A 281,163-nucleotide genomic window follows, 5' to 3' on the forward strand; every position below is an offset into this window, starting at 1 on the left:
CTGTGTGAAAAGAGGAGGGCACAAAGTGGAAAAAAGGCGGGGTTTTTTTTGAGCAAGATTAGCCCTGAGCTAACATCTGCCAGTCCTCTTCTTTATGCTGAGGAAGACTGGCCCTGAGCTAACATCCGTGCCCATCTTCCTCTCCTTTATATGTGGGACGCCTGCCACAGCATGACTTGCCAAGCGGTGCCATGTCCGGGATCCGAACCGGCGAACCCCGGGCCACTGAAGCAGAACATGAGCACTTAACCACTGCGCCACCAGGCTGGCCCTGAAAAAAGACTTTTTAGTTAGAAAAGGCCCTTGGAAGATAAGCGGACATCACATTGATGGGGAGACATTCCTTTGATAGGTTGGTATATGGCCCCTTATGGGCCACAGGTAGTCAGTCCCAGTCGTTTGTTTCTACCACCTAAATAGTGCTTCTTTATCCACTTTTCTCTCTCCTAACTGCCATATCCTAGTTGAGGCCTTATCATCTCCCACAGTTGCTAAGGTGGCTGCAAGTTAGTGCTCCTGCCTTCAGTCCTGCATCCTCCACTCCATTCTCCACATGCAAATCTAATCACGTCCCTCCCAGGGGAAGATGCTTCAATGCTCTGAGGCAGAGGCAATTTATCAGAAAACTAATGAAGCTTGAGGTGTACTTGCTCAGGCTCCTACCAGGGAAGGCTGTGAACTTAATTTTGTAGCCATAAATATAAAATCATGGATTTCTTAAAGAGGGCCCCCAAAATTGTATATACTTCCAGCCCCACAAAATTTAGATGTGCCCCTGTGATAAATAACCCTTTCTGAACAGTGTCCACAAGGCCTGCACAATATGACCCTTTCTTTCCTAATCTCTCCCCATCTACTGCGTTGCAGTTTATATGTATCTTCCAGCTATAATGAAGTTTCATTTCCTCCAGAGTGCCATGTTCTTTCATCTGTGGGCAAACTCAAATATCCCTCCCTCACTTAGAACCCTTCCTGGCCCTCTCTTCACTTGCTAACTCATCTCCAACATCAACCTAAATACCAAGACCTTCGGAAGTCTTCACTGACTCTCCAGCCGGGATTTCTGATGTGCTCCCACAGCACCTTGTCCTCCCCCTGGAGGAATCTTGATCACACTATAATGTCATTGCCAAGTGACTTATATGTACCCCTACTGGATTATAGGCTCTATGGAGGCAGTGACATCAACTTTCCTTTCTTGTCTGCACCAAGCACAATGGCTAGTGACCAGTAATGGGGGAATCAATAAATATTTATTGAATGAATGAACATCAGACTTTGATTTCAAATGCTGGCCAAGCAATACACAATGAGCTGAATACTCCTCCTTTGGAAAAAGTAGTAATTAATTTTTCTTAGACTTTTCATAGTATAAAACTTAACTATGAAGAAAGTTCTTTGAAACTTAAGTTTCCCTTTGAAAATTGGCTGTTCACAGAAGTAGAACAACCATTCTAAAATTTGTATGGAAACACAAAAGACCTCAAATAGCCAAAGCAACTTGAGAAAGAAGAACAAAGTTGGAGGCATCATGCTCCCTCATTTCAAACCATATTACAAAGCTATAGCAATCTAAACAGTGGTATTGGCGTAAAAACAGACACATAGATCAGTGGTACAGAATAGAGAGCCCAGAATTAGATTCATGCGTATATAGTCGATTTATGACAAAGGAGCCAAGAATATACAATGAGGAAAGGGCAGTCTCTTCAAGAAATGGTGTTGAGAGAACTGGACAGCTACTTGCAAAAGAATGAAACAGGACCTCTATTTTACATCATACACAAAAATTAAAATGGATTGAAGACGTGAACATAACACCTGAAATCATAAAACTAGAAGAAAACATAGGTGGTAAGCTTCTTGACGTCAGTCTTGGCAACAACGTTTTTGTATTTGACACCAAAAGCAAAGGCAATAACAGAAAAAATAAACAAATGGGACTACATAAAACTAAAAAGCTTCTGCACAGCAAAGGAAACCATCAACAAAACGCAAAGGCAACCTATCAAATGGGAGAAAATATTTGCAAATCATATATCTGATAAGGGGTTAATACCCAAAATATATAAAGAACTCATACAACTCAATAGCAAAATAAAAAAGTCTGATTAAAAAATGGGCAGATGATCTGAAGAGACATTTTCCCAAAAAAAGACATCCAGATGGCCAACAGGCACATGAAAAGGTGCTCAACATCACTCATTGTCAGGGAAATGCAAATCAAAACCACAATGAGATATCACCTCACACCTGTTAGGGTGGCTATTATCAAAAAAACAAGAGAGAAGTGTTGATGAGGATGTGGAGAAAAGGGAACCTTTGTGCACTGTTGGTGGGAATGTAAATTGGTTCAGCCACTATGGCAAACAGTAAGGAGGGTCCACAAAAAACTGAAAATAGAATTACCACCCGATCCACCAATTCCACTTCTGAGTATGTATCTCAAGGAAAAGTTGGGGTCTTTTGTGTTTCCATACAAAAAACTAACTCAAAAAGATATCTGCACCTCCGTGTTCATTGCAGCATTATTCACAATAGCCAAGATATGGAAACAACCTCAGTGTCCATTGGTGGATGGATGGATAAAGATGTGCTATATATACACACACAATGGAATATTATTCAGCCATTAAAAAGTGAAATCTCGCTATTTGCAAAAACATGGATGGACCTTGCAGGCATTATGCTAAGTGAACTAAATCAGACAGAGAAAGACACATACTGCATGATCTCACTTAAATGTAAAATCTATTTTATTTATTAGTTTATTTATTTTGAGGAAGATCAGCCCTGAGCTAACATCTGCCAATCCTCCTCTTTTTCACCAAGGAAGACTGGCCCTGAGCTAACATCCATGCCCATCTTCCTCCATGTTACATGTGGGATGCCTACCACAGCATGGTGTGCCAAGCGGTGCCATGTCTGCACCCAGGATCCAAACTGGTGAACCCCGGGCCGCCAAAGCGGAACGTGCTCACTTAACCGCTGCGCCACCTGGCTAGCCCCTAAATGTAGACTCTAAAAAACAAAAAATGAAACAAGCTCATAGATTCAGGGAACAGATTGGTGGTTGCCAGAGGCGGGGGATGGAGGGTTGGGTGAAGCTGATCAAAAGGTATAAACTTGCACTTATAAAATACGTAAGTCATGGGGATGTAATGAACAGATGGTGACTGTAGTTAATAATATTGTATCATATATTTGAAAGTTGCTAAGAGAGTAGATCTCAAAATTTTTCATCATAAGGAAAAAAAATTTGTAACTGTGTGGTGATGGATGTTAACTAGACTTACTATGGTTTTCATTTCATAATGTAGACAAATATCGAATCATTATGTTGTACACCTGAAACGAATATAATGTTCTATGTCAATTACACCTCAATAATAAAAAGAAGATGGGCTGAATGTAACAAAGAGGATTGGTTTGTTTTTTCGGATAGGAAACCACACTGCAGTATAAACTTATAACGAAAACTTTATTCATTTATAGATCAAATGGTAAAGCATTAAACTGTTTAGATTTCTTTTTCCCATTCTATCCAAGTTTCTAGAACAGAAGAAGTAGACTTTAGTTAAAAAGAGAGAGTTTGAACTTTTTACTATGAAGATGGCTCTGGAAATCGAAGAAAAAAGCAGGTTTGGTAAAAGTCCACCTTGTATAGTCTGAAATAGTGATCTGAAATAAAAATGAATTCTTTTCTTTTGATTGCCTTTAGCTTAAAACTGAAGAGACAGTTCAGATTCTGAAAGAAAAAAAGTTAGGGCAGGGAGAAATAAAGGCGACTTCTAGAATGATTTCAGTAAGTCTAAATTCAATCTGTAGAATACAGTGTAATTATTACAACGTGTAAACAGTGAGAAAATAGATAACATAGAGAAGTAGTATGCAAAATTTATAGCCAAATGAGGGGTTTGTAGGTCAATGGAGAACCAGCATGTTAGAGAAATAACACTGAACTGAAGGAGGAAACTCTCTCTGTGTTTAATTCACTTGTAAAATGGACGTCAACTAGATAATAGCAATCACTGTCACTTCATGGCAAATAGTGTGGATTGGCTTGTTCAACATCTAGTCCAACCTCCTTCTAGCATGCTTTCCTGAACAGCAGAGACTAGAAAGCAAAAATAACCCCCGCTCCTAAAATCCAAAAAATAAAAATCCCAGACTTCTTTGAAGCTGAAGTTTTAGATATAAATTAAGTTCTTACCAATCAGATGCACCCACATGATACTTGAATTCAAAAAGGAGTTAAGCAGGTCAGGGCACACAGCATCCATTTTGTTGGCATATACATATACATATTGTGTAGCAAAGGCAGCTTCCAGATTCTCCAGGGGAGTGCCAGGTGTGGCAAAAGCAGCGATCCTTCTTGGCCAGTCCTGCCCTGGGGCTTTGGATGTCAGTCCTAGAAGTTCAGTCTGAAGTTGGCTTCTGGAGTTCTCCCAGGATTCTGTTAGCCATTTACTAGTCAGAACTAAACCCTTTCTAGACGGAATTTGGTCTTCTGCAAGTCATAAGCAGCAGCAGGGCCAAGGCAGGTCAAGAGCGTTACTGTAATGGACGTTTCAGAGCTTACTCAGCAGGAACTATCATTACTTCCATTTTACAGATGAGAAAAATTGAAGTCCAAAGAGTATCCTGCCCAAGACGCACACTTTGATACATTACTCTACACTGCTCCCCAACTAGATGATGCCAATGAGTGAGACCAAATCACTGAAGTTCTGACTCTCAGTTTCCTGAATCCTGGATTGAATCGTGACGTAAACCTGAATCAATGCCTGGAGGAAGTCTGTCCTAACATTCTCAGAATCAGCTTCCGGTTATTTCAGGCATGGGATGGCTTGAATATGCCAGCAGGACCAACGGTCCTAGGCTGGTGGTTTTGGGGACCACGAGTTTTTCTTTTCACAGGCTGTGTGGCAGTCATGCCCAGCACATACTGCAAGCTTGGGCTTTGCACACTGCTCTGGGTGGCTCTAAGAGTTATAGGTGTAACCACCATTATGCCTAGAGTAGGAGTGGACAAATGGGTTTGTGTAGTCACTGCAGGTAATAGTTTTAAAGCAAAAGGCACTTTCCTTTCCCATGAAGGGATGATCTTTTTAGGACCGTTGAGCTCTTGGAACAATGTGTACACAGATGAACAAAGAGAGGATGGATGTTAATCTTTTCTGTTTTCTATAAAGGAAGAATAAGCAAGGGGCCTCCAGTGGTTGTCAGTCTGGAAGTTTACACTGAATTTCAGTTTTGCAGCTGCTCCATCTTTTTTCCAAACAAAAAGTATTTACTGAGCAACCAGATACTCTGAATGTGTGTTTAACAAGGAGTAGTTCAGTTGTGGGAATTTCTTCCTTTTGAATTCCTTTAAACCCAACCCGTCATCCATTTATTCAATCATGCACTGAGTATAGTGAGATTAAAAGCATGAATCTGGAGCTGGCCCCGCGGCCGAGTGGTTAAATTCGCGCACTCTGCTGCAGGCAGCCCAGTGTTTCGTTGGTTCGAATCCTGAGTGCGGACATGGCACTGCTCATCAAACCACGCTGAGGCAGCGTCCCACATGCCACAACTAGAACGACCCACAACGCAGAATATACAACTATGTGCCAGGGGGCTTTGGGGAGAAAAAGGAAAAAATAAAATCTTTAAAAAAATAAATAAAAAAAGTAAAAGAAATTTAAAAAAAAAAGCATGGATCTTGCTAACAGACTGGGTTTGAGTCCTAGTTCTCCAACCTACCATGTGACCTTGAACAAGTACTTAACTCTCTTAAGTACCAGCTTCCTTATGTAAAACTAGAATACATACAGTGCTTTTTTCACAGGGTTGTTGTGAAGATCCAGTATGATAACACAGAATATCTGGTTTTTAAAAGTGAAGGTTTTTATTTAATGAAGGCTATTACTACTTATTGAACACTACAGTGTGTCAGCCACAGTGCTATGCATTGGGCATCCAAGATGAATAAAACACAGCCTATAGAGAAAAGAGACAGATTAATGCAATAAATTATGAAGAGTCTTTTGCAGGTTACGTGGGGACACAAATCAGGATTTAATTAGTTCTATGTTGGGGCAGGTTGGTTAGAAGATTAAGGTTTTCCTCTAGCAAAATCTGGAGGCTGATTACCACTTAAGTTCACTGGGTTTAGCTGCATCTCTGGGAAGAGTGAAGATGAACATCGTGAACCAACCTGGAGGCCCCGTAGGCATGGATCCTGCGGGAATTACAAGCGCTTCGGCAACTCTTTACTGGCTCCCTCCCATCCACATGTAAATACATTCCAATCTCTCCTATGTCCTAAACTAGTCAACGCCTGGCACTTTCCCTTCAGGGCCAAACTTCTCGAAAGATTCCCTTTCATTCCCACCGTAAAACGGTGTCAGGCTAGTTTCAACCCTGGGCACACCAGCAGAACTACTCTCCTCACGGTCTCAATAAGGTCCATGTTGCTAAAACAGGCGTGAACATCTCAAAACTCATCTTAACCAATTAACATTGGATACTGTCATCCGTGTTCTCGTCTTTGAAATACTCTCGCTAGGCTCCCACGACACTGCTTCGCCGTCCGCATGGCCTTCCATCTCTGGCTACTACTTTTAAGTCTCTGTGAGTCTTCCTCTTCTGTTCCTCCCTTACAATTTTGCCCTTGGTTGGCCCTTTTATCTTCTCACTCTCCACCTTCAACCTCGGATGATCTCATCTACTCCTGTGACTTCAGTTACCCTCCAGTGACCCTCATGTCTCTAGCCCAGGCTTCTTCCTGAACTCTAGGCTTGGAGATCTCAACGTGCATAATTATGAAACATAATTACAGAGTAAAGAAATACATATGCATTTTCTTTTATTTTTAATTTAAATAAGGTTTTATTAGTTAATGAAACTAGGCCTCATTTTCTTCACAGGCCTCATTTCAAAGATCTCCAAGATGGAGTGTCATCCTCAAATGACGGCTTTTAAAAGCCCATGATCAAATATTCTAACTTTAAGGATAATAACATAACAGCATTTTTCATCTTAAAAATCAAAGCAACATAAAATAAAAATTACCAAAATATATATTTTATGACAGGCATCAGATAAATTTAACCATCTCCACAAAACAAGAGATGCCTGGCAAACATCATTCACTCCCCCCTTAGTTTACTCAAAATTCTTCCAGGCCAGCCTTAAATGTATTTTTTTTCATTACCATCATTTAAGATAGCAAGCAGCATATGTGGACGATATGCTGTATAAGCTGATTTCATTTTATTTGACCTCAAATTACCTGCTTCTTTCTCAGACCCACATTTAACTCATTCATTCAACAAATACTATATACCAACTAACAGTATCTGGTGCTATTTTGGGCAGTGACGATATAGTGTTTAACAAGCCAAGGCCTCTGCTCTCATTCTAGATGGAGAAACAAATACATAAAAAAATGAAAAGAAAATAAGATCATTATAAGTACAAAGCAGCAAACTAAAATATGGTAATGTGATACTGACTGAATATAGTTACTTTCAAATAGGTGACAGAAAAAGCACTCTTTGAGTAGGAATGTTTTTCAAAGCATTTTATTATGGAAACTTTCAAACTATTCAAAACAGAGAGAATATTGTCATGTCCTCCCACGCCCCCCATGTATCCATTACCTAGCTTTGTAGGTTAGAAAGATGATGTAATTGTGTTTGATCTACTCTCTCACCTCTTTTTTTGCTGAAGTATTTTAAAGCAAATCCCAGAAATCCCATCATTTCATTCATAAAGAGTTCAGTATCTACTTAGAGGGAATTTTTAAAAAGCACATAACAACAAAATTATCATACCCAAAGGATCAAAGTTCATACAATGCATGTGGACTATACATCTCTTGAATTTAAAAAAATCTATAATAGATGCCTCCTCCTGCCCCCGCCTCCCCAAGCTGTTTTTTTGTTAAAGAGCTTAGGTCATTTGTCTTGAAGAATTTCACACATTCTGGTACCTCTTCATGGTATTATTTATCATATTCTTCCACCCTGTATTTCCTGTAAACTGAGAACTAGAGGCTTGATCAGATTTAAGTTCAAATGGGGGGGAGGGAGGCGCGGAGGATGACGGGGAGAAGGTGGTGCTTCGTTTTTCTATTGCATCAAATCAGAATGTAGACCTTGTGTGTTTGTTCTGCTTTTAGTGATAATAAGATTGATCAGTGAGTTCAAGAGTTGCCAGACTGATCTATCTATTATAAAAATTCCATGTGAACTTTTTGCCTAATAGTTATAGCAGCTATTGCCAACTTGTTGCCAAGATCATTACTTCAATAGGGGTTGCAAAACGCCAATTTTCTAATCCTGAAATTGTTTTTGCATTTATTAGCTATGACTCTTCTATACAAAAAAGAACTCTCCCTTATCAACTATTTGGTTACCCTGAAATAAAGTATGGTACAGGAAAGCCAGAACGAATGCTTGATTCTTTCCTTTTATCTATAAATATTCAGAACAATGAATTGGAACCTTATCAATCTGAAGAGGTGACATTTAAGCTGAAATCTGAATGTCAAAAAATAGCTATGTAAGAATTAGGAGAAGAATCGTTTCAAGAACAGAGAACAGTGAAAAGCCCCTAAGGAAGGAAAGATCTTGGTGTGCTTACAGGCTAGAAAGGAAGTCATTCCAGCGGGAGCAGTAGGAGGGCCGGAGTTGAATGAGGCCAGATTGAGAGGTAGTTGGGACCACATCATGCCTTGTGAGCCAGGATTGATATTTTATAGTGAAGGAGGTGAGAAACTGGTGGAGGGTTTGCATTTTTAAAAAATAACTCTGGCTGCTGTATGGGACAATAGACTACAGGTGGAGAAAAGCGAAAGCAAGGAGACCAGTTAGGTTACTAAGAGGCCTAGGGGAGAGATGGTGACAGCTTGAGCTAGAGTGATAATAGGAAAGGGCAGGAAGGGGGAGTCCACACTCTGCCCTAATCGTACGAAATTTGTTGTCTCTAGGCCATCCATTTTTAAATGGGGAAGGGTCACAAAGGCAACTGGATGTATGTTCCTGAATTTCTTGGAAGAGTTGGGACTGGATATATGATTTCAGAGTTAGTGACACATGAATTGTCCTTTGAGTCTTGAGACCAGAGAAGAATGTGTTGACAGAAAAGGGAAAGGGCCTCAGAACAGAGCCCTGGGGTACATGAGCATCTAGGAACCAGTGGAGAATGCACATACATATATTGCACCCAATATCTGTCCTCCCTCCTTTAACAGTAATGGAGCACACTCATATATATGTACCAGATAAAAATCATTTGTGTGAGTCACACTACACTGGCAGCTAATTTTAGGCGAGTGGGACAAGTGTGCAAGAGGTATAATCAACTTCTGAATCATCCCAGTAAGGAAAAAGCATATCCCCTGGACTCAAACGAGCTCAGACCATCTTGGACTATGCAGACTAGGCACCTAGAAATGGCAGAGCAAAAAGCTAAAGGAGTCTGAGTGACAAGGATAACTTTGTGGTAAGAGCAGGCACACCAACCTTGCCTCTAAAGCCACTGCTCCTTTGGGTCTCTGTTACACATGACAGAACCTATATTCTAATTCAGAGTCCAATCATTCTATGAACTGATAAAGATCTCTGAACCCAGAAAGCTGAAGACCACACTATAGATCTCTGGTAAGTTCATAATATGCCAATGTCCACAGTGGTTAAATGGCCACTAAATGGCTTTATTTTCTACCTGTCCTAATTAGACTACGACACAAACAACTCAAGGGAGTAGTCAGTAGCATGAGTATGTGTAAAGAAAAAGCAGGTACTAAGAAGGTATCAAGAGTGCCTTAGAAATCAGATTGCAATTTACTTTATCAAAAAGAGCCCTAGATTTGACGCGTCCAGGATGGCAGATGAGAAATGAAGCCACCTGTCTCTCACAGTGTTTAGATGGCTGGAAATCCCCGCAAGCCGACTAAGTGCTTTACAAGTAGTTTGGTGGTCAGAGAAAAAAATTACTGGGATTAATTTTTTTTCACATAATTGCAAATTTGTAAAAGGTAAAAGTAGTTACTATTTCCACAGAAACCTAACTCTTTCGTTAATAATTACATTCTTAAATATTGCAAGCACACTGTACAGATTGTCTTAAATAAGGCAATAAAGCATTTTCATGTCATTTGGATATTGCCAATTTGGGTCAGTTTGCATTTTTCATTACGTTTATTGCATTGCATTACACCCATCTTTCACAAGAAATAAGCTGACGACTCCCGAGTGGTTCACTGAAATGTAAAAGCATGAAGAGACGAGTGCTACAATTCAGCATAATGCTGTAAATAGCAAAAATACTGAATTTGATTCCACTGAGAATCTAAAATGTGAATCTGTACACTTGCGCAAGTAAATTTGCGAGTGTGATGATTTTACATAAACAGCTGAAAAGAAATTAGGAACTAGGACAACAATCACCTAAAAACTGGATTTTTTTTTAAATACCATCAACCTATTCATCTGGTTCCCACTGAGGCATGAAGGTGGTGGCAGGAAAGTTTTTAAGCTTTCATATAATTTTCAAATAACGTATAGCGATCTCTTCGGCAAACTGATCAAGATTTTCTAGAAAAAGTCCAAAATATTACTTTCTAGTATGAAACTGAATCACCAAATGCAGACTCTTAAAAATGTGGGTCTTTAGTGGCAGAAGAGGTGCAAACACGAATTGTGGATAAATTGAGAAGAATTCTGTGATGCTCCAGTTAAAAGAACATGAAGCCATGATTTTGAAAAAGGTTTACTTCCTAGCTCTATCAACTGAAAGGGTCTAGAAGTCATGATTTCACAATAGCAATCAGATTTTAATTTCTAGTAGCCTTTCTCCAGTAAAAAGAAAAAAATGGCTCATTTCAGTTTTGCAGGGAACATATAAAGTGGGCCTGGAACACCTTACAATGCAAGAAAGAAAGGAGGTACTCAAGAAGAAATGGGGTCAAATTTTGGGACATTAAAAGCATCCAAGAAAAAAGTAAGAATAGTAATGGATTATAATACAATGAATAAAAAAAAAATCTATGCAGGGGCCGGCCCGGTGGTGCAGCAGTTAAGTGTGCATGTTCTGCTTCGGCTGCCCGGGGTTCGCCAGTTTGGATCCCGGGTGCAGACATGGCACCGCTTGGCAAGCCATGCTGTGGTAGGCGTCCCACATATAAAGTAGAGGAAGATGGGCATGGATGTTAGCTCAGGGCCAGTCTTCCTCAGCAAAAAGAGGAGGATTGGTGGCAGATGTTAGCTCAGGGCTAATCTTCCTCAAAAAAAAAAAAGAAAGAAATTTTCAAAAGAAAACCCATGCACCCACAGTAAGATACTAAAAAAAAGAAAAAGTCAAAGAAAGAGAGGAGGAAAAAGGGAAAGCTTTAGAAAACAGAAACAAGAGGCCAGCCCCATGGCCAAATGGTTAAGTTTGTATGCTCTGCTTTGGTGGCCGGGAGTTCCTCAGTTTGGATCCTGGGTGTGGACCTACACAATGCTCATCAAGCCATGCTGTGGTGGCATCCCATATAGAAGAAATAGAATGACTTAGAACTATGTACTGTGGCTTTAGGGAGAAAAAAGAAGAGGAAGATTGCCAATAGATGTTGGCTCAGGGCCAATCTTCCTCACCAAAAAGCATACCTTAAAAAAAAAGAAAAAACCACAAGAATGGCAGCTAATGCATGTAGAAAGAATACTAGAGTTAGAAAATTATTTTGCAACTCTCAATGCAATCATTTATTCAGATGAAGAAAATCAATGGGGAGGATAAAACTATTGGGAGGATAGTCATTGGGAAATAGAATATTAAAAAAATCTCAAGTATTATTCAGATTGCCTATTACTTACAAAAGCAAAATATATCTTTACAAAGAGAGATATGGTGATCACCCCCTTAACCAAGTGAACAGACTTAGATCAATGATAGTGGAAAAATTTGACATTACATCTCTCCTAACGTGATGCATTAAGATGTAATACCACTAAGGTACTATTGCTGTGGTGGGGGGAGATTAACTCTATCTTTGAAACGGATTAAAGACATAACCATAAGCCCTGATACCATAAAACTCCTAGAAAGAAACAGGAAATAAGTTCCTTGACATTGGTCTGGACAATGATTTTTTACATATGACACCAAACGCACAGGCAACAAAAGCAAAAATCAACAAGTGGGACTACATCAAACTAAAAAGCTTCTGCACAGCAAAGAAACAATCGACAAAATGAAAAGGACACCTATAGAATGGGAGAAAATATCTGCAAACCATCTATCAGATTAGGGCTTAATATCCAAAATATATAAAGAACTCATACAGCTCGATAACAAAAAAACAATCCAATTAAAAAATGGGCAGAGGAACTGAATAGACATTTTTCCAAAGAAGCCATCCAAACGGCCAACAGGTACATGAAAAGATAAAAGATGCTCAACATCACCAACCATCTGGGAAATGCAAATCAAAACCACAGTAAGATATCACCTCGCACATCAGAACAGCTATCATCAAGAAGACAAGAGACAGGTGTTGGCGAGGACATGGAGAAAAGGGAACACTTGTATACTGTTGATGGGAATGCAAATTGGTTCAGCCACTATGGAAAACAGTATGGAGATTCCTCAAAAAATCAGAACTACCATATGACGCAGCGATTCCACTCCTGGGTATATAACCAACCAAAAGGAAAATAAACTATCAAAGAGATATGTGCACTCTCTTGTTTATTGCAGCATTACTCACAAGAGCCAAGATAGGGAAACAACCTAAGTGATGGCCAATGGATGAATGAATAAAAAGATGTGGTATGTAAATATACAATGGAATATTATTCAGCTATAAGAAAGAAATCCTGCCATTTGCAACAACATGGACAGACCTTCAGGGCATTATTGCTTAGTGAGATAAGACACATAGAGAAAGACAAGTACAGTCATGCGTTGCTTATCAATGGAGATATGTTCTGAGAAATGTGTTAGGTGATTTTGTTGTTGTGTGAATATCATAGAGTGTACTGAAGGGGAACAGAATTTGTCACCCCAAAATGTGTCTCCTTAACATGAGGATTATTTTAGGCTGAGGTGTTTTTATTTTTTATTTTTGCTAAGGAAGATTCACCCTGAGCTAACATCTGTGGCCAAGCCTCCTCCATTTTGTACATGGGCCACCACCACAGCACAGCCACTGATGAGTGGTGTAGGTCCACATGTGGGAACCGAACCTGGGCTGCTGAAGCAGCACGTGCCAAACTTAACCACTAGGCCACCATGGCTGGCCCAAGGCTGAGAATTCCTTAAGAAACAAAAGACTCAAAGTCTTTCTTGTTACCTCTCCCTTAACTGCCTAAAAGAATTCAAATAAAAAAAACCTGTCTCAGGAAGCGAGCTATCACCCTAGCATAACATGGCCTAGGTGGCAGACAGGGAGGAACCTAGAAAAGCCAGTTTGTTGGGCTCCCCTCTGTGTTCTGTTTCTGTGTGGCCAAACACTTGTTTTCCAAACATTTGCTCGTTTTCACCTACCTGTGAATTGCCTTCCTTCCCTTTGAAGACCCTGACTCTCCCCACCCTCAACATCTTCTTTTGTCTATAGCTGAGAATGGTATTTAAGGTGAGGGTTTTAGCCATTTGGGTAAGTTACTCAGTTTTCCTGGGTTTCTCCCATGTGTACATGTTATTAAATCTTTGTTTTTCTTTTCTTAATCTATCAAGTCAATTTAATTCTTAGACCAACCAGAAGAACCTAGAAGGGTAGAGGAAAATTTCCTCCTCTCTCCTACAGTACTTTACACAAACCTAGATGGTCTAACCTACTAACACCTAGGTTATATGGTACTAGTCTTATGGCACCACCATTGTATATGTGGTTTGTTGCTGACTGAAATGTCATTATGTGGCACGTGATTGTACCATGATATTACTTATATGTGGAATTTTATAAAGCCTACCTCTAAAAACAGAGAGTAGAATGGTGGTCACCAGAGGCTGGGTGGTGGAGGATCTGGTGAGATATTGTTTGAGGGTACAAACTTGCAACCAGTGGAAAAATAAGTCCTGGAGATCTAATGCACAGCATAGTGATTACAGACAACAATATGGTATTATAACTTCAAAGTCGCTAAGAGACTAGATCATAATTGTTCCTACCATACACACAAAAAAGATAATTATGTGACTTGATAGAGGTGATTACTAATGCTACAGTGGTAATCATATTGCAATAGATAAATGTATCAAACCAACACACCGAACAACTTAAACTTACAGAATATTATGTGAATTATATCCAACAAAAAGAATTTTAAGGAAAAATCTTAGGCCATGGCAACTAATGATCCAGTATCCCATAATGTGATGTGTTATGTTGTTTGTTGCAAGACTTTAGTGAAAACAAAAAAATACGTTAAACTTACAGTCAGAAGGCACAAACAGCAAATGTGTGCCTATAGTTGGTGACACAATCTGAGAAAATGAACTTTTCAAACTTTCTACATTCTGATAAGAAGCCAAAGTTGGCTGTACTTTTATGAGTAAGTTGAGGAATTTTCAAGGAAAATTATGATTATATGAAACTTTCACTTTACTTCTTAAATGAGTTTATTGCATCACATTGAACTCTACTTCAGTTATATGCAGATTCACACACTGTGAACTACACAAAATGCTGCTGAATTAAGGAAGTGTCACTGTATATTTCTTTGGCACTGACTGCTTCACAAAAGTAAAGTGTTAAGAGTTCACAATTACCTAAAAACATTAGTGCATTACTCTCATTATTCCTTTTATGACTAACTCTTTTGCTAACTTTAGCAAGAATAACATGATTACTAATATATTTTTCAAGCAGATCACATATATGAATGGGTAACAAGGAAACTGTTATCTATTTCCAGGATTTTTCCTTACTATATGGTGAATAGCTTTACTTCCTTACAATAACTTTTAATAATCAATACGCTGAAATCCACATTCTCGTCATTTCTATTACTTCAGCAACAAAGTCAGCTGGTACAAGAAGATAATGTTTCCACATAAACACGTTACATGTAATTGTGAAATTGTTTGAATTTTGGACATTGATCTTTAAAAATTTTAATCTTTTAAAATTTATTGAGACTCGTTTTATGGACCAAGAAGCATCAGTACTAGCTGGTAACTTACTAGAAATGTAAATTCTCAGGCCCCACTCCAGGCCTACTGAATCAGAAACTGGGGGTGAGGCCCATATATAAGTCCTTCAAATGATTCTGATACATGCTAAAGTTTGAGAACCATTAGACTAAGTAAATTTAGTACTGGCTCGCTTTGTGGGGAGATGAGTTAGCATGGTCGTTTGGATGCAGAGATGGATTTAACACAGGCTAGAGTGAGTTTTAACAGCGTTGTACAAAGAACCAAGAGAGGAGCAGGAAGTTGAGGATATACATGAGAGTGATTATAATGGATATGGGTATGTAAGCTGGAAAATGAGAAAAGTAAGGACTCCAGGAGTGAGGGGTATACTGTCATTAACATATTGAAGATTGCTGAAATCAACACCCAAACTGAAGGCCTAAAATACTACCAGTAACTTCCACCTACCAATGTACTTCACCACTATCGTATTATTCCACTTCTCCATTAGATAATCACTATGTTAATTTTTGATCAACATTCCCTTGCTTAAAAAAGAAAAAGCAATGTTTTATCATATTGATGTTTGATTTGGCTGTTTTTAACTTTTAAAAATGATTATCATGCTGTATACAGTCTTCTTTGATTAACTCCTTTCACACATTTTGATCTTTTGTATTGTTCCTATAACTGCAGTTGATTAATTTTCATTGCTCTATAATAAATATTTCATGGTGTAAATATCCTATATCCTACTAAACGATTCTCTTCAACTGATGAGCATTTGGGTTGTTTTCCGTTTTTGCTGTTACAAACAGTGCTGTGAACATTCTCGTTCCTGACGCGGTGCATATATATAGTTTCTTTGGGATACAGTACTCAAGTGGAATCCCTGGGTACCTAAGTATGTAAATATTCAATTTGACAAGATAATACCAAATTGTTTTCCCAAACTGTTGTACTTCTTTACACTCCCCACAGCAATTTCCATGGGAGCTTTTTGTTTCACTCCATCTCCACAGCTTGATATGGTCAGAATTTAAAATTTTTGCCAATTGAACCTGTGCACATTGTATTTCAGTATGATCTTGATTTGTAGTTCCTGATTACTGTTGAGATTTGGCAGGTTTATTGTCCATGTGAAATCTCTGTTCATATCTTTTGAACTTTTCCATTGTTTTCCTTCTTGAGTTCTAAGAATTTTATTTATTTTTTTCTTTTTGAGGAAGATTAGCCCTGAGCTAACTGCTGCCAATACTCCTCTTTTTGCTGAGGAAGACTAGGCCCTGAGCTAACATCCGTGCCCATCTTCCTCTACTTTCTATGTGGGACGCCTATCACAGCATGGCTTACCGAGCAGCGCCATGTCTGCACCCAGGATCCGAACCGGCGAACCTGGGGCCACTGAAGCAGAACATGCGCACTTAAGCGCTGCACCACCGGGCTGGCCCCTAAGAATTTTAAATATATGCTATTATTTTTTCTCTGTTACATGTGATAGAAATAATCTTCCAGTTTGTGCCTTGTCTTTTTATACTTTATGATGTCTTTTGATAAACAAGTTTCTAATTTTGTTATAGTTCCATTAATTTTTCTTGTATTTTAGTGCTTTCTTCTCCTATATATTCAATGATTTTAAGTTTTCCTTTGACATGTTTTTAATTCATTTGAAATTTTTATGTATAGTGGGACAGAAATCCAATTTCTTTTTCCCTTTCTATATGGATAAAAAATTTTCCTAGCTCTGTGTATGGAACATTTTCTTTTCTCTCCAATGAATCACATCACTTCTTTCACAAATTAAAGTTTCAGGGATGTGTGTGTCTGTTTCTTGGCTCTCTTCTATTCTGTCTGTAATATGTACTAATACTACAATTGCTACTGGCATTACATCCTAAGATGGGATATGTCTACACTTACGTAGGTCTTCTTTAATGTCTCCCAGTAAAGAATTTTTTTTTTTAAACAGGTCTTACACATCCTTTGTTAGATTTATTTCTAGGTAACTTACTTTTTTGTTCCTATTGCAAACGTTGTGTTTAAAAAAATTATGTATTCTATTTGATGATGGTACACAGACATTTCATGACTTTTGTATATGCATCTTATAACCAATATCTTGGGCAAACTACGACTGCTAACAAGTTGTAGTCTTTTGAGTTTTCTAGGTAGACAATCACATCACCTGCTAAGAATAACTATTTCATTTCCTCTTTCGTGTCATTATATTACCTAGAGTAGCAGAGTTCAATGTTGAAAAGCAGTAGTAATGACAGACATTCTGGTCCTATTTCCCAAATTTAAAGGGAATGCTTCCAACGTTTCCTTTTATGAGATGATGCCATTGATTTTAGTTTTTGTGCGTGTGTGTGTGTTCTTTAAAAATATAGGTATCATTTACTAGGTTAAGGAAACCCCCCTCTTTCTTAAAAGCAGGAATGCGATAAACTTTTTCTAAATCTATTACTTTTCCTCCTTTAATCTGTCAACATGGCACACGACAGTTACAGATTTTCTAGCATTAGGCTGTCTCTGCATTACTAGGATAAGCCTAATTTGCTAATGGAATAACGTCTTTTTAATACATCACTGAACCTCATTGGTAATATTTTGTTTACTATTTTTGTATCAATATTCATGAGTGAAATGTGCTAGTTAATATAATCTTCTTGTATATTTGGTACCTAGGTTATAATGTCTTCATAGAATGAGTTAGGAAATACAACTTTTTCCTATTTTCTCAAAAACTTTCCAAGTGGTGGAAATAATCTCTTCCTTGCAACACAATCCAGACCCAGTGTTTTCCTTGTGGAAAGACAACTTCTACTTTTATTTCTTTAATAGTTATGAGATTATTCAGCCTTTAATTTCTTCCTAGTTTAGTATTCTTATATTTTTCAAAGACTATCTTCATTATTTTAAATTTTCAAATTTATTTACATAACATTGATAGTATTTTTTTAATTTAAAAAAATCTTTGTAGTATTTGTATTTACATGCATTACAGATAGTATTTATGCCTTCTCTCACTTGTCATCTTTTTAGAGCTGTGTCTATTTTGTTAGCAGTTTCAAGAAATAAGCTTTTGGCTTTTGTTTCTGTTTTGCTTATTTTTATTATTTACTTTCAGTTTATTCTGTTGCTCTTTTTCTAACTCCTTAAGTTGAATAACTTGATCAATTTTTAACCTTCCTTTTTCTAACTTTAGTTTATAAAGTCCCCTGGTAGCACCACTTTTGCCATATCCCTCAAGTTTTGGTATGTAATGTTTTTACTATTATTGAGTTATAAGTATTTAATTACCACTATTCTTTCTTCTTTTGATCCATTATTTAAAAAGTATTTAAAAATTTTTTCAAATACATATATAGCTCTTAAAATCTTTTTGTTCTAACCATTTAGAAAATATAATCAGTATAAGTATACTTTGTAATTTTCTGCAATTTGTTTTATGGCTCAATTTTTATAAATGCTCCATGTGTGCTTGAAAAGAATGTGGAATCTCTTAATTGCTGGATCCAGAATTCTATATATGTCCATTGGATCAAGCTTATTGCATTCAAATATTCTATATTTTTGCTGATTTTAAAAAGTCTGCTGTCTAATGGAATACTACTCAGCCATAAAAAAGGATAAAATCATCCCATTCACAACAACATGGATGGACCTTGAGGGTATTATGTTAAATGAAATAAGCCAGATAGAGAAAGACAATCTCTGTATGACTCCACTCATATGTGGAAGATAAACACGTGGACAAAGAGAACAGATTAGTGGTGACCAGGGGAAAGGGGTGTTGGGGGTGGGCACAAAGGGTGAAGTGGTGCACCTATAATATGACTGACAAATAATAATGTACAACTGAAATTTCACAAGGTTGTAAACTATCATAACCTCAACAGAAAAAAAAAGACAATTCACCTTAAAAAAAAAAAAAGTCTGCTGTCTAACAATGTGAGTTGAAATCTTCCACCTTGATGGTTATTTGTGAGTTTTCTCCAGTAACTCTTAACAATTTTTGCTTTATGTATTTAGAGACTATCTTATTAGATGCCTAACATCTTAGAATTATTATAGCTTTCTTGCAAATTGAATCTTGTATCATTATGTAGAAACTCTTGCTGATACTTATTTTTTCATGGTGGGTCTAAAATCTGTTTTGTTTGATATCAGTAGAGCTACTACAGGTTTAGCTTGAATGGTTTTTGCATCATATATTTTTCCTCATACTTTTACTTTCAACTTATACGTATTACTTATATTTTAGATGTATCTTTTTCTAAGTATTATAAAGCTGGATTTTAAAAAAATCTATACCTTGAGTTTACTCCATTTACATTTATTGTGATTACTGATACATTTGGGTTTATTTCTACCATCTAACCTTTTGGTTTGGAATTTATATGCACTATATTCTTTTAGTGAGTATCCTTGACATTTTATGGTGTACATTTAATCAAAGTTAATCGATAACTTGTCACTCCAACGATACAATACTTTAGCTCTGATCTTTTCTCTCTCAATTTTCTTACTATTGCTGTCCAGAATTTCTGTTAATTTAAAAGGAAAAAAAGTTTTCTATCTATTGATTTGGTTTATTTAGATTTATCTAAGTGTTTACCATATTATTTGTTCACAAACCTTTTTTGTATCATGGATTCAATCTGGGATCATTTTCCTTCTTCTTAAGCACTTCCTTAGAGTAGGACCCTTGATAGTAAACCCTTCTTTAAAAAAAAATTTTTATTTGCTCTTTCTTAAAAAAAAAATTTTACTTTCTACACAATTCCAAGTTGGCACTTTGTTTGCCAGCGCTCTGAAGACAACATTCTACTGATTCCACCGCTGCTAATGAGAGGTCAGCTGCTCGTTTCTCCTTTATAGACAATTAGTGCTTTCTCTCCTGGTAGTTTCAAGATGTTGTCTTTGGTGGTCTGCAGTTTTACTACAATGGTTCTATGCATAAATTTATTTATATTTATCCTGTATGGAGAATATTGTACTTCTTGGATATTTTTCACCTCTGGGAAATGTGTAGCCATTCTCTCTTTAAATATTGCCTCTGTTTCGGGGCTGGCCCCGTGGCCGAGTGGTTAAGTTCGCGCGCTCCGCTGCAGGCAGCCCAGTGTTTCGTTGGTTCGAATCCTGGGCGCGGACATGGCACTGCTCATCACACCACGCTGAGGCAGCGTCCCACATGCCACAACTAGAAGAACCCACAACGAAGAACACACAACTATGTACCGGGGGGCTTTGGGGAGAAAAAGGAAAAAATAAAATCTTTAAAAAAAAAAAAAAAATTGCCTCTGTTTCATTCTTTCCTCTTGGGTCTCCATTCTATCTTCTATATCTCTTAACCTTCCTCTCATATTTCCTATTTCCTTATCTCTTTATTTGATTTTTTCAGGATTTATTTTCCAGATATTATCTTCCAGTTCTCCATTTCTCTCTTCAGCTGTCTAATCTCCTGTTAACCCTTCCGCTGAGTTTAAAATTTGATCAATTATATTTTTTATTTTTGTATTTTAAAAGTGCTAATTTCTTTAAAATTTTACATTTATCCTGTTAATTTTATCCATATAAACATTTGATACATAGTTATATTTTGTATCTTGGAATTCTAATATTTGTAATTTTTTGGAGGGGATGTCTAAATTCACTTTTTCTTGACTCTCATTCAAGGTAGCTTGCTGTCTCTAATATGTTTGGTAATCCTTGACAGCGAATTACTTGATCTTAATCTGTGGAAGTTGTATGTTACCATCCTGGAGAAGCTTTCCTTCAGAAAGTATCTGATTCTACTAGTAGAGATTGACTTGCAAACTAGAACTTGAGCTCCTGTTGAGGATTTTAGCATAGAACATAAGTTGTTCTGCTTTGCAAGGTTTGTTATGCTTCATAATGGTGTTGCTACAGGAATGCATCCTTGGTAAACCCATTTCTTCTGGGTGCCTGCATTTCTAAAACCAGGTCCCTGCCATTCTGGCTCTCACCCTCTTCAACTTCCTACTTTTCTGGCCTACTCTGTAGACTCAACTTCCAGTCCTAACGTCTCAGTACTCCCACTCTTGTGCTTGGGCACCCTCTGCCTCTTGGCTGCTGAAACCCTGGCTTGCCCAGATTCAGGTTCAAGTTTATCTGCCTGTTTTGGGGTGAGGGGTTGCCAGAGACCACTCTTATCTCTAATGAGACCAGCAATGCGTCAAATTATGTGTTTTATTGGAGGTCTTAGAGCTTCTACTTGGTCATGATACTAGAGTTGGAAATTATGCAAGACTTCTGACAATTAGGAATTATTTAAAAACTTCCCTCTATTTATATATTTGTTATATATTTATATAAATATGCTTATAAATACATATAATATTTATATATGTATATACACACACATACATAAAGCTAGTATCTCAGAGAAACAGTAGATCTCAAAAGATAGCTAGTAGGTAAATGAGAATTCTAAATTAAGATTATGATCCATGGATTGGGATTTGCTCCTTTGGGTTTCTCATACTCACCCTCACTTGCTTAGGGAAGATCAGCAGCACCTGCGAAAATTTTGTTAGATTTGAATCTATAATGCAGCTTTCACCTAGTCAACATTATAATGGTAATTTCTATGACCTCAATTTGTGTTACAGGGATAGCATGGATCATTTTATATTTCTAAAACATTCCATTTACAATTTTTGAAAAAGATGACTACAAATTGGCTACTATTCTGTTTACATTTACGTATTTTCTGAAAGGTCAGGTCCTAAAATAAAATGTTAATCTCAAGCAAGAGAAAAGTAAATATAACACTGATGCTTGAATTTTAGCATTAATGCATATTGTTCTTCATTTATGAAGACTTTGATTTTTTTTCCACCTTTCTATCTTCAGTGGCCAGCACAGAGAAGGCATTCCATAAATATCCACTGAATGAAAGACGCTACTGATCTTACAGAAGTAGAATGCAAACTTTTCCCATTATTATCAGTGTACAATTTACTCCAAATCTTCACGATTTTGCACCCCCCCAAGAGAAAAAGTACTCGTAAGAAGGCTAAAGTTAATTAGTCTTTGAGATCTTGAATATAGTATAGCGAATGCATAATTTGACCAATAGGAAGTTTTCAAAAGGAAATAATACTTAAAACCAAAGTTACAAATTACAATCTGTTTAAACTTTAATTTGTGCATTTGTGGTAATTTATGACTGCAAAACACTTCTTAGAATGACATAGTTAAAGGCACATTTCATTTGAATGCATAGTGTACCATTCTAAAATTTCCTAATTTCCTTACAAAGTGCTTGAGCAGTCACTTACACATACAGTAATAGCAAAATATATTTACACTCTATAGAGTTAAAAAATTTTAAATCTGACTAAAATATATATATTTTAAAAACTACAGAAAAAATTAGTGCTTTCTTCAGCTTAATTGTGTGAATATACCCTGCCCTATAATTTTTTTTAGTGATTGACTTCAATTAAAAAAAATTTCTGTACATTGTGTAGTTACAAAATGCTACGTCAGTTTTTAATGCTAAAAGCCTATTTTCGACACTGCTGTCTATGTATATTTGAGAACCAGAAAAGGTGAGCAGACTGTACCTCAAAAGTATGTAGTGTTTTTTTTAATGTTGTGTTAACACTGTTTAAATTAAAGCCAGACAATTAAGCTAAGATCCTCTATTGTCCTTTACCAAGGAAGTTAACTGGCATTTTAAAATAACTTTAAACAGCATATTGCTCCCTCTTTCTATAAGATTTTCCCCCAAAGGATCTTGGGTAATAATCAATTTGGAAGGAAATATGAATTATCTCTGAACAATTTTACACAGAGTACAATAAAAATATGCCAACACACCCTGGCAAGGCTGAAATATTTATGTTTTTAGCTCAACTCTATAAATCAATGTGCTTTCATGTTTCTCATAGGATTTGAACTTGAACAATTAAGACATGAGATTACTGTGATTAAATAGTTAATTCATTATGGTTAGTTAACAACACTTGCTATTCCTGAGGTATGATGACCCTAACATGCTAAGCACAGAATCAAAGATGTTATTATTGAACTAAGGAAAAAAAATGAAGTCATACACTAGGAGGGAAAAAAATAAAAAGAAACAAACAAAAACCCCCCAAAAAACTCCAGGCAAGTGGAAAAGTCATGGCTTACAAAAAGACTTTCCTATAAGAGCGTTAAAAAAGCCACAAATGGATCCTCTGAAGAGTTGTAAAAAAGTATTTGATCAAATTATTTTTGAGACTTTTGAGGTACAGCTTTAGTGTTATAATAATTTTTATAAAATATAGACTGTTTTATCAAAAATATTTATACATTCTGTTACAATATATTGCTTTTGCCCTCAGTAACTGCCAATATAAAATCTGGATCCAGTGGCCTAAAATGTACAAATGCACTTAACATAAACGCTGGAGTTTGAGGTGTCTGGTGGCCACTGTACAAAAGTGATGAAGTGGTGAATTAAATAATAAACCTACAACATAGAATACATTACAACTTGCACATATACATGTTCACAGCAAGTATACAATGATAATCCCTATGTTTTAACAAAGATATGGTTCCCTTCTACAGTAGACACAAGAATAAGATGAACTAGGTGATAAATGTACAACGAATATCAAAAAAGGAGGAATCAGTTCACTAATTTTGGAGGAAGGTATGACTGCACATACTGAATGTCTAGACTTTGGGAATGCATACAGGTAACACAGTATCTTGGTTCAGGCTGATCAGAAGTCCTCATTCTTAAAATTTTAAGTAAATGCTGATGTTTAGTTGTTCCTGTTTGTTTCAGCATGGCTTAAGAAACAAAAAAACTGTTTGGCAAGTAGCTCTGTTGGAAAGCTATGAGGCTCTGTTACATGGTTGGTAAAGATAAGGCAATAAAAATTTTTCCCTAATAAATATAGAAAATTTATAAAACAAGATGTCAATTCATTTCATTTTTTTTAAAAAAAGCCCAAAAGTATGCACGAACTACTACTACATTTTTTTGATATTAAAGTAATTTCTTTAAAAAAATAAGAGCATTTGCCTTATTCAAATGGAATCATACAATGTGTGAAGAGTAATAGCATCCCAAGCCTTTCTTTTACTTTGTGTAAAATACAGCCAAGTGAAGTTAACTGATTAATCTTCCTTCTACTTAAAGCAGGCATACAGCAAAGCTAGGGACTGTAGAAGAGTGTTTTTTTTCTTTTTCCTTTTTTTTTTTTTTAAAAAATAGACTATTGATCCAAAAGTATTCATTTGTGATAGATTTTCATGGCTGGTGTCCATTCAGCTTAAACTCCATGAAACTGTTTCCAGTGCTCAGATTTACATTGAAAACACGTCAAGAAGCCAGTTTTCAAGAAGGTATTAGAATAGGACTTTTAAACAAATCTTCATGTGTTTAAAAAAAAATCTCAGAAGCTATTGATGGCACAGAGAGCAAATGAAGTGTTGCTATTTTTAAGAGGTCATCTTGTCAGTCAGTCTGCTTGGTTTCACAGTGTCTCGGAACTTAACACCAATCAGCAATGTAGTCAAAATCTCTGAACATTTCCTGCTCCTCTTCTGAAAGTATCCTTGGTTCTCGAGGTGGAGTTAGAATAGGTGCTTCTGAGGTAAATTCATCATCAAAATTACTAACGTCTTCCCGTCCTCTAATGGTAGGTACAAATGGCGGCTTTACTTTTTTGTCCATCAGAGCACTCCAATCAATTAGCTGGATTACAAAATAGAAAATGGCCAGTTTAGTTTCCTACTCCTAATTGCTAAAGTTTCATAAAAGTTTTTAAATTTTCATACCTACCCGGAAAAATGGGTGCTTTTTTACATCCTCTGCATCTTTCTCACCCGCTCCAAGGCGCCGCTCAGGATTTCTTCTTAATAGCTAACACAACATAGAGTATAAAATTTAAAATAAAACCAGCAACTTCATTGATAAGGATGCTCAAAACTTGTAAAGATTTAGATGTTTTTTGGTATGTGTTTGTCTAAACCATGCAACATCTATGAATTGAAAAATAACTCCTAAAGTTCTACTGGGAAATGTCCTTCAATATAAAAAATTTAAGTAGTTTATAAACCATTGACTCTTACCCTTCTCATTATTGAAATGGCTTCTGTAGATAAGAACCTTGGATATCTTACTTCATCATTTACAATACTGTCAAAAACCTCCTCTTCATCATCACCAGGAAAGGGAGACTAGAAAAAATATCTTTGAGTAAGTAAAAATGAGTCTTAATACAGTAAAATCTTATCCCCTATCCAAAGTACAACCAAGAACCACGCAGTGAGGGAAAAAAAAAAAATCACCAAAACACCAAATAAGGACTACAAGAAACCACAATAGATATGTATCTATCACCCAGAGGATCATTTCTTATCGAAATCTCTAAATTTATTTCACAGACCCTAAAAACAACTTTTGTCATATTGTATAATATCATTTTCATTTAATTTCACTCCATTCCATTTCATTTCATTTCATTCATTTATTTATTTACCTGGCCAGATGGTCAATATTTTGAATGCCTATTAGATAGTGGGAAATATTTAGATAACAGACAGAATCTTGTGGAAAGAGAAAAGGAAATGGTAAGGTAAATATGGTAATGACTGTTATTACAGAGAGAAGCACAGAGTTTGTGGAAATACATCAGATAAGGATATACTTCGAATTTCAAAGTCAATAGCAAATTAACAGTGGTGAAACACAATTAGAGATTTGCAGGCATAATGACTGGACTAAGAAGCAGCTGCCAACAAAATTAGACTGAAAGGAACTCAAAAAGCACACATTTCCAGGAATATTTAATGCTTTACACAATAGGTCTTGGGGCATTTCAGTAAGCAGAGTATTATTATAATGACAATAATGAGCCCGAGTCATAAAAAAGTAGTTAAATTATATTCAGTATAACAATTTGATGTACAAAGTGATAAACTCTCAACTATGTTGAAAAAGTGGCTATGAAATGTGACTTACTACCTCAGAATTCCAGACGGCTTAGATTTGGCTGCTTGCTTCCTATAAGGTAATAAAGAATAAGAGCCAAGTAGAAAGCAATATCAATGGAAAAGGAGGGATCTTTGACCTGAGAAATTAGTGAAAATGAATTCAGAACCCAACTTCCTAAGGGTGATCTGCCAACCTTATTGCTCACATCTAAGAAAATGTCAAACTTCTCAGTTATCACAACTGTACTCTGTTTATTCACTCATTCAAAATATATAAATAAAATACCTACTATGTGGGACAATGTAATTTCTTTCTGGGATTGAGACAGCAAGTCAGGGGAAAATTCTATTTCACAAGGATTCTCAACCAAAATGTCAAGCGTTAATACAAAAGCACTTTCGTCTCCTATTTGATCAGTTAATTTTGCATGTGAACACTGTCACTCTACAAGGCTGAAGAGTGAAGACACATCTAGATATTTGTTAAGATGCTACAGTTCCTTGTTTCTGCAAAGAGAGTACCGTAGTTCTCCCTTATCTCCGACCCCCAATGGATGCCTGAAACCTCACAGAGTAACTGAACCCAATACACACTGTGGCTTTTTCCTATACATATAACCATACCTATGATAAAGTTTAATTTATAAATTAGGCACAGTAAGAGATTAACAACAACTTCTCTTTGGAATATCCAAATTGCCAGCATCACTACTCTTGCACTTTGGGGCCATTATTAGATAAAATAAGGGTTACTTGAACATAAGCACTGAGACACCATGACAGTCGATCTGATAACCGACATGGCTACTAAGTGACCAATGGGTGGTTAGTGTATACAGTCTGGATACGCTGGACAAAGGGATGATTCACATCCCAGGCAAGACAGCATGAGATTTCATCATGATAATCAGAACAATGCATAATTTAAAGCTTATGAATTATTTCTGGAATTTTCCATTTCAAATCAATTGTGGGTAACTGAAACCGTGGAAAGCAAAACCATGTATAATGGAGGACTATTGTATAAGAAGCTAACAGGGCTAGGGGCTGGCCCAGTGGCACAGCGGTTAAGTGTGCACATTCTGCTTTGGTGGCCTGGCAAACCCTGGTTCAGATCTCGGGTGCGGACATGGCACTGCTTGGCAAACCATGACATGGCAGGCGTCCCACATATAAAGTAGAGGAAGATGGGCATGGATGTTAGCTCAGGGCCAGTCTTCCTCAGCAAAAAAAAAGAGAAGGATTGGCAGCAGATGTTAGCTCAGGGCTAATCAAAGAAGCTAACAGGGCTAACAACGAAAGGTTAGCAATTGTGTTTTAAACACATATAAAAATCCAATAGTCTGTTCGGACGTCAAGTATCTAACTCCAGTATCTAAGATTACCTTCAACTTCTTTGATACTTCACTCTCATGTGACACAGGGAAAGGGGACCTGGTACATTAATTTATTCCTGGAGTCTTTTTCAGTCCTCAAAACTCATAAATTCAAATACAAATTTGGAAATGCATGATATATTCAGTGATTTTTCAATTACTTATAATACCAGAGAAATTACACATAAGCTTTAGTCAAACTTTACTTTTATCACAGATAAAAAAAGTTATGCTAAAGTTTCACCAATGCTATAAAATTATAAAGTATATTGATGAGTTTTAAGTTTAGTTCTTTTCCCAACTATCCTCCCTCTTAGGTAGGTGATAAAGAGAAATGAAATTGCAAAAAGCAATTGTGAAGGAATAGCCAGATTCACTGCCATTTACCTCCTAGGTAATTAAGAGCTCAATTAGAAGCTCTTTTAAAAAAGTATGGAACCGAATTTCCTCACTTGTTCACTGCCGAATCCTCCACTCACTTTAGAACAGGAGGAAGTAGAATCAACTGGCTCTTACTTCTGTAGTAGTCTGCAATAAACTCACATTTTTGGCATGCCGTCTCTAATATGGAGAGTAAATTTTAAGCAAGCATATAATTTTTGGTAACTTAATTAAATCTCAGACATAACTGAACACGACATTTAAAAAGCAGCAATAGAAATGTTGCTTCTTTTAAAAGGAAGAAAATAAAAGTGAGTTCAAGCAGGCCGGAGCTTACAGAAACAACTATTATGAGCACTTCTGATATCCTTAGAAACTAAAGACCATGGTGGATTAGGGATTAAATAAATCTTTCCATTTTAAAATATCATACAGCAGATTTTTTAAATAGGCGTGAAAAATTCTGATCTGGACCAGTGGTCTTAAGAATAGAAACAAGTTTGAGTGGACCGAATAACCCTATCCTGGGGGCAGCAAAGCAAAATGGTTTGGAGACAGGTTCTGAAACCAGAGTGGCAGGGTTAAAATCCCAGGTCTCCACATGAGAGCTGTGTGACGTGAAGCAAGCTATGAACCTCTTTGTGTCTCCATTTATGCATCTGAAAATCGGAATAAGACTAGTACTGAACTCATGAAAGGTTGCTGAAAAATTAAATGAGCTAATATTTATAAAGCACATAGAACAGTGCCTAGCACATGTTAAACATTTTAATTAGCTATTTCTTTTCCTCCTTTTCTAAGTATCCACTCCAATTTGACATACCAAAAAGGGATGCCATTTGCATAAGACGAAATCATTTATTTGTTTGTTTGAGATAAGTGCCACTAAATTACAATCACAGAGCAAAACTTTAGAAATTTCTGAAACTCAATAATTCAGTCATTCACTCATTCAACTCCTAATTTGTTCATGCCTAGCATGTACAAGGAAGCTTGTTGGCACTGGGGAAATGGCAGAACAATTAACCAACCCAATAAGGTAATTTTTCTCACCTCTTGGGATCATCAAGCCCGTCTAAGAAGTTTTCAATTACTTGTTTAAATGTTTACGCTTTCCCAATTCCTCTCTAATTTATCATTTCCAACAATTTATAACAAAATAGATTAGCTCTTATTACTGCTTGATTTATTAGATATAATTCACTCTTTCCTAAATGGTAACAATTTCTGTGTACAACTAAGTCATCCCCAGAAATTTAAGTTAATCTAAAGAAAACAGTAGGAAAAAAAAAAAGTTAACCTTTTCAAATCTGCTGTACTGTTTTTGAAGGTAAGATTTATGTTTGACCAATGTATAGCTGACTTTTCTTTACAGGTACAGAGTACATTCTTTTCATAAGTCTTCCTGCTATTTTATTCCCTGTGAAATGATCGGTTAGATATGATTTTGTCTTAAAATCATAAAACATCACCATAGTAATACTGAAATATGAGGAACTAGTTTCAAAGCCTTGGTAACACATTCCACAGATAATATAAAAATCTAAAAATGACAGTGAAGATAATACAGAATCGTAGGCAATTATTAGTATATTATAAATATTTATAAAACTTAGGTTCTGCTTATGCAGGAGACATATTAAGTATTTTATAAATGACATGCTTTGTTCTTTCAACCATCTTTCCTCCTTTCTCTCTCACCTATTTTATACTGCTTACCTCACCAACGAGCATTTCATATATAAGTACACCAAGGCCCCACCAATCTACAGCTCTCGTATAGGAAGTTTCTGTTAATACTTCTGGGGCAAGAAATTCAGGAGTGCCACAAAATGTACTTGTTCTATCTCCATATCCCATTCCTGAAAAAGGTAAAATTTAAATATTTGTTAGCAATGAAAAAAATCTAGCATAAAAATTAGAAGATATCCTTAGGAAATAAAACTAAAGTTGTACATTTGTGCATGGTGATCAAACTCAAGATATATCAAAGGCTTTTAAAAAAATGTTAAGTATTTGTATAGAAAAAACTGTGTAATAGCAATGACTATTAAATTAATGGGTAAAAATAAATAAAATTTCATACTTCATTTTATTTACTTATTTTCTCCTTCTGGTCATTATAAGTGATGCTAAGAAGTTACAAAAGGAACTGATTCTAAGCTTTAATTTCTATCATCTTTTCAATTCAACCCTTAAATAAGTTTATTTCCTTCATTATAAAAATAACATTAAGTAGACTTTAGAAAATACCAAAAAGCAAACCCTTAGATAATCAAGAATTGACCAAATGTGTAGTATAACATAGAGATATATTAATATTTGAGTTAAGTAGTTTTCGAATACATGTTCCTCATAACTCAGTAATAGATTAATTAATCAAATATACATTCTATATATGGAAGATAATATCTCAATGTATTCTAAAGTGTTAAAAGCTCATTATAAGCATCATCTTATGAAACAATTTGAAAGAAAAGCTCTGAGTTCTAAATTTAAAAAGGTATGCATTTACAATGACTGAAAATTTCAAATGAATCTGTAAGTCTATGGACCAAGACTTGAAGGGACTAATTAAATATATCAGCACATTAGGGTGGAGGAATTTTTTCTTTTTTGAAAAATTTCTTTAACATTATCATATTTTTTTCTCCAATAAAATATTATTTTGAAGAAGATTTGACATAATACCTATATAAGCTCTACACAAGCTTTTTAAGTAACCTGGCTAAGATTAAGAAAAAGTTAACAAAGACAGAAACAGAACTAATATTTTTTGATTTTTATTCTGTGCTCTGTTCACAACTAGAGCATAATACATACGTCATATTTTTAGGATACAATTACTCTAATTTTTTGTCTTGTTTATAGTAATATTATAAAACCTGTCACATTTTAATGTAATGCATACATATCACGTCAGTTATAACAATATGATTATAACATTTCATTAATTCTGATATATTTCTGATATATTTTATCCTGATATATACACATATTTTTTTTGGTGAGGAAGATTGGCCCTGAGCTAACATCTGTGCCAATCTTCCTCTATTTTCTATGTGGGACACTACCATAGCATGGCATGATGAGTGGTATATAGGTCCACATTTGGGATCTGAACCTGTGAACCCCGGGCCACCAAAGCAGAGCATATGAACTTAACCACTACACCACTGGGCTGGCTCCTTTATCCTGATATTTTAATTTTAATTAATTAATTAATTAATTAATTTTTTGAGGAAGACTAGCCCTGAGCTAACATCTGCCACCAATCCTCTTCTTTTTTTTGCTGAGGAAGACTGGCCCTGAGCTAACATCCGTGCCGGCCTTCCTCTACTTTATATGTGGGATGCCTGCCACAGCATGGATTGACAAGCAGTGCGTAGGTCTGCACCCAGGATCCCAGCTGGCGAATCCCGGGCCGTCAAAGCGGAACAGGCAAACTTAACCACTGCACCACTGGGCTGGTCCTGCTTATCCTGATATTTTTAAAGGAAATTCAAAGTAGGCCCAATTAGCCAGGACTTCAAATTGGTAAAACTCCACGGAATTAGTTAACATTAAGCTCTGGAGTTATAAAGACCTGGGTTTAAATGCCAGCTTTTGCCACTTGTTGGCTGTGAGAGCTTGGGAAAGTTGCCTAATCTCAAAGCCTAGTTTCTTCATCTACGTGCAGCAGTTAATACTACTATCTACTTCCATAAGATTGTTATAAATTAAAGGAGTTCAGGCATATGAAATACTTGGCAAAGTGCTTGGCACACAGTGAGTGCTAAAAAATTGTTAGCTATTATTTTTATAATGTACTATATATATTTTATGACAATGAAGAAAAACAGATTTACTAAGTCTAGTTATTCAATACATATTTTCTGAGTAGCTATTATGTTCAAGGCATCCGTGCCAAGTGATGGGAACACAAAAATGAGAATAAGACACGGTTTTTGTCTTTAAGGGGCTTACAGGAAACTAGAGGAAAATAGAGATATACTGATAATTTTATAATGTTATGTAAGAGCAAGATATTGTGGAAACACTGAAGAAGGGCTCCTAAAGCTGACTTAGGAGTAGAGATCAGAGGAGAGGAGTCTCAGGTAACTTATCTGAGAAGGTGACACCTGAGTCGAGACTGAAAGATGAACAGACATTAGTGAGCAAAGAGAGTTGGATGGGTGATGGTGGAGAGACACTATAAGCTTTGTTGTTGCTGGAGTAGAAAGTACTAGGCAGAGAGCTGCAAGAGATATGGCTGGAGAAATAGGCAGGCAGATCAGGAAGGGCACTGTATCTCACATCTTAGCCACTGAAGGGTTTCCAGCAGGGGTGTACCACGGTCAGTTATCTTTATACGTGCCTGCCGCATTTTAGCAATTACATGGGCAGACCAATTTGAGGGAGAAAAAGACTAGAGACAGAAAAGCTTAAGAGACTACTGAGGTAGTCTTATTAAAACAAGATGACAGTTGGCAGTAGTAGAGGAGAAATGAAAAACTTAGGGAATATTAAGGAAGTAGGTGTCAGCACAATTTGGTGATTAACTAGATGTGGAAAGTAGAGAAGAGAACAGAATCAAGGATAATTCCACATTTTCAGATTAGGAGATTATGAGGATTGTGGCAACATCAATGATGAACTAGACTATCTGAGGAAAACAAACTAGTTTTGTGTGTACAGCATTTGAGGTATCTATTGACTACTCAGGTAGGGCGTTCTAGTAGATAGTTGAATACGTATAGTAGGAAAGGAAGTAATAAAGTTGGGAATTATTAGCATACACTGGCTAGTTAAAAACTAGCAGTGAAGAGCAATGGGCTAAGGAGAGACTCTGACGAATGAAAGCATTTAAATCAACAGTGTCCAAGGGGCTGGCCCTATGGCCAAATGGTTAAAGTTCCATGTGCTCTGCTTCAGCAGTGCAGGTGCACAGATTCGGATCCTAGGCGTGGACCTACTCCACTCATCAGCCATGCTGTGGAGGCATCCCACATACAAAATAGAGGAAGATTGGCACAGATGTTAGCTCAGGGCTAATCCTACTCAAGCAAAAGAAAAAAACAAAGAGGAAGATCGGCAACAGACGTTAGCTCAGGGCTAATCAATCCTCATTAGCAAAAAAAAAAAAAAAAAAATCAATAGTGTCCAAAACAGAGATTATCCACTAAGTGAAAAAAACTTTTATTGGATTCAGCAATTAGGAGGTCAGGGGGTAACTGATGAACATATATTTGAAAAGTTCATTCATTCATACAACTACTTCTTTTTTAAAAGACTGGCACCTGAGCTAACAACTGTTGCCAATCTTCTTTTTTTTTCTGCTTTTTCTCCCCAAATCCCCCTAGTACACAGTTGCGGGTCCTTCTAGTTGTGGCATGTGGGACACTGCCTCAACATGGCCTGCTGAGCAGTGCCATGTCTGCACCCAGGATCCGAACTGGGAAATCCCAGGCCGCTGAAGCACAGCGCGCGAACTTAATCCCTTGGCCATGGAGCCAGCCCCTGCAACTACTTATTAACTGAATATTCACTGAATAGTTAAGATGTGCCAAGCATGATACTCTGTGCTATGGAAACAAAGCTAAGAAACAAGAAGCTACCAGTGTAGAGGGGAAACAGACAACGTCCATTACAATACAATGTATTAAATGTAAAGATAAGAATACAGGCATATCTAGTTTTATTGTGCTTTGCTTTACTGCACTTCGCAGATATTGTGTTTTTTAAAAATTGAAAGTGTGTAGAAACCCTGCCTCAAACAAGTCTATCAGAGCCATTTTTCCAACAACATCTGCTCACTTCGTGTCTCTGTGTCACATTTTGGTAATTCTCACAATATTTCAAAGTTTTTCCTTATTATTATATTTGTTATGATGATCTGTGATCAGTGATCTTTAATCTTACTATTGTAATTGTTTTGGGATGCCAAGAACCGTACCCATATAAGACAGCAAACTTAATCAATAAATGTTGTACATGTTCTGACTGCTCCAACAACCAGCTGTTCCCTGGTCTTTCTCCATCTCCTCAGGCCTCCCTATACCCTGAGGCACAACAGTATTGAAACTGGGCCAATTAATAACTCTACAATGGCCTCAGTGTCCAAACGAAAGGAAGAGTTGCACATCTCTCACTTTAAATCAAAAGCTACAAATGAGTAGGCTTAATGAGGGAGGCATGCTGAAAGCCAAGATAGGCCAAAAGATGGGCCTCTTGCATCAAATACTTAGTCAAGTTGTAAATGCAAAGAAAAAGTTCTTGAAGGAAGTTAAAAGTGCTATTCCAGTGAACACATGAATGATAAGAAGCCTTATTGCTGATATGGAGAAAGTTTTAGTGGTCTGGACAAAAGATCAAATCAGCCACAACATTCCCTTGAACCAAAGCCTAATCCAGAGGAAGGCCTTAACTCTCTTCAATTCTGTGACGGCTCAGAGAGGTGAGGAAGCTGCAGAAGAAAAGTCCGAAGCTAGCAGAGGTTGGTTCACAAGGTTAAGGAAAGAAGCCGTCTCCATAACACGAAAGTCAAGATGAAGCAGCAAGTGCTGATGTAGAAGCTGCAGCAAGTTCTCCAGAAGATCCAGCTAAGATAATTCATGAAGGTGGCTACACCAAACAACAGATTTTCAGTGTAGACAAAACAGCCTTCTATTGGAAGAAGCCATTTAGGACTTTCATAGCTCAAGAAGAGAAGTCAATGCCTGGCTTCAAAGCTTCAAAGGACAGGCTGACTCTACTGTTAGGGGCTAATGTAAATGCTGACTTTAAGTTGAGGCCAATGCTCATCTACCACTCTGAAAAACCTAGGGACCTGAAGAATTATGCTAAATCTACTCTGCCTGTGCTCTATAAATGAACAACAAAGCCTGGATGACAGCACCTCTGTTTACAACATGGTTTACTGAACATTTTAAGCCCACTGTTGAGAACTACTGCTCAGAAAAAAAGGTTTCTTTCAATATTATTAGTGCTCATTGACAACATGCCTGGGTCATCCAAGAGCTCCACGGAGATGTATAACAAGATTAATATTGTTCTCACGTCTGCTAATACAACATCCATTCTGTAGCCCATGGATCCAGGAGTAATTTTGACTTTCAAGTCTTAATACTTAAGAAATACATCTCGTAAGATTATAGCTGCCATAGATAGTGATCCTTCTGATGGATCTGGACAAAGTATATTGAAAACCTTCTGGAAAGAATTCACCGTTCTAGATGCCATTAAGAATATTCATGATTCATGAGAAGAGGTCAAAATATCAACAATAACAGGAGTCTGGAAGAAATTGATTCCAACCCTCACAGATGACTTTGAGGAGTTGAAGACTTCTACGGAGGAAGTAACTGCAGATGTAGATGTGGTGGAAATAGCAAGAAAACCAGAATTAGCAGTGGGGTCTGAAAATGTGACTGAATTGCTGCAATCTCACAATAAAACTTTAACAGATAAGGAGTTGCTTCTTATGGATGAGTAAAGAAAATAATATCTTAAGATGGAACCTACTGGTAAAGATCCTGTGAAGAGTGTTGTAATAACAACTAAGGATTCAGAATATCACATAAACTTAGTAGATAAAGCAGTGGCAGGATTTGAGAGCACTGACACTCCAATTTTTTTTTCTTTTCGAGGAAGATTGGCCTTGAGCTAACATCTGTGCCCATCTTCCTCTATTTTATATATGGGATGCTTGCCACAGCATGGCTTGAAAAGTGGTGCATAGGTGCGCATCAGGGATCCAAACCAGCGAACCTCGGGCCACTGAAGTGGAACGTGCGAACTTAACTGCTGTGCCACCGTGCTGGGCCCGGGTTGACTCCTGTTTTGAAAGAAGTTCTACTGTGGGTAAAATGCTATCAAATAGCATTGCATACTACAAGAAATCATTCATGAGAGGAAGAGTCAACTGATGTGGCAAACTTCATTGTTGTCTTAAGAAATTGCCACAGCCACCCTAACCTTCAGCAACCACCACCCTGATCAGTCAGCAGCCATCAACATCGAGGCAAGATCCTCCACCAGCAAAAAAAGATTATAACTTGCTGAAGGCTCAGATAATGGTTACAATTTTTTAGCAATACAATATTTTTATTTAAGGTACGCATATTGTTTTAGACATAATGTTATGGCTCACTTACTAGACTACAGTATAGTATAACTTTTACATGCAATGTAAAACCAAAAAATTTGTGTGACTCACTTTATTGCAATATTTGCTTTATCGCAGTGGTCTGGAACTAAACTCGCAATATCTCCAAAGTATGCCTGTACCTATTTACTATATGTTAGGCACTGTGCCAACTGACTTATCTCCAATTCTCATAATATCCTAAACAAGAAAGATTATATCCATTTTTATAGTTGAGGAAACAGACTCAATGAGGTTAAAAGTAACTTGTTCAAAGACACATAGTAAATAAGCGGCAGGCAGCAGAGCCAGGATTCAAACCTAGGACTGTCTGGTTCCTAAGCCCATGCTCTTTATACTTTGTTATGCTACCTCTGTTTCAGATTTTCCCAGTTTACTTATTTTTTTACTTTTAACTACATAGAAAAGATTCTCGAGATATATGTATATATTTTTTCCTATTTAAAAAATGTTAAAAGTTTTAAGAAGCTGGAGAGAAGTTCTTAGGCCTAAGTAATTCACTCTGTACAGCCCCAGCAAAGAGAAAATTTGGTGCTTAACCAATGCTTTCTTAGTGTAGTGACAGAATTATTAATCACACAAAGGGAATCTTAGTTTTATACTATGATTTCTGAAAAACTAACCTTATTCACATCCATAGACTAATTTTTAAATAATGTGATAATTAGGTTATATGAACAATCTGCAATGTCTTAATAAAAAATAACTTAAAGTTAAAAATACATCTTGCTTTCCACAGACAGACTTGAAAACTACCAAAGTACAAAGCAATAGTAATCAATTAGAAAAGGAACTTAAAAATATTCAATTACCTTCTTTGCAAAGACCAAAATCAGCAATTTTCACAAAGCCCTCTGTATCTAGCAATAAGTTATCCAATTTCAAATCTCTGTTCAGGATAAAAAATGTAAAATGAAAAAAAAAAATCAATAAAATCAGTAGATAACGTAGTAAAAAACTAATCTCAATAGGAGCCATATGTTTGCTTTACTAAAAATGAGTTTTTCAAGTTATGATTTGAGATTTAAATACCATATTACAATTGTTCATTTTTCTTTCTTTTGGCAAGTTTATTACCCTAAATAATACAGTTTCTGAATAACCTTCCCCCTGTTATATAGAAGGGAGAATGTGTTAAAAAGAGGAATGTTTCATTTATCTAAATATATATTTAAAGCATGGAAGGAGTTCAAGTATCTTTAACTCAGGTTTTATTAATTTGTTATTTGTGATAATCTGACTTGGACTAAGTTTGAAGTTTGCCCTACATACCATCCATAAGAACGAATTGTCAACATAACAGTATAAACATGGTATTGGGGGGCAGCTTTAACCTTCTAAGAGAATAATTCAAAATAAAGAGAAAGCTATCTATCTGTACTGATTCCAAATTAAGTTGAAAATATTTTATCCTTTGAGTAAAATAGGACCATGAGAAAATCCTTATCTTGAAAATACTGTTAGAAGTTTGAATAAACCGACATTTATAGTTCATTTATAGACATCATAATTCTGCCTGGACTTTCCATAACTTATCTGGTCTAGGGCAATGATATTCAAAGTGTCACTCACAGGCTAGCTGCTGGGCTATAAACTACTTGTTACTGGTCTGCAATTTGATAAGGAACCTGTACCAGTACACACATCAGCTATGTCACCAAGCACACTGTCTAGATGACAACAAGACTTAATGAAGAAAGCAGGGTGATGTTTTACATTCCGGCACAAGCTACTTATCTTACTCATCATGGACAAATTTTGAGTAGTACTGGTCTATAGAAGTTTTTTGCAGTGGATGAGTTGAATGTAAAATATTCACTAGGATAAATACTGCTGGTGACATGTTATTAAGAGGCCAACTTTTAGTCTCACTCTTCTAATTAGGTAATAGGCAGAGATCAGGAACAAAGAGGTTCATCATATCATTATTATGTTAACTATGTCTTTGAAAATCAGAATTTAACTTTTTTAGAGGTCACATGATATGAAAGTGAAAATTAAGAAGCTGGTTAAACATAAAATATCCTTCTTAATTATCTTTAATTCTAATTCACACCAAAGTAAGCCATTAGAAAGTATCAAAGCTTTACTTACCTATAAACAATTTTGTGTTCATGTAAATACTGCAACCCAAGAACTACACATGCAGCATAAAATCTGTTTGAAGAATTAAATCAAAAGTTTAATAAATTCTACTGCTCTTGAATCCCAGTTTACACTTTTATGCTTCAAAGCAGAATTCTGCAGTTAACTAATTTCACAAATACTTATTTAGTCTTTACTATATGCCAGACATAGTAAGCTATACGCTAAATATTGGCGGTAAAACTAAAAATAAGGAAAATACAACGTCTACAATGGAAGTCATTCGACTGATGAAGTCACTGAAGTCCTTAGAGCAGACATTGATCTGGTTCTGTAGGAGAAATTACAATATGCCACAAAGGCAGAAGGATGATGTGAAAGGTAGAACTTTCATGGGGGAAACACAGGGCTTTCTCCTAAGAGGGAAAGGAATAGAGGATAAAAGGCATAACATGTTTGACAATCGATAAGTTTGTTGTGGCTGAAGTAAAGGAAGGAGAAGTAGTAGTGAGAGAGGAGACTGAGAAGACACCCTGGGGTCAAGTTATGAAGGATCTTGAATGTCATATTACAGATATTGCGATTTCTTCTCTTAGTGATAGAGAATCAAATTATTTCTTTTTGAGGAAGATTAGCCCCGAGCTAACATCTGCCACCAATCCTCCTCTTTTTTTTTGCTGAAGAAGACTGCCCCTGAGCTAACATCCATGCCCATCTTCCTCTACTTTATATGTGGGACGCCTGCCACAGCATGGCTTGACAAACGGTGCACAGGTCCACACCTGGGATCTGAACTAGTGAACCCTGGGCCACTGAAGTGGAACGTGCAAACTTAACTGGTACACCACCGGGTTGGCCCCCAAACCATTTTTCACTTGGACAGAATGATCAGATTTATGTTAGAGAGATTTTTTGAATAGTAGTGTGAAGTTTGGAGTAGAAGTAGTTAGATATCCACAGGGAAAAAGAACAGATAAGGCTATTAGGACAGTACAGATGAAAGATCACGAGAACCTCCAACATAGTGGCAACAAAGAAAGTAAGAGATGGATTCCAGAGAAACTTTAAAACTAGCAGGCAGGACTTGGTGTCTCATTAGCTGTAGAGGATGAGGGATAGGGAAAAGTGGAAGGTGACTCAAGGTTTCCTTCTTAGTATAATGAATAGGTAAAGAAATACAGGAGTAGCCAAAGTTTTGTGGGGAAAATGAGTTTGGCTTTAGACAGGTTGACTTTGAATTGCCTTGGGGCAGGTGAAGAGGTCTAGAAATTGGGTAAATGGGTTTGGATCTTAGGAAAGCTTGAGCCCAGCTAGAATATTAATTCTCAAGGGATAAGAACCATGTTTGTCTTTTTCAGTGTTTATCCTCAATACTTAGCATTAATGCCTGACACATGATAGGATTACTGCATTACGAGATAGATAATAAATGAATGAATGAATTTAAAAATGCGGACCTGCCTTTACTACAGAACAGCCTATAAGAAGAAACTTAGGAGAATCAGTTCTTAATTATACAAGTAATACATGGATATTTTCTCTAAAAAATAAACATAATGCTCTTGCCTCAAAGCGCAATGTTTCATTCATCCATCTTTCCATTTCACCTCAATGCCACTATCATTCATACAGATAACTAGTCTTGTCAGCTTGCTGAATATTCTTCAAACTTTTAGAGTGCATTTACATGCACATGTAGATAATACAGCTATGTTTTGTGTTTACCTATTTTTACAAAAATGGGACCATAATTTGGGAGAATTTTAAAATGCAATCATTAGAAACACTTATTTCATTATACGTTAGATCTTGTATAATTACTTACCAGAAGTTTAAAAGATTTACCTGAAGTCCATTAAAACAAATGCAATTCTAAAATTGCTTAGCGTAAAGTTTTTAGCAAACTTATTTTGGTGTCAAAAAAATACTGTAAAAATTATAAAAATACTTTTATTTCTCTTTTGTTTCATTCTTTGTAAACAGACTGACATAATGATATTCAACAAATAACTGGGTATACTGTTTGAATGCTTACTATGTGTCAGGTACTATGTTAGATATTTTTATTTATCAGCTTATTTAGTCTTCAAATCAAGCCTTTAAGATAAATATTTTACAGAAGCAGAAAATGAAGCTCTCAGAGAGAGTAATTAATATGTCTATAGCTAGAAAACAGCAAATCCAGGAATCAAACTAATTTTGATTCCATAGTCTCAGTCAATAAAAATTCACTGATCACCTAGTATATGTCAGCCACCCTTCTAGGTGTCCCACTAGTACAGAGAATAGACATAGTCCCTGTCTCTCCCGTTTAGTGAAGGGAGACAGACAATATAAATGCAAACGATAAATAAACAAGATGATTTCAGGTATAAATAAAGTGCTGTGGAGAAAATAGAATAGAGTGACCTGATTTGGATGTAAGTGATGTAGTGGCATTTTATATAGGGTACTGTATTTCTTTAAAGGACAGGACCGTTAAAGAAATGACATGTAAAGTTAGATCTGAATGATTAGGGGAAGGTACTTCAGATTTGAAGTAGTGCAATGTAGCACTTTATTCTTCTATTTTACTGGGCTTAACTGTTTTATTTGTATATGATTTATATCCTGAGCAAAAATAAAAGTTCCTTAAGGCAGAGTGGATTTTATATTTCTTAAAAGAAAAAGGGATAAAAAAGCAAGAACAAATAAATTTGCATGGCAGTTAGCACAGGGCGAGGCACAGTCTAGATGCCGTTTTTAAATTTTAAATATTCAAGGAATGAATTATTAGTAGCTTTCTACTACCTTCTGGCTTTTGCTCCTTCTTTGAAAACTTCACTATGCATCAGAACTAACCCCTATTTCTTCATCTGAAACTTGAAGGTATGACAGTAGTACTACTATCTGCTCTATATAGTTGTAATGATTATGATGAGAATCAAATACAGAAGTGAAAGTGCTTCACAAACATCAGTTGCTACTTTGTCAGAATATAGATAAGTGATGAAAATTCAAGAATGAACCCAATAAAGGTTTACTATTGGTTTATGATTTTTATGATTTAGGGTTTGTTTTGAAGGTAGAATTGATTGGACTTGCTACTAAGTTGGATGTTGCATGTGAGGGAAAAAGAGGACTAAAAATGACTCCCTGTTTTGGCTTGAACAACTGGGAGATGGTCCTGCCATTCAATGAGATCGAGAAGACTAGAGGAGTAGCAAGGCCTGGGGAGTGGTGGGTGAGGTCGGGGAAAATGAGAAAAATTAGGAGTTCCGTTTGAGAAGTTACATGAGAAATACTCAGCCGACTCAAAGGGAAAAGTCAAGTTAGCCACTGAGTGTTATCAGAGTTGGAAGTTTAGGGAAGAGGCCAGGCCTGGAGATAGAAATTTGGTAAACACAAGCATGCGGAGTGTAGCTATTAAGAGCACTTCCCTAGGTTTAAATCCAAGCTCTAATACTTGAGCTATAAAACTGATACAACAACAGGAGAAAAAAATATGGATATTTAATCTCAATTATTTGCTATTATTTATTTTTATTCATTTGAATAAGCAAAATCTTCATAAAATATCAAATTCATAAACTACCAAAAGGGTTATAGTGAAAGTATGCTTTCTTTGTCTTTTTTTGGAGGCAATAATTAGACCAGTTTCTTTTATATTCTTTCAGAGATATCATGCACACGCAAGCAAATACTTAACATATATTCTTTTAGATAACGCTTTAAAATGCTAATGCAAATACTTCACACAAATACATGATACAAATCTTTTCTCTTAACAATGTACTGAGTATAGTTAGTATTTAAAGCCATGGTCCTAGTTGGCATTATCTAGGGAGAAAATAGAAAAAAAGAAGAAATTTTACTAAAATGAACCTAAATTGTGTATCTACACTACCAAGTGTGATTTAGGGTAATCTATGAAATTTTCAACATAGACAACAGAGCAAAATAGATATATTTATATATGGCAAAAGGGTAAGTAAGGGGTTCTAATAATTCTTGCAGAGACCTATTTTCTATTTGGGGAAAAAAAAAAATTCTAAAGAGCTTTGTTCCTTCCCAGAAAGAAATCAGTCATGGAAAAAATCAGAGAAATGGCTAAAGCATACTCACACAGCTCTTGGTTCAGAAAAGACATCAGTATGAATGTGCATCATTAGGTCCCCACCGGCAGCATATTCCATTACAAAGCAAACATGCTCTTTGGTTTGGAAACATGCAAAAAGGTTCACCAAAAAGGGATGCCTTACACTGTTCACAGTTTCAAAAATTCTTTTTTCACACATCAGGCTGTAAGAGAAAACATTTAAAAATCAATAGGTTTGCTTTTTTAAAGTTCTAGTTGGAAGTAACATTCTTTAAAATTACTAAACTCAAAAATAAGCAAAGTTCTTAACTACTGTAACTTTAAAACCATAAAATGTGTTTTTGTTTTGCTATAAATGCTTTGAAAAATTTGGTCTACTTGATATATATAACTTTAATTGAAATATATTAATGAAAACTAAAACATACGATTAGTATGACACAAAGATTACAGCATTCCACATTGATAGCATCAGAGTAGCACACATATAGCTAGTGGTTATAATTAACAAAAAAGGCTTAATTAGGGGTGAACTGTGAAAACTTAGGAATTGGTCAAAGAATTTAGCAACCTAAAGCATAATTTTAAAAATATAAGGTTCGCGACCAAGGTAATTTCAAGGACACTAATCATAATTTATAAGCAACACTATTCAAACATTTTACCATATAATACATGAAGTTTAGACGTAAAGATGTACTGCATAAGATTTTAATTTAGAAGTCTTGACTAGAAAATAAAGAGGCCACATGGAGAATTCTATAACTTGCTTCAAGGAAGCTCCTTGAGAATAATATAATTTCTCTGTAAAATCTCTAACAATCACAGGTTTCCTCTCTAAGAACTCTTACAAATTACTACAGAGAACAAGGTTCAAGCTTACTGACTCTGGAACATTAATTTTGCCTAAATATCAAAAAATACCACTCTTCCTTTCCCTGAAAATATTTAGTAAACCAACCTGACTTAAAACTCAAAGTAGAGAAAAGCTAGGTCAAATATTATTCAAATATAACCTAGAATTAACTTATTTTAAGCACCTGATCAAAATAAGGATATCAAAATACACTGTATTAACAATAAGATTATATTTATGTTTCTAATACAAAATATGCACTTTTTCTCATTTTGAGATTGGAACCAAAAATTGACATTAATGTTTGTCTAAAAGCATTAATATTGCTTTTATTTTTAAAATTAAAAAATTGCTTAGATTTTTGTTGCTGTTGTTGATGATGATTTCAAAATGCCAAACTAAAATCCTGACGTTAGAGGCAGGCAGACCCATTCTCCTTTCCTTTAGGTCTTTTAAGAAAGAGTTATTTTAAAAAGATAATTTTAAAGACAAAGTATTTATTTGTGTATTCAGATTACATTGCTATGACTTGACAAAATTAAACAGAATTTTGAAAACATTTAAGAGTATTTCTGTTGTGTAGAAGGAACATGAAAATTTTAAAGGTATATTTAATATAGTTGTCTTCTGGATTATGAACTAAAACATCTATTCAGTTTTAAATACCAACAGTAAATGAAACTATTATGAAATCATGTTAAAACTCCATTTAATATGGTCACATTGTAGGTGAACTCTTACCCACTGATTTCACACAATCTGTTTAAATTTTATACATACTCAGAAACATTGTTTTTAAAGCTTTAGGCTTATGTCTACACATATTTGGCAAGGTTTCTAAATGTTACTACAAATAAGGTCATTATTAAAAATAAATTCATAGAAGATTAAAAAGAAAGTTAATAGCTTTGATTTTCATCACCATTTAAACTTATTGGAAAATAATGTCCAATTGGGCAAGATCTATAAGATGGATTCTAAAATATCTGATTTACCAAGTCAATCTAAATTTTGCATAATGTAATACGACAAGCTGATAAAATGTTTTGGGCTCACTTAGATGACAGTCTTTTCATTGTCTATGGTTTATATTTATGGGTGAATTACTAATTCATTATGAGTGAGTTACTAATTCTCAACTGGACGGGTTATTACGTTAGACCTGTGTTGAACATGTACATCATGCAAAAGATTGAGAATCACTGATCAGAATACTTCTTAAAATGCTTTTAATGTCATTTATAGAAATTCTTTGATGAGAACCAGCCATATTGATGAGGACTGGATACATCTCTTGGTTCTATTTGGTAAAGGAAGACAGCTCTTTATAGACCCAAATTGTCACAATAATTTCAAGCATTTTACAGTGCACCAAAAGGCTACTCTGTAAGAGTCTCTTAACTTTTCCCAACCTTATTGTATATTCTCCTTAAAAGTCCACAAAACAATCCAACCTTATTCAAAATCTCAAACTTTATTCATTTCTGTCTAGACCATTTCCCTCTAAATTTTCATTTCTCTTCTCTCCATATTCTCAAATATCTTCCATCTGCCAAAGAGCACAAATCCAATCTCCTTTACAAGGCCTTACCTAAATCCATCAGCACACCATGATGTTCCCCTTTCTATAAGTTCCTATTGTTTGTATTATTTATTTTAAACTCAAACATATCCAGCCTCTTTTATTCATATAACTACTGTATTTATGTCTTACCTCTCTAAGTGACTAATTCTATCCTAACATTTTTTTTGTGCACTTCCTTCGGAGTTTAGTACATTATTAGACATGCTAGAAACTTAAAAAACTTGTATAAATAGTTATTTTGGTCAGTGGAAAACCACATCATTAATTAGGCTAAGGTCTTAGGATTGCATCCTATATATATATATATCCTCTGGTTAGCTGTGCTTTTGTTCTACAACTGCAAAAATACACTTCCAATCCTGTTCTGTTGTCTTGAAACATAAACTGGTGAGAAAAGGAATCTAAGTGAGAAGTCATTACAATAATATAAATTTAACATTCTTACTCGAGAGTAGGGAAAGATGGGATTCAAAGAGAATGTTCTACTAATGGTAGGTGGAGAATGTGATCTTTGTACATAAATTACATTACTTTGAGTTAGTCCATAATTTGTGTTCATTCAAAAAGAGGTTGATTTGGAATTTCCTATGATCTATTAAAAAAGGGCAGTTTTCTAAGTAAAATGAAATCCAGACTAGACAAAGAAAATTTAGAAAGGAAAACTATCATTAAGAACCATCAACTACTTTAGAAACATGCATTAAAAAAATAAACCACTATTATGTAATGATATCTAATTCTACGGATCTATTAAAAGGATGACCTGAGAAGTGAATATAAAGGATTCTGCTTAATTAGTTAATTAAGTTGTTTACTATTCAGACTTGCAAGTAATAAATACATACTACTTTAAAAAATATGCTGGGAGAGAGTGATGTCAGCATCATCGTGGAGTGAGCTCTCCCCTTGAACTCTCCACTCTAAAGTACAACCAAAAGGACACTCGTACACCAACAGAGGACACTGACACAACACAAAAGACATCTGAGAGACCCATGCAGCCATGCATCTGAAGGTGGTGGGGCTGGCTCCTCTGGAGGAAGTGGAAGCTGGTAAGGGAGACTTTTCTCTCCCCAACGGCAGCGAGTAACCTTGGGACAGCACATGGCTCTAAGACAAAAGTGGGGAGGGGCGACCCTCCACAAGAACAACATTGCCCTCCAAGTTCCCTCACAGCCTGAGGGAAAGCCCCACAGATAGAGGAGACTGAGCTGTTGTGGGGGTGTCTCCATCAAACTAGTACCCCAGGAGAGCAGTTGGTGAGGGCCCAGGAAGAATGCTGGGATTGCAGAGAAGAAAGAGAGTGCCTCTCCCCACTGCCTGCTACTCCAGCCCTGCAAAAGCCCAGAGCGCTCCATGGAGAGAGAGGTGGCAGCTGGAAAAGTCGTATAGGTCTCTGTGATCTCCCAGAGCACTGTGTGGAGAGAGAGGGGGAGGCTAGAAAAGGTACAAAGGTCTCCATGATTGCCCAGAGAGCTCTGTGAAAAGAGAGGTGGAGGCTGGGAAAGGTGTGTAGGTCTCCGTGATTGCCCAGAGCACCTCACGGAGAGACAGATGGTGGCTGGGAAAGGTGCACAGGTCTGTGAGATCACCCATAGCACCATGTAGAGAAAGAGGCGGCAGCTGGGAAAGGTGTGCCGGTCTCTGAGATTGCCCAGAGCACCATGTAGAGAGAGAGGTGGTGGCTGGGGAAAACGCACAGGTCTCTGTGATAGCCCAGAGCATCATGCGGAGAGGTGGCAGCTGGGAAAGGTGCTCAGGTCTCTGTGATCGCCCAGAGCACTATGCAGAGAGGCAGCAGCTAGGAAAGGTGTGCAGGTGTAAGAAGGCAACCCTTCCTGCACCTGGCATTCCAGCCTTGCAATTGCCCAGAGGGCCATGTGGAGAGAGAGACAGCGGCTGGGTAAAGTGTGCAGGTGTAAGAAGGTGCCCCTTCCACCGCCTGGCACTCCAGCCCTGTGATCGTCTAAAGCACCAGGCAAAGAGAGAGGTGGCAGCTGGGAAAGGTGTGCAGGTGTAAGAAGGCAGTCCTTCCCCCTGCCCAGTACTCTAGCCTTACCATAGCCCAGAGCTCTGCACAGAGAGAAAAGCAGAGGCTGGGGGAAGCACAGGTGAAAGAAAGTACCCCTCCCCCTGCCCAGCGGTCCAGATCAGCCATCTGTCAGGGTCGCACAGAGAGAAAAGAAGTCAGTGGCTGCAGCTGGGGAGAAGTGTATCATGCCGGGCCAGAATATATAGCGTCTGATCCTCACCCAGTGGTGGCAGGTGGAAGCTGCGACCAGATAATAACTATGCAAAGGCAAACATCCACACTTTCAAGCAGTATGAAAAAGTATATTAAATCTCCAGACTAGAAGGAAAGTGACAAGTACCCAGAAACTAACCCCAAAGACAAAGAAATTCATAACCGAAATGACAAAGAATTAAAAACAGCTGTCATAAAAAACTCAATGAGTTACAAGAAAACACAGAAAGAAAAACTAACGAATTCAGGAGCTTCTTCACAAAAATGGTTGAAACTATAAAGAACCAATCAGAATTGATGGAGTTAAAAAAAACACAATAGCTGAGATACAGAAAAATCCAGACTCTCTAAACAAGAGAGCTGACATTATGGAGGACCAAATTGGCAATTTAGAGGAGAGTACTATAGAAATACTTCAGATGGAGGAGAAGAGAGAACTAAGACTAAAAGAACAGGAAGAGACTATCAGGGAAATAGCTGACTCAATTAGGAAGTGAAACATAAGGATGATAGGTAGTCTAGAGGGCAAAGAGAAGGAGAATGGAGCAGAAAGCTTGCTCAAAGAAATAACAGCTCAGAACTTCCCAAACCTGGGGAAAGAGCTGGAAATACAAGTGAATGAAGCCAGCAGCTCTCCTAATTACATCAATGTAAAAAGACCCACTGCAAGGCATATTAGTAGTAAAGTGGGCAAAAGTAAATGATAAAGAAAAAAATTCTAAGGACAGCAAGGCAGAAGAAAATAAGTTACAAAGGAACCCCTATCAGGCTTTCAGTGGATTTCTCAGCAGAAGCGTTACAGGCTATGAGAGAGTGGAATGATATATTCAAAATTCTGAAAGACAAAAACTTTCAGCCAAGAATATTCTATTGAGTGAAAATATCCTTCAGATATGATGGAGAATTAAAAACTTTCCCAGATAAAGAAAAGCTAAGGGAGTTCATCACCACAAGACCCCCCACCAGAAATGCTCAAGAAGGCCCTCATACCTGAAAAAAAAAAAAAAGATAGGAAAAGGGCTACAAAGCCCTGAGCAAGGAGATGAATAGGTAGGCGATAATCAGAAAATGGAAGCTCTCTATTAGATCAGGTTAGTAAACACAACTTTAAAATTAAGGATAAAGAGAAGGAAAACATCAAAATAAAAATAATCTCATCATTTTAACCACAAACTCACAACACAAGATGGAATAAGATATGACAAAAATAACTTAGAAGGGGAAGAGGAAAAGAACATAATCAGCAAAGTCTAAGGAAATAAGATCCACCAGAAAATAGACCATCTCATCTATGAGATTTTTTTACACAAACCTAATGGTAACCACTAAACAAACAATTAGAACAGAGACATAAACGATAAACAAAGAGAAAATGAAGAAAACTATTACAGAAAACTACCTAATCAAATTGGTAGTCTGAAATACATGAGATGAGAAACAAAGGAAATGCAGAAGAACCAGAAAACGAGAGATAAGATGGCAATATTAAGCCCTCATATATCAATAATCAATCTAAGTGTAAATGGTCTGAAATCTCCAATCAAAAGACAAGAGTGGCAGGATGCATTAAAGAACAAGATCCAACAATATGCTGCCTCCAGGAAACCATCTCAGTTTCAAAGACAAACATAGGCTTAGAGTGAAGGGCTGGAAGAAGATATCCCAAGCTAACAGCAAACAAAAGAAAGCAGGTGTTGCCATACTTATATCAGACAAAGGAGACTTGAAGACAAAACAAGTAAAGAGAGACAAAGATGGGCAGTACATAATGATAAAAGGGACATTTCACCAAAAAGACACAACATCTATAAATATTTGTGCACCCAACACAGGAGTACCAAAGTACATAAAGCAACTATTAACAAACCTAAAAGGAGATATCAATGACAACATAATATTAGTAGGGGACCTCAACACCCCACTTACATCAATGGACAGATCATCCAGACAAAAAGTCAACAAGTAAATATTGGAATTAAATGAAAATTAGACCTGATGGACTTAATAGATATATACAGAACACTCCATCCAAAAACAGACTATACATTCTTCTCAAGTGCACATGGAACATTATCAAGGATAGACCATACTCTGAGAAACAAGGCAACCTTAATAAATTTAAGAAGACTGAAATCATATCTAGTATCTTTTCCAACCATAATGCTATGAAACTAGAAATCAACTACAAGAAAAAAGCTGGGAAAGGAACAAAAATGTGGAGACTAAACAACATGCTACTAAACAACCAATGGATCATTGAAGAAAAAAAGGGAGAAATAAAAAAGTATCTGGAGACAAATGAAGATGAGAAGACAACACATCAACTCATATGGGATGCAGTAAAAGCGGTGCTAAGAGGGAAATTTATAGCAATAAAGGCCAACATTAACAAACAAGAAAAAGCTCAAACAAGCAATCTTAAACTGAACCTAACAGAATTAGAAAAAGAAGAGGAAACAAAGCCCACACTCAGCAGGAGGAGAGAAATAATAAAAATTACAGCAGAAATAAATGAAATTGAAACAAAAAAGACAGTTGAAAGGATCAATGAAGCAAGGAGTTGGTTCTTGGAGAAGATAAACAAAAGTGACAAACCCCTAGCCAGATTCACTAAGAAAAAAAACAGAGAAGGCTCACATAAATAAAATTAGAAATGAAAGAGGAGAAATTACAACAGATACCACAGAAATACAAAAGATTATGAGAATATTATGAAAAACAATATGGCAACAAATTGACAATCTTGAAGAAATGCATAAATTCTTAGACTCTTACAACCTCCCAAAACTGAATCAAGAAGAAATAGAGAACTGAATAAACCAACCACAAGTAAAGAGATTGAAACAGTAATCAAAAACATCCCAAAAAATAAAAGTCCAGGACTAGACGGCTTCTCTGGAGAATTCTACTAAACATTCAAAGAAGATTTATTACCTATCTTTCTCAAACTATTCCAAAAAATTGAGGAAGATGGAAAAATTCCTAACACTTTCTAGGAGGCCAACATCACCCAGATGCCAAAGCCAGACAAGGACAACACAAAGAAGGAAAATTACAGGCCAATGTTGCTGATGAACATAGATGCAAAAATTCTCAACAAAATACTGGCAACTCAAATACAGCAATACATTAAAAAGATCACACACCATGATCAAGTGGGATACATACCAGGACACAGGGATGGCTCAACATCCACAAATCAATCAATGTGATACACCACATTAACAAAATGAGGAACAAAAACCACATGGTAATCCCAATAGCTGCAGAGAAAGCATTTGACAAAATCCAGCATCCATTCATGATAGAAATTCTCAATAAAATGGGTATAGAAGGAAAGGACCTCAACATAATAAAGGCCATATACGACAACGCATGGCTGACATCATACTCAATGGGGATAAACTGAAAGCCATCCCACTGAGAACAGGAACAAGACAAGGGTGCCCACTCTCACCATTCTTATTCAACATACTGGAGGTTTTGGCCACAGCAATTAGGCAAGAAAAAGAAATAAAAGGAATCAAAATGGGCAAAGAAGTGGTGAAATTCTTGCTGTTTGCAGATGACATGATTTTATATAGATAACCCTAAAGAATCCATCGGAAAACTATTAGAAATAATCAACTATAGCAAAGTCGCAGGGTACAAAGTCAACTTACAAAAATCAATGGCATTTATATACTCCAATAACGAACTAACAGAACGAGAACTCATGAATACAATTCCATTTACAATTTCAACAAAAAGAATAAAATACCTAGGAATAAATTTAACCAAGGAGGTGAAAGATCTAGACAAGGAAAAATATAAGAGATTACTGAAATTGATAACAACATAAAGAAATGGAAAGATATTCCACGCACACAGATTCGCAGAATAAACATAGTTAAAATGCCCATACTACCTAAAGCTATCTACAGATTCAATGCAATCCCAATCAGAATCCCAGTGACATTCTTCACAGAAATAGAACAAAGAATCCTAAAATTCATATGGGGCAACAAAAGACCCTGAATAGCCAAAGCAATCCTGAGAAACAAGAACAAAGCTGGTGGTATCACAATCCCAGACTTCAAAATATATTACAAAGCTATAGTAATCAAGACAGCATAGTATTGGTACAAAAACACACACACAGATCAATGCAACAAAATTGAAAGCCCAGAAATAAAACCATACATCTATGGACAGCTAATCTTCAACAAAGGAACTAAGAACATACAATGGAGAAAGGAAAGTCTCTTCAATAAATGGTGTTGGGAAAACTGGACAACCACATGCAAAAGAATGAAAGTAGACAATTATCTTACACCATACACAAAAATAATCTCAAAATGGATCAAAGACTTGAAGGTAAAATCTGAAACCATAAAAATTCTAGAAGAAAATATAGGCAGTACACTCTTTGACATCAGTCTTAAAAGAATCTCTTCAAATACCATATCTATTCAGACAAGGGAAACAAACAAACAAAGTAAACAAGTGGGACTTCATCAGACTAAAGAGCTTCTACAAGGCAAGAGAAACCAGAATCAAGAGAAAGAAAATCACAACAATTCGGAGAAAATATTTGCAAGTCATATATCTACCAAGGGGTTAATCTCCATAATATATAAAGGACTCACACAACTCAACAACAACAAAACAACCCAATCAAAAAATGGGCAGAGTATATGAACAGACATTTCTCCAAAGAAGATATGCAGATGGCCAAGAGGCACATGAAAAGATGCTCAAAATCACTAATCATCAGGGAAATGCAAATCAAAACTACACTAAGATATCACCTTATACCTGTTAGAATGGCTATAATAATCAAGAGGAAAAATAACAAATGTTGGAGAGGTTGGAGAGAAGGGAACCCTCATACACTGCTGGTGGGAATGAAAACTGGTGCAGTCACTATGGAAAACAGTATGGAGATTTCTCAAAAAATTAAAAATAGAAATACCATATGACTCAACTATCCCACTACTGGGTATTTAGCCAAAGAACCTGAAATCAACAATTCACTTACACACCCCTATGTTCACTGTAGCATTATTCACAATAGCCAAGACATGGAGGTAACACAAGTGACCATGGAGTGATGAGTGGATATAGAAAATGTGGTATATATACACAATGGAATACTACTAAGCTATAAAAAAAGACAAAATTGTCCCATTCATAACCACGTGGATGGACATTGATGGTATTATGTTAAGTGAAATAAGTCAGACAGAGAAAGAGAAACACCACATGATTTCACTCATGTAGAAGATAAATACACGGACAAAGAGAACTGTTTAGTGTTTACCAGGGGGAAGGGGGGTGGGGGGTGGGCACAAGGGGTGAAGGGGCCCACTTATCACCGAAATTCCACAAGTTTACAAACTATTATGACCGCAATAAAAAAATATATTAATCTAAAAAAATATGCTGGTCTATCTTTTTATTTTCTAAATTAATTTTTTTCTTGCCTTCTCTAATTGCTCTTTTTTTGCTGCCTTCCTCAAATTTCTCTAAGAGTGAGTTGTATTTCTACTCTGAATTTTCCATTTGTCTGTTTTTGTACCATTTCTACTGGAGATTACTTTATTTCCATGTTACTGAATACATGGATTTATAACTGAAGTTAGATATAGATCTCTCATTAACCGTTCACCAAGGCTGAATTAATTTTCATTAGGGGTAATGGCCTAGGTTCTGGTTGGAGCTCCATCCTTTTATCTGAACATTCTTCTGTCTAGATTTAATTAGAAAGTGTTTTCCTATAGAGATTTAGCTCAAAGTAGTAACAATGCAGCAGAAAGCTATATAAACCACCAGGATTAACAGAGGTAGTACCGGTTTCCTACTAGTTTAGGAAATGAATTTACCATTTACAGAACTGGAATAAAGGAAATAATCTTCCAAAAAAAGCATTTGGGGCTGGCCTGGTGGTGTAGTGGTTAAGTGTGCGCGCTCTGCTTCAGTAGCCTGGGGTTTGCAGGTCTGGATCCTGGGCATGGACCTGTATGCCACTTACGAAGTCATGCTGTGGCAGTGTCCCAAGTACAAAATAAAGGAAGACCGGCACAAATGTTAGCTCAGGGTCAATCTTCCTCACCAAAAAATAAATAAATATGTGGGTTAACCGAGGCTCAAAGATGTTCAGTGAATTACTTTGGGGTCAAATAATTAACTAAGAGGGAACAATAAGGACTAGAGAAGTCAGTCTTCTCACCCATAGTTCCAGGCTGTTTTCATTATACAGAGCTTTCTTCCATTAATATCAATTGATGCTTCCTAGTGGTTTAAGAAAAATACTACTTTTAAATATCAAATGAAAGCCTCTTTCTGTAATAAATATGCCAGTTTTATACAATAATTTCCACGTTTAATCACTTTACTAATTTAAGACAGTCTTTTCAAAGTGTCTTTTCTAATCTAATTATACTATTATCCCCAAAGTCCTTGCATTTGAATAATTGTATATAACGATGAATCCAGATCAATTTACATTTATTAAACCCAGAAAGGTAAGATGCTGTGGTCAAAACATATCATTTTAAGAAAAATAGAAAAAAAAATAGATATAGGTGTACTTTAAAAAGCAGAATACATTAACCTTTCAGTTAACCGCAGATTATCTGTAAATGAAATATTTATTACTTCTATAAGATGAAATGGGAAATAGCCTCATCCAACCACAGATGAATAACAATCCCTATGCCATACAAACACTAATATCTCCAAGTATAAAAAACTTAATAGAATTAGTTTAAACATTTTATCATCTTTCCTTGGTATCCACTAACCAGTAAAATTGTCATAAGAAGGGGAAGAAGAAGTAGGCTAGAAAGAAAAACAGTATTTAATTAATGCCCACCTTATGTCAAATATAGATACGTTAATTTAGTTTCTTCACATATTATTATGAAAATGGAAAGTTTTGCTGTTGCAACATATACATCAATTTTCATATTAAGTTATAGAAAAATAAATTCATTTTTTAAACACTAACCTGTCTACTTCATCTCGAGCTACAATGTCTCCTTTCTTTAAGGCTTTTATGGCAAACATCTCGTTTGTGTGTTTATATTCAGCCAAAAGCACCTGAAATAGGATTAAAATAATTATTTTCCATTTCAGATATTACTTTTGTAGGTACTCCAAGAATATTCAAAAGATTACCTTTCCAAAATGTCCTCTACCCAAGACAGCACAACATCTGAAGTCTTGTAGATTAAACTGAAACATTTGTTGAGATCTGAAAACAGTAATTTCAATTAAAAATAAGGCATAAGTATGGGACCAAACATGTAGTAGCAAGTTATGCACACATTCTTTACCTTCTATCCTCAAGTTCTCGAATACCACTATATTCTAGGCCTGACTGAGGAATATCAGGTTCATATTCAGATTGAGATTTTGGTAGTATACTATTTCTGTCATTCTCAATATCAAAAACAGTTTCTGAATCCTGTAAAATATTAAATAATTGTTAAATCATAGAAACATTCACAATACAACTTATTTGGTAAGGATAAAGGCAAAGAAAAAAAAGTAAAAATATAAATATTGGTGAGAAAAGTAAAATGCAGATGTTGGAGAACCATTCTTATAGTTATTAATTCTATATTACACATTTAAAAAAATAAGAAAACCTAACACATAATTGTCATCTTTAATGCATATTCAGAAATGATGTTAACCTCATTATAAGATGAAGACTGTTGGCAAAATGTGATCTAATATCAACTATTCTCTTACGCTCCTTCTAGTTTACGCAGCCTATTCCCTACCTACTGGCTCATGAGCATCCATACGCTAATGACAATGGCACGCAAACACTAAGTTGGTCATCTCCTGTCAACTTGGTCTAAGTTAGTTGAGAAAAGTTCATTCATAAGTAACATAAATACACAGTTCACACAGGTAAACTTTTTCTTTTTGAGGAAGATTAGCCCTAAGCTAACATGTGCTGCCAATTCTCCTCTTTTTGCTGAGGAAGACTGGCCCTGAGCTACCATCCGTGTGCATCTTCCTCTATTTTATATGTGGGACACCTGCCACAGCATGGCTTGACAAGTGATGCATAGGTCCGCATCCCGGATCTGAGCCAGCGAACCCCAGGCTGCCGAAGCAGAACGTGTGCACTTAACTGCTGTGCCACTGGGCTGGCCCCTCACACAGGTCATTTTTAATTGAGATGTACATCTCATTCACTAAGACGCTTTTACTGGTGATTCATTTGGTAAAAAGGAATTAAACAGATTTAAAATGCCTTGCCTGTCCTGGTGTATCCAAATCTCTTAATTCAGCAGATTCATTTATTTCTCCAAGGGAAGAATCTCGTGGTGGGGCCGGAGGAGGCTCAGGTTCAAGATCAAAGTCCAATTTGGTTACTGTAGAATCACTTATAGAAGATAAAGTAATTCACCAAAAACAGTAATCGAAAGTATATATTTTAAATAGCTTTAAAATTAAAGCAAGCAATTTTAGTTTTTAAAAGTAGGCAGAGCACTGATTTCAAAATACTATTTGAAAAAAATGAGACTTTTAATAGACTCACTGTAACCAATATGTACGAATGTCACAATAACTATTTTATAAAAGTGATGCTTAAAAATCTCAGACACATACCTAGCTGGAGGCACTAGTTCAGGGATGCGTACATCAACCACTGGCACTGTAGCAGGCACAGGAGCTTGAGGGCTGAAGGTGCCAGAATGATTTACTGTAGGAATAGCTCTTCTCACTAGCCTTCCCCAAGTGGCAATATTAATATTCATTTGAGGAGCTCTGAGAAATGTTTTGCCTGTGGATATTGTGCATAAAGAAAATAGAACAAGTAATTTTTTAATGTATTACCAAAAGCTGTAATTTAAAAATTCATATTCATTGGTTTATAATTTATGAAGAACAAACAAAATTTGTCACTTAAAAAAACAGTTCTTAACGCTTTGTTATTAAAGGTTAGTGCAAAATAGCAAAAACAGTTTTAAATATAAATAGGTGGAAAATTTTTTTTGTCTAGTAATGATATGTAGTTAAGGTTTAAGAAAGAATTCTTATTTTTTAGAGATACTAACTGTAATATTTATGGGTGAATCAATATGATATCCATGTTTGCTTCAAGTAATCTGAAGAAGTAGTGAGTGGACGGGATACAAATGAAACAAAATTGACCACGAGAGGACTACTGTTGAAACTGAGTGCTGGGACATTACACTAGTCTCTCTTTTTATGGATATGTTTGAAATGTTCCTTAACAGAATGTTAGAAATAAATGAATGAAAAAAAAGAAAACAAAAAGCAAGAATGGACATCATTTCTTAAATAGTATGTAGATTTTCTACATTTAAGAAAACACCCAAACAGTCTATATTTGATTTCTTAGTAATTACCTTGTTGTTTTGAAAAAATTTTCTTTTGTCTTTGGAGTTTTGGTCTTCTTTCAATAACTGGATTAAAAAAGGTAACCTGCAGTGAAGAAAATTCAAGTTGACATGAATACTGCATTGGATTTATGGTTCATGAAATTCACTAAACTTAGTGAGTTCACTAAATTCACTAAAATTAAGTTTTGAAAACTTAAGAGAATCTTAGATATAATTTAGTCCAATCCTCTCATTTTCTAGATGGGAAAACAGACCTAGAGAGGATAAATGATTTGTCTCAAGGTAATATACCTATTCAGTGGCAGAGTTGAGCCAAGATTCCAAGTTGTCATTCAGCCTAATACTCTTTCCACTTCTACGTAATGCTGCCTACATTATCAATTGTAATAATATCAATTGTAGTAATGCACATTCAATAAAATACATTTATTACCTCTGCAAATAAAGTACCCTGTGGTTCCAAATAGAGACACATGCCATGCCGTTGGTTGTCTAAAAAATCTTCTAACCTCAGAAATTTTACAGCACACAGAGATCGCCAATCACGCCAATAAACTGAAATTTCCAGTTCACGTGACTAGGATAATTAAAAAAACAAAACAAAACAGAAGACATCATTGGACACACACTTGAATAAAATATCACAAAAAATATAAAATACAAATACAATAAACAAAGATAACAGACACAATGGTCGCACTGTTTTAAAGTGTTTTGTAATGTTTCTCTGTTACATATTACTTAACAAATTTACACATTTTAACTCAAAGGAAGAAATTTATATTCCAACAGTATCCAGTTAAGGTATTCCTTTTATCTAAAGAATACACAGCTGGGAACAACCAATACACATGAATGACCACAGAAACTCTTTCCCATCTAATAGCTTCGATCTTTTGGATTTTCCTCCTCCACTGGGAATCACTTGCTGTGCTACTGCTAAAAGACCTCAGTGCTCACCTTAAAGAACCCATTTCAAACCTTCTTATTTCCTTGTCTCAATGTAGAGTCAGGGAAAGGTCTGCAAATAGCTTTTATTCTGCACTTACAGTATGCCACAAGCTACACTAAGCACTTTAAGAATATTAGGTCATCTAATCTTCAAAAGAATACCACCAGGCAATAGGACCAGTGGTAGCAGGGACCTGCATAGGCTGGGTGGAAAAGGGAAATTCAGACTAAGTATTATAGAGAAAGATGCTCATAATAAATCAACATCAAAAAAAAAAAAAAAAAAGAAAATAGCAAATTAGCAAGAATTTAAATGCCCCAAAACCAGGGAAAGGTTTGGTAAATTATACCTTATCCATGAAGGAATATTCTGTAGTCATTAAAAATAACACCTATGTGAAAAAAACATATTTAGGGTTTTAAAAATAAACTACTAAATGTACTTGTAGAACACCGTTTATAAGTTGGGGTCTAGCTATAAACTGACTTCTACACATATGTTATAATCTACATACATTTTAATTATAAAGCACCAGACTTCCCCATTATTTTGTTTTTCAGGGTTTCGCAGACCATCCATAAAATGAGATAACTGTTTTTCCCTTTAGGCTCAAGAAAATAATAAACTACTTCTTTCATATAACAACTTTGAATTTATGAATTTATGCATCTTACTATGTAAGCCCCTAGTATAAATAAAAAAGGCTTTTGACTTTAAATAATAAAATTAGTTAACACAAATGAACACAGAAAACAGTTATAAAAAACAGAACATGAAAAAAATGAGTTAAGACAATGTGCCAGAAGGTCTCATAGCCAATCAGGAAAAGGACTAGAAAAAGATATCTATGACAGTGAAGACGTGAGCTCAGGGCCTCCTACCTCATTTCTTCTCTCTGCTACATAGTTACTATGGGAGAGAATACTTGTCATGAAAGGGGAAGTAGGAGTAAAGTATAATTATTTTAACATCAGCAAATGGCACATAGAAAGAGTGGATATTAATCCTGTAATATTCTATTCCAGTTAAGTTTAAGTATTTTGGAAACACCTATTTGGGGAAATAAATTTAATGAATAATTCAACCAGGTATTAATAATTTAGACTACATTGTTTTAGACTAGTGGAAAAAAGGTTTACTCTCTCCTATCTTTTTCTACTGTCTCAGGAATGAAGACATGTTATGGATCAGGCAGATGCCAGGGGTACAGATGCTGAGGATGGAATCAGTACTTGTTCAAAGTTCTCACACTTTCACACTGCTAAAATGCTAACAGTATATTGTTTTCTGGATGAGAAGAGGTCCAATCACCTTATTTGTATTTATTCTAGCCACTCTAGTAAAACTCACATATTGACTCATTTCTCTTTCCTCTATTTCTTTATTCCATGCTTCAAACAAACTGAAGAAAGAAAGATCTGAGATTTGGGATGGAAGGTTATCTCAAAGCCTTAGGCTAGCTTTCCTGGAGTCCTATACTGAGGTTTTAAGTATAAAGCTCTTCACTTTTTGTTACTTGGCACTGTGTCTGTGATCTAGAGAAGATTAAGATATTTTACCTCAGTACTCATAACACTGTTTCATGGAACCCCAAGTTTTCTTTAATCTCTAACACGCAGTGTGATTTGGATAGGTAAAGCAAGGATACAGCATCTAAAAAGCAAAGGACCTCCTATATAAGGAGATGCCACTAATGTTTACAGAATTTAAACTGCAAGTGACTGCTTGTTTGCAGGTGATTTTCCAGACGAAGCAGGTGAGTTGTATAAAGGAAGGCCATGCTTGTAGGCAACATCAAACTCTATGAGCAATAAAGCTCTAGATGGAGTAAAATCACCACCAAAATAGCTGAGCAGTACAATCCGAGCTAGGAAGTGATTGGCAGTACTGGTAAACTGTCCCAACTTGTGTTTCATTTTGTCTTATTATAAACTTGAACCTAGGATCAAAGAGAAAACTCTGTGGTAGGAATCTGTATGGTTTGTCTCAAGTCTCTCTAAGGACTGAAAGTAAACAGAAAAAGGTAAGAGACATTGAGTCAGCCTGACACGTGACAGGAATGAGAGCAACAAATTAAAAAATGTGCTGCAATTTTAAAAACCCAGTACACATCTAGCATAAAAAGAACCGAAACACCAAGAAGGCTGAGGTTCCCAAAGTGTTCATGAGGAACTCTGGAATAATAGACGATATTTTAACTTTTCAAAGGAAACACAGTGAAATCTGTGCGACATCCTAATAAATACTAGTTCATGATAACTTCATAGTTTCAACATTAGAACGCACCATATTCTGTTTGATGACATCATGTCTTTGCTAAACTGGGTTTTCAACAACTGATTTTTCCACAAAAATTACTGTGGAAGAGCAGATTAAGGGTGATGTGTTCAGTCTGATTCCAAGTTTTGAGAAATTACACAATATACAACAGGCAGACATATCCCATTAGTAACCAGTTACATAAAAATGAAATAAAAATATTATCTTTTCTCTCAGATGTTTTTTCCCCTCAAAAAGTACTGATTTGTTAGGTCATAAGTACTAAATTAGTAACTACCACTTTTTCTTCCTGAGGAAGATTCGCCCTGAGCTAACATTTGCTGCCAAACTTCCTCTTTTTTTTGCTAGAAGAAGATTGTCCCTGAGCTAACATCTATGCCAATCTTCCTCTATTTTGCATGTGGGTTGCTGCCACAACACAGCTGATTAGTATAGGTCCGCACCCAGGATCCACACCTGCAAACCGGGGCCAAACTTAACCACTACCTCACAGGGCCAGCACCAATAACTACTATTTTTGTATTGAGATACAATAGAATAAAATTGTAAGATATTTAAAGTGTACCTCATGATAATCTGATATACGTATATTTTGTGAAAGGATTCCTCCCATCTTGTTAATTAACACATCCATCACCTCACAAAATTTGGTGAGAATGTTTAAGTTCTATTCTTGAAGCAAATTTCATTTATACAAAACAGTGTCATCAACTATAGTCATCATGTTATACATTAGATGCTCAGACCTTATTCATCTTATAGCTGAAAGTTTGTACCTTTTTAACAGCTTCTCACTATCTCCTCCACACAGTGGCAACCAATTTTCTACTCTCTGTTTCTATGAGTTTGACTCTTTAAAAATAAGATTCCACATGTAAGGGATACCATGCAGTATTTGTCTTTCTCTGTCAGGCTTATTTCACTTTGCGTAATGTCTTCAAGGTCCATCCAGGTTGTTGCAAAAAACAGGATTTCCTTCTTTCTCAGGACTGAATAATATTCTATTATACATATATACCACATCTTCTTTACCCACTCATCCACTGACAGACACGTTGTTTCTGTACCTTGGCCACTATGAATAGTGCTGTAGTGAACATGGGATGCATATATCTTTTTGAATTAATGTTTTTGTTTTCTTCAGATAAATACTCAGAAGTGGAATTGCTGGACCATATGGTAGTTTTATTTTTAATTTTTTGAGGAACCTCCATACTGTTTTCCATAGTGGCTGCACCAATTTACAATCCTACCAACAGTCCACAAGAGTTCCTTTTTCTCCACATCCTCATCAACACTATCTCTTGTCTCCTTGATAATAGCCATTCTAACAAATGTGACTATCTCATTGTGGGTTTGACTTGCATTTCCCTGATGATTAGTGATGTTGAGCTTCTTTATCCGTACCTGTTGGACATTTGGATATCTCCTTTAGAAAAATGTCTATTCAGTTCCTCTGTCCATTTTTTAATTGGATTGTTTGTTTTTTTGCTATTGAGTTATGTGAGTTCTTCATGTATTTTGGATATTAATCCCTTATCAGACAGATGATTTGTAAATATTTTCTCCCATTCTGTAGGCTGCCTTTCCATTTTGTTGATGGTTTCCTTTGCTGTGCAGAAGCTTTTCAGTTAATAACTACTTCTTAAAAAATGGAACTGTTGGGTATTTCTTTTGGCCTAGAGACACATTGTTAAAAAAAATTACTGGGACACTGAAGATATTGTGAATGGAGAAAGTTTGGGAACCTCTTTTAGAAGAATGAAAGCTAGGCTCCACTGCTGAAAGAAAAGAAGGGGTAAAAACTTTTTGCAGCCACTAACAAAGAGAAAACTACTCAAAGCATGGAAAATTGAAGAGCCGAGGAAAGGCAAAATTTCATGAAGGTGAACATGGCAGATGTCACATTAATTGGTCTTCTATGAGCTTCTGAGGACAACACAGGCTTGGGAAACATATCAATCAGGGTCCCAGCAGCAAAGAGACTGCACACTCAAAGGGTTTGAGTTTTAAAAACTGGTTATTGGGGCCGGTCCGGTGGCGCAGCGGTTAAGTTCGCACGTTCCGCTTCTCGGCGGCCCGGGGTTCGCTGGTTCGGATCCCGGGTGCGGACATGGCACTGCTTGGCAGCCATGCTGTGGTAGGCGTCCCACGTATAAACTAGAGGAAGATGGGCACGGATGTTAGCTCAGAGCCAGGCTTCCTCAGCAAAAAGAGGAGGACTGGCAGTAGTTAGCTGAGGGCTAATCTTCCTCCAAAAACAAACAAACAAACAAACAAAAACTGGTTATTTATGAAGGTGTGATTAAGGTTAAGGTATCAACAAGGGATGGAAAGCATCTGAGGACTAGCAATAGTAGAAATCAATTACCACCCCTAAACTGCAGGGGCAAGAGTTACCAGAATCCAATGAGAACTGTATCTTGGTAAAGAGACTGTCAGACAGGAGGTGTAGCCATAGATGAACACTGTTGTGAAAACACGGAAGGAGAGAGAAAAGAAACACCCTGACTTCTCTCTCCTCCTGCCCTTAGATCTCCTAACAATGTGCCCCATCATAAGTCAGAGCCCAGTAATTCAAGCTTGCAGCTATCAGCCTGCAGGGGCAAAGAGTAAGACAGGGAAGGGAGGCCACTGGAATCCACTAAGGACAAACAGAAAACCACCACCTCAGGAAAGAGTACTATCAGTTCAGTTCAGGAGTCCAATGAGGGGATTCTCCACCTGGAACAGGTGACAAAAAGAGGGGAACCTTAGGATCTTTGGGGGGGGGTGAGAAAAACAGGAGAGTAAGAGACAGAGACAATGGAGAATAAAAGGCTGTGATATTCGTTTGAAAAGTCTGCTTCGTATAGATATGGGTGACTGTGCTCCCTTTATAGAGAAAGAGAGAAGTAAACAACTATGATATAAACTATTTAGTGCCATAACAGTTATGTATAACTGCTTCCTATATCAATTCACATACTATGCAAAGTTCCAAAGCTTCTCTATTATTCCAAACCTATTATAAGCTTTTCTGTCTCTGTCTTTATATATAGTTCCTATTTCTAATCTTGTATTTTATTCTCCAACCACAACCCATATTGTCATATAAAATTTCATACTATTCTTTCCCTTGCACCAGTCTAAATTCTCTCTTTTCAAGGCCAGATTAAACATCTGTGTCCTCCACAAAGGCATTCTTAACTAAATCCAGCCCATACCTTTTCCCCTTGAGATTTGAGATATGCATATCTATTTATTCATCCTTCGAGAGACTTGTGTCCTCAAATCTGAGGATTCACGTTTGTCATCAATTCTGGAAAATTCTAGGCCATTATTGCTTTAGACATGGCCACTGCCCCATTCTCTCCATTCCCTCATTCTGCAACTCCACTTAGTGTGCTGGTCATCCTCATTCTACCCTTTATGTCTCTTTGCCTTTCTTTCATATTTTTCATCTCTTTGTTTCTGTACGTCATACTTGGGCAACTATTTTAGCTCTATCTTCCACGCCACTAACTTTCTTCAGTTACTTAACCCATCTACTTAGTTTCAATTTCAATTGCCGTATTTCCTATTTTTATAAGTTTTATGCAGTTCTCCTTCCCACCCAGCTTCAACAATTTATCACTAATGGTCAGTCATGTTTCATTACCACCTTTCCCCCAATTATTCCGAAGCAAATCCCAGATGTCTCTAATTTCATTTTATTTATTTATTTATTTTTTGAAACTCTGCCTAGTCTTTTTGGTTCATCACTCATTCTTTGCTCATGCTTTCAAATTCTTCTATTATTTATTTAAATATTGCAAACACTTATTTTATACTTTTTATACTTTAACTAATAATCTCATTATCTATTGCTGCTTACTCATGGTGGTTATATCCTTGTGTATTCATACATTTTTTGATGCAAGCTCATGTTGGGCAGAATTCTTCCCTAAGCTTCTGAAAGACAATTTAATGGTTTTTTATTTTGTCTCAAACTGTTTTTTTTTTCCAATCAATCAAACCATAGGGTCCTTTATGAGAAGACTATTTCTGGTTGTTAAAATGCCTATACTATGCTGTAGAGCAATGATATTCTAAAAAAGGTGAGGCATGGAGAATTAAATTAGATTCAGTTGTGTGAGGGAGGGTGGGAGTAGGTGAGAAAACAGACATTTTAAAATTGTGCATGTCCCCCCACCTTTAGATTCTGACGTGTGTCTATTTAGGAACTGTACCAACTGGAATGTGCCATTGTCCCTCAGGTATGTTGAAGTAGGGGAAAAAAATTGGGAATAATTGCTTTTTATTTTTAAAATTATTTTTCCAGAAGTTATTTTCATTCATTCTGTTAATACTTATACTAAGTACCGTGAAGGTCATACAAAGCGAAGCAATATATGGTCCTGTTTCAAACAGTTCACTTTTGTTGGGAAGATGGAAATGTAAATTAATACTGGCAATACAGAGGCATATACAACAGGAACAATGACACAAAAGGGAGAGTTGACCAATTTTTTCTAAGGGAAAGGTAGTAGGAAGATCAGAAAAGATCATAATTGCTCAAATTGGGTTTTGAGAGATGGATCACAAGATTAAAGGAGGAGAGAACACAGTAGTCAGAGGGAAAAGAATGTACAAAGTTAAGGAAGCATACAGTATATTGTAGGGATACGAAATAGTTTATTATAGTTAAAGCCTAGAATATAAGCATGAATGCTTTGGAAAACAAAGATGAGAAGATGAGCAGAAACAGGTAATGAGGGCTTTGACTTGCAAAGGAATTTGGTCTTCAACTTGCAAGTTATAAACTGTCACTAAAGGATTTAAAATGTAGCGGTCAGATCAGGTCAGGCAGTATAGTAGCTAAAAACAAGGGCTCTAGAATCGAGATTGCCTGGTGCTGCACACTCAATAAATTTCTGTAGAACAAATAGGTTCAAATCTTAGCTCTACATCACTTACTAGTTTTGTGAACTCGGGCAAGTTACTTACCCTTTCTGGGCCTCAGTTTGATTATCTATAAAACATGTACAATAATGGTTTCAATCTCCTAGGGTTGTAATGAGAATTAAGAGTTAATACAAGCCCAGTACATAGTCAATGTTCAGTAAATGTCAGCTTTCATCATTGTTATATGTGATGAATAAAATCTACACAGACGGAAGTATGGACTGGAAACAGAGATAAGTTAGCCCACTAATATGAAGAACACAGGCTTTGGCTTCAGATAGTGTTGGTGCTGGTGTCAAATGCTTGGTTTGATTCCCAGAGCTACTGCTTTCTAGCTGTGTGGCCTGAGAAAAGTTACTAAACTTTTGGAACCTCGGTAATCACTAAAACAGTGATAATAATTGTACATATCTCATAAGAATATTTTGAGGATTAAATGAGATACTATATATAATGTGTCTTGCTCAGAATTCATTATAAGAGAGGTTTCAGTGTAATGTAAAATGGCAGGGTGAGGAAAACAGATTGTGAGCACAAATTAGTATTTCAAGAATCTCGATTATGAAAGAGAAGCCTATCAACAGAGCTAATGAGGAAGCAAAACAGGACGTTTATAAATGGGAGGAATGTGAATATATGCAACAAGAATCAGAGATGAGAGGAAAAGAGGATGTTAAAAAATACAGGCGAGGGGCTGCCCTGGTGGCACAGTGGTTAAGTTCACACATTCTGCTTTGGTGGTCTGGGGTTCGCCAGTTTGGATCCCAGGTGCAGACATGGCACCGCTGGCAACCCATGCTGTGGTAGGTGTCCGACATATAAAGCAAAGGAAGATGGGCATGGATGTTAGCTCAGGGCTAACCTTCCTCAAAAAAAAAAAAAAAAAAAAATACAGGTGACAGTTGGGGTAACTGATGAAACAAAGTTTAGGAGATGAGAAAGAATAGAAACTGGAGGACAAATTAATGCTTATAGACTTACAGGAAAGAGAGAAACCTCATTCTCTAAAACCAATAAGGAAGACACATAAACATTTGCAGGTGATAAGAGGAATTTCAGGAAGCTGAGGTCTAATGGTCTTAATCTTATCTATAAAATAGAAGCAAAGGGGTCTGAGGTGGAGTAGGAGACTTGAAGAGACACATGAAACAAAAGTTGCTGGTAATGGGATAAAGATGTGAAATGTGGGATAACTTTTATGAGCCTAGCTGAGATCAGAAATTAAAATTTATAAGTAATAAGTGTGACTAATTTCAGCAGCATTCAGCAGATTATAGAAGAAAATGAAATGTGGAAGAGGCTGATGGCATGAAAAATACCTGAAGAATCAAGGAAATGGAAATATCTGAACAAATATCTAGCTTTGTGGTAACAAAGAAGTAAAAGAGCCAGAGGAGTAACAATACATGAGCTATCATTAGGAAAATAAAAGATCTGGTGAAAGTTTGGCATATTGAATTTAAGATTTCAGAACAATGCACTGCTAAAATGAAAAGGAGTAAAGGTATACTGGGGTTGAGGTGTTCAAAGAAGTTTGAAATGATGGTATGTTAAATGGTCTGTTTAGATATATAGATTTTTAAAAAAATCCCTTATAATGATGGCAGATGTTGAAGTGAATACCAAAGTCCTTAAGGAATACTGGAGAGTGCCTGGTGGTCAAGAGATAATAGATGAGGACAAAAAAGCAGACAATAATATATATAGTTAATTCTCTCAAAGGACTCACATAGCCTCAGAGGAGGATATGATGTGTCATTTGATAGTAGAATTTGGAAGCAGCAAAAGGGGGTTAAAAAGGGTAAGAATTATAACTCCATTATAAATTAAAAAATAGCATCTCAGATTAAACACTATGCTCAATGTCAGACAGCTTAAACACAGAAAGAAATTAAAATGCCTTTGTATTCCTATTTTATGGCTTATTCCATATTAAGATGCCTTACTCTCCATTAAAAAGACGTTGCAGGGAGTGACATCAGCATCATGGCGGAGGGAGCTTGCCTGGGACTCTCTCCCATCCAACATACAACAAAAAGGAGCAACAATATTCCAACAAAAAATATCCTAATAGCACAGGAATCCTCAGAGACCCATAGCAGCCAAATGATGGAGGGCGGAGAGTCTGGAGCCTCCCTCGGAGGAGTGGGAATGGGGTAAGAGAGAACTTCGCTCCCTCCCCTAGAGACTGGGATTGCTGCCGCTGGAGGCTCCATGAGGGAAGGAGTGGGGGAGGAGTTGCACATCAGCAGTATCACCCAGGACTCTCTAGTGCCCTTGCACCATAGAGGGAAGCCCTATTACAGGGTGAAAGCTTTCGCGTGGGGTGACCTCATCAAGCCAAGACCCCAGGAGTCCAGATAGCGAGAGCTGATTGGGAAAGCCAGGTCTGCACACAAGAGGAAGTGCCCCCCCCGCCAAACACACGCTGTGCTGTGCCATCTCGGCTGAAGGCAGAGGGCTCAGAATACTTGGCTCTCAACCCCCATCTAGTGGCAACAGGCTGTTAACTGCAACCAACTAATATCACTATGCAGAAAAACCATCAAACAATTCATAAAAGCTTCAGACCAGAAGGGAAATAATAAAAACACAGAATTATGTACTGAAGACTTGGAAATAAGTAAACGAAATGACAATGAATTCAGAATAGCTATCGTCAAAAAACTCAATGAGGTAAAGGAAAACATAGAGAAACAAGTCAACGAGTTCTGGAGTTACTTCACAAAAGAGATTGAAATCAATCAGAAACACTAGAGATGAAAAATACAATAGATCAGATAAAACAAAACATGGATTCCCTGAATGCCCATGTGGACACCTTAAGGAGCAAATTAGCATAATTGAAGATAGACATGTTGAATGGCTCCAGACAGAGGAACAGAGAGAACTAAGACTAAAAATAAATGAAGAAAATCTCCGAGAAATAGCTGACTCAATGAGGAAATGCAACATAAGAATTAAGGTATCCCCAAAGGTGAAGAAAAGGAGAACGGAGCAGAAAGTGTGCTCAAAGAAATAATAGCAGAGAACTTCCCAAATCTAGGGAATGAGAGAGAAATGTGTGTGGAGGAAGATTTCAGATCTCCTAGATATGTCAATGTAAAAAGACCTATTGCAAGGCATATAGTAGTAAAACTGGCAAAAATGAATGACAAAGAAAGAATACTCAGGGCAGCAAGGCAGAAGAAGAAAACCAACAAAGGAACCCCTATCAGACTTTCAGCGGATTTCTCTGCAGAAACCTTACAAGCTAGGAGAGATTGGAATGACATATTCAAAACTTTAAAAGATAAAGTCTTCAGACAAGAACACTCTATCCAGCAAAAATATCTTTCAGATATGAGGGAGAAATTAAATCTTTCCCACACAAACAAAAGCTATGGGACTTTGTAGCCACGAGATACCCCACCCCCACAAGAAATCCTCAAGAAGGGCATCATACCTGAAAAAAGTAAAAAAGGGAGAAAGGGGTCACCAAACACAGAGTAAGGAGACAAACAGAATCAGAATAGGATAGCAAATATTCAACTATAGCATTAGGATAAAGGGAAGGAAAACACCAAAAACAAAGACAATCTTGTCACTTTAACCACAAACTCACAACACAAGTTGGAATAAGAGATGAAAATAATAACTTAGGAGGGGAAGAGGAAAGGGACTGAATCAGTTTAGGTTAAGGAAATAAGAGGCCACCAGAAAATGGACTATGTTATGCATGAGATTCTGAATACAAACTTCAGGGTAGCCACTAAACTAAAAAACAGAACAGAGACACAAAAAATAAATAAGGAAAAAGCTAAAAAATCCAGCACAAGAAACTGCAGAAGTCAATAGGTAGGCCAAAACACATAGGACGAGAAACAAAGGAAATGCAGGAAAACGAGTGACAGAATGACAGCATCAAGCCCTCATGCATCAATATCACCCTCAATGTAAACGGACTGAACTCTCCAACAAAAAGACACAGAGTGGCAAAATGGATTACAGAACAAGATCCAACAATATGTGGCCTCCAGGAAACACACCTCAGCTCCAATGACAAATAGAGGCTCAGAGTGAAGGGGTGGAAGATGATACTCCAAGCTAATAGCAAACAAAAGAAAGCAGGTATCACAATACTTATATCAGACAAAGTAGATTTCAAGATAAGGCAGGTAAAGAGAGACATAGAGGGGCAGTATATAGTGATCAAAGGGACAGTGCATCAAGAAGAAATAATGCTTATAAATATCTATGCACCCAACACAGGAGCACCAAAGCTCATAAAGCAACTATTAACAAACCTAAAAGAAGATATCAAAAATAACACAATAATAGTAGGGGACCTCAACATCCCACTCACATCATTGGACAGATCATCCAGACAGAAAAACAACAAGGAAACAGTGGAATTAAACGAAAAGCAAAAGAGGTGGACTTAATAGACATATATAGAACACTCCATCCAAAAACAGCAGAATACACATTCTTCTCAAGTGCATGTGAAACATTCTCAAGGATAGATCATATGTTGGGAAACAAGGCAAGCCTCTGTAAATTTAAAAAAATTGAAATAATAACAAGCATCTTCTCCAATCATAATGCTATAAAGCTAGAAATTAATTACAAGAAAAAAGCTGAGAAAGGGACAAAGATGTGGAGACTAAACAACATGCTATTGAACAAGCAATGGATCATTGAAGAAATTAGAGAAGAAATGAAAAAATATCTGGAGACAAATGAAAATAACATGTCATACCAACCATATGGGATACAGCAAGAGCTGTATTAAGAGAGAAATTCATCACAATACAGGCACACCTTAACAAACAGGAAAAATCCCAAATAAGCAATCTCAAATTACACCTAACTGAATTAGACAAAGAAGAACAAACAAAGCCCAAAGTCAGCAGAAGGAGATAAATAATAAAAATCAGAGCAGAAATAAATGCTATTGAAACAAAAAAGGTAGTAAAAAGGATCAATGAAACAAAGAGCTGGTTTTTTGAGAAGATAGATAAAATTGACAAACCCCTAGCCAGACTTACAAAGAAAAAAAGAGAGAAAGCTCAAATAAATAAAATTAGAAAGGAAAGAGGAGAAATAACAACAGACTCCACAGAAATACAACGGATTATAAGAGAATATTATGAAAAACTATATGCCAAGAAAACAGATAACCTAGAGGAAATGGATAAATTCTTAGACTCTTACAATCTCCCAAAGCTAAGTGAAGAAGCAGCAGACAATCTGAACAGACCAATCACAAGGAAAGAGATTGAAACAGCAATCAAAAGCATCCCAAAGAATAAAACCCCAGGACCAGATGGCTTTCCTAGGGAATCCTACCAAATTTTTAATACCTATATTTTTCAAGTTATTCCAAAAAATTAGTGAGGATGGAACACTTCCTAACACATTCTACGAGGCCAACATCACGCTGATACCAAAGCCTGACAAGGAAAGCATGAAAAAGGAGAACTACAGGCGAATATCGCTGATGAACATAGATGTAAAAATTCTCAACAAAATTTTGGCAACCCGAATTCAGCAATTCATCAAAAGGATCATACACCATGATTAAGTGGGATTCATACCAGGGACACAGGGATGGTTCAACATCCGCAAATCAATCAATGTGATACACCACAGCAACAAATTGAGGAATAAAAACCTCATGATCATCTCAATAGATGCAGAGGAAGCATTTGACAAGATCCAATAGCCATTTATGATAAAAACTTTGAACAAAAGGAGGATAAAAGGAAATTACCTCAACATAATAAAGGCCATATATGACAAACCCAATAGGCAAAAACTGGGCACCATCCCCCTGAGAACAAGAATGAGACAAGGATGCCCTCTATCACCACTCTTATTCAACATAGTACTTAAGGTTTTGGCCAGAGCAATTAGGCAAGAAAAAGGAATAAAAGGAATCCAAATAGGGAGGGAAGAAGTGAAACTCTCGCTGTTTGCAGATGACATGATGTTATACATAGAATACCCCAAAGAATCCATTGGAAAACTTTCAGAAATAATCAACAACTACAGCAAAGTTGCAGGATATAAAATCAACTTACATAAATCAGTAGCATTTCTATACTCTAATAATGAACTAACAGAAAAAGAACTCAAGAACACAATACCATTCACAATCGCAACAAAAAGAATAAAATATCTCAGGGTGAATTTAACTAAGAAAGTGAAAGACCTATACAGCAAAAACTACAAGGCTTTCCTGAAAGAAATGGATGACGACATAAAGAGATGGAAAGACATTCCATGTACATGGAATGGAAGAATAAACATAGTTAAAATGTCCATACTACCTAAAGCAATCTACAGATTCAATGCAATCCCAATCAGAATCTCAAGGACATTCTTTACAGAAATAGAACAAAGAATCCTAAAATTCATATGGGGCAACAAAAGACCCCGAATTGCTAAAGCAATCCTGAGAAAAAAGAACAAAGCTGGAGGCATTACAATCCCTGACTTCAAAACATACTACAAAGCTACAGTAATCAAAACAGCATGGTACTGGTACAAAAACAGGTGCACAGACCAACGGAACAGAATTGAAAGGCCGGAAATAAAACCACACATCTATGGACAGCTGATCTTCGACAAAGCAGCTGAGTACATACAATGGAGAAAAGAAAGTCTTTTCAAAAAATGGTGCTGGGAAAACTGGAAAGCCACATGTAAAAGAATGAAAATTTGACCATTCTTTTTCACCATTCACAAAAATAAACTCAAAACAGATCAAAGACCTAAAGGTAAGACCTGAAACAATAAGGCTTCTAGAAGAAAACATAGGCAGTACAATCTTTGACATCAGTATTAAAAGGATCTTTTCGGACACCATGTCTTCTCAGACAAGGGAAACAAGAGAAAGAATAAACAAATGGGACTTCATCAGACTAAAGAGCTTCTTCAAGGCAAAGGAAAACAGGGTTGAAACAAAAAAACAACCCACTAATTGGGAAAAAATATTTGCAAGTCATATATCCGACAAAGGGTTAATCTCCATAATAGATGAAGAACCCACACAACTCAACAACAAAAAATCAAACAACCCGATCAAAAAATGGGCTGGAGACATGAAGAGACATTTCTCCAAAGAAGATATACAGATGGCCAATAGGCACATGAAAAGATGTTCATCATCACTGATCATCAGGGAAATGAAAATCAAAAGTCCACTAAGATATCACCTTATACCCATTGTAATGGCAAAAATAACCTAAACAAAAAGTAAATGTTGAAGAGGTGGTGGAGAAAAAGGAACCCTCATACACTGCTGGTGGGAATGCAAACTGGTGCAGCCACTATGGAAAACAGTATGGAGATTTCTCAAAAAATTAAAAATAGAAGTACCATATGACCCAGGCATCCCACTACTGGCTATCTATCCAAAGAGCTTGAAGTCAGCAATTCCAAAAGTCCCATGCACCTCAATGTTCACTGCAGCATTATTTACAATAGCCAAGACGTGGAAGCTACCTAAGTGCCCATCAACTGAGGACTGGATGAAGAAGATATGGTATATATATACATACATATACATATATATATGTGTGTGTGTATATACACACACACAATGGAATACTACTCAGCCTTAAAAAAGAATAAAATCGTCCCATTCACAACAACATGAATGGACCTTGAGGGAATTAAGTTAAGTGAAATAAGCCAGATAGAGAAGGACAATCTCTGTATGACTCCACTCATATGAGGAATTTAAACACGTGGACAAAGAGAACAGATTAGTGGCTACCAGGGGAAACGGGGGTGGGGAGTGGGCACAAAGGGTGAAGGGGTGCACCTACAACATGACTGACAATCATGTACAACTGAAATTTCACAAGATTGTAAACTATCATCAACTCAATAAAAATTAACTTAAAACGAAAAAACAACCAAAAAAGAGACGTTGCAGGGGCCGACTCAGGGCCAATTGGTTAAGTTCACATGCTCTACTTCAGCAGCCCAGTTTGGATCCTGGGCGCAGACATGGCACCACTCAGTAGGCCATGTTAAGGCGGTGTCCCACATGCCACAACTAGAAGGAGCCACAACTAAAAATATACAACTATATACTGGGGGAATTTGGGGAGAAAAAGCAGGAAAAAAAAAAGATTGGTAACAATTGTTAGCTCAGGTGCCAATCTTTAAAAAAAAAAATAAAATAAATTAAAAAAAAAGATGTTGCACGTGGGGCTTGCCTGGTGGCACAGCGGTTAAGTTCGCACATTCTGCTTCGGCAGCCCGGGATTTGCCAGTTGGGATCCTGGATGTGGACCTACGCACCGCCTGTCAAGCCATACTGTGGCAGGCGTCCCACATATAAAGTAGAGGAAGATGGGCACAGATGTTAGCTCAGGGCCAGTCTTTCTCAGCAAAAAAGAGGAGGATTGGTGGGAGATGTTAGCTCAGGGCTTATCTTCCTCAAAATTTATACTTTTATAGGGAGGAAGGCATCTTTCTCACTGCTATGGTTTCTATGAGGAATAATTTTCACTTTTCCCCTAAATATCTAGGTCTCTACCTCGACCCTCTTACTCATCCCTTAGAATGAGTTACTTGATAGAAAACTTGGGGAGAGAAACTGGACGGGAATAATCCAATGAATAATCCAGGCCGTTTCTTCCTTTTTTCCTTGAAAGCCAGGCTGTTAAATGGAAGAACACCATTTGTTCTTCTCCCCCATGTTTTAAGCTGGGGACCACAAGGATCTATGGGACCGTGTCTAACCCCATTATTGCAGCACACCCAACCACACTCTCAAACATCAGCTTATCTTTCAGTAACATAGATGACATTTTATTTTCCATTAGTCACGTCTTTGTTTCTTTTCACTAGTTTAGAATTTGGGCAGGGAAAAGCCCCACATACAGAACTTCCAACCATTTTTTAGTGCCTCATTCTTAAGACAGCCAAGGATGGCCAGACATTTGATCCAAGCTACAATATGACAAATAGAGATCATAAAAAGGATCTCAGAAGAAATAAAGACAATTCAGAGAGAAGAAAACTTAAAATTGATATCCTCAACAATGGAAGAAAGGATATTGTCCCAATGAGAGTAAAACAGGATATTATTTTTTAAAAAAGAACAAGAATGAACTTTTATAAATTAAAAATATATCAGATATAAATTTTTCAATAAAAGTCTTGACAAATAAATGTGTCAAAATATCCTGGAAAGTAGAACAAAAAACACAAAGTGATAGAAAACTATAGACAAAAGATAAGAAAATTAGAGGCTCAATCTAAGAAGTTCAAATAGTAAGAGAAAACATTGAAAACGGAGAGGAGGGAATTATCAAATTCATTTCTCAGACCTGAAGCACATGAGCTTTTCAAAAGTAAAGGTGCCACACAATACCTACCTACCACAAAGAGTGAAAACTATCTACATTAAGGTGCACCACTGTGAAATTTCAGAATCCTAGCGAAAAAAAGATAAAAATCTTAAAACCTTTCAGAGAAAAAAAGCAGATCACAATCAAAGATTAGAAATTAGAGGCACTGGAGAACTGTCAACTATAACACTGGACCTGGAAACTAATTACATAATTGCCCCAAGATTCTTAATGAAAATAATCTCCAACCTAGAATTCTAGACTCCAAGTTGATAGTAGAATAAAGATATTTTCAGATATGCTAGATCTTTAAACTTCCATTAACCCTTTCCTCTGCATGTAAATGGAGGATATGAGCCATCAAAATGAAGAAATAAAACAACAAAGATTAGGGAGTAATCCAAGACTCAAGTGATCCAACACAGAATGACAGAATTCTCAGGATGTTGGTGGAGAGTCTCAAGATGAAAGCTATACAGCAGCCATTTAAGTTGGAGCAGAAAGATGTAAGGCTCCAGAAAAGATACTGGGGAAGAAGTGGTGGTGGTGGTGGTGGGGGGAGCGGGGGCAGAGATGACTGACAGCTTATCAGACATATTTGCTTACTTAGAGTTGTTTTAGAATCTTTCTGGAGATTTTGGAATAAATGACAGGCACACAGAAAACGAAGCAAAGCAAAACAAAACAAAATAAATAAACAAAAAAAGAAGCATTTATTAGCCCAAAGGGGGAAAAAGGTACTAAAAAGGAAATATAATCATGGTAGAGAACATGGTTCACCTATAAACAATATTTATATATAGTCATAATAATATAAACATAAAATTATTGCTTTAACCTAATTATTTGGGAGAATGAGGAGTATGGGTAGTTTAAAAGAGTTAAATTCTAACCTTCTTTAATGTAGTATAAGTAGACAATTTCTAAATATTAGAAACCAATAAACAGTAAGAATCCCTTGGGTTCTTCTCTAATAATCTTGTCCTCCATCCTATGCCTCATCCTTTCACTTCCATTGTCCTATCAATAACTGCAATCTTTCCACTATCTCAGCCGTCTGCAACCTTCTCTCTGACCATCACCTCCTAACATTCTAGCTCACTCTCCTAGTACCTCAACATCCATTGATTCTTCAACCCCACTGTTACCTCCAATCTGTTAATCCTCCTACCTTTTCACTGGCTCTCATTCCCTCAATGTCCTCTGTCCCTGCTTTCCCACCCATCAGTGAACATTCCCTATCTCTGCTCTTAACACAGCACTGATCCTGCTAAAAATTTTCTAAGTTTCAGTTTTAAGGACAGGCCCCTTCCTTGTTTCTAATATTGATAAAAGACTGTTCTCTATTACTTTAGTAAGGTTAATCGAAAGGAAATGTGAGAGGGAAAAGGTTAAATAAAAGGGCTTCATGCAGCCTCTTGCCATTTATTTTAATCTCTCATGGGAGGATTAAACTTTGTATAACTGGAGGGCTGAGGGAATTGATGGAAAATGAGAAATTACATAGCTATTGTGTTTGTAATAAACATTAACAAAGACCAAATTTTATAACAAAATATAAAAAGTGTAACCTGATAAGAACAGAACCAACACAGAACTGATAGTAGACTTCATTAAGAATCCTGGATTATATTTTAGGATAGTTACTTAACCCCTTGGCCATAATTTCCTTATTAATCTGTAAAATGGAGGGGCTGGATTACATCAGCAATCTTCAAAACTTTTTTTTTAAGTGGCCAATTCCAAATGACATTTTACCAAGAATCCCAAAACAAAAAAAAGGTTCCATGTTGCCTCCTGAGACAATACTGCAGAGCCCTGAGCTCCAGGAACATAATTTGAATTTTTTAGATAATTCTAGATTTAGATCATTTCTAGAGTATCTTACAACTCTAAAAAGATCTATGAATCTTTGTATCTTGAAAAGGGTAGAAATAGTGTAGACAACTTAGTCCCAGAATGCCAGAGAAAAGAAACTTGACATTTGAGGCAAAATGCTGGGCATGAACATGTTGGTTTAAAATAACATTTTCTATAAATGTTTCCATAAACATTGTCTATAAATAAATATTCTATAAATATAAGGGACAAAATAAAAGAGTAAAAAGCACATGAAAAAGTAAAATGTACTATGTAAACAGAGGAGTTATCATAATAAGGAGTGTGGTCTCTGCCAAAGGGAAGTTTAGGGACAAGTAACATGCATACCAGGAACCAGGAAAGTCTAGGTGGCCTGAGATGTGAATAGCTTTACCTAGCCATGCAGTCTTCACAGTTTCAAAGGGAGGATTACTCTAAAGTGGGAAGAACACCTGATACCATATAGAAGAAAAACAATTTTAGGTGAAGGTTACAATAGAAAACAAATAACAACCAATCAACAGCTACTAGTTTTTCTAGTTTTCTAAGCTTTTAGTTTGGGTAATTTTAAACTATTTTCTCTCTTCCAGGTTTTTATCATCTGCTATTTTCTCCTCTGTGCCACTATTACTCTCTCATTCAAATACCATGGAGAAAAGAGCATCCATTTAGAAGGACACTGAGGTCTAGCCCCAACTCTGAAATTTATTAATATGTAACCACCTTGGTTCTCAGTTTCCTTAATTATAAAATGACTGCAAGACAACTATTTTCAAGATCTATTTTAAACATAAAACTCTATAATGCAGTAACTTAGCTACAAGAGAAATCTTCTAACCAGCCATTTTCCCTCTAACAGTAATTCTCTTTCTTAAGTTTCATCCTGATCATATACTCATCAAAAATCCTGTCATTACTTTAAAACGGCTCTGAAATTAAAGAAAATGACATTTAACCAATTAACTCCCCATTACCTCACATGCTCTGCCATTAAATTCAAATTCATAGCCACATCAAAGCCTAGGGCCAAAGAAAGAACTATTATCATTGAGCGGCTAACACGTCCCAGGCAACACAAGGCATTTTATATACTCTACCACAGTTTTTCTTCCTAAAAGTCCTGTCAGTATTATATTTTATTCCCATCTTAGAGATGGTGAAACAAATGCTCAGTAGTAAAGTTATGTAACTTGTCTACCATCAAATAACTAATAAGTAGCAGATGAACAATGAACCCAGTTTGTCAAAGCTAATGTACGGGCAAACCTATTACATGAAAAATGAATGGAAACTGAAAGAAATATTTAATGGTCACAAATATTCATATATATTCACACCGCTTATAAGAAGATGCACATATAACAAGATGTGAAGACTCTATCTACATACACTAACAACCTCAACTGTGTTTCCCTCTCTGGTGGGCTTGACTGAATTATACCGGTCTAACTATTAAGTGGAACAGCTAATTTACAATATGTTATAATGCTAGTTCTCCTGTCTGAAAGAGAAAATATCAGAATTGAAAAAAGTCTTGGAAGTGTATCTTTTTCTGAAATAAGAATTCCCTTAAAGTTTCTCTTACAAGTTGCTCATTCGACTTTGAGAGAACTTTCTACTTCCTATAGCAGCTCATTTCATTTTTTAACAGTATTATTTTTGGACTGAAATGAAATCTTCCATCCACTGACTTCTGCTTTGTCCTCCACGGCCACAAAGTATACAGTCAATCCAAGGATGAAATATACACTATAGCTTATCATTTGCCTCTTCTCCAAACATTTGGCAAATATTGCTACTTGATCAGTAAAATCTCCTCTGAAAACCAGGATTCATCCAGTAAATCTTAACAGTGAGCTCCAGAAAGTCACTACCAATTGAGTAAAGTTGACACACAAATTGAAATCTCATTGCTATCCCTAGTTTAATTCTTTGTCCACGTATTCCTCCTTTTAATTTTAAAGATAGTTATATCAAATCTTCGTTAAATCTCTCCTTTAATAGTCTTAAAACCTCATTTTCCTTCAAATTTTCCATATGTAACAGGATTTTCACCATATCACCATTCCTACAATTCTTCACTGGATAAGCTTTTATAATGCTTATCTGATCTAAGATATGATCTGATCCAACTCAAAGTTTTCCATTTCTCTTTGGCAAACCTTTCTCCTCCTACCCTTGGGATACTGCTTAAGATGTGTTAGATCTTTTCTTTGTTTATAAACTCTTTCCTATTATGGGTTAGAAACTCTTTTATTAGCTTCTATAGTACCTGGCATTTATTTCTATCAGATCACTTACCATAGGTAAACCAGACGTCGTCAACTCCCCGGTGGAAAGCGCTTCAGTTGTCTTCCAATGCATGGCCTATAAAGTCCCTAGTAATAGAGCATCTGCCCACATCTGCTATTTCACTTCACACTGATCTTCCTTCTGTGTCACGATTTTTATTCTTACAACAAATCAAGTTCTCTCCTACTTTGAGGGGTTGTATGTTCTGTCTGCTCTGCTGGGAACACTCTCCCTGGATCTTTGCAAGTCTGGCAACTTTTCATTCATTAGGTGTCAGGTCAAATGTAGCCTCCTGAAAGAGACTTTCCCTAATTACTCTATCTAAAATAGCCCCCATCTCCTCATTACATCACCCTACTTACATCCTTCATTGCTCTTATAGATTTTCTTTAAACTTGTTTACTATTTATCTTCCCTCACTAGAATATAAGGCCCAAAAGCATGGAGACTATTTTGATCAATCATCACCAGCACCTAGAGTGGTGCTTGGCACAGAACAGGAAATTAATGATTATTAAGCCTAAGAGTTCCATTATATCAATGAGTATATATTATCTTTGTAAACCAGGAACCTAAAAAAATGCCTGGTACATATATGATGTTCAATAAATGTATGTGAAATGAATGGATTGATCTTATCCACTTGGATGGTAGTCACTCTGACCTCTATAATCAGATAATCTTCAAATCCGCTATTCAGCCCTGCCATCTAATTCCACATCCTTATTTAACTGCTAAAAAACTAGGTATACAGAATTCATCCCTCTCCAACGCACAGTCATGTGTCTCAGAACGACATGTCAGTCAACAACAAATCGCATACACGATGGTGGTCCCGTAAGATTAGTACCATACAGTCTAAGTGTGTAGTAGGCTAAACCATCTAGGTTTGTTTAAGTACACCCCACGATGTTCGCACAATGATGAAATCGCCTAATGACAGACTTCTCAGAACATATCCCCATCATTAAGTTACACATGACTATAGATCTTTTCTAACCTATGTGGCATAATTTTCTTTGCAAAATACAAATTCCTTCCTCTGTACTCATATCCAATTAATAACTAAGTCATACTAATTTTTCCTCCATTTCCTACATATATTCCTTTCTCTCTATTCCTACTGCCACATTTTACTTCAAGCTGTCATCATCTTACAGTTGTAGCACTGTAAGATGCTACTGGAGTAGCCTCCTGCCAATTTATATGACTTTAGTCTCTCCTCCCCTCAATTTTTTCTTCATACAAATCCCAAAATCACTTTTACCCTTATGTCTCTCTCATTCCCACAAGTAAACACTTTAGCCTAGCATTCAAAGTCCTCAATATCTTTTTAACTGAAATCATTAAAATAAACGTATATTTTGGAAGTGAGGTGGTAGACTCTTATACAGTCTCAGATGCAATGGTAAAAAGTCTGAAATTCATCAGATATATACTGAAAAGCCATTTAGTGCAAGTTCCTTGAGGAAATCTTGAAAGACCTTGTCTATGTTGTTCATTGCTAATCTATCACCTGGAGGTGCCTAAAATACAGTAGGTATCAATAAATATCTGTTAATTAAATGAAAGAATAATTTCATAATAACTTTTAATAAATTAATGATCCTAAACCAGAGTACGAATGCTAAGCTGAAAGCAGTGTTCTTTGACGATCAGTCTGGTACTCAGATACATGGAAATTAGTTAGTAATCACTTTAGTAAAAATAGCCAACATTAATCAAGTTTTTAACTAGTCTAAGATTTTTACGTGGATTTAACTCTCATATATCTTAGTGAGGAAGACAGTATTAAAGATAAGGAAACTGGTATACATAAAGGGTTAAGCATTTTGCTCAAGTACATACCACATTTAAGTGGTAGACACAGTATCTGAACCGAGAAAAGCAATGATAAGGGCCTGAGTAGGATACTGGCTACGAGGATAGAAAAAAATAATTTGGAAAAACATTTTAAAAGTAGAGGCTAGAGCAGTAATTACCACTTTACAACATCATTAAGCACTGTATATCTGCTTTCACTAATATATATAACTTTTATTTTTATTTTTATTTTTTTTTTTTTTAAAGATTTTATTATTTCCTTTTTCTCCCCAAAGCCCCCCGGTACATAGTTGTATATTCTTCGTTGTGGGTTCTTCTAGTTGTGGCATGTGGGACGCTGCCTCAGCGTGGTCTGATGAGCAGTGCCATGTCCGCGCCCAGGATTCGAACCGACGAAACACTGGGCCGCCTGCAGCGGAGCGCGCGAACTTAACCACTCGGCCACGGGGCCAGCCCCAATATATATAACTTTTAAAATGACATATCTTCAATCTGAATACTAAATGGTAAAAAAGCTTAATATCTTATTTTTTAGATAAAATTATGATTAAATTTTAATATTTTCTTCCAACACCCCCAATGGATGGATTAGAAGCTAAATAATAAGGTTATCATCACAGATTTGAATCTACTGTGGACCAAGGTAACTTCTGCTGGGTTCTACAGCTACAGATTGCATTCTAACTATTCACATCACTCAGGAAAGCACTGAGACACAGCGAGGGCTGAGTGACTGAGCAAAACAGCTCATTTCCAATCTAGCTTTGATAATATAACCTACAAATGGTGAACGAGAAGAATCACCTTAGTGGTTAGAGAGCACATTATTAAAATAAACAAATATATTTCAATGTTAGATCTCGCCTGGTTGTCAATCTTCTAGGTTAGTATAAACTACACATTTTCAAATCACTGCACAAAAGAGAGCTGCTGCTGGCTTCTGATATTCACCTTTGTCTTAAGGCAGACTTATGTATAGCTTATAAGAGGAGAAATGTCAAAAATACCTAGGTTCTTCTTTTATTCTGTTAAGAATAAAACTTCTCAGTCTTCTGAAACATGAAGTTTACATTCAAAGTAAATTACCAGTACAACAAAAATCCAAGTAAAAAGTTTCTCAACTTACCCTGTCTAGTTCCAGTGTAAACTTCTGGTCCCAAGACTGATTGGAAATGGGTTTCCAGCTAGTTTGACCAACCACAGTATTATCTAGCTTCAAAACTGCACAGACATCATCTGTAATTACAATTTATAAACTTGCTTAAATATTTTAATACCTTTAAAACAGAAGTACCACTGCTTAATAGCAACAAGTCTTATGATCCTTTGAAAATAAAGTTTTTCATAATCAAAACTGAAGCCTTTGAATCTTCAGTGGCTAGTTCTATACAAATATACACTCCTACTAGATGCTCCCAAATTATCCTTTGTGTTTGACAAAATACAAACAGTAACTGCTATCCATTTCATTTATGATAGAATGTAACTGAAAGGATTAACAGGTGACCAGTAGTTGTTTGCCTTAATAGATGTGTATATGTATATGTTTGTATATCAATAGAAATCATCCAGTTTTTCTCCCTCTTCATTTGCTATTTATAGAGCTTGTTACCTTAGACGATTCTTTACTTTCACATTTTTCCTACAGTCTCTCCATATAGCACAGACATACTTACCTTTCTACTCTGTAATAGGTTGAACTGTCACGTGCCTTCCCCCAGGTAAATGTTTATATCATAGTTTATAATTACACTTTAGAATGTTTCCAAAGTGCCTCATAAACCTTTTGCATTTCACTCTTACCACCTCCACCCACTCCCTCATTTCAGTTTACTACTGGGATATTAGGCTACTATCCTAGTAAATATGTTTGTTCCAGTCGTTAGCTATCAAAATTTCAATGTTAGTTCAGAAGTGTCACTATACCATTCAAAGAATTAAGATGTGACAAGTCTCAGCCTCTGTATACTTTCAGTTTGGCATAAAGAGTGATGCCCAATATTTCATTTGTCTAAAAGTAGAACTAATGCTATATGTCATTCAGTTTTCTAATATATTTCAATAAAGTAAATCTTGCTGCCCTTTGTTTTCCTGTCATTATAGCTTTTACCATTTTAAAGTTTAATTATGGAAACCATCATTTAAAATTTTTTTGTCCAACTTTGACTCTTCCCATTCTTCTTTGTCCCCATTGCTAAGTCCTTCATATAGGCCCTTTAATTTGTTATATGATTTTTTAAAAATTTGGTTACTGAACTGGACAAGTCATCGGTTTTTAGGAGATTTCGACTGCTTCCACTTTTACTTTTACTCGTCCTGCTCATGAAAGACGATCTGGTTTCACTTGGACTCCAACCAGGTAGTGCAACCGATGTTGCTTTTGACCGTCCAGGGACATTCTCTAGGATATCTTGACAGCCCATGAGACGAACTTCCAAAGTACCTGTTAGCATAAACAAATATCAAGTAAGAATATCAACTCCTAATATATACAACTAGGTTTTGTTACTTATTCAGAAATGGGGCTGGGGGTGGGGGGAGGGAGATCTGCTAAAATAACAAAATCTCTCTCCCAGAGGTTCTGTGAGGTAACTGTCATCTTTCCCGTTTTAATTAGAGAAACCTGTTGAAAACTCCTAAGACAACTATAAGAAACTTTATAGAAAGAATAGCACCTTTCAAAAGCTGTCTGTAGGGCATGAAACAAAACACGTTACATAAACTTCCTGTGTATCTGAATACTCATTTCTATAATTACATGGAAGAATTACAGAATTACGTGGAAAGAATATGCTTGACGAGAAACAAAGCTAAATAATATTCTTATTAATTACAGGAATTACAAACAAGGTTATCTGACTATGGGAATAACAGTCGTGTCTAATAGTTATGTAGTGAACATGGAAAAGAATTTTACAGGTTTTTTTGCATAAATAAATGGCTTTCTGTTCATTTGAGATGTAAAACAACATTATCTTTCCATTTTAATAGTTTAATTAGTCAAATAATTATGGGTTGTAATTATCTAAGCATAAAATAATTGTAATTTCCTTAGGTAAATAAATACTAAAGGTGTTCAAATACAAATGAGGAACTGTGAATTAAGCCACCTGGAGAAATGGCTTTGTCATCATTTGGGCTAGACTTAGTGTATTAGAATTTAAAAATGGTGCTTTAGCATCAAAATTTTAGATATTACACATAGCATAACACTTTAGGAACAACATTTCCTGGTAAAAGCTGTCCCATTAAACTTAAATAATTAAAACTTAATTTTATTTAAAGTTTTTAATTATTTAAAAGTAAACTGAAGGACTTCAACAAAGTAAAAAAGCCTGGATTTACCCTCAACTCAAAAAACTAAAAAAATCAGACAAAATATATTAAAAAATAGTGTTGAAGACACTGGACACCAGGCAATGAAGAACAGCGATCCCCGAGAGATGAGAAACAAACGAGTTGAGCCCTAAGGTTGCTCCAGCTCACGGCCTTGAGGACATCTAGGACACAGTGCACGGAGGGGCATTCTCAGGGGGAGTTAAGGAGACTGAGTACTGGGACTGAACTGACCAAGGTGACTGGAGTTTACAGGCAGAGTAAAGGAAAGAAAACAGTTGTCCTCAGATGTGCAGAGGGTTTCCCTGACTAAGTATTCAGTCTTGTCCCAGGAGTAGAGAATAATTAGGCTAAACAATGCTCTGGTCCCACATAACAAATCTGAAAAGTCCTACCCAGATGATCAAACTGTTTCCAAGTAACCCAACTGTGACCTAGAACAAAGCTCAACAATATCCAGCACCCAACAAGCTAAAATTCAAAATGTCTGGCATCTAATTAGAGATTACCATTCGTATTTGTTTTCTATTGTTGCATTACAAATTACCACAAACTTGGTAGCTTAAAACAACACCCATTTATTATCTCACAGTTCTGTAGGTCAAAGTCTGGGTAGGCTGGTCTGTATTCTCTGCTAAAGATCTCAAAGGACTGAAATGATGTCTGCCAGGCTGGACTCTTATCTGGAGGCTCTGAAGAAGAATCTGATTCCAAGCTCATTCAGCTTGTTGGCAGAATCCAGTTTCTGCAGCCATAGGACTGAGGCTATTTCCTATTTCCTTGCTGGCTGACAGACAGGGGCTGTTTTCAAGTTCTAGAGTCCACCTGCATTCCTCGTCACATGGTCCCCTCCATCTTCAAGCCAACAATGGCACATAGAATCCTTTCCATGATTCAGATTTCTCTGACTTCCCCTTTTGCCACTGGTTAGAGAAACTTCTCTGCTTTCAAGGAACTCGTGTGATTATACTAGGTCTCCTAGATAATTGCCCTTTACCTTAACTCAAAGTCAAGTGATGAGCAACGTTAATCACATATGTAAAATCCTTTTTGCCACATAACATAATATCACATCACAGTAATGTCCCATTATATTCACAGGGGAAGGTTCCAGTGGTGATTCTTAAAATTCTGCCTATCAGACCAGGCAAGCAAATAAACAGGAAAATAGGACCCATAATAAAAAAAAACAAAAAATCAAACAAAAACCAATTCAAAATTGACATAAATGTTAAGATTAGCAGATAAACACATTCACAGAGTTATTATAACTATAATCCACCTATTCAAAAAGTTGAATAGAGACATGGAAGAAATCAAAAAGACCCCCCAAAATTTCTAGAGATGAAAACTACAATGTCTGAGATTTAAACAAAAATACATTGGATAGGATTGGTGGCAGACTGTGCATTGCAAAAGAAAAGGCTAGTGAGCTTGAAGCTATAGTAATAAAAATGATCAAAATAGGAGACAGAAATGAAAGACTTGGGAGAAAAACAAAGAACAGTGCCTATGTAAACTGTCAGTTCAACTTCAAGTGGCCTAATATATGTGTAATTGAAGTCCCTGATGAAGAGGAGAGATAACAGGGGACAGAAAATATATCTGAAAAAATAATGGCTGAAAGATTTCCAAAATATAAACCCAAGAAGTATCCAAGAAGAACAATGAACACCAAGCAAAAGAAAAATAATTAAATCACACCAAAGCATACTATAATTAAATTTCTCAAAACAAGTGATAAAGAGAAAATATTAAAAGCAGTCAGAGAAAAATGATATTACATTCAAAGATTAGGATGGCAGTGGATTTCTCATTACAAACAATGAAAGCAAGACAGAGAAGTACTGAGGGAAAAAAAGAAACCGTGAACTTAGAATTCTAAACCTACTGAAAATATCTTTCAAAAATGAAGACTTTTCAGATATAACAATGAGTAAAGAATCCATTATCACCTGACTACCAAATCATCTAGCCATGCCATTCCCAGGTTTTTACCCAAGTGAACTGAAATCTATGTTTACACAAAAACCGTACAAGGATGTTATCAGCAGCTATATTTGAAAAAGTATAAAATGGAAACAGCTCATATATCAATCAAAGGTGAATGGAGAAAGAAATGGTATGTCCACACAACTGAATACCCCCAATAATAAATAGAAAGGAACTATTGATATGTGCAACATAGAAGAATATCAAAATAATTATTCAGAGTGAAAAAGAAAACAGTATATATTGTACAATTGCATTTATGTAAAACTCTACAAAATGCAAACTAATTATCTAGTGACAGAAACAGGTCAGTGATCACCTGGGAACAGTTGTAAGGAGGGAGAATATGAGAAGAGCAGGAAAGAGGGATGACATGAAGGCACATGAGGACACTTTTGGGGATGATGGATGTACTAATTATCTTGATTGTGGTGATGATTTCATGACTTTAAATATATGACAAAACTTCTCAAATTATACACTTTAAATATGTACAGTTTATCGTATGTCAATTACACCTCGATAAAACTGTTGTAATAACTGGATGTTGATGATGATAGCAAACCTATATACATTTAGTAAAAATCATAAAACTGTATACTTAAAATGGATGAATTCTATGGCATGTAAATTGTGTCTCAATAAAGCCCCTAAAGGTAGGGGGGAAGCTTCAATCTTACGTTTGGTTAGGCTATGGAAATCTTATCTAACTGCAAAGTGTTAAGGCAGACTAAGTACAATGGATTTCATTTTAATTTTAGTTCAAAAGAAACAACTTGTGTTTGTGCGTTTTAGTTGTTTTTTTGTTGTTGTTAAACTGGCAAACAGTTCATTTCCACCGAAAATGCTCAGCTGTAAAAGTCATCCTGGGGAAACTGAAAACATCTGGCTACTATTTCAAACCCTGGTACCTTATTAAATATTTTAGTAATTTCAATGTATTAGGAGATGACAATGCTCAACACCTGCTTTCATTTAGGAAAAAAAAATCTGGAGGGATTTAAGATCTTTATTAAGCATCTATAAGTTTCTTTCTTTTATGAGGTGACACAATTGCAATTGCATATAACCATATTAGAAATAGATTAAAATTACATTTTTTACTTTTACATCTCACAATATGAAATTTTTAAAACAAGCAAATCCGAGAAGCAAATGTTTGTATTCATAAGCAGAAGCTATGAATTCCATTAGAACAAGTAAATGCCTTTTTGTTTTAACTTTCTAGAGGAACTATTTTACATCCGTTTTACTAATTCAGTATTTCATCTTAGAATTGAGCAAATTTTTTAATTCTGAGGAAATTTTCTTTTATAAAAAGTAGTATATATCTCCAAGGTGGATGAAAAAATTCAATTATGCTTTATATCAAAATAGCAACAAATTTGCAAATTTCAGTATTATAATCACACAACCACAAAAGAAACCAGAGTATAAATGAGATAAACCACAAATAACAGCATGCAGTGAAAAACTCAGGACTGTAAATGCTCCTACTATTTATCCATGCTAATCCTTCATCATGTCTAATCCTTTATTAACTCCAATACAATTTCTTTTCCTACTTACTCCACATTTAATGTTTAAGGTCCAGTAGGAACTTAAAGGAATGTTTTTAAAGTCCAAAATGTCTTAAGAATTACAGTCACGTACCACATAACATTTCAGTCAATGATGGACTGCATATATGATGGTGGTCCTATAAGATTAGTACCATACAGCCTGGGCGTGGTAAACTATATCATCTAGGTTTGTGTAAGTACTGTAAGGGAGGAAGAAACTTTCCTCTACCCTTCTAGGTTCTTCTGGCTGGTCTAAGCATTAAATTGACATGACACAGATCAACAGAAGAAAACAAACAAAAGTTTACTAACACATACACATGGGAGAAAGCCAGGAAAACCCAGCAACTTGCCAAAATGGCTGAAACCCTCACCTTAAATACCATCCTCAGCTAAAGACAAAAGATGTTGGGGGTGGGGAGAGTCAGAGACTTCAAAGGAAAGGAAGGCAATTCACGGGTAAGTGAAAAGGAGCAAATGTTTGGAAAACAAGTGTTTGGCCACACAGAAACAGAACACAGAGGGAGTGCAACAAATAGGCTTTTCTAGGTTCCTCCCTGTCTACCATGTAGTTCATGTTATGCTAAGGTGATAGCTCATTTCCAGATCAATGATACCTAAAGCTACTAGAATGTGATAGTATGCTATGCAATTCTGAAGAACACTTTCTTATCTTCAAAATATTGAATAACATTATTTTTAAGATAAAGTCCTTGTTGACATTCATATTGATAAGATAATTTAAGGATTTCTAGGGGTGAGGAAAGTCTCTGTAACAAGAATATGTCATATCCACACAGGTCATAAACTGTTAGAATCAACTTTATCTGAAGTCTAGAAAATGGTGAAAGGTTTACTGCAATCAAGCAAATGCTTAATCAAAAAAGGCAACGAGTATCCAGTAGGAAGAGCTCTGTGGTATTTTAACTTACCTTTGCCTCTCCCTGACCCCTCCAAAGGCCTGGTGATGGTCTTGAAGATAGCAGCCTGCATTCCTGGTATAGGTTCCTGGTGCCAGAGGGAGCAGAGAATGCCTCATTCTCAAAGAACTGTGGTTGCCTGCTTTGATCTCTCTGAGGGTTCCCTAAAGAACTAACACAGAGGGCTTGCTTTTTTTCACCTAACTATGAAATCTCTCAGGGCAGAGAAATAGCTAAGTGGAGCACCTTTAAAGGCAAATGAACCAGCCACTGCATCCTGGAGCAAAGGATATCAGCTGGGACAGATAACAGACATCCCAAAGAGTCTTGGAGGAAAAGCTAGAGTGTGAGATATTTTGGGGAATAAAGGCTTGGCAATGCTTTCACATATTACTGGGAACCTAGAAAGCTAGGCGCAAGCAGGAGATGTCCTCAAAAGATACGTGAGAAGGCCCTAAACTCTCACATCTGGCTGATCTTCAAGCTCTGTGTAAGTGAAGGTAGTGTTGTAAAATGCCTGGGTGAATGTTGAAGGTATGTCCTAGCATACAAACACTGAGCCCAGCTGCAAAGACAGGGCAAAAACATCTTTGTTTGCCTGCAGGCATTAAAATAAATGCCTGCCAAAACACTTGATGACTACTAATTCAAGTACTAGACTTCACATGACAAAGAACAGTCTTACAAATAGTTTATAAAAGTCACTAAACACACACCCTATATCAAATAACAATAAGAAATTCTATGGATGGGAAGTATCTTCCAGAATTACACATTATAATATTAACAATATCTAGTTTTCAATAAAAAATTATGAGGCAAGCACAGAAATAAGAGAATATGGCTGCTTCACAAGAAAAGCAAAAATTAACTGAAACTGTCCTTTATGAAGCCAAAACATTGGATTTATGAGACAAAGACTTTATATCAACTATCTTAGATATGGTCAAAGACCTAAAAGAAACCAAAAGGGAAAAACAAGAATGGTGTTTCAACAAATAGACAATATTAACAAAGATATAGATTTATAAACAACCAAATAGAAATCCTAGAGCTGAAAAGTACAATAACTGAAATTTTAAAAATTTACTAGGGAGATTCAACAGCAGATTTGAGCAGGCAGAAGAACCAGCAAACTAGAAGAAAGGTTGATTGAAAGCATCCAGTATTAGGAGCAGAAAGGAAAAAACAAATTAAGAAAAATGAAGGTAATTCTACATTATTGAAGCAGCTGTGGAACGAGGAACATTACATAAGGAGAAACATTAATAAGAATTACAGCTTACTTCTCATAACAGAAAAACAGAAGCCAGAAGACAATGAAATCACATTTTTAAAGAGCTGAAAGAAAAGAAAATAGAGATTTCTACATCCACTAACAATATTCTTAAAAAATGAAGTCAAACATACAGAAAAGAAGTCAAAGAATTAGACACCAGCACATCTTCACTAGAATAAATGCTAAAAGAAATTTTAGAGGCTAAAGAAGAATTATAATAGAGAAAATCTCAAGTACAAGAAGAAATGAAGAACAAGAGAAAGAATAAATGGGTCATTAAAGATAAAAGACAATGTTTCGTTCTGTTTTCTGAAAGAAATATTCTGTAAAAAAGTGAACTACATCCGCAAAGTTCTTAGCTCCTTAAAGTAAAAACAATACTCACAGATGTAAATTTTTAAGGCATATGTAGAAGTAAAATATATCACAAGAATACAAAAGGGTGGAATGGAAGGATTTGCAAATATTTCTTCATAAAATTCTTAAAATGATTTGGAGGTAAGGATCTGATGCTGTGATCACAGACTGTAGTAAGTTCAATATGCAGACTTGAATCTCTAACGCAATCTAAAAACACACACACAAAGGCATATCTAAAAGGATGTTATGGGAGATGAAATGGAGTAATAGAAGTATTTATTTCAACAACAACTACAAAGAGCAGGAAAGGATGAACACAGAAAAAAGAGCAAATGCTATTCACGCACCAAGATTGTAGAGTGAAATATGTATCAAAAATAATATTAAAATGAAGGTTTACAAAGGGTAAATGGAAACTTTTAGGGGTTGATATTTCAAAAGTTACCAAATTGTATGCAAATATGTGCAGTTTATGTATATAAATAAAGCTGTTTTTAAAAAAAGAGAAAAAGATAGTAGACTAATAGCTTCTACTCAAGCACCAAGATTGCAGAGTGAAATATATATCAAAAATAATACTAAAATGAAGATTTATAAAAAGTAAATGGAGACTTTTAGGGGTTGATATTTCAAAAGTTATCAAATTGTACACATCAAATATGTGCATTTTATGTATATAAATAAAACTTTAAAAAAAGAAAAAATATAGTAGACTAATAGCTTCAATTAGATTTTCAGGATAGATAAAAAGAAAAGTCACCTATATGATGTAAATAAAATATTTCACTTTTTTTTTAAAGATTTTTTAATTCTTTTCCTTTTTCTCCCCCAAGCCCCCCAGTACATAGTTGTATATTCTTCTTTGTGGGTCCTTCTAGTTGTGGCACGTGGGACGCTGCCTCAGCGTGGTTTGATGAGCAGTCCCATGTCTGCACCCAGGATTCGAACCAACGAAACACTGGTCCGCCTGCAGCGGAGCACGCGAACTTAACCACTCGGCCATGGGGCCAGCCCCAAATATTTCACTTTAAATAAAAAAACCAAACAGAGTTGAAAATGAAAGGATAGAAAAAATTCATTCAGTCACTTTAGGCATGAGAAGGATGGTATGGTTATACTAATATCAGATAAAGTAAACTGCAAGTCAAAGAGTATTTTCAGAGAAAAAGAAAATATTTATCATATTTTATCATATGATAAGAGTAAATTATCAATAAGACATAAGAACACTAAATGTGTATGTTCCCAATTAAAAACAAAATTACTTCTAAAAGTGCTGTTTTTCACAGAAGGCAAAACTTAATGAAATTAAAGATGGTTTGCAAGTGACATAACCAATTTGATGCCTGGCTTGATTACCCTAGGGGCCTTTCTGAGACCTTCTCTTTGAGCTCTACTAAAGCCAGGTTTCTGGGAGAGATTTTGGTCATTCAAACCAGAGAGGCATAATTCATATTTCTGAACAGAGCTCGTGGGAGCTTGCTGCTGGGAAGACTCTCTGACTCCTGATGTTTGCCTCATACTTGTAATTTCTGATATCCATAAAAGCTGATGCTTGTTTTTGTGTTTACATCTGTGTCTCTGGGCCCCCAAAACATCTGCATACCAATAAACTGTTGTTGTTCTAAAAAAAAAAGTGAAAAGAGACTAAGTGATTTCTGGGATACCATCAAGAAGACAAACATACACTTATGGGAGTCTCAAAAGGAGAAAAAGTTGTAGAAAAAATACATGAAGAAATAATGGCTGAAAACTCCCTAAATTTGATGCAAGACTTGAATCTACACATCAAAAAGCTCAAAGAATCCAATTAGGATAAATTCAAAAGAGATTACCATTCTGACACACACTGTAATCAAACTGTGAAAAAACCAAAGACAAAGAGAAATCTAGAACCCAACAAGACAGAAGCAACTCATCACTTACAGGGATTCCTCAATTTTTCATCAGAAAGTATAAAGGCCAGGAGGAACTGGATTAACATTTTTAAAGTGCTGAAAGAAAAAAACTTGTCAACCAAGGATTGTATATATGGCAAAACTATCCTTCAAAAATGGAGAAAATAAGAGATTCCCAGATAAATAAAACTGAAGGGTTTGTCACCAGTAGACCTTCCCAGAAGAAATACTCTAAAAGAAGTCATTCAGATCGAAATGAAAGGTCACTAGACAGTAACTCAAAATCACAGAGAAAAATAACACCAGCAAAACTAACTACACAGGTAAATGTAAAAGTCAATATTACAGTATTTTTGGTTTGTAAGTATTTCCTTTATGACTTAAAAGACAAATACATAAGACAATAATTATGATCTATGCTAATGAGCACACAACATATAAAGACATAGCTCTGACAACAACAATAGAAAGACAGACGGGGAGGCAGAGCTGTATAGGAGTAGAGTTTTTGCAGGCTATTGAAGATAAGTTGGTATCAATTCAAACAACACTGTTACAAATTTAGAATGTTAATTGTAATTACCTGTGTAATCACTAAGAAAATAACTTAAAAACATACAGAAAGGGAAACAAGGAGGGAATCAAAAACGTAAAGTAGAAAAATTCAATCAAACACAACAGAAAGTAGTATCAGAAGAATTCAGAGAAAAAAAGATTGACTTGCAGAAAAATAGCAAAATGGCAGAAGTAAGCCCTTTTGTTGTATAATAAAGAATTTGGCTGGTTTTTGTCCCTGGTTCCTGGGAGGGAGGCTTTAAACCCTTGTAATTTCCCCAGTGATAGCAGTGTCTTTGTTATTCATGGTGGGACCCTCAGACCACACGTGAGTTATGCTAACAAAGTGACTCATAGTGGGTACCTAGATAGTTTCAAAATAGGGGCTGGCTATGCCAGAAAGACCAATCATAGGGTTAGAGGGCTGGTGCCTTGAGCCACATAGTATCAGCCTGACCTTCACAGAGGGGCCGGAAGGCTGGAGATTGAAATCAAGTAGACAATGACTTAATGAATCACTCCTATGTAATGAAGCAGTAATAAAAACTCTGAATACTCACAGCTAAATTGAGATTCCTGGTTGGAAACAGAAATGGATGTGCTGAGAGTGTGATGCATGCTGAGGACAAGGAAGCTTCACATTTGGGACCCTTCCAAATCTCTCCCTATGTGTCTTTCTTTTGATTGGTCCTAATTTGCATCCTGTGTAACAAAACTGTAAATGTGAATGTAGAGCTTTCCTGAGTTCCGTGAGTTGTTCTAAAGAATTATTGAGCCTGAGGTGGTAGTGGGAATCCATGAATTTGCAGTCAGTAGGTTAGAAGTATGGGTTATTGGGGAAACTCTAAGCTTGCAGTTTATGTCTAAAATGAGGGCAGTGTTGGGGGAGACTGTGCCATTAACCTATGAAGTTCGACCGAACTCTAGGTAGTCAGCATCAGATCTGCATTGCACCTATCCGTAATTACCTTAAACATATATAGATTAAACTGTTAAGTGAAAGGCAGAGACTGGCAGAACGGATTAAAAAACAAACAAAAAAACATGATCCGATTATATGCTGCCTAAAAAGGACTCATTTTAGATTCAAAGACACAAACCAACTGAAAGTGAAAGGACGGAAAAAGATATCAATGCAAATAGTAACCAAAACAGAGCTGAGGTAGCTATACTAATATCAGACAAAACAGACTTTAAATGCAAAACTGTCACAGGAGACAAGGACATTTTATTTTGATAAAAGAGTCAATCAATCAAGAAGATGTAAAAATTATAAACATATACACACTTGACAACAGAGCCCGAAAACATATGAAGCAAAAATTTATGTAATTGAAAAGAGAAATAGGCAAATCTACAAAGATAGTCGGAAACTTCACTACCCCACTTTCATTAATGGATCTAATAGGATGGCAATAATCCAAAAAATGGCAAATAACAAGTGTTAGTGAGGATATGGAGAAATTGGAACCCTCACACGTTGCTGTTGGGAATGTAAAACGAAGCAGCCATTGTGGAAAACAGTTTGACAGTTCCTCAAAAATTTAAACATAAAATTACCAAATGATCTAGTAATGGTACTTCGAGGTATAGACTCAAAATAATGAAAACAGGTGTTCAAACAAAAACCTGCAGACAAACGTTCATAGCAACACCATTCACCAGAGTCAAACGGTGGAAACAACCCAAATGACCATCAATACATGAAGGGGATAAACTAAATCTGGTATATACCATACAATGGACTAAAAGCCATAAAAAGGAATGAAGTATTGATACATGCCACAAGAATGAACTTTGAAAACAGTATGATAAATGAAATAAGCCAGATACAGAAGGCCACAAATTAAATAATTCTCTTGTTGAACTGAAAAACAAATGGAGACCAGCCTTGAAAATTCTCTGAGCAGACGAAACCAGTTTAGTCATAGAAGCAAAGCTTAATTTATCATATTTTACAAGACTAACTTGACCTGGGTCATTTCTTATGTCTCTGGAAATCACAAGCAAAATTTCAACTGTTTCCCAAGGTTGATATGAGGTAACCATTGACCAATTCCCTACCATTTAAGAAAATTCTATTATAACCAATCACTGTGAAGAATAAACAGTAACTGCTTTCTCATTATACAAGCTGTTTTCTAACAATATACCCCTGAGCCACATTCCATCTTTTGGTTTGAAGGCTACCAATTTGCAAACTGTCATAAACCTTTACTAATTACTACTTCAGTGATTCACCTGTTTTACTTCTATTATTTCTGAACTTTAGACACCATTTATAGGTAATATCTAGAACAGACAAAGCTATAGAGACAAAAGCCAATAGTGATTGCCAGGGGCTGAGGGGAAGGGGGAATGGAGAGTGACTACCTCATGGGTATAAGGTTTCCTTTCGGGATGAGGAAAATACTCTGGAACTAGATAGTGGTGATAGTTACACAACATCGTGAATATACTAAATGCCTCTCTGAATGTAAATTTTAAAATGGTTAAAATAAATTTTATGTGTATCTTACCCCTATATTTTAAAAATCTGTGCACAGTTGTTTATTTTTTTATTAAACCAGGACCAGTAAAGAAAAAACGCACCCAAAAAATCAGGAGATATGTGCTACATACCTGTTAGTGCTGCTGGTTTGGATAGCGTACTATATTGGTTTTGTGTTGATATCATACTTTGACGTGGACTTAGTGTTGGTGATGCAACAAGCGAAAGTTCCTCAATAATAATACTGCTTTTGGGATGATTCTTGGGAAGTTCATTTAATCTTTGCTCTAACGAATACTTTAAAAGGTCCAACTTCTGACTCGATTCATTAAATCTTGCTTGAGCCTTGAATAGGGAAAAGACAATTACTGTCATTTAAATAATTACATTCTTTGAATAATGTATTTAATAAGTTAAAATTTTTATTGAAAATTACTTCTGAAAGTGCTTTTCTGTCTGTTACTTTTCCTGAGCCAAGTAATTTCATTACATTCTTTGCACCTTCTGCTACTGCAAACTCTATCCTAAAATGATGCCTTAATTCTTCCATCCGAAGTTCAAGAGGACTTATGACAGGTTTTGCTAGAAAGGGGAAAAAAACAAAACTTAGTTGAATCATTTATTTGACTTTCTAATATGTAGTCATTAAAAGTCAAGAAAAAGAAATGAATTCTTATAACATTAAATGTTAGTCCTTAAGTCAATAAACACTGAAGTAATATTTAATAGATAGAATGTTCAAATACAGAGCCTCCCGTTTTAGCCATCAGAATTCAAAGACAAAAACTCAAGATAAAAAAAAAGTCTCCTGCTCCTCAATTCTGAACCACTGTTTCTTTCCCAAATAAAATTTATTTAGCACTGTAGCCCATAATATTAAGAAGGACAATTTATCTCTATTCCATCACCATTATCAAAAGCCAATTCATTGGTCTGGACTGCCTGAAGAATCTGCATTCGTATCACTTCTATTTTTGTCTTGCTGTCCTGGAGCAGTTGCTGAGCTGTGCCATGGAGTTTCCGATCCTATTAAAAGTAAGTTTTGAGAAGGTAAGCAGATAAAGAGACAAAACATTTTCATAGCTTCTAAATAAGATCAAATGATTATCAGCAAGTGAAAAACAAGAGTTAAAAGAACACTGTGAGCACTATAATATATATGCTCATAGATATATTTATTTTAAAAAGCCATCAAACTGACAGAGCAATAAATGAGAAAAACATTAGTTAAGACAATTTGAGAGGAAGCATGTGAATCTTATCACTGTTTAAAAGAAATCCAAATTTACATTTATAATTTTCTCTTTCTTTGCTTTACACAAAACATAAAGAATTTTCCTGTACCATCGTCAATAACTCTCATATTCAGAAGCACTGTATGTGATGGGTAACTCAGTAACTAAGACTAAAAACTTTAGAAAATCTCTTCCTCTCCCATTACAATACAGTTAAATTTTCATGGAGCTTCACATATGTAGGCAAATTTTTAAAACAGTTGATCATAGACAGTATTTGTGTTCCCTTAAATTCTGATACAGGAAACAGCATTTGTCAACACTGGTGACAACGAGAAAGGTCATTAGAAATTCTTAAGTGTCAAAAAATAAGACCTTCTCAATAAAGTTAGGGAGGAAGTTATAGTGAATAAACTTTTGTCATCTCTTAAGACTTCAAGAAAGGTCCTGAACTAAGTGAAATAATGTTACTGTCGTACTTCAGTTTAGTTCCAGTAACAGTGTCTCTTACTGACAGAGAGTCAGAAAAAACTTACCATTTTAGGAATTGTGGTAGGCAAAATAACGACCCACACAAAGATGTCCATATCCTAATCCCTGGAACTTTATGAATATGATACCTTATATGGCAAAGGGGAATTAAGATAACAGATGCAATTAAGGTTGTTAATCATCCAACCTTAAAATACAGAGGTTATCCTGGGTTATCCAGATGGGCCCGATGTAACAAGGGTCCTTAAATGTGGAAGAGGAAGGTAGAAGAGGAGGTCAGAATGATGTGTGAAGAGTTGAGCCTGCTATTGTTGGCTTCAGAGATAGACAAAGAAGGCCATGAGGCAAGGAATGTGGGCAGCTTCTAGAAGCTGGAAATAACAAGGAAACACATTCTCCCTTACATCCTCCAGAAGAGAAAGCAGCTTTCCAGAAGAGAACTTAGCTCGGTGAGATCTACTTCAGACTTCTCAATTACAAAATTGCAATATAATAAATTTGTGTTGTTTTAAGCCACCAAATTTGTGATAAATTTGTTACAGCAGCCATACAAAACTAATACAGGCATACTTCATTTCTATGGCGCTTCAAAGACATTGCGTTTTTTTACAAGTCCCTCCACTAGCAAAAAGATTATGACTTGCTGAAGTCTCAGATGATGGTTAGCATTTTTTAGCAATAAAATATTTTTTAATTAAGGTATGCATATTGTCCTTTTAGACATAATGCTACTGCACACTTAAGAGACTACAGTATAGCATAAACATAACTTTCCTATGCACTGGGAAGCCAAAAAATCCATGTGACTCACTTAACTTTGATATTTGCTTTATTGTGGTGATCTGGACCCGAACCTGCAATACCTCTGAGGTATAGCTGTACAGGAATTTTTTCAAAAGTTTGATAAGAGACAAGTAACAGAAGTTAATGCCATCTCCTTCTTAGACAGTTATATTAGTTGTCAAAGTCTAGCAGGCTTCAATCCACAAAAAACAGAAATGATGAAACTAAGCATCAAGTTAAGAAGCACTTACAAGAAAGGCCAATTTTATTTTATTGGCATATTATTTAACCATTTCTAATTTTATCACTAAGGCAGTCAGTATTAATTCGGAAATAAAATAGCATACAATCAACTTATATTCTCCAAAAGACTCAAGACTAGAAGCAAAGAGACAAGCATTGGGTGTGCAGCACCATTTCAATAAATCATGTACAAACACAGAGTATACTATAACACTGAATAAAGGGGAAGATGGAGATATACGTGGTGGGAGAGACTATTACTATTGTGTAAGGAAAAAAGGAAAATGAGCTAAAATATGTTATGTTAAACATCAAATTAGGTTGATATGCAGCAGAGAAAAAAGCAATTAGCAAATTTACGAACTTTTCTTCCATTTCTTTCCTCCTCCCAAAGTCAGTCATTTAAGAAAGAGCTTCTAGTCAGATTTCGTTCTTTATTAAAGTATTTAGGTTTCATGAAGGAGCTGGGCTCAAAGAGTTTACTAAGTCCCTTAAATATTAATTTATACCATGAAGTACACACACAGACACACAATTTTTGTTAAATATGCTTTACCATTAAGGATATTAGCTTGAATTTGGTGTTTGTCATGACTTATTATATATGCTTTTATGAATACATCTATTCACTTTCCAAAGTTAAAATGAAAATACTTTACTCTTACTTTAATTCCTCCTTCTATCTAGTATTAGGAACATCAGACAAACTGAAGATTTGAAATAACTTTTCTATTTGAGACCAGATCAGAGTAAGAGGAAAATTTAGTATTCCAAAGCTCCTAATTTAATGGGACAACTATGTTTTGCAATGAGATAGACTTGGGTCCAAATCTTATTATACATAATCTTGGGTTAGTTACCTATCTTCTGCAAGCTTTAGGTTTCTTGAAGAAATTATGTAAATGAAGATATCACTCTCTAAAATATATAGCTTTTGCAAGTATTAGATAAAACTAAAATTATATTACCTAGCATATGATTGGCATTAAAATGCTCTCTTCTAGAGTAACAAAAATAATGACTAATTGTCTTATTTCAATGAAGTTCTGATGTAAAAGTATAAATATTAAGTAAACTATTTACATAATACTATGCTTTTCAGTTAAGCTACTCTACTATTCTACCAATATGTAAAAGGACAGTAGCACAGCCATTACTTCTTTGGAAATACTCCTTTTTTAACTATTTCAATTCAACATGCAAGGAAGAGCATTTGTATTTCATTACAAAAGCAAGTGAATCTTCCCATATAGATTTCTGGAATATCTGCACAGATGTCAAAGTGTGATGAAGGCTTTTAAAATTAATATTGGATATTACCTGTCACAGGCAGTTTACAGCTACTACATGTCAGTCTTATGTTTTCCAGCATTCAGTGAATTTTTGTCAGTTTTATGCTTTCAAGCATTCAAGAGATTTTTTACTGAGCATCTAAAGTATTTGAGGCAAGAGAGAAGGTAGGCCCAAAGTATATGAACTGCTTTATGTACTAGAGAAATACTGGCTTTTATATTAAGACTTTGGGAAGACTTTTACATGTATATTAGGTTGAACTATATGAAAATATCAATATCTGATTTTGAACTAAAAAACAGCAATTTCATATGGTCCAACCTAAGACTAGTTAAAAGTAGCTGACTATTAGTAATTAGCATTTTATAATGCCTGATATTTATATTTCAAATGTACATTTTTACAATTATAAATAAAAATAACAAATTGTATATTTTCAAACTATATAATATTTTTTATCTTATAAAAAATAACTTTATTTTGCAAGTCATAGTGGGATATTATAACAAACGACATCACACACACAGCTTTCTTTTTCCATCACACAGTTATGGTTTACTTTCCATGTGTTAAACATTGTCATAACGAGTGAAAATACAAAGATTAATCAGTTAGGATGTTACCCTTTAATCTTACAGTTTGAAGAGATACTGATAATTATTACATGTATCAGAATGTTAAAAGCAACCAAATAAAAATTTAAAAGAAGATGGGATCAATTTTGGCTGAGGGAATCCAGAAAGGTTTTGTGGGCTGTTGATATACATAAGGTTGGAATATGTTAAGATGGGAAGATTAGGGAGAAGGAGACCTGGATAGATGGTCAGGTATTTTCAAACGAGGAGAAAGTATGAAAAGACTTGGGAGTATTTAAAAAAGGGAAAAAAAGTGCTAAAGGCTAGAAGAACCCCAAATTTTAATAAATAGCTTGGTTTGTCATCTGAATATACGAACAGGAAACATCTCTTCAACATGTCTTATCAAGCCCTCAGAGATTATTCTGAAAACCAATGGTAATACTTAGAGCCATGAAATTTACATTCTAATGTTGGTAATAAAGAAATTGATTGTATAAATCATCATTTCAGGTGGTGGTAATGCAAGGAAAGGGATAAGTAGAGACAGGGGTTGCTATTTTACATAGGATAGTAGTGAAGAGGTTGCTGAAGCGGTAGGATCTGAGAAGAGACTGTAATGAAGTGAGGGGGAAAGCTATGAAATTACTTGAGGGAACAGACATCTAGGGCAGAAACACAGTAAATGCAAAGGCCCTAAGATAAGAGAGTGGTTGGTATGTTCAAGGCCTAGGAAAGAAGCCAACACAGCTAGAGTGTAATGAGAAAGAACGAAAGTGTTTTAGAAGATAAGATCAGAAGGCAGCCCAGAGTAAATAATGTATGAACTTGTAGAGTCATACTAAGGACTCCGGATTTTGTTCTAAGTATGCCAGAAAGCCACTGAAGGGTTTGGAACAAGAGTGTGAAAATATCTGACCCACCTTTTAAAATGACAACTCTGGCTATAACACATACTGGGGTAATAATTTTATCATACAGAATCCAATAACCAGAGTTCTGAAGATAACTGTTTACTACCAAACTGAATTAATCATCCTTATTCCTAAAATTGCTCCCTATCACTGTGAAGGGCACCACCATTCACCAGTCTGTCCACACAACCAATCTAAGAATCATCTTCGACCCTGCCTTCTTCCTCATATTCATTCTACCTAAATAGCTTGACTCTGTCTTCTTTGCTTTCATTGCTGTTACAAGAGGAATGAAGTGTGTTTAACCTGGACTACTACAAAAGCGTACTTAAACTTGTTGCTTGTAGACTCTCTAATTAATTCTTCAAGTCTGAGGAAGATATATGTGAACTTTCTAAACTTTAAATCTCATCGTGTATTTTCTCTGCTAACTGTCTTTCAGTAGCTTCATATATATCTTATAAGAGAATCTCAACTGCTTTATTTTGTCCAAAGTACTCTATAATCTGGTTTGTCTTTCAATTATGCTACACCACTTAATATACCTTATTCACTTAAAGCTCTAACGGTGGGGAATGGAAAAAAAGTCCTGTTGGAATCACCTGGAGGACTTTTCTAAATAAAATGTGCCTTTCTGGAGATTCAGATTTGTTCCCCCTTTTATTGGACATGAATACTACAGTTGATGATTCTTACTATTAGAAGTGCATTCTACCTACCCTCGGAGATGCTGCATAAGAAATAAGTTGAGAGCTTCTACTATAGCCATATGAAAGCACTTTCAGTTCTTAGAACAAGCCACATGCTGTTCCACAGTTGCCTACCTTGTACCTATTGGGTTTACCCATATCACCATCCCTAGAAAAGTAATTCCTTCTTGAACTCCAAGCCATCTTTCAAATCTTACACTAAGACTTTAATGATTTCTTCTAGCAGTTAAGTGATTCTTCTCCACTGTCCTTCTAAAGTAACTTGAACATACCACTATTATATATTGTATTTATTTACAAGTGACATCTCCTTTTTAGATAGTGGACCTCTTAAAAACAGGATATTATCTGTTGAGTACCTACTGTGCATAAGGCACTATCTTTAGTATATTCATACTTCAGAGCCTAGCATAACAGCTATTAAACTGTTAAGTTCTTAATGAATACATTAATTAATATCCCACCTAACTTCAATTTACAATTTTACATAATCTCATAAAGATATATTTTGACCCTTTGCGAGGTTTAAAGATGAGAAACGAAAACAGTTAAAATCAAATCCAGACAGAAATAACTGTCAGGCCTATCTCAGAGATTACAGCAGCTCTTAGTATGCTCTGGACCTCCACTTGACCCCTTCTCAAATTAATGAATCTCCTAATTAAAAACAAAAGGCCAGTGGAAAATTATCTATTTCTTTTATCAGGCTGCTCACAGCCCTGTTCATTTTGAACCTGTGGTTATCATAAGTTATCTGTTTTACTTTTAGTATGTCCATAACACTGTTCAATTTTTTTAGGGGGGGTGGTGTTTACAGACCATTTTGAGAATACAGTGAAACCTATGGCCCACTCATTCATCCACCTACGAACATAAAGACTCACTTTTCCTATAACTTCAAAGTGTTCATGAACCTCTCAATCTAATACATTAACCCTAGATTAAAACACTTTACTCCAGAGGGTGGTAACTGGCCTAATTTAATTTGAAAACATTCAGCATAATATGGTGCACTCAGAGTTTCAAGAATACAGTATTTGCCTTAAAAAAATATCCAAAATAGGGGCCGGCCCAGTGGAGTAGTGCTTAAGTTTGCACACTCCACTTCAGTGGCCCAGGGTTCATGGGTTCGGATCCTGGGCACAGACCTACGCACTGCTCATCAAGCCATGCTGTGGTGGCATCCCAGATACAAAATAGAGGAAGACTGGCACAGACGTTAGCTCAGCGACAATCTTTCTCAAGCAAAAAGAGGAAGACTGGCAACAAATGATGGTTCAGGGCCAATCTTCCTCACCAAAAAAAAAAAAAAAAAAAAAGTCCAAAATAATATTTGATAAAAATGAAAAATCTCTAAAACTAAAGGTCAATAATAAAAATAATAACAAAAACCCCCAGATCTACCAACCTCATAATAAATGTTCAAAGTTAGTGAAATAATATGCTATCAAGTATCATAAAATATAAGTAATGTTTCAAGTAGAAACAAATCAATTTCTCTAAAAATAAAAAAATTCTTTTCAAAGATGGCATACAATCTAATTTTCATAATTATGCTTAAAAAACCTTATTTATAACATATACACTTTTCTCTCTTTTCAGTATCTTCCCAAATTTCATCTAGATGAGTAGGTAGGGTGCATGGCTCCAAGCAAAGATTCCCCTTTGCCCCCGAATTCAAATTCTTAAACTGACAAAAAAATACCTAATAACTTTCATTCTGAAATTACTTAAGATATATCTATTAAAATATGGAAGAAACACTGACGTGCAGAGGTAAGAATATTTAAAATAAATGAGAGTAGAAAGGTGGATTTTATAATAAATTCACCTTTCTAAGACTTTTCGGAAATTATAAAACTATATAGAACCTTAGATTGGAAAGAACCTTCATGATAATATGGTTCAGTGGTTCCCAACATTTTCTTTTCCACATTATACCTCAGAACAAGGACACATTCCCATTAGCAACAATTGCTCCCCATAACTCCGATTTTCAATTAGGAGTTATATGTCCATATCAGATTCCCCAAGAACACAAAGGTCTAGCCCAAACAATCACTAATCACAAAAACCTTTTGTTTTTAGAATAATTTTAGACTTACAGAAAAGTTGCAAATGTGTAGAGTTCCTGGGTAGCCTTTATTCATACAGCCAAATTTTTTATCGATTGGTTTGGGTAGGAATCAGCAATTTTTAAAACAGTATTTTAAAAGCCATTTGTTTCCAACATGCTTTATAGTCGATACTTTCAAAGTTGGAGGCCAAAATGGTCACAGAAATAATAATACAGTGTTTAAACAGCAAAATCACCAACAGCACAAAAATGCGAAAAAAGTGTGGTATTAAAGAGACTATGAAAAGGATACTTGTTTACAGTATAAGAGCTTGAACAAGAAGGCAGAGCGTCACCTTGTTTGACCCCAGCTGTAAATATGCACATGAGATGACTCAAATTTTTTACCCCTTTGTGAGACTGTCCACAAATGACTGTGAAAGTGTCATGAGTACTGACATTGGAGTCACATGTAAGTTTTATCAGGTAGGCAAATTCACACATACGAAGTCTGTGAATAATGAGAATTAACTATATATGCTTACATTTATTTACTGTACTTACCTTTGAAGATCCATTTGAATACATCTGTATCATGTTTTCTGCACCTTGTTTTACTTTAAGTTCTATATCCAATTGTTTCTGTAAGGCCATCAATCTATTATTGCTAGTGGAACAACGAGGGTCACTACTGGGAGTATCTGGAGTCCTTGGGCAATCTGTGAATTAAATATATGTTAAAATTTCTTACAAGGATCAATTCCTGCTTAGAATTGGAAGTTAACATTTTCAAAGAATAAGGAATTATAAGGTTTCAGATGAGCTTGAAGTCATCTAAATGCAATCTCCTTATGCTTACAGATAATACAAGAATTCAAGCCAAGAAAATACTCAAGTAGAGTTGCAGGACCATCTGCCAGGGATACTGCAAAAGTGATTAAATTGAGTCTGAAGCTTTATTAGATCACTGTCCAATGCTTTTCCAACACTATTATTTCCAAACCAAATCAAATCAACTTTATTAGTCTATTCAACAATTAAACTAAATTCCCTACTACTACTTGATTGGTTAGAGAACAAAGCATATTCAAACATTATACAAATTCCACTAAAGTAATTCTCTGTAAAGAGAACTAAGGGTGCTTCAAATACAATGCTAGCATTAACTAATAATAGCCTAAGCATACGCATAAAAGCCTTCACATTTTGTTTTCTACTATGAGGATGTTCAGTCGCAATGGAAAATATTTCAAGGATATTGATGGATTGATATCACATTGATGGTATGGGGTGTAGGAAGACCAAAAACTCAAGTCCATGGTTTCTCATAAAACATACTGTGGTGCTTCTATTTTAAAACAAAAACAGAAACAAAGACTTCAAGTGGAACATGCTAAGTCTTCCAGGTATTCCATTATTGTTGAAACACTTCTAATAATTCTACCACATAACCAAAATTCTTCATATTAAAGCTCATTATTTTGTGTTTTAGCCACACTAGGTCCCTTGCTTATACGAAAAAAAAAAAAAAGCTAGGGGGCGAGCCTGGTGGCATAGTGATTAAGTTCACACATTCTGCTTTGGCAGCCCAGGGTTTGCTGGTTTAGATCCCAGGTGCAGACCTACACACTGCTCATCAAGCCATGCTATGGCAGCATCCCACATACAAAATAGAGGAAGACTGGCAACAGATGTTAGCTCGGGGCCAATCTTCCTTACCAAAAAAAAAAGAAAGAAAGAAAGAAAGAAAAGCTAGAAGACTAGAGTACTAAACCTGGTTTAGTTACAGGTAACTTGGCAATCACTGGAAAACTGCCTAAACTGCAAGTTACTTAACCTTTGTGTTTCAGAGTTCCTTCCCCTCTTCCACAATAAAAGATGGTGTGACTGATTTTAATGCCTATGTTTCATGTTTGGTTTTATACTCCTTTAAAAACATTCACTAGTTCAAAAACATTTAACATAATTTGTTAATGAACTTAAAAAAATACAGATGTTATGCTACATACTCACGTAAAATAATACTATTTTATCATTTATATACTACTTTACAAAGCATAAGTCCTGATCAAAGTGCTTTTATAAACTCACTAATTCTCATAACCACCCTATAACAAATGTTACACCCATATTACAGAAAACTAGGGTACAGAAAAGTTAAGAAACTTGCTCAAGATCATACAGAGAGTTAAGTCATTTCTGTGTCAAAGTCTATCTTAATTGCTGTGCTATGATGCCTTGTAAACAACTATACTAGATCCTGTGTATGTGTGCATACTTACATATATAACAGTATAATTATATATACACACACGTAAATATGTGTATGTATGTATATTAATCCTTAAAGTAACCTTCTGAGACAGATATTATCTAACATTTTACACATTAGGAAACAGGCAAAGTCACAGTTATTAGCTGGGATTCAAACTCAAGAAAGGTTTCTATTATAACTGAATTTCCCAAATTAAAAATGAACTGCTTTAAAAGCTGATTTTATCAGTGACATATTCTTTTTTTTTTAAAGACTGGCACCTGAGCAAACATCTGTTGCCAATCTTCTTTTTCTTCTCCTCAAAGCCCCCCAGTACACAGTTGTATATTCTAGTTGTGAGTGCCTCTGGTTGTGTTATGTGGGACACCACCTCAGCATGGCCTGATGAGCGGTGCCAGGTCCGTGCCCAGGATCCGAACCTGCGAAACCCCAGGCTTCCTAAGAGGAGTGTGCAAACTTAACCACTCGGCCAGGGGCTGGCCCCTCAATACATACTCTTATAGACAACTGACATAAAAGTTTTCAGATAAGATAAGTTTTCAGATCAGGTTCACAAGAGCACTACTTAATACACTGCTATGAGTAGAATGTTTGTGTCCCCCCAAAATTCATATGTTGAAGCTCTAATATGATGGTATTTGGAGGTGAGGCCTTTGGGAGGTTGTTAGGTCACGAGGGAGGTCTCTCTGTCATGTGAGGATACAGCAGGAAGATGCTGTCTGCAAACCAGGAAGAGGGCTGTCACCAGAATTCTGACTGTGCTGGCACTTTCATCTTGGAATTCCTGGCCTCCAGAACTGAGCACTAAATTCCTGTTGTTTGTGCCCCCTAGTCTATGGCCCTTTGTTAAAGCAGCCCAAACTAAGGCACACAAATAGTATATAGTGGTTAAGAGAGTCTAGGTTTGAATCTCAGTCTTGGCATTGGGATTCAGTACAAACCATGTAATACGGGCTAAGTTATTTAACAGCTTTGTGCCTCATTTTTCTCATCTGTTATATACTGAAAATAGCATCAGCCTCACAGGATTATTGTGGTTAAATAAGTTATGTGTAAAGAGCTTAGAAAAGTGCATGGTCCATAGTAAATATGCAACAAGCATGAACTAGTAGTAGTCACCACAGGAAGTGAGAGTTTATCTCTGTTGAGTCTATAAATGAACTTAACATTATAGCAATGACTGAATAGTTAAGTGTATTCAGATCTGTGAACAGTTAAGTCTTCTTCTTTTCTTTATTCTTTTACATAAATGATAGAAGACTCTCATAAGAAATCAAAATCACACAAAATTTCGTATATAAAGTTAATTTATACTAAGCACGCTTTTTAAAAAGAACTGGCATGCATTCAGAGGAGAAGGCCTTCAGTTAAGAAAAATATGGAAATGTGTTGTTTGTAGAATTGTTATGCTGTTTAGCCTATGATGAGAAACAGAAATGATTCTTAGCTAAACATTTAAACATTTGTCTATGAAAGAAGCTGTCCACTTACTTTTTGCCCACAGGGCAGGGAATTAGAACCAATGGGTAAAGGTAGTGAGGGCAAAAATTTTATCACAGGATAAAGAGAAATTCCTTACATTTCAAGTTATCTAACAATGAAATGGTTTGCCTCAAAACATAACAAACTCTCTTGTCACTGGAAGCATTTACATAGAAGCTAGATTACAATTTGCTAAAGACGCTATATAAGAAATTCTTGCACATTAAAGCAGTTGTACTAAGACACTGAAATATCTATTGATTCTAATAGTCTGTTAATTTGTAATAATATTATAATATCTAACACTGTTTTTATGGAAAAGTATGTCCTCAGTTTTAATAAGGATTACAAGAACCTAAGAAATAACACAATGGTTAAGAGTCTAGGCTCTTGAGGTCAGAATGCCTGGGTAAAAATCTTGTGGCTGCTACTTACTGGTGTGGTCTTGATCATATACTTACTTAGCATCTCTGTGTTGCAGTTTCCTCAGCCACAAATTGGGGGTTATTGTGAAGATAAAGCCTGCATAGTGCTTAGGCCAATGTTCAGGGCTCAATAAAATTACATGTCAGGGTTCAGTTAAGTAGCTGGTATTTATGGTCATTTAATCTTCAAATGAACTCACAAAGGTTTGTAATATAAACTCATTTTACAAATAAAAAAATCCTGAAACTCAGAGAAGTTATGCAATTTGCAAAGGTCACAAAAGTATATGCCATGGCAGAAATACACTTTAGTTATATCTTGTTTTATAAAGTCCACTTTTTACTCATTTAGAAATTAGAGAAACATTCTACTGTCTTCATCAGATTTCACCTATTTTCCCTTTTAACCTGATACTTTTTTTCTCTCCAGATTTCTTTCTTCTAAGTTATGGTAAGTTACAGCATTATAAAACATGATTGCCAATACATTTATTTTACTTTTCTTTATAGTGCAACTTATTTCAAAATAAGGGTAACCAGAACTCCTCATTAATGTTCTCTTCATTCAAAACAGCAATTTTTAAAAATTCTATAAGATGAAACTATTTTTCTACTGTAAGAACTGCCTTTAAAGTATAAGAGCAAATGTTGAATCTACTCTAAAATTCATACTCTGCCACTTAAAAAAACTATACCCCATGATTAAGAATAAGAACAAATCTCTGTTTGTTACATCTATTGCTATAATTATCCAACCAGCTTCTTTTGGGGGAGGGGAGGAGATATTACAAGAATAGTTCATGCTTCTAACCTTCTAAACATTATCATATAATTTAAAATGTATGTTATACAAATTCAATAAGAATGCTTTAATATAATGTTTATATATTAGATCAAAGAGGTCCCAAATAAAGTCCCACCTTCATAGCTATGCATTAAAAGACTTATGCTGAATAGGTCTCAAATAACTTTCCATGACTATTTTTCTGTCAAATTCTATGTTCAGTTCAAAAAAATCTGTATCTTTGATCTCCGAAAAATGCAATGTACTTGTGTTCCTCCATACTACTGTGTTAACTCAGCTTAGGTATTACTTTCTTCAAGAAACCTCTAACCATCCCCTAATCTGATCAGGTGCCCTTTCTAATGTCTTCAAAGTATATTTTCTTCCCCCTATTGAAATATGTATTATACAGCATTATAATGATCTATTTTCATGTCTGTTTCCCCTTGGAGACTATAAGCATCTTGAGTACTGGGACTTATTCTTAACTACTTTAATGGATGACTTTAATAGTAGATTAGATATAGAAAAACAGCATCTTAGTATTGAAAAATACGTAAGCTTAAAAAGGGAAATGAGACAAAATGAGAAGTTAAAAGACAGAGGGTAAAAAGAAAAACTTAAATATATCTTGTGTTTCAGAAGAAAAAGAGAAAAATGATTCGAAGACAGTATGTGAAAAGATAATGACTATAAATTTTTCAGAACTTACGAAAGATACCAATCCATAGATTCAAGATATTCAATCAACTCCAAGTAGATATAGGGGAAAAAATGCACACCTGGACACATCACAGTAAAACTTCAAAAAATCAAAGACAGAGAAAATCTTAAGAGCAGGCAGAGAAAGAGTACCTTCAAAGGAGCTATTGTTAGATTGACAACAGACTTTTCAAAAGCAACAATGAAGGCTAAAAGGAGGTAGAATATAGTTTCTTTAGGTTAAAGGATATAACTACCGAGCTTCTGTTGAAAACTCAATAAAAATATCTTTCAAGAATGAGGACAAAATAAAAACACTATCAGAAAAAGATGGAAAGAATGTTACAAACATAAACACTTAAAAAGAAATGCTAAGGGAAATGCTAAGAGATGTACTTTAGGAAGAAGAAAAGTGATACAAATTGGTACATCAAAAGAGAAGTAACAAATGAAGAACACAGAAAATGGCTTATACAGTCATGCACTGCATAGCGATGTTTTGGTTAATGACGGATCACACATACAACAGTGGTCCCATAAGATTTGCAACCATACAGCCTAGATGTGTAGTAGACTATACCATCTAGGTTTGTGTAAGTACACTCTATGACATTAGCATGACAAAATCACCTAATGCCTCATTTCTCAGAATGTATCCCTGCTAAGTGACACGTGACTGTATGTGACTGATTTTAAATGATCACTATATAAATTTAACACGTCATGTAAGGGTTAAAAAAATATGGAATTAAAGGGCCCAGCCTTGTGGCCAAGTTGTTAAAGTTCCACACGCTCTGCTTCGGTGACCTGGGTTCATGGGGTCGGATCCCAGGCATGGACCTACTCCACTCACCAGCCACGCTGTGGAGGTGTCCCACATACAAAAAGAACAGAGGAAGACTGGCACAGATGTCAACTCAGGGTTAATCTTCCTCAAGAAAAAAAAAGAGGAGGATTGGTAATGGATGTTAGCTCAGGGCAATCTTCTTCAGTAAAAGAAAGAATATATAAATACATATATATACAGAGAGAGAGAATTAAAATTAAGGCAATAACAATATATGAGTCAGTACATGGGTACATAGAGACATTCTAAGGCCTGTGAATTTAATGGAGATGGGTAAAAATAGTGATTAACACTACAGCCTTTGATAAGTATGGAGGGTGTGCTGTCTAAATTAACCAAAACTTCCAAAATAATTGACTGACATTTAAAAATATTACAAAAACGGCAAGAAAGGAGTGACGTCTTCTTTGTCTCTCCCCCTTCGTCTACAACTAATTGGACATTCATCGGTCAACAAAGGATATCCATACAGCATCTCAGGATGCCTGAGAGACCCATGCTGCTATACATGGAAGGTGGACGGACTTCCCCCCGGGAGGAGGTGGAGATAAGAGAAAACTCTCTGACCCCCAACCCCCGGACAACCTAGTACCTGCCAGCGACTTTCTTCCAGCGGACAACTCATAGCATCGCCAGGTACCAAGGGCGGGCATGTGTGCACACTGGCAGAGCAACAGTGGAAACAGGTGACTACAGCCCTACCTAAGTTCCCCGCGATTGCCCCTAAGCCTGGGGGGAAAATCCATGGCCCCACAGCAACCGCAGGCAAAGCCTCTACTCAGCATTAGCAGAGAGGCCCTGCCCAGGATTCAGGAGGATCCCGGGCGGGGCAGCAGTCTGCCAGCCGCCTCTGACTCACAGACTCTGGCAGTGTCCAAGAGGGGGCAAAGGACACCCAGTGAGCCCGTGTGAATGGGCAATGGCAGGCTGGAGTCCCAGCAAGCGTGCTCTGAGGTCCAGGGGGAAAATCCACAGTCGCACAGCAGCCACAGCAAAAGCCTCTGTGCAGCATTAGTGGAGAGGCCCCGCCCAGCAATCACAAGGTTGGAAGGCCCTGGGGCAGAAGTAGCAAAGCTGGGTGAGCTAACCAGTCTGCAGTAGATACCCATAGCTCTGCTGTGGCCCATAGTGGACAAGTGAGATCTTGCGGGCCCTGACAGCGACAGAGCTGCAAATCTAGGTGAACCTGCTCCCAGCCGCTGGGAAAGTCCATAACACCACTGCAGACTCCAAGGAGAGAGCGAGTGTAGGTGGTCTGTGACAGTAGGCACCAGCAGCCTGAGGCCCCCTTGCAATTGTCTCCAAAGCTGACAAGAGACCCCACAGGACCACTGTGACTACAAGGAGGGGCCCAGGTCCGGTCAGCAACAGCTCAATGAGTTAAAAGAGAATACAGATAGACAACTCAACAAGTTCAGGAGCTTTGTCACAAAAGAGCTTGATACTATAAAGAAGAACCAATCAGAAATACTAGAGATGAAGAACACAATGGAGGAGATTAAGAAAAATCTGGACTCTCTGAACAGTAGGGTCGATAATATGGAGGACAGAATTAGCAATTTGGAGGACAGCAATATAGAAATGCTGCAGACAGGAGGAGAGAGAACTAAGACTAAAAAGAAATGAAGAAACTCTCCAAGAATTATCCAACTCAATTAGGAGATGCAACATAAGGATTATAGGTGTCCTAGAGGGAGAGGAGAAGGAGAAGGGGGTAGAAAGCCTGTTCAAAGAAATAATGGCTGAGAACTTTCCAAACCTGGGGAGAGAGATGGAACTCCAGTTGACAGAAGCCAACAGATCTCCAAACTTTATCAATGTAAAAAGACCAATCCCAAGGCACATATTAGTGAAGCTTGCAAAAGTCAATGACAAACAGAAAATACTAAGGGCAGCAAGACGGAGGAAAATAATCTACAAAGGAACCCCCATAAGGCTGTCAGTAGATTTCTCAGCAGATACCTTACAGGCTAGAAGAGAGTGGAATGATATCTTCAAAACTCTGAAGGACAAAAACTTGCAGCCAAGAATACTCTACCCAGTGAAAATATCCTTCAAATACGATGGATAAATAAAAACTTTCCCAGACAAACAAAAGTTAAGGGAGTTCATTGCCACAAGACCTCCTCTTCAAGAAATGCTCAGGAAGACCCTCATACCTGAAAAATCAAAAGAAGGAAAGGGGTTACAAAACCCAGAGGAAAGGAGATAAGTAGAAGGACAACAACAGAAAGTAGCAGCTCTCCATCAGAACAGGTTAGCAACAGTTAAATATAACATTAAAGATAAAAGGAAGGGAAACACCAAGAATAAATATAATCTTGTCATTTTAACCACAAACTCACAACACAAGAAGGAAGAGAAAGAAAAAAAAATCTGACAGTAACAACCCAGTAGGGGAAGACAAAAATGGCAAGAAAGGAAAAAAAAGTTGAAAGCACAAAGTAAGATCTTAAATATAAACTCAAATAAGTCAGTAATTATTTAAATATAACGGACTAAATGATCCCGGTGAAGGACAGAGATCATTAGACTGGGTAAAACAAATGACTACAACCAAATCCACCTATACGCTATTTACAAGACACACGTCCAAAACATAATGACACAGAAAACTGAAAGTAAAAGAATGAAAAAAGATACACTACACAATCAATAACCCCAATCCCCAAACTCTACTAATAAGAGACAAAAGATACTTTGAGGCATAAAGATTATTGGAGACAAAAAGGTCATTTCATAATAATAAAAGGTTAAATTCACCAGATAGCTACATCCATTCTAAATTTGTAGATGCCCAATAACATGGCCACAAAATAAAGCAAAAATTGACAGAATTAAAAAGAAAGTAACAACTCCACATTCCACTAAATATTAAGACAATGTTTTTAGTAATTAATAGAATAAGCAGACAAAAATCCAGTAAGGATACAGAAGATTTTAACACCAAAATTAAATGCCTGACCTATAAACATACAAAGAATAACCCCCCAAAACTGGAGAATATTCATTATTTTTAAGCACACACAGAACATTTTAAAAATTTGATTATACATGGCCATAAAGTAAGTCTCAGCAAATTTCAAGGGACCACTTTGTAATAAATCAAGAAATCAATAAATAAAGAATAACTAGAAAATCTTCATATGGTTAATAACTAAGAAACATTTTTAAGTAAATCAGAATGACAATGACATAATGGAAATGAGAAAATATTTGAAACTGAATAAAACTTTAGGTGATATCACTGTGAGACGTTACTTCTTTCTGTCCCTCTTTCTAAAAAATGAATAAGACATCCATCCAGGGACAAAAGTACCTTTGCAGGATTTGTGGTATCCAGTACCACAGGCCAGGAGACCCAGGAGGAGTCTTGCCCACCTTAACATCTGGTAATAGATAGATGTTGGTAACTTGCAAGGGATCAAAGACTTAAATATAAGACCTGATACCATAAAACTCCTAGATAAAAACATAGAGAAAAGGCCCTAGATGTTGGTCTCAGCAATGGTTTTTGGGATATGACTCCAAAAGCACAAGCAACAAAAGCAAAAGTTAACGTCAGTCTACCTCAAACTAAAAAGCTTCTGCACACAAAAAACAATCAACAAAATGAAAAAGCAACCTACAGAATGGGAGAAAATAGTTGCAAATCATCTATTTGATAAGAGGTTAATATCCAAAATTATAAAAAACTCACACAACTCAATAACAAAAAAACCCACACAATCTGATTAAAAAATGGGTAGAGGAACTAAATCAACATTTTTACAAAGAAAACTTCAATTAGCTAACAGGTTCATGAAAAGATGCCCAACACTGCTAATCATCAGGGCAATGCAAATCAAATTCACACTGAGATATCACCTCACACCTCTGAGAATGGCTAACATCAAGAAGACAAAAGAGAAGTGTTGGCAAGGCTGTGAAGATAATGCAAGCCTTGTGCGCTGTTGGTGGGAATGTAAATTGGTGCAGTTACTATGGAAAACAGTATTGAAGTTCCTCAAAAAATTGAAAGTAGAACTACCATATGATCGAACAATCCCACTCCTGGGTATACATCCAAAGAAAATGAAAACATGATATCAAAGAGATATATATGCACTCTCACCTTTACTGCAGCATTACTCACTGCAGATATGGAAATAGTCAAGATATGGAAACAACCTAAGTGTCTGTCAACAGATGAATGAAGATGTAATGTATATCTGTATGTGTCCATGTATATATGTATACACATACATAAACACAATGGAATATTATTCAGTCACGAAAAAGAAGAAAATCCTGACATTTGCAACATGGATGGATCTTGAGGGCATTGTGCTAAGTGAGACAAGTCAGACAAAGACAAATACTGTATGCTATCACTTATATGTGGAATTTTAAAAAGCCAAGATCTGGTAAAAACAGAGATTAGAATGGTGGTTACCAGAGGTTGAAGGGTGGAGGAATTGGGGATATGTTGTTCAAATGTACAAACTGGGAACCAGTAGAAAAATAAGTCCTGGATATCTAATTATAATCTAATTATTATATCTAATTACTATCTGATTAGAGTCAACAACATTGCACTATAAACTTCAAAAGTACTAAAAGACTAGCTCTTAATTGTTTCCCTCAAAAAAGAAATGATAATTATGTGATGTAATACAGGTATCAGCTAATGCTACAGTAAACATACTGCAATATATAAATGTATAAAACCAACATATTGTACACCTTAAACTTACATAATGTTATATGTCAATTACATCTCAATAAAAATAATTTTAAAAAATTTTACACATCACAACTTTTGTGAGGCAGCTAAAGCAATACTTAGAGGATACTCATAAACCTTGAATGTACATATCAGAAAATAGAATAAGTTTAAAGTGCTAAGCATCTGTCTCAGTTGGTTAAAAATATGGCCAAACAATTCTAAAGAGAATGAGAGAAGAGAAGTAATAAAGATTATGGCAGAGATCAACAAAATAGAAACAAATACACAAAAGAAAGGATTAGTAAAGCCAAATTATTTTTTTGTGGAGGGAGTAGACTAATAATATGACAAATCTTGGAGAAGTGAGCAAGGGAAAAAATGAAGAACATACCAATATTAGGAATAAAAGTGGGAATGTTACTATAGATACATGCTAACTTTAAATGGATAATACACTAATATTGTAAGTCATATCACTAGATTTGAAAATTACATAAAATGGAGAACATCCTTGAGAAACTATAATTTCACCAAAAATAACTCAAGAAACGTTAACAATTACCTATAAAATTTAAAGTGCTATAAGACACTTTAAGTAAATTACAGAGTTGGAAGATATTTTCAATCTTTACCTGAACTGTAGGTAGACTAACTTTATAGCCCGTGTTCAATCTCCTCCTTTCTTGCTTAAAATAACAGGCAGGTTAAGGGAGAAAACAAAACAAAAAAACTAGACTTTTAGTTTCACTTGCAGTTGGAGGTTAAGGAGAAGGCAGTGCATGGTCTGACGACCCAATCCCAGGAGTAATGTAAATAGACATCTGTAGCTTTGTGCTTCTAAGATGGCTTTTGCTTTTCTGATAAAAAGAGACTCTTGCTAGGATTTCATCATCTTGGTGGAGTAAAAAGCTAGGATTTTAGTAACAGCCCAAGAAATGGCCTGGGGGCTCCTACAAAGTAGGCAATTGGATCAGGAAAAACCTGATTAAAGAGAGGAATCTCAAAAGGGTGCCACTGATAATGGCTGAATTATTTGCTGACTTGTGTTTGACTTGGGGTGACTCGGGGGAGGGGAAAGAGATATTCTTTAAAAATTCCTACTACTCTCATATAGGTTTGAGGCAGGAATCATACTATCTATGTGGCCTCCAAAAACTTCAGCTTAAATTTTAATTGCCCTCAGGTTGGTAATGCTTCTAGGCATCTTACAGAACCAAAAAATCCTCTTTGAAAGAAGGCACTTTAAATCCAGACCTAAAGGAATTCCCACAGATAATGTTTCAGTGAAAATGTACACACAATTAGAAACCACAAAGCTCAGGTAGGAAAAAAAAATCCACCATGAGTGAGAAAAAAACTATAGGAGTAGAGTATCAAAGATTTCACTTATTGTTATTATCTTATACAGAATGGGAAAAAATCTATTTAATACGTAAAACTAAATATAAGGGCTATCAAAATAATGACTTGGAAAAGAGACTATCAAAAATTACCAAGATTAACAAAATAGAATTTCTAGTATTAAAAAACATGTAACAGAAATTAGAAATATATGTCATCAAGAGCAAACTGGATGCAGGTAAAGAGAGAATTAGAGAAACAGAGACAGGTTTGAAGAAATTATCATACATTTAATTGGAATTCCAACATGAAAGAGTAGAGGAAATAGACGGGGTATGGTACTCAAAGGGAGAGGGGCTAAGAATTTCCCATAGTCGATGAAATACATGAATCTCAGATTCAGGAAGCCCAACAAATCCCACGAAGATCAAACAACAGGAAATCTACATTATACTCAAAGAACAGAACACTGCAGACAAAGAGTATCTTAAAAGAAGTTAGGGAGAAAAGGCAGATTATCTGGCTTCGACCATTAGACTGACAGCTGCCTCCTGAACAACAGTGGACTCCAGAAGACTGTGAAATAGTTTCCAAGTGTTGAGAGAAAGTAAATGTCAACCTAAAATTGTATATTGGGGGAAATATTTTTCTAAAGTACACTAGTTTCCCCTTATCTATGGTGAATATGTTCTGAGACCCCTAGTGGATGCCTGAAACCATGGATAGTACTGCACCCTACATATATGTTATGTTTCCTTCTATACATACATACATACATACATACATATGATAAAGTTTAATTTATTAATTAGGTACAGTAAGAGATTAACAACAACTAATAATAAAGTTGGCTTTGGGACCATTATTAAGTAAAATAAGGGTTACTTGAACACAAGCACTGTGATACTGTGACACTTGATCTGATAACTAAGACAGTTACTAAGTACCTAATAGGTAGGTAGCATACACAGCACAGATACACTGGACAAAGGAATGATTTACATCTCAGGCAGGACAGAACAAGACAGCATGAGATTTCACCACATTACTCAGAATGGTACACAATTTAAAACTTACGAATTATTTCTGGAATTTCCCATTTAATATTTTTGGACCACAGCTGACTGTGGATAACGGAAACCATGGAAAGCGAAACCATGGATACCACTGTATATACTTTCAGGAAGAAAAGGGGAGACTACTGTACATACTTTCAGGATGAGAAAGAAAGAAAATGATTCTAGAAGGAAAGTCTGAGAAGCATGAAGAAATGGTGAACAAAGAAAATGATAAACATGCAGATAATTATAAACTAACAATGACTATATAAAACAATAATAACTAGATCTTTGGGGCCAGTCTCATGGCTGAGCAGTTAAGTTTGCACACTCTGCTTCGGTGGCCTAGGGTTTTGCCAGTTTGGATCCTGGGCACGGACATGGCACTGCTCATTAGGCCCTGCTGAGGTGGCGTCCCACATGACACAACTAGAAGGACCCACAACTAAAATATACAACTATGTACTGGGGGGATTTGGGGAGAAAAAGCAGAAAAGAAAAGAAAAGAAGATTGGCAACAGTTGTTAGCTCAGGTGCCAATTTTAAAAAACAATTAATTTGTGGAACTGAAGATAAAATGATGAAACTAGAATGGACATATGGACAATGGCATATAAATCAAGTGGAGTTAAGTAGATTGGAATTAAAGTATTCTAAGTTTGTTGTATGGTATGGAAAGAAAGTATACCATTCAGAGTCTAGAAGACAAACAGAAACCATACTAGATATTTTAAACAGAGGAAATTTAATACAGGGAATTGGTTATATCATATATATCAAGATATTGGGCAAAGGGAACAAAAGAGTGACAAAATTCCTTTTCTCAAAAAGCTTAAAGTATTCATATACATATACATGTACATTTACAACCTGTATGTATCTGTACACATGGGTATGTGTGTCTATATATACAGGATTATGTGTGTATATATAGACATTTTCAAATATGATGCAAAGTTGAAAGAATTTTACAGTGAGCGCCCATATACACTCACCACCTAGATTTTGCCAAACTATACACACATGCACATGTACATACCCACCACATACAAGTGGAGAGAGGTAAAAAGATAGTGCCAACATAAAGACAGGTGGAAAAAGGGGAAAATTAGACTTGAGAGGAACAGGAGTTGAAGTACTAGGAAGCGGCCAGATTATATGAAGGGCATCTCTGTCATGCTACAAATTTATACTGTATTCTGTAGGGAATGAAAAGCCACCAAAAGATTTAGAGCAAGAAAATAACACGATCAAATCTGACTACTAAGTAAAAAATATCAGTAGCAGCGTTTAGGTTGGGTTAGAGAAATACCGGACTTGTAGGCTTTGGCAGTAAGGATGAGAAGAGATATAGATATGAGACCTATGTCAGAGGTAGAATCTATAGGGCTTGGTGACTTCACTTACAGACTTAATTTGAGAGTGAAAGTAAAAAAAAAAGAAGGCATCTATATTAAAAGTCAAGTTTTAGTTACAGATTACTGGGGTCATGCCATTAACAGGACAGAAAACAAAGGGAAAGATTTAGAGGTACTGTTCAAGGAAAGAAGAGTTCAATTTTAAACATGATGAGAGGCAAAGCCAATAGGACATTCAAGTAATATCCATAAGGTTATAAGGCTATAAGTTATCAGAAGCAGCCCAGAAAACCCATCTTGGCTTGAGATACCACTTTGGAAGTCACCAGAAAATATGAAGTGGTTAACATCTCCTTAGGGATGTGATTTTCCAAAGCCAGAATGATGAGTAAAAATGGAATTTGTTAGTAGTTTCCCCAACAACGTGTGTGCAGAGCAACAGATATGTTCTCTAAAACCTTAACTGAGTAGCTGGCTTCCAAGATGAATTAGCTTTCTAGAACACAGAAGCAATCCAGATCCTTAGAAGGCTCCTGACTACTTAACGTCCAGCCTGAAAGTGGTTCCTTGATTCTCTTGGAGGTTAGTAATGTAGGTGACTTCGAGTCTTTATATCCCAGCCGCAGGAAAGCTTCCTCAGACTTCACTTAGATCCAAACAGGGGTTTCATGTTCAGAATTAGAACACCTTAGATGCCTCGTACTTGACCTTTCCTCAAGCTATTAAAACACCTTGTTCACAAATCACCCTAGACAGGGCATATATGGCCTATCCTCCTTGTTTACAAATGAGAGAAAGAAGGCCTGGAGGGGTTGCAAGTGGTATACAACCACAGAACTATGTAATGATCCCGCTGGGATGAGATCTCAGATCATATTACCTTTGGTCTTTATTTTACACTCAGCTGACTCCCAATGATCAATATTCATGAAGTGGTACTTGTACAGCCAAGATGTCTGTTTACGGAATGAGACTATTTATTGCATTAAAAAAATAAGAGAATATACAGTTGGGGTAAACCTAGACAAATCTACATTAATAAAAGTACTAGTACGCTGAAGCACTAGCTTACTAGTCATGTATCTCCTTCACAAACTTCTGTTACTGTTACTGTTCACTTGGTTAATATTTTGATTTGCACTTGTTACTTATAAATGGACATTTTAAAAATAAACTCCAGAATTTTGCCATGTGTTACAGTTATATTAACTGTTTATATTACCCCCCCCCATCCACTTTCTTGTTTAAACAGATATGCTCATCTTATATAGCCATTTGGAACCTGCTCAGATTATAATGAATGTTCACTTTTTTTTTAGTGAGGAAGATTTGCTCTGAGCCAACATCCATTGCCAATCTTCCTCTATTTTGTATGTGGGTTGCCACCACAGCATGGCTTGACAAGTAGTGCAGGTCCATGCCTGGGATCTAAATCCGAGAACCTGGGCTGCCAAAGTGGAGTGTGCCAGACTTAACCACTAGGCCATAGGGCTGGCCCTGAATGTTCACTTATTATTAATGGATGCTTAATCAGTTATTTTGCCAATGTCACCAATTGAAGTTTGCTGAGATATTTTATAACTAGTACAATCTCTGGTTTAACTTTAATGCTTTACAAAAATAGCATGGATAAGATTGTGAGTTGTAATATTTTTTATTTTAGGTGAAATAAGCAACCTAGGCATTAAAAATTTCAGAACTGCTGGTATCTCTTATATTACATCTTAATGTTTAAAAACTGCACATTGCATTTCCTGGTAGAGAAGACTTCCTCACTCTGAATATAAATGTACCTACGGCACACACAATTCTTTCATAAGTTCTCCTTAAGATGGTGCTACTTTCTTTTTCTTTTTCTTCCCTCTGATCACAACAATGTATATCATCAACCACTATACATCTGTTAGACTGGTTAAAAAATATATTAACAATACCAAGTGCTGGAACTCTCATGTATTGCTGGTGAGAATGAAAAACAATATAGCCACTCCAGAAAACATTTTGGCAGTTTCTTAACAACAATAAATTTACTCTTAACATAACTTAGCAACCACACTCCTAAGCATTTCCCAAAGTGAACCAAAAACATGTTCACACAAAACCTGTTCATGGGTAGTTACACCAGCTTTACTGATAACTGGCAAAACCTAGGAAAAAACCCTAATGTTCTTGATGAACGGATAAACAAACTGAGGCACATCAGTACAATGGACTATTACTCAGCAGTAAAAAAAAATAACTATTGATAAATGCAACAACCTGCATGAATCTCAAAAAGCATTATGCTGAGTGAGAGAAGTCAGTCTCAAAAGGTTATATACATTATGATTCCATTTATATGATATTCTTGCCAAGCAAACTATAATGACAGGGAACAGATCAATGGTTGCCAGGGGACATGGAGTGGGGAGAGGGTGTGACTACAAAGTGATAGCACTGCTCCTTTTCCTGACTGTGGTGGTGGTAGGTAAACCTATACGTATATTAAAATTCATGGAACGGTGTACCAGAAAAGAATCAATTTTACTGTGTATTAACTGTTTAAAAAAAGTATATCATCAAAGAATCCAAGTGTTAGAGATCTACAAACCATTTAATCTCATGATTTTAAAGACGAGGAAACAAATCCAGGGGTTTTAAAAGTGACTTTCTAATTAATGATCAGAGTTACTTAATGGAAATTCTTTCTTTGAGAGTTCACAATTTAACAAAATATGTTTACCTCAAAATGAGAAAATCAGTCAGAAATAAGAAATATGTAGAAATTACATAACAAACCAAGCCACAGATTCCACATTTACATTTTAATACACATAAAATTCAACAATAATTTCTATGCCACATTTCAGCGGAGAGGCCAACAACAAAAAAGAAAATTAAATTCTCACTTCTATTCATTCAAGACAGACTTCACAAACTGCACATTAGTCATTAAGAAAGAAAACTTCCTCAATATAGTTATATCTCCAGAATTTAGAAGATCTTCCAAGGTTAACTCCAAAAAAAATCCAAATACTATTAGTTTTATACTAACAATATTTCCCTTCTGGATATTCTAGAAAGTAAAGAAAATATTCGCCACCTCAATAGGTAAAAATCAACCTAAGTTTGGTGGGGTCTGAGGATGGAAATGGGAAGAGGAAGGAGAAAAGTAGAAAACAGAGAAGAAAATAGAGGGGCTTATACTACACAAATTATTAGATGTACTTAAAATATGAGAAATGTTCTTATTCTCTTCTTTAGGGGTGATACACATGAGTCCAAGATTTAGGAAACTGGTTCTTTCCCAAATATTTCCTTTTGGAGTCTCAGGTGCAAACTAAGGCTTAGATTACCACTCCACTTTATAGAGATCCAATAATCTTTTTCAAGAAGTGCATTCAGCCTCATCTAATAATATCTTTATAATTTCCATGTGGGATAATAACAATAATCCATAAAGACTATTCTTGAAGTATACAGAAGGTGAACAGGAAGCTTAAGAGTATCATGAGCCTGAAGAAAATATCAAAAAATTCAACTACTCTTAAGAAAAATTGAACACATATATTTTACAAACAGTCCCAAATGATTAGATCTTGACATTATAATAAGCAACATTTCAGACATTTTTACAGCTAAAAGTCTCAAAGCTCATCTGATAAAAATCCTTATTTTAGGGCGCTGGCCCCGTGGCTGAGTGGTTGAGTTTGTGTGCTCTGCTTCAGCAGCCTGGGGTTCGCCAGTTTGGATTCTGGGTATGGACCTACATGCTGCTCATCAAGCCATGCTGTGGCATCATCCCACATAGAAGAACCAGAATGACTTACAACTAGGATATACAACTTTGCTCTGGGGTTTTGAGGAGAAAAAAAATCCTTATTTTACAAATAAGAAACTAAAGATCAATACAGTTAATTATTGCAGATGTGAATTAAGGGCAAGCCTCCTAACTACTTACACAGTAATCATTTATACAACGCAGACTTAAATTTTGTCCCTCTTTCCTTGAATCATTGATTCTGCTTACATACCCCCAAGACAAGAGGAATTAGCCAAATACTTGTGCTATCAATCCACATACTTTAGAGAACTGAACGCAAAGTACTATGTCCTTGAATTTCCTTGTTGGACCTAATCTAAAATAAATGGTTTTGTTTACCTTAGTACACAATGTAAAACATATACAATTTTATGGCAATCTGATCTAAAATTAATGTTGAACTACCTTTAATCTTCTATGGTGGTGGTGTTGCTTTTAATGCTCTCAAATAAGTAGTGAGGGAAAAAGAAAAAAACTTATGACCAAGTTGTGTGAATATGCCATCTGCAAAGAAAACTATTTTTTTAATAAATCTTTTTTTTTTGAGGAAGATTAGCCCTGAGCTAACATCTGCCACCAATCCTCCACTTTTTGCTGAGAAAGACTGGCCCTGAGCTAACATCTGTGCCCATCTTCCTCTACTTTAGCTGTAGGACGCCTGCCACAGCCTGGCTTGACAAGCAGTGCGTAGGTCCGCACCCGGGATCTGAACCGGTGAACCCTGGGCCGCTGAAGTAGAGCACACGAACTTAACCGCTGCGCCACCAGGCTGGCCCCTTAATAAATTCAAATTTTAACCAACTTGTCAAGTTTATTCTAAACAAACTGAAGTATTAAGAAATCACAGTAGAAAGTTATATTTCGTATAATATTTGCGCTAGCAATTACATGAAAAGTCAATATTAAAAATGATCAGTAAAGAAAGTTTCTACATTTCTATATCCTAAAACTTTTATTTGACGTTTTGTTCCCCAAGTTATTAAATTTTAAAGTACCATGATAAATTATGCTTTGGTATTAATTTCAAGAACTAATATAAGATTTTTACTCAGTGTTTTTTTTTTGAGATATAGTATTTGCAATTAAACACCTACTATGTTCTAGGCTCTATAATAAGCCTTGAAAATAGATGAATGAAAAACATGTCCCTGCTCTCAGAGATCATACAGTTTAGGAAGTGATATAAACATGTACAGAAACGAATTTCAATACAACAATGAATGGACAAAGAAGAACAGAGAAGATAATCAGAGAAAGTCAAGGAAGGTTTCACAGTGATATTCAAATAGGCTTTTGAGGGAGAAAAGGAATTTGCTGGTAGGACTTACAGGCCATGTCTTTATATGAAACTGTAGGAAAGACAAATCTAATCTAAAGTGATTGAAGGTAGACCAGTGGTTGCCTAAAGCCAGGGGTGGGATTTGGAGATTGACTGGGAAGTATGTATACAAGAGAACCACTGAAGTGATGGACATGTTCAGGATCACCGGTTATAGCGACGGTTAGCTGGGTATACACGTATTAAAACTCATTAAATCGTACACTTAAAATATATGCATTTTATCATATGTAATATACTTCAGTAAAGGCAATTTTTAAAAAGGAACTGAGGAAACCAAATGGGCTACTTTTTGTGTGGCAAAAACTCTTCTATATCCAATTAGAGGTAGTTATCAGGATTCTGTGAGGATGAAAACGTTTTCTCAAAATAAACAGAGTTTAAAGCTGCAGCACAGTTTCTTCTTTTGGACCTCTCCTAAAGAAGCAACAGGCAAAAAATGTAGAGCTCGGCAGAGTTCCAACAGAACAGGCTATTTCCAAGTTTATATGATATTGCTAAAAAAAGCATTTTCATAATACAAATTTTCAATCATAATGTAATTATTAAATGTGTGGGTAGGAGAAGACCAGATGAGGAGTTAAAGAGTTCTTTGGCTAACTTTGTGATTCCGGGCAAATTAATTCCCATCCTTGGGATTATTTCAGCTCTAAAATAAGAAGACTGGTTTCTCTAGGATTTATTTCATTTTTAAGATTCAATTATTCTTATAAGGTTGAAATCTCTACATAGAGTCTCCAAGTGAAATCCCTAAGTTAAATCTCAGATGTTGAAAATGATGCATTAAAACAAGTTCTATCAAGTACTGAGTATCAGAAGTATTTTATGCAACTTTTGAGATTAATAATTTAAGGTTCTTAGTAAACTTTATGTATTTTCTTAATCAAATTTAATTTTACTTATATCTGTTATTTCTTATTAGCTAATCACAAAGGTTCTTCTAAAAATTCTACAGTACTAGATACATTACTCTCTATATAATCATTCCTTTTCTTTGCAAATGAAGAAATTGAGGATTATAGAGATCAACCTTACTAAAAACATCATCTTTGCAAAGACAAAACTATTAAATCAAATGTGTCATATAATTTTTTAAGTAAAAAGTTTTAGAAGGAATGTATATATGGATGGATGGACATTGGTACAAACATAGAAAACTTTTCCTGGAAGGATATACAACAACAAGTTAATAACACTATCTTTGGGGAGAGAGTTTAGGGTGGAGAGAGGTAATTTTTCTATTTTTATTTTCTGTACCATGGAAAAATTTCCAAAATGAACATTTGTTACTTCCATTGTTTAAAACTTATGCTCTTAAATTGGACTTCTGGGTTATATTTTCCTTTTATTTTCTATTTTTAAGGGGAAAAAAAGTATTGCTTGGCTTTTGAAATTTTCTTCTTTTTTAAACAATATGCCTGGTGGTTTCATTAATTCAGTAGCTTAGAGCATGAAGAACAAAGGTCATAAGTTTTATTAATTACACTTGCAAAGAATAAAAATATCCCTTGGTCATACAATGCATTTTTAACTTTAAAAATTCATCTGGCAAACTCATCCTACTGATCACAAGGATGAATCAGGTAAGAGCATGTGGTTGACTTAATACAAAACATTAATACTGGAAAATAACTAAGTAATGTCTTACTGACAGAGGGTAAGAGAATAGACAGCAGAGTTATTCATCTCTAAGTAAACATTTCAATTTTCACATTCATCAACCCACTGTACTTCTGAATAGAATATAAACAAGACCTTAACTGCAAAAAAAAAAATAAAGACCCTGTACTTTCAGAAAAGCTAAAAACTGTGTATGTCACAAATCTTACTGTTTTTAAAAATGATTCAATTCTTATTGGTATACCATATAAACATCAAATACAATATGTATTACCTGTAACATCTTCTGGATCTGATACAACAATATGTGCATTTAGTTCCTGTAGCTTATGATGCAGTTCTTCTAATTTTTTATTTGATTTTTTTAAAATGTTGTCCACATAAGCCAAATTTTTTTTATCTGTTGTGACTTTCCTCAGATTTTCAGCTCCTTCTTTGATTTTCAGTTCTTTCCTTATTTCTCTCTTGATTCGATCCTTGATATCATCCAATCTCTGTTGCACCATAGTATCTGAAAAGTCTAATTTTTGAACGGCACTCACATTCTCAGAAAATGGAAGACCTCGGGAATCTCCCTACAGAAAAAAAGAAACATACAAATGGGGGAGTTTAGGAAAGTGAGCTACTCAGTAAAATGTGCAGCATAAGAATAAAACTGCATAAAGTGATTATTAAGTACATTACATTAAATTCTTCCCTTAATAAGCAACAGACTATTTATTTACCTTTATTATAACCATACAGAATCATAAGTTCGAAAACTCTGCCCACTTACTAAATAGCATTACCTGACAAAATTATATTAAAACAAACACATTTACACACAAAAGCATCTTACAGTTGTATAAAGATAGTGGATTTTTGATATCCTATGAACCAAAGTTGGTGGTCTAGTGATTAAGATTCGGCACTCTCACAGGTCAGGGAACGATACCACCCATCTGTTGGTTGCCATGCTGTGGTAGCTGTGTGTTGCTGTGATGCTGAAAGCTATGCCACCGGTATTTCAAACACCAGCAGGGTCGCCCATAGTGGACAGGTCTCAGTGGAGCTTCCAGACTAAGACGGACTAGGAAGAAGGATCTGGCCACCCACTTCCGAAAAAATATGCCATGAGGACCCTATGAATAGCAGTGAAGCACTGTCTGATATAGTGCCAGAAGATGAGAGGATGGTACATCCAGGCAGGATTCCACTGTACACAGAGTCTCTAGGAGTTGGAATCAATTCCATGATACTAACTACAATGAACCCAAACTAGATCCTAATCCCTACACTGTGAATCTTGGGCATGTTATTTAACCTTTCAAATACTCAGTTTAATCATCCGTAAAATCTAAATAATAACATTAGCCACCTTTCAGAGATACTTTGATAACTCAAACTATTGTATGTGAAGCTCCAAATACAATTCTTGGCACACTGTGGTCACTTAATAACTGAAAATTCCTATTAACTTCCATAGGTGAGATAAACTCCATTTATCTTCTATAAGAAACTTCTTAAAAATAAACTAATATTGGCAAAATAAAATAAAGTTACATCCTTATGACCACTTTTTAGTTAATGAATTAAATGTGTCAAGGCTTGGGGAGACTATTCAGAACTCTATTTACATATTTCACGGCTAACTATCCCAATGGACAATTTGGTTGACTCACTACAAAATCATCATTACTAGAAAATATGTTTAAATTATGTCCTACTGATAGAAGCTAAGACAATACGCAGCACTAGTTATTCATATTAAAATGAAAATTGAATCAGGTAAACACATCTATTCGACATTTAAAACAACCAAAGCTATCTTCTAGGTATTTGTATATCATTCACTATTTTAAACTCCATTACTATAATACTATTGGTTTTTAAATTTTTAATTTCTGAAACTAGAGAATGTTTACCTTTGAGAAGAGGAATTGAGTGTGTGAAGGACATAAAAAAGAGAGAGATTTACATTTCACTGTGTACCCTTTATGTACCTGTTGAACCACAGACCTAATTAATTAGAAGATTTTCTTTAATTTTGGGGGCAATTCATCACAACCAGATAAATAAGTTCTATTTAAATTCTTGGTGTAAATACTTTTTACATCTAATTCTTAACTTCTAAAAAACATGTATCTTGCAAATAGTGAGTTAATAGATGGCAAGATGTGGGATCTAGTCTTGGCTTTGGTACCAATTTACCCTGTGCCAACAGGTATACTATGCAAAACACCAAGTAGTTGATCTATAAATCTGTTCTTAACCTTTGTGGGGCCAAGAACCCTTTTGATACTCCAACAAAAAACAGCAGAACAGAGAAAATTCTGTGTTTGTATGTACAATTTCCAGGATCCATGGATCTTAGATTAAGAATCGTTGGGATAGGTGATCTACACCTACTGGCCTTAAATTTTGGATTCTTATCTACGGGGATACACAATGATTTTCTAACTGGGCCAAAATAGTGTCTAGGTTTTTCACTATTTATAAGGGAATATACGTCCTATCACCCATTTATTCAGTTTCCAAACTTTATGAATCCATCTTTGGCTGGTTATTCATAACGCTAGCACACATGACCACTGTCAAAAGATCCGAATTTCTGCTGTCTAGCTTCAGGTAAAATGGACTGAGGCAAACAATTCTCCCATGAAAAAGTTTAATCTAATTACATTCTTCTAGATATTTTTATTTCTATCTGAACAGAGTTAAAAACATTTACATGAACTGCTTTCACAAATTTGTGATTTAATATTATGTACTAAGCCAAATGTTCCCTAAACTTCTTGATTCACAGTGACCTTAGTGTCTCAGTAATTTTTTTCCTTATGCCCCAAAAGCCAAAATAAATATCTAACAATTTTGTTTATTAAGTAGTAAGGTCCAAATAACTTAAATACTTACGTCATAACTTAATAGCTGTTTGAAACGAAACAAATTGAAAGAAAAAATTACATTTTTATTTCACTCTTTAATAACCACAGTTACTTATTAATGTGATGTGTCTGCCTGTTGGTTACTTCATAATTTCCCAAACCTTGAAATCATATTGGACACTCCCGTCCTCATTTCGTATTCCACCATACAAAGATAATGTAGAATAATCTAAGATTGAAACTTAACTAATTCCAGTTAGTTCACATGGTATCGAACAAATGGTGCCAGTGTGTTTCCCTGAAAAATTTAAAACATACTGCATGATCCTGAGAGTTTGCTGAGGCACCCCAGAAAGCCTTGTTACACAGTTTGAGAACTGTGGTACTAAGATTTAAAGGCTGTTTTTAAAAAAACCTGTTATATGAAAATGGCTACTGTATTCGATGTGAAACCTTTGAAGGCAATTGCCTACTACAACTTCCATTTCTTTTCAATTTGCTCTCTAAATTCCAATCATATCAAATTACAGAAATTTACTGCCAGAGACAATCTCTCTTGGCTCAGCTACTACTGTGCATGAAGCAACTTTGGGATGTACCACCTCTCCCTCTTCAACTATCAATTTCTAGTCCCTTCTTTTGTCAGTTAATTTCTACTTTCTTTTTTCAAAATTCATCACAATTTTTCCTTGGAAAGAATTCCCCCACCTATGCTCTTAGAATTTAGATAAAATACTCTCCTGTGTGCTTTGATATTGTGGATCTTATTTAAACAATCATCCCTTTTCTTATCTGACAACCCTAAAGACTATGAGCAATTTGAGGGCAGGGCTTATGCCTGGCAGAGTAGTTCTGTTTTGTTTACTCAACGACATGCCCATTATATTATTTAATATTCTTCTAAGATTCAGGAAAATATGTCATTGCTGAAAAAGTCATGCTTTCCTCTTCCTGATAAAGAGAACTCATACCCCAGGAAGCTCAAAGGCAAACTGATAGTCAATCACAGCAACTATATTAGCTAGAACTAGATATGAGCTATATGTGGTTAGCATGTTTGCTTCCTCTTCCTTTTCATAGGCCTGAATTTTTAGTAACCATACTTTTACTCCCTTCTTTTGTTGTGACATGACTCAAATACCTTTTGGAAAGGAGCAGGAGATATATACAACATAATCAGTAATTTAAAATAAACAAATGCCCTCTGAGAGCAGACAGGAAAGATTACAGTACTTTCTATTACTCCTTTCCTAAAAATTTTGGTTGCAATAAACTGTGAAAGTTACTGGAAAATATAATTTTCTTGGAAATTTGGAACTGAAATAACATATTCCATCTATTAAATTATGTCTCTACCCTAAAAAAATTAATAATAACAATTATATCATAAAAGACAGGAATCAGTACTAGGTAATGAAATAATATTCTTGACACAGGTAAAATAAATTAGCCTCAGGAAAATAAATAGCTGTTTAACCAGTGAAAATCTTCAATGATAATCTTTGTCTCAGTAGGTTCTATTACAGGCAGTAGTAACTGTCTACACCATCTACACTATACTAATTTATGTTTGAAAGCTTAACACTTTCATCCACCATTCACATCTCTTTTCTACTCTATAAAATTTCTCGCCTCCCCCAAAAGTAAACAGCAGATACCTTTACTCATCAAAGTTAGATTCAATCTCTAATCACAAACTCCCTTTAAAATTTATTAATATACTCAGAAAGGATAGAGATAAAAGAAAAACACAAAAGAACTAATTCTAGGCATAAAACTAAGCTCCTAACAGTATTCATGATCCTCCACCAATCATCCATACATAAAAGAAACCCCACAATTCTTATACTTTTACCACTGAAATCACAAGCTTGGCCACTCCATTTTAGTCAAATTAATCTAACACTTTGCTGTTTACATTCTTTTACTGGGTCTGTCCTTCTTATGTCCTATTCCTTTCCCTATCAATCTAGACAAAATACTTGTTTGAGAAATATTTCAAGTCTTCATGATTAATTCTACCTACCGATTTCCAATGTACTTTAAATTTCATATCATTCATATCCTTAATACAGTCATTCAGATGGGTCAAATCCAAACACAAGGAAACCATTAGCAAAATCAATACCCTCAGGATTTATGGTAGAACAATTGAAATGATTTTTAGGTAAGTTGGTTTCAAGTGGCCAAATAAATGAAAGAAGGAATAGAGACCTCAATGAATAAAAAACAAAGAGTAAAAATTAGATGGATTTCAAAGGAACCAAAATAAATTACAAAATTAAGTGGTTACGTTAAATAGCAGTTTAGGCCAAGATAATGAATTAGTATTCTAGCAGATAGATAACTGAGGAAATTACCTTGAATTCATCACCCAGAGAAACAAGAAATTAAAAGACACGGAAGATAAAATGAGAAGACCCAAGATGCATCTAGCAAGAGTTCCAAATTAAGAGAATCAAAAAGACAGGGGAGAACCACTACATGAAGAGAGAAACGATGAGAATTTTCCAGAATTGAAGAATGATATAAATCCTTAGAATGGAAGTTCACGCCAACTTGCAAATAAGATTAAATGAAAACACTAACAAAAGTAAAAGAGGGAAAAGGTATTTTATCTACAAATGAATGACAATTAGATCAACAGAAGACTTTTCCTTAGTAACAACAGAAGCCCCAAACTATCAAACTTATATAATGGATTTTCATCCTTTATCTTAAGAGACTTATATTTTGCTAAGGCTTTCTATAAAATTACAATAAAAAAATCTGCTTCAAAATATTTACATTGCAGGGAAAATTACAGATGAACTAAACCAGTGTCCATATTATACTTACATCATTCCTCTGTTCACTAATCATGTATGTGTTAATTTACATTAAAGAAAACTTGTGCTGTCGCAGAAAAGACCGTACAATTTTTACCTCAAATTGACAAAGGTTTTTCTAATCATACTGTTGGCAATAATCCAGATATAAGCTGTAAATTATTATAAAAGTTGAAAATATGTAACAAGAAACTTAACAATAGTCATTCCCTTTGATTCAGTAATTCTAATTCTAGAAATATAACTTACGAAAATAAGTAGAAATTATTACTACACAGAATGGTCAATTCAGCAAGTTATGAATTAATCAATAATATGTGCTGGTCACAGACAAACTTTCCTATAAAGTTTACAAACAGCAGAGCTTTAGATCAACTTATAGGAAAGAAAAAGTTCAAGATGCTAAGTAAGCATCATAACAAAATTCAGAATTTCAAACAGTCTAAGGAATAAGAAAAGGTTTCTCTTACTTATGCCCTTTATAATTCCACAGCAGTATGTCCAACCTGATATATTGCTGCTATGTAAACACAGTTTTATTTCAAATTATGTTTAAAATAAGAATGGAAAAAAGAAAAGACTGGAAGGAAAGAGATTAAAATATTAACAATTATCTCTGGGTAAAAAATTAAGAAGGATTTTCATGTTGTTCTTCAAAGTTTTCCTATTTTCTCAATTTCTCAGCAATAAATATATGCTGCCTATCTAATAAGAAGGGAAAGACATTATTTAAAAGAAACCAAAAGTAACCTTCACTTTAAGTTCTGGCAAATGTAAAAGCTTAAAATGATTTCTTCCACCCTACAGTATACCTGCTATTTAACTAGGTTACTCTGAGTCAATACAATTCTACCACAAGGGATGAGACTACACATTCCACTCTAATTAGACCACATCATGTGCCAGCCAAGTATTTCAAATACACAAAAGTGTTAATATGCATTTGATAAATACAACTATTTTTATTGTATGAAGTAATGAAATTCTTATCTGTAGACTAAAACATAAATTGACATTTTCAATTTACTACATTTCAACAAACTCACAGTGAGGTTATGAAAAACACTAAAATAAGAACAGGATCAGATTCAAAGAACAAAATGAAGAAAAAAGTCTGTCACTTACAACCAAGTACTTCATTTAGGGAGAGACAGCAAAGGATGTTTACTCCTCACTGGCCAAGTTCCCAGAGAAGTGAAAAAGCTGTTACTTTCTCTACATTATAGAAATGCAAAGCAGTCTGACCTGATAGATGCCAAGAATCTTAGAGCACCCATGAAAACTCACTGGGTACAATGATTCATAAACTGTTTTAGCTAGAAGAAATTTCAAAGATCATAAAGCCTAACTCTCTTGATTTTAGTTTTGAGAAAAGCAGGTTCAAAGCAGCTAAGCAAGTTACCTAAGGTCACAAAGAAGTCAGTGACCTGGCAGGGTGCAGCATATTAGCATATCTCTTGACTCCTAGCTTGGTGCTCTTTTACTCCACACTGCCTTCTTAGGAGGAGATTTTTGGAGTATCCATTTCCCTATATTTGAACTTTTGCATTCATTAGTGGATATTATGTGCCTCAAATCAGGGATATTGGCAGGAAATTACTCTCTAGTTTCACCCTAATCCAACCCTGTGTCTCAGGGCAGAATGGTTTCAAATCAGAAACCAAGAAACCAGTCCTAACAGCAGAGCTCTGTCACTAGCTATGCAACCCAGGCATGTTATCCTATCTCTCTGTACCTGTTTGCTCAACTGCAAAATGATGTTTGGCTTTTCTATCTTAGTTTTTAAAACTTCATACTTCATTTATTCAAAACATTAACTGAATGCTAGGCAACAGAAATGACACAATCCTGGATTCTTTTCAGGTACGCAATTTATTAAGGAAGACAGATATGAAAACCAAACATAATCTGAAGAGGTAGCAAAACTTTACACAAATGTAGGCCATATTGTGTGTGTGTGTGTGTGTGTGTGTGTTAACAGAAGGCTCAGTTAGAATGTAGTATGATGGAAAGAACTAAGCGTTTGGAGTCAGACTGGCCAAGTATAAATTCTGATACTGCAACCATGCTAAAGCTTCGATTTTTTCATCTGCAAAATGGAATTATTACAACTACCTTGACTATATTATTTCGAAGTCTGCTAATGGCTATGCCTACAACTAAGAAATATGCTTTCATAGCAATAATACAGTTCCTGGCACATAGCACTTAAGCAGATAGTACTCAGCACCTACATAATACCATCCTCCCTTTATCCTTACTAAAAAAACCTTTCATTTTTTTCAGATGCGACAGAGTGCACAGATAAAATTCTCATTTCACCAGATCCTCTTACAGCTAGAAATAGCCACATGACAATTCTTGTCAAAGAGAAGTAAGCCCACGATTTGGGGGAAAAAGGTTTCCACTTCTCCCTTTCTTTTTGCCTAGAATGCAGACCCAAGGCCTGAAGGTACAGAAGTCATCCTGTGTAATAGGGGCAAATAGGACAAAACCCAACACACTAAGGAAGGCAAAGCAGAGAGAAAGAGCCTAAGACACTGATGGCTTTATTGAACTGCTACACAAGTCCTAGACTGCCTACCTTGGACTTCTTGTTTGAGATGAAATATAAATATCTATTTGGTTAAGGATCACATAGGGCCTTGTAGGTCAATATAAAGACTTTGGCTTTTACTCTGAGTGAAATAGGGTAGAGCTTAGTCAAAGAAGCGATATGGCATGACCTCCTGTGTTAAGAGTAGATCTGAGGGGAGGCAGGGAAAAGCAGGGAAACCTGTTATGAAGCTATGGTAGATTGTTGCAAAATGGCCTCAAAGGAATCCTGCCTCTCTGCATTCATATTGTTATGTAGCCCCCTTCCACAGTGACACAAGGCTAGCATTTTGACTTACTCTGACTGACAGTGTGATGGAAGTGACATGCTGATGATGGGCAGGGAGTTCCAAGCAGAGGCCTCAAGAGGATTCACACCTTCTGTTTTTGTCCTTGAAAACTCAACTACTATTTTAAAAAGTCCAGACTACTCTACTAGAGAGAAAGCACCTAAAGGACGAAAGAAACCACATGAAGAGAGATCATGTGGAAGAGAACTGAAGGACTCCAGCTGTTCAGCCATTCCAGCTGAGGCACCAGACATGTGAGTGAGGCCATAGTGGACATTCCAGTTCAGCTTAGCCACCAGATGAATGCAGCTGCATAAGTGACCATAGGCAAGATCAACAGAAGAAACACTGATTATACCCACAGAATCTGGAGACAAGTTTGTTACACTACAATTAGATATGTTAGACAGAGGCTACTGCAGTAATCCAGACAGGAGGTAATGATAGCTATAAGCAGTCTTTTCAATTACAATGATTATTAATTACTTTTTGTTGACTCTCAAGAGAGAAAAGTGCAACAATCTAATCTGAGGAGTGGAGATGTCAATAACATTATAATTATGTTGAAAAAGATAAACCAATTTTCCTTTTCTTTCCCACTTAAGCTCCCCCAACACTTTAAGAAGGAGGAAGGTAGAGACAACACTCCTCTTCTTTAAAAAAAGACCAAAACACCAGCATCATGGCAGAGTGAGCTCTTCCCTTAGACTCTCCCCTCTACGATACAACAAAAAGGACATTCATAAACCAACAGAGGATGTTCACACAACACAAAAGACATCTGAGAGACCCACGCAGGCATGTGTCTGAAGGTGGAGGTGCTAGATGCCCTTGAAGAATTGGAAGGAGGTAAGGGAACGACCTCTCCCTCCCAAATGGCAGCAACCCAGGGCACGACACTGGGTCACAGGACTGCACACAGCTCTGAGAGTAGGGGGCATGGTGGCACTCTATGGGAATGGGACACCTTTGCTCTCCAAGTTCTCTCACAGCCCGTGGGAAAGACCCACACAGAGGTGGGTAAGCTATTCTGGGGGTATCTTCATCAAGCCAGCACCCCCGGAGAGCAGACAGCGAGGGCAGAATGAGAATGCCTGGGTGATCATGCTGGCAAAAGAAAGTGCCCTTCACCCTGCCTGGAACTCCAGCTCAGCTGTTCAACTAGAACACCCACGCATAAGATAGAAAAGCAGCAGCTGTGGGCAAGTGAGCCATGGATTTCAGTGGACTCAGAATACACAGCTCGTGACCTCCACCCAATGGCAACAGGTGGGGTCTGCGACCAAATACTATCACTATGTAGAGGCACAAATCCACGCCATCAAACAATATAAAAAACATCTTAATACTCCAGAAGGAAAATGACAAGCACTCAGAAATCAATTGTGAAGGCACAGAAATTTATAATCTAAATGGAGGAGAATTCAAATAGCTATCATATAAAAACTCAGTGAGTACAAGAAAACACAGATAGACAGTTCAATGAAATCAAGAACTTCTTCACATAAGAGACTGAAACTATAAAGAAAAATCAATCAGAAATGTTGGAGATGAAAAACACACGGATGAGATAAAGAAAAATCTGGACTCCCTGAACAACAGAGTTGATGTTATGGAGGAGTAAAACAGCAGTGTGGAGGACAGAAATATAGAAATGCTTCAGATGGAGAAGGAAAGGGAACTAACACTAAAGAGAAATGAAGAAATTCTCCAAGAAATATCTGACTCAATTAGGAAATACAACATAAAGATTATACGTTTTCCAGAGGGAGAAGAGAAGGAGAAAGGAGCCGAAAGCTTGTTCAAAGAAATAATAGTTGGGATCTTCCAAAACCTGAGGAAGGAGCTGGAAAAACAAGTGGAAGAAGCTAACAGATCTCCTAATTCTATCAATGAAAAAAGAGCTTCTCCAAGGTATATAGTAGTGAGCCAGTAAAAGTTGATGACAAACAAAAAATATTAAGGGCAGCAAGGCAGAAGAAAATAACTTACAAATGAACTCCTATTAGGCTTTCAGCAGATTTCTCAGCAGAAACCTTATGGGCTAGGAGACAGTGGAATGATATATTCAAAATTCTGAAAGACAAATATTTAGGATCAGCCAAGCAGACTCTATCCAGAGAAAACATCCTCCAGATATGTTGAAGAAATAAAAACTTTCCCAGATCAACAAAAGCTAAGGTAGCTCACTGCCACAAGACACCCCCAACAGGAAATGCTCAAGAAGGCCCTCATTCCTGGAGAAAAAAAAGAAATGGTTTACAAAGCCTTGAGCAAGGAGATAAAACAGGTAGACAAAAACAGAAAATTGCAGCTCTCTATCACAAAAGGTTAGCAAACAATTATAGCATTAAAGATAAAGGGAAGGAAAACACCAAAAATAAACATAATCTCAGCATTTTAACCACAAACTCACAATACAAGATAGAATAAGTTGTAACAATAACTTAGAAAGAAAAGAAGGGATGGAATCAGCTTAGTCTAAGGAAATAAGAAGCTATCAGAAAAAGGACTATCTCATCTACAAGATTTTTTATATAAACCTCATGGTAACCACTAAACAAATAATCAGAACAGAGACACAAATGATAAATAAAAAGTAAGAAAACCATCATAGAGAACTACCAAAGTGAATTGGTAGTCCAAAATACATGCGATGAAAAAGAAGGGAAATGCAAAAGAACCGGATAATTAACAATAAAATGGCAGCTTAATTAAGCCCTCATAGTTCAATAATCACTCTAAATATAAAAGGATTGGAGTCTCCAATCAAAAGACAAAGAGTGGTGGGATGCATTAAAAAACAAGACCCAACAATATGCCACCTCAAGGAAACACACCTCAGCTCTAAAGATAAACACAGGCTCAGAGCAAAGGGATAGAAGATGATACTTCAAGCTAATGGCATACAAAAGAAAGCAAGTGTCAAGCTTATATCAGACAAACTAGACTTCAAGACAAAACAGGTAAAGAGAGAAAAAGAGGGACAGCATGTAACAATAAAAGGGCCACTCCATCAAGAAGACGTAACTCTTATAAATATTTATGCACCAAACACAGAAGAACCAAAGTACATAAACCAACTACTAACAAACCTAAAAGGAGATATTAACTACACAATAAATACTACAGCAACTTAACACTCCACCACTTACATCAATGGATAAATCATCCAGACAGAAAGTCATCAAGGAAATAGTGGATTTCAATGAAAAACTAAATGAAATGGATTTAATAGATATATATAGAACACTCCATCCAAAAATAAGAGAACACACATTCTCCTCAAGTACACATGGAAGACTCTCAAAGATAGGCCATATGCTGGGAAAGAAGGCAAGCCTCAATACATTTAAGAATACTGAAATCACATCAAGTACCTTTTCTGACAATAATGCTATGAAACTAGAAATTGACTAAAGAGAAAAGCTGGGAAAGTGACAAACGTGGAAGATAACCAACATGTTACAGACCAACCAAATGATCATTGAAGAAATTAAAGAAGAAATCAAAACATATCTGGAAAAAAATGAGAACAAGAACACACCATACCAATTCATATGGGATGCAGCAAAAGTAGTCATAAGAGGGAAATTCATAGCAATATAGGCCCACCTTAACCAAAAAAATCACAAACTTAAACTATACCTAACAGAATTAGAAAAAGAACAAAGCCCAAAGTTAGCAGAAGGAAGGAAATAAAAAATATTATAGCAGAAATAAATGAAATTGAAACAAAAAAAAATTAGAAAGGATCAATGAAACAAAGAGCTGTTTTTTTGAGAAGATAGACTAAATTGACAAATTCTCAGCCTGACTCACTAAGAAAAACATAAAGGCTCAAATAAATAAAATTAGAAATGCAACAGGAGAAATTAAAACAGATACCACAGAGATACAAAGGATTATAAGAGAATACCATAAAAAACTATATACCAACAAATTGGACAATGTAGAAGAAATGGATAAATTCTTAGACTTATACAACCTCCAAAACTGAATTAAGAAGAAATAGAGAATCTGAATAGACCAATCACAAGTAAAGAGATTGAAACAGTAATCAAACACATTCAAAAAATAAAAGTCCAGGACCAGATGGCTTCTCTGGAGAATTCTACCAAACACTGAAAGATTTAATACCTATCCTTCTCAAACTATTCCAAAAAATTGAGGAAGGCAGAATACTTCCCAACACATTCTATGAAGCCAACATCACCCTGATACCAAAGTCAGACAAGAACAAGACAAAGAAGGAAAATTACAGACCAAAGACAGTTGAAATGTCCATACTACTAAAAGCAATCTACAGATTCAATGCAATTCCAATCAGAATCCCAATGACATGCAACAAAGCATCCTAAAATTTATATGGGGCAACAAGAGACCCTCCAAACAGATAAAGCAATCTTAGAAAAAAGAAAAAAGCTGGAGGTATCACCATCTCTGACTTCAAAATATACTACAAAGCTGTAGTAATCAAAATAGCCTGGTACTGCTATAAAAACAGACACACAGATCAACGGAACAGCTAACCTTTGACAAAGCAGCTAAGAACATACAATGTAGAAAAGAAAGTCTCTTCAATAAATGATGTTGGGAAAACTGGACAGCCACATGCAAAAGAATCAAAGTAGACCATTATCTTTCGCCACACACAAAACTTAACTCAAAATGGATAACAGACTTGAAGGCAAGACCTGAAACCATAAAACTCCTAGAAGAAAAAGAGGCACTACACTCTTTGACATTGGTCTTAGAAGGATCTTTTTGAATACCATGCCTACTTGGACAAGGGGAACAAAAGAAAAAATAAACAAGTAGGACTTCATCACACTAAAGAGCTTCTGAAACGCAAAGGAAACCAGGAACAAACTGAAAAGACAACCCACCAACTGTGAGAAAATATGTGCAAATCATTTCTCCAACAAGGGGTTAATCTCCAAAGTGTATAAAGAACTCACATAACTGAACAAAAAAACAAACCACCCAATCAAAATAGGGGCAGAGGATATGAACAGCCATTTTTCCAAAGAAGATTTACAGACAGCTAATAGCCACATGAAAAGACATTCAACATCACTAATCATCAGGGAAATGCAAATCAAAACTACACTAAGACATCCCCTTACACCTGTTAGAATAGCTATAATAACCAACACAAAAAATAACAAATGTTGGAGAGGATGTGGAGAAAAGAGAACACTCATATACTGCTGGTGGGAATGCAAATGGGTGCAGCCACTATGGGAAAGAGTATGGAGATTTCTCAAAAAATTAAAAATAGAAATACCACATGACCCAACTAGCCCACTACTGGGTATTTACCCAAAGAGCCTGAAATCAACAATCCAAAGAGACTTATGCACCCCCATGTTCACTGCAGCATTATTCACTATAGCCAAGAAGTGGAAGCAACCCAAGTGCCCATCGATTGATGACTGGATAAAGAAGATGTGGTTTATATACATACAATAGAATACTACTCAGTCAAAAAAAGACAAAATCATCCCATTTGCAACAACATGGATGCACCTGGAGGGTATCTTGTTAAGCAAAGTAAGCCAGATAGAGAAAGACAAACACCATATGATTTCACTCATATGTGGAAGACAAACGAACACACAAAGAGAGCAGTTTAGTGGTTACCAGAGGGGAAGAGGGCTTGCTGGGTGGGCAAAAGGGGTGAAGGGGTACACTTATATGGTGATTGACAAACAAGAATGTACAACTAAAATCTCACAATGTTATAAACTATTACGACCTCAATTTAAATAAAAGACCAAAACAAAAGGTCATTACTTTTTAAAATAGACTTGCTTAAAAAAAAAAAAAAAGACTTCCTTCCCCATCATTCCTGTCATAAAGTTAAGCCTAAACTGCATATGGACCAGAGTATCCAATCCTTAGATTCAGTGATTGATTTAGGAGTAGTCATGTGACTGAAGTGGCCCATTGGGAAGCCCTTTTTAAGGACTGATAGGGAAGTCCTTCTCCTGACAACACCAGTTGCAAAGATAAAAATGTGACATTATTGTGAAGAGAAGGGCTTTTCTTACCATAGACAGCCAGAAAACAAAGCTAACCCAGAAAAAAGCAAACATGAGAATTAAAGAGAAAAAGATCACTGAGGACACAGGCTGAGCATCTATATTCAATCATGCTTAAAGCAAATATATCTCCATACCCCTAAACTTTTTAGTCACAGTGCCAACCAATCTTTTTGGCTTGAGTTAGTTTGACTTAACATTTCTCTTATTACAAATCACGACTCACAAACAATATGATATGTCTAGCTCCCTGCTTTGAAACATGCTATTTTATCTAATTTAGTAATGATAATGGCAATTCCTGATCTATATATATGATTTTTTTCCAATATCAAGATCAATGTTTCTTATAAGTCTTTGTACTCTAGCACTCTAAATAACTTTGTTTTATACCACAAAACTAAATCTAATTGGTCAGATTTCCACTCTTGTTCCAAAGAATGCCACTAGCAACTTTTGGTCTTATTTTGCATTCTCTTATCCCTTGAGCTTCTGGGGAATGTTTCTTACCTCACTCAAACCATGTGATTCTAGTGAGGTCTTCAGGGTTCTTACATGATCCTGTATCCTTGGCCACAGTTGAATGATCTAAGGATGGACATCTGACTAAGCTAAACCAGTGTCCCACATCTTTGCCAAACATGATTGATCCATTCATCCCACAAATATTTACTGAACACCTACTATGTGTGCTAGATGCTGTGCTGGACACTGAATATTCAGTGGTGAATAAAAGAAAAAACACATCTGAATCTATACTAAGCTACGTATGAGTTCATAATGATGCAGAAAAAGTATGACAAAATTCAACAGGCATTCATGATGAAAAACTCTCAATAAACTAATAGAGGAGAACTTCCTCAACTTGGAAAAGAATATCTACAGCTAACATCATATGTAACAGTGAAAGACTAAATGCTTTCCCCTAAGATCAGGATCAGGACAAAAATGTGCTCTTTCAGCACTCTTATGCAACACAATCATGGGCATTCTAGCTACTTCAATAAGACAGTAAAGGCATACAGACATGAACTGAAGAAATAAAACTGCCCCATTAGCAGATATCATGGTCATCTACATAGAAAAATCCCAAGAAATTTACCAGAAATTTCTAGAATAAAAGAGTCCAGCAATATCACAAGGTACAAGAAGACTCAAAAATCAATCATACTTCTCAATCAACATACAATGACCACGTGGACACCAAAGTTAAAAACATAATACTATTTACAATCATTGCTTAGGTGCTCCTGTGAGGTGATCCATAGTACTGGTAACCGTCTCCATCACATTCATTATCACATGTTACTTTGTTTGTCTTCCCTGCTTGACAATAAGACAAACTCTCTAAGAGCAGCAGTGTCTGTCTTGTTCACTAACGTGTCCCAGCAGTGTGTAGCACATCATAGCTAATCAGTAAATATTTTTAAGAGAACTAAAAAAATATATATGTTTCTAGTTTCATAGGTAGAACAGTAATCCCACATATCCAAACCCAAAACTCTACCCCTCCAGCCCCCCAAAAGCTCTAGTTGTAGAAAAAGTTTCAGGCAAAAAGAAAAAGAAGGTACTGGGAAACACAGACAGCTAGAGTCAGAAATCAAGACAATCCTCACATTTATAATATGGAAAGGGTTTTCGCTCACAAGTGAGTGTTATTCTCAATTAAGTCACATGCATACTCAAGCACAAAAGAAAATTAAACAGCGAGCAAAATCTGAATTTTGTTAGTAACTGTTCTTTTAATGACTATTTAGATTAATTTTCCTTTATTTTATCTTTGCATTCCAAACTCTTAGGACCATATATGCTTAAAATAGAAATAATCTGGGCCAGCCCCATGGCTGAGTGGTTAAAGTTCCATGCGCTCCACCTCAGCGGTCTGGGGTTCGTGGGTTTGGATCCCGGATGCAGACCTACTTTACTCATCAGTCATGCTGTGGAGGCATCCTATAGGCAAAGTAGAGGAAGACTGGGACAGACGTTAGCTCAGGGATAATCTTCCCAAAGGAAAAAAAGAGGAGGATTGGCAATAGACGTTAGCTCAGAGCTAATCTTCCTCACAAGAAAAATAAAATAGAAATAATTTTACCTTGTTAGTATTCTAAACCAGAGGGCTGGTTATCAAGTGACAGGTAGTGTAGCTACTAATAACGCTAGGAGCATCTAATCACCATTCCATTGATCAATTTTATCAATCTTCCACTAGCAGTGGTTCTCAAACGTTTTTGTGTATGTGGATTGGGGTGAGGGGTGGGGGCAGAGATTATAGATCTACTCTGGGATCTTGATGAAAGCAATGGACTCTCAGAAAATTTCATGTGTGCAACACACACACACACACACAGAGTGACAGGAGGTTTCAGGGGGTTCATGGATCCCTAAGGCCATCCAAGCATCCCAAGTTCAGAGCCCATGTAGGCTTAACCTTTTGTCAACCAGTTACCTTCTACCTATCAGCTATTTCTGAGGAGGCTAATATGCAAAAAAGACATTTTATGAAAATATACCATATTCACAAAAAAGCATAGAAGACCCTGATTAATTAACTTACTAGAATATCTCCTTTATACAAAAGCAACTATGTTAAAAATTTAAGTAATTTCAAAAGTTCTATTAAATAGAGCTCTGAATGATCAAGGAAACAAATGTTCCTCAGTGCCTAAATTGTATTTGTTCTCACAGCTCCGAAGGTAAAGCAGGTGATTTTCTTCATTCAGCACCTCCCTATTCCTGAACATTCCAGGATACAAAACATACAAGCCCTGTTTTGCATCCATGGCGCTAACAATATAAGAAATAATGCTAATAGTTTCATACACCTATTACTGACCATTACACTTTAACTGAGACTCAAAAACAAAGGGTAAAAATATTTTAAAGGGCTATTTATACATTATATTTTTCTTTCATATCAAAATGTGAACTAAAAGTCATTTCCCCTAGCCAGAGCTTCTCAATAGGAACTTTATCATCTCCTAGGGGCATTTTGGAAATATGTGGAAATTCTGGTTGTGAAGATGACAATAAGATAGAGACAGACAGGTGGAGAAATGACTTAGGCAGAGGCAGAGACTCTAGGAAAGAGAATGTCAAAGATTCTAATAAAATAACGAAACATAAGTATATTAGAACAATTAAGAACAAAGGTTTTGTCTCAAAGGACTATAAAAATGATTAAGCTCATAAAATATAGAAACCTTTGTCATGGTATTTGGCATTTATTACTTATTCAATTATCAGGAGAGCCAACATTATTACCAGTATTATTTAATACCACCAAAAAGTGGGCAAAGGATAGCAGGATATCAAAATAAAGAAAAGATGGTATTAAAATCAATTTACGTGTCATGCTTAGAGTAGATCTGACGTATCATAAAAACCTCCAATGTGCTAACGTGTTAAATATTTTTTAAATAACTAAGCATAAACAAAACAGGTAACACAGTAACATATCTCTTTCACGTATAATGATAAGAATTTGAGGGCTTAAATAAAGAGACATTAAGAGAAAAGAATACAAAGGAAAAGCCCCAAGATGCTTGTTTTTGTCTGAAAATATACAATAAAAGGCAACCAAATTAAGATTACAGATAAATAGATGAATAGATGGACAGACAGACAGGGAGGGAGGAAGAAAATGAGGAAGAGAGGGAGAGAAGGAGGGAATCAGATTTGGAGCTCTCATTAAATGTTTTCATTCACTGACTAGGTTGAAGAAACAGAAAGCAAGTTGTCAATTACTCAGAGCTGGGAAGCAGGAAGGCAACAGTGAAATTATACAGACAATACAAAAGAACTTCCCTTAGGAAGTAAAACTAATTAGTCAAGTGCAAGATAAGTAATAGCTACTTACAAATAGAAACAATAAAAGAGCCAAATGACTTGGTAGAAACAAGTTAAAAACTAGTGAGTGATAAAGTGTTATACTGGCAATCTGATATAAATGTGCTGTGTGAAAACAAGTGCAACCTTCCCACTGTACTTCATATTGGTCTTCATGTCTGCTGATGACACAAGGAAAATATTTGTAATTACCATGAGGGTTTCAGAGCTAGAGATTTAATCCAGAAATAATTTCTGGTGTGGAAACGATGAATAACAAACTCAGTATAGTAGCTAGGCGTGGAGGGGTGGGAAGGGGAAGAACTGCCAGAGAGAGGTATCCAGAAGGCTTCATTCAGTTGTATTGATAATGTTTATTCTTTAGCTGGGTGGTGATTACAACAGTGTTTTGTTTTTTTACTCTCTACGCACCTTTTGGTGTGTCTATAATGTTAATAAAATGAGGAAAGAATGATACAAAAAATAAAAGGAGAGAGCTAATATAATAGAAAGCTAATCTAATAACAAAGACATTGGATTTCATTATTGAGGAAGTAGTTGCAGAAGGCTATAAAATTCCTGGAAGGACATCTAATGTAGGACAGTTCTTTGTCTGGAATTTCAACACCACAGGTGAAGGTAACAGCCTCTCAACCTCTTAAAATTGTTCTGGGAAAACACTTTCTTGAAAGCATAAGAATTTTTAAGTTGAAATGCCATGTTACCAGGTAGATTTCAATATACAAAAAATATTGAGTATATATTTAAATTTATGCCCAACATAATATATAAACTTTTCTGATTCCTAAAAATTAAGTTTCCTACCTATTACTTAATTACATTTTTTAGTAATATCTCATTTTTTCTCATACTGTAAAGCTGGTATCCACAAATATTAATATATCAGAATAAAACAATTAAAATGGCACAAATGTATCACATAAGAATCAAATGAAATCTGCAGAAGTTGGTGTCTTAAATGTATTCTGACTTACAACCTTAATTTAAATACTTTACAATTTATGGTATATGTTAATATAACGTTTTTAATAATTTTTAATAAATCCTGGTTATTACCTATCTGAAGGAATCATACTTATTACATTCTTAATTTAGAATATGGTGTGCTTAGTTCTTTTGACAAATTTTTATAGTTGTACATAATAATCATAATGGCAAGCACATTCCTCCGACAAAAGTCATATTCCATGAGGTACTATAAAAACATGTATGGAAGGGGTAGGAGTAGCCTGCAACAGTCTGTTCAGATATAAATGATAATTCAATTTTTGGCATGTAAGTACTCTGATATATCTTCTGTCCCATAACTTAGCATAAAAGTTTGCTTTTAAAAAATTGTTTAATTCAGCAACAATTTATTAAATATTTACTATGCGTAAAATCCTATTCTAGACAATGATGATAAAAAGATGATCAAGCTACTCTTCCTATAAGGTAGTGGCTCAGATCTAAGTGCACAGAAGCATATCGACTTTAATAAAACTTGTTTAAAAACTATAGTCATGTTATCTTGATAAACATGATTTTTAAGTCCACAAAATATCACTAAAACATATATGTAAAACAGAAATAATTTTTTAAACACATAACATGTCACAAAAGCTTACTTATTTTAGCAGAATTATGAAGGCTTAGGAAAAAGAAGTAGGTTAAAAATAATTTCTCAGGGGCCAGCCCGGTGGCATAGTGGTTAAATTTGCATGCTCCACTTCAGCAGCCTGGATTTGCTGGTTTGGATCCTGGGCACAGATCTACACACCACTCATCAAGCCATGCTGTGGCAGCATCCCAAAGAGAAGAACTAGAAGGACTTACAACTAGGATATACAATTACATGCTGGGGCTTCGGGGAGAAAAAAATAAAAAGAGGATGACTGGCAACAGATGTTAGCTCAAGGTCAATCTTCCTCACACAAAAAAATAATAATAACTTTTCCACATTGTTTCCATTTCTCTCACCAGGCCTACACATATATAAATATACCAAGTATAATAAATTGATAAACCAACCAAATCATACATATGTTTATATTAGAACTGTAGAGGGCAATGAAAGAAAACCACATAAAATACAGTTCCTTTCTCCTCAAATTCTGATTACCATTCCTCAAACCCCATTTTACTCTTATAGGTTTGAAATTTGTAGAGATTTCATCTCTCTACTTACTGAGCAATATAAATGATCACATTTCTATCTACAATTGTAAAATGTCTTATAAGCATTCCAAATGTATATACATTTTATTAAAATACATTGCATACCCAAAGTAATTTAAACACCTATGATTTAATCACTTCATTAATATGGAAATCATTTTTTTAGCCCAATCATCTCTCACATTTAATATTAATAAAATTACTATTGGTAAAAATGACATCTCAATCAAAAATATAATTAAAAATCATCTCTATTTTAATAGACAGTATATACAAATCTCAGGCTCTCACACTCTTCCAACACAGAAACACATTTCACAACCAAAAATCTAGAATGATTAAGCAAAGGTGGGATATTAAAGGCAACAGTGAGAGAGAGAGAGAAAGAAATTATGAATAAGAAAACCTAAGTTCTAGTCATGGTTATCTCACTGGTTTGCTATAAAATCCACAGCAAATTCCTAAACTGTTTCAATTGTTTCTTTTCTAAAATAGTGATTGGTTCTAATTTTAACCCAACGTTTACATTATGTCTATTTTGAATCCTACAGACAACTTTTGCTTTAACGATGATTTGGGACTGGATGCTTCCTTCTTCCCTTCATTATCCTTCATTTCCTTTCATTCAGCAGTTCTTAAAATGTGGTTCACATTTGGGCCCCTGGGAGTCCCAAGATCCTCATGTAATTACTTAACATCTCTCTCTTCCCCCTTTGTATTTTAAGTTCCATGACAGAAGGAAGTATATTTGATCACTATTAAATATTTTGATCATTATTATATGATCAGTCCCCCTAGAAGGTGCTCAGTAAATATTTGTTGAGTGAATAGATAAATGGCTGCTCAAAGTTGACATACTGAGTGAGAATAATACCTGGAAAAAAAAAAGAATCATACCAACCACTAAGGCCATTTAGTACAGGAATAAGGAGTACTACATACCTCAAGAAAAAGTCAAATTTTCTATGTATATTATATAAATAAGGCAGCAAAATGTGACATACACTGCATAAATGTAATTTCCACAAACAATGTTAAAAATCCATGTTTTGGGGCTGGCCCTGTGGCCAAGTGGTTAAGTTGATGTGTTCTGCTTTGCAGGCCCAGGGTTTCATCAGTTTGGATCCTGGGCGCAGACAAAACACCACTCATTAGGCCATGCTGAGGTGGCATCCCACATAGCACAACCAGAAGGATCTATGACTAGAATATACAACTGTGTGCTGGGGGTCCTTGGTGAAAAGAAGAAGGCGGGGGGGGGGGGGAAAGATTGGCAACAGATGTTAGCTCAGGTGTCAAACAAACAAAAAGATCAAAGTTTTATATGTTTAAAGAATTAAGACTAACTTACTTGGAAAATATACCTCATTCCCCATTGACAAGTTATTATGACTGAAGACTTAATAAAGTAAAACTACCTTTTAATCACAATTTAGAATTGGTAACTTTGAAGTATGACTTGTTATTGTATCACAATACATCAGGTGTCATACTTCAAAATAAATAACCAACTTTTCACTGGTATAAGCAGCACCACAAAGGGAGACAGAGAGTCACATAAGACACTGAGCTATCTTATTCTTTACTACCAAATGGAATAAACTTTATTAAATGACATATTCCATTATGGGTGGGGTTAGATAACAAAAACTCACAGAGAACCAGTTAATACCCATAACTAGTTTCCTTATTTCTATTCACATTAACGCAAGAACTACAGGTTAGACAGGTTGAAACACAAAAACCATAGTTAGAGGACAAGAGGTAGGCCACCACTACAGATCTATAGGACGTCATTAAGGCATTATGTAGCAAGGAAACACTTAATAATGAATAATTTGAGTCGCCCCCCCCCAGTTGGCAATCAGCATTAGGTTAGTCATGTTACTGAACATAACCAAATGGCAGTTTTCTTCTCATATACTATTTAATACTGTCCAATAAGTTGGCTTTCCTTCAAATACACAGAACAAGTAAAAAATGCATCAAAAGAAAAGTATAAGAATAACTATAGACCAAAGTACCCTAGTAATTCAAATATGAATTATATATGGATTACTTTTGCTGTTATCTGGGGACTTTGGGATAAAGACATGTGAAATATTAAAGTTCCTTTCCTTCAATATTTTGGTTAGAAAAATACAACCAGGTAATTAATAGAAAAAGAATTCAGAATGGACAATAACAAAAAAATACCAACCCTCTGTTATAATCAGAGAGATGCAATTAAAATAACAAGATACTTTTCATACCACAAGGAACTATTTCTCTCCTAGGCATTTACCTAAGAATAATGAAAACAAATCTACCAAAAAACTTGTACATGAATGTTCATAGCAGCTTTATTTGTAATAGCCAAAACCTGGCAACAAACCAAATATCCATGAACTGGTAGATGGATAAACAAATGCGGTATATCCACACAATGGAATATTACTCAGCAATAAAAAGGAACAAATCATTGATACATGCAACAGCATGGTGGAATCTCAAAATCACTATATAGAGTGAAATAAGCTATGCCAAAAAAAAAAAAAAAAAGGACACATGCTATGATTCTTTTCATGTAAAACTCTAGAAATGCAAATTAATCTATAGTGACAAAAAGCAGAAAGTGATTGCCTGGGAATTGGGGGGAAGGCAATAATGGCAAGAGGGTAAGATCACAAAGGGACACAAAGAAACTTTTGGGATATGTTCATTATGCTGATTGGAGTGATGGTTTCATGGGTGTAGAGGTATATCAAAACTTATCAAATTGTATATTTTAAATATGTACAGTTTATGGTCTATTACAAATCAATACAGGTATTTTTTTTAAAGAGAGAACCTTTTTAATTTTCTTATTCCCTTATTGTAGATATGATTATATTTTCTTTTTATTAAATTCAAGGTTGTTAATTAAAAACCATATTCTACTAGAGTTAGGATATCTTGATTCTAGTCCTAGTTCCCTTACTTAGTTTTGGTAGACTTAACCTTTCTGGGCCTCATTTTTCTCATCTGTAAAATGAGATTAGGCTAGATTGATACATGTCTGTCTCAATAAATATTCTACTGATCTACAGACTAGTAGCCTCAGCTTTTTATCATATTATGTTGTTTCCAGAACTCTATGTAAATCAAATCACATTCTATGATGGGGCCAAAATGATTTCATTACAAAATTCAACAATAACCTCCTACAATTGTTTAAAATATAAAATATACAGTGCAAAGAGCACTGGCTTGGACTTAGATAAACCTAGTTTCGAATTCCAGTTAAGCTAATTTGCTATGTAACAGGAGCAAGTAATTTTACTTCTCTATGCCTCAGTTTTTTTAATACATATATTAAGAAAATAAAATCTCTCTCAGGGCTGTTGTGAGGGTTAATAAAATAGAAAGGGTGAATGTCCAGCAGATGCCTGTCATATAACAGGCATTTAATAAATGATAATTTAAATATCTATTAACGATAAAATAGTGCTTTAATTTATAAAATTATTTGCATACTTCAGACTTTATTGTAATACATGAAAATAACTACCATATTATTAACATAAATTAAAACCACCACCACCATTTTAAAAAGCATCTCTCACTATAAAATTTAAAAGACAAGAATTTGGTCATTCACCATGAATGAGGAAGGTTAGGCAAGAATATTTACTGAGTGCCCATTAAGTATCAGGCACATAAAGTGAAACATGCTTTATTCCATTTAATCTACATAAATAAATCATGGAGGCAGAGGGGGAATAAGGAGTGGTAGGTAGGGTGGGAGGTACTACTATTTTTATATAAGATAATAAAGGAAATGCTCTCTCATAAGGAAACATTTTAACAAGAACCTTAATAGATTTTAATTCATAAATTTTTTTTACACAAAATATCACTGCATCATTAGCCAAAGATTTCCCTGGCTTAACTAATAAAGAAGTCATTCCTTTAAATCAGTATATGAATGAACAAAATATAAAATATTTCAAACACCATGCTGCAAATTAAATATAATTCTCCCAAAGAAAAGATCCAACAACTATTAAACAACAAGTTTTCAACTGAAACTAGGATACTTCATGAAAACTATGCAGTTGAGAGCTTTTCATTTGCTTTTCCCTGTAGCTCCTTGAGCTAAATTATCATTCATCATACCAGAAAGAAAACACACAACTGACTTAAAAACTTTAAAGTGGTAGAATTTGCATATTCTAAGAGTAAATGATATAAAGTAAAGCTATTTTTTAAAAGTTTACATTCTTTACAACTTTTTTGGCTGGTGACCTCAAAGAATAAAAACAGCATAATGCCTTATTTCTCAAGCTGTTGACCAAAGCCTTGAACTAGGAAATATATCAAGGCCAACTCCAATTATTAAATCATTTGCATGTCAAAATAGGAAAAATAAAAAGGACATAATTTGGAGCAGCCTTCTAAATGAAAAATAGAGGGGCCAGCCCAGTGGCGCAGTGATTGTTCGCACATTCTGCTTCAGTGGCCCGGAGTTTGCCGGTTCAGATCCCAGGTGCGGACAAGTCACCAAGTGACAAGCCATGCTGTGGCAGGCGTCCCATATTTAAAGTAGAGGAAGCTGGGCAGAGATGTTAATTCAGGGCCAGTCTTCCTCAACAAAAAGAGGAGGATTGGCAGCAGATGTTAGCTCAGGGCTAATCTTCCTCAAAAAGGAAAAAAAAAGAAAAATAGAAAGATTTTTTGAATTTTTCCTGCCTCCATGCATTTGATTCCCAGTATGCCACTCTCCTAGAACATCTATTCCCTTAATGAAATTCTACCTATCCCTCACTTTAAATTTCACCTCCTCTCTAAAGCCTAAAGTGACCACTCCTTCCTCTGAAGTCCCATAGCAATGCTTGTACAATTCACTGAGAAATTGTGTGTGACCTCAAGCCATCTATCTCTTCCATTGCTGTCCTGAAATGTAACTTAAATCTTGAACTGGTAACTCTTCATGATTGTCTTGGCAACTGAATTTAGTTTCTGGAGTGCCACTGTAAGTTCAGTAGACACTAACCACATGTGGCTGTACATATTTAAATTTAAATTTAACGAAAAAGTCAGTTCCTGAACAGTTACCAAAAGGATATACAGTATATAACATTTCTATCATCCCAGGAAGGATGACTGAACAACGCTGTTCTAAAGGGTAGTGGCCAGGTCTAATGGTTCTTTGTATATACTACATATAGTTCTTAACATAGAACCTGAATATTTCAATATTTGATAGGCACTTCAATATTTGATTTTATAAAGACAGTTACTGTAGCAGCAGAGACGGTCCTACAACCTGTCTTGTTTGGTTAATAGTCTGTTAAGAACTTGAAGAAATATTTCAAATTTAGAACATATCTCCCAATAAAAGGCAATAAAAGCCCACATGGAAACAAATGACCACAGCTGAGAAGCAGTTGCCCTAGCTGTTTTTATGCCTGCTTACCCACTCAGAGTCACTGTCAATCCCATAATGTATGTATGTCCCTTACACTCATCTGCTTCACTAATTTATGTTACTTGCCTAGACTCTGAAGGCATGTTAGTTGTGACTTCTGCTCTATACTCCATGGACATGTAAAAATTATTTTTATTAAAGAATGAAAGGATTTATTTTGATGAGTTTTCTAAAGCTATTAGTAGTGTACTTAAAATCGTATAGCTCCATTTTGATACATAAGCCTTTCAACAATGCAAGCCCTTAAAAAAAACTGCCCTTTTTATACAAATAAAAGGTTGTAAGAAATTTTCATTTGGTGTCTAGTTGGTAATGCCTGGATCTTAAGAATCGATCGCCTTTCAAGGTGACTCTCAAAATATGTGTCCTAATAACCCAACTTTTGAAATTATTTAAAAAAAAGTTTCTCTGGGGACTACGGAAACGAAGAGAATGTCTTCTCTAACTTTACTATCGTATTCTACCACAATTCATTTGCGCATATTTTATTCCAATAGGAGGTATACACTGGGCATTCCTATTGACAGAATTACTGAATTATAACCTTGACTAGATATGAAAAAAACTTGCTGTGAGTATCATCAGATAAAAACAAAATGTTAGTATTCAAATAGTGAGCTGAGAAATTCTGGTTGGTAACTTTTTCCTGCATTCAATGTTTGTTATTTGTTTCTGCTATTTGTATAGCAGAAAATCTACAGTGAGAAAACAATTTTCCTTTCATTTAAATCTATCTTACTCTCTTGGTTACTGAAAGTTTTTAATGGTATCTACATATAGTAGACTTAAAAAATTATCTATTTTCCTCAGCTTCAGACACTTCTCATTATTACACCAGCTCATTAATTGTAACGGTTGCAAGCCAAGTTAGTAATAGAAAAACAAAAGTTTCTGTTTTACAAAGAGCTGGAATGTGAACTGGTATCCTCTCTCAGCTCAAGTGCAATAATTAAGCCTAAAAAGATACCTATTCCAGAGTTGCTAATTATTAATATCACTCCTTTCTCTTTCCACAAGGTCAGAACAAACAGCCTAAATTTTTATTCCTTAACGTTAGTTCTAACTGAAAATTGTTTTTAAATTAGTGCAGTAATAGTCAAAAGTTTTGAATGAAAAAATTCATTAGATAGATTTTTTAAACGAGATTAGATCAAGTTCCTATTTACTTTTGAAAAGAAACACATAAACCATTTTTCTTAGAAATGAGAGATTTTATTCTTTTTGCTTAAAGTCTTTCAAATAATATACTCAAGGAATTAATAAAGAGGTCTTTTCTAATTACTTTAAAATGCTAGATTTAAATGAGCTCTCAAGCTCAAGAAATTATTCAGCAAGTTAAAATAATTTCTAAACATAGCCAGTAGGTTCAAAAACCATTCCAAACATTTAAAAATATCTTGTAATACCATTTTAGAAGTAATATTAAAAGACAGGTGAATAAACTGGTATTAATAAAAACATACAACCCAGAGTGATAAAGGGAATACTATACGCACACACAAACACACAAAACCTGCCCCACCAGTTCCCTAAAGACGGCATTTGAGGCTGTCAGCAAAAAAAAATGCTTAAGAATACAGAATTTCTAGTTAACAACACTATGTAGTATATTTGAAAGTAGCTAAGTGACATCTTGAAAATTCTCATCACCAGAAAAAAAAATTTGTAACCATGTGTGGTGATGACCTTAACTAAACTTACTGTGATAATTATTTTGCAACATACACACATATCAAATCATTATGTTGTACATCTAAAACTAATACAATGTTATATGTCAATTATATCTGAGTAAAAACTAAAATAAAAATTTTAAAAAGAATACAGAATTTCTAGGATAAGTTGTTTTAAGATTTCAACATTAAAAAAACTGGACAAATTACTAGTAATCATCATCTGCTGTCTTCTACACCTGAGATCAATTAAACTCCAACTCCTAAAAAGGAATGTAATTTAATCTAACTAAAAGAATGATGGCTGCAAAATATGACTTCAAACTATTTTATAAATCTTAGATATATACAAATACATGCTAGCTTATATATTTATAATATATTAAACTTCTAAGACATTGATTATAACTTATTTCATTTGAAAACCAGTTTATTTAAAATTCATCTAGTACAAAATATTTTAACACTTTCCAGTTAGAGTGTGAACAAAAACCTCTGGACTCACTTCAAAAATGTCAACAGATATAATTATTTTCTTAAAAAAACTGCTAAGAGCTGGCCCTGATAGCCTAGTGGTTAAAGCTTGGTGCTCACCACTTTGGCAGCCCGAGTTCGCTTCTTGGTCGCAGAAGCACATCACCTGACTGTCAGGTGCCACGCTGTGGCAGTGGCTCACATAGAAGAACTAGAATCACTTACAATTAGGATATACAACCACGTACTGGGGCCTTGGGGAGGGTACAAAAAATAGAGGAAGACTGGTAACAGATGTTAGCTCAAGGCAAAACTTTCCCTGCAAAATAAAAAGAGGAAACCGCTTTCATGGGGGCCACTAAAAAAAGAAAAAAACTAATAAATTTTTTTATTCAAATGTAAATAAAAATATTCCTATAGTCCACAAGGAACTTTTCTGTCTTCTGTAAATTCAAGGTATTAAAATAGACCTGTGTATTCATTATCCAGCACTTCAACAGAACTTTCTGCAATGATCAAAATGTTCTATATATCAATACTGTTAACATGACAGCCATAAGCCACATGTGGCTAGTGACCACTTAAAATGTGGCTAGTGTGACTGAAGAATCAAATTTTAAATTTTATTTAATTTTAATTAATTTGAATTTTAATAGCTGCATGTGGCTGGTGGCTACTGAATTGAGAAACACAATTACAGACTATCAAACGATCATGACTAGGTACAATAATCTCCAATAGTGCTATACTTATTAAAAGAAAAGCATCACAGGAAGGATTCCAAGTGTCCATCGGTGAATGGGTGGATAAAGAAAATGTAGTATACACATACAATGGAATATTATTCAGGCTTAAAAACGAAGGAAATTCTGAACCATGCTGCAAGATAGACGAACCTTGAAAACATTATGCTAACCGAAATAAGCCAGACACAAAAAGACATATACTGTATGATTCCACTTATATGTCAAACTCATAGAGAAAGAAGTAGAACAGTATTTGTCAGGACCTGGGGAGAGTGGGTAATGGGAAGTTAGTGTTTAATAGGTACAGAGTTTCAGCTTTCCAAGGTGAAAAGAGTTCTGGAGAAGGAGGGTGGTGATAGCTGCACAACACGGTGAATATATGTTCTTAATGCCACTGAACTGCACACTTAAAAATGGTTAAGATGCTAAGTGTTATGTGTATTTTATCCCAATTAAAAAAAAAATTTCAAAGGATCATAATTTGACCAAGTAAGTACTTCAGATAGAATAGCTAACTGGAAATCTAAAGTCACCAATAAAGGAAATAAAGTGCTTCTTGGAGATGGAAACATCAGATTTGCTGAGAAGAAGTTAAGTAACCCCATAATAGATGAAGTTGTGCTACATTACCACACCATAGCCAAGAGCTGAGCATTTTCATTCTACAGGATCTAGGTGGACAGTGTAAATGGGAGCTCTTTTAAGAAGTCACAAGGTTCGACAAACTAAAGTCAAAGCTGAATTGTAGAGTACTAAGTGTTATGTTATTTGGTTGGAGGTACTGGCAACAAAGCTGGCCTTGAGCAAGTCACATACTGAGCAACAAAAAAAACCCCAGAAACTTATTCAATTATTTATTAATTGTATACAGTTATTTTTAACTTCCTTAGAAGGTAAGACTATTTTAGTGGAAGCTCATAATAGAAGTACAGCTCTCAGGTTGTAATCAGCACAGCAAGTAAAAACTAGGGGTAGAGATGAAAATACCACCATTAATAACAAATAACTCACGCACAAGAAATGAGGAGAAAATTAATGTAGATGACAAAAACAAAAAAGCTCATCCTTTTCCTCATAAATCTATCTGAATGTATATAGGCCCAAATGCTATAATCACTAAGAGTGTTAACACATCACAACAAAATATTTCAGGGAAGTTGCTAGATGCTGAAGTGGAAAAGGGCTTATAAAACGAAGTTTATTCTTTGGCTTTTTAAAAATGTTTTTACTTAAAGCAGTTTATCACTACAAAGATCTTTATCCCTACAACCAGTCATAAATTAGAAATAAGTGTAGACTAAACTTTAACATCAGAAAAATATTATTCCTTTAAAAGATATAAAACATGGGCATTTTTTCAGTGTACTAAAATAACTGAGGCATATACAACACTCACTTTGAAAGTCTGTATTGTGGGTAACATGATTAGCCTCTTTTAATATATATAATTTATAAATATAGAAAACACCATTCAACTTCATTAGTAACAGCTTCTTTAAATTTTACATAAACTTTAAACCATGATAAACACTCCAAAAGTTACACAATACTGCTGCTGAAATCACTACACCTCTACAATATTTTTGTGCTATAAAAATACAACTAAGAACTTTGATAATACCATGAATATTCACCACTAAAAGGCAAATTATATATTCCCTTTTATAGCTATTCTCAGTTGTCTTGGGAAAAAAAGACATTTTTCACATTCACTTTTAACACAGCTTTGGAAATCTTAACCATTTTTTATGTATACTAAAGGAAAAAATACAACCCTAAAAGCTAATAAAACTAGAATTGTATAGAGTACTAAAATGAGGGATAGGAGTCAGAAGATAAGGGTTCAGGTTAAACAGACATTGCTGCAGTAAACATGAACACATGTAAACCGGGTATAATAATCCTTCCCCTCCCTAACTCAAAAGTGAAAGAAAAATCTTTCATTTACGATCAAGTGAAATAATGCATGTGAAAGTGCTTTATAAATGAAAAATGCTTCATAGAGTGACATTACTATTAGTAATACTACTTGTATTTTTCAACATGGTTCTCTTCTATGAAGTACTTTTATAACTAACACCAGTTCTTTCTCTATCATAACCATTATACTACACTAAAATAAAGAATTATCCACCATTTTGCCGACCTCAAAGAAAATGAAAGGAAAGGTCCACTTATTTTTAGAGATTTAAGTAAGGTGTTTTTTAGGGATTTGGTAAAGCAAGAATTTTGCTTCAGATCTGATATTTAAGGTTCTATTGGTTATAAGACATTCCTAAAAAGGACAAATCAAAACTAAGTGTAGAATTTGGTATAGAGTTTTATGAGGGTTTAACACAATGAAAACATAAACCAGAACAAAAAGTTACAGTAAAATGAACACTCTCGTGATACCGGAGTGCAATGATAAGGTTTCCATAGTAACAAAATGGAAAGTCAATTATGCTAACCAATAAGCAACAAACAATTGGATATTTACTATAATTTACACATCAAAGCTTGACATATTCAATTACAGAGTTGATAGTACTTATTAATATCCAGAGATAATTACCATAAATCTGTTTCTCTAGTGCTGAAATGTTCAAGACCATTTTTGATTCTGCAAATACATAATCTTAGTTCAAATTTATAAAAAGTCTAAAGCCTCTGGGAAAGGACAAAATAAGGATCTTAACTTAATCAAACTGCTTCATGAAACTGCTGAATTGTTCTATAGCTCAATATTAACAATGTATATTTTTTGCATGACAAATATACCACAAATTCTTAAATGAAGGCTCAATCCTATATGTTCATCATATATCAACCTGTGATTTCTTTAATTACTGTTACACACATAATCTCAGTATACTGTTATTTTAAATTAAGACAATCATGAAAATATACACACCTTTCAGATAGCTATCCTCATTATACCCTCTATGAAGCAAAAGAGGAAAGAAAAGAGGAGAAAACAAGTAACCTAGGAAGTATGATCAGTTCTCTAGGTCTCTTACGCCCACCTTTGGCCAGCCTGTCAACCACACAACTTAAGTGTTTAAAGAAAAATGAACTAATCCTAAAATGTAAATGTGACAGAGGGAAAAATTATTAAGTGTCTACTATATACCGGGCACTTTATGTACATCACTTTTTTTAATACTTACAGAAGCCCTCTGAGCCAGAAATTATCCCTATTTTTATAAGGAAACTTGTCTCATGAAGCTAAATAACCCACACAAAATTAGATAGCTAATATGTGCCAAATATGGGATTTAAATTTAAGTGTGTATGATTCCAAAACTTGAATTATCTACTAGACTAGTGATTTCAACCAGGCCTTGAAATTATTGATCAGTAAATTTCCAAAAGGAAATTTGGCAGACAGATATAAGGTTACTGATTTATTATTTTGCCAGTTAGGATATTACTATAATTATCCTTATTATTTCTTAAGAGGGAGTACATTTTGACATCAAGAAAGGAAAGAAGTAAAGAGAAGGAGAAACGGCAAAAATTCAGAATGGAGGACAGTCCACTCTCTTACTTATAAATTGGTAACTTTGTATAAACATATATAGAATACATACTAATACAACATTGTCCTTAGTGTGAAACTATCATCCTGAACAGCACTGATCCATGACCCAACGGTTGTAACAGGCTTAAGCATCTTTAAAAAATGCACAGTTTACGGGACTAGCCCTGTAGCTGAGTGATTAAGTTTGTGCGCTCCACTTCGGTGGCCTGGGGTTCGCCAGTTCGGATCCCAGGCACAGCTCTACATAGCTCATCAAGCCATGCTGTGGTGGCAGCCCACATAGAAAAAACAGAATGACTTGTTACTAGGATGTACTGGGGCTTTGGGGAGACAAAAAAACCCAAGTTTTTTCTTAACTCAATGAGGCTTCCTTTTCTAGGAACCAATAGATAGAGTCAAGTATCTTTACTCTAACAGGTACTTCTAACTGATATAGGATCATTAGTAGATAAAAGAATCCTTCCCCTTTCTCAAAGCTTCCAAGAGAACAGGAGATTAGATAACTTTTACTGATATAGCAAGAAATAAGTTTTGCTTTTTACAAGTATATCTGCTTTCTAAGGAGGACCGATTCTTTGAAACATGTATGTTCCTTTGTTTGATGAACACTTGAGAAATTTGGCCATGCGGTTTGAGAGGAGGAATTTGAGAGAACTGAAGTGTTCTTCCTCACAGAGAGAAGAATTTGGAGTTTCCACGGCAAATAAGGTAAAAAGGATTGAGGAACAGACATGACAAAGAGGAGAGAAGAGCCAGCCATAGGACAAGAAACTAGGTATTCTATGGGAGGAAGGACTACGTGAAATATGGGTATCTTTATCAAAACCAGTTAAGTTGTTATGTGTCTATAAACATGTGTAGAAACAGAAACCCAGGAAGCAGAGGGTGCCATGAGAACTTAAGTGCCCTATACCAGGAAAACATAGAAAGCTTAGGAGATTTGGAATTTCCACAGGGTATAAGATTGCGGGTTCAAGCTTATCTTACTTAGAGCTTGAAGGTAATAAGTCAGCATGAATTTGCCCTTCAGATCATCTAGCTAGTCATCGAAAACAATCCTACCAGAAAAGCAAGTATTGGCATTGTTGAGAGAGAAGGAAAGATATAAAATAAGAGATGCTGCATAAGTGAAAGGCTGGGGTAAGAACCTGAGCAGACAGGAGATAGGCTGTGGTTACTGGAGTGGGGAGAGTCTGGGAAAAGGAGAAGCAGAGAAAAATGTCAAAAGAAGAAAGAGGCACTAGACTATAATGGTTAAGACACGTGTGCTCTCAAGGCAGAGACCTGAATTTGCATCTTGGTTCAGGCCGATTATGTGACCATGGAAAAGTTATTTAACTTCTCTCAACTTTAGTTCTCTTGCCTATAAAGTGGAGATGATAACACTATTTCAGTAGAATTGTCTTAAGGATTAAGTGAAATAACATCAAATGAATTAGTTATTATTTGTTTTTAATAATAACAAAAATTGTTACTTTTATTATTATTATTTGCTTCCATTGTATCTAGACACAGCTCCTTCTGCCAGTAGAAAATTCCCCATCTCAGACTGAGAATTCAATTATTATGACTGAAGAAGGTAATAAACTGAAAATTATGTACCTGTCAAGTGGCTCTACCTAAAAAAAGGACATAATGCAGTTCTGCTCCCTCAGAAATACCAAAACAAAAGCAGAAAAAAGTTTAAAGCAATAAATATAAAATCTGGAGATTTTCAGATATGAGACTGTTATTCAATAAACATTATTGAATGTTTTCAGATATGAGAACTGTTTATTCAATAAACATTAATAAGTAGCTACTATTTACAAGTTGCTGTGCTCAGCACTAAAAGGGTAGAAGATGAAGATAAGCTATATAGTCCTTTTCCTCAAAGATGTTAAGGATACAACCTAGGAGAGAAAATGAGGTAGAATACAAACAACTACAGTGCAACACAATATATGATTAACGTCATGAAATAGAAGATACTCTACCTAAGTTTTGAGGAGAGATTATATACAACTAGGGGAAAATAAGGAAAAAAGGAAAAAGGTAGAATCTGAATTGGGCCTTAAGAAACATTGCAGTTGACAGAATATAGCAAGAATACCTTGGAAATAGTGCGGGTTTGGTTCCAGACCACTGTAATAAAGCAACTATCACAATAAAGCAAGTCACACAAGTTTTTTGGTTTCCCAGTGCATATGAAAAGTTATATTTATACTATACTGTAGTCTATTAAGTGTGCAATAGCATGACGTCTAAAAAAACAATATACATACCTTAATTTAAAAAAACTTTATTGCTAGAAAATGCTAACCATCATCTGAGCCTTCAGCAATTAGTAATCTTTTTGCTGGTGGAGGGTCTTGTAAAAAACACATTATCTTTGAAGAGCAATAAAGCGAAGCAGAAGAAAAAGAGTTATGTATGTATGTAGGCAAGGAAAAATTACTAACCATGGTGTGCCTGAAAAACAGGCTGCTTGCATGAAAAGAGTTAAGAACTAACAGGTATTTGGGGGCTACAATAATGACAGCTTTCAGCGCTGAACTAAGGAATTAGGACTATATCTCACAGGCAGTAAGGAGTCACAGAATGCTGGAGACCACTTCTGAATCTAGTAGTTGTACACAGTCTAAACAAAAATGGAATGAGACTGAAGAGGTAGAGATGGAATATCAAGATACTGTAAACATCCAAATGATAATGGGGGCCCAAACTTGGACAACAGCAAAGTTATAAATGCATTCAAGTTACATAAGTAGAAGAACCAACTCAAGAGGCTGAGACAGTACTCAAATAAAAATGACCAGCACGTTTCTAGCATCAGCAACCAGGGGAAGAATGATAACCCTCAGAAATACAGAGAACTCAAGTTTAGTAAAAATCAGTCATAGAAATCAGTCATTTACTTATTCAAGCATTTATTAACCATAAATCACATGCCAGGTGCTAGGGACATAAAGATGAGTAAGATCTAGTTTCGCTACTCAAAGTGGGAGAGAAACATAAAATTTAATAATTAATTGCCATATTGGGTAATAGATTCAATAACAGGAGCTGCAAAATGGGAAGTAGGCTAATCTGCCAATGGAGCAAAATGCTACATGACCAATCACTAAATTTACTTATCAAAAATGTCTCAAGTGAAATTTTTGATTATATGGTATGAATATATTAATATAGTCAATGAATACATTTCTCTTAGAATTTTAAGGAGTGTCCAATTTGTCTAAAGTTTTTCAGGCAGATGAGCAATATTAGTATTCATAAAGTTAGAAACAGTATATGCAAAGATACAGATGTATAAAGAAGCAGTATAGTTCCAAGAACTGCAAATAGTTTAATATGACAGAGTGTAAGATACATAGTGAGAAAAATCTAAAAAGACTGATAAGGGCCAGATGATGGAAGGTCTAATATATTTTATTCCATAATCAATGGAAAGTTATTAAAAGAGTGGAAGCAGAGAAGTGCTTTCTCAAATGATTCTCCCTTCTCAGATAACAGCCCCAGTAGTCCCTAACTCACAGGAGAGTCCTTGCAGCCATATTGGCACATACTGGTAGGGAGAACTCCAGCCCTCCACTGCCAAAGCTGATTGGATCAGGGGTACATGCTCTGTATGGGGTCAATCAGTTTTCCCATCCAAGAATTTAGAATTGTGGCACAGAATAAGTGAGTTAGCTGTGGGCATTGGACTTGTAGAGTTAATGTAAATTCAGAAGTTAAGAGTGCCATTTGGGGACCATGTGAAAGGAGAATGAGTATATAAAGCAGTATACATTCTTAAAGAAGAAGAGATACGAGAATATGTAGCCCTACAGAGAGAACAAGCCTCCAGTACTCATGGGATCTGGCTATATACACCACCCTTGGGTTAAGTAGATATCCCTGGCTTTCCAATAAACTCAATTTTTGTTTAAGCTAATTTAAATGGGTTTCTATTTCTTGTAAGTCTGACAAAACAAGGTGATTAATTCTGGTGGTTAATCAGAAGAATAAATTAGAGGGGAAATAGTCTAGAAACAGGTAGAACATTTAAACTAGGAAAGGAGTTATCAAAAGACAGCAATATCGGAGCCAGCCCGGTGGTGCAGTGGTTAAGTGCACACGTTTCACCCCAGTGGCCCGGGGTTCTCTGGTTCAGATCCCGGGTGCAGACATGGCACCGCTTGGCAAGCCATGCTGTGGTAGGCGTCCCACATATAAAGGAGAGGAAGATGGGCACGGATGTTAGCTCAGGGCCAGGCTTCCTCAGCAAAAAGAAGAGGATTGGCAGCAGTTAGCTCAGGGCTAATCTTCCTCAAAAAATTTTAAAAAAAAGACTAATAGTAGCAAACAGAGGCAGATAGGATGGGGAAAAAAAGTAACCAATATTGTGCAGGGTCCATGAAGATTAACTAATTAATTTATTTATATATTTTTTTATTTTTTAAAGATTGGCACCTGAGCTAACAACTGTTGCCAAACTTTTTTTTTCTTTCTGCTTTCTCCCCAAATTCCCCCAGTACATAGTTGAATATTTTAGTTGTGGGTCCTTCTAGTTGTGGCATGTTGGGACGCCACCTCAGCACGGCCTAATGAGAGGCACCATGTCCGTGCCCAGGATCCGAACCGGCGAAACCCTGGGCCGCCCAAGCAGAGTGCATGAACTTAATCACTCGGCCACGGGGCTGGCCCCCATGAAGCTTAATTTAAACGAAGAGTTTCAAGAAGCTGAAGCAGTATCAATTGCATCTAAGGACTAGAAGGAGCAGGAGGTCAACTGAGGCTTTTAAGATAATAATTTCAATAGAATAATTGAGACAGAAGTCATATTTGAATAATAAATAAATGGCAGAAAACATGTGCAACTAAGAAATTCCTTTGAAGGAATGTGATGAGTAAAAGAAAGAAATCTGGGGGCCAGCCCCATGGCCAAGTAGTTAAAGTTCCATGTGCTCTGCTTTGCTGGCCTGGGGTTCACAGGTTCGGATCCCAAGTGTGCACCTACTCCACTCATCACTCAAGCTGTGGTGGCATTCCACATGCAAAGGAGAGGAAGATTGGCACAGATGTTAGCTCAAGGCCAATCCTCCTCAAGTAAAAAAAAGAGGAGGATTGGCAATGAATGTTAGCTCCAGGCAAATCTTCCTCACAAAATAAAAAGAAAGAAAGAAAGAAATTTGGGAATACAATAGTATTAAAAAAAGAGTATACTTTAAAAAAAAGGGGTCATTGATGTGAACTTATCCTTAGGTAAAGAGTCAGGGGAGAATGAAAGCCCCATTCTACAAGAGTGAAATGATATTCCAAAGGAAGCAGAAGTCCAGGAAAGGATAGCCTTAAGAAGGTCAATTTTTTCTTAAAATTGGTTATGAAAAAACAAAAAAAAAATGACAAAAATCCCAAGAAATCTTAAAGTAGGGAGAAGAAAAGTTGAGGAAACTCACATTCCTGAATACTGTGTATCATTCAGTACAGGCAATGACTGGCCAGTGATCTGCTGAGAACAAAGGAGCAAGACTAGGTTGGATGACTTATGAAAATATAAAAGGTTTGAGCCACAAGTGCAGTGTGATGGAGAGTTAACAAGAAGTCAGTCAAGAATCCTACTGACCCAGAGTTTCAGGGAATACAACAAAAAAACAGAATCACAAACTGGCACTATCAGGAAAAAGTAAGCTACTAATGATTTAGGTGAGGATAACCTTAGGTATAGTTTATTACATAACCTAGTATGATGTCACCTTAACTTCTAACTTGCAAAAATTAAATAACGCTATTCAGAAATGTTTCTGTCCTAAAAACTGAAAAGCGTTCTATTTTAAATTTACATTATAAGAGATTGATATACTTCAAAATATTTTAAAAATTAAAAAATAACACAGATTTTCATTTTACTCCATATTCAAAGATCAACTCCAGATCTAATGACTTAAATGTTAAAAATAAAACTTTAAAACTCTTAGTAGAAAGCACAGGTGACTATTTTTTAGACTCAGAGTAAGGAACAATTTTCTAAACAAAAAGCAATTACAATAAAAGAAAAGATTGATGAATTTGACTAAAATTAAAATTAAATCTTTTTCATCAAAAGATACTACAGCAACGACAAAAACTGCATTTAGGATTCCAGGTTCATAAACACCAGTAAATTCTATAAGATAAGAATAGTATTTTCTGTTTCATATCCAATATTAAATGATTAACTCCAGCACTTTACTGACAAGCTACGAACATAACTGAATAACCAGTTCACATAATTCTATACTTGTAATACACTGCCCTTCAAACAAAAGAATAAAATATCAATAATAACTAATATATAGTTTGCACTGAAGAGATACAGACTGAGAAAAACGAGTAGTTGATGAGATATTTACATATGTAATTTTCACTTTTCTTTGCTTCTAAATTCACTTTTTAATTGAGTGACATTTGAGTGCTAGAATGTGTTAAGCAATACAATATTTTACACAACTTCTATGGTTGCTTATTTGCACAGTCTGTGAATCCATGACTCATAAACTGTATAACTTTACCTTTTCTATACCAAATCTAGAACAGGTATTAAGAGCAGGCTTGCTGATCACAATGATGTACAAGATTCTGAATATTTGTCAAAAAAGTAAAACATTTAAAACTATCCCTCCCACAAACTCCCTAAAAGAAAGTGAAAAGATAAGTTACAAACTGAGAGAGGACATTTACAACATACACAAAGGATTAACATGAAGAATATAAAAAATTCTTATAAATCAATTAAGAAAAACAGAAAAATAAGTAAAAGCCATGAACAGGAATTCCACTGAAGAGGAAACAGAAAAGGCGACTAAACATAAAAAGAAATGTTCTACAACAATGATGATCAGGAAAATGTAAATCAAGACCACAATGACATACTATTTTACACTCTTCTGATTTGGAAAGATTAAAAGGACAATATCACACATAAGAAAGGACAGATAACCAAAGGATCTTTTATGTCTTACATATCGCTGATATGAATATAAACTGGCACAACCACAATGGAAGTTGGGAATCATCTCCTAGTGTTGGGCATTCATCTACCCCGGGAGGCAACAATTTGTACTGTAGATATATAATTAATAGAAACTCATATATGTACAATACGAAAACTGCACAGAATTCCACAGCAGCATTGTTCACAATTACAAAAACTACAAAATAATTAAATGCCCAATGAGGGAGAGTGAGTGGAGAAATATTCAAATATCAAAGAAGGAGAGAGTTGATGATTAGTTTACTCAATGGAATATTATACAGCAATTAAAATGACTGACTATAGCAAGATGCAATAATATGGATAAATCAGCCTTAATGATTTGGAAAGACTGTATTTAACACAATTATATAAGAACAACTAAAATAAAAGACAAATCTTTTAGAATTATATATCCAACAAAACTATATACAAAGAAAGCAAGAGAACACAGGACTCAAGACGATGATTATGCTGGCTGACAAGAAGGTGGAGGTAGGAGGAAGGAATGGAGAAAAATCACACACAGGTTAAGTTCCTAGCTTTTGGGGGGAGGTAGGAAGTGAGTTATAGTCTATGAGTGCTTATTATAATGATACATAGATGGATGGATAAGGATTAATCCAATGCAGTGTACCTAAGGTGTAATAATATCTCCCTGGAGAATCACTAAGGTAGCAACTACAGGAAAGGGAAAACAATATGATTTATGTGCAAGATAGATGATATTCAGCACATGTATTGAGTGGTAAGTATGTCTTCTCAATCTAAAATAAATTCCAAATTCTGTCATAACAACCTTCCAATAAATTAAGGTGTTCGTGAGCTAGGGCAGTGAAGCTTTAACCAATTAGACAAAGTTACCACTGCCAAGTTTCTAAAATAGATAAATCCTAATAATGGTATATGTTATGCAATTCTCACGTATCAGTTCATCTTTATAACATGACACCAACATTTACCTTCAAATCTAAGGTATTTATTATCAAATACATTCTTCTTAGGCTTTCCTATTCTTCATTTTTAACAGACAATATTTATGTACATAATGTTACATAAATTTAATTCTTGTGAGATTGTGAAAAACTGAATGTGACAATAGAGCTATTTTCAAATAAGATTTCCTTAGATAAAATTAAGAGAAACGAGACATGTGTCAAGATAAATGTTCTCTATTTCCGCTCTTCTAAGATATTAGAAGTTACTTTTTCTTAGTATGTTTTTCCCATTCAAAATTGTAAAGTTTAAAGCTTTTAACTAGTTTTCAAATTTCTAACTTTGCTCCCAACTTTGCATATCAAAAATTAATCATATTAAATGTTATGATTTTGTCATACTGTAGTCCAAGTAAAATTGGTTTTTGAAATAGAGTAGACATTGACAATTGTTCAACACAGTACATTTTACTAGGAAATAATGCAGAATTAACTACTCTGTTCGAATATCAGGTTTGCTTCTGGAAATAACATTATTCTAAGTGATATTCACCTCTACAAACTACTACTCCACTCTTCCCATTTGTTTAAAAGTAGACATATAGGAATCATCTGATAAAAGGCAGGGAAATTTACTGTTGCCAAATTTGAAAAGCAGAAAGAGGAGAGCCCAAGGAATCAGATGCAAAGATCTGGTGTAAAGAGACAATGCTTAGAAGGTGCCCCAACCGCTCCCTATTTCAATATTGATCATATGTGAATAGTAAGAGTTGTAGGAGACGAGAACTAATCTCTATTATACTAATCAGAGATGATGGAAAAACATCCAACATAGAGCCACAATTTTATAACACTAGTTTCAGCACAGAGACTTTTACATAGGTAGTCAAAAAATATTCGGCAAGTTATTTAAGGATATGCCGTATTCAATAAAGTACTCAGCATTCTATAAGAATAGGAATAATCGAATCTAAGCTGAAAAACCACACTGTATTGATTTATTGTTCAAACAGTTGATGCTAGGTATCACTGTTGTCTAGTACTAAGTCTATGCTGTATTCTCCACTTTTCTTAACTGTACCTCAAAGTACTGACTCAAAATCAAAATATTCTGAAATTTAAAAAAGTCAATTAAGCTAGCTAGATCCACTTATCTAGAAGTAGTGGCAAAATTTTTTCTTAACCTCTCACTATTTCTATCTTAAAACTCTATGAATCTCATTTCTCTTTAGAATTCTAATAAGTAAAATGGGATAAAGAAGGGAGGAAAAATATCAAATCAATATGTTGTACACCTTAAAGTTACACATGTTCTATATTAAATATATCTCAATTTTAAAAAACGGAGGAGAAAGAGGAAATGGACTCAAATACCATGGGACTTATAAGTTGGGAAATGTTGTCAGTTTTCTCTGAGTGACAGAACTATGAGCACCTTTTACTTCCTGTGTGCTTTTCTGCACTTTCTAGATTTCCTACAATGATCGTGTATTACCTTTATAATTCGAGAAAACTGTAAAATCTGCATTACCCATTCTGTGTACTTTCTCATCCCTGTCTAGATTCCTCCAATCCACTTTAAAATCTTAATCCTTCCAACAGAGAAACCTTCCCACTTTCCAGTATCACTACAAAATTAGACATCACCTCCTCATTTCCCATCAAATGGGTAAAATAGCAGTGTGCTATAGATAGGTATGACATAAGTAGTGCAGAAATCCCTTCTGAACTTTTCAAGGGAATATTTTTGGGACAAGGGATTAGAAATGTAAATTAAAGAAAACTACGTAATTTCTATGTCAGTGATTATGATCAACTTCTCTTAGAACAGTCAAGACATTTCTCAGCCTAGGTAATAAATGGAGCCTTCTTATCAAAGTACTGAGTACCTACTAAGCGTGAAACACATAGCTTCACTACAGATGAGCTTAAAATTTTAAAGTAAAGTTTATCTTATGGATAGTCTACAGAGAAATGTAAAATCTTTTGGAAGGTTTTGCACGAAGACTTGACAACTTTCACCAGAAATAGTAATTGTCAAATGAAAATCTGCAAAAAGGTTATTTGTACTGTTAGCCTTTATAAAATACAACACCTTATTCACAATAATAATGCACTGCTAAACTAAAGACTACCAAATAGAATGTGGAAAGCATTTTTCCTTGTTGTAGAGGAACTTAACAAGTAGTATATATATATTAAAGTTAACTTTGGTTAATTATATCTTTGGCCAATTTTTAGAAAGTTCACACATCTATAACTCGGAATGCAAAACATTTATGGGTCCAGAGAAATGAGGAAGCTTAAAGAATGATGTAGTGGGAAACTCTAGAGATACGAATTCTAACTCAGACTTATACAGTGTGACCACAAACAATTCACTTAACATTCCTGAAGTAAGTGTCCTGATCTGCAAAATGGAAATACCACCGACCTTACTGCATTGTTGTAAAGATTATATAAGATGTACAGGGTACCAAGTACAATGTCTGACGTATAGAAAATAATCAATAAATGTTATTTGTACTCTCTTCTAGAAAGTGAAAGCCATATCCTGTCATCTTTATCTCCTCCAATATAGCTTTGGTAGATAATCAATAAATGTTTCTTGAAATGAATCCTGTAACTTAAAGCTAACTACCTCAACCTTCCACGCAGGCAAGTCACCTCTACCTAAATAAATTCTGCTGAGAATGGAATTTAAGATTCTCAACCCAACGTTTTATTAGGCATTTTGATGAAGATGAATCTCCAATAATTAACAAGGGAACTTTATTAGTATGCTACTCAATATTTGGGTCAGAATTCTACAAAATTACTGCTGTAGCCAACATTTTCATTTCGATATTCTTTATATAGCTTTCATTAGTCCAGTTTCCTTAAAAATAAACTTTAATTTATTTAGCCTCAGAAAGTATCTCACTAAGTTTCCCACTACACTTCAAATAAAAAAAGAGAACAGGACACAAAAGTTAGTTGTGAGATAAAAATTAGAAATTGCCAATTAAGTTCATATTTTTAAACAGCCTATTTTTATTTTTGCTACAGCAAATATTCTTCCTTACACATTGAACCTTCTAGCCATCAAAGTCTGTGTGTACTTTATTAATGATTCCTTGTTTAACAAGCCTCCTAAATTACTAGCAACAGTTAGAAACATTATTCTACAGAAATATTACAGTAATTAACAAAACAAAGTACTGTTGGGTTTCAGATTTTCTTTGTTTTGCCTTTCCACAACCAATGGTTATTAATAAGCCAATTCCAGCTCAAGCAGTAAAGTATTTTAAATTCTGCAAGGTAATTTGAAAAATAATTTTAAAATGTTAGGTGTACAATGTTTCTAAATAAATAAGTATCACTTAAATTAAAAGTAAGTTGTAACGTGTAACTTTCAGAGTGAGACAGGTATTCCTGAGACAAGATAATGGCAGAGTAACAATTTTAAACTACTAAACACATTTTAAAACTTGCTACATAAATTACTATTTAAATACTTAAATTCTGTATGGTAAAGAAGCATTAAGAACTTCATATTAACTTTTCAATTTAATAAATTCAAATAACTCAGAAGCTTTTAAAAACTGGTTCTTCAAACAAGAGCGATAAATATTTGGTCACTATATACCAGTTTCATGACCAATGAAATAAAATGTGTGAATAGATGGATATAGCTAGTCAAGCAAATTTCATCACTATTTATCTTAAGTGCTGATATAAATAATTATTTTAACGAACATGATAAAGTTTAAATGCAGTAACTTTTATTAGAACTGGGAGTCAAATACACCAAGAAAAGTGTCCTGGATATACATGACAACTTATAAGGTAACACTTAATAAAAACTATCTTTTTTCTGGAGAGAGTTACATTTTACTTTACTTAAAAGTCTAACTTTAGAGTAGGTGTTCCCCTACTTTGGTCCCATTTTTTAAACACTCATGTTTAAAATTACTTTGACTTGCCGCCTTGATTTTGTCAAAATTGATCTTATTAAAAGTCCCAAAATGTTATATTTTAATACATGTGAAACCATAGTTTTAGGTCCATGCCAAAATAAGTGTCTTTTATGCCAACTTTCTATAAAATACAAATAAGGATGCCAAATACTTGATAATTCTAAAGCCACTCCATTCAAACAAAAATGCTCCTGTCATTTTCATGGCTTTTTTCTCAGTCAGAATTAAAGTATGCTTTTTATATCTCAAGACTAGGCAATGGAAAGCATTTCCCATGTGCCTCAAATAAACTTCATTTTAAAAGCTCATGTAAATTAATAAAACAATAAATTTCATTCATATAGCAAATGTGGTATGCTTTAAGACTTCCTCATAAATGGCGAAGAGTAATTAAAATACTATATAGTAACTGTTCAATGATATGAAAATTCAGCTTTGCATTTCCAAAGGATTCCAAATTTTCAACAGATCATTGTTACACCGTGTTGAAATATGCATTTTTTTGGAGGAAATATCAAGTGTTATAAGAATGCCTTCAAGCTTACATCTAACTGCACAATAAACCAAGCTGATACAGCAATCAATCAATAAAGACATTTAAACAGCCAAAAATTTAGAAGCAGGTGCAATACTCAATTCTGACATCATCAAGAATTAACTCCTCAGAGTGTGTAGATTGTCTTTTAAAAACGAATTAACTGCCCAACACACAAAAATAAATCTAAGTATAGTATTTTTTCTTCTTTTAATTCCCAAGTCAATCTTTGAGTAGCTAGAAGACTATATTTAAACAAACCAAAATAAATTCAAGTCAAAAGACGAGCATGAAATTTTAATCCAGATGTAAACATCTCTAGGACACCTCGAAGTAATGAAAAATAAACCCAACAGGGTAGCGTAGGTATCCTTGTACATCACAGAGACCTAAACACAAAAATCGTGCCTACATCATCAAATATTTAGCTGGAAATGGGAAAGAATAATATTGCTACTCGACATGGACTTCACTAATGAAGAGACCTATTTTGTTCTCATCTTCTGCAGGCATTCGGTGCACAACATTTTCCCTTAGTCGACTGCTTTCTTATTTGTAAACAACTTCTGTAGCTCTTTCTCTGGGGTTCAAACAGGAGGGAAAATGAAAGTCTGAAGGCATCAGCATATGAGCTTCCGGATCTGACCGGGCAGGGAGCAGCTGAGACAGGAGCTGGGAGTAGCTGAGAAGAGGACCTTATAGCTATCGCTTGGTAAAAAAAGAAAAAAGGTAGCCCTCAAATTTGAGGAAAGAAATGCAGTCACCTGAAGAGGGCTGGTGAAAGCGAAGCAGGCATTTGGTGAGACACGCTTTCGTTAAAAAAAAAAAAAAAAGAACTTGTCTGGGGGCTGGAAGTTATGGGGGCGCTCTTTGTGCGGAGTCCGAGGGGAAGGGGAGGGACGAGAAAACAGCCTGAGAGTCATTCAAAGGAGGGTAAGGAGCGGCGGACGAGGGAAAGGCGGGGCCGGCCGGCGGGCGGAGGGAGGGCGGGAGGGGGCGACAGGGGCGGCCGCGGGCGGCTGACACCCGGGAGGGGGCGGGGAGCTGGCCGCTCCCGGCACCGGGGAGAGCCGACTCGGCTGCAGGCAGCCCACAGGGACGGGTCCCGCTGGTAGGGAGGGTCAGCTCAAAGCGGTGGCAGGCCAGGCTCCGGCGCGGGGAGAGGGTCCGGCTCCCGAAAGAAGCGGCTCTGGAGTGACATCCCCGAGTTTCCGCACTTAGCGGCTTCGCTCGGCCCGCGACCCTGCGCCAGACTTTCCGCGCTCAAGGCGCCGGCGCGTCCCGCCCGGGCCGCGGCCTTACCTGCAGCTCCGTGAGCAGGATCTCCGCCCGTTCGGGGTTGGACGCCATTGCGCTCCGCTCTGGACTCCGCACCTGGACGCGGCCGCTGCTGGCGAAGGGAGAAGGCGGGACGGGAGCCGGGTGGGGGGTGAGGAGCGGGGAGAGAAGAAAAAAACCTAGAGCTTCATGGAGGCGCAGCCCCTGCTGGAGGCGCGGCTTATTCCACCCGGTTCATGGAGAGCGGCGGGGAGCGAGGGCACTCGTAGCGGGCTCGCCCTCGCCGCCCGCTCGCCCGCTCCGGACTCTGCTCTCTCAGTCGCTCCCTCTGGGCGACGCCAGGAGCCGCCTTAAGCCTCTCGGTGCGGGGCACTGCGGCCGCGGCGGCAGCTCCTGCTGTCGCACCATTTGGCTGTCACCGCGTCGCAAAAGCGGCCTCGCTTGGCGGCTGTCAGGACACGTGACGGCCGCGGCCACCGCCTCCCGCCGGCCTGGAGAGGAGGAGCGGAGGGGCCCCCGGGGGCGGGAGCGGCGCGGGGGCGGGGCGGCTTCCGACCGGCTCGGGGGCGGGGCAGCCGTTGGCCCCGGCGGGGGTGAAAACGAGGGGAAAGGACTGGGCTCGCGTCTCTCAGGGGGCGGGAAGAGGAAGAAAAAAACACACGCCCGCTTTCCTGATGCGTTTACGGGCCCCACCGTGAAGGCTAGCGTTCGGGAGCCTGCTGCTGCTGTTGTTTTCCCCAGTGCCGCTTTCTCTTCTGTTGCCGAAGTTTAGGCCTAACCTAAACGGGCCGCTTCCTAACCGCCACCAACCAGAGTTTCGGGACTCAAACCTTACAGATTACTCCCCTGCCCCCATCAACCCAAGCTATTAATCTTGCCTCTTGCTCGCTCCACCATAGCGCATCTTCCCACCAGGAAGGGGCACAGCTGGCTACACCGGGGTGTGTCTGTACTTTTCAAGAAATGTAAGCAGCTCGCGATCTCTGGCAACTTGTAAAGCACGGCCTTTAAGTGCTGTGTATTTTCGCAAGCGCTGAACTACTGTGGTTTGGGCAGTAGAAGTCTATATAGAGTTTAGAATTTAATTAGCTGGCCTCCTGAATTGTTTTTAACTGAATGTAGACTGAAGGAGGTGGGGTGGGATCAGCCCACGAATGGAAAAAAAGCCAACTTTCCTTGGTGTGATGAACATCCAAGCTAACCTATTAGTAACATATAGCTAAGTCGTGTAAGTTTAGGTTTAAAAAATGACACTAGTATTCAGGAATGTCAATAAAGTTTCCAACAGGTAGCTTTTGTTTGAGCAGTGAGTGGATATTCTAGGCAGCTGCCTAACTTTTCATTATTTGAGGCTGAAATACAATGGCTTTCTCAAAAGCTACTTGGAGAAAGTGCTAGGGGTTGTTTAGTTAGATAGGTACTTGAGGAAGGGCTTAATTGGCATACTTCTAAAGAGGTATAATAGTATGTATTTCTCTTACATTCCACATAAGATCTGTTGGACTGATGCTAGGACTTAAGTTTATCTTTTTGTCTTCTCAATTCTCATGCATTACCTTGACAAACATTCATTGAAGGTCCAGAGTTCTGTGACCGTGTTTTCTGAGCTCCAACTCATGATATGTGATGAGGAATTTTTCTGGTATGTACTTTAAAGTTTTACAACTGTTTATATGTTTAATGCATTGCCTTGGTTGAAAATGATAATTAACATATATGAAATAACAACACTTGGAAAAGCCAAGATATAATTGCCCTCCCTGGTAACTAAGAGCCAGACGGTGTTCTAGGCCCTGGAGTTACAGCTAGGATTGAGAAAGAGTCTTTGTCCCTGGAATGATTGGGTCTTTGGAGAAACAGACTTGTGTCCAAACAACTATAATGCAATTTTAAATGGTAGGCAAAGAATGTTAGGGAAGCACTGCATTTAGATATATATACATATGCATATATGTTTTGTGTGTGTAATAAAAATATATATATAACAAAAATGTACCATTTTAACAATTCTAAGTGTACAATTCAGTGGCATTAAATGCATGCAGATATATGTTGCTTATTTTTGCCTTGCCTTACTCCAAAATGGGTTTGAGATCGCTGGCATGCACATAGTAGGTTCTTAATAATGATGGAATTAAAAATTACCTATGTAAGGACTGAGCATTACAGTCCATGAGCTTTCTTTTTAAAAATAAATTTAGATATGAGAGAATGTTCACATTTTAGCACCATGGAACTTTAGAACTAGAGGAGACTTAAAATGACTACCCTGACTCTTATCATAGGTGGAAGAAAGTAAGCCGTAATTTACCTAACTAATTAGGAGCATGGCAACATTATTACCCAGTGGCAGAGATGGAGACTAGAACCCAACTCTCCTAATGGCTGATCCCGTGCTGGTTTTAACCTATGCCATGCTGTCGTAGTACTTTAACATAGAATCCTCATTTCAACTGAACTGAAATCATTATAGTCCATCAAATTTTTTGCCATAGGAAAATACTTCAAACTTTACATATTTCTAGTCTAAAATAAGTACTGGTAATAATTTTAATTTTATAGATCACGTGTAAATATAAGCAACAAACAAAAAGTTTTTAAAGTTATGGAAGTTATATCTGAGATTAGTTATGCTGGGGAAAGTAGTACAATACAAAAGGGAGGCCAAGACATTATAAAAACAGCTTGAGAATCTGAAAAATGTGATGATTTAAACAGTAAATTAGTTTAAAGATAAAAACTACTATCCAGCTCACAGTCTCTGTTCAGGAAAAAAAAAAAAGTAATAGGACACAGAACATACTTATCAGAGTGAAGCACACTTGAAATAGTTTTAATGGAAATCCATATCATGTTAATTCAGATGAGCTGTAGTCAGTTCCTATTTGCGAATGTTTTTAGGGAATCCTAACTACAGTTCACCTCAAGTTATGTTCTAATTTATATTAATAGTAAGACAGATGAAAGATTTTTTTTTTTTTAAAGATTTTATTTTTTCCTTTTTCTCCCCAAAGCCCCCCGGTACATAGTTGTGTATTCTTCGTTGTGGGTTCTTCTAGTTGTGGCATGTGGGACACTGCCTCAGCGTGGTTTGATGAGCAGTGCCATGTCCGCGCCCAGGATTTGAACCAACGAAACACTGGGCCGCCTGCAGCGGAGCGCGCGAACTTAACCACTCGGCCATGGGGCCAGCCCCATGAAAGATTTTTTTTAACAAACGTCCATGTAAGAAGTTAAAGACCTCAAAAATATCTGGATTGTATCACCACATACTAGCCATGTCAATTCTTCTTAACCTAGATCTTTCAGGAAACTGGGTGGACACAATAGAACATGTTCAAGTTTAGCCAACTAGATTCTGTCTCCAAGAGTCTGGAAATAGAGCATTGAAATGCTGATCAATTGGTGGCCCTAAAGTGGGGAGTTGTTGTGGTTCTAGGGCTAGAATGTCCATTTTCTGCCATGTGTACGAAGATGCAGAAAAAGCTGCTGTTTGGAAAGCACTGGGAATATAATGCTTAGCAAGGCATGCCTGGTCTCTGTCTTCATGGAATCTATAGTTTAGTTAAAGAGACATGATGACAAAGAAGGTGAATTCAGGATACTTTGAATACAGGTCCGGCAATCCTTTCCTGAGTACTTCACATTTAAGCTGAGATCTCACTGGTGAATAAATGTTAACTGGGCAGAAAAGGGTGTAAAGAACTTTCCAAGGAAAGAGAATAACATAGATAAATGTTCTAAAGTGAAAGGGAGCATCGTATGTGAGTACTGAAAGGCCACTGGGGCTATAGCAAAGAGATGGAGCAATAAGCAAGAGCTTATAGACCATGTGTATCAGTTAGGAGAGGCTAGGTTGTGCTGAGTAACAAATGACTCCAAAAATCTCAGTGGCCTACAATGAGGTTTATTTATCTTTCATGCTACATGTCCACCATGGCTGTGCTTCATGTCATCTTCACTCTGGACTCAGGCTGACAGAGCAGTCTCTATCTGGAATGTTGCCACTGTCATGACAGAAGGATAAGAAAAGTGGTAAATTGCCCACTGGTTCTTGAAGCATATGCTCACATTTCTTTCACTTTTCATCAGCCAAACCTTTGCCATGCCCGAAAGCAACAAGAAGCAGGGCATACTCCAACAGAAGGGACACCACAATGAAGGGCACTGAATGTGGGTGAATAGTAATTCAGTTCCACACCATGTTTAAGATTTTGATGTTTCTTTTAGGAGCGATGGAAAACCGTTGAATAAATTTTCCATTTTTAACAAATCATTCTGGTCATGTTGAGGAGAACAACAAATTATAATTGGGCAAGAGTGGATTGGGGAAGAAAAATTAGGAGGTCATTTCAGTTTTCTAGGCAAAAAAGGATAGTACTTTAGACTAGGGTCGTGACACTGGAAATGGAGAGAAGCCAATAGATTTAAAAGATGGGAGGATCTAGTAATGTGCAGAGAAACAGAGGTGAGAGACTGTGTGGCCCCAGGATGGTGGAAGAAATGTGGCCAAATTGGTTCCTGATGTCTTACCATTTGCTGGCTCCAGTCTTTTGGGAAGTTAAGCTACTCTATGGTCTGTTTGTTCTTAGGTTTCCTGTGTTCTCCTAATAAGTCTCCCTTTTTGCTTAAGTTAGTCTGTGTGTGTGTGTGTGTGTGTGTGTGTGTGTATTCTCAAGCAAATAGCCCTAAGACATTAAGCCAAGGTGAGAACCATCAGAGAAAGAGTGACACCACAGTCCTGGCTATTGGGTTGAAGTAGTTAGGACAGCAATAGAGTTTAACTAGTGCTGTCTCCTCTTCCAATGACTCCTTCTCTATCCAATCTACTTATTATTCCCAAAAGATCCTGATACCAGCAAATGTACAAATTATAAACAATGAGTATTTGTTATACCCAGTGTGAACCTTCCCACAGCAGTTTGTTGATACATCTATTTGGGCACTTAAATTTCTTCTTTGTGGATTCATCGTGTACAATCTTGTTCTCCTGCTAGACTTAAAGCCACCAGAGAGGGTCCATGTGTCTTTTATGTGGCCTAGTATAGTATCTCTTATGAGTAGATATTGTGTGTGTGTGTGTGTGTGTGTGTATTTCTGTATATATTACAGAAATATTTTAGGATAACTGTCAGCTAGGAACTCCCTCTCTCTCGGAAAATTAGGTAAGCTTGCCTTGAGTGCCCAGTTTAGTCAACTCTAAAGTCAAGGGCCTCTGTTTCCCACTATCCTGTTTTTAGGACTCTCTGACAGGTTGTTTAACATGCTTGCCTGCTTCTGTCTTCCTCCACAAACACTCCTGCAACACTCCCCCGCTGCCTGTGTGCCTTGCTTCTGAGAATATTGATACAGACCTGAAGCTCAACCCATGACTAGTTACCTCCAACTGTCCTCAAGCATTTATGAATTCATTTATTTGGTACCAAAGATTTAAGAGGGATCACACGATAAAATATGATGCCTTTTACCCTGATGTTGGGTCTGCTCCTCTTTTTCTATCCTCAGTAGATTAACAAGCAAACCCTGCTCCTTTCCCAGGCTATTACAGTTTGATTGCACTCAGGTCCTTCTGATTCTCAACTGTTTTCTCCAAACAAGTTATTTGGAAATTTCCCCCAAAGATATACGATGTTCTCCTGAGAGGGATACCAGAAAATGCCATTTTCTTAGCTTGGTACATAATCATCAAATGAATGGTAACATTTTGAATTTTATGTATTTGAAATAATGAAAAAGAAAGTATGTTTTAACCACCATTGAGCAGTTGAACTTTTTGTTCTAACCCTCAGGATCCCTTCATACTCTTAAAAATTATTGAAGACTCCAAAGAGCTTTTGTTTATGAGGGTTATATCTTCTGATGTGTACTATATTAGAAGTTAAAACTGAAGAATTTTTAAAACATAAGCATATACAAACAATTTCGTTAGCCATCAGACTGCTGACCTCATCCCATGTCACATGGCCTCTGAGACACTCTGCCTTCCACCTGTGGAAGAATAAGAGTGAAAAAGTCAAGTAACATCTTAATATTATTATGAAAATAGGCTTGACCTTGCAGACCCCCTGAGCTGCACTTTGAGAACTCCTATTCTAACCTGTAAGTCTGCCTCTGGTGTTTCCAGATTAGTACAGTTTCTCTACGTGTGAATACGAGAATGTGATCTCTGTGCTTCCAGAGTTTGAGATCTACTAGCATGCCAAAATAATTACAAGCTTCTGAGCTTTTCAAGTGAAACATTAGTGTGGTACATGAGAAATTTTAGCCATCCTTGTCAAAATTAAAAAGGAATACAGCTATGAAGAAGTTTATGTAATACATGACCATCTTACTACTAGTGCTTCCTCTGGAGGAAAACTCTTCTGCAACTGTAAGATGGCGATAAAAATCAGTAGGTATAAAGAACTTAATATTGGTCATACTAAACATTTTAAAGGGTTTAGTACGTGGACAACAGGGAAGTGGCTTTCCCTACCGTCATTATGCATCTACTATCTGAATTAGGGTAAAGCTAAACATTTTGTAACAGAGACACCAAACACTATGGTTAAAAGAACATAAAATCTGTTATTCCCTTATACACAGGATTGCACAAAGTCAGCAATCCAATTTATCAGATTGGCTGTACTCCATGAGGCCATCCTGGGCCCCAGGTGCTTTCTGCCTTACTGCCCTACCATCCACCATGGCATTATTCTCAACTGCATGATTGAAGCTGGGTCAAGGAACTCCATGATCTACCCTGTGGGAAGGAAAAGACAGCATGGGTGATCATATGTCCTGTGTCTTAAGGCCCAGGCTCAAGATTAGTACAAATCATTTCTGCTCCCGTTCCATTGTGAGAATGTAGTCTCAGCCTCAAATGAGGCTGAGTAATGTGCCCTCTGACTAGTCATGAGCCAAGCCACAACTCTGGTACTAAAGAAGAGGGGCAGGGTGGATTTTGATGGATAATTCATAGTATTCATCACATAGACTTTTTAGTCAATGATTTTTGCCGTCAGCAAAGTGTTCTACTTCTCAGGCTTTAAAATGCAAGCCCCAAATCTGTAACTATCAGATTCTCTAGGGCCTAGAGTAAATACATTGATTGCATTGGTTTTAAAAAGAAGACCATAAATTCTTTGACACAGCAAGTGTTTCTATGTTAAAACGGTTGCTGTCTTAGAATACTCCCTCTCAGCTTGTGTTTTCTTAGAACCTAGCCACCATTCTGAGAGAAAGCAAAGCCTCATGGAGAGGCTATATGTAGGTGTTCTGGTCAACAGTCCCAGCTGGGCCCAGCCTTCAAATCATTCCAGACAGGTGAGTGAAAAACTATCTTGGTAAAAGATCTTCCAGTCTCAGCTCTTCCAGCCCCCATCTGTTTAAGTCACCAGCTATTGGTATCATCCTATTTGAGACCACAGACATCATGGAAAGAGACAAACAATCCCTGCTGTGCCCTGTCCAAAGTCCTGAACCAGAGAATTTGTGAGCATAATCAAGTGGTTGGTCTGTTTATTTGTTCTAGGGGTCGGAGGAGCAATAGATAGACATAGCAATGGATAACTGGGACGTATATTCCAAGCTAGATATTTGGATAAGCCTTTTTCTCAACATTGCCATTGATAGAAGTTTTCCGAAATATTTAATTTAAATTTTCTAAACTGATCAATTAAAAACAAAGTATAGCTTTTACAAGTCATTCACTTATTTGGCAATATTTATGGAGTCCTTCCAATTTACTATTATCTGTAAACCACACACCTTAGGACCCAGTTATATTCACTCTTACGTTTCCCAAGAAGATTTTGACCTTCTTGAGTGAAAAATATATATATGTCAGACTTCTGTAATCTCCACAGCATCTAGTATATGTAAAGCTCGTTGTGAGTAGAAAGTACTTGATGAGAACTTGTTTGGTTGATAATAATTTTTTTATTTATAATGGAAGTGTATATATGTACCCTTTCTTCATGCTCATACATACAGCTTATTCAGGTATTGCTGAGAAGACGTGTATTTTCTAATTAAAAATAAGAACTGCTAGTTATAAGTACTTATAAAATATAAAAATGACTTTAAAATGTGTCACTTTATAAAGATTCTTATGAAGGGTTTCCTATTAAAGATGCTATTTTGGAAAAGACTATTACAGTCATTTGCATATTTATTTTTATATGCTGGTAATTCACATCATCTGTGTATTCCTTTTACAGTTTAACTGTAAGCCTCTTGCCAAATGAAATTTTATTTTTAAAGTATCTTATCACCACACACACATACGCAAGCAGTTTGAATGGTATAAAATCTAAGATCCACATTCAATTGCTTTACTGTGTTGCCTATCACAACTAAAGCTTCCTAAAGTTCTTGTTTATTAGAGCAAAATGTGGATGATTCAGATACCATGCTTCAGCTGCCTTCATCATTTGAATGAGATAAGCTCTCAGCAAGATGTATTCAAGAAACTATGGTTCAAACTGTGTTATCCTGCTATACAGCAATCTGCTAAACATTTCTGAAGCAATTTAGACAGCTGTGACTTAGTTGCAAACAATGTGGACACTTAATCTATTGACTTGAAATTGGGGATGCAGAGAAGATATTCAAGGGTTTTCTCATGAGTTCATTTGCTACATAGACAACCGCTTCCTGTTTTTTACGTGCTAAGAATGGAAAGCTAAGAACTATCTTTATTAAAACAAAGAATGAAAATGACTGACCTTATAAATTGGGTTTTTATTGAAGCCTGTAGTATTGTAGATATAATGATATTATACCACCTATTGTGGGTATAAACATATTTTAAGGATTTTTACTCAAAAGAATAGGAATACTTTTGGTTTTGTTCTGGGTTATATGTGTCTTAGTATAAATTCCTCATAAATATTGGTAAATGGCTTAACTATGTTATCAACATCCTTTTTTCACTGTTTTCTTATGCTTTTAAAGTCTTTATTTGGAGTAATTATTCACCTAAGAAATGGATACCTTCCTGACTTGAAACGCATTTCAAAAATAATTCTTTGTACTGAGACAGTTAATAAAATGTGATATTAATCAACCAAACTATAATCTTTGATAATGATCAAACTATATTAAAATTTGAAATTCGCTATTTATAATACATTCATCAATATGTGATAAAGACAAAGGAATATAGACACAGAGGTTTATCAAAATAAGGAAAAATAAATGCTTATTTTTAAACTGTTTTTTGGTCAGTTATTTTTAAAGATATTATTTAGGCTGTGACTGTGATATGTCAAAACTCACTATGTAGACATCATTTAGGTAGAACTGTAGGATGTTAAAAGTCAGTTATACTTTTTTTAACATAACCAGTGGATAAGCTGGATTTTCTTATTTTCAACTTCTTGGTTTGCCATTATGTCAACATAGTGAACAGAATAATAAAGCAAATAATTTCTTACAGCTCGTTGATTATTTAGCAAATTTTACATTATCTCAAATTTTCACTTTTGGACTGTCTTTCTAAAACTATTAACCTTCTAACACATTTTTCTCCTCTCACTGGTTTGTGGTATAGTGAACAATTCTAGTAATGGCAGCTCTGAATGAATCATTTTTCATTAGCACTAGTTTTACTTGCCCTAGGTACCAAGTGAAAATTGATCTCAATTTGGGCCTTCCTCTATCACTTAAATGCTGAAAGAATTTAAATTCCTTAGCTATAATGATACTCTCAACTCATTTGTTTTTCTTTGAAAGGTAAATGAAGCCAGAAGCTATAAAGACCTTTATGAAAAACAAAGCTAACCCAAAGTGTTAAAGACTTGAGTTGTTATCTATATGCAGTTCACGCAGGACATCCTTTGCCTAAGGCAGTGTTAATGGATGAAAGATAGGCCATTCCTGGAAAAGATTTGAAGTGTGATAGTGAGGATTTCCTACAGATTCATTCCCTCTACACTTGCTGTGATATTGATGTGGACTCTTTGATAGAAATAGCTTGTAGACAAATGGTAGTTATATCTATAAGTGGCAAAATATGATTTTCGGTATACCATCATTTTTTCCCTGACATAGGCCCCCTGCCCTCCCCTACTCATCTCCTTCTTTACCCCACATGGTTAGAAATTACTTGAAATGGATTGGTGAAGTAAGACATATAGAATAAGGATAATATCCCACAGCTACAGTATCAATTCATTTCAGGGTTTTGATGTTTTTTGGTTTCTACATATACTTTTTAAAAAATTCTATGATTCTAAGGTGATTTGTACCTAACCCATCCCAAGAGAACAATCCTAACCTTAAAATATTCAAAAGAAAAAAAATCCCTATTTCCCCCATAAATTACAGTCTTAAGAGTCTTCCCTTTGTCAAATCTATACATTTTTCAGTCAAATTTAAGTCAGTTCTCCACTCTTAACTTTAAAAAATAGAATAGGACCCAGCCCCATGGCTTATGGTTAAGTTCAGCACGTGCTCCACTTCCAGGGCCTGGGTTCACTTCCCGAATGGTGACCTACATCACTCATCGGCAGCCATGTTGTGGCAGCCACCCACATACAAAGTAAAGGAAGATCAGCACAGATGTTAGATCAGGGCAAATCTTCCTCATGGAAAAAAAGGAAGATTGGCAACAGATGTTAGCTCAGGATAAATCTTCCTTGGCAAAAAAATTAATTAATTAAATAAAAATAAAAAATAGAATAGCTATCTGATTTTTACATTTAGCAATTGAAAAAAAGAGCAATAATTTCCGAATAGATGTATATATTAGAATTAGAGTAATCAGATGGCATATTCAACTCTCTGTCCAGCAACTGTCAATCTGTTTACATGTAATCCTAATTCAATTTTCTTAAGTATCAGAGGAATGTGTTAAGGTCTCATTTGCTTCTTAATTTGAATCATTCTGTGGATCTGATCAACATGATCAGCCAAGGTGCCAAAAAAATAAAATTCTTCATTTCCATTTCAAACTGGTAGAGTTTAAGATTTGAGCTCCAGCTTTAGTTCGAATTGCCCCTACAATTTTATTATTATTGTTTTTACCTGACTCTGTTGCACTATTTCATATTTCTCTGTGTGACTATATTGGCATCTGTTTATTTGAGCCACAAAGAGTAATACAGTAAAGAACAAAGAGGCAAAGAAGATAAAACAATGGAAGAACTTAGAAGTTACATAAAACACATATTCAATTTTCTCTCTCTCCAGAGGACCTATACCAGCTCTAAGTTCAACTCCCTGAGACTGAAGTAAAGATTCTTTCTGCCTACCTGTTTGCCTTGGCCAGTACATTTATTGAATCCAACCATCACATATGACAAAATATAACTTGTAGGTGTTATGTGTGTGTGTATTTGCATGGATCAAATATATTTCTTATGTCCGTAATAATAATATTATAATAAACATTTATGCTAAGTACTACTCTAAATGCTTTATATTTTATCTTTCCATTAACCCTATTAAGTAAGTACTACTAATACTTACATCTTATAGGTGAGGCAATTGAGGCTCAGAGGGGTTGAGTGAATTGCTCAAACCTTCACAGCTGTAAGAGGCAGAACCAGGATTCAAAGTTATCTGGCTCCAGAGCCTGTGCTCTCTTAATGCTTACGCTCATACAACTGTGAATATCAAAATCCATTTATTAATGGATTGAAGCAATACACATGTACAGAGACCAAACAAGGAGAGTGGGGCAGTTACTAAAGAAATAGGATTTGGGACATCGTTATGTAAATTCCAGGTTTTCTGTCATGTCCTCAACTAAAGGGGATACCGTATTGAATACTTCTGGGTTATTCTCTTTCCTATGTTACACTTACTCATAGCAGTCATTCAAAATTTTCGTTGTTGATTCGTTGCCTAGGGAGGCCTGAGAACTTTCAGAACTAGAAGACAGCAAATAAGGAATACATTATTTCTATTGCCAGGAACTTTACTTTCTGACCCCTAACCCAATGGTCCAGTCTCAGGGGTAAGTTTCAAGTAGATGAGGCCATACTTTCTATACTCACCTAATGTTTATTGATTACCTATGCCTTTATAGTAATAAAATTTTCCTCTTTGATGAAATGCAGCAAAACTCCTTTTAATATGTGATTTTGGGGGACAAGATTGCAATCCGCTTTACAGAGGATAAAGCTTCCTCTGGGAATATATTTTATTTGATTTCTAGTCTATTCAAATCTGTGTAGTAGCTCGAATGTATTATTTTACATTAAAATTACTCAAAGGAGGGGCCAGGCCCATGGCCTAGTGGTTAAGTTCATGCGCTCTGCTTCAGTGGCCCAGGGTTTTGCTGGTTTGGATTCTGGGCACAGACATGGCTCTGCTCATCAAGCCATGCTGCGGTAGCGTCCCACATAGCACAACCAGAAGGACTTACAACTAGAATATATAACTATGTACTGGGGGGCTTTGAGGGGGAAAAAAAGATTGGCAACAGATGTTAGCTCAGGTGCCAATCTTTAAAAAAAATAAAATTACTCAAAGGTGTTAGGAGAACATTATAACCCTTTTATCCCTACCTTTTTATTTCAAATCATTTTTGTAGGCAAGGACACCATGTGTGTATTCTACTGGTATGTAAAGGACACATAAAGGGCTTATTTTCATATCCCTAGTGTACCACTTTTGAAAGAACTCTTTGTTAGTATGGTATTTTTCCTAATTCCTCATTTTTAATTACATTCACAAATCATTGTTAATAATGACATCTTACTTCCTTATTCAGTTAAATATTTGCATAATGTTCCTTATATAATTAAACATTAGTGCAGTGTTTTGGATTACACAGTGTACTAAACTCTTTAACACTATATATAAAAAGGCATATTTCATATGTCTAATTTAAAACTATAAAATTAGGAAAATTCAGAAATGATCTTGAAATTCTTCTTTGAAAAATATACTTCAAATAGATTTAAGTAAAAAATATTGTATGAAGACTACCTACCCATTCAGTATTGGCTGGCAGTCTTAAATTTTAAGGTACCTGACACTAGATTTAGTTTATAACACAAGTTAGGAGCAACTTTCTAGTATTCAAATATTCTTAATCTGTGTATTTAAATTTCTTGATTGAACTAATCTAATTTGAAATTTGAATGCAAACCAAGAACCCCTGATGTGTTGTGTCTGCGTTGACAGGCAATAAATGATCACCAGTTCAAGGCAATAATTGAATATCTTCAGTCCACATATTTAAGATTAATATGTAGGAACAAGGGAAAGGACACCTTCACATGCCAATCCTTGGCCACCAGCAACTCCCTCAGTGATCTCATCTATTCTTCCAGCTTCCGCTAACTTCCCTGAGCCATAACTCCCAATCTAGAATTCTAGCCTTGACCTTTGTCATTAACTTTAGCCTCACATTTCCTATTACCTACCGAATATTCTGGATATTTCCACTTGAATATTTCACATTCAACTCAAACTCAAATTATCTAGAGCTGAACATATCACCTTTCCCCTTAAAATAGTCTCCCCATCAGGTTTCCTTATTTCTGTCAAGAGTATCTTCATTCTTGTAGTGATTCAGGCCTAAAACAATTAAGTGATTTTTGACCCCTGCCTTTCTACTCCTTTCCCACCTAACCCACTGTCAGTTGCCAAGTCATCTGTTTATTACTTCATTAGTGTTTCTTATATCCATCCCTTGTCTTTTTTCTAAGGCCACTTCCTTAGTCAAGGTCCCCAGTACATCTTATAGGCTCATACTATCTTATACTAACTATTCTCCCAAATCACAGGCTGTTTGCATGAGCTATTCCTACAAAACTGGCTGCACCATTTTCTGTTGCTGGGATCTGCTTAGTGCTATGAACATTAGCATCAAATTCGTCTCTGGGTTCTTTCCAGGACTTTTTTCTTAGCTAGTTTTCTTTTTTCCATCATTTGGGGCTAGCAGCTACACCTGAAGGCCTAGATTCTTTCTGTTTTTCTCTTCACTACAGATCTTTCAGCAGATCCCACATCTCTGGCAACATCAGCTCTAACTTGGAATTCTTACTTAGGCTTAGATCCCCTAGAGGAGTAAGCTGTGGTCTCAGAGATAGATCATTCTCTCTCCTCACCCACAACCCCCTTCCCTAAACCTAACTTCAGTCTTCTCTTCCTAATCGTAAGGTTGGACTTTCTTTCCCAAGAGACTACTGACATTTACTAAAGTTCACACAGTAACTTTAGTTGGCCGACTAACTAATCCCATTTGGCACTTAACATGAATAGTGAAACCACTTGCATGTTTAGCGATGACAGTTGGTCTCTGCTCCCTATCCCATTCAAAGCTTTACCGTAATGTCTATCTGCTTCAGTTACACTTTCAATATTCTGCTGTTGCTACACATAAAGGATGAAGTTCAAATATGTGACACACTCATGAATATATTTAAATGACTTCAAATTATGTGAATTAACCAGTAATTCTGACCTTTTTTCTTCCTGTTCTTTAAAGCATACAAGAATACAAGAGAGAATGACATTATCCTAGGAATGACCTTAAATCTTCTCTAAAAAAGAAAGACTACTGTTAGCAAACTTTAAAAGCACATCTACATCTAGTAAGAAATTACTGGGGATATACCTCATATCCTTCACAATAGGTAGGTAACACCATTGTCCCATGTATCTGAAGTTGAGAACATTGCCATTGGTGGGTCTTTTTTTTTTTTCCTTTAAAACTTTACAAGAAAGGAGTGGTTAGACTTCTTGCTTGAGTTCATTAGGGATGCATTTAAGTAGCAGTCCCTCTCTTTTTTGATCAGGGACCATACTCGCACAGCCTATAGGGACTAGGTGGGTTATGTTTACGAGTGAAGTAGGCAGAGCATAAGGAAAACAATACTGTAAGCTTGAGGATAAGTGACAACTGGCACAGAACACAGTGTCTGGGAGATACTAAAAAGTAATGGGGACTGCCAAAAATGGTAGAGTGTATTCCTCTTCTAAAAAGTACAGTTTCCACATGAGGATAGAAGTCGTATGTTAAGGATTGCACAGCAGAAAGACAGAAGGAACCTGGATCCCTGATGATCATGGAGACACCATACCAACCCAGGACTGTCCATCTCCAAACATAACTGGTAAGTCCAGGGAAGTGACAGCTTCAGGCATACCAAACCCTGGCATCAGCAAGGCTTTCTCCATCACACAGGACTCACTTTCCTCTGCTTCTCCTGACACGTTAACTTTGCTCTCCCCTGGATTGGTTCGCTCCACATGGTGGGAAAAGTGCCATCAGTATCTTCTCATTTGGCTCTTAACACGAATGGTGAAATCACCTGCATGCTTCAGGCTCCACACTTGGGGCTTGTGATCCAAAAGCAACATTGGCATACTCCTGCCCTTCTAACTCCAGCTGAAGAGTTCTGAGGGGGCCTTTGATGGGTCTGGGACAGTTCCATGCCCATCCCTGAACCAATGTGATTGGCTCTTTCAGAATGGGGATGGGAGGAATTGCCTGAGGGAACTAGGAGGAGGCAGACACAAACTATAGTTCCTGTAGTCCGTTGCATCTCCTGTATTGTAATTGTCTTTTTGGTTCTGTCTCTACTGCTTTGGAGGGGCCTTGAGGGGAAAGACTGTGCCTTGTTAACTTTGTATCCACCCAGCCAAGAACAGCATGTGGCATATAGTAGACCCTCAGTAAATATTTGCTGAAGAAAGAAATGAATAAGCAAAGCTAGGCAAAGAATTTCGAAAAGAGTGGGTTAGGAACCCATGACAAAACTGAGCAACAGGTATAAAGTACCAGCAATGAGTAGTGGCATTATGACCACTTAGGTTTGGGAATTTTATACTGTTATGGTCGAAGCCAGTACTTATTGCAATGTGGCCGGTTCATGCTGAATAAATATGTGATTGGTATATAAATTGGAGTGCATAGCAAGCAAATAGTTTTTAGCAGGCGGTTCCTGAAAAGTCTCTTACAATTTTTTGTTTATAATCTTGTTAAATTTTTTAAAAAGTTGTATTTCAAAATGTGGTTCAGGATGATGGGAATGTAAACCACTAGGAGAAACCTGTTTGCCCCAAATGATAATGGATAATTTAGACGCAGAATGGAGAACTGTAAGATCATCTATAGACAAGTCTCAGTTTTATCAGCTTTTTCCCAAGGCATAAACTTAAGTGGGACAAGATAATTTGGTAAGAGAATTATGCCAAGAAAAGTTGAAAGTAAAAACTAATATGAATCAAATTCCAAATAGACTTGGTTGGGAAATAGTTTGAAGACAGTGTGTGAGGGAGACTATGTGGTAAGAATTGCTGTATTTGGGTTTAACTGTGCATAGAGACAAGAAACATTTGGTAGAGCACTAGCCACAGAATCAGTTTTGAGAAAAGCCAGCTTTGAGGCAATCAGTGTTAACCTTAAGGAATAAATCTTTTCTTGAAGAGGTGAACAGAAACAAATATAGTGTTGTGAAAGGGATAGAGGTGAAACAAGTAAAAGGTCTGCTTTAAAGAAATTCATTTTACACTGAAACTTTGAGTAATGTCTCTATTCTATTATATATAGGCTATTCCTGCATTTGGTAAACTACTGTTTTCTCTGACTCTATTGTCAAGTATTTGATCTATTTTAAATATTTAAAAGTTAAGATGCACTGAGTTATTTACATGCCAGATCTTATCCTGATCCTATGTGATGTTATAGAGGGCAAAAATATCATATTGTGTTCATCTTTATATTCCCAGCACATAATAAAGTTCACAACCCACAGTAGGCACTCAATAGATGCTTGTCGAATGAAAGAGTCCTTAACTTCTATAGTGCTTTGCAATTTTCAAAGAAGTTTCACACACATGATTTCACCTAACCCTGGAATAACCCTTTGAGGGATTTATAATACATTTTTCAGATCAGAAAATAGATTCAAAAGAAGAAAATAACTTCCCAAGTCACAAAGATTTGGAATCCAAATCTTCTTCCTTCTGGTTTAGTTTAGTCATAATGTTTCCTTTCAATGAATAAAGTATATTTTAAATCGTGACACACCCAGAGACATACAAATGTGTAGAGGATTTCTAGTTTTTGTCTGTTGAGCACTACACCTTCTTTAGGGATCTAAAGGCTGCCATTCACACTATTCTACCCCACTGGCCACTGGGGTAGGAAAGTGATCCATTTCCAGCCAATAATAGTCCTTTGGCCACAGCGTTTGGCTGAGATGAGGGTATGAGCCAAGCCATGTCAACCTGAGTCCTTCTCCAGGATTTTTCAACTTAGAGGTTAAAAAGGGTTATTGCCCTTTGAAATCACAGAGCCTGAAGGATGTAAAGGCGGGTCTACTTGTGGCCATGGAGAAAGACCCGTTGTAGTCGGAGAAAATGAAGCAAGCTGACTGTGAGATGGAGGGATATTAGGCCCCTGGACTTGTCATGCCTAATGGGTCAGCTCCGTTGTAGACATGTTGAAATTGCCATTTTTTTGTCAGTCAAAATGGTTAAATATTGTCGTTTTCATTTGGCTAAACCTAATAGACAAGTTAAAAGACCATACATCAATCTTATCCAGAATCTTATGAAATTTTTCCAGCCCAACGCTTTCTTGTGATAAATGGGAAAATGAAGGCCTAGAAATTTCAGGAGACTTGCTTAAGGTTAGTACTAATGCCAAGTAATGCAGTTTTTCTGAATTTCAGTCCAGGACCCTTTCCATTAAGCATAATGAATCCAAAATTTTCAATTAGTCGTTTTCAAATTTTGTAAACCAGTTGCTTTTCACTGCTTGTTTTGTTTTTAACTTTAGATTTTTTTCTTGTTAAGCTCAGGGAAATACGCTCTTATGACTCAAAGCAGGAAAATCTATTTGGTATACACTTTTCCAGGAAAAATAATCTCTAGGTTTTGACTAAAACCATGAACTTTAAAACCAAAAGAAATAATCTGATTCAAGTTAAGCATGTCATTTTTAAGGCAAAATTCTGACTATTTGTTTTCTTCTTCCTTTTTATTAGATTTTCCAAAAGAAATTCTCAAGCTTCAGTGTGTATAAGAGACACCAGTAGTTGCTTATTAAACATGCAGGTTCCTGAGCACTACACCAAACCACTGAATCAAAGTCTCTGAGAATGTGTCTAGGTATCCTCATTCTAGCAAGCTTATTGGGTGTTCTTTTTTTTTTTTTTTTTTTTTGAGCAAGTTTAGCCCTGAGCTAGCATCTGCTGCCAATCCTCCTCTTTTTGCTGAGGAAGAATGGCCCTGAGGTAACATCCATGCCCATCTTCCTCTATTTTATATGTGGGATGCCTACCACAGCATGGCTTACCAAGCGGTGCCATGGATCTGAACCGGCAGACCCTGGGCTGCTGAAGCGAAATGTGCGTGCTTAACCCCTGCACCACTGAGCCGGCCCCTGTTGAGTGCTCTTATACACACTGAAGTTTAAGAAGTAGCCCCTTAAGTATTGCCGTTTTCAGGCAATTCTCACTTAGTCTGCTTTCAACACTCAAAGGGGAAAGTACTGACAGCACATCCTTATAAAATCACTATATTGCCGCAGTTACCAATGGGGCTGTGATGTATCATGCAGGTGTGTTTGACTGGGAAATGGTTAGGAACCGGTGTTCCACATGTGGATCAACTCATCAACTTCCATTAATATTATGCACGTGTATGTGTATCCTGCTCAAATCTTTGTTCTAATCAATATTGTATTTCTAATGAATAACCAAGTATTTCTACCTCAAATCCCACAAGTCTTCAACCAAGCTCACGTTTATTGTTTTCCCCAAATCTGCTTTTCCTTCTATGTTATCTATTTCAGTTAATGGCACCATAAACCACCTAATTGATCAAAGCAGAAAACTCAGAATGGTTCTCACCTCTGTATTTTACCTTTCAACCAGTTAGTCACCTAGTCATGTTGAACCTACTTTTCAGTCACCTCTCAGGTTAATTTCTTTCTCATAATCCTCACGGCCATTGCCTCAGGGTCCTCGCTCACATGCCTGTCTCTCTTCTAGGCTTTTAAAATAGCCTCCTAAAAGACTTTCCTGTCTCTAACCTCACTTTTTCTGTAATCCATCTTTCACGCTGCCATTGGAGGTACATTTCTAAAATGCAAATTAGATTTTGCCACTCTTTCTGAGGCGGTTCCCCATTACCTTCCAGATAAATCCATCCATTTGTATGACTTGCAAGGCCCTTTGTCATCTCGTTTGACTTTTTAGAGTAATAATCTCTTACTATTGCTGCCAAAGGTCATCATTCAAACCCAATAGTTTTAGATTTCATTGGACTTTCAAATATCACATTATTTTCATCATTTTAAAATGGCCCTAAAAATAATATCTTGTTAGTGTTTATTAACTATAAAATTTGGAGTTTTCATAAAATGTTTTGAAAACTCTTAAAGCCTAACTCAAACCAAACCAAGGAGTTCCTCTGAACATAAGCAAAAGTGTGCCACTGTTGTCTATGCAGAAAAGATGCATTGACTTATCCTATAATTTATCCATCTGTAAAGATCCGTTCTCAGCAGGATGCAAAAAAGGAAGCATTTCTCTACTGTCTCAGGTCAGCATTAACCTGATATTCTAAGCACACCTGAAAAACTTGAAAAAGGAAGTTAAAGAAAAAAATATTACTTCCCTGTATTCAAGATGGGAGCATGAGTTCTGTTCCATCCCATATCAACTCAAGCTCCTGTACTACAGATAATCTAAATTTCCTTCTGTATTAGACTGACTCTTCCACATGTATTTCCAGTTTCTCTTCCAGCCTTCCCTAGTGTGATTGCTCTGCACTGCCAGTGTAGTGATCTTACAAGTCAAAAAATGATATAAGTAAAGTGGGAAAAGAATAAGACTGTCAATTTAGGAAGAGTCGGTTTGCATTACAGAACTGTCTGCGTGTTTTCATGGGATTAAGTTCATTTTAAGAAAATAGGAAGCAGTCAATAACATGAATGTAATGAATTGTAAAGTAAGTCTTAAGTAATAAAGGAGAGTTTATTACAAAAGAAAGAACAAATGGGATTATCAGAAAGGAAAAATATACTGGTAAGTACAAAAACTTGGATAATGGTCATCATGGGGTAGACCTATGATGGAGGAGAACAAGGAGGAGAATAAAAATATCAGTACTGACCTAGGGCAGTTCAAGAGGCCATATCTCAAATAATCATGAATAGACCATCAAAGAAAAGGTATACTCTTTTTTGTTTCTAAATGGAGCATGGAATAATTCTTTAAGCTCTACTATAATCTTTAGCACTGCTATTGTCTTTGCCTACCAGTTCTTAAAGTTTTCTCTAAGAGGTTATACTCATCTTAAACTCATGTACCTTGGTCCCAAACCTCTTTAAGTGAATTTGTCCTTCTCTACCAGTATCAGTTTGAAAATCCTAGAGGCTTGTTTCGCAGATACTGGGAGTCTCTTCCTTGACTGTTCTCTGAGCTGGTTAAGAGGTAGGTTTGTATTTGATCCAACAAGATTCTACCTTACTTCCAAGTTGCTTCTCCTTGTCTTTCCTAATGAAACATAGCATACACCACAGACTGGACCTGGATGGTTGCTGGGTATAATAAACACCCATGTCTCTCTTCCTGAGCACTCTAAGATAAACATTCTAATCTTTCCAAGCCAGTCACTAGCTGGCCTATAACGTCCTTTTGTTTGTACTTAAGAGTAAGGTGAATTATTTACTTTCTTACCTGTGGATAACTTAGCTACTAGCATCTTCAAAAACAGCCTGCGATCACTAAAGTTGTCAGTATTCTTATAATCGATCAGCGCAGTAGAAAAATTTAATAAATTACACCTTCAAAAGAGGAAACTTGACAACCTCATCTCCTAATCCATTTTAATGATGAATAAATCTACTGTCCAGAAACATTGCCATTTATAGTATGACTTCAAGTTGCAGGTTAAGCCTGTTTTATCTTGTTTTGTCATCAGTGTGCGTGGCTGCGGTCGGTCACTATGCTGTTATTATAGGACTTTATCTTTTCTGTAATTCTGTAATTTTTTTTTACCTTTATATGCATCTTTTAGTTCTCATGTCAACTTAGGTTCTAAGATCTCTACATTGCTTTTCAAGAGGTGGCTGTCAGAATTAGTATGCGTCATGGTAGAGGTTCCATTAGCATTGAATGCACAAGGAAGTTGACCAGATGGTCCTTAAAGGCCAGATGCCAGTTTAGAGATCATAAAAAAGTTTAGCACTTCCTTGCTTGTTCATGGTCAGCTAATTATTCATTTTGACCTTACATATTTTGCTAACATACTTTTGTACAGCCACAGTCCCTTTCTGACTTTTCTTTTTGATAATTTGGTTTGTCATTGTTGTTCTGTGTTGTACCTACTCCCACTTGATACTATAGTCTTTGTTTCTAACATTCCCTAACCATCCAAGGTCATTTTGAATTCTGATGCTGCCTTATGGTTAGTGGTTATCTGTTACCAGAGATATTTGGGAGCATCATTTCTATCCTCTCATCCTCGTCTGCACTAGGATCACACAATTTACTTATATCCCAGCAAATATCAGTCAAAAAACCTAAAGGGGAACATTTCACCCACAATAGCAACAAACTACATAAAATACCTAGAAACAATCTTATGAAGAAACGTGTAAGATTCGTATCAAGAAAAATATAAAACTACTGAGCTATAAGATATTTTTTTTTGCAGGTTTTGTAGCTGAGAAGGACTTAGCATTCACCCAGAATGCATCGCGGTGAGTGAGTTAAGCCAATGAAGGCGTGTTTTCCTCGTGGAGGAACGGCTGTTCAGAAGCCACAACCATTTTGTGACGTTTTACTTTCTAAATACACAAAAGCAAGGATGCTTGGAGGGTACCATGCCCCCTGCAACTCAAGTTAGAGGAGAAACACTGATTACAATGAGCATTTGTTCAAGTTGCAGTGTTTCTTGTAGGCAATAATTTGTAGTTTCATTTTATGAGCAAATATGGGCAATTTTGGTCAGAAATTAAAAATCATTATGAACTCTCATTGATAGATTTTAAATGTGATTATTTATTGAAGGCCAATAAACGTTAGAAAATTGCACTTTAAATTTGTAACAAGTTAGACATTTGACCCTAATATAGTTAGTTTTTTCAAACCTTTATGTGGTTCTTTTTCACATAGAATAAAAGTGAAACCTCGGGTATCCTGAAGAACTAACAAAGGAGTTTTTGAGATAGCTTAGTTTTCTCCATTAGTTCAAAAAACTTAAAGTATGTAACCACTTTAGATGGAAATTTTCCTTAAGACTCATATCTTTTCCTGCCTCTGTGAACAGAATATTCAGAGTAAACCTTAACTTTCATTTGACGTGGCGGCTTTGAAAGAACACGGGAGTAAGGAGCCTTTTCTATGTAAATCCTGATACTGCCATTTAATAGCTGTGGGCAAGTCAATCAATCTCTCTGAGCCTTGAATTACACATAGCCTGAGTGATTTACTTTTCCAGGTTGTCGTAAGTACATGAGAGAGAAAACTCAGAGCGTAGATTGTATGCTATTAAATGTCGCAGTATTGTTTTAGGTTGAATTTGGGATTCAAAAGAGAAAGAGAACTAATATATATATATATTTTTGAGTGATGGTCATGTGCCTGATATTTCAGATGTTTTGTCTTCTTCAATATTCATAACAACCTTATAAAGTGGTTATTATTCCCATTTTATAGATAAGTTATTAAAGCTCAGAGAAGTTAAGTAACCTGCTCTTTGTAACAGTGATGAGAGAATGAGAGTTAAGTGGGTGGGGCATTTTCTTTATTTTATAGGGGGTAAATCAAAGTCCAGAACTTATCATGGTCATATACTGGGCAAAACTAAGATTTAAACATAATTCTTTTCACTGTCAGTTCATTGTTTTTTTGTTTGTTTTTAATTTTGTTAGTTTTCAGTCTTTTGTGTCAATAGAGGAAGTGTATGACTAGCTATTTCTTGATATTAAATAATTACTATTAATTTCAAAAGTATGATAGTGATATTACAGTTATTGTTTTTTAAAGAGTCTTGTTATGGACTGAATCTTTGTGTCCCCCCAAGATTCTCATGTTGAACCCCCTTCCTCCCACCTCCCATGTAGGAATCACTTCCAGTTTCAACAGCTAAGCCACACAGTATCCGCAGTGTTATTAGGAAATGTGGCCTTTGGGAGATAATTAGGGTCAGATGAGGGCATGAGGGTGGAGCCCTCATGAATGAGATTGATGCCCTTATAAGAGTCAAGAGAGAGCTTGCTTCCTTCCTCTGCTCTCTGCCAGGATCCAGCTGGAAGTCAGCAGTCTACAACTCAGAGGATGAGGCCTCGCCAGAACTTGACTGTATTGGCACACTCATCTCTGACTTCCAGCCTCTAGAACCGTGAGAAATAAATTTCTATTGCTTATAAGCTATCCAGTTTGTGGTATTTTGTTATAGCAGCCCAAGCTGATGAAGACAAGTCCTTTCTTTTAGAGATACATTCTAGAATATTTACCAGTGAACAGTTATGATTTCTGCAATGTGTTTTAAAAATTACTTGGAGGTGAAGGGGATTAGGGGTGAGTTGGGGGTACAGATGAAACAAGGTTAACGTGAGTTAATAAATTTTGAACCTGGGTGGTGAAATTTGATTCTAGGTCCTCTTGATTCCAAAGCCCATACGCTGTTTTATCTGGTGGGACCTCAAACACCATCAATTACAAGACCATATTTCCTGGGTCTCTTCTAAATGAAGTAAATTAGTGATTTTTGAAAACCACGTATTATGATTCACTCTTCCTGTCTTCTGCATTTTTATTAACACCTTCTAAAGGAGCCAGGCCTTGGGAAAGGAAATAGAAGTATCTGTTTTTCCTTTGGGCAGTACTTTACAATAGCTCAGGCCACTCTTGCTACTGACTGACATGGTCCCAATTCCTGCAGTGCTTCCTTTAGTTTGCTTGCAGAGATTTATCCCCCAGCTGAAGCCTCTGAGGTGCTGCTGATGCTGTATGGCTTAGCTGTTGAGACTGGAAGTGATTCCCAAAGTCTTCAAATGGACGCTTGTGGGACTGTTCCCACTATAGGAAACTAGCTTCTGTTGCCACCACAGAAATATCTTCTGCTGAGCCTTCTACTGGTTCTCAAATACGAATTGGAAATTGTGGGCTCAAGCAGAAGTGAATTTATCATGAAGTTATTGAATCTTAAGCTTCAGGGCCCACTATCTGCCTGGGCTGCTTCCAAGACCTGAGTGTATGGTTAATGAGTGTTGTGAATTCAAAGAGTACCTTAGTGTAGTCCCTGCCAAGAAAATGTGAATTGCCCTGAAATCTTACCGTTGATTTATGATAAAAACTTGACATTTTCCAAGTTTGACAATAGTCCTAAAACTTACATTGGGAATAGTGAGCTGTGAACCTGAAAGAAACTTTTCTAACCTATCAGTAATAGAAAAATTTTGATCAACTATTCTAGAGGAAAGATGAATTATCTTTCAACTCCCTCTACAGATAATATTACAAAATAATTATCATTTAAGGATGTTATCAGAGAATACACAGCCAAAAATAAAGGAAAACATATGATAGATGATGTCACAAAATTAATTATTAAAATATTATGTTATTTTTCTGTATTTAGGGATGTTTGTGATATTTGTCAGCCTTTCAAAATTTATAATTTGTTGTAATTTCTTTTCTTGTCCTACATGAATATTCATTTTTGAACCTAAGTGTTTTATATTCATAATTTTATATTCTTTGTTTAAAAAGTTCTCTCAAATTGTATTAGCATCGTGCATCATAAAACCTGGACCCACCCTTGTACCCACCCTACTCTCTCAGCACCATTTGAATACTGAACATTTTTTAAATACTGTTTCTGTCTTCCTGTAGGAAGTTGACAGAGCTCCCAAAAGTCTTTCTAGATCTTCCTTTCTTGGAAGAAAAGGAGACTTACCCTGAAAAGTTAGCTCAGGATGTTGATCCCAGTGGAGCCAGGAAGTAGTATACCAGTGTTCTCTGGTGTCCATTTGTCTTACAGGTCAGGATGGGGGTCTGTATTATCACAGCTTTCACCACTCCTCATCTGAGACGTATGGTCTGGGCTGAGCCACAGGATTGGCTGGAGAAGTGTTCCTTAGTATGCACACCCACACATCCAGTAACTCAAGCTCTCCTGGTGGGTTGGGGCACATGCCCTGCCATCTTAATGAGATTTACGATATCTCCTCTCTAAGCCTTCCCCTTAGCAGAGGCCATCTGTGTGTGCTCTTCAGACTCCAGTCTGCCATTCATAGAAATCCTGGCCCCCTACATCATGGTCCTTAGTCCCTGGAGCACAAATGACTCTCAGAGAACTTGGATCCATGACATTTCTTCCCAGGGCACAGGCACTTTCAGATATTGACTCTCATGATCTCTGAGCTACATGATAATCATTGCTAGACTGTAGTTATTGCTAAGGAAATTTTGGGTATAGTAACTATTTTCTGAATTAAAAATTAGGGAAAACACTGGGAAAATGTTGAGTGTCCTCATGGAAGTTAAGGAAATAAATACTTAATATCTGAAGTTTCCTGAAAAATCCAGAAAATATGTAATTAAAGAGCAGTTTGCTGGTGTTGTAAATGACCCCAGATTGTCATGCATTTTAAATTCGTTCAGTGGCCATTCACACATCCTCTCTTGCCTTGCTGCCAGAAGAGCGATGGTCATTTCTTGCTGCCGTGTATGGGCCTGCCAGTTAATAGTCTTCCTTCACAGTGGAGTTAGTGGTCTTGAGAGTGAGTCCGGAGCCAGGGTGTTTGGGTGGAAATCTCGGATCTGTCACATACGAACATGTAACCCTGGGCAAGTTAGTTAACCTTTCTGCTCTTCGCTTTCCTCATGGCGGGTAATAATAGCATCTATCTCATGAGGTTGTCATGAGGATTAAGTGAAATAAAACTGCTTAGAACAATGCCTAGAAAACAATGGGTGCTCAATAAATATTTGTAATTGTCATTCTCTTTCTCATTCGTTATTTCAAATTTGCTAAGGACTAAGAAACCAGATAATTGGGCTTATTCAAACTCTAAATAAGATAAAATTAAATGGCCTTTGAGTGAATGCCTAAGCAACTAGCCCATGAGGAAAGTGTTTGAGCATTAGTGCAGCTGTCCCATTCAGGCAGGAACAGCTTTAATGAGGCATCATTCTGTTACGCTGGGCTGCTTACTAGACCTGCTTCTTCTGATCAACAGAATCTTGACTCCTATTATTGGTCTAGACAGAGAATTTTAATGTTATGCAAAAGTATTATTTAATTCAAATCTTTATAATGACAAGAAAAAAATTAGATGAAAATAGCTCAGCCTGAAATAAAAGCCTATAACTTACGAGTAGCTCTGTTAAACATACTGATGCTCAGAACAAACTTTAACGTTCTGTGTGGTTTTGATATTGATCTCTAATATTCTATGCCTAGGAACTGGTGACGCCCCTAGTCAGTAGCAGATAAAGGAAATGTCTCTGTCCCCATTCAATTTAGATCATCTTCTTCCAGCATCCCGTTTTCACAAGCTTCAGTAGTTCTGTTTCATTCATTCTAGCTATCCTTCCTTCTTGTTTTTCCAGAACAGACCCATGTAGTGCTGAAATTTCCAGTGCACAGCCAGCCTCAGACTAATTCTGAGACAAGGTTCTGTTTCTGAGATGAAAGTGAGTCGAGATTATGATGCCTAGCACATAGCAGTCTTTCAATAAGTATTTATTAGATGAATGGGTGATTGCTCTGGTTTCCCGTAGGAAGAGAATAATGCACATGGACTAGAAAAACTCCTCCCAATTGCGCAGAAATCATTGACCCTAAATTGCTGTGTTTCCTGTACCACAGTATCAAACGTCATCCTGCCTCTTCCAGCCAGGGCTTTTATTGTTTAATGAATACACAAAACCGTCTATACATGAAGCTATACATATACACACTAGGTGACGTTTGTTCTGGTGGGTTAGAGGTATCTTTGGTTTGGTTTGACTGGATGGGTCACATTGTTTGGCAGCAGATTACAGATAGGAGAGCAGCTAATGTAGTTATTAAGCATTTTAAAATCTGTTTAACTTGGTTTTCTTATTTATTTTGCTTGGAATTCGAAACTTTCATTTGTCCATGGTCAGTCCTTTCTCACAAAGCTTTAAGTTCATAGGCATCAAATGCACTAATAGCTGTGTGGTTTTTGTTAAATTTTCTCTGCTAGAGATTATAGTAAAGGTACAAACATCTGATAAAGAAAAAGAAAAGGGAGCGGTTAAGAAATAAGTGACCTAAAATCAGGAGTAAATTCAAAACAAGCTGAAAGGTTTGCCATGAGTGAAATATTTAAAATTTAGTTGCTCCATCTAGTGGTGAACCGTTATATGACTTTAGTGAAGAGATTTCTGTTTTTCATGTTGAAGACTTTATTCAAATGTTGTTCTGGTAAGTGGAAAAGAATATTTAATAGACTCACTATCTTATTGTTCCACTTAAATTAATAGGGAATTACTCCACATAAAAGGAAAACATCACCACTTAATTAATCTAAAAAGACTTAAAGATATATTTGCTAACCAATTCAGATTTCAGATAATTCTTTCTTCCTCAGTCAGTCTAGGAACTAGCATCATCATTGATATCTATATCTATAACTATATTTTAATCCATATATCATCCTGAAAATATAAGAAGATTTAGGCCTAGCCTGGATTAGTAGGAGAGAAATACTAGTAGAGAGATCAGTTAAGAGCATGAGTTTTTGATTCAGGCCTTAATAAGGCCTGGAAAGTGCTCTGAGTTGTGTGAAAAATATCAATCTAGTCAAAAGATACTTAGAAATGAAGATTGCATGTGTACCTGAATGTAGTAAATTGTTGTAGTTAACATGGGCTCTAGGTCAGGCTGCTTGGGTTCAAATTCTGGCACCAGCACTTGTTAGCTGTGTGGCTTCATCTATAAAATGAAAATACTATGCCTCTCTCATAGAATTGTGAGGTTAAATTAGATGCTGCACGGAAAGCACTTGGAACTATATCTGACACAGAATAAGTACTCAATAAAATTTTCCTGGTATCATTACTCACATTGTTTGGTGTATTTGTGGATTTCTTGGTGTTCATTTGGTGTCTAATTGAATTGTGCCATGTAGTCAGGTATCCATTTGACAAACCGTTGGGAATTGCTTGCTTCCCTGTCTCAGTGCAGTGTTCCCCCTCTGGGAGGGATTCTTCATTGAGATATCTCAAGTGTAACAGCAACCCAAATCCCACTCTGCAGCATTATTTATATGATCAGTCATTCACCTTCCAAATTCAGGTTTCTCTCCCAGAATTTCAGCACTCCATTGGAAAGCAGAGATGGTGTTCTTGCTCCTGGGCACACCCAAGGTCTGTTAATTTCCTCCTCAAAACTTCAAAACCATGGTTTGGCTTTAGCCTTTCTTGACAGCAGTGTTGATCAGGAAAGGTGGAAGGACAGATTCCATGAAGCTACTTGCATATATATTCCAGGAATATAGCACACTGGGTTGATCATGTTAGATTACATTTTCTTTCACTCTTAGAAAGGTGTTTGTCGTAAAAATGCCTCCCTTCTTCCAGCATCTAATTGCAGATTCCCTTAAGAGTATGGATTATGGAGCCAGAGTTGTCTAGTTTTAACTGTTAACTCCACCATTTAACTGTAGAATAACATTGAAAAATTATTGACCTCTGAGGGCTCTTGTGTGTTCATTTGTAAAAGGAAAATCATAGAACCTATGTCAAAAGTTGTTCGGCAAGTTAACTGAACTAATATGTATAAAGCACTTAGAATGGTGTCTGCTATGTAGTAAGGGATATATAAGGGTTAGTGGTTACAAAATTATTTGCAGATGCTCGTTATTCTCTGGAGCAAGAAATGTTGTATCTTTCTAGAAATTCCAAATTCAACATAATCTAAGACTTATTCTTTCACTTTCACCTTCCGTGACATTTTCCCATACTCTCTTCTTGACTCTGGTCTGGAATTTTCTTTGCCTCTTCTTAGTCTTTTATTTCCAATTTTTCTTCTTAGATGGTATTGTGCACTTCAGAAACTCTTTTCTCCTGTTGATACATTTTTCTCTAACCCTTTTACTTCTTACCAGGGAAGTCCTCAATAACATGAACTATGTTTATTCTTTCTATGTTTTGGATGCCTAGCACAGAGCCAGATCCGTAGTAGGTGCCCGATAAACATGCGTGAATAAAATAAACAGAAAAACCAGCTTGAATTTGCACCTGAAGCTTGTGATTGCCTCATAAAAGAACATCCACAAGTATAATTACTGTTGTTTATTGAGTAGCTATTAAATGCTAGGCACTGTACTAAGAGTCTTATGTAGCATGATGCCATTAAATGGCATCAGCAATTTGGGGGGTAAATCCTATTAGTTTCATTTTACAAGTTAGGAAGTTGAATTTCAGAAAATATAAATTACTTGCTCAAGGTGTCACTCTTAATGGCCAAAGTCCCATTTTCCTGGAAGAGAACCCCTACTGGTTATTGTACAACTCCTTCACTTTTTATTCCTCCTGGTGTGTTGGTTGAGGATGGGGCCACAGTTCTTTGGTCTACTATCTCCTGCCGGCAAGTGCCTTTGCTGAACTTCCCCAGAGAACTACATATTTGAGAGGCTGCAAATTCAAATACTACAGGAGCAGTACAAAGAACTGTATTAGCTGTATGAGGATATGGGCTGTGTCCAAAAGAGAGGATCTGACTTAAGTCCAGCCCAATATTGTCAGTAAGAAAAGTTAACCCAGTGTTGACAGATACTCTGATTTTTCAAGGGCATCTAGAAATCTTGAATTTTGTGTATAACCTCTAAATCTAAACCCTAAATTTTAAATCTTGGCCCAAAGTTTAAAAGAATACTGTGCAGGCCAAATAAAACATGCCGATGGACCATATCCAGCCCTTGGGTATCAGTTTGCAACCTCTGACCTAATGCGCTAAAAATAGCCAAGACCCTGGCTTCTCTGCTCAGTAACGAAGACCCAGGCCCAATGACGTGTTCAGATGTGAGCTGTGTATGTTTGTCACTGGCCTGGGGGCTGTGTGACCAATATCAGGAGCCATAGCTTATCTATCGGCAAATAGATTGCTGTGTAGAATTTTTAAAAATTGTCTCTTTTACTTGTGACGGGAAGCCTGATAATTCCGATATGCAGCAAACTCAAGCAAGTTCTTGACTTGGAATACCTCCCTGCCTCTTTGGAGTTCCTAAGTAAACAGTTTTTAGTTTTAATTCTCTGTGAAGAAAAACAACAGTTCGTAGTAATTCAGTCGATAGGGTGAGATTACACAGAAATAACTGAATTTCTTAGAAAGTTAAATTAAAGAAAAAGAGATCCCCACTGAGAGAGACAGAGAGAGAGAGAGAGAGAGAGAGAGAGAATATGGACTAGTAGCCTGGTTCTAGTCACCACCTCAAATTTATTGACTTCTAAATCTTCGCTTCTGTGCCTGACCTTTTTTCAAACCTGTCTAATCCTCTGACAGTCCAGGCTGGACTGCAAGCTTCCCGAGGGTAGGGACATTGTCTGTCTTGTCACAACAATGTCCCCATCCTCTAGCACAGTGCCTTAACACGAACTAGGGTTCAATAAATATTTGTTAATTGACTCCTGCATGTTTCACTTGCGTGTCATCTTGTCGCCCCAAATCTCGTATGTGCAAATTTAATGTGTCTCCAAATTAGCTCCCGTATGAACATCCGTTTCTAAGAATGGCATTATCACTTCCTCATTCACAGAGGCTTGGAAGCCTTGAGTCATCTTTGAAATCCCCTGTTTTCCCCATCCTGTCAGTCCCCAGGACCTACGAATCCTCTGTGAAGGATGCCGGCTGTGGCCTCTCTGTCCTCCCCTCCCCGCTCCACCTCACTCTGGTTCGAGCCCTGGTACCTCATGCTGCCCAGGACTATTGCAAGACTCACTTCACTCTTCTTGCAGGTCTTGTTCTTGTGTCTTCCCTCCCTAATCTATTCTGTTTATCACAGGAAAACACATTTTTGAGGACTTTAGCCCCTTACGAAAAAGGCTTTGTGATTTTCCATCGTTTATTACTGAGTCCAAACTTAGCTTTTCATTGTAGACAAGCCACAGTTTGTTCACACCTAACACTCCTGTCTTATTCCATTATGCTCTTCTTCAAGACCTCTGCTGTAGTCAGAATGATTCCATTGGCAGTTCCTGAAAATGCCAAGCACAGACTTTCTTTTTCTTTTTCTGCTTATGATATATTCTTAGCTTCTTCCAGTTAAATAAATCTTACCCCAAATTTCTGTTCTACATTAGTTTATTGTGAAACAAATGTGTGTCTTTTTCTTTTTTTTCCCCAGTATGAATTTCCCTGACACTCTACTATGCTCATTATATCATGAATGTAGAGTGCAGTCCATATGCTGTTCTGTAGCAGTGCAACGTATAAACCCTGGAGCCAGGTAACTGACTTCAAATCCTGGTGCTACTACTCACTATCCTGGTGACCTCAGTCAAGTTACTAAACCTCTCTGTGCCTTAGTTATTTCTACTCTATAGTGAACATAAAAATAATGCCTCTCTGGCAAGATTGCCAAAAGGATTAAACGAATCATTGCATGTAAAACAATGGCTGGTACAAGGTAAGCACTGAATGATAATAATGATGATGATGATGATGGTGACAATGTTATTTGTTCTGTTCTATGTGTGGCATTTTTCCGTAACTACTTTGTAAATTCTTTAAGTCCAAGATTTCCATACATCCCTCTGCCTTGCACAGAGGAGACTCACAGGAAGAGAGTGTGATGCAAAAGTTCATGTGGCCAGGAGGCCAGCCACATCAGATTAGGCAGGTCTCTCAACTTCTTCGAGACTCCTGTTTGCTTATGTGTAAAACGGGGATAATTTTTTCTTACCTTTATATAGTATATTAAAGTTAAAGTGTTTCATGTATAATGTTCATTTATTATCTGCCTATCTACTTCACGTATGAGATAATTTATGCAAAGCACAGTGGAAGTTAAGGCACGCAGATGTAAACCGTATGACCAAGGTGCTCAATAAGGGCTTTTTGGAGAATGGGATCAAATGTTTGTCTTTCTTTTCCCCCACCCCCTAATGGAAACTCCACATAAAAAGAATTAAGAGAATTTCTTTTTAATATTTTTATTCAATAGTGTCCCAATCTTCTCATGGAGCACCCTCCCGCCCTCCCCCTACCTTCCAGAAAAGCATTATTTCTTTTAGAAGGCAAGTGGCGAATGTCGATAGAGGCACCTGGTTCTATGGTAACTGGTGCCCAGAGAACGAGTAGGAATCGAAGAAATCTCTTAAAATAATGTTTAACTCTTGTTCCAGAGAGTTCAGTTTTTTGACTGCTCCTTGTCAGAGTGATTATTATTTCTTTTCTGAGGTAAAAAGGGAGGTTAGACTTAGAGAAAGGGGAGTAAAGAAAGTGAGGTAGAGAAAACCAAATAATCATCATGGGAGAAAAGAAAACCAGACGCTGGAAACTAACATAAGGACAATGAAGGCATTAGATTAAAAATGAAAAAAAGATGGAGCCATACAAAGTGAATATGATTTTTTTAAGGCAAGAAACTGTGACTCATTCAGTCTTTGAGAAGCAGACTGTTATCAGAAAACATAGTAAAATAATGAGTACAGAAGGGTATATGATATGGCAAGCTGTGGGAATTTCCAGGCTGGCTTGTGTGCTAATTATTAAGTATCCCAGCTCTCATTCTATATTCAAACTAAGCATCCATAAACTTCTCTCTCTAGCAGGATGAGACATAAGAAGATATTCAAATACCAAAGTAACTATGGAAATAGGAGGAACAAAGAAGAATTCTTGAAAGTCTCTAGGTAAAGATAAAAGGAAAACAGAATAAAGAAGATCTCACAGCAGGGGCTTGTGACAGATCTCCAAATCAGGAAGTCAGGGAAGATGAAGTGGAACGAAGCCAAATCTCCACATCCAGAGAGATGGCCCATAGATTTCAACTACCCAGTTAACTTTCAGATAACTCACTCAAGAGAACAGAACTGGAAATGTACAAAGCATAAGTTTAATTCTCTCAGTAAATGATGCAGAAAGAGTAGCAAGAATTTTGACAATGGTCTCACACCCGGAAGAAGATTTTATAGACTGCCTGAATGTCTTAACCTGGAGAAGAACGATCCTGGATTAGCCAAAGTCTAAGTATGAACATTATTCCAAAATAGTAGGAAACCAGGCCTAAGTTGCTCATGAATTTGATAGGTTAAAAAAATACGTGAATATATGTATTATATATATATATATAACAAAAATTTTTAAGGGAAGATTATAGATTTGTTCTGTACCAAATAAAAGGCAAGAGATACTTTTTAAGATATAGTTAATGTAAACGCCTTATTGGATCCCTATTCTTGTATTACAGTCAGAAATTAGCTGTGCATTTTGGTGATTATAGGTTATCTATCTCTATGCAGCAGACACTCCAAAATTTAGAAGTTTCCACATGATTTCTTATCCTCTTATTTGGCGCGTTCACAAGGTGTCTTGAAGCCTAGGCTCGGAATTTATTCAATGTCACTCCCTCCTCATTTGGTCAAACCAAGTCTCAAGGCCAGTCCCCCCTTCAAGGGGTGGGAAATTGACTCCTCCTCTTGGTGCGAGGGACTAGAAAGAATTTGTGGCTGTTTTTCATCTATCATAGGAGTTTAACTCAATTACAAAATGGGATATGAGATATGAAAGAATCTGACAAATTGAAAACTGCTAAATTATTACAAAGCATTATTAATATGTAGCTGACCCATTTTTCCTTCCCTCCTTCTCAGGGCATTTCTGTCAGGCGTCCTCATGAGCAAATTCAAGACAGGATGCTGCAGGCATACTAAGCCAATTGGAAGCGTGTTTGGGGCCTTGATTACTACCTGTGTGTACCTTGCTAAGCAGGACCTCATGGATGAGTCTGCTACCAAGTCAATGACATATAAAGTGCACTGAATTTCAGAAAGAAAGATTTTTCTGTGTGCCGTAAATCTTGTAATAATATTTGTCATTAGCTCAAGCACTGATCCATAGTGCAAAGGAAATTTACACTTCCACTCAGTAAGACAGATTTTTATCTTCTTAAATCTTGGTACCAGAGGCCTAAAGAAAAATAGCCAAGCAAAAAAATGTAAGGTTGAATGGCCTTGTTTATTCATCTCTGTGACATTCTCATAACAACTCAACAGTGACAATGAGCCTGGAGGGTCAGCAACTCTTTGCAGTGGGCACTTGTTGTGGTAGCTCCACGATGCATGCTTCCCCTTCTCTGAGGAGCTGCCAACATGCACCCATATGTCCTCTCCTCACCCTGCCCTGACAGCCATCTCAGTGTTAGGAAAGAGCCCCTGGAGCATGGTTTATCAATTCAGGTCTGTCATCTGATCTAAAGTCAGCTGATCAATTTGTCTCCCTCATGAATTTGAAATGTTGCCAGAGGAGCAACTGTGTTATTGGAAGTTGTTAGTATCTGAGACACATTGCAATGCTCTTGGGGGAAGGCCTACAACCTCCTGCAGAAGAAATACGTGGAATTGCCCTAGCCATTTTGGAGCCGCGGTTTAATTCCTTCTTTGATTCTATGAGATATTCCAGTATTCTTGCAATAAATTCCCTGTTTTTGCTCAAAGTATTAGAGTTGGTTTCTTTTTCTCTTTTTGTTTGCTTGTTTTGTTTTTTGTTTCTTTCTTCTTCTCCCCAAAGGACCCCAGTACATAGTTGTATATTCTAGTTGTGAGTGCCTCTGGTTGTGCTGTGTAGAACGCTGCCTCAGCGTGGCTTGATGAGCAGTGCCATGTCTGCGCCCAGGATCTGAACTGGTGAAAACCTTGGCCACCGAAGCAGAGCATGTAAACTTAACCACTCAGCCACCAGGCCAGACCCTAGAGTTGGGTGCTGATACTTGTTATCAAAAGAAACTTACTAATAGAAGACAGCCACAACCATGCCTGAACAGTTAGAAGAAAATGGTTTATCTGGATGCCATTTCATTCATTCATTGATTCCTTCAATAGTCACTTATTGAGGATCTATTATATGTCAATCACAGAGACAGGCACACAAATAAGACAGGAGGAGGTGTGGGGAGACAGTCTTGCAAACATGTAATTACACTAAATTGTGATAATGTTCTAGTAGAGATACTTACAAAGTGATGTGGGAGTACAGATAAGAGCGTGAATGAACTCTCTGGGTAGGTTGGGGAACTAGGGTTAATCAGCTTGGAGAAGGATTTAAGCTAAGGACTCAATCAAAGCTATATGGAAAATTCAATCTCATTCCATTACAGCGGCAGCAAATGAAGAATTTCTACATAGAGGCCGAAGACCAGCTGTTCTCAATATCCACTCAGCTCTGCCGAGTGGAAACTGATTTGAACAGCAGCATGAGAGACTTAAATAATATGCGGAAGAATTTCCTGACAGTGAAAGTTGTTAATGTTGGGAGATTGTAGAATCTTCTCTGGAGGTTTAAAAAATAACATAGCTCTTCATCTGCCCGGGATAGAATTATTGTGATGCAGTCTAAAAGCAGGCAAATGGAAGATAATCGCTCGAGGTCTTTTCTCCCTTAAGGTTTTTATAATTCTGTCACTTCTTAGAAAAACTTTATCAAATCAATAAAAAAATAAAATTACAGGCAGAAAAGCAAGGCAAAAGAAGGGAAAAGTAATCGAATTATTAATTCCGTCTTGGGTCAGGTGTGAAGGAGAGACTGAAAAGCTTCAATATTTGGTATTTTAGAAATTATTTTGAAGTCACGTAGTCTATTGAGTGTTCTAGAACTCCCAGGTTGGTGATCAACTGGTTGCTAACTAATGGGGGGTCCTGTGTTTTCCTTCCTAGTCCAGAGTACTTCCGTTTCCCCTAATTCACTTGACAACTAACCTCATCTTGTAGAGTATTTTGTATATGTTTATAAATTTCTTCGTGTTGTGAACGTAAGCAAATTTACAGAATAAAGCAGTCAAATGAACATTAACTCTCTACATCACTCAAAATTTATATCTGTCCTTTTTAAGTTTAGCTACCTATATTTTACTTCTAATATTTTTGAATTCTGCTTTCTTCCACATGATTGATTTCATTTATACTCTTTCATGTGTTGATGTATTCCCTATACTTGCCACGTTTAATAGCACTTTAGCACATCACTGTGAATCCATAGATTTTGATATATATAAGTGAGGTAGCTAGAGCTGAGTGGGAGGACAGATGCCCTGGAAGCATCTGTGATGGGATGAAATCATCACCACCTCAGTGGTGCCTGTCACTGGAGCCTCCTCATCCAGCTAACCCATCTTTCTTTCCCCCCTCCCTCCCTCCCTTCCCTCCTGCCTACCTTCTTTCTTCTTTCCTGCCTTCCTTCCTTCCTCCCTCCCTCGCTGCCACCCTCCCTCCCTCTCTTTTTCCCTTCCTTTCTTCCAATTAAAGAGACTAGCATGAGGTTAAAACTAGAGCGTGTGTTCAGAGAATTATAAGTCTAGTAGGGCTAAAGATAAGGTGTATGACTAGAAAATAAATTCAGAAAATTAAGTTATGCTAAGACCACAGAGTTTAGTTTATTGGGCAAGCACTGGGAGACAAATGAGCACAGCATTTGAAAGATAAGCGTGAATATGGTGCATAGCGGAAGGTTCCTGAGAATGGTAATGATTTTGAAGAGTGAGGAATCATTCAAAATAATACACACATTAACATTTTATTTCATATTAAAATCCAAAGATGTACATACATATACCAATATTTTGATTTTGGGCTAGGGCCTTATTTTTTTTCTGTTTTTTGGTGAGGAGATTGGCCCTGAGCAACATCTGTTGCCAATCTTCCTCTTTTTGCTTGAGGTAGACTGTCACTGAGCTAACATCTGTGCCAATCTTCTATTTTATGTGAGATGCCACCACAGTGTAGTTTGATGAGCAGTGCTAGGTCTGCGCCTGGGATCTGAACCTGCCAACCCCAGGCCACCAAAACGGAGCGTGTGCTCTTAAACACAACCCACTGGGCTGGCCCCTGATGATGGCTTGTATGAAAACCACATATCTGGGCACTCCATGGCCCAGGCATCTTTGGGGAGTTTTCCCAACTGGCTGCAGTCTCCATTGGAGCCTTGGGCCTACATAGCCCTCATGGCCCACACACTGAGCCCTGTGTTCCAGGGTGCCCTTCATGTTTCCTTCAGATTAGATTAAAAACTACACTATAGACATGGGATTTGACTTCCTGATGACTGCTAAGGGTCCAGATCATACAGCCTGGAAGTGTGGAGGAGTAAGTTCCCTGCGGGATGAACCTTGATCAATGAGATTCAAGAGCAGGAAAGGATGAAACAGACTCCCAACCCTGTCCTCCTCTGCAGAGTTCTCCGAGGTGTGAGTTCTCCTTACAGCCCTTCAAAAAGGCCCACAGACACACCTGCTGAGCAACACACAGAGTTTTTTCCTGGATCATCGTGAGTAGCAATCAGTGCTTCAGGGACGCTTATCACATTGCTTGGCATCTCTCCTTGCCTCATTTCCTCCTTTGCCTATCCTCACTTCCCTGGGCTTACATCTCCCAAATAAAGAATACTGTTTTAATCCTTACTTCAGGCTCTGTTTCCTAGAGGACCTGGGCTAAGATACCCATTATAAAAAAATTTTCCTCAACTGCCTGTCTCCCTCCATCTATTCTGCTTATATCTCTCTTCCTTTGAAACTTTTTGAAAGAGATTTTTTACTCTTTATCTCTGTTTTCTTATCTACCATTCATTCCTCAGTCTAGCTTCTCTCTACCATTTCTCTAAAACTGCATTCACCAAGATCAATAATGACAAAGGATAATTTTCAGCCTTTATCTTACCTGATCTGCCTGCAGCACTTGACAGTGACCTCATCTTCTTCTTCCAACGTTGTCTTGCCCTGAATTCTAGACAATTCACTCTTGGTTTATCTTCCCATTATAGCTACTCCATCTCAGTCACCATTATATATCTTGTACATATTGAGGTTTCCCAGGGTTCTGTCCTCAGTTCCTTCCCCTGCCATCCCCTCCCTTTTCTTTGTTCCCCTCCCTTTCTCTTCTCTTCGCTTTTCTCTTCCCTTCCCCTCTGTTTCCTTCCCTTCTCTTCCCTACTATGAATGATCCCTGGAGAGTCTTATTCATTCATGTAACTTCCACTGCCATCAATATGCCAATAACTTCCAAAACTGTATTTTAAATCTAGCTTTCTCTCTTGAGTACCAGATTCTTTAAAGGATCTGTTTACTGGATATTTCCTCTTTTATGTCCTATAGGCCCTGGAACTCGATATGTCCAATAATGAAACTCAGTATTCTCTTCCCACCTGAATCTGTTCTTATTCCTACCTTCCCTGTCTCAGTGACTGGTACCTCTATTCCCAAGTCAGAAATTAGGTGCCATCCTCACTCTCCCACAAGTCAACCCCCATTAGGGTGACCAATTTTACTTGGTTTTCCCAGGACTTTCTTGGTTTTAGCATGAAAGTTCCCATATCCGTGGAATTCCTTCAGTCCCATGAAAACTGGAATGGCTTGCCTGGGGCTGCTCTGGTTTTAAAACTGGAAATCTCACGTCTTCGGAACCTCTTCAGTCCTGGGCAAACCAGGAAGGTTGGTCATTCTTTCTTCCACATCCAGTCAATCATCAAGACCCACTGATTCTAACTTTTTAGTAAGTCTAGAGTGTCCTGTTATCTCCATCTCTATTGGTACTATGACCAGTACAGGCCATTAACATTTCTTGCCTAGATTTCTGCAAAGCTTTGCAACTTTCCTGTTGCTTCCATCATTGCTTCCTCCATTCTTTGAATTGCTACTAGAGTAATCTTTCTGAACTATAAACCTGATGATGTCATTCATCTCTTTAAATCTTTTAAATTGTTCCCTATTTGCCATAAGACAAGGTGCACATTTAGTAAGATGGCTCACATGGCCTATCATAAAATCATCCTGCTTATTCTTCCAGACTCATCCCTTCTCGCTTTCCTCTTACACCATATATAAGCCCAGATGCCAGCTGTCCCCTCTACAAAGCACCCTTTGTTTTTATTTTACACCCAAGTGGACTCTTGCCCGTCTTTACATTCTCTTTCCCCAATCCACTTTTACAAAAGTCTTAGTGAGAAACACAGAATTCAGAGGCGAGATGAAGGGGATATTCTATCATATGTAGGAGAGTAACAACCCTCAATTCACCATTTGACTTTTTTTCTGCAAATTTCCTTTTCAGCAACAGCACCCTGGGATTCTTTTTTTTTGGTTTCTACTTTCACCCCAAGGTATACAGCCTTCATGGAGCTACTTGCCAACCCCCCTAAACCAAGCTCTTTACACTCATCTCTTTGTTGTACTGAGCAATGTGGCTTTGCCCCACCTCCTGTTTATAAACGTACATTCCCAACTCCATCCAAGTGCTCAACAGAACAAAGTGTCCTTCTATTTCTAGATTCCATTCTTGGTTAGTGCCATCATTTTTAGCTTGAATATGTCCCTTGGGGGTCTCACCTCTCATCCCAAGTAGCTTATTAAAATATCTCTTTAAAAGTTCAGTGTCATACTCCTAGAGGAATTATTCTGCCAGCTGCTAAGAGAGTAACAGTTCTTTACTTTGTTGCATGTGTTCCAGCCACATTGGCTTTCCTTTAGTTCTCATAGTATTCCTTGTTCTCTCCTATTTTGTCTTTGTACAAGCTGCCAATTAGCCTGGGATACTTTACCATCATTTTACCAAAAAAAAGTTGACAATAATAAATATACTTAAAGTTATGAGATTTTTATGCCTGCTTGCCAAAATTTGTCTTCAGCATCAGGAAGAATGGACTGGTTTTTATAAACTGAACCAGTGTTAGATGTAGTTCATGGGGCTCGATTTGGACAAAGAAATTCCTAATTATATCATGACTCATTTCAGCATTTTTAATCATCATAATATGATGAAATTCACTGCATTGGTCTCTGGGGGATTGGAAAGAAAACTAATTTCAGTTTTTGAAAGTCATTTTCAAGACCTCCAAAGAAGGTTTAAAAGGACATGAAAGGGGTCTAAGAATTGCATAGCTCTCAGTTTGATTCTAAGTCTGAGAATTAATACAATTAATCAAAACACAATCCACAGTCCCTGAGAAAACAACAATATGCAAAACACAAGGCCATTGTGTACAGTCCAAGCAATCATATACGTTTACAGCTTGTTATATTTAATTAACCTAATTTATTTTCTTGATAACATTGAGTATATCTTCATTTTTACTAATGCAAATGATTGAAGATTTTAAGACGGCAGTAGAATAGTTTCTTGTTGTGTATGGAAAGTCACACTACTTGGGTCCTCCGTGGCCTTCCTTAGTATGAGAGCCCTTGAGCTTCAAAGCCTTGAGGGCTGTATGGATTAAGAGAATGAATCCGGAGTTAGAGTTCAGAAATCCAGATTTCCATCCAGCTATAATTTCTTAAGTCATTTTAAACTCTCTGCACTTTCTTATCTTTTAAACAATCTTTACACTCATATTTTAAAGGAAGGAACTTCCCTTGTTTTCTTTCTCATTCATGAAGATAGTATAAAGTAATTGATGAGAAAATACTTTGAAATCTAAAAATGCTTTGTGATCATAGGTGGGCGTGTCATCTTTTATATTTGCAAAGGACCACCATGAGGAGATTGACTGTACCAGCCTATTCATCCTTCCTACTATTCAAGTATTCATCTGTCTTTCCCTTCCTTCTTTCAACAAGCATTTATTGAATGCTTAATATTTGCATATAACGGATAAGATCCTTGTCCTCATGGAACTGACACTCTTGTGTAAATAGTAAAAAGACAACTTAAATCCAGATTCATAAAGGCTATAATTGAGGGAGGAATTGAAGGATGGTTGTATTAGGTAGGGTGGTGATTAGGGAAGGTTTTCCACAAACAGTGATGTCTAGGGTGAGAGCTGATGCTTCAGCTCTCATGGGAAAATATGGGACATATTTTAGATCTCATGGGAACTGTGAGTAATATCAGGGCAAAGAGAGGTGATATAATCTTACAAGTAGAGAGGACATTGTGTGCAAAGACCCTGAGGCAAGAGTCAGTGAAGTTCAACAAAAATTTCAAGGTAGCTGCTCTGTCAGGTAAGAAATCTTCACTTGAACTGTCTATGAACAATGTGGTAGCTAGTTCCATGGAATATCTGCTGTGAGAAAAGTGTGAGGTTTATCCACCTGCAGCTCTTCTTTGCTCTCAAGTCTTAGATTGAATTGTACTATCCCTGGCAGCTCTCTTTGTCTTTTTTATAAACAAATCTTTATACAGTGGAAACCAAAGCAAACCAAAAGCTTTTGGTTTTTAAGACATGGCAACTTGAATTGAAACACTGCAATTATCAGATAATTAACTCATAATTCAACAACACTATTCCCATTTGTTCTCATTTTAAAGAAGAGGAAACTGGATATCAGAGAGGCTAACTACCGCTCTCTAGGTTACACAGCTACTAAATCACAGCTATTACATCGAGGATAGGCTAGACCTGGGGCAACAATGGTCTCCACATGTTAGAATCAGGGTCAACATGACCACTGTTATACACGAAGATCAAGAACAAACACAGAGGCTGAATATCACCTTTCACAGTACAGGACAACAAGGCAACTAAAACTGTTATCACAGCCACAAGCATATTTGTTGTTTGATTTGAGTAATCAAGCCTTCTAGTCTGAGCACATTGCCAATACCACCTGCCATAGCTCCTTCCTACCATTCTATTGTTAGAGTAGATGTGTCTGGGAAGCACGTATTGTCTCTGAAATTTCCCTTGAAGTTGATAGCTAGTTGAGCACAAAATAGATTCCTAAGAAATGGTTAGGAAAGATCAGAACCTGGCACTGAGGGATAAAAAAAAGGCAAATGAAGTGGGAGTTTAAGAAACCCAAATACAAACTTCTATTTACCTAGGGCCGACAGTTTGTGACTCTTAGGGAAATTGAGCAGTCAAATATAATCAGAATGATTGTTAAACATCTCCAGCCTTGACTAACAACTCATCACAAGAATAACAACATGAAGGAAAATTGAATGCCTCTCCAGTCTGGTTATTTGAATACCTGGGTAAGTTAGGTCTGGTTAAGAGAAGCAGGTATGTCTTGTGAGAAGGTAGTAGTGCTACTTCTAAAGTCTAAGAGCTAAAAATATTACATCAAGAAATTACACAATCTTATAAACCATTGTAATCCCAATAAAATTACTTGGAAAAAAAATATGAGCTGTCTTTATTGAACTATTGGGAGAATTAAATGCTACACATATACATACCATATATACATTAAAAAAAAAGAAACATTAATGAGTCAAATCTCTTTGCACCCACTTCACCTAGTATGTATATGTCAGGCAATGGCAAAACATCTGTTGTAATTGTTTTCCTGCTACAGGAAACTTTGCAGATGATGTCCTAACTCTTGAGTGCAATGGAAAAGTCTCAAAAGTGAGCCTCCTCTTATCAGAATTTTTTCTACCATGAAACTTTCTGTATCTCTTAGGAATCTTTCAGTTGCAAGTGACAGAATAGCTAACTCAAATTCGTGTTAGCAAAACATTTATTGGCCCTGTATATGAAAGGGCCAGAAGTAGGGCTTGTCATAGATGCAGTTTGATCTGGGGGATCAAATGATGGGTTTCCCATCACATCTCAACTCTTTATTCCTTTGTGTGCTACGTTCATCTGTGGGCTTTTTCTTTAGTGAGACAATATGGCGGCAGAATTTCTAAGCTTCATATCTTCATGTACAAAATTCAGTGGAACAGTGAAAGCTTTTCTTTCTTGGAGTCACTCACCGTGGCCAGGAAGTTGGGGTTGTGAGGTTTTGCTTAAGTCAATCAGGGTCCTCCCTGGAGGTGGGAGGGTGGGATCATTCCCACCCAACTGACTTGGCAGAGAATTGGGTTGGGAGGATTTTCCCAAAGGGAAATCTGCTACTAGATAGTGGGGCAATGGACGCTCAACAGCAAAGAAGAGATTTTGCCACTCTTGATTTTTTCTTCTTTCTTTCTATTTTTTTGAGGAAGATTAGCCCTGAGCTAACATCTGCTGCCAATCCTCCTCTTTTTTGCCCAGGAAGACTGGCCCTGAGCTCACATCCATACCCATCTTCCCCTACTTTATATGTGGGACACCTACCACAGCACGGCTTGTCAAGCGGTGTGCATGTCCACACCTGGGATCCGAACTGGTAAACCCCGGGCTGCCAAAGCGGAACGTGCAAACTTAACCGCTGCGCCATGGGGCCAGCCCCTTCTTCTTTCTTTTTTGGCATTCCACCTGAAAGGACTCTTAGTCAAGTTTAGCTTCCATATTGGTTAGAATATAGTTTCAGGTGCATAAAATAGAAACTCAAAATAACAGCATATTAAACAAGATAGAAGTTTATTTCACTCTCACTTAAAGTATGAGATGGTGTGGTGGCTCTGCACTGTGAAATTATAAAAGACTAGGCTCCTGTTTTGCTCTGTTGTCTCTTAGGTGTTGCTTCCATCTTTATGGTCCAGCATGTTCACTACTATGTCCCAATTCCAATCTGACAGAAGGGGTAAAGAAGGGGAGGATATGTCTGTTCTCTTTAAGTCAGAGTTTCTCAACGTTGTCACTACTGACATTTTGGGCCAGATCCTTTCTTGTGGGAGGGTATCTTGTGCGTTGCAGGATGTTTAGTAGCATCCTTGGCCTCTACCCACTGGATGCTGGTAGCATCCCTCTTCCCTCCAGTTGTGACATCCAAAAATGTGTGTAGACTTGCCAAATATCCCCTGGGGGTGGGATATTTTACTTCTGTTCATGTTCTTTGGCTAGAACTGAGTCATATGGTCATTCATAGCTACAAGGGAGACTGGAAAGTGTGGTCCTTTTCTTTTTTTCTTGATGGCTATGTGCCATCAAGAATGGGATGAGTAACATTCTCTGCCAGAGTGTTCAAGTTTAAGTATGTCACTCTCTGTTAACATCAACCTGGGGGCACAAGACAATAACAGTCAATAATTATTGAGCTTTTGCCTTTATCCACCTTCAGGATTCCACAAAATTCCCCCAAAATATTTCTGAAACTCTTTAGGTTGCATTTCGTATTTGTGAACATCCTTCTAGACTTTGACTATGAGAAACTTGGAAATCCATGAAACCATATGTAGATGTTTTACAAATGACATTGTCACTGGTGTCCATTTTGAGGGAACTGAAGTCTGTTTCAAGTACAATTTCTAGTCATTCTCAAAGCTTTCTCTCCAAAGCTGTTGGTGCAGCCTTCTGTCTTCCATTACCGCTAAAGCCATTGGTGCCAACTAAAGGCACCAGCCATCCGCTACGCTATAAATCTCTTCCCATCTCCAATCTTTGGTCTTGATGAAGTACTCATAGGGTTTCCAACATGTTATAGGCATTTTAGTGATTGTAGTTTTTCTAGATGGCTTTTTCTCTCCTTATGACTCAAGGCAGACTATGGGTGCTGGGATGAAAGACAATTCTGAGTAACACAAACCTTGATGTACTCAAAATCGTTCTTCCATTCTGTGATGTTTGAAACATTATTATTGAATCAAGCTTATATATTTGACATTTCTCTTAGTAGAACTTTTTCTCAGTCCCACATGTAAATAGAATTCAAGTTCAATATCCCATAAGTTTTCCTGACCAAGCCAAACACGTGGAAATCCAGTTTAGGCTCAAACTGGAATCCTTTGCTACTTATTTACTCACTCATTCATTTCAGTCAGTCATTATATTCACTTATTTATTTAGTCAATACATTTATTGAACGTCTACTACATAAGGGCGTGTTCTGGGTCTTAGAGTTGCAACCGTGAGCACTGTGGACATGACCTTCACTTGTGCTATCTAACAGGTGCTATGGTGACAGCTCCCTCCTCTTCCACGTTATCAGTTTGTGGGTTGTATACTTTGTCCAGTGTTCCACTGGAAGTTCTTATGTTAGACCAGAGTCTCTCTGCTACCCAGTTGCTATCAGTGGTGTGTACTTGGGCAATTCAATATTTGTGTAGGCCAACTCTACTGATGAAGATTTTTCTGAGGCAAAAAGTAAAACTCGCCTAGTCACACATTCTCAAGCAGAATGTCTGAGTTATTAGGAACCTTAGATTGTCTACTATTTGGTGACTCTGAACTGTTCTTTTCTTTCACGGGCTTTGGTCAGACTGAGGGTTAATGCGTTGGAATGTGTGATTTGCTTTGTAAGTGCTCATCATCTGAAATGCCTTTACTTTTTAGAATTATTAAATTTTTTTATTGTGATAAAATACACAGAACATAAAATTTATCATTTTAACCATTTTTAAGTATATAGTTCAGTGGCATTAAGTACTTTCACATTGTTGTGCAATCATCATGACCATCCATCTCTAGAACTTTTCATCTTCCCCAATTGAAACTCTATACCCATTAAACGCTAACTCCCCACTGTCCCTGCCCTCCAGCCTCTGGCATCCACGCTTCTACTTTATGTCTATGAATTCTACTACCCTAGGTAGTAGGTGTAAGTGTGATCAAATGTAAGTGGAATCGTGATATTTGTCCTTTTGTGATGGCCTTATTTCACTTAGGATAATGTGTTCAAGGTTCAACCACCTTGTAGCATGTGTCCGAATTTTCTTCCTTTTTAGAGATGAATAATATTCTACTGTTTGTATACACTACATTTTGTTTACTCATTAATTCATTGATGGACTGAAATGCTTTTTTTCTGCCTTTTAGGTGGAGTCTCATCTTGAATATTAAGACCTATATGCCTCAAAATCTTGCACTAGTAAATATAAACACTTTAAAGTAGGGCATTTAGCTCTATGGCATTAATGAACTAAGCAGTAAAATCTGCAACTGCCACTCCAGAAGAAAATGTAATTTTAAAATTACTGCCACTTTTTATTAGCAGTGTAAGTCCTAAGATGGGATTATGAAATTATTGTTTTATGAAAGAAAGTCAATTTAAGAATTTTAGCATCTTAATGTCATTAAGAGTACTTCAAAATAATGGGAAATCTTTCTCTTATGTGTCCGTGCTGGCCAATATGGTAGCCACCATCCAAATATGGGTTGTTTTTTTTTTTAAAGATTTTATTTTTCTTCCCAAAGCCCTCTGGTACATAGTTGCATATTCCTCGTTGTGGGTCCTTCTAGTTGTGGCATGTGGGACGCTGCCTCAGCGTGGCTCAATGAGTAGTGCCATGTCCGCGCCCAGGATTCGAACCAAGGAAACACTGGGGCGCCTGCAGTGGAGTGCGCAAACTTAACCACTCGGCCACGGGGCCAGCCCCAAATATGGGTTTTAAAGTTAAGTGAAATTAAAAATTAACTTCCTCAGTCACACTAGTTACTTTTCAAACACCCTGTGGCCATTGTTAGTGGCTACTGTATTGAACAGTACAAGCATAGAACATCTTTATCATCACAGAAAATTCTATTCCCCAGTGCTGATTACGTTAGCTTGGATTTTCTCCTCCGAAGTCTTTAGGGATCATTTAAAGTTCACAAAATTCATTGCCGCCCAACAGAGTGTGACATGCTGAGTAATCCTTGGCTTTGCCAGCCTGCAGTCTGTAGTTGAAGGACAGGGCTGACTCTTCTGTGGAGCATGAGAACAGTATCGGTACCGTCTTGGTGCTTGCTCACCACCAGCCCGCATAGGCACACAGAGCCCAGTGTGCAGAGAGGAGAGAGGAAAGGTGAAATTCCAAAAGGGTGAGGGAGGCAGGAAATGAGAGTTAACTCGCTGTAAGTTGATGGCATTTTAGATTTTTATGGTTTTTGAAATTTAGTGTAGCCTCTCAAACTCCAAGTAGTAAAAATGGACATGGATGGGGGCCGGCCTCGTGGTGTAGTGGCTAGGTTGACACATTTCCCTTCAGTGGCCTGGGGTTCACCAGTTGGGATCCTGAGCATGGACCTAGCACCGCTTATCAAGCCATGCTGTGGCAGGCGTCTCACATATAAAATAGAGGAAGATGGGCACAGATGTTAGCTCAGGGACAATCTTCCTCAGCAAAAAGAGGAGGATTGGCCATGGATGTTAGTTCAAGGCTAATACTCCTCAAAAAAAAAAAAAAAGGACATGGATGGAAACCCTCAAACAATAAGGAACACATTGGACTTAATGCCTTTTAATTCTTGAAAATCTAGTGTAGAGAGAACTATCTTGGGGACAGTAAGTGGGATCTGATTATGATGGAGGCAGAGTACTCTAGACTCCGTCTCTTCTTTAGAGAGGCAACTTTCAACCTCTCTTTGCAATTGAGATACCCCGGTAGTAATAGTTTATTTATAATTACTTTGTTATTCTATTTGTATGCCATCCTTTACTCTTAGAGCAAATAGGGGCCAGCCCAGTGGCACAGCAGTTAAGTTCACACAGTCTGCTTTAGTGGCCTGGGGTTCTCCTGTTCGGATCCCGGGTGTGAACCAATGCATTGCTTAACAAGCCACGCTGTGGCAGGCATCCCACATATAAAGTAGAGGAAAATGGGCACAGATTTTAGCTCAGGGCCAGTCTTCCTCAGCAAAAAGAGGAGGATTGGTGATGGATGTTAGCTCAGGGCTAGTCTACCTCAAAAAAACAAAAACCAAAAACCAAAAAACAGAGCAAATAAATTTCATTTCCAGGGTTTTGATATCCCTTTGACTAATTAGGGCAGGAATCTTTCTTAGCAGCTTGCTCTATCTCCAAAATTCTCCTTGCACATAATTGGTGCTCAGAAATGTTGAATAGGGGCTGGCCCAGTGGTGCAGCGGTTAAGTTTGCACATTCCCTTTCAGTGGCCTGGGGTTCGCTGGTTCGGATCCCAGGTGCGGACCTATGCACTGATCATCAAGCCATGCTGTGGCAGGCATCCTACATAAAGCAGAGGAAGATGGGCATGGATGTTAACTCAGGGCCAGTCTTCCTCAGCAAAAAGTGGGAGATTGGCAGTAGTTAGCTCAGGGCTAATCTTCCTGAAAAAAAAAAAAGATTATTAAAAAAAAATGTTGAATGAATGTGAATACCCTAGAAGTTCTGGAAGGATGGGATTGGGAATCATTCCTTTAAGAAAACTGATTTTCCCTGAAGGAGACTATTTTGAATCTATTCATCAATAGGCTTGCAGATTCCTTCAATTGACGAGGAAGCAGCATAGGCTAGTGGCTAACCTGACGGACATAAATATGAGATGACTTGGGCTCAAGTTCCAACTCAGCCTCTGACTAGCCGTGTGAACTTCACCATTTTCAGCTTTTGAAGTTGTTTCCACATTCGGAACACAATGAAATCTTAGGATTTAAAGAGTTCAAAAATTTAAAAATTAAATTTTTTTTTAAATTTAAAAATTCAAAAAATCCTAGGATTTTTGTGAGGATCACATAAGTTAAGATATGCAAACTGTTCAGCAATGTGCTTGACACACATTTAGCTCTCAGTATATGTTAACTCACAAAAGAAGATCCTTTAAGCATTTCTTGGGGGAATCTAGGCTTAGGCTAAAGGTAAGAAAAGAAGAGAGAGAGTGCTTGTGTTGTGGGAATCTAGGAAAGTGACAGGGAGAGCTGTGGCCTGGTCCACAGAGTCCAGTACAAAGGAGGTAAAGAGGTGGTGCATCTTTGTTCAGAGAAGGCAGCTGGAAATCTCACTGCTGCAAAGGAACTGCTATGTCCTAGAGACCAGCTGAGTACTTGACAGGCCCACACACTCCAGCCTCCCGGCCTGTGCCTTCTTTGTCTGTTTGCTTGAAATAATCTTCCTCCAGATATCTGCCTGGTCACTCCCTCAGTGCATTCAGGACTTTGCTCAAATGTTACTCTTCTCGCTTGAGCTTATCAAAAAAGAGACCTCCCACCCTCTAATTCCCAGTCTTCAATTATGATGAGTGAATCAATTATCAATTATGGTAATTATGTAATGATAATAACATACCCTACTTTATTTTTCTTATTAAATCTTTCACTATCGATATTCTTATATGTCTTTTTTCACCTACCATGTTATAATTACATGTGGGCAAGGAGTGTCTTTTTTTGCTCATTTTATCTAGAATAATACTTGTTCTTGATAGACTTGCAATGAATTTTTTTTGTTGAATTCACATTTTTATCATTTGATCCACACAAGAACTCTGCATGGCAAGTTGCTTTAACCTCAGGCTGTGGGGGAAAAAACATGGTGTTCAGAGAGGTGAAATGTCTTGCTAAAGATCCTGTAGCTAATGAGTCTTGGAAGAAGTATTTGTGATTCAAAAACAAATGGTCTTTTTGTTGTATCACATAAATTAGTTTTATGTTTTTTTTTTCAAAAGGATTTGGGGACTTACAAGTTTAATGGGGGAAGTACACATTATGCAAAATAAGACAAATTGCGATAAAACAGAACAGAGATCCTATAGATAAAGTTAAGGAGATGGGTACTGTCTTGACATCTGAGATAAGCAAAATGTTGCCGCAATTCTTTTTTTTCTGGGTCCGTGGCAACTGGTAGAAATGAACAGGTGCCCACTGACCTTGGCACTCAATCTCTTATCCCAAGAATCTGAGTCCCACCTCAGAAGACTGAATCATCAAGTGAGTCTGTTTTCTTTATTATGTTATACACTCTTTCAGAGCAGGGGTGATATCTTAATCTCTGAATCCCTTACGACCTTCGGCATGATGCCCTGCTAGGTGTTCAGTGTCTGTAGAATGACAGAATGTTCTTCCATACATTGCCAGGGAAGTTGGGCTAAATGCCTTCAACCATTCCGCCTACCTCTAAGAGTCTATGAATCTTTTGAAAAGTACTTGAAGTGTTGATATGTCCTTATTAAAATAGAGTCCTATCCATCAAACCCCAGCATGAGGGAAATTAAGGAGGAGCCACAGAGACAGTTTACGTGGGGCGTACATTCTCACTGCCACAGGTGGCTAACTCACTGGAGCATGAGCATGAGTAGCAGGAGTCCCCGTAGGTGGGACTCCTGTGTGCTGGAAGAGTGCTTTGGCTTAATGGCTGTTTGAAGCCCTAAGGCTCAGTACTATGTACTATAGAAGAGATAAATGTAAGCAGATGCAATTTTAGAGCAAATGCACAATTTGATTACTCTTTCATCAAGTAGGGATTCAAGTTGGCTATGTGTAATAGTAAACTCAAATAACAGTGGCTTGAGTCAGACTGGGTTTATTTTTGTTTCATGAAACAAAAAGTCTGGAGGAAGGCAGGGATGGTAAGAGGCTCAGGGATATCAGGTCTCTAAGATCTTTGCAGGGCCTTTTAGCCTCTCCCTTGTGGTCAAATGCACAGGCGGCTGCAGCTCTTGCCATCAAGGCTGCAGTAGATGTGTGAAGGAGAGAGAACAAAAGGCAGAAAGGGCATGCCAGCAGAGTCTGTCCCCATTCCTTTAAGGTATGTTTCTTTTTTCTGCCTCCAAACACCTACCTATATCTCCTTGGCCAGAACTGTGACCCACGGATACTTCTGTCCATGTACACATCTATCCACAACAGAGACTGGGAAATTTAGTTTTTATTATCTGGGCACTTTGCCCTCATATTCCAACAAAATAAAGATTCTGTCAGTGAGGAACAATGGGAGAACAGATGGATGTTGAATAAACATCCAGCAGTCTTGCCACAGCTATCCATTAAAGAACCTCAGGATGGGCCCATGGAATTTCTTATTTTAAAGAACGCTAAATTTTGATGGGTCTCCTGACGAGTTAGTTGCATGATACATTCTGAAGTAGCTGCATGAGTTTATCTTTTCATGGGAATATTTAAGAGCAGTTATTCTCTGAAATTCTGGGTATTATGTAGGGGGAGCTCTGGCACGGGTTCAAACTTTGGCTTCACCACAATTCACTGTGAGCCACGCTGAGGTTCAACTCAGCTTTATGTAAAAAGGAGATATGACTAACTGATTTAAAAATTTCTATGCAGGAGCAAATGATTAAAAATAAATAAGACATTTTAAGGAAGTACAAAGTAGAAGGACTTCCTTATCAGAAATTAAGAATTTGTTATAAAGCTCTGTTTCTTCAGACGGTCTAGAATTACATGCAGAGCTATACAAATTGACCAACAAACTAGGACAGACAACCTAGAAATGGACCAATACAAAAATAGAAATTTTATTTATGACTGAAATGACACTGAAAATTGGTTATGAAAAGATGAATTTTTCAATAAATGATACTGGTACAATTGGTTATCTGAATGTGAAAAGATGAAAAAAATCAAATCTGTGTGGATTAAGACAGACACGTACAAGGCAAAACTACCATGTTGAATGGAAATAGAAAGTTTTCAGGTGTTTCCACTTGAACAAAGCACAAAACCTTGAGAAACTACATAGTATATTGCTTAATAATACAAACTTGGTTAAATATAGATAAAAACAAGAGAAAAATAAAGAGAAAATTCAGGATTGTATTTACTCTAAGGGGAAATGAAAGGGGACACAGAGAACCTAAATGTTCTTGTTCTTAAATTAGGTGGTGACTACACAGAAGCTTAGTATGTCCTTATCTTTTATACCTTACATATTTTTATAAGGATTCTTTTGTACTTCCACATAACTTCTAAAAGATTTAAAATGTAGATATGGAAGATAATCTCATTGGGTTATTGTGAACATCAAACATGAAAGTACTTGAAGAAGCATTAAATAAATGTAAGTTATTTTCATCCACTACACTGTGCACTTCTTGAAGACAGAATTATTTCTTATTCATCTTTGTATCCTTAGCACAGTGTCTGAAATATAGTATGTACTCAATAAACATTTTTTTGAACAAATGAATGAATGAATGAGAAAGCCATGTCAATATTAGCATGTTTTTATCCAGCTTTCTAATTTTGGCATTATTAAAACTAAGGTGCTCCTTCTAGTATTTCATAGCAAACATGTCACTCTATTAACTCATTTTCTAATTTATTCATTCTTCAAATATTTAATAAGGCCTACAATGTTCCAGATACCATGCTAGTTGTTGGGGGAACTGAGAGGAACTATACCTATTTCCTGTTCCCAATGAGCTCACAGTCTAGTGGACAGACAAACAAGTACCTATATAATAATAATCGCTTCTGTAAACTATTTCTTGGACTGTCACTACTATGTATAATAAAGGATGCTTATCTTCCTGGTTGACTTTTTCTTTTCTTTAGATGTCGAGGACATTTTCAAAGTTTGCCTTGATGAGTGGTAAATTAATTAACTTAGCTCTATTTCATAGGTATTCCAGGGAAATGAGATTCTATTATCTCACATGAATGGAAGGCTGGGGAGTACGCATGTTCTTGCCTTTGAATTGAGTTCAGTTCATACTGGAATCAGGTGTGAATAGGAAAGGGATCTGCTTAATTGACACCTTAATAGAAAATACATTTCTACTTTAGACATTCTATTTTAAGACATAATTATGTCTTATTTGCCCAATGAGGATTTCTTGAGTGCCTACTGTAAGGCAATGGAGCATTTGGATATTAAATTAATAGTGATTTGGGAGAAGGTAAAAGAATTTTTAAATGAAAGAAAAAAAAAATACGGGAATGGGTTATTGTCTCTGGGAATCACAGCACTAAGTGTGTAGAGAAAACAAATTAAAATGTCTTGAATATCTGCTAGAGAAACAGTGTACCACCTAGTGACAGTTCCTGAAAGTGCAGGCAGGTCCCATAGGTGGTTTCACCTCCCTTCCCTGAATGGAAATAGTGACCACCTTCACACAAGCCCAGAGCCCTGAAAAGTAAATGGAGTTTAGTTGAATTCAAAACATTTTATTGCAAATGTGATACATGTTAATTGTAGAAAATAAGGAAGATACAAATATGAGAAAAAAAGAAAATAAAAATAAACCAGGAAAAATATATATTTTTCATATTTTTTATGTATTTGTATATAGTATAAATATTTCATACTATAAATTGTACTATAATTGATAATTACTGTAAATGTTCTTTTATAGCTATATTTCACAATTCATGTATATCTATGTCAATAAAAATAAATCTAGATTATGTTTTTAAATCATTGCATAGTATTCCATTATATGGGTACATCATAATAATTTAACCTTTCCCTATTGATGAACATTTAGCTTGTTTGAAAGTGTTTATGATCATAAAGAACACTGCAACGAACATCTTTTGTATTCTTGATGTTTATTTCTTCAAAATAAATTCTTATAAAATCGAAACGTTGTTCTTAAGGATACACACATTTAAATTTTAAAAATTTCTCTCAGAAGTTTGTAGCAGTTTACACTTCTGCCTTATGGTGGTTAAGAATGCCTTCCTCCCCACATCTTCATACTGAATAGTATACATAAAATGCTGAATTGTATACCTAAAACCGATGTATCAATTTGAAGACAAAAATATCTTATTGTTTTGATTTGTGTTTCTTTCATTAACTCAGAGTTCGAGCCCTCTTTCTCTGTGTTTACTACCGGCCATTTGTTTCCTTTTATGACTTGCTTATTTTTCCTCTTGGGGTTTTGGCTGCCTTCTTACTGGTTTGCAATCAGATTGTGTTGCAAGTGTTTTTGTGTGTTTGTTGTTTTTAACTTTTCATTTTGAACTAATTTTGGACTTACACTTTTATAAAAATAGTACATAGAATTCCTGTTTACCCTTTACCCAGCTTCCACTAATGTGTTAATCTTATATAACGATAGCACAATGGACAAAACCAGGAAATTATCATTGGCAGAATACTGTTAACTAAACTACAGACCTTATTTGAATTTTACCAGTTTTTCCACTAATTACCTTTTTCTGATCCAGCATCCAATGCAGGATCCCACTTTGCATTTAGCTGTTATTTTTCCTTGATCTTCACCAATCTGTAACTGTTCCACAATCTTTTCTTAACCATGATACTTTCAAAGAGAACTGATCAGTTATTTTGTAGATTGTCCCTCAATTTGGGTTTGTCTCATGTTGTCCTATGATTGGGATGACGCATTTGGGGTAAAAATACCACAGAAGTGATGTTCTGCCCTTCTTAGCGCATCATATCAAAGGGCTCATGAGGTTGGTCTATCTCACAGCTGGTGATATTATCACTTGGTGAAGGTGGTGTCTGCTGGGTTTCTCTACTGTAAAGTTTCTATCTTTCTGTTTCTAGTTAATATATTTCTCAGGGGAGATACTGTGAGGCTAGGCAAATGCAGTTTTTTCTCAACTGATTAGGGTCTTGTTTCAAATTGTATACATTGAAACTGAAAATTGTATGTAATAAATTATAAAGGAGGTTTTTATAAGATACGTATTTAGAATGAGAATCACTGGACCCATTCTCAAGTAAAAGTCTTTGGCTCTACATTTAAAAAATTGATGAATAAATGTTTTATATATTTTATATGTTTTATGTACATATGTTATATACAACTTATACGTTTTAGCAAAATAAGGTATTTGAAATATTTATTAACTTTTAATGATTTCATGCCTTTACTGATTTCTTCAATCAATAACCTAATCTGGGCCTGATTATGTTTGATAAGAAGGCTCCTACGATATACGAAATTCTATTCAATGTTGCTTGATTAAAACCTTAAATCTGTGGAAGATAATTTGAAGAAATATTAAATGCTGAAAGAATTGTGACCTTCTGTTTCTTTATAATAGATCAAATAAAATCTTATGAGTGTTGACATTGCAATATTCTCTTTTTGCATATCTCCTATCCCTGAACAGACGCATTAACTTCAGAGAAATAGTTCAATTGTCCTGGAAAAAAAACTATACTGTGTTTGAATTTGAAGTTTGCCGTGTATTAACCATATGACCTTGAGCAAATCGGATCAGCTCTCTAAGTCTCAGATGCCTTACCTGTCTCACAGGGCGATTGTAAAGATCAACTGATGGAACGCTGGCGAAAGAGTTTGTAAACTGTGAAGCAATAAACACATGCAAGGGATTATTAATGCTATTATTATCTTTTATTAGCTCTTAAGACCATTCTCAGAGGTATAAGTGTTGGTTACGGTGATGTCAATTTTGTTTCTCGGGGATAAAGGATTATTACGAAGTATATGGCCTGTGCTATAATATATTTTGTTTTTGTAATATACAGTATTGCATTTGATTCATTTCTATATTATTTTCCTGGTACAACTTCCTACCACACTTTGACAAACAAGGAATGAGCTGCTTATCTATAAAGATTTATAGCATAGGGATTCTTTAGTCTTGGGAAGATGTCATTGGCAGTGCAAATAGCAAGGTTAACATGGTTGTTTACAAAATAAATACAAACTTCAGTTAGTATTTCATCTTGAAAACCAGTTTAAGTGCTCTTTAGATAACCTCTTATAATTGAAGTCCTTTTATAAGCTTGGCCTTTGTATTGAGCTTTGTCAAATTCAAGGTCAGGCAGAAATTGTAACATTAATCGGTTCAAAATTGTGTCTATTGTCTTCTCATGAAACATAGTAGCTGTTGCTTGCCTTTCTGTCATCTTCCCTTTTCTTCTTCTATCTCATATGTGTACTTTTTAAAAAAAATAATTTCATTAAGTTGCATTAGTCACAGTGGAAGAGAAGTTCTTGCCTTTTGTTAGTGAATGCCTGCTGACTTATTACACCCACAGTCAAAAGCAGTTCATTTTGATTTGATAAATGCATTGAAAGCATCTGAAATTGTTTCATCCTTTTTTTCTTTCTTGCCTTTTCATCTTTTGGAGCAATCAAATGAAATATCCTCTAGGTTTCCTAATGGAAGCTGTCTGCCCTGCCCTGATGTTAAAAATGTGTGTTTCAATAAGTGTTCCTGTGTGACAGTAAGTTCTCCAGTCTTAAAAGTATGTTATATAAGGTTTTCAAACAACACTCTGAATCAATTTCCAGGATGTTTTCGAGTTGTGCATTTACTATTAAATCAGTATGTATATATTACATACACATATGTACAATATATTATTCATATTACTGTGTTTGTATATATTAGAGTGGGAGAGAGAAATATTAGTTGTTTTGTTCAGTAGGGCACAAACCATCCATGGTAACTTCTATTCTTGCATTTTTCTGTCCATGATTTTAATGCTAGAACACTTTCATGGAGTTATGGTCTAAAGCATCATTTAACTTTTAAGATGTTTCACAGCCTATCATTAAGAGCATAAGAGCAAGAACTTGACATTGCTTGCTACTAGGTCACTTGTTAATTTGAAGGACACACACATTTAGGGTTAATATTTGACATCAGATTTTTACTTTATGAAACTGTACTGCCTGGAGTCATCATCAGTATCCAATGCTACAGTGCCCTCATTGTCGTAACTACTTTTTGTTTTCTTCTCAAGAAAGTTTGATTCCCTTCTGCAGTGATTTTTCTCTTTTCCCTCAAAATAAAAACTCCTTTTATCACAAGGTCATAGTGATCTCTTCTGTGATACTTTTATTTTATTGTGCAGTCACTAAAAAGGAGGATCACACTTTGCTGAAATATGTATAGTAGTAGAAAATGCCAATTGGGCCCCAAATAACTCACTAAGAATGTGATAACGGGACAATAATTGAAATCACGTAGCAGTTGTTTCCGTGCTTGAACAACAATGAGAAAGAGCTGGTATAAAGGTGTGGTGGTACTTTGAGAAGACATGCACCTGTCATCTGACGGTGGCCTGATGGACAGGCTAATGAGCAGCCGAAACATCATCCAGGTGTGTTTGGCCTCCACTAGCATAACTTGATGCTGAAATTATCTGAGTTCCTGAATGTTATTTAGGAGTTCTTTATGGAAATCTCTGCTAAGGCATCAACAGGATGGATTATCCTAGCTTGGATTCATTTCAGAGATTAATTTCAAGAGAAAGCATTGGATATTTCCTGTATCTATTACTACTTATACACAAAGGCAATACATACCCACAAATGATTGCATGAAAGTTTTATTTTTGAAATTGTAAATTAAGCTTAGCTGCTTAAAAAATCTTTAAAAGATTCTTTAAATTTTGCAGTTGATAAAGTATTGTCCTGCCATGCTCAATCACTGTTATTGTTAAATGTATGATTCAATACAAATGAACATTATTAAAGCTTCGATTTATTTGATTCATTAAATGTAGCATCTACTATGTGTCAGGTACTGTGCTATGGGCTGAGGATATGGAGATGGGTAAGACCTGCTCTTGTGTGATTTTTGTCCTTAAGAAATGATAGTGTGTATAGAGGGTGGGATGGAATTCTCTTCTTATGCAGAGAAGCAAATGTGATGGGACATCTCCACATCTGTAGAACGTAAATTCGTTGTTGTTTGGCATTCAAACTCTTAGAATATAGACAATGGACTCTTCTATTAAGCAATTAAAGCCTGCGGTTGCTAAAATGTTAAGATGGTCAAAGTGGTCTGTGGCAATGATATTCTAAAACCCATCAAGATGGGGACATTTCCTGTGTTTCACAAAGAAATAGTGACTCATACCATTTTGCACATGGGGCCAAGGAAGAAAGAGTACTCTTTCACTAGTTTTATGAGGCCCCCTAAACCCAAGTATTCGGTATTTTGAAAGATACTGTGAAAGGCTAAGAAAGAAGCTCCAAGGAAGATCTCCATCTCCTCCATCCATCTTCTCTTGTCTGTGGTATACTTCTCTTTTCCCCTCTTTCATCTTGCTAATCTCATTCATTCTTTGGATCTTGGCTTAAATACTATAGCCTCAAGGAAGCCCAGGCCCCTCAGGCTATGTTAGGGCCTTCTGTTATATGTACATATAACATCTTGGCTTTCCCTTCAGATCACTTATCACAATTGTTACTCAAAAGATCATTTATGTCATCCTTTGTTTAATGTCTGCTTTCACCATTAGGCTCTAGTAGATTGATAATATTGGCAACTGGAGTGTTAGGAATTTGTAATTATTTCTCAGATGAAAGATTTAAAATCTGAATGAAATAGAAGGCAATGATTTTATCGTTTTATGAAAGAAGTAAGGTATGAAAATGTAGCCATAATGTTGGTTTCATAGAATGGGAAAATACTTTTACAAAGTAATGAAACAGCTGTTTGAATAAAGAGCTACAAAGATATAAAGTAGGGGTATATGTTTTAGCTAACTTTTTAATTTTAACTTTATTTTTTCAAGGGTTAAATTCTTGAATTGTGGGTTGAACATTTATATGAGTTTTGTTTTTCAAACTCTCCTGAAGTCTCATGTTGTAAAAAGCTTTTCTTGTTAAAGGGACTATATCAAGGAAAGATTGCCCACTGTAAGTACTGCTGTTTCAGGTCAGATTCCCTGGGAAGAAAATTCTCAGAAGTAGATTAGCATGCAGAAAGTTTATTGGGGAGCATTCTTAAGTCAATACCTGTTGGGGAGTGAAGAATGCAGTATGGGGTAGAGGGAAAAATGTAAGCCCTGATCTTATCACAACAGAGACCTCAGCTGATCCATCAGAAGCTCTAGAGCTAAAATGGCCCTGAGCCAAGAGTGTTTGAACCTTTATACCCCTGGACTGACCAGTCACCGGATGCAAGTTACCCTGGGAAGGGAGCATGCTGTTGGAAGAGGTGGCGCTCCTTAGCTGAGGACAATGTCTGGAGGGCCAATCAGCTGTGAACTGTCTATCACTGACACTCTCAGCAGCTGGGAGAATGAGTGCTTCAAGCCTGAAGTGATGGGGCTGATTCAGGCAGCACGCTAAAATGTCTACTCCTTGTGCCACTCAGATCCATTTACTTTAAAAATTCCCGGGACAGCTTCATCAGGGTTTTGGTGGGCCTCTTTTCCTGGGTGGAAACCCTCAGAGGAAGGTTAGTGGGATGAACCACAGCCCCCGTGTTGCAGCTCGTCTTGAGGCTGGACAGACTCCAGTGCAACGTGGGTGGTCCTAACAGCATGGTTGCTGCTGTCCTGCAGTCAGGCACTCCACTTCTACCAACGCCCAGCAGCATGCCAAGTATTCTGTTTTTGAAAGGTGTCTAATTTTCCACTGCTGGTGGTGTGGCTTTGCTCCAGAATCCTAGGATTCTCCATTGTGATTCTCATGTTAGAGTTTGCCGTGAACTCTACACAGTGTCTTTCCCCTGTAAACCCATAAGGTCTGCTGTGTCCTCTGGCCCAAGTGGCAAGACTACTTGTGCCATGACCCGGACCTATTGCAGAGCCTTCGCAGCTCTGGGATGCACTCAAAAGCTGGCAGTTTTTCATGTTTCTTGGTATATGGGTCAGAACAATAGTCCAAGTGTGAAATATGCTTTTTCTAGGACTTCAGAAATGCCTGCCAGACGTTTTGCTTTCTCCCTTGTGGTGGGAGGTAGGAGATACAATAATTTCTTTACTTTGAGAGGATGTCCTTGTATGCTCCCAGACCACTGGACCTCCAAAAGTTTACTGATGTTGCGGATCTCTTAATCTTTGTAAGATTTGTCTCTACCCACCAGAGTGTTATGTTTATTACCAAAGCTTCCAACATACTTCCTGCTTCTTGATATTCTGGACCAATTTACTTACCATTGATAGGGCAGGCCAAACGTGGTGTTTTGCAGCATGCCTAGATGATCCAGGTCCCTTTAGACCCCATTTTAATAGAGGCTGAGAGAGGTAGCCTAGCCCTGGGGCAAGACTGTGAATGTGCACTGTTGTGAGAACTGTTTCTGACAGAGGTGGAAAGGAATGCATAAACCACATAGATGGCTGCCTACCATGTACCTGAGGCTGTGCTAATCTGCTCTAGCAAAGATACGCACCAGGCACAATAGCTGCAATTAGGGTCCTGCTTGGTGGAGTTTGTGGTAGTCTACTATTAATCCTTCAAGATTGATCCTATTTTTGCAGGGAGCAGAATGACAAATTAAATGGAGATATGGTGAGGACTAACACCCCTAAGTCCTTTAGGTCTCTAAGGTGGCACAAGCCTCTGCCAGGCCCCTCAGGATGTAGTATTGTTTTTGACTTACTATCTTGGTTGGCCAAGAAACAAATGTTGGGGTTGTACCAACTACCAAGAAAGTCTCTTCCAATTAGAGGACCCACTGGTGGGTCCATGGATGCAGTGGACATTCTGAGAACTGGACTTTTTTAAAAATTGAGGTTATGATAGTTTACAACATTGTGAAATTTCAGTTGTACATTATTATTTGTTAGTCACCATATAGGTGCACCCCTTCACCCTTTATGCCCAACCCCCACCCTCCTTCCCCTTGGTAACCACTAAACAGTTCTCTTTGTCCGTGTGTTTATCTTCCACACATGAGTGAAATCATGTGGTGTTTGCATTTCTCTGCCTGGCTTATTTCACTTAACATAATATCCTTGAGGTCCATCCATGTTGCTGCAAATGGAATGATTTTGTCTTTTTTATGGCTAAGTAGTATTCCATTGTGTACATATATATATATATACCACATCTTCTTTATTCAATCATCAGTTGATGGACACTTGGCTTGCTTCCACATCTTGGTATTGTGAATAATGCTGCAATGAACATAGGGGTGCATAAGTCTCTTTGAATTGTTGATTTCAGGTTCTTTGGATAAATACCCAGTAGTGGGATAGTTGAATCATATGGTATTTTTATTTTTAATTTTTTCGAGAAATCTCTGTATTGTTTTCCATAGTAGCTGCACCAGTTTGCATTCCCACCAGCAGTGTATGATGGCTCCCTTTTTGCCACATCCTCTCCAACATTTGTTACTTTTGTCTTGGTTATTATAGCCATTCTAACAGGTGTAAGGTGATATCTTAATGTAGTTTTGATTTGCATTTCCCTGATGATTTGTGATTTTGAGCATCTTTTCATGTGCCTATCAGCCATCTGTGTATCTTCTTTGGAGAAATGTCTGTTCGTATCCTCTGCCCATCTTTTGATTGGGTCGTTTGTTTTTGGTCGTTGAGTTGCATGAGTTCTTTTTATGTTATGGAGATTAACCCCTTGTCAGATATATGATTTGCAAATATTGTCTCCCAAATAGTGTATTGTCTTTTCATTTTGATCTAGTTTCTCTTGCCTTGTAGAAGCTCTTTAGCATGATGAAGTCCCACTTGTTTATTTTTTCTTTTGTTTTCCTTGTCCAACTAGATACGGTATTCAAAAAGATCCTTTAAGATCAATGTCAAAGCGTGTACTGCCTATATTTTCTAGAAGTTTTATGGTTTCAGGTCTTACCTTCAAGTCTTTGATCCATTTTGAGTTTATTTTTCTGTATGGCATAAGACAATGGTCTATTTTCATTCCTTTGCATGTGGCTGTCCAGTTTTCCCAACACCATTTATTGAAAAGACTTTCCTTTCTTCATTGTATGTTCTAAGCTACTTTGCTGAAGATTAGGTGACCATAGATGTGTGGTTTTATTTCTGGGCTTGCAATTCTGTTCCATTGACCTGTGTAACTGTTTTTGTACCAGTACCATGCTGTTTTGATTACTATAGCTCTGTGGTATGTTTTGAAGTCGGGAATTGCAATGCCTTCAGCTTTGTTCTTTTTTCTCAGGATTGCTTTGCTATTCAGGGTCTTTTATTGCCCCATATGAATTTTAGGATTCTTTGTTCTATTTCCATGAAGAATGTCATTGGGATTCTTTTTTTTTTTTTTTTTTTTTTAAATTTTTTTTTTTTTTTTTTTAAGATTTTATTTTTTCCTTTTTCTCCCCAAAGCCCCCCGGTACATAGTTGTGTATTCTTCGTTGTGGGTTCCTCTAGTTGTGGCATGTGGGACGCTGCCTCAGCGTGGTCTGACGAGCAGTGCCATGTCCGCGCCCAGGATTCGAACCGACGAAACACTGGGCCGCCTGCAGCGGAGCGCGCAAACTTAACCACTCAGCCACGGGGCCAGCCCCTGTCATTGGGATTCTGATTGGGATTGCATCGAATCTGTAGATTGCTTTAGGTAGTGTGGACATTTCGACTATATATATATTTATATATTTTTTCTTTTTATTGAGTTTGTAATAGTTTATATCATTGTGAAATTTCAGTCGTACATTGTTTCTTGTATGTCACCACATAGATGCTCCCCTTCACCCCTAGTACCCACCCCTCACCCCCCTTCCCCTGGTAATCACTGAACTGTTTTCTTTGTCCATGTGTTTGTTTATATTCCACATGTGAGTGAAATCATGTGGTGGTTGTCCTTCTCAGTCTGGCTTATTGCGCTTAGCATAATTCCTTCCAGGTCCATCCATGTTGTTGCGAATGGGATGAATTTGTCTTTTTTATGGCTGAGTAGTATTCCATTGTATATATATACCACATCTTCTTCATCCAATCATTGGTCGATGGGCACTTGTGTTGCGTCCATGTCTTGGTGATTGTGAATAGTGCTGCAATGAACCTAGAGGTACGTATGTTACTTTGGATTGTTGATTTCAAGTTGTTTGGATAGATACCCAGTAGTGGGATAGCTGGGTCATATGGTAGGTCTATTTTTAGTTTTTTGAGGAATTTCCATGCTGTTTTCCATAGTGGCTGCACCAGTTTGCATTCCCACCAGCAGTGTGTGAGGGTTCCCTTTTCTCCATACCCTCTCCAACATTTGTTATTTTTAGTCTTAGTGATTATAGACATTTTAACAGGGGTAAGGGGATATTTTAGTGCAGTTTTGATTTGCATTTCCCTGATGATTAGTGATGTTGAACATCTTTTCATGTGTTTATTGGTCATCTGTGTATCTTCTTTGGAAAAATGTCCGTTCACATCCTCTGCCCATCTTTTGATTGAGCTGTTTGTTTTTTTGTTGTTCAGTTGTGTGAGTTCCTTAAACATTACGGAGATTAACACCTTGTCAGAAGTTACTGATTTACAAATATTTTCTCCCAGTTGGTGGGTTATCTCTTTGTTTTGATCCAAGTTTCTTTTACCCTGCAGATGCTCTTTAGTCTGATGAAGTCCCACTTGTTTATTTTTTTCCTTTGTTTCCCTTGTCTGAGAAGACATGGTATTTGAAAAGATCCTTTTATGTTTGATGTCAAAGAGTGTACTACCTATATTATCTCCCAGGAGTTTTATGGTTTCAGGACTTATCTTCAAGTCTTTGATCCATTTTGAGTTTATTTTTGTGTATGGCGTGAGATAATGGTCTACTTTCATTCTTTTGCATGTGGTTGTCCAGTTTTCCAAACGCCATTTATTGAAAAGCCTATCTTTTCTCCGTTGTATGTCTTGGCACCTTTGTTGAAGATTAGCTGTCCGTAGATGTGCAATTTTATTTCTGGGCTTTCAGTTTTGTTCCATTGATCTGTGCACCTGTTTTTGTACCAGTACCATGCTCTCTTGATCACTATGGTTTTGTAGTACACTTTGAAGTCAGGGATTGTGATGCCTCCCGCTTTGTTCCTTTTTCTCAGTATTGCTTGAGGTATTCGGGGTCTTTTGTTGCTCCACACGAATTTTAGGATTCTTTGTTCTATTTCTGTGAAGAATGTCATTGGGATTCTGATTGGATTGCATTGATCAACTATATTTATTCTTCCAATCCATGTGCATGGAATATCTTTCCATTTCTTTATGTCATCATCAATTTCTTTCAGTAACGTCTTATAGTTTCACTGTATAGTTCTTTCATCTCCTTGGTTAAATTTATTCCAAGATATTTTATTCTTTTTATTGCGATTGTAAATGGGATTACGTTCTTGAGTTCTCTTTCTTTTAGTTCATTATTAGAGTACAGAAATACAACTGATTTTATTTATTTACTTATTTATTTATTTATTTTGAGGAAGATTAGCCCTGAGCTAACTACTGCCAATCCTCCTCTTTTTGCTGAGGAAGACTGGCCCTGAGCTAACATCCATGCCCATCTTCCTCTACTTTATATGTAGGACGCCTACCACAGCATGGCTTTTGCTAAGAGGTGCCATGTCCGCACCTGGGATCCGAACTGACAAACCCCAGGCTGCCGAGAAGCGGAACATGCAAACTTAACCGCTGCACCACCAGGCCAGGCCACAACTGAGTTTTGTAAGTTGATTTTGTAACTTTGCTGTAATTATTGATGATTTCTAATAGTTTTCTGATGGGTTTTTTAGGATTTTCTATATATAAAATTACATTGTCTGCAAATAGCGAGTGTTTCACTTCTTTGTTGCCTATTTTGATTTCTTTTATTTCCTTTTCTTTCCTAATTGATCTGTCCAAAACCTCCAATACTATGTTGAATAGAGTGGTGAGTGTGGGCACCCTTGTCTTGTTCCTGTTCTCAGTGGGATGGCTTTCAGTTTATCCCCATCAAGTATGACGTTGGCTGTGGGTTTGTCATATATGGCCTATATTATGTTGAGGTACTTTCCTTCTATACCCATTTTATTGAGAATTTTTATCATAAATGGATGTTGGATCTTGTCAAATGCTTTCTCTGCAGCTATTGAGATGATCATGTGTTTTTTTTCCCCTCATTTTGTTAATGTGATATGTCACATTGATTGATTTGCGGATGTTGAACCATCCTTGTGTCCCTGGTATAAATCCCACTTGATGATGGTGTATGATGTTTTTAATGTATTGCTGTATTTAGTTTGCCAATATTTTAATGAGGATTTTTGCATCTATGTTCATCAATGATATTGGCCTGTAATTTTCCTTCTTTGTCCTGTCCTTGTCTAGCTTTGGTATCAGGGTGATGTTGGCTTCCTAGAATGTGTTAGGAAGTGTTCTGTCTTCCTCAATTTTTTGGAATAGTTTGAGAAGGATAGGTAATAAATCTTCTTTGAATGTTGGTAGAATTCTCCAGGGAAGCTGTCTAGTCCTGGACTTTTATTTTTTGGGATGTGTTTTATTACTATTTCAATCTCTTTCCTTGTCATTAGTCTATTCAGATTCTCTATTTCTTCTTGATTCAGTTTTGGGAGGTTGTATGAGACTAAGAATTTATCCACTTCTTGTAGATTGTCCAATTTGTTGGCATATAGTTTTTCATAGTATTCTCTTATAATTTTTTGTGTTCTGTGGTATCCATTGTAATTTCTCTTCTTTCATTTCTAATTTTATTTATTTGAGTCTTTCTCTTTTTATCTTAGTGAGTCTGGCTAAGGGTTTGTCAACTTCGTTTATCTTCTCAAAGAACCAGCTCTTTGTTTCGTTGATCCTTTCTACTGTCATTTTTGTTTCAACTTCATTTATTTCTGCTCTGATTTTTACTATTTCCCTCCTACTGACTTTGGGCTTTGTTCTTCCTCTTCTAATTCTGTTAGGTGTAGTTTGAGATTGCTTCTTTGAGATTTTCCTTGTTTGTTAAGGTGAGCCTGTATTGCAATGAATTTCCCTCTTAGTACTGCTTTTGCTGCATCCTATATGAATTGGTATGGTGTGTTTTCATTTTCATTTGTCTCCAGATATTTTTTGATTTCTCCTTTAATGTCTTCAATGATCCATTGGTTGTTCAGTAGCATGTTGTTTAGTCTCCATATTTTTGTTCCTTTCCCAGCTTTTTTCTTGTAATTGATTTCTAATCTCATAACATTATGGTAGGAAAAGATGCTTGGTATTATTTCAATCTTATTCAATTTATTGAGGCTTGCCTCGTTTCCCAACATATGGTCCATCCTTGAGAATGTTCCGTGTGCACTTGAAAAGAATGTGCAATCTGCTGTATTTGGATTGTGTGTTCTACATATATCTATTAAGTCCATCTGGCCTCATTTTTCATTTAATTCCACAATTTCCTTGTTGACTGTCTGTCTGGATGATCTATCCATTGGTGTAAGTGGTGTGTTGAGGTCCTCTACTGTTATTATGTTATTGTTAATATCTCCTTTTAGGTTTGTTAATAGTTGCTTTATGTACTTTGGTGCTCCTGTGTTGGGAGCATAAATATTTATAAATGTTATGTCTTCTTGGTGGAGTGTCCATTTTATCATTATACACTGCCCTTCTTCATCTCTCTTTACCTGTTTTGTCTCGAAGTCTACTTTGTCTGAAATAAGTATGGCAACACATGCTTTCTTTTATTTGCCATTAGCTTGGAGTATCATCTTCCATCCTTTCATGTGAGCCTGTGTTTGTCTTTGGAGCGGAGATGTATTTCCTGGAGGCAGCATATTGTTGGATCTTGTTCTTAATGCATCCTGCCACTCTATGTCTTTTGATTGGAGAATTCAATCCATTTACATTTAGAGTTATTATTGATATGTGAGGGCTTAATACTGCCATCTTATTGCTCATTTTCCAGTTCTTCTGCCTTTCCTTTGTTTCTCATCCCATGTGTTTTGGACTACCAGTTTAGCTTGGTAGTTTTCTATGCTTGTTTTCTTCATATTTATCATTTGTGTCTCTGTCCTAATTGTTTGTTTAGTGGTTACCATGTGGTTTGTATAAAGAATCTCGCAGATGAGATAGTCCATTTTCTGATAGCCTCTTATTTCCTTAGACTAAGCTAATTCCATTCCCCTCCCTCTTCCCTGTCTCAGTTGTTATCTCATCTTATTCCATCTTGTGTTGTGAGCTTGTAATCAAAATGACAAGATTATATTTATTTTTGGTGTTTTCCTTCTCTTTATCTTTAATGTTATAATTAAGTATTTGCTAACCTGTTCTGATAGAGAGCTGAAATTTTCTGATTTTCTCTATCTATTTCTCTCCTTGCTCAGAGTTTTGTAACCACTTTTTTTTTTTTTTTTTTCAGGTATGAGTGCCTTCTCGAGCATTTCTTGTAGGGTGTGGTCTTGTGGCAATGAACTCCTTTAACTTTTGTTTATCTGGGAAAATTTTTATTTCTCCATCATATTTGAAGGATATTTTCACTGGATAGAGTATTCCTGGCTGAAAGTGTTTGTCTTTCAGAATTTTGAATATATTATTCCACTCTCTCCTAGCCTATAAGGTTTCTGCTGAGAAATCTGCTGAAAGCCTGATAGGGGTTCTTTTGCAAATTATTTTCTTCTGCCTTGCTGCCCTTAATATTTTTTGCTTGTCATTGACTTTTCCAGCTTTACTACTATATGCCTTGGAGAAGGTCTTTTTACACTGATATAGTTTGGAGATCTATTGGCTTCTGTCACCTGTATTTCCAGCTCCTAACCAAGGTTTGGGAAGTTCTCAGTTATTATTTCTTTGAACAAGCTTTCTGCTCCATTCTCCTTCTCTTCTCCCTCTGGGATACCTACAATCCTTATGTTGTGTTTCTTAATTGAGTAGGATATTTCCTGGACAATTTCTTCATTTCTCTTTAGTCTTAGTTTTGTCTCCTCCTCTATCTGAAGCATTTCTATATTTTTCTACTCCAGATTGCTAATTCTATCCTCCATAATATCAGCTCTACTATTAAGGGAGTCCATATTTTGTTTTATCTCATCTATTGTGTTTTTCATCTTCAATATTTCTGATTGGTTCTTCTTTATAGTTTCAACCTCTTTTGTGAAGTAGCTCCTGAACTCTTTGAATTGTCTGTCTGCATTCTCTTTTAACTCATTGAGTTTCTTAATGACAGCTATTTTGAATTCTCTGTCATTTAGGTTATAGATTTCTGTGTCATCAGGATTGATTTCTGGGTACTTGTCATTTTCCTTCTGTTCTGGAGATTAATATATTGTTTCATACTGCTTGACAGTGTGTATTTGTGCCTCCTCATAGAGATAGAATTTGGTCACAGCTTCCACCTGCTGCCACTGCGGGAAGGAGGCAGGAACCGTGTAATCTGAGCCCACCAGGATCCCCATCAGCTGTGCCTATCAGAGCCTGGGCCACTCCTTTGGATTGCATTGGGCCTGTAGGTTCTCCTGCTTACTGGGAGAACAATCACGCAGGGGTTCTGGGCTGCTGCCACCTGCTCCCACAGCCCTGCTGAGTCACACCCCCCCTTCAGGGCTGCTGTGGTACTGTGGATGTTTGTGGCAGCCAGGGGCACTTTCACCCAGGCCGTAGATATGCTGCCATCTGCTCCTAGGTCGCACCAGTCTTTGTGTTTGGTGGACGGGGCTTACCCACTGGGTTCGAGCCAGTGTGACACCCTGGGGCCACGGTGAGACTGTGGCTTTCCCACTGGACCAAAGAGCAATCATATGGGGGCTTATGGCTGCTGCCGCCTGCTCCCACAGTCCAGCCAAGTCCTACCCCCCTCTTTGGTACTGCAGCAGTACTATGGGTGCTCAAGACAGCTGGGGGTTTGTTTGTGCCACTTGCAACTGTGCTGCTATCTGCTCCTAGGTTGCACCAGACTTTGTGCTTGGTGGGCAGGACCTCCCCACAGGGTCCGAGCCAGACGTTCCCTGGGACAAGGGTGGGACTGAGGGCTTTCTCATTGGACCAAAGAGCAATCACATGGGGGCCGAGGGCTGCTGTCACCTGTTTCCAAAGTTGCACCAAGGTGCTTGCCCACCCTCGGGGCTGCAGATGAGCTATGAGCGCTTCAGCTGGGAGAGCAGTCACATATGGGTACTGGGCTGTCTAGGGGCTGGAGAGTTCTCACCTATCTCCACCACCTCCCTGGGAGTAGTCCATTTACCCTCAGAGGTAGGGCAGCACAGGTCTCTCAGGCATCCTGAGGCGGTGTGTGTGTATCCTCTGCTGATCAATTAATGTCCATTTATTTGTAGTTTGAAGGGGGAGAGACAAAAGGGACAACTCGCTCCACCATGTTGCTGACATCACTCTGGACTTTTTTTGATTACCTGGTCTCCATACACCCCCATCTAATAGGCCCTTGTGAAATGATACTTCCAGTCCTTAAGCGTAAATGTTGACAAGAACCGTGATCCAACAATTTTCAAAATATTTGATGTTACTCTGTTCCCAGTATGTGGTTGGTTACCTAAGTAAATGGTTGTGGGTCCCTTTGAGAAGGTCTGGTGACTCATTACCAGGCATACTTGCCATAGTATTACAGGCAGCCTTCCTCCTGGGGACATTGTGTCTCCTTCAGTCAATCAATTCTGGGTCTGAAAACTGGCTCAGTTCTAGAAACTGGGCAAGGGATTGTGACTTTTTACATGCCTTCAGCATCCTGATCATCCATCTCTATTTGCTTTTTGATTGTACAGATTGAGCAGTACCCTTCTTGGTTGCCCATCTATCTTGCCCCTGGGGATACCATGGTCTATTAATCATCTCTATAGCTCTCTGTGTATCAGACCTTCCAGGCTGCCATGACAGTCTTTGTGCTGTGTCCATCTTTAGATAGTTATCTTATACTACCTGGCCTCTCTTATGTTGGTGTCTTATCAATCATCTGCTGTTAAGGGGTCTGGTTTTATAATGGAATCTCTTACTGTCAGCCCTGGTTAACAAAGGACAGCCACCACTGAGCTTCTTAGTGATGCTGGTGTCTCTCCAGCCAGTGCATTTCTTATTGCTTTGGTAAACAGAATGTCCTCTGGGCCTTCTACCAGGCCATAAAGAGCTGGGGTTTTTTCTGGCCTTACTTAGTATTTCTACTCTAGCATATTTATTTTTCTAAGCCTTTGACCGCTCTTCTACTGTCAGTTGTTGTCCTGCTGACTTCCTTCTGAACCTTATCCTGAAAGGTTAAAAATACACCATTCTAAGTTGTTTCCTTGTAATGTACATACCCTAAGTGCTTAAGGGCAATTGGACCTGCCAATGTATTATACATGCTTGGAAAATATGAAGTGCTAAAGAATTATTTGTAGCATAAATAAATGAACAATTAATTAAGTGCCTATGGCATACCTAGGGCCAATCATTCCCTTAAGAACAATGATTAGTGAAGAGCTGAAATTAGATTTGGAAATCATCCAAATGGAATTATTTGATTTTTGACTCTTCCCTGGGTAGAATGGAAACATGGAAAGAGGACTGAATTTGAACTCTGTAGGCCTGGATGCATATATTGACTGTGTTACTCACAAGCTGTGGGAAGTGGGGCAAACTACCTAACTTCCATAAGCTTTGGTCCTTCTCTCCATGAGGCTGGTATAGTACCTGTTCTGTCCTCTTCCAGTGTTCTTATAAGAGTTAAGTTGAAATATTAGCAGCTAAGACATTGACAGCCATAAAACATCATGCAGACACAGGGGTATTTTATATTATTATTACTAATATTAGGAGTTCCCTTTCCAGTCATCATAAGGAGGATAAGTGTGTCAGGAAACACTCAAATGGCTGAAACTGGAAGAAGAGGAGCGGGGAGCTTGCACAAGTAACTACAAACTATGAATTATAAAAAATCAGCATGCAGATGTGTGTTCCTGGCACATGGTTTTGGGGTCATTTGTTATGTCTTAGGCTCTGTACAAGGAATATAATAAAAGAATGGCTGAATTCCTGATTATTTGGTTGAAGATATATTTGTAATATTTATCTCTGTATTAAATTAAAATCTTTTGCAGAATTTTCTATCTTCTTTATCATTCACAACTTCTGTTTCTTTCAAGCATCATATAATGAGGCCATTGTCAAAAGGCTGTTTATGTGGTGTTGATTTTTATCAATCTCAGTTAATTGTTCAGAGATGAGTGGTCCATACCCGTGTTATGGTACATTATTTCTTTAAACTACACTATTAAGGTTATGGATTTGGGTATCACTGAACATAAAACACCTTCATTGGGGAGGAACTGTTTTATATCCTCATACAAAGACCTTATGCCATGCAATATCAAGGAACAATAAAAACCATTCTTCCAAAAATACTTTTTTGACCCTGAAGCATAGATGGTCATTGAATGGTCAGTATTCCAAATGTTTTCTTATTATCTTGTGAGTGTTCAAATCCAACTCACTTAAACAGCTAGTTGTGTGATGGAGGTATAAAGAAAGCCTTATATTATACATATATTATTATATATATACATATGTAAATTATTCATTGCCATCTGTCTGGATTACCAATGGAAAATTTCTAGAGTCACATTTCTGTCCTTGCCCATGCTTCCCTCTTTTGTTCTGAGACACAGAAGTCAAGTAGGAGGATGGGGCCATTCCGTTTGGGTTACAAGTTGGCAAGCTCACTTCAGCCACAGAAATCCATCAGCAACATGTCTCTTTTCTCAATTTGAATTCCTTCAACCTAAAATGTCCCCTGAAAATGGCACTTGTTCAGCGCAACTCAGGTTCATCACCAACTGTGAACACAAGCACTGCAAGAGACTCAAAAATGGAAAATAAACGCTCCTATCCTTAGGACCTCCAAACCTAGTAAATGACTAGTAAACAACTACAAAGGATGGTGGTGTAATGAATGCCTCAGAGGGAGTTTGAACCAGTTGCTGGTTTCAAGGTCGGGGGGATATTAATTTAAACTGTGTGGGCTCGGGGTGGGGTGATCGGGGAGGACCTTTTAGAGGAGGTAGAGTTTGGGACAAACCCAGAGATGCATCCTTAACTTTTTTGTGTGTTTATTGACTCATTTTCAGAACAACATTTTGAAATGTATAAAACAAAACATGAAAGATTATAATGGAAACTAATTTTATTGAAATTTTATTGAAACAGTTGTTGAAATATCAAAAAATTGTGAAATTATAGTAAGGACACTTTTTATTAAGGCATTAAATAAAAAATTCCTCCTTCAGGTTTAATAACTGTTGTAGTTTTGAAAACGTGATGAGTATAAGTGATAATTCAAGACATCTGCAGGACTGTAATGATATGGATCTATCTTATTTCTATTTGTGACAAAGTCACATGTACTTGTAGTATTTCTACAGTTTGTTGCCTATTTCGTAATGGAAGGAAATGCTGCATTTCAGTTAGAAGTTAGTGAAAGTCAAGATGTAATTCTTTTAATCCAAGTTCACAAATCCCCTTAATTTTATCTCTGGGTGCTTTGGGGACCTGTGGAGTACAGGGGTTAAGAAATGCTGGCCTAGAAGGATGAGGATGACATTGATAGGGACGTGGAGAAAGAAGAGAGAGAGGAGAGACACTTCCAGGCAGAACAACCTGAGAAAGGACCTTGGAGACAGGGCAGGAGAGGGACTGCTTGAGTAGATGGGTATGGCTAGGGTGTGTGTGTGTGTGTGGGTGTGTGTGGGGGTGTGTGTGTGGTGTGTGGAGGGTGCACTGTGTGGGGTAGGATGAGAAAATGATGGGTGGATAGCAACAGGGGAGATTGTGAAGGGTTTGGCCGGCCAGAAGGAGGAATTCTATCAGTGGGGAGTGGATCAGTGATGTTTTTGAGTATGGAACTGACATAAATATATCTTTGTTTTAGGAAAGTAATTTGCAGCATAATGGGAGTGGGGTCAAAAAGGCTAGAGGCAGGAAGCTTTTCAGAGTTTATTGCACTGGTCAGGAGAAGTATATTGAGAGCTTGAAGTAATTCAGTAGACGTGGAAAAGAGAAGATCTAAGCAAGAGACAGTGGATAGGCAGATTGAAAGGACCTGGTGACTGAACGAAAAGAGCAGATCATGGGGAGGGGACAGAAAAGCTGATTCTACGTTTTTAACTTGTCCTACAGGAAAGACGTCCTACAGGAAAATTCACCAAAACAGAGAACACAGGAAGACAGGTAAATTTGTGGCAAAAGAACTATAAGTTCTTTCCGGGTGTGTTGAATGTTATTCATGGGCTTTTCATGTGGAAATGCTCAGCAGGGAGCGGGAGATGTGAGTCTGGAACTTGGACAAAGGTTCAGGACTGGAGAGGTAGATTTTTAAATCATAAGAAAAACAACTGAAATTAAGGGAGTAAAAGAAATTGTCAAGGAGGACAAGGGTGCTGAAGACAGAATCTTGTGTGACTTCTCAGGCTGTGCAAAAATAGTTTCCAAGAAGAATCACTTAGCAATTTTGCATATTTACTCCTTGTTTCTCTAGTTCCACAAAGTGAAAAATATGCTGGTTTTGTTTCAAATATTTTACTTCCTCAAAGATCAGTAAGACATTGGCCTACTTTCAAGGAGTTAATATTTCTTGTAGGAAAGCCAACATATGGACAAACAGATACAATTTAGTATAATTAGTGCAATAACGAAACTATGTACACAGCAGGGAGTGATACAGAGTGGGAGTGATTAACTACAACTAGGAGAAAGTCAGGGAGGGCTTCTTAGAGAAGGTGACATCTGATCTGGATTTGGAGGGAGGAATGGAAATTTGCCAAGTGAGAAAGGCATTTTAAGCAGTGGGAATGAAAGTGCAGAAGCCTAGTGCGTGGAGGACCTGCTCTCCTTCCATTGTTTCTGATGATCAGTCCTCTATTTGTGTCATACAACAAGATCTGAATATTTACAAGACTTGAATTCCTGTCTCTCTGTGACTAGCCCCTCTCTTCAGCTTAATCTTTAAAAAAGGACCCTCAAATTTAGCCATGAAACTCCGTTTTATGCTTAATCCAAATCTTTTCAGTTGAAATTTAGCTCCACTTTCTCTGGTTTTGTTCTTTTAAATATGGAGATGATTCAGTAATCATCTTGTCAAAAAAAAAATTGTTCTACAAAGTATCCAGTAAGTGCAAAAGTAAAAGTAATGCCATGTTTCATGGAACACAATTCATCCAAAGTCCTCTGTGCCCCAGCCTTTTTTTTTGTCTCCAGATTATGTTCGTATAACTTGTGCCCTTTCATGGAAATTAAGGCCATTTTGGAGCCTATGTTTTCAACTGAAGCACGTCAGCACTGTTCATGATATGTACCCACTGGTTAAGCTTAGTTTCACAGTAGAGCCATTGAGTGGTATTTGTTAAGATAGATGAATGCTTTTTCTTTTTTTTGAGGAAGATTAGCCTGAGCTAACATCTGCTGCCAATCCTCCTCTTTTTGCTCAGGAAGACTGGCCCTGAGCTAACATCCATGCCCATCTTCCTCTGCTTTATATGTGAGACGCTTACCACAGCATGGCTTGCCAAGCGGTGCCATGTCCACACCCGGGATCCGAACTGGCAAATCCTGGGCTGCTGAAGAAGAACGTGCAAATTTAACCCCTGCTCCACTGGCTGGCCCCTAGATGAATGCTCTTTAAATGTGAAAAATGTCATCATGCAAATTGTTTTACTTTTGCTGCTTTATATCTTTATACTATTGTATAAAGACAGAGTCTTTTCCTCCACCTCTTTCTTGGGCTGGGGCTCTAATCATACTTTCTGGAGTCCTGGCACATACCTACTGAGGATGTCAGAAGATATTCTTTGGAAAAATAAACAAATCAGAAAGACTCTATAAGCACAACAACAGAGTTCTGCTTTAATATGCAATCAAACAAAAGAGAGATTTGTCTTTTACATGTTTAATTCTGAGCTTGGACTGAGAATGATTCTTTTCCTTCATCTTCCCCGTCATCCTGGACCTGCAAGAGTCATACACAGCTCCAGAGGGGAGAAAACTGGATAGAACCATTTGACTGAATGCCCATGTCCAAGGTCAAGAGGAAAGAGCTGGGACACTGTGTGGAAGGGTCAGGAATAAATGAAAAGTGAAGACGGAGAGACCCCAGAGAGGAGGGACCAGATAGACTGATAGGAAACTGAAGGAGGAAAATTAATTTTACAGCAACTTCTAGACTCAATGGATAGGCCTTTCTATCTAAAAAATATGTAAATCATATATACTACCATATGTCAGGCATTTACCTGTTTAGGAGAGACCAGTTCACACAAATGCCAATACTCCACGCTTAGAAGGCATACAGGAGTGAAATAAATATCTATTTAGGAACAAAGATTCTGTGGCACTTTGTACTGTCTTGTACATATTATAGGGTTTTGGGTGGAGGAAATAACCTTCTCCTAGGCACCTTCTTTTTAGAGATGCAGGGATTGCCTAGAAATGGACTTCAGCTCTTGACTGAGCTTATCTGAAAGAGTAAAGAAGTGGTTCCCATGTAACTAGAACCAGTCGAAGTCTGGTTCAGCCTATGATTGTCTCCTGCCTTGAATTGGTTGATTGAATAACTAACCCTTTGTTATGCAGCATCCTCTACGTCCCATGTCTTGTGTAGGGGCTGAGGGAACAAGGATGAGAATAAACAGAATCTTTCCTTGAGGAGCCGAGGGGCATCCAATACATAATACCCACGATACTTCCACCCACTGCAGAAGACAAAGAAAAGGCTATGTAGTCTTTAGGAGGTAGTACTTTGCTGGTGTTTGGCTGTTTACTAGTGAGATGTACAAATCTTCCTGAGGCCACCCTTGGCTCATATCTGCTCTCTGGTTCCTAAATTCTATTCAGCAACCTTTTCTTTGCCCATTGGATTTCACACAAGAGTCCTCTTTAAATTCAAAGTTTAGGCTGTTAGGAGTCTGACCTTTCTGGAAGACAATGACAGCCACAGATTTAGTTCAAAACATTGACTGAATGAATCTGTTACTAGAATCTAGAAAAGAGAATGTGGAGTGGAACAGCTTTGACCCTGCTCTGTACCAAGGCATACTTTTCGGCTTTATATACTTTACCTTATTCAATCCTCAAAACCACCTGTGAAACATATATTGCTCTCACGTTACACAGGAGGAAATTGAGATTCAGGGAATTTAAATAATGTACCCTAAGTCAACAGCCAATAAGAAGAGAAGGTAGAATTTGAAGCTGTTGTATCTCTGACTCCAGCTCCCGGGGTCTTGCTCCCATGCTACCCTGATACTCAGTGATGTCACATTGTCCCCAAGAAGGTAGCGGGTGAACACCAAAATGGCTCTTAACAAAGATTACTAGTAAAGTTCTCAGAAACATTGCAGACAATTAAAAAAGAAAGTCATCATTTCTACCCAAAGTTAGATTTCTAGATTTTTTTTCAAAGATATATTCACTGTCTTTGAAACACGTCTTTGGAATGGACCATAAAATAGCGTGTTAAGTGTAAATTCCCACAGGAACAAATCAAATTTTTAGATAGTGACATGAATGAGTGTGTTATCAGAGGACCATAGATGTATATAAATCCTTTAATTACCATTTCCAATGCTAACGTATATACTTTAATTAGAGGTGTGTAGTAGGCTTCTTTGTTAAAAACAAGAAATTGGAACCATATGGATGTTGCCTCATTTTTGTCTGAGCCCTTTTGGGAGCTGTAAACCTTAAAGTGATGCTGGAACCCAGTACTTTTCCATCTGCCAAGCAAGGTGAGAATAGTAAGTCTCTGCGCAAAGGCTGAACACACACGAGGGAAGTATAGCCCTAAACTACTCTTTGCTTCCACACTTGTGTGCCCCACTTTGCTTTGACTAATTATATAATCTGCAAAGTAAGAAAGCCAAGTGATTTTTACCTCTTTTGCTGATTATATGGTTTGGAGTAGAGATGCCTTTGATACGAGGCAGGCTTTAATTTGCCTTAAATTTGGAGCTATGAGCAACAGGAGTTTTCTGAGAGAGACTTGTGGGAAGATCAGAGAGAGATGAGAGGAAAGGATTCAATTGTAGTAAGGTGGAAATAGCTCAGGCTCTGGGTTGGAATTTTGATATCCCTAAGAGACTTAATGGCAGCCTTATGATTCCACTGGGGAGCAAGCCCACAACCTTCTATGTGTAAAGTGGATGTGCTAACCACTACACTATGGAACCACTGGGCTTAAACTTTGGTTGGCCACTTAATAGCTCTGTGGCTGGCTTTTGGCAAGGTTTGAAGCTCTCTGAAGCTCAGTTTCCACGTCTATAAAATGGGGATAATAACTCCTTGCTTGCTGGGTGATCGTGAGATTTAGAGATAAGTGTGTAAAGTGCCTGGTACCAGGAGGCACGTGAGAAATATCTGACACGGTATGATAGTTTTTATCTTTTGTTGAAAGAGTTTATCTTCCAGCAGTGTGAGAGGTCCTGAAAAGCATCAGGATGCATGAAAAATCGGATTCATATTGATGATAGCTCTCTTGGTGCATTTTTCTTGTTTCTTTGCCATTCTCATGTCCCTGGCTTTCCACAGGTTAAATTAATTGTCCAAACTCACCCTTATCAGCCGCTCTCTTTTGTGTTTTCCTTTTCATTCTTTTAGACAAAAACAAAAAAAACGCAAAACCAATTGGCAGAGCTAGTCAGACCAAGTAGTTACTTTGTTTGGAGGTCAAAAATTGCTTCTCTTCTCTTTGCCCTGCCCAACTTTCATTCTCTGGCCTTTTCAGTTTCTACACGTCAGTAGTAAAATGCATTGTGGGACAGATCAACAATACATCACCTCGACACTTTGGTGAGTGAAGACATAGATTTGGATAATAGACTTCAGCGGAAGTGTTTTCCTGGGGGTGTCCAGTTCTGTTATTTACAGAACAATGGCTCTACCAGAAAATAACTGGTAGAAACCTCCCCCAAATTGAGGATAATTCTTATAAATGTGGACTAAGGAAGCTGTTTTCCTGAGGGATTCATTAGATTTTGATTAGCCTCCAATATATTTGTTCTGAACAACATAGAGCCTTTCCCCCAGGCCAGGCGGGAGTTGCCAGCTGTGACAGAGATGGACATTTAATTTGTTTGTGATTGGGTTGTCAGAGCTGGACATTTGTCATATGAGATTTCTTCTTTACTCCTTTCCCCCAAATCTATTCCTAACAAGGGAAATCTAAAAAACAAGATGGATTAAAAATTGACGATGTGGAGTATGTACTGGATTGTTTTCTATTTTATTTCACTTCGTGAAAATCATAATTTTGGGGCCAGCAATTAAAATTTCTGGCTACGCCAAAGGCGAAGCTCACACTGCTCACAAAACACCCCAGCCATCTCATCCCATTTTTTAGGGAAGATTTAATAGCAGGCCTGTTCAGTGAGGCACATACAAGTTCATTACCTTTATAAAATGCTCCACAGGAGTTTTGCTAATGTCCACGAAAGTGCCACTAGTCGTTTCCAACCACACATTTCTACAAAAGAACAAAAGACAGCCTGTCCTGTGTTAGCCTAGGTTTTGGGGTTTTGTTTTGTTTTTTGCTTCCTTGATAATTTTCTAAATTCAATCACTTCCACTGAATCTTGTAATCATTTATAGTAGTTACTAACCTGCTCCTACTGTTGTGTTTCACTGTCCTTGTGGTAAGAGTTGTTTGAAGAATGTATTGTCTAAACTGGCTCTGCTCCCTTCTGCTTAGTTTGTGCAACATTTTAGCTGAGACGCAGGCACAGGTGCTGACTTTTATGCTGCTGTACAGAAGGTCAACTGAGTTGTGTGTTACTCAATTTCTCAAAGGCAAGTGGGGCAGGAACAATGCTGGATGTTTGTTTTAATGTACTCTCCGGCCTTCAGCTTGAGTTTTTCGTAATTTCGCATCAGACACTTGGTGAAGTATTGCTGTTTCGATGTTCGTATTCTTTTCAGAGATGAGACTATGCTCAAAGGGCTTTGAAACCTGTGATTCAGTTTGGAGCCATTTTTGTGGACCTGGTTTGATGGAGGTTCCCACAATGTAGACTGGGCTGGAAACTTGAAATGGTCACTCCCTCATACCTGCCGCTGCCCTGGCATCTGTCTGCCTTGGTTCCAAGCTCTGTGTTGAGACGTTCTGAGTTGTAAAACTTCTCTTTAATTTCAGCTTTCAGATTAGATTGGTCTACTTAGGACAGAGGTACCATATTAAATAAATATACTTTTGATCTTGCTTGTTTGGAGACGTGAGCTCTGTGTGAATATCCATATAGAATAGAAATGGCCAGTATTTGGCTCCATCACCAACCATCTGAGTGCTGGCAGGATCCATGGATTTGTAATATGTGCTCTAGAGTCTAAAGAATCCAGTTTGGTTCCAGACTTGGTCTTCAAGAGGAGAAGAGGTTGACCAAGTTTGCAGAAGTGTGATACTCTGTAAGCCTGTATCACAAAGAACATTATGGACACACTGAAGCGAGCACATGAGGATGTTCTGGTAAGCCCGAGCCTATTTTTGCTTCGCAGGCAGTTGCTGCTAATGAGGTATGGAAGGAACACTGCACCTGGAGAAGGAAGGTTCTAGTCATGGCTTTTCCACTAAGTAGGTGTGACCTTATGTAAATCATTTAATCTTTCTTAAACTCAGGTTAGATGTTTGTCAATGAGCAAGTTTTACTGGGTGATTTTAAAGATACTTTCTAACTCTGAAAACATTCTATGATTCTCATAAAGGGATGTTTTATTTGATTGTGACATTTCATTTGGCACCTAATTTTGTACAGATGTCTTAACTCAGAGTATTTTGGTTCTTGTAGATTTAATACATGGAATTTACCATTCCATTAATGTACCTTGGAGTGAAATGCATGTCTGTGTATCTACCTGCTCTCACATTTATAATATATATTACGTCTTTTTAATGTATATCATGAGAAATGCCAGTGGGCCTAAATGAAATATTACTATTGTTGCATTCGTTCTTACAACTCTGCCAGCGAGATGAATTAAATAAGGAACGACATGTGCTGCGGAAACTACATTTACCATATACCCAAGTGTCTGCAATTGCATAAACACAGATATTGAATATGCTTTGAGTTTTCTTTACCAAGAGCCAGAAAACTTCCTAACTTGAAAATAAATTGAAAGTCAAATGGATGATTTGATTTTTAAACATGAGGCTGAACTGCTGTTACAGCCCCCATTGTCTTGGGCATGCAGCACAGCTGGGGACTCCTCAGCTCCTTTTGTCCTATACCTGAGATTGAGCAGGCGACGGGGGAGAGGTGGATGTGAGGCGCACGGGTTATAAGATTATGAACAGCGGTGGGAATGCTGCCCTGAGGATCAAGAAGCCTGCAGGGACTCCTGAGGATAGAAAAGCCAGGGGTCTTTGATCTCCAGCTCTGTACGTCCTTCAGAACATTTTACTTTTTCCCTTCTCTCTGTCTTTTTTTTTGCCAGCTGTCTGGACAACTTCTCATTTAACTTCTCCGTAAAGATACTACAGTCTTTTTTGGAAATCTCACTTTCGCGTGAATGTTTCTGGATTTGAATAGTAAATTCACACCAGAAAGAATTCTACCTTGACATTTTTCCACATGAAGAGTATGAAAGGACTTGGAAGGCCAGGGCCGGAGAGCAGGACGTGGATTTACAATTTGGAAAGTGCCACAAAGTTCACATTAGCAGCTCTCATCCCAGGTTGTCACTTAAAAAATAACTTAGTGATGTCAGAAGGTTTTTGTTTAGCTTTGCTTTTTAACTTTTTTTAAAATTGCAAAATAACTTATACAGAATGAAGTGCACACATCTTAGGTGTACAGCTCTATGATTACACACACACACACACACACACACTCCTTGTAATGACCATTAGGGAAAGATTTAGAATATCCTTAGCACCCCAGAAGGCTACTTTATGACCCTCTCAGCATATAAATTCATCAATTTGTATTTCATAATCTCTTGCAGCATGTTTAGAAGAAGGCTTATAGTTGTTTAATTCACAGACATTGTTAAGAAAATATACCCCCAATAGCGTCATTTTAAGAAGGAAAGCCCAAGCCCTAGAAAACTTATTTGGATGACTTTGTAAGTGTGGGATACTGGCTGCTCACTGTTTCTAGATAGCTCCAAGGAAAACTATTGCCATGATCTACAGGTATCTTTTTACTGAGGGTCACTGCAAGCCACAGAAGAATTCCAGCAGTCTCATTTACAATCACACTCATCCTCAATAGCCATATTTGTGGCTTCCTGCGTAATGAGGTGATTTATCATGGTATGCCAGCCACAGAGAGTCCAGTATAAATGAATTTGGTTTCTTAAAAAAAAGGCATTTATATCTAAACACTTTTACAATAATCTGACATTGCCCTTTAAGGGTAAGCACATATTATGTGATTTGCATATGAAGAAACCACGCATTACTCTTACTTGACTGACTGTCAGCTTTAGCAGCTGCACCTGGTCGTCCCCAGGTCTGTCATTGTTTCCATGATAGAGCTCATTTTTCAAGGGTTAATAACATAGACCTTAACATTCACTTTGGGTTGAAACTTGGCAACCACTATGAGTGCACAGTCTAAGAAGCTGATTTTAAACAAAAATGGTTTAAATTGATTTACCCTCTTCAAATCAGAGTATGTCAAAATAATAGTCCTTTGCATCAATTCTAATGCTTTACATTTATTTAATGTAAAAATCTGGAAGCTATTATTCCCAGGTAGTGATTTGGGGGGTGCCAGCTATGGGACAAGTTAAATAGAAATTGGTTTCCATTGAGAATTCCAAAAGAAATGTGCAGACTTTGACTATTTTTCTTTTGTAATATCATTGCTGTTTTAAAAGAAGAAACGTTATTGCCCTTACCTTTAATAGAAGAGAATCAGTTGTGGAAGTAAATGTAATTTGAAAAGAAAGGTAGAAATAAGTGTTGGAAGTAATTTTTAGTTATATAGTATCCTGATTCTAGGATGGGTTCCTTTCAGCTCAGCACCTCTGGGTGGTGTTTGAACTAGATCTGACTGGGGTGGGTGTAGTTATTCACGGTCTTTAGCTTTTTTAGTTTAAAAAAACTCTACCTAGAAAAAAAGAAGGGAATATTTATATTCTTACTGTAGTACAAATTTTTGCTACTCCGATCAAGTGTACATTTCTATTTTATACACATTAAAAAACGAACCATTCCATCTATCTTACTGAGCCAACAGAAGTTAAAACTCCACATTCATTTCTCTCTTTTTAAAATTACTCAGATGTCAGAATATTTGTATATTTAATGTACAACCATATTCTAAAGAAAAAAATGCTGCTGAGTTATTTCTATACTGAAGCCAAATTCTCAATGAGAGAAGAGCTGGACTAACGAGGACATCATACTGTAAGTTTTAAACCTTGAACAATTTTTTTCTTTCTTTTTTTTCTTTTGCTTGAGGAAGACCAGCCCTGAGCTAACATCTGTGCCTGTCTTCCTCTATTTTGTACATGGGACACCTCCACAGTATGGCAAGAGAGAGGACTAGGCCTATGTCCGGGATCTGAACCTCACGGACCTGGGCTGCCAAAGCTGAGTGCACAGAACTTTAACCACTCAGCCATGAGGCTGAGCCCTAAACTTTCATCAATTTTTGACCGAGCATGATACACACAGAAATTTGGAGAAGAAGTTCTCACATATATTAGACAATGAGACTGGGTTACCACGTGTCAAAAGATGGAAATTCATTCTTGTATGGTACAAAGACATGGCTGAGGAATAAGAAAAGCTCAAAAGTAGGTGGCATTACAGAGTGGTCTGTAATAAGTTAGAGACAAGAGACTGGGGGAATATAGTCTAAATATAGCAAGGTAGAGAGGGAATAGCATTAGTCTTGCATCTAGGCATATTTAACGTTTAAATTGTTTTACCACTTACTAGATCATTTGTGCAACCCCAAGCACACTAATTATCCTTGCCTAGAATCAAGTTAATAGTGTCTGTCTTCCAGTGTTTTTGTAAGAATTAAAAATAATGTACGTAAAGTATTTGGCAGGTAGTAGCTGCTCAATAAGTGGTGAGTGTTGTTATGGTGGTGTAATTGTAAGAATTTAAAAAGTATAAGGATTTAAAAACTTTCCAAGTCATGGAAAGTTTCTACCATTTATACCACCTCCTTTTGAGAGATCTCAGAACACGCTTATATCCACACTCTTCTTGGGGGGGATTTCTTCAGAAATCTTCACAATTTCTCTATAAGACCCTCACACCCGGGAAAGGACACTTCATTCAAAGTGGCCTATGAAATGGTCAAGGGACAGGATACTGCCCAAAGAGGTATCTATGGTGTCTCCAAAGATGGTGACTGGCCAACCAGTGTGATCCTCTCTTATGAGAAGTTTAAAATTCTAGTCATACAGAAAATGATAAGGCCAGACGGTGGTAAAAGCAGAAAGACACACAGAGGGAAGGCAATAAGCACCCATGAGCTAGAAATAAGGGTGGAAAGAAACCATAATATGGTGATAGGAAACAACTCAGTTGTGACAAAAGCGGTAAAGCAGAACCCCTAAGAAGAGCGGGGCCACTATAATGTGGGACAGTTGAGCCATGAGCAATAGACACATCTTTGGGAGGGGAAACTCTAGGAGCAGCAGTGCAGTGCTCCCTACTAGAGTTACCGCTGTATCTAGAATGATATTCAGTTCTCCTCAGGCCTGGCTCCATGTTGCATTTATATTATTTCCAGTCTCTTACTTCCCCAGTTAGGTTACAGTAAATATCCTTTTGCTGAGGCACTTTGAGTGTGTCACCGGAAAAAGCCCAACATATATTGTTTGATCTGTCTGGAACAAAGTCAACCTACAAGGGGAGCCTAGGTATTTTTCCTAGAGTCCAAGTCATGGATGTGTGAAGCAGTGTGATATTTGTGAGAAACTGTGAAGGATTAGTGTTTCTACGTCAAAAAATACAAGTCAGGGAGAAGCCAGAGATGAAGCTGGAGAGGTCAACAGGGGCAAACTCTTTAAGGCAAAGGATAAAATGTGAAGGAGCTTGGAAAATATGTTACAGATGAGGGAGCCATTGAAGGGTTTTTAAGAAAGGGAATGATATGATTAGATTTTTTTTAGGCAGATCACTCTTGTGGTTTTGTGCAAGATCGTGTGAGAGTGACAAAGCTAACTAAAGGGAAACAGACAAGGAGATTGTTATGTAGACTAGCCTCTGATTACTAGGGCCTTACATGAGGCAGCAATAGTAGGAATGGAGGGTAGAGCATGGTACTCAATAAAATTGTAATGGACTAAGTCAGAAATACTTTGTTAATGCAGAGAATGAAGTGGGCAGTCCAGGATAATTTCTAAGTTTCTAGTTTGGGTGTCTCAGGTGATTGTGGTGATACTAATGTAGAAAGAGAATACAGGAGGAAGAGACAAATTGCAGATAAGATGATAAATGCAGTTTGAACATGCTGTTTATGATGTCTACAGAACATCCAGGTAGAGTTGTTTAGGAGGCAGTTATATGTATGAATCTGAAACTCAGGGGAGGTCAGTGCTGGGGGTGGAGAATACATCCACTTTTATATGGTAGTTGGAGTCACAGGATGGAAGAGGTTGAATAAGAGCAGAGGAAGAATAGCATTCGGAACTTGAGGAAACACCACTGAAAGGGTAGGCAGAGGAAGAGGAGCCCACGTCAGAAGGAGAGAAGGAATAGTCTAAGTGGAGTGAAGAAAGTCAGGAGAGGATAGTAGAATTGCTGTTAAGGGAGGATAGAGTTTCATTAAGGAGGAAATAATTATCAACATAATTCAGTTTCTCAATGAAGTGCTGAAAGATGAGTATGGAAACAAGGGCAGTTTCAGTAGAAAGGAGGGTTTAGAAGACGTTGCAATGGAGCTGTGAATGGAAATGAATGGATACCTCTTTTTTGAAAAGTTTAGCTGGAGATGTGGTGGAGGGAAGAGAGAGGCTGGGCCATAGTTGAGGGAGACAGGGGAACAAAGGAGATATGGAATCAAGAGAGATTTTTTTTCAAATGATGGGAGCAGCTTGAAGATGTTTATAGGCTAAAGAGGAGACAGTGAAAAGAGAGGAGGTTAACTTGAGAAGTGAGAGTTCAATTGATTAAATGAGGTCCCAGAGGAGGGAGATGAGTCTTAAAGGAAAACTCACCTTATTCTCCGAGACTGGAGGAAAAGCGTCAATGTGTGTGGCTGTGGGCACACTTGTAGGTTGTGGTGGCTACAGTGGGATGGAAAGCTGGAGTGTGAGATCATACCTATGAATTCAATATCTCCAGTGAAGATGGAGGCGATGTCAACTGGAGTGAGTGAGCGGTTCAGGGTTGAGCCTTTGAGGAGACTGGAGAAGCTTTGGAATTAGCAGTTACTTTCAGGAGTGGGCGAGGCAGCTGATTATAAGCAGATAAAATTCTTATCAGAGCCAGAGGGCAGAGAAATTCTGAGAACATGAATGTGTAGTGATGCCCTTCTGCAAGTTACGTGATTTTTGGGGGGACATTTCTCAGCTACCTATAATTAAGCTTATACCTTAAAACTGCACTCAAGTTTTCCATGTGTGGTCATTCAAATACACATTTTCCTCTTTGGGTTCATCAGGAATGCAATTTTGAAATGAGAACCGGGAGGGCTTCCCACCAAGATGGTGGCTTTTAGGCTGGGCATTGTGGAGTGATTCTTAACCCTGTCTCATATTTTGTTTGGTTTTTCAATTCACGTTATATTCTCTTGTGGAGCACACATATTTGGTTTTTAAATAAAGCGAATTCAAATTTGGGGGAATACTTTAAAGAACCTATTATTGCTTCTTGAGGCACCTTGGGCTGTCTAAGGGCCAAAATCATTGCTGCAGCTGTTGCCACTTGCTTCCTAACAGAAAAATATATTCAAGCATTAGCTGAGGCACAAATGCCTAAAACAAGTGGCTTTACAGTATTTAACACGTGGATTCCATTGATTTGCTGGCTGCGTCATCCTCGTTGACCTGGGTTGACTCCTAAAGGCGGAGAAGTAGTTTTGTACAAAATAAAGGCTTATCAGAAGCTTTGCTCTCAGCGCCAATGAAATGCTAGATTTCTTTGAGTTTGAAAATGCTAGCAGAAATCTTTTCTTGTAAGAATGTATCACTTTTATTCTCCTTACGCTCCTCTGACTTCTAGCTGGACCTGCGAAGAAACGTCAAAACAGCTGTAGAGGGGCTGTGTTGGAGGCGGTAACGGCTCTTTTAACAGCAGAGAATAGAAAGATCTCCAAAGAGACGCCTATTGTCAGGAGACTTGCGCCCGCCCTGGCCAGCTTCCAAGTGTGAGTTAGTTTGGATTAGACCCGGGATGGGTAACATTTAATTTCTAAAGTGGAGATTTGAACCAAACTTAACCTTTCAAAGTTTAACCACCCAGGAGTGACGATGGCATTAAAAAAATTAAATAAAAATGCCTGATTCTTGGTAATAATTATAATAATATGACATTTATTCTTCTCACATTTCCTGTCTTTAACCCTTTGTCTTAAAACATACTCAGATTTTTCAAGTGCGGCTATTTGGAAATATATTTCCTTCTTTGGTGTTACTGTGTAATTAAGTTTTATAGTTGCATACATTACTGTTAGATATTCAGTTAGTTTGATTAGAAAACACTTACCAAATAATTTGCCTCTAGATTCCAATTAGCAGAAGACTTATCTACATTAGCCTTGCAAATGGAGTGGCCAAACTATATTGATTATCAGTCTGTGAGGAATTATCTATGGCACAAAGGCCAAACCGAAACAGAGAAGTGGCTTGTCATATAAACATTTATGAGCCAACAGAATGACAGTCCTCATTTGAAAGCAAACAGTATAAATTTGGCCCATACCACAGTGGGTGTGAAAATTGCAAGGTAAAATAAAACAGATGAGACCATTTAAGTTTGAAATGGAAGAACAGATCACTGGCAACAGCTATTTACTTTCACAGTCACTAAAATAGGTTGTTTTGTTGTGAAAACTATCAATACAGGGTGATGGATACCCTGCTTAAAGTGCCAATATGATGCCATTCTGAACTGCAAAACGATTTCATTACAAGTGTATGGGGAACCTTTAAACATGACATTACGATGCGACTATAATGTAAGATAACAATGGACAAACAATTTCAGAGTAAGTGTAAGGGGACTATAACCATGCAGTTAGAAGGCCACTGGGATGTGAGATTATAATAGCTCAACATTAAAATGGTGCAAAGGATATGGTCAATTGCTTTTTTTTAAAACTGGGAATAACCTAGACAACATTTATACTCATGGACAGTACAGTCATGGGATGTATTTTAGGGAGGAGAGCCACCCAGAACCAGTATATTCAGTTCTTATCCTCATTCTAAAGCATAGCCCCATTTTTTCCCTTTCCTGAGGTTAAGCTCGAGACAGTTTCGTCTGATCTTATCATTCTCCTTCAACAATACCACTTTGAGGCTCGGTTGCAAGTTCATAAACATTTTCTTTCTTACTCACGTCTAGCCCTATGACTTGGCCACATTAGTCACCTATGGGTCATAATTTGAGTTCAACTAGGATGGTTTTCTACTGCCCATCTTACCTCCCTGGCCTCGAGTTATTGCTGGACTTCAGCTGAAATCTCACCTTTAGAAATTTATTCCCTTGGGTCTGAAAGGAGTTTTCATTTTCAAGAGCATCTACTAAATTAAAGTTGAAGAAACACTTAAGAATTTATAAAATGTAAGTAACTGGTTGAAGGGTAACATATTAAGCTTGAACAGTCTAAGAAACACAGACTTTGTCATCAGACAGACGTGAGTTCATAGCCCGGCTCTTCCACTGAGATGTTTGTGAATTTGGGCAGATCCTTACTCTTTCTGATCCTTGATTTCCTCATCTTTAAAATGGGGCTATGACAGCACTTAATTCCTACGGTAATTTTAAGATGAAATAGATATTGTAAGTGAAATGCCTTGCACAATGCCTGGCCAACATTGGATATTTAATAAATTCACTTTCTATACATGTATAGAAATGGATAAAGAATTGAGTCAAGATCCTGGAGAGTGGCGCAAAGGGGAGAGAATGGGGCTTAGTGACAGTGTGAGGGAGAGGGCTTCTCCCTAATTTTACTTAATTCTAATTTATTTTTAAGCCACTCTAATTCATCTTTAACTAGACAGTCTCTTAGCCTTGGTTATCTGAGGCCTGGGTGAGTTTTCACATCTCTTCCTGCTACTCTGTACCTTGGGTTGTTGTATTTGTCTATAATTACCACGTCACTTAGTACTGCTTTTCCTAGGATAGTAGGAAATTCTGTCCTTGAGAGAAAAGTTGTGGCTACTGCCTGAGCTGTCTGTCACTGGACCTCTTTCTTCTAAGCTTCTAGCTTGCATGGTGCTACCTTAAAAAAAGTTATCTTATCTCGGATCATAACCGGGGATTGTCATTTCCCAGCTGCTGAGGTTATACAACAGTATGTAAACAGGAATTTCGTCATGCCCTTGAACCAGTTTTAAATCTCTTCATCCATATCGTATTTAAAGGACCGATTCACTAATAAGATCAAACACCATTTTGTGAGCATAGAATAAAACCTTCCTCCCCCAATTTTTTCTTCTGTTAAGGATCTTGATTTTAACTGTGGCGTTAGATTTTGTTTGAAGCCCCATAGCGTTAACAAGCAGTCTCATGAAGGAGTTACCTGACTCTAAAAATATGTTCTTGGATTAGAGCGGTTTAATGGCCACGGTCACCACACCATTGGCTTATTTCCTTACAAGTCCTTCCACAGGGATGAGTCATCAAAAGAATAACTCACTAAACTGAACTCCTGGAGAACAGGATCCATGTTGAACATATATCTATGGCTCTAGCAGTGCCAGACATTGAAGAGATTAATGAATTATTTTTGGAGTAAATCTTTTGTAGACTACCAAGCAAGCCAAATTATTCAAAGCAGTATAATCTGGGTTGATCTGGAATGCAATGCAACTGCTTTGCGCTCAGCCCATAGTGAGCACCAACTATGTGAAAGACATGAAGAGCAGCATTAAGGACATAACATGGAGGTGGGATTGGGAGAGAAAGACATTTGTGTGTGTCTACTGTGTCCTAGACTTCATATGCCTTACTTAGTTCGCTTAATCTTTGAAACAACCCTGAAATGTAGGCATTGCCATCCTTGTTTTACAAAGAACAGAGGCTGAGAGAGATTGAGGTCACATACGTGGAAGTGCTAGGGTTTGAACGTAACCGTCTGGCTACAAATCCTTTGTTCTTTCCATTCTACCACATTGCTGCCCCCTGTGTGAATTTAATTACAATCCAATAGAGAGGAAGAGACAAGAGTATAAAGAATTGACAGCAAAGTAATCTGTGGTGAGTTTCATATGAGTAGAAGGAAACATACCAAAGGATTTGAAGAAGGAAAAGATCACGCCACCTGGGATCCTGTCTTCCTCACGGCATTTATTCTTTTCTTCTTCCATCTGCTTCTTTGGGGATGCTGTTTTCCCCAGATGGCACATCCTCTGTCTCTACAAGCAATGGTCAACCCTGACTTCACAACCTACTTAAACCAATAATTGTTGTTGAATTAAAAAACCCTAGTGCCCAGGCCGCTTGCTATGTTCCAGATCCCTTCTAGTCTCATTGTTGCCCCAGCCAGGATGATCCTTTTCCTTCCACCCAGTGTTCAAAGTATACTTACTCTTTCAGGTCCAGGTCATTCATTGTCTGGGACCTCTTTCCCCATCAGAATTAGTCCCACCTTCTTTCTTTTCTGTCAGCACAAAGGTCATACATCTATTTGGTACTTGTTACCTACGGTCTAACATGGTGGAGTATCCTAGCAGCAGATCAAGCTGTGTTTTCCTTTGGGATTTGGACATTTTTTGGCACATCTGTCCTACTAGTGAGGTGGACCTCTTAGGAGGCCATTTATCTGAGGGATGGAGAAATCTCATTGGGGGGCAGCGATGAGGTTGGGTAAAATAGAGAATCAGAAACACAGGCTTTGTCTGAAGAACATCATCTCTGTGGTAGGAGGATAGGTTTCCTTTACAAGCCAACCTTCCTCCTGCCCTGATGCAGTTGTGTCTGAGTCAGAAGGTAGTGGCACGTGAGGCCATAACTAAAATATCTGAAAACTGTTTTCATACAAACTCTCTGTGAGATTTTTGGGAGAAGAAAGTAGAATTGCTTTCATACAGAGTAACACTGTGTGAACGTGGTATTTATTATTCTTGTGGCAAAATACGGCAAGCGCATCAGAACTGCAGCAATCACAGTGTGGCTTTAGTTCATCACAGGCTTCAGCAGAGAATCTTTGCACCTGAAGTCTGTAGATTCCTGGGGCAGAGGTTAAGCTCCGTGGCAAGAGGACTACAATTCTGTATGTATGTGAAATATGGTTGATGGGCAAAATAGTATGTCTCCAGATGGATGCATCGCTTCCTTTCAGATGTATGTAGAGCCTATTAGGATGAATAAATACAAATTTACTGAATTCATGGTAGCTTGTGTCATTATATATTTTTTCAATTAACAGACACTAAAATGCACTATTCTTTAATAAGTGTTGGTGAATATACAGCTTTTTAGTGTTAGAAAGAGGTTCCCATCTCACCAAGGTTGAATGGTGAGAAGTGGAGTTAGTGACATCTGGTGGTGGCAGCTCCCACTAGATGGCTCAGCTCCCTGAGGACTGGTACTGGTTCGTCTTTGCCATTAAACACACAAACATTGGCGGCTGGCATTTAAAAAGTCAATATTGAATGAATGAATAAGTGTATGAATGAATAAGTGTATAAATGAATAAATTTGGGGTTGACAATGTCTACTTTTCTACCCTTGCATTCTGACACATTACGTAGAACTCCAGGTATAGGCTTGTCTCCACGAAAACAAGAAAAAAGCCAAAAAAAGAAAAGTCTGCCAGTTTTCAGTCAATTGGTACATAAATATTGTGCTAATTTATGTTTTTCAGAGATGATGTCATGTGGATCAGCCCACATACTGGTGTATGAACTCGTTCCTGTTCAATGAGTCAGTTGAGATTGGGAATTATAATTTAATTTAGTGCACTTCACTTGTGACTGTCACAATAAAACCCTGATGTATGTTAGTTGCAAGAAAAAGATGACCCATGTCATTTGAATTTTCTTTCATTAACTTTAAGATGTGATTTGTAAAGAATTTTGACTAAAAATGGTAAAACTCTTTAGCAAAATCTTCAAAGGGAGTAAATCATGTACTTGGGATAATTTAAATGAAACCATTTTCCATGAAGAGGTGTCAGCTTTGCTTGTGACATGAGCCAGCTCTCCTAATCAGCTTTCATACAGGGGGCAGAGATTTTGCTCCAAACTTTATGGGTAAATTCAGTACAGGCAGTTTTTTGATTTCCTGTTTTCCTCGCTTCAGGGACTGTCAACTTTCAGAAAATCTAGGCAGGCCCTGATTTATAAACATTCAGTTTGTACTCAAGCCATTGAAGCGTCATGGGAGGGATAATAAGAGGAAGAGGAATCATGAAATTCAGAGAATTCCAATTGGTTCAGGCTGAAAGGGAGCTCAGAGATCATCACGGTCCAACCTGTCTGTTTTACTGAGGTAGCCCAAAATGTGAAGTGACTAGCACAAGATCACTTGTCTAGTTAGTTCTAGAGCTAGGCCACTAAACTTTTTCCTGCTTCAAAACCTCTACTTGACTGTGGTCTCCTTAAAAAAAAATCAAAACCACTTATCCAGGTTTCAGCTCTGATGTTCCCTCTTCCAATGTTGGATGACCTAACTATTCTCTGTAAACATGTTCTCCATGTGCCCCTTTGGGGCTGCTTGCTGCCTTCCCTAGGAAGTTGACCTTTAGAGACAACAGCAGTAGGCTCCTTGCCCTCTGGCTTCTGGTTGGGTTTGGCCAATGGGAGACTCAGCAGTGTATGGGCAAGCAGGAAGAGAGTGAGGTCCAGTGAGGTCAGTGTGTTTATTACCGTGGTAGACTGGACTTCCAGTCAGCTGTGTTCGCTACTGAAAGCCACAGTTCCTGTTAGGAGACACTCCTTCAGCTGTAGCTTTCTCTTTGGTTCTGGTCACTTTGGCCATTCGGGCCCAGAAGCAGTATTGGCTCTCCACTTTTTACTAGTCCCACAATATTTCACTGTCCCTTATTGGTTTACCTTAATGCCTACACCTTTTAAACTCTCCTCAATTACCCGATTGAGTATAAAATCGATTTCCTGCTTGAACCCTGATTGCTATAACCCATTTTCTGTTGCCTTATTTTTTTCTTTCATAGCACCAATTACAAGCTAAAAAAGTTTGTTTACTTATTTGTTATCTGGCTTTCCCAACCAGAATGTGTTTCCGTGGTTTGGCGGAGGGCTTGACACATGGTAGGTACTCCATACATGTTTGTTGAATGAGTGGATCCAGGCATAAAAACTTCTTGTTCAAAATTCTTTCTACACATCACAGTGAGAACAACCCTATGGAACTTTTAGGGACGAAGCTACTTAAAGGGAAATTTTAATTCATTTCCACTACTGTACGGGTTGCATAGGTTTTTGCAGCTGGTAGCTACTATTTAATATATTGTTTCTATGGTGAAATGTGCTCCAGATCAATCCATTGTTTCTCATTAGATCGTACTTTCATGAAAGCAGGAGCCAGGTGTATCTTGTTCATAGTTCGTGCCCAAGGCATTGCACTCTGTCTGGTACAGAGGCAAGTTTTTCCTTTTTTTGCTGAATGCCGAACTAAACACTAGTGACTTGGAGACACATAGTTATGGTCTCTACCCTTGAGGGGCCCATAGTCTTACTGAAGAGACTGACATAAACAAAATTATGATGTAAGGAAACAGGGGCTCTAGTGGAGGCTTCGGGAAAGTGTTTCAGGATCCAGAGAAAGGAGAAGGGAGAAGGGCCAGGGAATTCAACAGATGATCTCGTGGAGGGAGAGGGGGTGCCTTCTAGGAACTTCCTCTTCTGAAACTGCTTATTCAGTGGCATTAGTTCAAAACTACAGATTCTAAAGTGAACTCTTACAACCCCATCCATTTAGATGCTGAGTGTCATGTAAATATCAAGCACTCCAACTTGGTTAGCTGGTTTTATAGTTTTTCTTCTTTTATCCTTCTATTTTCTTCAGAAAAAAAGCGAAAGAAGTAAAGGTCATTTTTGAATTTGGATTTTCTGAGTGTTCACTTTGTTCGAAAGATAATAAAATCTGTTCAAAAGATGATAAAATCTGGTTATTCAAGAGTCTTTTTTTAGAGCATCATGAAACTTACCTGACATTGCAGGAAAAAGAATTTACCAAAAAAAAAAAAAAAAAAACAAGAAAGAAAGAAAAACTTGTTATATTCCCCACCAGAGGGAGACAATTTTTTTCCTTTTGCCTTTCAAAACCTAAATTCTGATTAACACAGATTCGAAGAATACAATACAAGGTTTACTATGGCTGATTAATACCCAGGGGGAAAAAACAAACTTACAATCTAATTTGTTTACTTTTGTCTTTTAATACCAAATTATTTTCGAGATCTAAGTTCTGTTCTGGCGGCACAGTAAATGCTACTTAACATGCATGGAACTTTAAGAGCTACTTGTTATTTCAGTGTCAACTTTATCTCTAATTATATTTGTATGGATTCAGATAGGACACTGATAATGTAACAACATGGAATAATTTAGCATAATTATTTCCTGTAGTAAGATGTTTACAAATTAACCCTAAACTAATAGAGACAAGGGGCATGGCGGTGGTGGAGGAGGAGAAACTGGTAACAATGTCGCTTTCTATTGACAGGACTGTTGATGTCGGAATAAGCCGAAATAGACTTAGTCAATTTTCAATATGCTGCAAATCTTTAAAAATTTTTAAAAAGAAATTGACTTACAGTAGTTGCTAATTTAGGAAAAACGGTACATGAGCAATAGCTTCTGTCTATAACATATCTGTGCTTAGGATAATTAAACATTTTATCAAAAATATAGAAAATTTTCTAGAGATTTATTGTGTAAGACCTATTGTACTTTTAAAAAGTCCAATTTCATGCCCAATTTAATAAATAGAGTGTTAGATCTAACATGTCCAGTGTAATTACTTGGACATTCCGTTCTTCTCTATGGTTCTTTTTGGAAACCAGTTCCAATCTGACCTTGTGTAAATGTTTTTCAAATTACTCTCAAACATTTTACAAATCCAGTTAGCGCGCAGTGAAATCTTCTCAGCTCACCTCATTTGACACAGGGTGCTGCTGAAGCAGACTTGCTGCTTATTGTGATTTTTATTTACTTACTCTGTCATTTTCACAATGTGCACAGCTAAAATACGGACTAATTCTCAAAAGCTCACATTTAAATGTGGGGTGCTGTAGAGGCATCAGATAAAATATTTGTCTGGTTAGGAGCACGCGTTTCTCATCATAATTCAGCGAAGGTAAATGGATGCTTTGGAAAAGCACAGCGTCACTTAAGTTTCACTTGCCTCAGGTATCATTTAATCAGCAAGCACAGTTAATAATTCTGCTCTTCTATTTGTCAAGATCTCAATATTTTTTCAATATGAGGTCTGCTCCAGTGTACTTTACATGACACTTCATAATTAGTGGTACTTGAGAATTTGGCAGTTTTAAAAATTCATACAACATTCTTAGTTACAATTTATAAATGATTTTAAAGTATAATTAACATTCATCTTTACAAGTTATATGCAAACAAATATGCAAATTTGGAAATAAATATGCAAACATATAAAATGTTTTTGAATTAAGTAGTCCTTAACATTTTTAATGAAATCAATATTTTATTCATATTTTGCACACAATTTTGAGTACTGACTGATTTGAGGGGTCTTACGCATATAGGTTTTTGCATATTGCAACCTCCAACTACCAGCAACAGTGGGGAAATGAAAATGAGTTCCTTTTTTTGGTGAAAACTGAAAGAATGGTTGAGCAGACAAAACCAGTAAGTGCTGTCGACTGGATTATTGATGCAATTAAAATGGTCTTTTTGCTCCTTGAACTCTTAACCTCCCAAGGAACCTCCACTTCCTTAGATGACACAAAACCTGTTTGGAGCTCAGCAGGATAAATTTGAGGACATCCACAAAGTGTCCCTAACTTCTTGAGTTGGTGGAAAAAGAAGGCAAGTTAAGTTGTTAACTATGGATTTTTAACATATTAAAATCTGAAAGGAGAAGAATGCCGGGTCTAATATGAACTGAACAAAGAATTATTGGGAAAAAGCACCTTCAATGGAGAAGTTACTGAACCAGAGTATAGATTAGATAAAGTTACTTACAATTTAAAAAAAATCCCTTCAAAAGATTAGCTGATTCAAAATCTTAATTCACTCATTCAACAAACACTCGTCTTTCAAGGCTCAGCTTCAGTTCTTCCTCTGCAAGGCGGATTTCTCACTGCCAGGGCCTTCCTTCTCTGAGTTCATATTGCGTTATAAGTCAATCAGTCAAAGGTTTCTAGGTGCTCATCATGGGCAAGGCTACATTCAGTGCTGTGGAGGGTACAAAAAAATATACGACTTTCAATCAATTAGCACCACACAGTTTAGCTCTAAAATATTCTTTGATTTTTACAGATAGTCATGCTTTGTTATTTTTTTGAATGGCAAATATCTCGAGGAGAAAGAATGTCACTTGTACAAGAGATGGTGAGAAGGATTAATTTTGAGTGGCTGCTCTGATGAATTAGTAGTTACTCTCTGGAAGACTGTGTAAAGAAGGATTCTGAGGTTGTGTCATTAGCAGTACCAATACTGCCGTGTTTTTGTCATCCTTGTTCAACTTAGAATCTTTTTTCAGTAGTAACATTTCTTTTGTTAGAGAATGAGAGCTTTATGATCCATTCAATCTCCCTTTTTTAGCTACTGGAGACTCAGGGGAAAATTTCTATATCATTTTCTCCTCCTGTATTACTTGAATTTTTTCTTTTATTTTGTGGACTCTGTTACTGTACTGTAATTTGTTTTAAACAGTCAGTTCCTTCAAATCTTTTTGAAAAAACAGCTAATTACATATACATCTTTCTCTAAACTTTATGGTGCCTAGCACAGGTCCAGGGCCCTAAGGAGGCATGGAATATATGCACTTTGATTGCACGGAGAGCATAGAACTTGATGCTATGGGGGTCCTATATGGTAGATGCACAATGAAGCATTAATGAGTGAGTGAATGAATGAATGACTTCAGAGGGAATTCAAACCACGAGAAGGATCATGATAGGATGTGATTTACCAAGGAATGTGTCCGATTGGAGGTGAATCTTGGCTAATGCCTTTTAAAAAAGCATAGACTAAAGATTGGAACAGGAGGAAATGACCTGGAGGAGAATAAAGGTTTAGCAAGAAGAATTTAAAATGACAGGAGCCGTAATGCAATAATATTTGACTCCTCCACGTGGGCCTATTTGCTTAGATGGAATGTGAGATTTCAGAGAGCGAGAATTTTTTTTTAATTCATGCAGGACAGATTCGCGTAGCCTTCCACACAGTATTTCCAGGGTATTTGGAAGTTGTTTGATGATGAAGGTGATCCTGCTACCTACATTTATTTCAAATTCAAAAAATAAAAGACACCGGATGTGATGATTTGAACCTGCTGATTTAAGGTAAAATAATTCATTTAGACGCATCACAAATTAATCTTCCTTCATGGAATCAGAATAAGCAATTGGAATTCTGTTTCACTGCAAGCTGCTCCATAATGTATGTGGGGACTGGTTCTGTTTATTTGCTGCTAAATGTGAGTCTTAGGTAAACAACATATAGCTCAATCTACGTGCATCTGGGGAGGCGTCAATATTTTTATCATGCAACTTAAACATGAAAAAGCCAGATCTGCTGCACTTAGCAAAACAGCTAAATCTCCCTCAGTGTAAAACAAACCCCCACCACCTTCTTGTCAAGGAACCTTGGTCTTTAAAGACCGTCCCTGCGTGATCAGTCACTTCCATATGCCTTTCTTTCTTCTCATATTCTAGGGATTTTTTTTCTTCAGCGTTTTGTTTCTCTGGGCTGAATTTCATCTCAGTTGATTGCCCAATTCACTTTTCATTCAGTCATAATTGTTTTTTGAATTGTCTTAAATTCTCAAGTGGATTATGACAATTTGAAAATTAACAATGGCGCCTTAATTGCATGGGGCTGTGTGATCCACAAAACCCCGTTGGCTGATGTTTTTGCCCCCACCTGTAATTTTTTGAAACCAAATGTGAAAAGGTAGAAAGACACACACAAGCAGAAAATACACATGGTTGGGATTTACAAAAATGTTTGATTTCCAGTATTTAGGAGTCAACCACAGGTAGCTGCAAAACCGTTTTAATACAGAAATTAATAAAAACTACCATTGGGTTTTCTTTCTTTCAAACTCAGTTTCTTTCTTTTGTGGAAGTGGGAACATACACAAGCATGACAACATTTTCTGTGTGTGTATGGAAATTAAAATTCAGGAAAATATCATTATTCCTTATTATCTGACTTCAGCTGGTCTCTCAGTGCAGCTTGGCAATCCTCTTACTTATCTCTCGTCGGCTTCCTCTGGAATTCCTCTTGAGGCAGCTGTTCCAAACTTTTAAACTTGTGTTGTTCTTCTTGTCCCCCTCATTCTCAACCTTTAGCCTTGCTTTGTAATTTACAGTCCCCTTAGCTTTCCTTGCTTCTACCTGCAGACTCACCTACAGAAGCACACAGATTTTACCTCGTTCTCCCCCTAGTCTAGAAGGAAGAGAGTTTTTCCTTCATTGGGATATTAACCTTCTGGGTGCATTGGACTCTATCTTGTCTGGCTTCTCTCGGTGTCAATCTCTTTCTTTCCCTCTCCTCTGGTTCCCTTTCTTCAGCCTACAGACATGATCAAGCTTGGTCTTCACCATCTACTACTACTTTAACCGCCCCACCTCATTTCTTATATTATCCACACTTGGTCCTTTGCGTGCAGTCAACTCTCTTTTCCACCTGCAACTTCCTCCCCACTCACTATGTGTAAGAAGGTCACACCTATGCCAGGTAATCACCTGGGAGCTCTTGCCCGCTTTCTCTTCTTTCCTAGCTCATCATTCCTGTTTTCTTTCCTCGTTCTTAACCCTGCTTTTAGAGAGCTGTTTCTTCATCCTCAATTTTTGGTCTTGCCTGTTACCCTGGTTGTAGCTTTTATGTGCTTCCTCATTTATCCTGGGTCCTAATCTGACCTCGTGGGCCAAAGTTTGTCCCTTTCTTCCAGGAAAGGGGGTCTCAGATGTTTTCCTGAACTATGACACACTTTGAAAAAACATTGTTTCTACTTCCTGAGCTCCCACTCACTTCTCATTCCGTTGAACCACATGGTCTTGTTAAAATTACCAATGACTTCCTGATTGCTAGATCCAATGGCTCATTTCCAATTTTCAACATTTTCTCAGCTTTTAACACTGTTAACTCTTTTGACTTTTTGATGCTTCCCTACATTGGCTTCCAGAGCACCAATCACTATTCATATCTTTACTGAATACCGACTGCTCTGATTTTTGAGATACAAAGGGGAGTAATACATGTTCTCTGCCCCTAAAGATATTACAATGTAGGGGAGAGAAAAGACAAGTAAATAGGCAAGTACAAATAAGGAAATAAAGTCTGCGCATGGAAGAGTACTCATCCCTGTGCACTTGGGGACAAAGGGGACTTTACTTATTTCTGAACTGAGACTTCAGGGATGACTAGGAGCTACCTAGCTAGGGTGGAGCCAAGGGAGAGAATTCCAGGAAGAAGGAGCAGTATATACCAAGGTCCACAATAGAGAGAACATGAACGTTCGGATAACTTCAAGAAGTTCAACGTGTTTGGAGGAGAAGGTTTAGTGTGTATATTATAAGAAATGGAGAGGGACAGGCCAGGGGTCAGGTCATGGAAGACCACATGAGCCATTTTAAAGAGTTTGGAAATTATGTAAAGACAATGAGAAGCTACTGAAAAATATATGAAAGAGTGGCATGATCAGAGTCATATTTTAGAAATACCACTCTGGTTGCTGAGTAGATACTCAATAGGGTGATGGTAAGGCTGGTGGCAGGGAGATAGGTTAAAAGGTTGTGGCAGAAATCTGGGCCAGATGTTCCTGGCTCAATATAGTGCACTGGCAATGTAGATAGAAAAAGATGAAAAGAAGTGATGGATTTTAGTGATCTGAAGGAGAAATAATGGAAAAGACTTGCTATTGATTGTATTGAACTATCCCCTGCAATTGTCTTCAGTTCCTTGCTATCCCATCGTGCCATTCTTGCCTATAGAAATGATAGTATTTCTTACATTTTGTTTTACCATTCTATTACTTACAGGATCTGTTACTAGTCCCTGTTGATTGATCTCTATCTCCATTGCTCAGACTGATGCCGTGTGGATAGAAGATAATAAATTCTGGTTGACTGAGTGACTCAACTTCTCTGGGCAATGTTCAATGTTAATTTTGAGCATACGCCTCTCCCAGATCATCATTCCCACCTCAACTACCCTCCCGTACATTATACAATCATGGAGGCGGCTTCACCTACTAAAAATTTAAAAAGTTGCAAATCTAATTTTTTCTTACATCTAAACTCTTTATAAATGTTTATTTTTAACAATGTGAAGGTAGACACTCTATTTTCCTTTTATTAGCTTTCTGCTGCTGCTGTAAAAACTGCCACAAACTTAGAGGCTTAAAGCAACACAAATATATTATCTCACAGTTTCTGTGGCTCAGAAGTCCAGGCGGCCTAGACTAGGTTCTCCGCTTAGGGCTTCACAAAGCTGAAATCAAAATGTCAGCTGACCTGGGCTCTTGTGTGGAAGAGCTGGGAAGAAGCTGCTTCCAAGCTCGTTTAGATCGTTGGCTAAATTCAGTTCTTTGCAGCAGTAGGACTGAGGCCCCGTTTCCTTGCTGGTTGTCAGCCAGGGGCTGCTGTTGGCTGCTGAAGGCCACCTGCATTCCATTACACATGGCTCCTCCATCTTCAAACCGGCAATGCCAGCAATCGTGGGTCAAGACCTTTTTTTTTGTTAAACTTTATTGAAGTATACCTGACAAATAAAACTGCAAGATATTTAAAGTCACAGTGTGATGATTGGATATACAAATACATTGTGAAATGATTTCCCCCACTGAATTAATGAACCCATCCATCACCTCACGTTTTTGTGGCGAGAACCACAAAATGGTTCTTTTTTGGTAAGAACACTTAAGTTCTACTCTCTTAGCAAATTTTAATTATACAATATAGTGTTACCAACTATAGTCACCATGTTATACCCTAGATCCTCAGACCTTATTCAGCTTATAGCTGAAAGTTTATACCCTTTTACCAACCTGTCCATATTTCCCACACCCCCAACCCCTCACAACCACTTTTCTACTCTGTTTCTACGAGAAACTTCTTTTTGAGATTCCACGTATAGGAGATACTGTACAGTGTTTGTCTTTCTCTGTCTGGCTTATTTCAATTAGCATAATGCCCTCCAGTTTCATCCACGTTGTTGCAAATGACAAGATTTCTGTCTCTATTTAAGGCTGAATAATATTCCATTGGATATATACAACACATTTTCTTTATCTATTCATCTGTCCATGGACACTTAGGGTGTTTCCATACCTAGCCAAGTCTTTTCCATGCCTTGAATTTCTCTGACTTGCTCTAGTAACCTTGCTCTCAGCTTTTTAGGGCTTGTGTGATTATATTAGGCCCACCTAAATAATCCTGGATAATTTTCTTATTTTAAACTCATCTGCTTAGTAACCTTAATTACATCTACAAAGTCCCTTTTACCATGTAACGTAACACAGTCATGGGTGTGATATTTCATCATATTCACAATCTGGGGAATAGGGAGGGATGTCTTTTGGGGATCATTTTAGAAATTCTGTCTATTGTATCCTTGTGTTAAACTGGAAAAAATTATATGATAAATAGAAACTACTATAATGTCATATTGTGAACTAATCAATAGTGTTGGGCCTAATTTTTTCTGGATTTGTCCCATCTATTTTATCTTTATATATATATCTTTATCTTTATATATATTTTTACCTATCTATCTATCTATCTATCTAGTTTGTTGCCCACTTTGATTTTAGATTTACTTGTTGTTTAACCTTTCCACTCTTCTATCTGAAAATATTGTGTTGAATGGGGAAAGGATCAGGTCTTCAGTAGCCAAGATGCCTGGATAGTACTATCCTAAAGATGCAGAAAGTCTGAATTTGTGACCTGAAACATTTGTAAAGAAAGATTTTGGGCCGTGGAGAAGGACAGGGGACACATCTTACCAATTACCTGGTTTTGTTATCTTGAGGAATGGAGAATCATAACTTTCTGGATAATTAAAATTCCCTCATAACTCTTGTAGTCAGATATGATTTTTCTTTTATTCAATAAATATTTATTGAGCGTCTACCAGGTTCTCAGGCCCTAGTCTATGCATCAGGAATAGGGTGCCATACAGGCATGCCAGCTTCCTCTTCTTGGAGCTCCTTGTTGCTCTCTACTTTGGTGAACAAAGAAGTAAAATGGAAAATATAGGAGAGATGGGGGTGTTCATATCTTTTCACATGGACCAAAGTGCTCAGAATGCTTTCCATACCAATTTTTCTTTCTTCCTGAAAAGCAGCCCTGAATTCTGGAGAGCTCAAAGGGGGAGTGCAAAGGAGAGATGGTCTTGCCCAGTTCAACTCAGTAAACATGTAGTCCCAAAGAGGTAGATAGGGTTGGGAAATTATTCTCATTGAACACTATTGAATTTTCTTTTTTTAAAAGGTTTGACACAAGGAAAGGGAGAAATCAAAAACAACGAGCCTAAGGAGAAAGTTTCAAGGATGACTTTCAAAATTCAACGGGCAGAGTTCCAATTTGTCATGTGGGATGTTGAGGACATATCTGATGACACAATACACAGTTAATAGTTCTTTGCTTTTGTGTTCTCACCCTGTTTGGTGTAACTGAGGCCCCTGATGAGTTCCCAAAGAATACCAAGGTGTGAATACAAATTGCCAATCTTGAAAAATCAGTTTGACGATCAAATAAAGCAAATTCCTGACTTTGTCTTTCTTTCATACAATGTAAAGACCCACCAATGCCATTGAGCTTGTTTGAGAATAAAGATGAGGAAATTGTCAGTCATTATGTGCTACACTAGCAAATGAAAAAAAATGCTTGAGAGGCCATTTATCACCAATTCAATTCAGCTTTACTTGTGGCTACAAACATGCTGTGAATGTTTCTCCATCTTTTTTTTTTTTTTAGAAAAAAACAAAAACAAAGAAATTGACAACACTTAACATTATAGGGAGCAGAAAATACTTGTAGCCATGAAGTTACCAAGAAAAGGCACCAGACAAATGCATGTTTGTGGAACCAGGAATCTTTCTGAGGACTGTAAGAAAGAGTGGACGTACAAGCCAAAAACAGTGTGCTTCTTGGTGAGGATTTAACTCTGGTTCCGTATTATCCCAAGATCTGAAAAGCACAGACTCGGAGACCAGTTTTTCTGCAGGAAGAACAACTCTGCCACTTCTGTCTTGAATCACTTGCTGTATAAATTTGGGCAAGTTTCTTCTCCTTTCTGAACCCTTAATTTTTTTTTCATGTGTATGACTGGGATAATGAAACTCACTTCCTAGAATTGTTATACATATGAAATCATGTGTCAAATAACACATGGTCTGTGTTCAATAAATGGAAGCTATTGTTGCTATTACTTATTCTTTTTATATAGAATAGCACTTCTATATACTTCACAAACTGTCCCCTAAAAGCTCAAAATGCTTCAGTACACTTGTTATGAGCTTCAATGCACAGGTTGAGAAGTTGGCAAAAATATGCAGAACCATGATCCCAAGCCACAGAGTTAAGAAAGAAAATTCAAGGTGTCTGTAGTCCTTGCTGTGTAATTTGCTCATTGAGATCCAGTCTGTCTTCTACATGGTGATGACCTTGAGGGGACTGCCTCAGAGTTCTGAGACGGTTCAATTCACAGGAGTGGCATCAGGCGAAGCCTCCTGATAATGTTAGTACATCTGTCCTTATACAGAACAGTCCTTTCACTCCTCTGCCTGTGGTTCCAGGGATGCCCTGGAAAGCAGCAAAGAGCAGAAAAGAGTAGTGAAGAAACAACCCTTTGGGATGATGCTAATGTCTCTGAGGAGCAAACGCTTTGCTTCTTCATGGACAGCCCAATTTCTTGGACTCCCTGCCTTCCTTGGTTTGACCTTGAATTACTCATCCTTCACTCCCTGAAGCTATGTCTGACTCCCCGCACCTTTGAAGTCTGAAACTCTCTATGTATTATCTGCATTGACCTTGGTTCCTCTTTCACAAGATGTGCATTTCACAGAGCATTTTCTTGCACTTATCCATGATCCAGATGACCAACCTCGGGCTTAAATACCAGGAGCAGACTTCCAGCTAACTTTTTCAAATACAGGTGCAAGGGAAAAAAAAAGAACCATGGAGGCTCTTGGCTGCTACTTTTCTTAAGGGAAGAAAGTAGGGTGTAGGTTGATATTCTTACTGCACCGCCCCTTCCTTTCTTACTACCATCATAATTATTAACCTAATGCTCACCTGGCATTTTACAGACATGATGAACTCATTGTTTTTTCCAGAAACAAGTGAAGCATTGTATAGACAATTGAAAACTTTATTCAGTTGCCACATTTTTTATTTTTTAGCACCATTTGCAGAAGACTGCAGTGGTTAAGCCTGACAGGTCTGAGCACATAGTGTAACTGTGTGACACACACACACACACACACGTATTTCCTTCCCTCCATACACACAGAAACACACACTGTCATGAGCATGTCAACTCATGGTATTTGAAATTTTTCTTTCTTCAGAAAGTGGTAGTATATTTGCATGAAATATCAGCTCACGTTTTGTGAAACTTGACAAATTACTCATGAGTCTCTCTTCCTCCCTTCATCTGTACCTGAAATGTCCTGAGGAGTTCTGGGATGGCTTTAGTGATACAGCTGACACTCACATCAAGCACTTTGTTGATATCAATAGGAATTTTACTCTTGTATAAGGTCATGGATGAGGCCCCCAGACATGCGCAGCAGGCAAGAAGCATCCTAAAGGTGGCAGAGAATCAAGCAGTGTCCAATCGATGTCTGCCATGAGAGCAAACATCACTGGGTACCTGTTAGCTGCAATAAATGGAGCACAGTTAGCAGTGTGTTGTTTGACATGGATTTACAAAATAGTTTGTCAAACTATTTTTTTTTCTGTATAAAACGTCAATGAAAGAAAAACGAGGGAGCTGATAGTCTCATTGTTGGATAATTGTATAAACTTGTATAATAAAGATGGATCTGATATTCAAGATACGTATCATGCACAGAGGCAGCGATATGGCAGGGGAATCGGCACCTCTCTCACCAATCTTCTAAGCATTGGCTCAGACAAAATCAGCCCTGTGACTTATGGCCCCATTCTGGAGTAAATAACCATTGTAGACTACCATGTATATAGGTATAAACATTTCTGAGGGAAATTTAATTTAGCAAACTATAAAAAAACCCTCTCCTTGGAATATATCTTGTAAACTAGGGCATTGAGACTGTCTAAAACATATTAATTCAATATCTCTTGATTGGTATTAAAAAAAAACTCTTTAAGATCAATGTCCTTTTATTTTCATCTTTGCATTTAATTTCATTTGCATATGACTAAGGCTGTTTCTTTTTGGTAAATTTAATTTGCTAGAGTTTGGCCCCCAACACAGAAAGAATGGCATCCTCTGAGACAGGGCTGCCAACTATGGCAAGTTGCATTGCAAGAAGATTTGATCTATATACTTTTCAAACTTCTCAGATGTGATCACTGACATTTGGCCTGAAGGAAACCCTGGGGACTGGAAAAACACAAAGCATGCTACTGTACTGACATGCAAAATGTCTTATAATCTGTCTTTATCTTTCCTGGCTGCAGTGGTCTGGATAAATTAGACCAAATTGCACTAAATGTCATCCCTGGCTACATTCACGTAGCTGTTTTCACAAGCTAATCGGAGTTGTGTGTACACATCCAAGGACAGAATTTGGCCCCTTTTGTCTTTGCACAAACAGTTGCTTTAGTTGAGATGATTATTCCTGAGTGACTGTTTTATAAGCAGTGTTTTTGCCCAGTTTAAATCTCTTTTTACTTTATTCCTCATAGTCAAGACATTTGTGAATATGAAAACACGTAACTCAAAATCTTCGGTTTCCTGAAAAATAAAAATCTCCCCAATAAAACCTGTGAGTGTTGCAAATGAACTGGGAAGGAGGTAGAGAAAGTCCTATAAATGTGGCAAAAAGAGAAGTAACACTGAGAAAAAGTGTCAGCACTCATTAATAGCAGCAATCTGATTAGAATTTTTATAGCACATTGATCCTTGGTCTTTTAAAAGGGAAATATGTTTTTAAATAATATTTTCGGGGAAAATATAGACCATCATGCACATTCATTTATTCAGATGAAAAAAAACCCTGAAATTAACCTTCCATGCAAGTCTTTCCTTCTCCTTCAAAAATATATTACACAAAACTCATTTTGTTCCAAAGGCCAAACCTTTAGAAATAGAAGAGAACCAGTCTGATAGAAAAGTTTTTATTACTGGAAATTGCAACCCTGGGTCATCTTTGAATTTCCTTGTAGAAAATCACACATGTAACCAGGGCCTTAAGGTTTTGGAAGGGACTTCTTGCATAAATCAATACCAGATATAAATAATACGAAGGATACTCTAGAATTTCTTGACTCTTTGAGGCACTTACAAAGGTTAGCTCATTTCTTTTGTGCTTTGAGCAAATCTCTTTATTTATGGTTCCTTATTGCCCTTTCTCTGAAGACGCTCAATTTAAGAACATACTTAGTTATACATCAGAACAGGGATTTTCAGGAGTTCATAATTATATACATGATCCACGCATTTATCAACAATTGAAAGTTAAATATTTTCACTTTTTGCAGGGTTAATAATTTATGCAAAAATAATCCCACTGAGTTCTTTGAATGGTTGATAATTTGCGTAAAATAGGGGATTTTTTTTTATTACCTGCCAAAATGAAAAGATTCCAGGTTTTTGAGACCCATCATATCTCTGCTTGAAACATTTTGAATACCTACTCCAAAAATTCAACATTAATAAAACATTAAAGTTCCAACTTAAGCCCATAAAAGTCAAGAAATCCAGAGTTAAGGTCAACCCAGCTCTCTTAACTCTGTTCTCCTGCATGTATGCATGGGTGATGGGACAGTGGGGCAGGCTGTGGCTTAAATCTGTCTTCCTGCATAATCTGAAAATGTAATTGAATTAGTGTATAAAGTATTTACATAGCCTGCAGTGCAGAGCCCCACACACTATATTATCTACATCCTCTCTCAGGGCCCTCATTTTAACTCCTCATTGCAGCGTTCCTGTGAGGCTTCCTCAAACATTCAGAAATTGGACTTGCAAATACAATTTCCCTTCTTTTACGAGGCTTCAAGATGAGTGATGCGCACTCAGCTTTCTAGTTGCCTTTCAGCTCCCGGCCAGACAGATAGAGTTTAGGTAACATTCTTCCTTTTGGTTAACTTCCTCAGGGTTTGTTAGGTATTAGACAATATCATTCGGTGGTTAAGGATTAGTTTATGCTCCAGTTCAACTATATACAGGCAATTTGCTGTATTAATATGAAATTCGAAACATGAGATTGAGTTGAGGAACATGTAATTGTATAGCAGGGTTTTAAAAGCATGGACATTACTTTCAGATAGAGCCAAGTTCCATACAGTCCTTGTTTTGCCACTTAACTGTTACTTAAATTTTCGAAACCTCTGTTTTCTCCTCTATAAAATGGGCATAACAACAGTCCTTCTAATTTTTAAGATTCAATGAGATTGTGATAATTTAAAGAGATGATGTATATAAAATGATTGGTATGTAGTAAGCACTTAATAAATGGCTACTGTTATTATTATCCCTCATTTTGGTAAGGAATAATAGCTCATTGCTTCAATTTGTTCTTATTCCTTCATCCCACATATAGTGTGAGACAGGTGCCTCAAGTAGAATTTGAATGTTCAGAAATGTTAAAAATGAAATTTAACAATGAATGTCAAAAGGGTGTTCATCCAAGCCGTGATTCAAAAAAATGTACAATGATACCGTTTTTCATCATTCAGATTGACAAAGATGAAAAAGAATGGTAATAACCAGTGTTGGGTATGGGGAAACAGGCTTTCTCATATTTTGCTACTGGTATAAACTGGTATACCATTTTGACAGGCACTCTGGCATTGTATATAAAAAATTTAAAACATGCACCTAGTTTGGCTCAGCAATTCTACTCCTAGAAATTTATCTTAAGAAAATAATTAGATACATGTTTAAGAATACTTATAAAAGTCTTATTGAAAAATTGGAGAGAACCTAAATGTTAATACTATGGGACTGTTAAATTACAGTGCAATCGTACAATGGGATGCTATGTAACCACTAAAAATGAATGAATTTTACAAGTGTAACAGGTTTGATTGAGTAGTCATAAATTACAACGCAGATATTTGAAACGGTTTCTATTTTTTTCCAACAACTGTTACCTCAGCTTTCTGTGAAACTCCCCTTTCTTTCTGAGTGATGGATTTCCTTAACCACATCTCAGTCTTTTCGCAGAACTTTTCAATCACTTTTGATTATTTAAATAGTCTCATTCTCTTTATTTAAACCCAAAGCCAGCTTCACAGTCCTGCAACCTGTGCGATTTCACAGGGACTATGCTCAGAAGGGCCCTGAACTTGGTTTAATAGTCTGCTGTTGCTGTATTGGAATTCTTAAGAATTTTATTTTTGAATTTGTGTTTTGTAAGTGCAATTTGATGAGATGATGGAGCATGTGCACTGCACAGAGAAGATACACGCAATATGTGTGTCTGGTATTCCTTGCCGCCCCATTTGCACATAGCATTCACGAAGTCCCTGAAAGCAGAATTCCAGTTAACCCACGATGTGTGAGAGTTCCGTGAGACTCAAAGCAAGTACCAGGTAAGGCAGTTCCATCTATGACTGAGCAAGTGGGGTCCCTGACAGCCCAAGAGGCCATGCTTCCTATTCAAACCACTACTTGCTTTGAATGCAGAAAGAAGGTAATCGCGTTCCAAGAAACTTGAATGACCAAGGAACCCCATCATATCCTTCCACACTTGTGTTATTTCTGGGTATTTGCCAACCACTTATGCTGAACATGATGACATAGAAGCAAAGGGGAAGAAGAGCAGCACGTAATTACTTTTCCCTTAAGTCTTTCTTAGCTCATCAGTAAGCTGGAGGTCGAAAATGTAGAGGGTGCAAATGTCAAGAGATGAAATTAAAACAGTTGAGTTAGTTTTCACTGTTCTGGATTGAAATGAAACAGAATGAAATACATATGCAGGTAAGAGCTACAAAATGTGAATTGGGTCATTTTGGTGATCCTATGTGACTTAAAAGCTTTATATTTGCATTTAAAACTGATTCAGAAAAATATAAATACGAATGGTGATATTCATGCTAATAATTTGCATTTTTAATTTTTTTTACTTAGAACAACATTATATAGCAACCTACCCCCCCAAACCAACAAAACCACCATGACACGTTGAAGGAGAGACTGAAGAAGGACAGAAACAGCCTTATGTTTCAGTACTATTAAGGCCACTTTTTTACTGCTTTTTGATCAAAGAGCCCCATATTTCATTTTGAACTGAGCCCCACAAGTTATGTAGCTGGGCCTGATGACAATGGTGAAAGAAGCAAATGCACTGGGGGCATCTGTTGCTTTTGTTTATCAGCATTCATTCACTCATCTATCAATAGTCCCTGATTTTCTGGAGGCATCTCTCCTCAGTCCATGTTTTAGGAAAGAGTTGATTTCATAGCTGGCTCCAGGGGTGCATGTAAGACTCAAGCTTGGTCAATCAGAATATTTCATTTTCTTGGTCATATTGATTGGTTTGGAAATGAACATTTGAGCCATGTTGGTCTATACCAATCATAAGACTTGTGTAAGAAATAACAGGAAGAGATTCTCTGCCTTTTGTTGCTAGAATTTAACCTGAGGGAAAGTGAGCCTAGAGCTACTGGTGGACACCATAAGGAACCCAAGAGTAATACCAACATGGAGAATGGAAAAGGGGAGAGATAGATGGAAACCAAATACTGCTGATATCATTTGAGTCCCTAGATCAAGCTAGACCTGAAACTAACTGGTGTTTTTAGTTATGTGGGACCTTTTATGCTCAAGCTAGCATGAAGTAGATTTTGTCACTTGCAACATAGTTCTGACATAGCAGATACAGTATGCTTTCATTAATGTTTGTGCATAACGTATCTCTAAAGATATATACCAAACCGGTAACAGTGGATATCCCAATCAAGGAAGATTATGAAGAGGCCTTTCATGTACAACTTTATACTGGTCTGTAGTGTTAGAATTTTGTAAAGCAAGTATTTATTACTTAAAACCAGCAAATGCGATAAAGGTGTTTCCATTTTAGAAAAAAAAAGTAAATGACACTTAATCTTAATGTAATAATTTCCCAAATGGACACAAAAGCAGATGTCCTAAAGTAGATGTCACACGGATTATTCAGTAACAGGAGGTAGTATCCCCATGCCAATTTCTCTACAGAATGACATGGACATGCAGGGCGGCCACAAAGTCATAACGGAAGCCTTTAACCAGCAATTTCACTGTTTGGTGCCATGTAATTATACTGCAGAAAACAGCAAATAGAAGATTAATGAGTTTGGCCTTACTAACCACCCAAAGGTGAAACATTTAATTCTCAAGTAGGCAATCTTTTGTCTTACTGTGTTCTAATGCATGCATGTGTGAATAGAAGGAGAAACTTTGGGTTTGAAGCAGTACCAAAATAGGGCATTGAGAAGGCAGAAAGGAATAAAGTCAGGCAGCTAAGGAAGGTGAGAGTAGTCTCGGGGAGAGGGTTCAGAGAACTCTGCAGAACGTATTTTCACCAGCCTAGGGTCCTGCTAGGTAGAATTGCTGTACCACTTAGAAGATATCCAGTGGTAGTGTTTTATCATTGTGCTCCGGGCTCCAGCAGACACCAGCAGCATCAGGAAGGGCTGGAGGCCAGCATGCCATCTTCTCAGGTTCTGCCCAGAGGTGTGCTTGGTCAGGCCTGGCTGTGTGCCCTGTGGGCCATTCTCCAGCACAGGATCCCGTACGCTCGCTAACCGTTCTGCTCGTGATCTCAGCCCTCTTTCCCTTCCCTGCCTAGATATCCATCATCCCCCCAAACCAGAACTACGCAGACGTTGTCCCCAACCAATCGTTTAGTGGAGGGAAATTTGTTTCCAGTGTTCTCACAGAAAGATGTGAGTGGTTCCTTTCACTCTGACATTGCTTTTTAATATATATGTATAAAAAGCAAAACCATTATCATTCATTTATATTCAATAAATCAGGTAATTTCTTGGAAACCTGCTTTGACAGGGTGAAAATCTCAGGACCCTGGCTGAGGTCCAGAGGACAGGGGAGAAGAGGGACCCTCAGGAGAAATCAAGAGGAAGAGAAGTGAGGGTTTGGGTGTCTGAATGCAGCCTAGGCTACTGCGCCATTTTGCTAGTGCTGACTTTTGGGATCAGTGTGGGTTGCCGCAGTGCTTGGAGGAGGCAAACTTTATTTAGATATTACTATTTTTTTAAAATAATATGAGCACCAGGTGTAACGTTCAAATAGAACAAAAGAGAACCTAGGGAAAAAGTCATCTCCCTCTCACTCCCATCCCTCCTCATCTGTCCTAGAGGCCACCACCACTGGCTTGTGCCTTCTTCCGGGCAACCTGCGCCTGTTTAAGCATGCCTGACTGGGTCTTCACCTTGGCTTTACCTTGACTGTGACCTGTTAAGAGCCTGAACGGCAAGGTGAAGATGACACTCAGCTCTTCACTTCAGCATTCTTTCCGTAAGCAGAATGACAAATAAAGAAGCATATGCAAGAGCTTGAAAGCCCTCACTCTGGTAACATGATTAACTCCTGGACCTGTTTTTCACGCCTTTCGTTGCATAAAGCGGAGCAGGTGACTGGTACATTCTCTCTTTCTACAGCATGGGATATTTCCAATTCACTGCAAAAGAAAGTTCAAACTGCTACAAAAGCTCATTTTTAATTACCCTGAGATACAAGTTGTGAGGAGGCAGCCTGACAGCTCTCATCAATGAGATCAGTAAGCTGTGAAGACATGTGGCCAGATATGTCTTGTCATTAATATATACAGTGTGATCAGATGCCATCATAATTGTTATTATTACAGGATCATAAAGCTTTAGAGTAACAGAAAAAACAAGTACCTTTGTTTGAAAGGTCAGCCTTTCAAAAACAAGAAAACAGACTGAACTCATCAATAAAACAGGGGCGCAAAGAGAGATGAGTATGTGTAAGGAATTCTTATGAAAATCAAGTAAGCAAAGACTTTTACAACAGTGTTCACATTTAAATTAGGAGGTGGAAAAACGGGCTCCTAGTAGATTACTCTACATTGAACTAAATGTTGAAAGAAATAACCGCAATGATTTTCTAATGTCTGTAATTAGCACTGACTAGCAATATAAATTGGCTTTCTCAGATAAATCTGTGTATTTGACTAAATTTTCAGGATTGAGGTTTTATAAATTTAAGCAATGGGATACATATATTTCTACAGTAACTAAAGAAATAAGTTGTCTACATCAAGAAATAACGATGCGTTTTCCTTTTAAAAAGTATGTGTGCCTGCGTGCGCATGCGCCTGTGC

General features: G+C 36.9%; 1 protein-coding gene across 2 annotated transcripts; it reads right to left on the bottom strand.

Moving 5' to 3' along the window:
• Positions 1 to 22,255: 22,255 nt before the first annotated feature.
• PKN2 (protein kinase N2) lies at positions 22,256 to 170,764 on the bottom strand. 2 transcript variants are annotated; one of them, XM_001495405.6, is made up of 22 exons: positions 170,324 to 170,764; positions 124,402 to 124,702; positions 102,951 to 103,105; positions 94,994 to 95,111; positions 94,522 to 94,667; positions 94,217 to 94,430; positions 81,950 to 82,135; positions 80,819 to 80,928; positions 56,639 to 56,782; positions 56,212 to 56,287; positions 55,448 to 55,622; positions 55,094 to 55,220; positions 54,154 to 54,284; positions 53,996 to 54,071; positions 53,826 to 53,917; positions 42,175 to 42,351; positions 38,080 to 38,142; positions 36,798 to 36,874; positions 29,559 to 29,701; positions 25,219 to 25,326; positions 24,929 to 25,009; positions 22,256 to 24,841 (listed from the first exon to the last, which is right to left on the bottom strand). In XM_001495405.6, the coding sequence occupies exons 1-22, from the start codon at positions 170,369 to 170,371 to the stop codon at positions 24,638 to 24,640; spliced, it is 2,952 nt and encodes a 983-aa protein (XP_001495455.1). In that variant the 5' UTR covers positions 170,372 to 170,764; the 3' UTR covers positions 22,256 to 24,637. The 2 variants fall into 2 exon arrangements, with proteins under 2 accessions (XP_001495455.1, XP_070123447.1); XM_070267346.1 differs by lacking the exon at positions 56,639 to 56,782.
• Positions 170,765 to 281,163: the final 110,399 nt, after the last annotated feature.

The sequence above is a fragment of the Equus caballus genome, chromosome 5 (genome assembly GCF_041296265.1).
Source record: "Equus caballus isolate H_3958 breed thoroughbred chromosome 5, TB-T2T, whole genome shotgun sequence".
Taxonomy (NCBI): domain Eukaryota; kingdom Metazoa; phylum Chordata; class Mammalia; order Perissodactyla; family Equidae; genus Equus; species Equus caballus.

What these genes read in the sequence shown, in the direction of transcription:
- PKN2 (XM_001495405.6), bottom strand. Translation starts at nt 170,371, where the DNA reads ATGGCGTCCAACCCCGAACGGGCGGAGATCCTGCTCACGGAGCTGCAG. An exon ending in GAACTAGTGCCTCCAGCTAG is followed by an intron (nt 55,221 to 55,447) that starts GTATGTGTCTGA and finishes ATCTTCTATAAG; the next exon opens with TGATTCTACAGTAACCAAAT. An exon ending in CCATTTCAATAATGAGAAGG is followed by an intron (nt 25,010 to 25,218) that starts GTAAGAGTCAAT and finishes ATGTTGTGTTAG; the next exon opens with CTATTAAGAAGAAATCCTGA.